The sequence below is a fragment of the Bombyx mandarina genome, chromosome 05 (assembly GCF_030267445.1).
Source record: "Bombyx mandarina strain Sakado chromosome 05, ASM3026744v2".
Classification (NCBI taxonomy): Eukaryota; Metazoa; Arthropoda; class Insecta; order Lepidoptera; family Bombycidae; genus Bombyx; species Bombyx mandarina.
Window position 1 is genome coordinate 12,253,695 of NC_143212.1, and position 288,358 is coordinate 12,542,052.

The window sequence follows — 288,358 nt, forward strand, 5'->3', positions numbered from 1 at the left end:
CGTGTAAATATTTTCCACATGCTTGTCGGTATTAGGTCACAATACTTAAGTTTCCCCAACATTGATACAGGTGCTTAATTTGACCTTTTAGTTATAGCGACACCGTTTCGATTGACATAACATGTATTCTAGGCATGTTGTTAAAAAATCATCAGGTTGTAACGCATTTATTTGCGAACGGGCGCCATTCCGCGGCTTATCAACTGCGCCATTGAAAAACAACGTTTACGCAAGCAGTATTTATCAATGAAAATGTGTTCATTCTGTTATCGTCCACAGCCATGTCTCTATTAGATGGGACAGCTCAGGTCCTTTGCCTACCATAAAATAAACTGTCTAATCTATAACGTGTAACGGACTTAACTCCATTTCATTGTGATATTTAATTTCCCTAGGGAATCGCTTGATCCGTAGCGTATATTTTTTTTATTTTTTGTTATATACCCTTGTCGGCAGACGAGCATACGGCCCATCTGATGGTGAGTGGTTACCGTCGCCCATGGACTTCCATGGACTTCCAGGAATGCCAGGGGCAGAGCCAAGCTGCTGCCTACAAAGCCAAGCCGCTGCCTACAGCCAAGCCGCTGCCTACAAATCTAAAGAAGATAAATTTTTGTTGCTTTACTTTGTGCGTTATAAGCACTATTCATATCCCCTTAAAATCAATAACAATTTGTTTAAATCAAACTATTGCGATACACGAGCTTATTATTAATCAATGAGGTTTTAGTGTTATAATCGACGGGATGACGTTTTCGTGGAGTTATTGGGTTTGAATAACGACTTTCCTTAGATCGCTAATTTCTATTTCCAGCTTTGTAGAGCCACATTTTTAGTAATCTAGTGTTACTGCTGGAAGCTGGAACTTAATAGCTAACTAAGCTTTGAAACTAAAATAATGTGTTTTCGGGCTTTAACTAGTCCTTGCTAGGTCGGATTAAATTTGATCAGCCAAAGGGTAGGAAAGCAAACAGTGAATGAACGGGCAAGAAAAGGCTCAAACATTGAAGAGGTAGGTCGTGAATCGATTGTAACTTAGCCTGGCTGCACAAATTGGTTAAGTGGCATACGACGACGCAACTTTCGGTCTGAGTTGGGCTTTGCTTCTGTAGACAGTGGAAGTAAGATCTCCCAAGGGCTAGCCAAAATCTCTCCGGAGCCGTTTTAATTTTAAGAAGGATTTAAAGGGAAGGAATTTAAACGTTTACTTCTGGAGACCTTTACCAGTCACGATCCTATAAAAATATCTGCACGTTATAGGTATAACAAACAGAGTAAAGTATCTTTGTACAGAGTTTATACGAAGGTAAGTGTTCCAGAAACTTACGTCCTACTGGAATAAAATGGATGTGCAGATCTAGCGGGCAAAATACCGTAGCACTTCTAGATTGCTTCCTGACGTCGTTTTTAACCTCAAAGAGTGATTGAATGCTTGGGCGAGCTGCGGTGGCGCCTTTCAATTAAAGTTTTTTATTTTTTTATTGCTTAGCTTTGTGGACGAGCTCACAGCCCACCTGATGTTAAGTGGTTACTGGAGCCCATAGACATCTACAACGTAAATGCGCCACACACCTTGAGATATAGTTCTAAGGTCTCAGTATAGTCACAACGGCTGCCCCACCCTTCAAACCGAAACGCATTACTGCTTCATGGCAGAAATAGGCGGGGCGGTGGTACCTACCCGTGCGGACTCACAAGAGGTCCTACCACCAGTAATTACGCAAATTATAATTTTGCGGGTTTCATTTTTATTACACGATGTTATTCCTTCACCGTGGAAGTCAATCGTGAACATTTGTTGAGTACGTATTTCATTAGAAAAATTGGTACCCGCCTGCGGGATTCGAACACCGGTGCATCGCTTCAACACGAATGCACCGGACTTCTTATCCGTTAGGCCACGTCAAACTTGCGCGGATAATATAATATAATAGAGCGGAAAAGCTAAGTTTTGAAAAAAACTCAACTTGTCAAGCTATTTATAGTTAGTTTTCTAGTAATTGTAAGAAGAATACAATTCATCGCTCATTGACGTTGTGATGAATATAGAATCTGGGTCCGTGGGTAGTTTAGCAAATTAGGTAAAAATCTCCTACACCCCTCCATCTTCGATTACCAACAGCCCAGCTGTGTAATTCATCTTTTTCCTTATTTATTTTAGGGGCAGAGACTTCTAAAGAAATAATCAGGGCCTTTTTTTAAATTTTCCTATTACTATCCACTGTCATGTTTTTTAAGATAACTAAAAGCTCGTATGTATGTGTCCTTTCTAGATAAAGGCCGTTTTCTTAAATTCTTGTTTCCCAGCTTCGTCAGAAATACTTCATCTGTATTACATTCTATGTTTTCGTCATATGAAGTAGTTTTCTCGATCACAGTGATGGGTGAACCCGAGTACTCTACTCGGAAATTCCGGGCTTGATCCTTGTTATTATTTCAAGTATTTACATTGTCGTTTATCGACCGACTCTACTTGTACATTCTTATTTCGTATCTGTATGTTTCCAGTACCTATTATCGAAAAAATCTTAGCTGGGGTCGTTGAACTGTGGGGATCGCTCAACGCAAATGGTCACTTAACGAAGTTTTATATCATAATTTATGTTATTAGGTATCTTATACTCACTAATTACCTGACTGAAATAATTGGCTTCTTTATTAATAATTTACAATTAGTGTATCAAAGTATAACTGTGTACCATAGAGATATTGCTGTGTTAATTAGTTTTTATCATCGCAGTTAATTGGATTAACTTACGTTCAACACGCATCGCTGAGTAAACATATACACCTTTGGTACATGGCTAAGGAGAACAAAAAGGAAATGAGAAACGATTAAATTTGAATTAATACAATGATAAGGCGTAGTGCGGTGGCGATAAACTTTGATATTATTAGAACTGAATTTGTAATTAAACGAGAAATATTCTGGACAGGTAGCATCGACAGTGATATATGGGAGAATATTTTGATCGGAGAGAGCAATGTTCGATGCATAACGTACTTTCATATACTTTTTGAATTTTGATTGTCGATATTAGAAGCCGACAAAAATGACTGCGAATTAATTGCCTTCTCACTGGGTCGTGATACAGAAGATCTGGCAAAAAGCTCAGTGCGCTGTGTCTACGGTAGTTTCACAGTTTATCTGAGACAGTTGATATATTTAAAAAAAAAAACTACCTGCACTCTGCGTTTCGGTTTATAGTAATAATTCTCATGTATTCGAGGTTTAGATCCCATGACTATATATAGATGGTGGCAATCACGTTTTGGCGTGATACTACAGAAACCGCACGGTAATTTAGTAAAATAGTGAGCTATACGCTCGTCTACATTCTACATATTATTTGAAATGTAAATTAATATGTATCGCGTCGTTTTAAATTTTTTTTAATTACAGCGTAAAAGTATTCGTGAATTCAAATTATACAGATATATATTTCGGTACTTTGTTACGATACGGATCTTGTAATGCGAGTCTAGATTCCAAATTTAGATTACAACTCACGAATGTTAAATATACTAGAGTAATAAACAACAGGATCATAAAACTTAGTTATTCCAGTACCACAAGCGGTCTATCAAGAAAACTTATTCTTTGATATAATATTCTACGCCTTTAATTTACAACATTGTCCTTTATATTGTATCCTTAGAGTATACATAAACTATGCTTATGTAAGCTTGCTTATGTATACTCTAAGGTTGTATCATTCATTATTAGGTGTCAGTCATAAAACGCTTTATTTTCGTGGTTTTTGTGATAATCAAGCATAAGCTATCTCTGGAATATTTAAGATTATAATCTATGCAGATATTCGAGTATTTTAATGTTTGAATACTTTTAAAACATTTTCTGAAATTTAGTCTAATATATTTTTAGTTATTTCTACTATTTTATTATTACTATATTTGCATTATTAATAATGATAGACAGGGAAGCTCGGGGCCAATCTGGTGTTATGTCGTTGCGAGGACTAAACCTGAATTCCGTGTTCGAACGTTAAGACATGAGACCGAGATTCAAATATATTGTACAATTGTACAGACAGTGTTGTCTCCACCTTTAAGCCACATGTCTGTTTTGCAACATCAATAGCCGATATCGTGGTACCTACCAGTACTGGCTAAGAACTACCGTACCACTAGCGTATCTAAACAGTTCAGTAGTTTTTAACTTGTTGGCCAACCGATTTTTTTGTTATCAATATATTTATTAGAATTAATACCATTACAAGAAAAGAAAAAAAATGAAGATTCAAAACTAATAAATTTAAATGTTGATGTGCCAGTGACTATTGAAGAATTTCGACCACAGGGCGAACAATCTTTACGGTTGTATGCACAATCAATGTCATATTAAGTATATACAAAGATACTATGAACAAAAATCCAAAAACAGAAAATATCTATCTATATCGCGAAAAACTTTTTTAAGCGAATTTCGTTAAACTAAAAGCATAGTTATACCACAACTACAACAAAAATATTAAATTTTCTATTCTCACACATGACTGGACAAACAATCTAGTCCTTCGATTGGGGGCGATTGGGGTCAACTATACATCGAACACTCCAGTCATATAACTAACGAGAACATTGAGAACAACGCATTACATCATGCCTGGAAAGGCTCTGTACCAATTATGTCTAATAAAACAATACTCAGAAATTGTTTCATACGCCACACGACTTATGCGTCTTTTGTAATAGTTACAATATCTAATGTCTACCTATAGAATACGAATGATTTTGTAGAAGTCTGTAGACGTGAATTTAATTAAATATATTACTTTCTATACGTGAGGCGTTGAAGGCACAATAATTTGTATTAGTGATTTAAAACTACTTTGTATACCTACACCATTTTCTAAGAAAGAAAAGCGTTTTTTTTATTGCTTAGATGAGTGGACGAGCTCACAGGCCACCTGGTGTAAGTGGTTACTGGAGCCCTTAGACATCTAAGATGTAAATGCGCCACACGCCTTGAGATATAAGTTCTAAGGTCTCAAGTATAATTACAACGGCTGCCCCACCCTTCAAACCGAAAAGCATTACTGCTTCATGGCAGAAATAGGCAGGGTACCTACCTACCCGCGCGGACTCACAAGAGGTTCTACCACCAGTAATTAAGCAAATTATAATTTTACGGGTTTGATTTTTGTTACACGATGTTATTCCTTCAACGTGGAAGTCAATCGTGAACACTTGTTGAGTACGTGTTTCATTGAAAAAGTTTGTACCCGCTTGGGATTCGAACACCGTTGCATCGCTCAACACGAATCCACCGGACGTCTTATCCTTTAGACCACGACGATGGCAGATATCTGGTATTAAGTGCCTACGAGAGTCCATACACATCACTTGAATGTTATCACCCATCGTGAGACGTGAGGTCGCCTCAATTCCATAATGGCTGTTCTTAACTTTCAAATGACTGAAAACGGTCGAACGGTGGTAACTACCAGCGCCAATCTTCGAAATATGCTTCGAAGTAAAATGCCCAGCAGTGCCAGTACCTTAAACTTAGTCAAGAAGCAAAAATATGTAATTGTTTTCAGGTTTTGTGATCTAAAATTCCAATATCAACTACTAGAATTGCAAAATAGTAACGATGGTAAGTACTAATACTACTAATTCAAGTAATGTCAAGAACCAGTCACCGACGCGACGGGGGCGTAACAATCTACTTCTTATTGCTAATTGACCCGCTTTAGGTGTCACCAAACTAACACGCGACCTCTTAGCAGCCCCTCTATTACTGACGTGTCGAACTAATTATGTGAAAATGTTTGATTTAATTTATTGAATGCGTAATGTTTTGTTGGATTGTTCGTTGTGGCACAGGTTCTAGAAGTGCTCAATCTAGATCCCATATGGAACTTTCGATTCATTTATGATTTCGTGTAATTTGTGAGGTTTCGAATAATTTTTTTTGTTGCTCTAAATAGCGAGACCATCTCAGAATATATCACGGCAGAAATAAGCGGGGCTATTGTAGTAAACGAAGTCGTCATAGTAGTAGTAGGATCTCTTGTGAGTCCGCACGTGTAGGTACCACCACCCTGCCCATTTCTGCCGTAAAGCAGTAATGCGTTTCGATTTGAAGGATGGGGTAGCCGTTCTAACTATACTGAAACCTTACAACTTGTATCTCAAGGTGGGTGGCGCATTTACGTTGTAGATGTCTATTGGCTCGAGTAACCACTAAACACCAGGTGGGCTGTGAGCTCGTCCACCCAACTAAGCAATAAAAAAATAAGTATTCATTTGAAGTGAATGGTGACATCCGTCATTATTTTCTGAAAAGAACAGTTTTCTAGCGCGCGGCCTTTATTTATCGAACAGAAAGAAACGTAAAACGTGCGGCTGGCGTAAAAGATTATAAATGTGCTCAATGGCGGATCCAGGGGAGGGTCATGGGGGTCATGACCACCCCTGAGCTGGGTCCAGGACTTAAGTGGACCACTAATTGAATATAATGATTTTATTTATATATTTTGTCACCATACAGATTTTATGTAACTACATACCTTCAATATTTAATTAATTTAATATAATATAATAACTTTGTATAATGACAAACGTTTGGGAACGAACGCATCTAAATTTGACTATGTGACCCCCTCCTGGCGCCCAAGCTGGATCCGCCCTTGAATGTGCTCACAACAGTTTACGTTATAGTTTATTTTGTTGTAGGCAACTATAATGCTTCTCTTTCTGTAAAGCCTAATTCACTCATTCCATCGTGAGTAATTGCAAACAAGCAGAATAACTACTATATTATTTATTGAGACAATTCATTAAGCGTTTTTAATGTAGGCAAGTGTGCTTACGCTAATGATTGCCTGCGCCAATGCAATAAGAAAATGGGTTAGAGCATTTATTTTTTATTTAAATTAGATAGAATTGAAGTCGTTGTGGCCTAAAGGATAAGACGTCCGGTGCATTCGTATGTAGCGATGCACCTGTGTTCGAATCCCGCAGGCGGGTACCAATTTTTCTAATGAAATACGTACTCAACAAATGTTCACGATTGACTTCCACGGTGAAGGAATAACATCTATACTAATATTATAAAGAGGAAAGATTTGTTTGTTTGTTTGTTTCGAATAGGCTCCGAAACTACTGGACCGATTTGAAAAATTCTTTTTCCATTAGAAGCCGACATTGTCCCTGATGAACATAGGCTACTTTTTTTCTTTTTTTTTCTTTTTTTTTTTGGTTTCATGTGTTTTAATGTTTCCGAAGCGAAGCGAGGGCGGGTCGCTAGTCGTGTAATAAAAATCAAACCCGCAAAAATTATAATTTGCCTAATCACTGGTGGTAGGACCTCTTGGGAGTCCGCACGGGTAGGTACCACCACCCCGCCTATTTCCGCCGTGAAGCAGTTATGCGTTTCGGTTCGAAGGGTGGGGGTAGCCGTTGTAACTAATAGTAACTATACTGAGACCTTAGAACTTATATCTCGAGGTGGGTGGCGCATTTACGTTGTAGATGTCTATGGGCTCCAGTAACCACTTAACACCAGGTGGGCTGTGAGCTCGTCCATCCATCAAAGAAAGAAAAAAAAATTGATATATCAGTAATTCGTATTATTTGAGAATAATTAAGTGGAATTTCTCATAAGTGAAGGTACCTATTTGGCTGTATCTAGGCTAAGCTAGGCTATATCTTGCTCGAAATATCGAGCAAGCGTATCAAAGGGAAGGCTGGGATCATTAGTTTGCCGCGCAAAACAACAACTGCGTAGAAGATCTTCGTTTTGTATAGATACGGAGAAAACAAGTCACGTTCCTTTATTGATCTTGCTGTAGCGATGGAAACTATGAAGAATTTTATAAGATTACAAAACGTGAAAAACCTCGCTAATTATTACTAGGTATATAGTATAAAACAAAGTCCTTATATCCCTATGTATGCTTAAATCTTTAAAGCTACGCAACGGATTTTGATGCGGTGATTGAAGAGGAAGGTTTATATGTATAATAACTTCCATTAAATAGTGAAGAAATCAATAATAAATTACAGTTTCCAAAGCGAAGCGAGCGCGGATCGCTAGTATAATATTAAACATTACTTATAATAATTCCACGTACAGTACAGTACAGTATAGTATAGTTTTTTTTTTTTTTTTAGTACAGTAAGTAGTATGCCCGTAACACAAGCATCTTAACCACGATCGTGGTTAATTTCCTGACGCGAAGCACAACTTTGCCTCAGTTATATTAAGTAAACAACGAATGTTTGACCTGATGTCCACTTTCCAGCTACAATATGCCAGCTTGATTCCAGGGCGGCGTCACAACTCTGTTCTAATTAAATATTTTTAAGACAAGATAACTCGTATACATTATCAACGTTCGTTGGAACGAAATATCGAAATAATTCAGTAGGTATTAGCTACCCTACCATACCTAACTTATACAGAAATATTTTCTACCAGAAATCGAAATGGATTCTATATTACACAGAATAGCGTTACAGTACTGAGAACTTACTATAAATGCGTGGATTCGCGGCCTCTATGGCCTTATTGCAAATCGTAGACTAAACATTCAGTAATATTATTTGCATAAAGATTTTGGATGTAACTATTTCACGTACCTACTTATTTCTTTGAAATAGTATGCTATATATTTATTATTATATAGTTTAAACGTCACGTTATTATTGTAGATGAGCAGACGAGCTCGCGGCTCATTTCATTTTAATGATATTGCTTTTGTAGCTAAGCAGCACATACATACAGAACACAGAGTTTAATAAAGAAAAAAAATACTGTATTTCATATAGTACTGCAGATCTTTTTTTTAATAATCTACTAGCTAATGCTTAAATGAAGCTATAGCTAAATAGAGGCTCATAGTATACCAGCAAATACTTTAAAGTTATACAATGCAATAAAACACGCGCGAATACGTAGTACACGAACAATCTTGAATCTTGAAATTATATAGATGCATTCAACATGCGTCCGGTGCATCCGGTGCGTCCGGTGCAATCGTGTTGAGCGGTGCACCGGTGTTCGAATCCCAGCCGGGTACCAATTTTTCTAATGAAATACGCATTCGACAAATGATCACGATTGACTTCCGCGGTGAAGGAATAACATCGTGTAATAAAAATCAAACCTGCAAAATTATAATTTGTGTAATTACTGGTGGTAGGACCTCTTTGGAGTACGCGCGGGTAGGTACCACCACCTACTATTTCTGCCGTGAAGCAGCAATGCGTTTCGGTTTGAAGGGTGGAGCAGCCGTTGTAATTATACTTGAGACCTTAGAGAACTTATATCTCAGGGTGGGTGGCGCATTTACGTTGTAGATGTCTATGGGCTCCAGTAAGCACTTAACACCAGGTGGACTGTGAGCTGATCCACTCACCTCAGCAATAAAAAAAAACATATTTATTTAGAAAAAAGTGTGAAGTTTTTCTTGAATTCTCAATTTTAATTATCAATAATAAGCATATACATAGTCAGGATACCGTAATGAATGTAAGTTCTAGCAATTAAAACATACGTAACACCGTAAAAAACTTACTACTTAATACTCAATACTGTATCAATTATTGGCATAATACAGACTTGACTATTATGTTGACTTGACATGCCCGATGTGATCATTATGAATTAAAAGAAATGTTTTTTTTATGAAAATTGATTTATTTTCATATTAATCAGTAGGCATAAATAGAGATAGTCGAATATCAAAACGAATAAACGACCTGTGGGTTAACTTAAGGTGTTAACAGTCAAATAATGTAATGCTGGCTCATCTGTATTATACAGTTTTTTCAACGTTTCCAAAACTCGAGATTGTATGAATTCTACCTGGAAAGATCCGTTTTTATTATAATTTTTTTTTTTAAGTATACAATATTCACGTTTATCAACGATGTTTTTGTTGTACCTGATGAGGCGGACAGTATCCGTCTTCCGTCGACCTTGCTACAGTTACCAAAATAGGCGGCGGAAGATTTTGTAATAGTGGCGTTAGTGCTTCAACGACCATTTCTTCAATCTCTAAATCGGAGCTAATATGATAAGGTAATCCGCCTTGATCTCTGGTGCATCCTCCGGCATAGACAGCCCACCAATCCGGGGTTTGGTTAAGTTTTTCTGCTTCGACTAGAACTTTCGCAGCTAATTCGGATACCTTAAAACACACACAAAAACAATAAAGCTTCTTTGTTTAGTATCTTTTAATAAAAAAAATCGGTAAGTGTAATTCATATATACCATATAATACAATTGTGTTTTTTCGTATTTGTAACCATCTAAACTATTGTTTTCCTCGAGATACTGGAACAAGTTTTCGAGTTCCTGTATTTGTCGTTCTCGTAGCTCGACAACTTTCTCTACTGTTGCCGCGTCGTCGTTATCGGGGAGTACGAAGTCAAATATCGGTTGTAAGCGATCGTACAAACCAATATTTTCGTATAAACTTAGAAATGGATTTCCAGTGCTAAAAAAATCCAAGTCTATATCTAAAACGTACGGTTCTGATATATTTAATCTTTTTGCAAAGTTAACTATGCCTTCGGCGTTTTTGGTTTTAGGCGATAGTTCCTCGACCGTTAATTCGAATTCTTTTGCATTGATAAGTCGTGATGAGTATAACGCGTCAGAGAGAAAATAAGGTTCTTTGCAATCAACGCGTAATAGTCCAGTGTCGGGTTGATCGCCCACATTCATGACTCGAGAACCGTCAGTTATTTGTTTTGCCCACGGAGGTCTTAACCACAGTACGCGATTTATGTGGCCTGCTGATACAGCGGGCACAATCCAGTTTTCTATCTGCAGCAGAGGCAGAAGCTTTCTCCCAGAGCGTGCTTCTTCTCCTTTCAATTTGCGATCAATCAACATGTCTGGATGTGCATCCAAATGTAGAAGAGTGGTACCCTCGACAGGCAGTTTTTTCCCTCCTATTGCCGAATAAATGAATTGCAAGGCATCATTGTGTTCTTCAACAACATAAATTGGTATCTTGTCAAATCTTTTAGATGGTACTTTTTTTTTTGTTAAAATTTCCGACATAATGGTAATTTTAATCTCAATTACCCTACTGACAAGAGCATTCTTGAATTTTTACCCAGTGTAGGTACCTGTAATCATTTATACAAATTATACCTTTATTTTTTTTCCTACCTAAGCTGGTAACCTAGCGGGATATGCCAGCGTAACATAACAGGGAGAGGAAAAAATAATCAATAATATTCGGAAAAGCGATAACAGCTAATTTTAAAAACCTAGTTTTAGAGAAAACAGTGAAGAATTAATAACAATTGTTTTTCAATCAACTATGGCCATAGCCCATCTAAAAAATGTGTACCAAGAAAGTAACTACATTATGGGTGCAGTCGCGTACCGCACATCGCGAGCTGTTATTTTAATGTACCTAATTATAGATAAATGGCTTGTCTTATTTTTCATGGTTGTGTAGATTATCCAAGGGCTTTGTAATTCAGGTCAAGATTGTTTGTTTACCGTGAAAATGGGAAGTTTTATTCAATTTATGTCTGTAGTGGTGTACTAATACATTCCTGCGTCAAGCCCTTTTGTGGCGCAGTATGCGGTAATTCCATTCGAATCTATTAGGGTGTGGTGTTTTACCCTGCGGGTTTCATCAAAACGATCCATGAATGTTTTCCATTAGCGTGGGCAAACTTCCGGGCGGCGCAATGCGTAGTTGCGCGATGCGCCCCTATGGAGGCCGGGGAAGGAGGGGTGTTGTGACGGCAGGCAGGGTCGATACTGCGAGTCTCTGACGTCATTACGCTACTACGCTCGTCCAAACAGACCCCCGCGAGCGCACACCTCTCCCTCGTGACCTATTGCGCCACAACGCCCACCTGGGTCAAGGTATAGAAGCCGCACAGGATCCGCCCAGATGCAGACTCTATTGACAAGCTGGTGATTCGGGTCACCATGTATATATATATTTGACACTGACAAAGCTAGTTATTCATTGAAAATAAGGAATTGGAGAAATATTTGCACCTTGTAATTAAAATTATGTGTATGCAAGAAAATTACACGTTTTCGTTTTATAAATATATTTTCATGGCCATATACCTATTGTAAATATAACATAGTATGAATACGATAAACGTATATTATCGGTGGGTAATTGAAGAATTTTGTAAAAATCTGACTCGCGCCAACGATATTTTCCAAGAAATCTTGTGTTCACATTTATGTTTAAATATGTGAGCCCCGTTTGTTTATAAACGTAACATTACAATTAAACGGGTTAAATCACGCTCTGGCGGAGCTTTACATTAAGCTTTACTTTAGACTAATAACAGGATTATAGCTATTGTTGACAAGTGTTCATTTTGTTAACACGTATGCTAACTGATTGCGTCGCTGACCCATTAGCATGCTGACGGGTATATTCGTGTGTGTAATGGTGTCATGCTATATTCCCGGTCGCAGTTACTTTGTCACTTAAGTACGTTTTTATGAAACAATAAATAATAAAAAAATACTATAATTCGGATAGTACGGATTTACAAAAATAAAATAAAACGCTTTATTAGCAAATCGAAGTTTGTTCTTATACAGGTTATTCTAATCGAGAATTATCAATAGGCCAAAGTGACAAAACGATTGTATAGTCAGAAATCCGTGATATGTATGCAGATTAACCTTATAGTAAGCGAAAATTTGGTTGAAAGGTTCCGTTACATGGACATCTAAATGAGATAGATACAGGGCAAGTTAATAAAAACGTGTTAAGAGAGAATTCGATTTTACTGCCAGAAATTATTGGAGAACTGAATTTGAGCAAGAAACTAAGACTAGTCAATCGATGACCCCAACTGACCCAAAGCTATTATAATCAGGGGATAGGACGTACAGCCTCGGTCTCCTCCATACTTCTACTGATTTCCCATTAATCGTCCATAGTAAAATAACCGTGCCTTATTATTAAATGAGTAGAATTTAATTTTACTTTTTTTTCCTTACCTATTCGTTGGTAGTCTAAGAGGCTATTTATTCCTCCTTCGCACTGACGAGTAGTTCACGGTGAACTCACGGGCTCAACCTGAGAGAATTTGCTAACACTAGCCCTAGCAAGAGCGGTGCTTCACAGAATCTAGCTCCGGTTTGGAATCACAGCCCATTGAGGAGATCCGGCGGGAAAGTCATCCTATATCGAGCATTGTTTACGAATATTGTACTTTGTTTTACTTCCGTAATGTGTTTGTTGGGTATATCAAAAAACTGCGGAATAATGCTATTTTCATAATATTAGATTGAGATTGAGATTGATTAATGTGAGAAATGAGGAAATAATTAAGTTGATCATTTAAGAACAACTTAACCCTATCATATTATTAACTCCGTATTAGAGTAAATTTTTTTAATTAAAAAATAATTTGAGCCAAATAAGCGTCATTTGCGGGAACTTTTAATTTACTTTTTTAATTTAAAAAAACTGCACCCGAGGCGCATCGATTGCTCGTAGAAGCATATAATAAGGCTGCCTTGAGTGAGAGAACATGTCGTTAGTGGTTTTAAAAGTTTAAAAACGGTGATTTTGACGTAGAAGACAAAGATCGCAGTGGAAGGCCAAAAATTTATGAGGATGCAGAATTGACGGAATTATTGTAGGAAAATTCGTCTCAAATACAAAATGAACTTGCATTTACTCTAGAAGTCACTCAGCAAGCAGTCTCACATCATTAAAATCGTTTAAAGTGGATACATTATGATAATTCAATAAGAAGAAAATCATGGGGATTACCTGGCCACGCGTCAACATCCACAGCAAAACCAAATATTCATGGAAAAAACCCATGCTGTGTATTTGGTGGGATCAGCTGGGTGTGGTGTATTACGAGTTGCTTAATCCAGGCGAAACAATCACTGGAAATCTCTACCGAACGCAATCGATGAGATTGAGTGGAGCTCTGAAGGTAAAACGCCCTCAATACTACTCCAGACATGACAAAATTATTCTGCTCCATGATAATGCTCGTCCGCATCTAGCGGTACCGGTGAAAAATTATTTAAAAACACTTAATTGGGAAGCACTACCTCACCCGCCGTATTCACCAGACATTACGCCGTCTGACTATCATCTGTTCCGGTCAATGGCTCATACTCTGTCGGAGCAGCGGTTTACATCATATGAAGATACCAAAAATTGGGTTGATTCGTGGATAGCCTCAAAAGACGAGGAGTTCTTCAGACGTGAAATCCGAACTCTGCCTGAGAGATGGGAAAAAGTAGTTGCTAGTGATGGACAATACTTCGATTAAATTTAAATTACCGTTCTTTCATAATAAATATTATTTTTTCGACAAAAAACGGGGGAAGCTTATTTGTACTCCTAATATTATAAATGGTATAGAGGAAAATACTTGGTCTAGGTAAATTATCCAAGACGGAAACAGGGGATTGCGTTCGTTTAGACTAAAAATAATCCTCTTTTTTATTTATCAATTCTAGAGAATCACGCATGGATATTTTAGTATTTTACATGCGCCTTAAGCTTAAATTCACTAACCATTTAGTTGCATTTCAAAAGTAAAGGAAATGTTTTTGCGGTGTAAAAGTCTTGTCATATATTTTGTAACACCAACATTTTTGATCTTGTTTCCGCAAAATTCGCCGTCCACAGGCCTTCTGTCCGACTCTGCTCAACACATATATGACGTTAGCGATTGTATTAGAATGATGGCTATCCTACCCTTCAAACTGCAAAGTCTGAGACTTTTTATAGAAATGAGCAAGACATTGATGGATATTAGTCGTAAGGAGTATTGCAAAGCATATTGGTTTGGTACCAATACCAAGACGTATCCACGTTAGTAGTTAGACAAAGTTATGGATTGGGTAGATTTGATAGTTATGGTTTGGGTACGACAGTAAGATACTATTTGTTTGACTTTGGAGTGATAAGTTGAAGTGGCTAGAGGCAGTCAAAGTTAATAGACTTTTCACACCTGCTGCAAGATACTTGATTTGAAAACTCCTTAAACTCTTTTAGAACCAAGATAAGTCAGAGGTTTTTAAATAATGCATGTTCAACATGTTCAGCATATAAATTAAAGACAAAGAATTAGGTACACTTCCACTAGACAGTATATCTTAGTTTTTCTTCTTGCAAATATTTGCTTTAGCTTTAGATTTGATTATTCCATCTCTTAAAACTATAAAATAGTAACAAAACTAAAAAAAGAATTTTATAGTTTCATTTATAAGGATATTTTTTTAATAAAATTAAAATGGGTGCTGTAGTTTAATTATTTAACAATATTGAGTACTGCACATTCAGTTTTGAATATTAGCTTTTAACACGCTATGTTAAGAAAACCACTTCTCCCGATTGTAGATAAGACTCGCCTTTTTATGCAATTCAACATTTTAAATGACTTGTGTATTGCTGAAAACGATCAATAGTGCCTTTTCGGTCCCTACAAGAAATAATCCAACCATTTCAGCTTTCAGACCACCTCAGCACTGACCTCATTGGCTAGAGGTGTGAAGCCTGTTATAGTCACTTTAAACACAACATACAAAATATGCATGGTCATCTATATTAGAAAACTTGATCTATTTACACGATTTCGATTTATAATTGTTATATAGTTTGTTTTGTAATGGAGTCATCTATTATCAAAGGTGGCAATCTGTGCATTTGGACAAAAAAATGCTATTGATATGTCAATACAGATTGATTTGAATATAATCGTCTCCTTCAAAGAATACGGTTCAAAACCTGCATTAAATAAAGGTTAATACTTAACCTGTTATTTATCTAAGATGTCGTTCAAAAGAGTTTTGTGACTGCCAATGGAATACAAAGTCAATAATTAGTTTTTCTGATTTACCAATAATTGTCCAAAAGTCACATTGCCGGCTTTGATAATAGTCGACTCAATTTGCATTATTACAATTTTATTCTTACTCATACAAAATCACTTGTACTATTATATTCAAGAAGTTATTTTACTTTATTGTGTAGTGTATTAGTAAGGGTACTTGTTCTCCTTTTAATAAAAGGATTGCTAAGTGCGGGTTGCATTAAGACAGAGACACATTGAACTGATTTGTTACCGAAAACATGTGCTTACGTTCCTTATTAAATAATAAATCATATTATATTGTATGTGATTTTATGAATGAATTCCTAACGGTTACTGAACTTGCCCAACTCTTCAGAAATCCATTACTTGTGATTTAATAGAACTGTTATCATTTACGAACATTGGTAAATTACCGTACTAGATTAATTCTAGTCCGATAGCATAATTTTTTCAATTTATATATATTGCTTAGGTGTGTCACCTGATGTTAAGGTTACCAGAGCCCATGGACATCTACAAAGTAAATGCCGCCACCCACCTTGAGATATAAGTTGTAAGGTACAGTACAGTACAATGGCTGTCCCACTCTTCAAACCGAAATGCATTACTGCTTCACAGCAGAAATAGGCAGGGTGGTAAAAAAGTGTGATTTCGATTTGATAATGAAAATACATATATTTTGAGATCAGACTATGGAAGTAAGAAGCACATTTTTTACCTACATTTAATCTATCTTAATTTGACTGACTCATATCATATGGTTTTGTTTTTTTTATTCTTCCATCAGTATATATTTAGTACTAATTCAAATTCCATTAAATTAATAATAAATTTAATTAAAAGTATATATTATGTAGTAATAATTCTGTGGATCAGGTTTCAAATTTCATATGCATAAATGTGTTTCATTAAATATATACTTTTTTCCTACCTATTCTGGTGACCTCAAGGGACATACTAGGGGTTTCTAACCTGGTGAATTTGTTAACACTAGCCCTAGCAAGAGCATTGCCTAGCAGAATATACCACGAGATCGGAAACGCGACCCACTGAGAAGATCCGGCGAGAAACTCAGTGGGCTGTGTCTGAGTATTAATTTGCTCGTCGAGCCCTGGTTCATCGAGCGACGAGCGAGAACAGTGACCGGAGCTTGAGGTACCTAAAAGCACCGATAGTAGATCGGGAGGATCCTAAATGACGTGTTTAGGGCGACGACGACTGTTTACCGTTCGGTCCGCAGTATCGGGTGTATAGTTACGGGCGCGGCGGCCACGAGAAGAGGGATATTTATGTGAGGATATTACTATGACTTACTGTGTTGTGTGACAGATGGGTTAGGTTAGTTTATTCTTGTTACGATTTTACCTAAAGATACTTAGATTCTTCAATTTAATAGTTTAACATAGAAAATATGTACACATAATATTTATTAAATTAGTAAATTTCGTTTGTGTACCTACTAATAAAAATGTAGTTTGGTACGGCTATTGAATTATTGAATTGTATTGACACTTGACAGTAGTGTAGTCAGTCAGTATTAGTTCTATTTTTCCAATTGGAAAGGCAAAGTTGTCATACCATGAAGCCTAATCTTCAGTATATTTTTTTATGAAAATTGATATGGAGCAAATTGAAATGAAGTTGATTCATTTGAAATACTAAGCCACCGTTATCACACATTTAAACCCGAAGAAACACTATATAGAAAAAATTAAACAATCCACAAGACTTCGGTCCATGTGTTCCTGCCAAAAAGTTCTGTCTTGATAATAGCACACCGGTTACAGAACTAGGGACGTAGTAACTGTAGTAGGGTATAGTGACCAGCACGAGTCGTACACTTAGGGTAAAGCTAAATGGATCACTCGTGTATCTAATATAATTTTTTATAATTAAATTAACTTCGTTCAATTTGGAATTTACAAATTTATTAATAATTTTGCCTGGGGTCTTGCTTGTATTATAGCACGCAGCTGATCACGCAGGAGCCAGTCACCGTCGACGCCCTAGACACGTCCTTAAGGATCCATCAGATCCAATAACCTTTGCATTCGACGCCTTCAGCTCTAACACTAGGAGCAGGCTTGAGAACCCCTGCAACCGTACTCGTCGAACTCGACAAACAGTTTGACGTACAACCTAACATTGTGATTTCTTGATAAAATATACGCCTTTTTCTTGTTTCCTCGATTTGTTATTGCTGAATCACCTCAATAACCAACACCATACATCAGTGCGCTGAGTTTCTCGCTGGATCTTCTCAGCGGGTCGCGATTCCGATCCGGTAGTAGATTCATTCGCGAAGCAACTGCTCTTGAGTTGTTAGGTCTCCTTCGAAGGCTCTCGGGCAGCTGTTAGCAAATCCCACCCCTCCTGGCTGAGCCTTTGCTCGCCCACGTGTCTTGGTGAAACTGGAAAGGCCTCAGGGCCACCAGTAAAAAAAAAGATACATATCATCACACATCTTTTTTTTATTGCTTATCGGTGGGCGAGCAGTTCGAGCTCAGACAGTCGCATAGCTCGATGCGAATGCCCCAGACGTTTTATCCTTTAGGTCATGACGACTTCAATAGCTTTCGAGTCTCCAAATATTGTTCTGAGACTTAAAACTGTAAAAACTGTAATGTAAGAAACAGCTTTCTAACATGTGAAGTCTGTTGTGATCGTGATTGTCGTTTTGAACATATTCCCGGAAACCCTAAGATTTAAATTAATTTTATGTATCTTGAATTCAATATTGCAAATATTGAGCAATATTTACAATTTGACTTGGTCAAAGAATAAAATAAAAATTAAATAGTAAAGATCAGTAGAATCAGTAGAAGTAGAAGATAGTATTAAAACTCCATCTAAACTACAGTGTTTAAATAATAATTATGTATATGGTCTTTGCTTTATAGTAAAAACGAAACCTGAATTTGCAGACCTCAATAAATTTCAGGAATCTAAGAAGCAATATCCAGTGATATTTGTCCTCCACATGGGCACTTTACAAAGTGTTTCGTGTCCAATTTTGCAATACCTATCAAATTAAACTTTTAGCCCTTATTTTAGAATTTTATTTTGAGAGAGTAGGAGAGTAATCTTTTGCTCTCCTACGAATTCTTTTTGGGCATTACTAGAAAATGGAATAAAAATAATCGATGGCTCAATCTAGGCCTTACGACGAAACACGCAGATATTCGAATACGTAAAAAAGCATTCGATAATACAATCGAATCGATATTTAGAATCTGGTATTAACGAGATATTCTGATCTCTCTCTGGCTACTCTACTCCATGTTATGCCCGCAACCTGCCTGATATCATCGTCCCATCTTTTTTGTTGCCTGCCTCTTTTCCTCTTGCCTTCCCTTGGGTACCAATGTGTAGTTATTTTGCTCCATTTTTCTTTTCCTCTGACCATGTGTCCCGCCCACTTCCATTTTAGCCTTTTTATTTTTAGAGTTACGTCTTGTGTCTTAGTATTTTTCCTAATGTTAGTTAGGTTAGAGGAGGCCTTTGCCAACTGGCAAACGGACTTACAGAGAGTAAACAAGCACCAAATACACCAATTTTAATATTCTAAAATACATATATATATATACATATATCAGTATAAGTGCAGTAATATAAGAAACTTAATTTTATATCTGTTTTCCGAATAAAGGGCTCTATTATTATTATTATTATTATATATTAACGAGATATTAACTATTGCGTGCAGTTTACTATTTACTAATTACTAGTTATGCCGGAAAATAATGATCAAAAACATTTAGTGAATAAAATTCTGTATAAGTCCACTTAAAACTTTATTAATATGTATTACACATGGCAAATACAAATTGGGTCCAAATTTAAAGTGCTCATGATTACTTTGTGATAAATTTAAAACAATCGTGAAAACAAAGATTCTTCTTGATGATTAGAAAACAAAAATCCATGTGAATGTAGAAAACACAATTTTATACTAAACAGAATATAAACTAGTTTATAGCAAATTAATTGTATTTACTTAAATTTAACATTTTTATTTTCATAAATGCTTTTTCTTTTACATTGAGAGCCTTTCATTTGAGACTTGCACCTGTCCTGTTCATGTGGTTTATGATCTTCCGTTTGTTTGATAATTCACTTTCGATACTGTTATCTATGACTTAACCTATTACAATGATTCCAGTTCAATGTCACTAATTATAATTACGTTGATAGATTTTATCTACCGTTTCACTATGAAGCGCGAATGAAATTATTAAATTAATGACATAAAACTTCTTATTCGCTACGGCTTAGTGCGGGGTGGGTATATATTAATAAAAGATTTGATATTTTATACTTACCAATAATATAGTGAACTCACTTTGTACTTTGTTCACGTAAAAAATACACCAAGTGGCGGTGTTCCTACGCACCTACATATGAGTCGACTATTATCAAAGCCGGCAATGTGACTTTTGGACAATTATTGGTAAATCAGAAAAACGAATTATTGACTTTGTATTCCATTGGCAGTCACAAAACTCTTCTGAACGACATCTTAGATAAATAACAGGTTAAGTATTAACCTTTATTTAACGCAGGTTTTGAACCGTATTCTTTGAAGGAGACGATTATATTCAAATCAATCTGTATTGACATATCAATAACATTTTTTTGTCCAAATGCACAGATTGCCACCTTTGATAATAGACGATTCATATACCTAATGTTATTTTAAAAAAAATGAACACTTATGTCGCCGTAATACATTTCTCTGTCAATGTGATTATCAAAATATTTTAAACTTATATAATAATATATGTATAATAGACGATAACTTAATTTTGGAACTGTTTCCCGACGACAATTTCCATGGTTCAATGTTCAAATTTGAAATTAGATTTTTCAATACGCGTACAACAGGGCCACAGTTTCACTATTAATATTATAGTCAATTTATGGCAGTTTCAGCGCTGTGTCGACGAAAGCTTTTTAACAAACACAAAATGTCACAATCAAGAGATAAATGTAATAAAATGATTCACTGAAAGAAGACCCACCCACTATGCAGTATTATTACGAAAAACATAAATGACGTCAAAGAAATTTAAAATAGGACATTATATCGGTTACGTCTAAAGTTTTGTACTTTCCGAGGCACCTTATTTTCTTTAAAACTACTTTATGAAACAAACCACAAATATGACAGACAGAGCGCTGAAGCTGGCTGAAAAGTTGTTTTAGAGTTAGATATTGCCCATAGGGCAGAGTCGAAAGATCCCGAAGGAAGAAATATGAGGCACCGAGTATCTTCACCCGGATGGATTTGTCCAGGGCGTGACCGACGACTCTTTACATGATGCGGCAATTCTCTTCACCTTCGCGGATCTCTCCGATCTGAAAGTGGTAGTTTAAAGTTATTTTAAGCATTTTGTTATTAAGATTTTTAACAACCTAAGCAAGGTAAATTTTTAAAAACCTATTAACTAAATACAATCTAAGCTGAATATACAAAACAAAAGAATGAAGATTATTTTATTTTATTTTTATTTTTTAGATGGGTGGACGAGCTCACAGCCCGCCTGGTGTTTAGTGGTTACTGGAGTCCATAGACATCTACGACGTAAATGCGCCACCCACCTTGAGATATAAGTTCTAAGATCTCAGTATAGTTACAACGGCTGCCCCACCCTTGAAACCGAAACGCATTACTGCTTCACGGCAGAAAAAGGCGGGGCGGTGGCACCTACCCGCACGAACTAACAAGAGGTACTACCAGTAATCTTCTATTGAGCTGATGACTTTGCTCGGAAGAGCTACGACTGACGGTCTGAATGTTGTTCGGAACTTGTATTGGTATGTGAGCTTGCCTTTTAATCATCGTTAGGATTAGGGATTGTCGTTTTTTAGCGAATTTTTCCTTCTTTATAACAGCACAACCATGATTATTTTTGTAACGATTTTTTGTTACGAGCTACTATTACTGTTGAAAACATTTCGGATTGCCGTTTCATATATATCTTTTTTAGTAAAATTACCTGTTCTCGGCGCGGATACTTGTGTGCGAGCTCGCGGTGTCTCTGTGCGCTCGTGCTTATCTGTCGTCGTTGACGTTCAGAAATTGCGACTTCCTAAAATAGTAAAGACACGCTTTAATTCACAAGGAATGAGCTAATTACATATTTTGTAGTCCCATAACTGATGTCAGGTATAAAGGAGGTTAGTTGATTAGTTTTTGAATAAAAATAATTATTTAATAAAAATGGGATAATATAATTTTGATAATTGTCACTATACTATTATTATTTCCAACGTATTTGCTTCGTATTCGAAACGTCAGGTGTAATATATAAAAAAATAATAAAAACTTGAGATTAAATCGTAAAAGTAGTTAACGTTCATCTATCGATATATATAAAAATGAATTGCTGTTCGTTAGTCTCGCTAAAACTCGAGAACGGCTGGACCGATTTGGCTAATTTTGGTCTTGAATTATTTGTGGAAGTCCAGAGAAGGTTTAAAGGTAGATAAATATGAAAATGCTCGGGATTAAATAAAAATAACAATTTTGTTTTTCCTTTGATGTGTCCCCAGTCGGGCGGATTCCTTTTGTTTGTTTTAAGTTTATTTTATACAAAATTTTAGGTCTTTTATTTATCGATTGAGGCACTAACTACGAAGTCTGCCGGGTCAGCTAGTTTTCAATAAAAATGCCTAATAATATTAGATTGCCTAATAAAAATAGATAAGAGGTAGAACATTGTAATGAGCCGGACAAAATAAGTTTAAGTTGAAATCTAAGTTTTTTGTAAGTAACGACAGCAATTTATGAGTATACATATTTAAACAATGCACTACTGTGTGTACCTCCTGTTCGTTGTTGAGCAGAGCCGTGGTGAAGGTATCGGCCACGAACCACTTCTGTCCCTTCATGACGATGTCGTGGGGCGGGTCGTGCGAGGCGCCCGTGTCGGCCGACCACACCGTGCTCACGGCGCCCGGCTCCAGCTTCACGGTGCGATGGAATTTGAACACGGTCTCTTGATCACCTGCCTTGCGCAGGATCTGATATCCGCCGAGGCTTAATTCCTATTCAAAATTTTACTTATTATACCTCAATAATCAAGTTTACACTTATTAGATTAGAATAATAATAAGCCTTTTATTCCATGCAAATAGTAGGTTACACACATTTAAATATAAAGAAGAAAAGAAAAAATTCTATTTCACTTAATTTTTTCAGAGTATAAACCTATATAATGCTTTAAAAAAAATTACTATTACTAATATAATGTAATTTTTTGTTTGTTAAATAACAGTTTTGTTCTTCCTTTGAAGTTGTTTTTTATTTATTGATTGAGGCACTACGAAGTCTGCCCTTTCAGGTAGTATGCGATAAATATGCGAACCTTCTTGCCCTTGTTCCTGATCTTCACGAACGTTCCATCGGGGCAGGCCTCGGCGACCTCGAGGTCCCCCTTAGCGCTGGAGGTGACGCTGAAGTCCTGCAGCGAGCGCTCCTCGGTCTCGTCGAGCAGGGTGCGCTTGCGTGCGGCGCGCAGCGGCGTGGCGCGGCGGGACGGCGTGACGCGGGACCCGCTGGCCGACGCGCTGCCGCTGCCTGAGGCGCGAGACTCTCGCCCCGGCGACTGAGATGTCAGGTTTAGCCTAGCAATTAGATCATTATTATGTCATAGCTTCTTTATTTTCCTTTAATAAATTTATGTATTTCATTATATATGTACGTGTATGTATATGTTTATGATATTTATGTGTGTAATTGTGTATGTATATAGTCTGATATATTATGTATTGTATCAATAAGTAAATTGATTAGATTGTACTATTCTACCCACCTATGTAGAGCTCACCCTCTTTAAGAACGGTTAGCTAGTAGATAACTCAATTGTCAAGTTAAGCTCGCCATTTTATAACTTTTCGCAATTATAAAGAATAAAGAGAAATATATATTTACTAACGATCACGCCACGTTAACTGGTCCAGTGCTAAGTTCGTAAAGAACTTGTGTTACAGGTAACCAGATAACGGAAATAAATGTAAGATTTTTATTATACACTTACATATATATAATATACATCCGTAACCCTGGAAAAGATATTCTATATTTATCATACAAATATCTTCCCTTGACGGGATTCGAACCCGCGACGCCCTTGTGTAGTGACCATGTACCACTACACCAGACGGCCGTTGAATGCTTGCATAGGTAACATGAAGAATACAAGGAAAATGTTTGAAAATTTATTCACTTTGTAGATAATATGTAAATTTTTTGATGGAAGTTACAGTTTTATTATGTAGGTACGTTTGGTTCAATAATAAAATTGCATAATTTATCTCAAATTAAACAACATTGAAAACATCTTTACTTGTTAAAAATTAAAATAGAATAGTCGTGTTGCGTCCACCAGACTAACTTTTACTGTTGGTAGGACCTCTTGTGAGTCCGCCGAGTGTAACTATACTGAGACCTTAGAACTGATATCTCAAGGTGTGTGGCGCATTTACGTTGTAGATGTCTATAGGCTCCAGTAACCACTTAACACCAGGCGGTCTGTGAGCTCGTCCACACATCTAAGCAATAAAAAAAAACCTATAAGAAGCAGAAACTATATATTTGAACCAACCTGTCTTCCTCTCCTTCAAGAAGTGCTCTGTAGGTAGAGATTTCACGGTCGAGCGATATCTTGATGTCCATGAGCGTGGCGTACTCCCGCAGCTGGGCGGCCATCTCGTCCCGGAGCCTGGCCAGCTCCTGCTCGAGGGAGGCGAGGTCCTCGGCGTGGCGGGCGCGTTCCGACTCCAGTTGACGCTCGAGTTCGCGGCAACGGTTCTGTTTTTATAGCAATACATATATGAATACAATTGCCTTGAATTGTTATTGTTACCGGTAGGATCTCTTGTGAGTCCGCACGGGTAAGTACCAACACCCTGCTTATATCTGCCGTGAAGTAGTAATGCGTTTCGGTTTGAAGGATGGGGAAGTCATTGTAACTATACTGAGCATTTACGTTATAGATGTCTATAGGCTCCAGTAACCACTTAACAACCAGGTGGGATGTGAACTCATCTACCCATCTAAGCAATAAAAAAAAGGTTGAAAACCACATATTTATGTCATCAACGTAATTTTATTATTAGGCACAAGTGCCCTATGTAGGTACCTACGTTGACTGCAAAAATTGACTATACAGATAAGCCACATAATAGGATGCCAACAATACTCATCTGTACATTAGTAGGCAGTCACTGTAGCCAAAAGGGGCTTTGAGTATTATTATTATTTTTGGCTACTAGACTTCCAATGTTGCTGCCATGAATATATACAAAGTTAAAAACGACCTACAATTTAAAGTGTTGCAAAGGCTGTATAAACATTTTCAAAGCCATATTGGTCATCATAGCATTTGATGATGTCACCGATTACATCACCCATGACTTAATTGGCATTGATTAAATATGTGATTCAGAATAATGTAATAAAACGTTTTCAAAAACTACATTATTTTTTTACATATTAAATATTGTCTGAGATTGTGCTTTACTTAAATATCTCAATTAAATCACATAATTCAGTGACGAGCCTCAACTACTGTGGTACAAATGCTTTTAATTCATAAAATGATTTACATTCAAATCTGAAATGTTATTAATTATGACCTTCCAACTCCCCTTTCGTTAATATTCTTAGTTCATTCATTAACCATAATAATATTAAGCTGTAATTTGTCTGTGTCTTTTAACGAACTAACGCCTGTATATATTATTATATTGTGTGCGTCTTATTTGTTTTAGGTAAATCAATAGAGATCCTGTCATCAAAGATTCTTAGCTACTCACTTAATTCTTAGTGACTATCTGTGACCTTGCTATTTCACGAAGCCCGCTATAGAAAGCAGAGTATTATATACACTTGACATTGGCGAAATCTAAAAGAAAACGCCGTAAACCTCAGAGATAGAAATATTAATTATGACCTTCCTCATTTATATCATAGGATAGGACGGTTCAATGCTAGTTCAGGTATACTCACGCTAAGAGCAGCATTTTTGTTCTCCAAATCATTCAGCTGAGAGTTGAGGGAATCGATGCGAGTGCGCATTGTGCGCAGTTCCTCGACGGCCACTGTTGCAGCGTTGCTGTTGCGGCTAGCTGCATTCTGGAGATTCTTCAACTAAAAGAACAATGTTTTTTTGAATGTTTATTGTCAATGGTTTTTTTTTATCAAGTTGCATATCCATTATAGTCGCTTTGGTCTAAAACATATTCTTGTTTATTATGTGTTTTTAGCACCCATAACATAAGATATACATAATTCTTTCCATTAACCCTTTGAGCGCGAACCAGCGATAGTAAACTCTCTAGGAATGCGTATAATGTATAGTAGGTATAGCGTCGGAATACCAACTTGTATGGACGTGTCTTAACGAGCGGATTTACAACGTTTTTAATAATTTAATAAAATTAATAAATGAGCTTTTTGTATTTTTGTATTTTTTTTAAGTTAAAGTTTTTAGAAGGTCCTTTTTTTCTAAAATCCCTTAGCAATGACGCAAAATGAGCTGAGCACCAAAAGGGTTCAAGTAAGATACCTTATTTTCATAAAGCGCTTCGATTTCTTCGCGATTCGCCTTGATGTTTGCCTCCTGTTGTTCGCGTAATTCCTGTAGACTCTGCTGTAGTTTGGCCTCATATTGTTGAGCGAGGCGACCATCTGCATTTAGTAAAGTACTATTAGATTAAATAATCAAAATCATGAAACAGTAGTTTACTACCATTACAAATATTCCGTTTTTTGCCCATGAGGTCCGAGAAAGTCCTCACGGGTGGTGGTGGTCTCCTATCCACAGACCAATCGATTACCACAATATTAAGTACATTGGCGACATGGTAGTCTTACTTAAATTGTTGCTTATTGTGAGTAAATGTAGTTTCTTGAAATCATTTAAAGTAGTCATTCATGAACAAGAAATGTATTTAAAGGATTAAGAGCTTAATAAACCACAAATACCTCAAACTTGCTCTGGAATAAATCCTGTTTAATCCTTATTAAATTTGGAGCGGAGAAGAATTACTAATATATAGTTTGACATGGTAGCTGATGTTGTCTACATACCGATCTCAGAGATTTCCACTTGACGACGAGTGCGAGTCTCCTGCAGCTCCTGTTGGAACACTTGGTCTTTGAAGGAAAGCTCCTCTCTGAGACTTTGCACCGTATTTTCCATATCAATGCGACAGAGCATCTCCTCTTCCAAAGTCTTACGGGTATCAGCATATAATTTACGCAGCTTCTCCAACTCCTTGGCGAGGTCCTGTTAATAAAACAGGGTATGGGTTATATTTGTTTTAAGGAAATTATTACAAATCTTAGCAGACAAGATCATTGCTGTGACAGTTCTATTTCCAAAGGAAAGATGTTATTTGATAATTTAGCGAAAATTCTGTTTTTCATTCTGGCAATAACATACCTTTGCCTCATCTTGTGCTTTCTTCTTATCAGCAAGGGCAGTATTGTATTTGTTGCTTTCCTCAGTGAAACGAGTCTCGTAGTGACGCGCCAAATTCTCTGCTTGAGTGCAGTCTTTTGTCTTCTTGTCTAGGCTGCAATTAATAATATTGTTTTTTCTAAATCAGTATTCGAAAAAATTGGATAATAACACTCATTTAAAGAGGCAAGAAAGTGAATAAGGGAAGGTAAAAAATTCACAAACTTCTGACAGCTTTGGAGTACAAAATATATGCATGCACCTTTCTTTCAATGAAAAGAAATATCGTAATATGTGCGCTTCGGCTAAATGTATGATATTATCTCTATAGGCTCCGATAATTGTTTAACAGTCAAGTGGATTGTGAGCACGACAAAAAGTCTCAAGAAAATAAAATTAAAATAAAAGATGACTGAGCAAATAAAATTGATTCAGCTTAGACACAAACAGTCACATTAAGTAAGTATGTAGTTGTACAACGTAGCAAGTAGGAACTTAATTAAATATTGATCTACATTTCAACTGAAATAAATGTGTTAAGGTCAGTTCAAGGATATTTCAATTGTATTTTGTTTTTCTTCTTCTAATTTTTACAACGTATCAAAGATGTTTTTTTTTTAAACAAGCATAGATCACGACAAGTAAATATGTTTGTATAAACATTAACAGAGCCTTAACAGTATTGTTAAGGCTCTGTTAATATTGCGTAACAAGGTGTGGAATGCTATTATCAAACAACGACTACTCATTTCAATCGAAAAATGTTACGCTTATGAACATTATTCAAATAACCTTCATTTTGGTATCAAACCATATTATTAAAGAAACTTTGATTTGCTTAGACGAATCTAAGCTAAGCGAGCAGATAGAAACGATAGACTGCGCCGATGCCAAATTAAAGAAGAGGAAAGGTTATGCCTATTTTATAAGTAGGCCATGGAAACGTGCAACGGAAATAAAGTAGATAACCCGAAATTCTGTATTGATCGATGTCGTCACCGCGTTTTGGTTGTTTAAACATTGAGTTTTATTTAGGCGTGACATTATGTAAAGGGTATTCCGATAACTACGTGCGTGGTCGTAAGGTTGAACGTTTTTATCATTGAGATCATACCTTTGAATAAATTTAAATTTTTGTTCAATTTCAAAGGAGTTCTGCAATGTTTTATTCAGAATTAAATGTTAAATTTAAATTCTTTTGTTGCGTTAGGAACATGTTTCTGAAGATAAACTTTTTTCGACTTTTCGATGTGAAAAATTGTCGATCAACCTTAGTAACTAAACGTTTAAATGAGTTTTAACAAGTCAGAGTTTATAAAATTCAAATAGATTCTTTTCATAATAAAATAAATGGAAAACGACGCGTTGTTTTTTTTGTTTTCGGGTCGTTACGTCATATTTTTTCGTAACAGTTCCTGCCGACGACGACGACTAGTAATCTATTTCTAGACTTTTTGTATGTGACTGTAAATATCTAAAGTGGTCAAGTGCGAATGAGATACAAAATAATATGGATTCTGCTTAGAGGAGTTTTTGTTTAGGAAATCGGTCATGTACATAATATGTAATCTAATTAGAATTTGTTTTAACATTTTTGTGAAGTTATAACATATTTAACATACATTTTGACCTGCGTTTATTGTAACAAATGTCTGGAAAACATGTTGACACAAACAGGTTGTACAAAATTTATAATTATTTCGCCGTGGACATAATAAAATTCATTTATTCCGTGCCTATTTCTGCCATGAAGCAGTAGGTAGGTAATGCGTTTCGGTTTGAAGGGTGGGGTAGCCGTTGTAACTATACTGAGACCTTAGAACTTAGATCTCAAGGTGGGTGGCACATTTACGTTGTAGATGTCTATGGGCTCCAGTAACCACTTAACTGCAGGTGCGCTGTGAGCTCGTCCACACAACTAAGTAATTAAAAAAAAAGAGGGATTTATGGATTCCTAAAAAATGAGGAATATAAAAGTCATAATTTTCATATTTGATATCAAAAGTAAACAATCTTCGTTTTTACTTCTGAAACAGTTGAACCCTAAAATATATATAGTGCGACCTACTTTTTTCTGTGTTTTCGTTCTACGCGTTATTTTGCACGCGATCGCGGATACACAATTTGAATTCTTCGGCAAAGCTACATAGCGAAACTTATTTTAAGCTCTCTTTAGTCAGATACAATGCGGGGGACGTTAAAGTAACATATGCCGGTCAAGCATACGAATTTTCACCACGTGTTTCAAATATCGTTCACATATCGTGTCTTTAGAAACTTATAGACTTTAAATGAATGCTACTTTTTTACTGAACGTGTGATGCTTTTATTGACTATGGTAACTACCGCAAAATGTTTTTTTTTCATATTTTAAAATTGCATTTATCTCGCGTATTGATAACAACTAAAACTCTCGCCATGTGTTATGTTAGGCTCAACATCGTCATTCCGTTTTATGTAAACAAGAGCATTACAATACCCGACAAGTGTGGGTTCGAGCCCGTTTTGGATCTCCTCATTTTAATAGAATACACTTGAAGAGCTGCATCATATTTACATTTTGTTTATATAGCAGACCAAGTCAATATTTGTTTGTGGTTTATGACATACGTGGTCACAGCACGATCAACAGGTGAAATACCACTTATTGCCATGAGCAATGTCATTGACATGTTTGAACAAACGATGATAAATACCAGTTAAATACGAGGACTGAATTAATGGTGTCTCATTTCGTCACAACTTTAAATGCACCGATTACATCACGACGCTTGTAGTTAAATAAAAAATCTCATATTAACTTAGAGTCTTACATATGAACACAATCGTAGAGAATTGTTGACAATCTAATCACAGTTTTATTACTAACATAAAAAACAATGCTTAAGCAAGAGGATTATAAAACATTACTTTTAAAACATCAGAATACAAGTGTATATATTTTAGTCTTTACGTTTAGAGATGCTCTTCTAGCCTACAATAAATTGCATTGGATAGGCAGCGATTTATCTAGGCCCCTATATTAAATAGATACATATTTTCAGATACAATAACTTTAAATGTGTATATTTTTGATAATTTAATTAATTCTTTCAAGTTTTCAGATGAAAACTCGTTTCCAAACGTTGTTCGCATGTTTATTTCTTGTATTATTTCGCTCAGCTCTCGTGTTTGATAGCTATAGTCTATTATACTATCCAAATCACTTGCGGACTTTTTTATTATCCCTTTATTTTAAGATATAAGTTTTTGTTTGGATTATATGTAAGCGTCGACATCGCCACGTGTTTATCAGCCCGTATGTATTCATACACCCTTGTTTTGCCCTGATCTCATTTTTATGATTCTATGAGATTTATCAAAGATTCAAAGCGCTAAATTGAATCAAGCAAAAAAAAGAAAAAAAGTTTTATTTTATAGCACTTTTTTTCATGATTACGCATTGGTATCTGCTGTACAATTACAACAAATTTATGTGTCATTTTTGATAGAAGGATTTACCAAGCTCATGTTATTACGAGTATTTGTTCTTTATCAAAATCTAAGCACGGATTTTTCTATAGTATTTTTTTGATAGGAAGATCGTTTCTGCAAGATAAAATATAATATAAAATGAAAGATAAATTGTACTTGTACGACAGAGCGTACTAGTGCGATCACTATGTTTCGTGCGATGTGTTGATCATTTAGGTATTTATTTGCCGTCTAAAGGTATTGGATTAGGCAATTTTTTTGGGGATTAAGCTATTTTAATTTATCAACTAAGCTGTTTCTTAAGAACTTGTATTTAAAACACGGGTGTTTTTTATAATAATAGTAAATACACATTAATAAACAAGGCTAAACAACGTTGGTATGACTAATGTATATACCTTTTTTTTTTAAGTTTGAGTCAACTTCAGGATGTTTTAATAAATATTAACCATAGTGGGCTCCGAAGCGTGTAGGGTGGCTTACGTCATTTCAGGGTCAACGCCCGTATCCTTGATTAAGCAATAAAAATTTTGAAAACTATACTTCAACCATTCCAGTGACTATTTATTTATTTACATTAATTCGTTTTGACTTCCGAATTGAGAATAGATGAAACGAACATATTCTCACTACATATTAATATAATTTAAATTTCTTTAAAGCAGGAATGGAGCAATTGTAAGTACATGGCAAATTTTACTCATTTCGAATATTTTTTCACAGAATCTGAGTGACATAGGCTATGCAGCTCAGAAAGTGTAAAACAAATCAAAGTAATTATAAAATATTAAAATGAATATGTTTCATATAATAAAAAAAATGCAAGTATCGCGTAACATGCATATAATATTAATACATAATTCTGTTTATTATCATCATCATTATCATTACCTTGCCCTTCTCCCAGTCACCTGGGATCGGCGCAACATATTTTCTCCTTCCATACTCTTCTATCATATGCCATTTCTTCGCTCACTCCCCTCTTACCCATATCGTCTTTCACACAATCCATCCATTTCTTCTTAGGTCTACCTCTTCCTCTATATCCTTCCACATTCATAGTTAACACTCTCTTACCAACCTCACCTTCATTTCGTCGCATCACATGTCCATACCATCCCAAACGTGCACTTCTCAGTTTCTTTGTCACAGGTGCCACTTTCAGACTTCCTCTAACATATTCATTCTGTATTCTATCCGTTCTCGCTACTCCACACATCCATCGCAACATTCGCATCTCTGCTGCATGCAATCGCCTTTCATCCGCCACTTTAGTGGTCCAACAAGCTGATCCAAAGACGGCAGGCCTTATTAAGGTCTTATATATCTTCCCTTTTAGGGGAAGAGGCTTTTAGAGCAACATAATTATGTTTATATTATGCACAAAATAGAAAATTTATTAAATAGACATATAATAAATAAGTATATACAATATAATACATATTATCAAGAGTTATCACAAATTATGCAGTTACATTTTCTTCAGTTTTCACTAGTTGTATACATAATTAAAATGACTTCTACAGTATAATGTAGCATATTTTTCATCATTATATTATTAGCAAAGTTTTAAATACACATATTCGTGGTCAACTAAAGTTATTTTATAACAACAAACCATAAACTGTTAAAATAATTTTGATTATTCTTCAGTTTGTTCATAATGAAGACACGGTAAGAAACATGGTAAAATGTAATGGTTTTTAGTGTCGTTCAGTAATATTTTAATTGATAAATACAGACATAAATAATACTTTTACTACTAAAACCTAGTCCTGTAATTTGTTAACAACGGTGCACAAAATATATTTCTCAATTTAAATAGTCACAAAGAATGCAATGTCAGATCAAGGTTGTCTAACAGAATATAGGTATGTACATATCAGTATTTATTTCCAAGGTTATTATTTTGTTGTATTAAGCATTTTTGTGAACTACATTTATGTTTTGAGATCACGGCCATAATTCACTCATATTAAGGGATTATCGAAGCACATACAGAACACAATGTGAATACTAGCTCCCTGCATCTTAAGACATGAGGTCAAAAGCTTCCACTTACCACTGCTATAAAATTACAAATATTCAGTAAATGAGTCGTCTATTATCAAAGGTGGCAATCTGTGCATTTGGAAAAAAAATATGTTATTGATATGTCAATACAGATTGATTTGAATATAATCGTCTCCTTCAAAGAATACGGTTCAAAACCCGCATTAAATAAAGGTTAATAGTTAACCTGTTATTTATCTAAGATGTCGTTCCGAAGAGTTTTGTAACTGCCAATGGAATACAAAGTCAATAATTCGTTTTTCTGATTTACCAATAATTATCCAAAAGTCAGATTGCCGGCTTTGATAATAGTCGACTCAAATACAGCTTCGATTTTGAATGTTCTTTATATAATGACGACTATAAGCTATGATAAATATGTGGATCTTCTCTTTCAATTATACAGAATTTGAATTTAGTTCACCACATGCCTTTTCGGAACTAAGCGAAATTGTACACTTCTGTGTGCACATGTATAGGTGTACTCAGCAAGAGATACCAAGGTTTGTCTTCAAATACTTCTTCTTCTTTATGTAGTATTTGTTATCTATAGACTAAAGTCAGTAAAGTTATTTTAAATTCAAAAAAGTACAAATCGCATTTTTTTTTAATTCAAATAATTATGGCCAAAATAGTGTTTATTGAAAATGTAAGTAAATTTTATTGCATGCACATATTTCATCATTTAAAGCATGACCTTTAAATGTATGATAATGAGTTAGACAGTAAACAAAAATGGTAAACTGCATCAAGGTGAATAATGAACTTGTATTTTAGAGTGAAATAATCTCAATGATCAAGGATTTTTTTGAAATTGAATTCATATGAAACTTTTGAAAGCAATTAATAGAGCAAGTGTCTCAAAGATTTTTTATTGTTTTTATTGTTACACAACATGAATGCCACCACACACACTTGAGGTCTATGTCTCAACGGTGTTGTAATTGCACAAATTGTAATTTGCTGCAAGTTTGATTTTTATTACACAATGTTATTCCTGCATGATGGAAATAATTAATAATCATGAATTAAGTACATAATTCATTAAAAGAAATGGTACCTGTCTGCACATTAAATGTGCCTGTTTAGTAGTTTTCTCAATATTTGTTTACGAGTAGAAATCTTTTTTATCAATTTAATCATTGACATTATTGGTATTTATCAATGAAGTTGATTAGGATACTATGTTTACAAAGTATAAGAAATTGGAACTTTATTAAATGCTGTGGATTAGGAATGTGATTAGTTTGGTTAATTCGGGCTATGATGTCATTATGTCGTAAAAGCGAGGTCGCGCGCGCTCGTCACACCGCACCCGCTAAGAAACGCCGACGATGACGTAAACTTTAAACTAAGGTTAGCCGGAAGAAGTTCCTCGTCTCATTTTATTATATGTAATCTTAACCTCAATAATTCCTAGATAAATGAGGAAATAACATTATTTCAACTCACCGCTTCTTCAGGTCGTCGTTCTCTTCGTACAATCTCTTCAAATCAATTTCAAGTTTAGCTTTCTCTCGAGATGTATCATCTAACAGTTTCCTGGCATCTTGGAGTTCATGCTCGTACATTCCTTTAATGTTGGAAACCTCGCGGGTGACCACCTCCTGTGTGGTTTGTATTTCACGACGTAATCCCGAATTCTCACTCTCCAACTGGCGTACTTTATCGATATAGGCAGCCAACCTGTCGTTGAGATTTTGTAATGCATCTTTCTCTTGCAAACGGCTTTGCCTGGTAGGACTAAGTGGACTGCTTGGACGACCGGCAGAACTAGAAGGGCGGCTTCCTACAGGAGTGCTAGATTGTAGCGGGCTTTGCTCTGATGACACAACACTAGCATTTGATGAAGATGTTACAGTTTTTCTTGTTTTTGTATACTTAGTGGGATACATTTTTGTCACAATAACAAACTTTGACACACAATAATGTATTTTCCACACGAAAGGCGAAAGAACTCCTTGCTCACAGAACACTATTACTTCTAGCGAAGTCCTTGCTCTTCTTAGTAAAACGCACGCAAACGATGAAACGAGCCAATCATGCCGCGATGAACCCAAGCTATTGTGGTCACGTGACCGTTGACTCATTTACAGTGTTACCAAAACATTTCTTATGGTCCCGTATGTCTTTAATTAATGGTTTCGAAGGTCGAATAAAATATTATGTGAAAATTTCAGAAAATCAAAATAATAGACAGAGCTAGCATGTTAAGTGACTTATTAACTGTCTTTCTTATTCTGTAGTCTGACTTATTAAGTATTTAAAATTATTATTTAAAAAATAAAAACATTAGTAAAACAGTTAAAACTTATTAATTTATTGTTGGACAGAGACAGGCAATTCATCCGGTATGAAATGGTTTCTTGTCTCTATTAACATCACAACGTGATTGGTGCTAAAAGGTTGAAATCTCAAGGGCTTAGTGTTTCAAACGTTTAACGTTGTCCTAAAAAGAGACTTATTGCCCGCTTAACTCATACTTTAGGACTAATAACTTTTATTCCGAAAAAGGAAAATAAAGTAAGAAAATTTTTGAATACAGAAAAAAACCATTAATTACCTCTCAAAAGTTTTTATCAACTAGGCTTTTCAAATCCCTACTAGTAGTGGTAAAATCATTAATATGGCAGCACTGTAAATTTGTATCGAAAAATGTACTTTTAAAGTTTATTCAGTGGCCCTGTTTCTAGTCTTTAAAGTCATTTACTTAGTTCTTTCTACGAAAAGTAATTTGTACAATTGAATTAGGTACCTAATTGGATTTATCTAAAATTTGATAGAAATTAAATTGAATCCACTGAAGGTAGATCGGATTAATAGAAATAATTTCTCGATGAAATGTACGGAGTTTATTAAGAGTGCAGCACTGCAGTAGCAGTAAAAATATCTTGAAAAACAATTCCACACAAACACAATTCCATTATTTCTTTTTTTTAAACTTTGGCTTTAAGACATCTTTTTCCTTTGCCTATAAATGGACGAATCTATTCAGTGAAAATAAAACAACAAAATCTGAAAGAGAGTCAGAATTCAGAAATGTACTCTAAAATCTAAACTGATAAATTGATAAATGGAATGTACTAAATCAATATTGAAAATCTGCAAAGTTACCTGTTTAAAATGTCTGACATAAATAGTTTGTTTGACTGTTTTGATGAAACACCAATAACTGAAGCTGCGATTCAGCTGCCAAATGTTAAAAATGTTGAAAAACCGTGAGTGTACATAACCTGTATTATTTCAGTATTAGGATGTTTTTAATTATAAAATTTCTATAATTATAACAATGCACTCACACAATTTAATAGAAAATTGGAAGAGTTGACTGCTGCTGGAAATAAGCGTGCACATGATGACATCCAGTACGCTGATACGTCTGTATCAAAAAAGCCTCGCGAAGAAGAGGAAGACTCTGAATTGATTACCGACATAAAGTAAGTCCGAAGAAAAGTCACTTATTTTCTTTTAAAAATAATTTTATCCAGTCAATTTATGTATAATATTAATCCATCCTATCTCATTGCTACAGTGTTGATCTGCTCCAATCTCGTATAGTGATACACACGCTAGAAACTCACGAGGGCTGTACACATGAAGTGGCAATACCACCTAATCAGGAATATGCTCCTCTTTTACCACTGACAACTGAACCTGTAAAGCAGTACAGTTTCATATTGGATCCGTTTCAAAAAGAAGCAATATTGTGTATAGATAATTTACAATCTGTACTTGTGTCAGCTCACACGTCTGCTGGCAAAACAGTGGTAGCCGAGTAAGTATTTTTCATAATAAAATTTAACGTAGTGAGGTAACAAAGCCAAAAAATTATAAAAAAAACAATTTTACAGGTATGCAATAGCACTATCACTAAAAAACAAGCAGAGAGTAATATACACAACCCCTATTAAAGCTCTTTCGAATCAAAAATATAGGGAGTTCTCAGAGGAGTTTCATGATGTTGGTTTAATAACTGGTGATGTAACTATCAATCCCTCTGCTTCATGTCTTATCATGACAACTGAGGTAAGAAATTGTTTATCTTGTATATTGTCATTCATTTGAACTGTTTTAGCTTATTTCTCAGAACACTTAAAGTAACCTTTTTCACTAAGAATGTTTTAGCATTACCAAATTTACAAAAAATCTGTTTGAAATAATAGACTTGAGGCAAAACTTCCAGCTGTCAAATGCATGTTTTCAAGAGATAAAGATAAAGTTAAAGAAGCCTTTATTAACAACCTTAATTCATAGTTAGGTACATGCTATTCGTTTAATTTTTCTTTTTTTTTGTCTTTGCATTTGACATTGGCTAAGATTGTTTTGCTTTCGCATAGGCCTCCCCAAATCCTGCCATAAATCCTGGCTGTGTATTTCCTCTTCCACATAGAGCCAGCAATGTCCTTTATGGTGTCTATCCACCTTTGGGGCGGTCATCCTTTTAATCTTTTCCCCTCTCGAGGGTACCACTCAGTTACTAATTTAGCCCATTTTTCTATTTTGCTTCTTATTAAATGACCTATCTATTCCAACTTTAAATTTTTAATTGTGTAATACATCCGTTGTTTTTGTTTTCATACGGATATTTTATTTTATCCTTTCTTTTAGCATTTAACATGCTTCTCTCCATACTTTATATACATTTGAAAAGATAAATTAAAAAATATGCTTGAAGTTTGATCATTTGGTATAGGCAAAAGATGTCTTAAAACCAAGTTATCATTTTCAATTAAAGTTTTTACATATTTTAGATTCTCAGGAACATGTTGTATAGAGGTTCAGAAATTATGAGAGAAGTTGGTTGGGTTGTGTTTGATGAGATTCATTACATGAGAGATAAGGAGAGAGGTGTCGTTTGGGAAGGTATTTATTTTTTCTAATTATATTTATATTTAGTCAATCATGTTCATTAACACCCAAATAATGATAGCTCTGACTGTGTCTTTAATACCTGCAAAGAAAATGGCCTTTAGCTTAACAAGAATTGAACCATGGTCCTTAACACCTTCAGATCAGAAATTAAATAACAGAAATGTATGCAATAAATTTTTATACTTTTTAAATTTAGGTCTTGTGCCCTTATAGAATAAGGTGCTCAGTGCACTAGTATGAAACTATGTGACTATGCTGATGTCCGATTCCCAGGTATTGCTAGTTGCAAATTTTTAAGGAAATACAGATTTAACATGTGTTCATGAATTACTTTCATATTGAAGGATATATTTATGTAATTACTTGTAGTAGGGCTATTGTAAGCCTTGACAGGTACCACCACCTTCTATAATTGTGCAGCAATGCAGCTGTGCATTCCTGTATGAAATTTCCCCACCTTCAAACTGGATGTTTTTCCTTTGTTGTGGAAATCACTCTTCAACACAGGATTGTTTTTCTAAAGAATATTGGTGCCTGCTATCCTTTGAATCTTGGTATACTATTTATATTACTTGATACAGCAGGGGTCTTAACAATTTTGTAATAAATGAAATAATTAAAAACGGTTGTATAGGGAGGTAAGGGTTAAAAAACACAAAGAATGCATTATTTCTTTCTAATAATATAATATAATAGGTACCTAAGACTACAAAACTGTCACTTGTTTCTAGAAACACTCATCCTTCTGCCGGACAATGTGCATTATGTATTTTTGTCTGCAACTATACCTAATGCACGTCAGTTTGCCGAGTGGGTCTGTCGCTTGCATTCCCAGCCTTGTCACGTCATTTATACAGAATACAGACCCACTCCACTGCAACACTACATTTTCCCAGCCGGTGGTGATGGAATACATTTGGTTGTTGATGAAAAGGTAGATTTATTATATTTAAAATTTCTTTTAAAATTTTTGTATTTGTCAAAGTCAAGCAATGTTGGGTGTGGTCAGTACTTGGATGGATGGTCATTAGAGAACCATGTGAAGTGTCAATAAGCAGTGGCTTGGCTGTGCTTTTTGACATTGCTGAGGTGCTGAGGTGCGGTGAGTATGCTTGGCACTTACTTACCTTACCTGAGTACTTATCATCAGGTGGCCTGTATGCTCTTATGTCTGTAAAGGAAATAAAATAAACCTGGATCTGCTGTGAGCATACATAGTCATATTAGATCCAGGTATTATTATTAAATACCAAGTACGAAATTTCTTATCGAAATCCCGTAGACTAATTTGGTAATTTCTTAACACTAATTTTTTTACCATCTTACAGCAGAGAATGTCCGTTTTTCTATTGTTTAAGCTTTAATATTACAGTATACAGTATATGCAGATGCAGTTTGCCCTCCTGCTTCCTCACTGAATCAGTGGAACTGATCCAATGAAACCCAGCTTGTGTACACGCTTTCTAAAGCTCAATTATAGTTCTTAAAATAAGGAAGATAAGGCTTTTTTCTTGAAGTTTTCTTTTACACAGGGTATATTCAAGGAAGATAACTTCAACACAGCAATGACAGTGCTGAACAATGCAGGGGAAGCAGCGAAAGGCGACCAACGTGGTAGACGCGGCGGACCCCGGGATAAAAATCAGACGAATATTTTTAACATTGTCAAAATGATTATGGAAAGGAACTTCGCTCCTGTGATCATATTCAGCTTCAGTAAAAAGGATTGCGAACTGTATGCCCTACAGATGGCGAAGCTGGACTTCAACACAAGTGAGTAGTATACAATAAATGCATCTATGTTTCTAAGTATAAGTCTTACAATAATAATATTATAAGTTATATAGACTTTTACCAATTGTATAAATTTTTATGCCTGTGTCATATTCTAGCATTAATTAATAGAATTTACTTCTGTTTAGAATAATTTGAACAACAGGTATTTTTTAATTTATGTCTTTAGCTCTGGCTTGATTTCCAAGGTCTATAATTTTTAAAGCAGGTTGACATTCCCTTGATTTTTTTTATTTTTTTTTATTGCTTAAATGGGTGGACGAGCTCACAGCCCACCTGATATTAAGTGGTTACTGGAGCCCATAGACATTTACAACGTAAATGCGCCACCCACCTTGAGATATAAGTTCTAAGGTCTCAGTATAGTTACAACAGCTGCCCCACCCTTCAAACCGAAACGCATTACTGCTTCACGGCAGAAATAGGCGGAGCGGTGGTACCTACCCGTGCGGACTCACAAGAGGTCCTACCACCAGTAATTATGCAAATTATAATTTTTGCGGGTTTGATTTTTATTACACGATGTTATTCCTTCACCGTGGAAGTCAATCGTGAACAATTGTTAAGTACGTATTTCAACCACGTTATAACCCAAATATATATGCCATTAATATATTAATAATTGGAAGAAGAAATTTTTGGATAATTCATTGACATGCCTTATATGTGTACCACTAGTGACCACGAGAACTTTTCATTTTATGAAGTGATTAAAAAAATTATCTGATGTTGTGAATAGTTGAAGAAAAAAAACTAGTGGACGAAGTGTTTAGCAACGCAATGGATGTTTTGAGTGAAGAGGATCGGAAATTACCACAAGTAGAGAACGTTATACCTTTGTTGAGGCGCGGCATTGGCATACATCATGGAGGTCTACTGCCTATACTGAAGGAAACTATTGAAATATTATTCGGCTTAGGACTCATCAAGGTAAATCAATAAAAACGTAACACCTCTTTTTTATTTCTTATTTAATTTAATATAAGCATTTCTATTGTGCAAAGCAACTGAGATTGAAATTTTTGTTCATGTATGTTTCAAACCTTTTATTTTTATTTGTACTGGTAACTTTTATATCTATGGGAAAGAACACAATACAGGATGATTTTGTTTTAACAGGCTTTATTTGCTACTGAAACATTTGCTATGGGATTGAACATGCCTGCGAGAACGGTAGTGTTTACCAACTGTCAAAAGTTTGACGGGAAGGAAGTTAGATTTGTGAGTATATATTGTTTTAAATTTTATTTTCAATAATCATGTATATTTATGATTATTATTATGTATATGTGTATGTATATATATCTAATAAATCTTTAATTTGTAGTATAAAAAAAGCCTTTTTAGATGGTGATGATTTGGATTTGGAGATTAGATGATGAAGATGAGTGATACATATGTATGTACATGTTTCTATAATTCACGTGAAATCAAAATAAAGTAACAAGTTTATTGTGAAATTTTATTATAATAACTTTATTATTTGATTTATTAATTTATTATTTAAATATAATATATTTTGAACTCAATTCCTTTATGTCAAGCAGAACACACAGGTCATGTATGTCATGATATGAAATGTGGAAGATGTTTTCATTCGATTATTTTGACGCCAAATTACTTCATACGTATAAAGTTGCATTTAATTGAATATTTGAAAGTTTGCAAAGATCTCCGTTTGTATTAGCAAAGTGTGGCAGCTGACGTATAGCTTCACCTATTGGTAATCATGTATTGTGTATTCAAATGCTTCCATGAAAATCTAACCAATGGTTTTTCTTATAATTGTTTTAGATATCGTCAGGTGAATATATTCAGATGTCTGGTCGCGCTGGTCGGAGAGGTCTCGACGACAAGGGTATCGTTATATTGATGATCGACGAGAAGGTTACGCCCACTGTTGTCAAAGGCATGGTGCAAGGGAAAGCTGACCCTATTAATTCTGCATTCCATCTCACTTATAATATGGTAAGGTTTGTTATATTTATTTAAAAAAAAAAACTAGTTTTACTTACTTACTAAAAAAATCGTCTAGAAGATGTTCTGAATTTTTTTTATAACTATGTCATCTAGTCTAGATTATATTTTTGAAGAAATGAATTGCAATGAGTTTGAAATTAGAAACTTAAATTGCCAATTAAATACAGTAGAATTAGCAATCTAAGTTGAGATTTTTACACAAATCATACAATATGTTAATTTACTTTAGGGCATATAAAATAAATTAGAATTAACCCCTTGAATGTTTACAGGTTCTTAATCTACTGCGTGTAGAGGAAATTAATCCGGAATATATGCTGGAAAGAAGTTTCTTCCAGTTTCAGAATCAAGCAGCCATACCGGATCTGATAGACAGTGAGTCCTAACACAATAACAAAGTTAAAATACTAATATAAAATTGTGACAGGAGTGTGTGTTCATTGATCTATCATATTGTTTCGAACTGGTGTTCAGAATAACCAAAGACATTATAGTGGTGCTACATATTTTTGTTTTACAGAGGTCAAAGCAAAACAGAAACAATACGACGCCCTGTCCGTTAACGAGGAGAACTCCGTAGCTTCATACTCCACCATCAGAACTCAGCTTGATCTGCTCGGGGACCAGTTTCGGTCGTTCATCACTAAGCCGGAGTACTTGAAGCCTTTTTTGCAACCGGGAAGACTTGTCAAGGTGTGCTTGTGTAAAAAACATTACTATTGTCTCACTGTGCAATTAAAAAAAGCTGTACAATGGTTACTTAAATTTTTTTTATTTCTGAACCTGTAAATAAATAAGTTTAACATAAAAATAATTCCAAACTGTATAGGTGAAAACAGAGAAATACGAATACGACTGGGGCATCATAGTGAACTTCAGACATAAATCGAACAAAGGCAAGAAGGGACAAGAAGAGAATCCTTTGACGGCCGAGCCCGCCATTATTGTCGACATCCTACTGCACGTGAAGACGGCGGCCGGCGGCGACGGCGAGACCAACGTGCCGTGTCCGCCCGGCGAGGTAAACAATAATCACATTTTTTTAAGGGATTTTATGACCTGGTAACTAAGACCTTTAAGTCATGTCTTATTTTAATTTATATTTTTATTTTTGTAAAAAATAATAATATGGTGTGAAACGAAATGAGATGAGATGATTGGGATGAAATATAATTTCAGTAAAATGGTGGGCATTTACTGAGATTTTTTCAGTGGACTTTTTGGAGGATCCCGACAAGTTACGTCCAGCGGCTTTGTTTAATTTTCCCACTTTTGTGCAATTTCACAGATATTAAACAGTTAAACCACCGTTATTACACATTTAAACCCGAAGAAACACTAACTAGACAAAATAAAACAAATCACACAACTTCACCCTCGCGTTCCCGCCAAAAAGTCCATATTAACTACATAGGTACTTTAATTTTATTATTACCTTCAAAAGTCAATAAATACAACTGGACGAAGCATTGTTACGAACAGTCTCATAAAATTAATAGATAGAATGTAGTATTTTGAAGTAAAAATAATAAAGAAAACATAACAAGCGATTTTTTAATGTTTTTGTATCTGTGTCTGTTTGTTTGTTCGGGAATATTGTAGAAACTATTGAAAATATATTCTGTGTTATCCATATTATACAGAGCTAGTGTCTATATAGAGTTAAATTTTCTTATCATATTTCGAATAATTCATGTATTTTCGCAAGTAGACGTACGTATATTCATTTGGAGCAGAATATAAGCTTTTATTTGCGTTGATATAGAATTGAATCGTGCAAAAAAGCCATCGTCATTAAAGATATTTGGAATTTAATTTAAACCGTTCGTCCCCTGTCTTGACTGTCTGTTACCTATATGCATTCCGGCTTGGAGTGCAGGAAGGTCATTATTACAAGGGAATCCAGTCTGGAGTCTGTAGGGTGGACCCTTAAGTCTCAAGGGTAATACCACTTTAACATTGGTCGGCTGTGTAACAATATTTGAATTTATGTCCTAATAAAAAACACCACAATATGAAATGTCAAAATGATTATTTCAGTCTGGCGACGTACAAGTGGTTCCAGTCGTACACACACTAATATACCAGATCAGTTCTCTTCGGGTGTACTATCCTAAGGATTTAAGGCCTTCCGACAATCGGAAATCTGTATTGAAGACTATAGGCGAGGTGAAAAAGAGGTTCCCCGATGGTCCCCCGCTGTTGAATCCCATCAATGATATGAAAATTAATGACTCAGTGTTTAAACAGTGCGTCGATAGAATCAAGTTATTGGAAGAAAGGTAAGATTTTCTAAATCAGCTTAGATTGTGTGTACTTGTATTTAGAAGAAAACTGACACAACTTCATGTCTCAAGAGTGACGTCATTCAACTCGTGATGTCTATGGTATTTAATGCACATTATACAAAGACCACACACAAAGCCGAGGACAGGCAGGAATGACGCAAGATGATGCAGGAGAAAGTGATTAGAGGATGCCACGACCCTCAGCACTGAGGATTATCGACGCAAGGAGGAGGATACAAAGACCACAAGTTCTTCGACCGAATAAACTATCGGGTGCTTATTGATACTTACTGGTGGTAGGACCTCTTGTGAGTCCGCAGGGGAAGGTACCACCACCCTACCTATTTCTGCCGTGAAGTAGTAATGCGTTTCGGTTTGAAGGGTGGGGCAGCCGTTGTAACTATACTGAGACCTTAGAACTTATATCTCAAGTTGGGTGGCGCATTTACATTGTAGATGTCTATGGGTTCCAGTAACCACTTACACCAGGTGGGCTGTGAGCTTGTCCACCCATCTAAGCAACAAAAAAAAAACTTAAATGTAAACTTTTCCAGACTATACTCACATCCGATCCACACAGACAAAAACAGAAGCGCCCTGACAGCTGCCTACGACAAGAAACAAGAGCTGTATGAAGAGCTACAGAACGCTAAAGCGGAACTGAAGAAGGCGAAGAGCATACTGCAGATGGACGAGCTGAAGAAGAGGAAACGGGTGCTGAGGCGGCTCGGCTACTGCACCGCCGCCGACGTCATCGAGATGAAGGGACGCATCGCCTGCGAGCTCAGCAGGTGATGCGACTGTCTCTTATTTACCTTCTTGGGAAAGTTATTGTGGACGCCCATTTACACATTGAATTCATATTTAAAATATTCGACTATAATTAACTGAAATTATAAGTTTGAACATTATTATGGTTCTATGGTCAAATCTATACTAATATATAATTCTACAGTGATTTTTACGGATGTTCCGTTATAATTACTGAACCATGCATTCGACTGACTTGAAACTTGGTATCCATGTAGAAAATAGACGTACTTAATGGATAGACTAATATTTATATGAGTGTTGGACTCCCTACACCAGTTGCGGGCTGTTAATGATGAGAATCTGTGGGGGTGAGAAATAATAATGTTAATTTTAAATGCCCAGCGAAGCGGACGGGTACAGCTAGTAATTTATATAATCACAGATTTCGCCAAGTATACTATAGACAAGTAAAATTAGAGAAAAACAATATTAATCGGTAGGCAGCGGCTTGGCTCTGCTCCTGGCATTGCTGAAGTTCATGGGCGACGGTAACCACTCAACATTAGGTGGGCTGTATGTTCGTCTGCCTAGAAGGGCAATGAAAAAAAAAATTATTCTCAATGTGACCACAGACTTTAAACAATAACAAAAGTTTAACAATAAACAAATAACATTATATATGTTATAGGACGTGTTGTGGCAAATACACGGTAGTGTGTGTAATGTTTGTTTTATTGATTTATGAATTTTTGAGGCATAATTTAAAAAGCATATTAACATTCTGCACTCCTTCTCTATATTCTCTATAAGTGTGCAAAATTTCAAATTCATCCGTCCGCGCAATTTCCATCGTAAAAAGATTACATTGTAATTAAATTATTTTGTAGTTTAATTACTGATTAGATTGCAAAAGTAACTAGTTACGCCCATCACTGCTATGCAATAATAGTATATTACGCATCGAGGGACAAAAGTAGAACATCCCAACAACAATTCGCGAGCGTGAATGTGTCCTACTTTTCTCCCTAGGTGCTTATACAATTTTTTTTTCAACTGGGATGAGAAGTTTTTATATGTACTCTTTTATATAAATTCTTCTTTTATAAATCTTTTATAAATAATTATTAGACTATATTTGGCACAAATATTACCACTTTAATATTAAAGATAGATTTAGCAGTATTTTTGAATTGACGGTATCGCTTCTCGTATAATTGTCTGGATTTTACTGGAAGTAGTTCATTAGTAATAGCTGTTCCTTCTAGTTCTACATTTCTTATAATATCTTCTCCGTTTAAATCACTATCACTCTTATTACAAAAAATTAACCAATTCTTGGTCAAACTTCCATAAACATAAATATATAAACATGCAGTTTCTAGGTTACCGGGTAATAAAGAAAGGTACCGGCATGCGCACATTTGCAGTCACCGGAAGAGAATCGGGTACTGCGTGACAGGGACTAAGAGCGAACTTTTCATCGGGGGGGGGGGGGGGGGGGGGTGAATTAATCATATTCGATCGTATGTTGTCTTGTACAGTGCGGACGAATTGCTGCTAACGGAGCTGATATTCAACGGTGTGTTCAACGCGCTGACTCCGGAGCAGAGCGCGGCGCTTATCAGCTGCTTCGTCTGCGACGAGAACTCCACGCAGGCCAGCGTCTCCGGCGAGGAGCTGCGCGGCGTGCTCAGGCAACTACAGGTGCGCCCTGCAGCACGGTATACACAACTATATCGAGGAGTGCGAGGCTATTTGGTTAAAGCGACATTCCGCTTAATACGTACTTTCTGCCGCGTACCATCCGGTTATGGAATGAGCTCTCCTCCACGGTGTTTCGCGAGCGCTATGACATGTCCTTCTTTAAAAGAGGCTTGTGGAGAGTATTAAGCGGTAGGCAGCGGCTCGGCTCTGCCGCTGAAGTCCATGGGCGACGGTAACCACTCACCGTCAGGTAGGCCGTATGCTCGTTTGCCTACAAGGGCAATAAAAAAAATTTCTTTGTAATTAAATAACCTTTTTTTACTGGTATTGTGAGTCCGCACGGGTAGGTACCACCACCCTGCCTATTTCCGCCGTGAAGCAGTAATGCGTTTCGGTTTGAAGGGCGAAGCAGCCGTTGTAACTATGCTTAGACCTTAGAACTTATATCTCATTGTGGGTGGCGCATTTACGTTGTTGATGTCTATGGGCTCTAGTAACTACTTAATACCAGGTGGGCTGTAAGTAAGCTCATCCACCCATATTAACAATAAAAAAAAAATTGATATTAGAACAATTCAATGTTTTTAATTGAACTTCATTTATGTTTACCGCATTGAAATAACTAAAAAAGTTTTTTTTGTTTTGATGTTTTTTCAAATTTTAACCTTTAAATAGCTCTCTTGTAAAGTTGCAAAAATGTCCCTTAAATAGCCTTTCACCTCTCGGTATAATAATATGTATATTATACATGTGTGTAGTAGTCGATAATATTGAATTAAAAATCATGTTTCTGTTTTTTTTTTTTTTTTTCCTACCTAAGCTGATATCCTTGAGAGGCTATTTCAGCGTAACCGTGGCTAGTAGGTGAGCTCACGGGGCTCAAACCTGATGACGTTGCTAACACGAACCCTAGCAAGAGCCGTGCTTCGCAGAATCTACGACCGGATCGGAAACGCGACCCACTAAGAAGATCCGGCGAAAAACTCAGTGGGCTGTGTCTGAGAGATAATTTACTTGTCGAGCCCTTCGTCGCAAGCGACGGGTTCGACGAGAACGGAGACCGGTGCTTGAAGTACCTAGAAGCACCGTTAGTGGATCGGGAGGATCCGAGATGACGTGTTTTGGGCGACGTCGACTGCTTTCCATTCTGTCCGCAGGATCGGGAATGGCACGTTGTTTCTGTATTGAATGTTTTAAATTTAACAATAACAGTTTCATTGCGTTTCTGTAGGAATCTTTGTGACGTCACAGTACAATAAACAGAAAATAATTTCTAGTAAACTTCGATTTAAAAAAATAACTTATGGGAACAATTTGGAAAATATTCCTTGAAATCGATTGACGTATTCGATTGAGTAAAATGAAAAAAAGTAGCGTGGAATATTTATTTGTAATATATATTTTTTTGCAGGAATATGCCCGACGAATAGCAAAGGTATCGATCGATTCTAAAATGGATTTGGATGAAGATACTTACGTTAGTAAATTTAAATGTACACTCATGGACGTGGTCCTGTCATGGGCCAAAGGAGCTTCGTTCTTGCAGATATGCAAGATGACTGATGTTTTTGAAGGTACGTTGATTTCAAGGGCTGCCCGCTTGAAGCTGTTGATGAATATTTATACCTCGGGCAGACGCTGCAGATGGGTAAACATAGCTTGGAGAGGGAAGTCAAGAGAAGGATCCAACTGGGCTGGGCGGCGTTCGGCAAACTGCGTGGAGTCTTTTCATCGCACATACCACAGTGCCTGAAAACGAAAGTTTTTAACCAGTGCGTCCTACCGGTAATGACTTACGGAGCCGAAACGTGGACACTCACAGTACGTTTGGTCCGTCAGCTCAAAGTCGCTCAGCGAGCCATGGAAAAAGCCATGCTCGGAGTTTCTCTGAAGGATAAAATCCGGAATGAGATTATTCGACAGAAAACTAAAGTCATCGACATAGCTCAAAGAGTCAGCAAGCTGAAGTGGCAGTGGGCTGGCCATATATGCCGTAGAACTGACGATCGCTGGAGCAGACGGGTTCTCGAGTGGAGACCGCGCAGCGGAAGACGTAACGTGGGACGCCCCCTGGCTAGATGGTGCGATGACCTCCGCACGGTGGCCGGCAAGAAGTGGATGAGGAGAGCCGCAGATCGGGCTCAGTGGTGTAGATTGGGAGAAGCCTATGTCCAGCAGTGGACGACTGTGGGCTGTTGATGATGATGATGATGATGATTTCAATGACCAAAAATTACAAGCAATGTATATCAAATGTTAAGTGTAATTCTAATGAAATTGGGACCTCGGTTTATGGTCTGGGAGTCTTCTAGATGGTATTCAAGTTGTAATATCGAATTTCCCCAAACAACTTATCAATAGATTTCTATCCACTGAGACTCATTTTTTTAATTTTTATTTCTATTTTTTCAGGTTCAATAATAAGATGTATGAGACGTTTGGAGGAGGTGTTGCGACAGCTGTGCCAGGCTGCCAAGAACATTGGCAACACCGACTTAGAGAATAAATTCAGTGACGCGATCAAAATGCTCAAGAGGGACATCGTGTTCGCAGCCAGTCTTTATATGTAGTTTTAAGAAGAACCGAAATTATACCAATATTGTTTTCGAAAATAGCGTTTTATTTGGCGTTTACATTTATATGAAAGTAATACTCAACTTTCAGTCTATTTGTTGAAGCCTTATTCGTAACCACCATATCACACGTGTCATATACATTTTTTTATTGCTTTCGAAGACAGAAGCATAATACGGCCCTTGATACTTGATGGTGACTGGTTACCGTCGCTTGTGGACGTCAGTAATGCGAGGGGCACGTTAGGTGCTGTCACAAACCTCGTCCGAAGCAGTGCATGTCATGTTCAGGAAACACCTAGGAGGGAAGTTCGTTCCATAGCTGGGTAGTACGTGTCAGAAAAGATCTCTGGAAACGCACTGTGGATGAACACAGCGGTTTCGCGGTTATATGGATGAACTATGCTCCGATGGCAGGCGAGGTGATGGTAGAATAGAGATGGCGGGATCATTTCAAACAATTCCTTAAGCTTAGTTCGGACTAGACGAGTATTTTAGTCGAGTACCGAGTAATTTAGTAGCTAAATGTGTCTGAACACCAAAAATTTAGTCGAGTAGGTTAGTAAATAATTTAGTCAAGTTAATCCATTTTGTTCTATTTTTATCGGGCGAGTCTCACCACGCGTCCGTGCTAACTGGTTCACTGACTAAACTAGTCCGAACCTGTTGATTAGTCGAGTTCATTAGTTGCTCTTCTCATATGGGTGTCTTTACGCTGAATTTGAGAGTGTATTTTCGTTAACAGAAAATTCACACAACTTTCGGACATTCTCAAACTATCGGAAGTATTCTTTGGGATCTCTTTCAATGCTAATTCCTTCAGAAGACAATTAGTAGCTCCTAGTTTATCTCTTCTATCGATCCATTTTCGTATCCATAACTTATTTTTCTTAATCACAGAAATTTCCTCATCCACCTCTTCCAAAATAGCCACTACGATTAGCTTAATCAGTTTATTCACTCCATTGCGTTGCAGCCTGTTCATCTTGCAAAACACCACTCACTTGTGTACTATACTGGACCGTAGTGCGAACGGTTTTTGTGCAGTAGCGAGTAGTTTAGCCACTAAATTACTCGCTACTCTACTAAAATACTCGTCTAGTCTGAACTAGGCTTTAGGCTGGGCGTTTAGTACGACGGGCTTGAGCGTGTTGGCGAGCTATATGCGATTAGCAGGAGTACCACTAAAACAGTTTTCAGTCTTAGCCTCTCAACATAATATGTATTAGGGGTTAAAGTATGAAATAGCCGATATGTGCTGAAAAATTGAAATTAGTTTTTTTTTCATTTAACATATTTATTTTATCAAAATATCTACCATTGTTAATCTATCATACATTGCTGCCATCTAAAAGGAATGTCATTTATGTCTCTGCTATAGAACTCTGGTGATCTAGATTCTACAAACTGTGTGAAAGCGTTTTGTACTGCCTCCTGGGAAGAAAACTTTTTACCACATAGAAAATTGTCCAAAATAAAGGTAGTCCGTTGGAGCAAGGTTGGCGAATACGGAGGGTGACTAATGGTTTCTAATTGCAATTCCCGTAGAGTTAAAATGGTTTCTCATGCTGTATGAGGTCTCGCGTTATCATGGAGCAATCATGGTGAATATCGATTCATGAGTCGAGGGTGTTTCACTACAAGTTTTGCTATCATTGTTCGGAGCTTGCCACAGTAGACATTTGCCGTTATTGCTTGACCAGATCGGAGAAAGCTATATTGAATAGCACCATTCCAAAACATTATTTTGTAAGCGCAAACATTTTGTTGTAAGACCCTAATTAATTACGATTTCATTTAAGTAATCTAAACCGGAAAGTTTTCTTTGTTTTCATTTCGTGTAAGCCATATACTCGTATCTATCTCAGGGTAAATATCAAAATCATATTAGTTGTTTGCAGCATCATAAATACATTTAAACGCTACGAATTCGTGGTGCATTGTGTGATGTGTCCACATGCAAAGCCCGCATATCGCTCCCGCTGCCGCCTTAGGAACCGCGCATGCACTGTGAGCGCGCCCGAGAGGTTTTCGTAGTCAAAAGCAGTTGTTGGAATGTCGATAATTAAAACAAATTTTCACAATGTTATAAGAGAATTTTATTGTTTTAATTACTGTAGGTATATCTATAGCATGAACTGGCAAGTAACAAAAAGAATATTTTACTAGAATTATATACTAGAGAACTGGTCACAGGCCGCGTTCAACGATACAACTATAATATAATTTTAATTTTGAATAACTAATTTAAAAAAAAATTATAAAAGTTTTAAACTTTAACATCCAAACGTTCTGCAGTATTTTAGAAATTTTACTGAGAATTTTTAATATATTACATTCCTAAAAAGCATCAAGGGATCGACAGTGAGATTTTTACAACAGTTCTTAGTAGATTTATATAGGACAATGAAATTTCAGGATGAGTAACTACGAATACATCTCCAACATTTTAACCTTCATTATGTACTTAGTCTCCGATTATAAGAGGACCCTGTCAGTGCGATCCTTTGCATGCTCAGTTAATACGATAGAAACCTTAAAATTATTTATTACTTTTGCATGAAAAAATTACAATAGAAAAAATTTAAAAACCGCTTACCACTATAGTCTTTGGTGCTTGAATTGATATGTTCAATAACTAAATGTGAAATAAATGCTAATCCATTCTATCTATTTTCGAGTAACTAAACGAGGTATTTGTTTTGTGTCTATAGTTACGTAAAACTAAATCCGGCGGGTACGAGTTACGGCACTTCTTTACGGTAAAATGGACTTACCCTTGTCCGTGTGGTTCATAAATACAACCTTTTGTTATTGGGCCTTGTTAGAGAGACATTAAGTCGATTTTACAGTAAAGCGAGTGAACTTAACCCGCACTAGAGGCGAGCTCCAGCTATGCTATGATAAGTATACGCTATAATTATAATATAATCCTTAGATGTAACAGTAAACACACCCCGCGTCCGACTGCTATGGAAGACTCAACGCTTGCAAGAAGCACTCTCGATAAACCAGTCGTACGCCATTCACAATATAAACAAACTACGTCATTAAATCGACTCCTTACTTTATTTATACAAAATGTACAATTTGTCCCCGTTCCATTGTGTATACCTGAGCATCTCTGAACATACTGATATGGTTATGATAATGTATGCTTTTATATGATATGTGATATAATTACAGTTACTACAGTTATCTGCAGCCATTCAATGGGAAATAGCGAGTTCTGACGTTTCTTTTCACAAAATAAAATTGAACTAAAAATATAATAACAAATTACACGGTACACGAGCTTCATATAGATAACTGTAATTTATTAATTAGAAAAAAATACTGATCGAATCTGTTACGAATCACAATATTGGTTCGGTTTGATATTAACCTTTCAAATTAGTTTTCGTAACAAAATAGAACAGCTATGGCTTGCTACAGTCCTGTAAAAATATACAAAATCCTATGTTTAATACCATTCAAAGCAAATTAATACTGATATTTGGCACTCGATATACATAGAATTAACTATTGTTCTGTGTACTTTTTACTAAAATTGTTTAAATATTAAAACGGACGATAGCCAGCTCTAAGCACATCCTATAACGTGATATGATTTATCTTTAAAAGTATAAGACAACGTTTATTCTACTCGTAATGTAAACAAAATACTATAGTAAACAGGGAAGCCAATAAACCTTATTTTTAATTTTTATTTCATACAGGTTTATATGAGATTTTGATAGTTTACTAGTAATAGAATAGCATTGTAAGCGTCCGAGGGGAGGGTTGGTCTTAACTGTTGTTTCGGTTATGAAGAGGTCATGCCTTCCGGTTCGAGGCATGGCCCTTTGGGTGACAGAATTCAGCGATCCCTTAACACCATGTGGGCCGTGAGATCGTGAGCCCATTTATGGGATTAAAAAAAACAATATGAAGGTAGAAGTCACGTGCGCACTACCGCTGGAATCCAATTATTGACTTTCGAGCTTTGTTCGTTTACATTGGATTGCGGGTTTACAAAGTTTCAAACAATTTCCTAGTGTTACCATGTCACGAAATCTGCACCTTTACAGGCACAGTGAATTGAAAAGTAGTATAGAAAAGTAGAAATAGAGCCGTTTTGTTTACATTAAATCAATTACGATATCATTTAAAATCGAAAGGTTCTTTCGCTATTTAAATTTTTGGCTAAGTCTTCTGTATTTACAAACAATGAATCTTGTATTTTACATAGTCATTAAAAAACGAAAACTCACTCCAAAAAGCTACAAATTAGTTCGGATGCTCATTTAAAAGAATCTTTATACATTTTGATGTAAATACGTTCCATGGTTGGAAGATAAAACACTTTAGAATCAATTTAATTGGATAATTTTCGTTTGGATAAAGTAAGCGCGCCCCGAGACCCATCTTAGCGAAGAAAAACGCAAATAGCTTAATAAAGTACAGATCTGATATAAAAAGACGATTAAATAACACTAATAAAACATGTGTTTAACTTTGTAAAAATCTTGTGCGCGATCTTTCTATAAGGCCTAGTTCATGCGTTACATACGCCGAACCTTCGTGGTGCTTCGTAACTTTAGCTCTTCAAACTAACCTAACAATGATGGTAATGCATGACAATCTTAATATATTTTGCTTTGGAAATTCACTTCGTTCTGATGGGCTTCCCTACGGGTCACGATCAAGGGATAGACAAAACGTTTTCGTTATCATGGGGATCATCAGCATAGGGGAATTTATCCGAAAATATTCTCAAAATCGAATATTGATATTCAAGTTTAGCGAAGATATGTTATTGAAACATTGACACATCGATATGATGACATTTTAACGAGAGCAGAAGTCGAATTTAAACGACACAATAATAATAATTATTGTTAGCAACACACTTAATTAATTTGTTTATAAGTAGGCCATTTAAAGTTATGAAAATATTTACATTAAAAATATGAAACTGTTTACAGTTTTGTTAATTTATCGAAGGTATTCGAAGATTAGCCGAGAAAATTACTAACAACTAGAATGAAAATCCGAGAGTCAACGCTGCAGTGTCTCCGCATCATTACTAAAAGTACAAGGCTTGACCATGAACACTTATTTAATCTGACAATCCTACTCAAATATACTGTCCTCTCTTGAATTAAGCTTATTGTCCTAAAACGCAAGGCCACTTTGCGACTGATACGAATCATTCGGACATATATTTAAAAAATATATTAGTTGTTCGTAAAGTTGGTTTACAGACGTGATAACGTCATAAAGAAACATTGATGAAAAATTGCATACTTTTATGGATTTAATTGAATTATGTATTATCACTGAATTATCAATTTTTTGTATAACACAAAAGACTTAATTGAAAATTCAAATTTTTTCGATAAATTAACACTTGGGCTGGTCGTGCCTCTATGGCTTGTTCCGCGCTCTCGCTTGCGCGTTCTAGCTCAGGGGGAACGTGACACTTTTTCGTGCGTGCAGCCGATGTTCATCTATTTATAAGACGTTATCACGTCAATATAATATTTAACAATAAATAAAATTAATATTTAATTTAAAATATATTATCCTAATATCGTAGGAGCATATTTTTTAAATTAATGTTAACATGTAGCATTTGAAGCTTGCGTTAAAATATTATAGGTTAGGAAGTTTACGTCAACTGTCACATATTCAACAAGTAGGTAATTTGTGTCAGTCACAGTGGTAGCCTCAGCGAGATCATTAATAAGATCACTGCAACGCACTCTAGATTATAAAATTTTACCGTTATAATGTTACACATCACACATAAACTCTGCAAATGAATTGCCTACAAACAAAACAGTATTTACAATACGTATATCTATGCAACTACCTTGCGATTAAATTTAATGACAGATATGAAATAAATGGAGTCTATGGTATCAACATAGGTAAATTTTTCTAAAACATTTCAAACAATACTTTACATGTAATTATTATCTTTTCAATACTTATTGACATATTAGCTATAATTTAATTTTATAAGATTTCAAAGTTTGTAATAATACGCGATTTGAATTTAACAAGATATTCGTTACCTATCTATTTACTTATGCCTCTGCATTAGTTACAAATGTGAAACTGACAACTTAACAGACAAGGAAAACCATTATCAGTTATCTCGTATCCTAAATTGAATAGGTAATCCTGTCTCAAAACAAGATTAACAGTTCATTTGGTCGGACCAAAACTTCAGTCGGTAAATTGATCAAAACTCTAACCTCGCGAAACACACTGCGGGCTTAAAACGCGACGTCACCACATTAGATGACGTCACGTTTCCGCGTCGCTGTCATTACTTGCTTCTCACATAACTGCTCGCTACGTGAACGAGCTGTTAATTAAAATACAATAATCGAACACTTGAACAACGACCAAATCCATATTAAATTCTTCTTGATCAAAACATTAGAATTTTGAGGTTATTTACATCATAACATGGAGTATGATGACCTTTACGAAGTTTCACTTGATAGTCGCGTTCTAAGACTGATATGCTGCTCTGGGGTGGTAGAAACGAAATATATATTTTTTTATCACCAACATAGTAGTCACGTACTGAGCCACATTCGAAGTATTAACACCGTGAGCAAAGAAAATAGAGGTGTTGTTCGTTCACCACGGCCACACGACTGGATTTCGATTTCCTGTAAGAGTAGAAATATTCATCGCAATTTGGTCATGCTTGTCATGCTCACGATTTGCTCACTTACACTTACTTACTTACGTCACAATACGTCACACAATACTGGTGCTAGGACCTCTTGTGAGTCCGCACGGGTAGGTACCACTGCCCTGCCTATTTCTGCCGTGAAGCAGTAATGCGTTTCGGCTTTGAAGGGTGAGGCAGCCGTTGTACTGAGACCTTATAACTTATATCTCAGAGTGGATGGCGGCATTTACGTTGTAGATATCTATGGGGTCCAGTAACCACTTAACATCAGGTGTGCTGTGAGCTCGTCCACCCATCAAAGCAACAAAAAAAAGTCCACTAAAATCTGACCTCAGGATGGTAGGAGACGCAAGTGTGAGGTCGGCGGCGGTGCGGGCGCGGCGGGGGGGAGGAGCACGTGGGGCGCGGGGCTGACTCGCGTGCGCGTACGTCCAGCCGCTTGGCGCCGCACGGGCACAGCGTGTCCACCACCAACAGTATCAGGTTGCTGTGCGGGATCTTCTGGACGCTGAACGGTCTGCAATCATTTACAATTGAATATTTCGTACTGTATCGTACTTAACAAAAAGAACGAGACAAAAACCAATTGCAAATCAATTGTACAGAGGCATGGAGAAAGGGATGCGTACAATAAAATTTGTTGCTGTCGTTAATGTATAACATAATAAGTGTTTTTAATAAAATTTGATCGACCATAGTCGATTCTACACTAGCATTAATATTATAAATGACGAAACCAAACAACACACCTTTCGCATCCAGAATTATGGCAATTAGTAAGTTTCCCCTTCAAAGGCTGCGCAGCGCTGAGTCTGGTCGACTGTAACGTGAAGAGTTCAGCGCTAGTATCGCACGGTCGCACGGCTGCAGACCGCACCGCTTCACGGGAGGGTTCCCGCGGTGAGGGGGCGGGAGGCGGTGGGGGAGGAGCGCCGGCCGGTCCCCCACGCGGACTCTCTCCTCCTCCGTCCAAGATGATCTCGTATGTTCCTCGATCGCGATCGGTATCATCATCGTGATCGACATCTTCGCCTTCGTAGTCCTCGTAATCTGAATGTAGAATGTGGTTTTTGACAAAGTAATTGATACTCTTCATTTTTCGCTTCGTGGAAGCCCGATCGATACTCGTATCGATGATACTAGAATCTGATTGAAATTGACTTACCTAATTCTTCCTCGTTATAAGGAGCCGTGTGAGCGCTTGCATGAGTCCACATCGGGAACCAAATAGCCAACAAATTAGTTAGATAGCCACCGAGCCAAGAAAGTGGTTTTAAAGGCTGCAAGAACAATTATTATGTATGAAGAAAGGAAAGTTAATTTCTGTAATAAACTTGAATTATGAATCAAATCCTACCGATAGTTTATTAGAATTCCCGCTGAATGGATTTCTAGAATCGGGGCATCTTCCTTGATGGTCGTGAACAGTGACCTTCTTGTAAATCCGATCTTGGACTAGTGAATCCATGATTGTTCCGTCGACTTGGCCGAAGAACAGTCCTGTCTGCGATACGTCTTCAGATAGAATGATAAATCCGTTGTCGTCCAAAATATAACAGTCGAGTTCGTCACCAGCACAAGTCTTCTTGCAAACAGTACCGGCAGTGCACTGAAAAGTTTAATATATTTTAAGGTGTTGATTGGATATTAGACTAATGTGTATTGGGCAGGAATATTTGTATTACATTACAAAGCATAATGAGACCCACGTTCACGTCGGACCGTTGACCTCAAGCGTCACCTAATTTAAAAGTACAATACAAAAGCGCATTAGAACATTATTCGAATATGAAATTATTCATTTACGTAATGTCAGGAATCACGGATCTACGCGTATTTACGTTGTATTTTTTATTTTTATATTGCCTTTTTAGGCAGACGATCGCACGGCCCACCTGATGGTGAGTGGTTACCGTCGCCCATGCACTTCAGCAATGCCAGGGGCAGAGTCGTCCGGTGGCCCGGAGGCCTTTCCAGTTTGACCAGGACAGGTGGGCGAGCAAAGGCTCAGCCAGGAGGGGTGGGGTTGGCTAACAGCTGCCCGAGCGCCTCCGAAGGAGACCTATTTTCGTTTTAGGGAAGGATTCTCGTATACATTGTGTGTCCTTATTAAAATTGCCATTTGTTTTTTTCAGTCTCACGGAACATCGAATTAAATTGATTTTTAATCAACTTTTGTTAGGTAAATGTTAGCTGAACTCCTTTTTAAAGTAGATTTTGTTTATTTCCAATTTAAAAGTTATTAACCCTTTAATTACGGTTAGTAATTAATATAGAACAAATAAGATTAGTAGTAGATAGTATAAATAAGATTAATCGCATTGAACCTACCGTTGATGTCACGTTTAAAAAGTGTTTCGCGAGAGAGTCGAGTTGGAAGTGTAGGCCGACGACAGCCGCCGGCGCCCTGTGACCTCTCGACTCGACGAACACCGCGTGAGTGGCGAGCACCAACGGAGGCCTTCCACTCAGATCTTCGGCCTCGGATCCGTCGCGGAAAGGAACAGAGAAAACGAAACTCTCTGGTTCTATGGCGTGATGCTCTACAGCTCGACGGTACCATTCTGAATCGAATGCACGAGAGTACTTTTCGCTGAAATGCCTACAAACAAAAACCTTGCATTATTTATGGCTTACCCCGTATTATGTTTCCGGATCCACTAACCATTGCAAAGTTAATGCTGTCGCTCACTTTCAAGACATGAGATCGAAATCTCAATGCAATTGCCATAAACCGGAACACAAAGAGAAATGACGGTGGATCCCGATTTAGGCGAGCTCAAAACAATTTACTTATTTTTATTTTTTTATTGCGTAGATGCGTGGACGAGCTCACGGCCCACCTGGTGTTAAGTGGTTACCGGAGCCCATAGACATGTACAACGTAAATGCCGCCACCCACCCACCTTGAGATATGAGTTCTAAGGTCTCAATATAGTTACAACGGCTGCCCCGCCCTTCAAACCGAAACGCATTACTGCTTCACGGCAGAAATAGGCAGGGTGGTGATACTTACCCGTGCGGACTCACAATAGGTCCTATCACCAGTAATTATGCAAATTATAATTTTGCGGGTTTGATTTTTATTACACGATGTTATTCCTTCACCGTGGAAGTCAATTGTGAACATTTGTTAAGTACGTATTTCATTAGAAAAATTGGTATAGTAATCGGCAAACTTCGTGAGCAAATGACCTTGACTGCGCAGAACCGAATTTTAGATCACTTTGGTGGTGAGGGTGAGGCGCGACGGCAGGGGAAATCGTATCGAGCGCGTTATTGGTAGATCAGTCGAACCCTGCGTCCCGCACTGCGCCCTCATTCCGCTTGCTCCCAAAAGTACGCTTGCGTACAGTGGAAAGTCTATCGTTATTAATCGTTAAGTTATTTGTTATAATTGCTTGTGGACTTTGTTGCCATTGCTATTTGTTGAGTGTTTGTTGATTTTTTATAAAACATACACTATGCCGTGACAAACTGGTGTAGTACTTAAAAGAAAGGGTAGAAAATTTGTGTACGACGTATATTGCTTCTTTATAAAACATGGGAAGAATGATATGGAAAAATTAAAACAGACTTCGGAAGCAACAAAAACATTAGTGAGTACTGTTAGGTGCATTATTAACGAAGCTAAAGGCTCTGGCTTGCTCGCCGTGTTTCGGACTCCGGGTAAGAAAAGATCAGGGAAGAAGAAAGTTACCGGAATGGATAGTTTCGTTCAATCTGTAATAAAAAGATGTAATCATAATAACTACGTAACAAGCAGCGAAACTCCGTATCGTAGAAAGGCTTCGAAAATTTTAAAGAAGAAATAAATTTTAATGGCTCGGAATGAAGCTTACGACGAATTATGAAAGAGCTAGGCTTCAGATGGAAAAAAAGAACAGAAAATAATCGGAAGCTGGTAAATGAAAAAAGTAACATTCGATTACTACGAATCGAATATCTTCAAAAAATAATTAATTATAGACAAAAAGAAGACCGAATCGACCGAGTTGTAAACTACGCCGATGAGCCCTATGTCGACTCATCACGATGATAGCGACTCGGGTGATGAAAACAGTGATGATGATGATGGTCAAGATTATGATAACGAAAAAAAATTACAAATACCAGCTTCGCTTCAACTGAACCAAGACCTGGCAACAGCTCTAGTTTTGACTTAATAGAAGGAATATCTATTTTACCCCAAGATTAAATTATTACAATTATTAACCTATATGTTTTGTTGATGTTCTAATAAATATATAAATAAATACATATGTTGATTTTAATAATTTAATAGCATTATGACGTAGAGTAAGTAATGTTTTTGCACGTGAGTGTACCATGCGCAAACTTACCCCCACTACGTCGACAAATGCTCAAGAAGTTTGCCGGTTATTATACCCGTCTGCGGGATTCGAACACCGCTCAACACGAATGCACCGGACGTCTTATCTTTTAGTTCACGACGACGTCCAATTCAATATTCACTCCACTGCACTTATTACTTGCACAGTCACGGACACTTGGAATCATTAGTTATGTGTTTACTCACTGTTCAGCAGAATCGGAATTCCGAGATCCATTGAAGTTCTCAGTCCACTTCAGTAGGCCGCTCCGTGTCGCGATAAAGGACAGCGTCACCACGAACTTGTGGAACCGACCTTGTCTGTAGGAAAAGTGTATTTATTGTACTTAATGTTTTCGTCTTAAGCGATATTTTTTAAGGATTAAGGTTATAGTTTATTTGTAGGAATAAAAAGAATACGAACACGAAATACGCCAATATTTGTCTATAAACAATGTTTTAAAATGTTTCAACATCTTTATTTGTTTAATTTACCAAGTAATTGATTTAACCATATCCTTTAGTTTTTAAATCCGTTTCAAATGCTTTGTACAAATGTACAAATTTATTTAGATCTTAAAATAAATTGGTTTGAAATTTTCATCCACTTAAAATTTTTGCAAAATCCACCACCGGATCGGAATCGCGACCCACTGAGAAAATCCAGCGAGAAACTCAGTGGGATGTGTCTATGGGTCAGTTCGCTCGTCGAACTCTTCGTCATATTGGACGAGTTCGACGAGGACAGTAACCGGTTCTTGACGGTCCTAAAAACTCCGAGAGTGAATCCGGGGGATCCGACAAGACATGTGTCGCGGTCGGATAATACTTCTAACTTCTTTGACCATCACGTGACTTGTGTTTATTCAGATTACAACAATTTTTTGGTGGTAGGATCTCTTGTGAGTCCGCACGGGTAGGTAACACGACACTACCGTGAAGCAGTAATGCGTATGGGCTTGAAGGGCGGGGCAGCCGTTGTAACTATACTGAGACCTTAAAACTCATATCTCAAGGTGGGTGGCGCATTTACGTTGTAAATGTCTATGGGCTACGGTAACCAGTTAACACCAGGTGGGCTGTGAGCTCGTCCGTCCAGCTGAGCCAAAAAAAAATCGTATTTATAATATAAGTAACGCAAGACGAAGGGCTACTAATAAAACATATATATTTTGGGACTTTACATCTTTTTTTAATGCAAATTTTTCTTTCTCTCAACAAAGTGCTACAATTTGTATTTACAGCCAATAGCAGCTATTGTCACGTCATTATGAGATACAATGAATGAATGATGTGACCGAAAAGATATAGCTTAATCTACTTAGGTTATTTAAAACTAAATACCTTTCTTACCAATCCTTGTGAGCTAAATAATTATTTCCTTATTTCTAACACACAATTATTTAGTCAGTTGCTAATAGAAAACCATTAGCCAGAACGACTTCAACACTTTTGCTAATTCATTTGTCTTCAAATATCAGATATCAAGAAATAGGAGGGGAACATTTAATATATAAAGTGGATTGAAAGTTCTTTTATTTTTCAGTGGTCAATGAACCATGAGAACTGCAGTGTTCGATACGTCTGAGATTATGGATTACGTAAAGTGCCTAAGTGGTAAAATACAACCTTTAAAACTATTATAAGGTTTTAATCAATTTAATAACATATAAATTGATTAAAATTTATTATTTTTACATTATTTCTCTGTAAACGTTTCTTTGTTGTTCCGGACTAATTAAAAAAAAACTTTAGCCAACCATATTCGTAAGGATACTACAGTAATTTTAGAAATATCGATTCTAGCATCATTCACACAATCCGTTTAATATTGTCTTCAGTTACTTTACCTTGTCAGTAATGCCATTAAAGTTGCTATTGGGCTATTCGTGCGACAAACACATACATAAATTAGTGATCAACATAAAACACAAATATTGCTTTCGATTTTTTCTCAAAAAATAACACGAAACTGGACTGAAGTTGAAAATTCAATTTGGGTGTGACTGACGCGTTTATTTTCCGCACTATTGAAACGTTCTCGATAAAACATCATAGAAGCTTGTGATTATACTTAAACAATTGCAATTGCCATATACACATACTGCCACAAAAACGAAGACCGCTTTGATTTAATGAAAGTATGCTTTTTCACAACCAACTGCAGCAGACTGCGAATGGTTATTTCTCGATTAACACAGTAAAGTCGCGAGATACATCTAGTTCAGCGGCTCTCAACCACTTAGTCCTTACTTAGTATATGTCGCAAGATTTGAATAGGATATTTTTATCTAAGTTGACTCGTGTGAATTGCACATTTACTAGATTTTAATCGTACAATGTAATAAATGTAATATAAATTCACGTAAACCATCAGAAATTGTGTATGTAAAGCTGGAGCGAATATATAAAGTGTGTTAGTGCGTCGTTGAATAAAAAGGTTGAGAGTCACTGACCTACTTTGTCATTAAACAACAATCATAGTTTCATATTTATTTCTTTCTTCCTGTGATTTTATACTACAGTGTTGGAATATTGAATATTCGGTTGGTAAATATAAATCATGCTCGAATAATGAAGTAAACTTACTGGGAGTGGTGATTAGCATGTCCTGTGTGAGCGTCCAATTCTTTAATTACCATTGCATCCCTGATAAGCGACTGAACTAAAGTTTTATCACCTGTAACAACACAAAATGTTAACTGAGTTTCTAAAAGATAAATTTGAGGTCACTTAGGCTCGTACGAAGCTCAAGCGATAATATTTAAGTCCAGTCGCTAATGTGCAGATTGCTTTTTAAGATAGTTTCAAGGTTTGGTTTGCTGTATCATCAAGGTGGGTGGCGCATTTACGTTGTAGATGTCTATGGGCTCCAGTAACCACTTAATACCAGGTGGGCTATGAGCTCGTGCACCCATCTAAGCAATAAAAAAACTCAACGTTTGATCGTTTTTCTTTATCTAGTATTTTTGATTCTTTCTAAGGTTTTGTTCATTATTCACAGCAAGAGAAGTTGTATTCGCATTGTTAGTGTTTGTTATTAAAGCTTACTCAACCTTAGAAAGAGGATCGATACAAATCTATACTAATATATAAATCTACAGTGGTTTTTACGGATGTTCCGTTATAACTACTGAACCGTGCATCCGATTGACTTGAAACTTGGTATCCATGTAGAAAATACATGTACTTAATGGATAGGCTAATATTTATATAAGTGTTGGACTCCCTACACGAGCTGCGGGGGCGTTAATGATGAGAATCTTTGTGGGGGTGGGAAATAATAATGTTAAATTTAAATGCCCAGCGAAGCGGAAGGGTACAGCTAGTATTCTATATATATTTTTCTATATTTATTCTATATATATATTTTTCCGATTTTCAGGCATTCACGGTGTAATGTCTATGAGCCCGGGCTATTAATTCACAGTATACCAATTTGAGACTGTCGCTTATCAAAGTTAACGAAGTATAAGTACTCACAGTAATAAGAATCGCGATCCTGTTTCTTGTGCGCGTTGTGCAGCGTCAGGGCTCTCGGTCGCAACGACATCCACTTCCAGCCAGGTTTACCGGCGCGGATCAAGAAATGCAGCAACTGCTCTTCAGGCGTGTTGAAAGTCTGGTCTGACGTTGATGCGTATTCGCAGTACACCCTGGCGATTGTATATCTTTTTAAACATCTTTCGCTATCACTACGAAAGACCCAAGTGCGGCTGTATTAGCACGACGAATTGCGCACTTCATTTACCAGATACATTAGATGTTTTTTTTTTATGATTGAGAGTTTACTGGTGGCCCTGAGGCCTTTCTAATTTCACAAGGAAAGGTGGGCGAGCAAGAGCTCAACCAGAAGGGGCGGGATTTGCTAACAGCTGCCCGAGTGCCTCCAAGGGAGACCTAACAACTTAAAACTAGATGTCTAGATTTAAGACGTTAAAAACTGAATTTGACTAAAGAAACTGGTAAAGAGGGAGTAGAAAAATTAGCAACAGCCAGGATATCTTTTCTCTTATCTTTTATTTTCTTCTTTTCGCTTCACTCTCCTCTCTTGTTGCTTTTGCTAGTTTTTACTGCTCACTGTACCAGTCTCTTCCTTGGAAAAGTTAATTCTTAAGTATCTCAAGTAAATGTTTGTTCTATGAATTCTGGTGTTGTTCACCCGATTTGAAGTATTGAATAGTTTTTATTGTATTAATGTAGATAGCTGCATACCAGATATATATAACATAATATTATATGTACGGATATTACAGATATATAAGTGTTTTACATGTGCCCTATTTTTATAAAAGTACATAAAATAAGCAATATCAAATCTAATATTATGAAATAACCTTGATTATTCTTACCAATCTGGATGAATCTTCCAGTTTTCGCCTTTGAAATATTCCGTTACTACATCGAAGAAAAAAAACATGTAAATTAATCATCATGTGTGTAAGGGGACTCATATTTAGCTTTGTCTGGAAATGATAGTTAATGCACCAAAATATTCAAACTCTGGCTTAATGGATGTAATGTGGTTTCTGAACCTCATAGACTCATCGCAAAGTGAATACCGAACCCGCTCAGAGACATGAGGACGAAGTCCCAACGGCTATTCCATCCTTCAGACCGAAACGCATGAATGTCTCACGGCAGAAATAGGCAGGATGGTGATAGATACCCGCGCGGGCTTTCAAAACGACGTACCACCAGTAGATAGCGGTCGATAATCGCAGTATGGGATGGTGGTAACTCACAGATGTCTGTTCTCCGGCGAATCCCTTAGTCGCTCTTCACGACACCCACGGAAAAGTGGTGGTGCTATTTTAGGCTGATACCACATAGCCTTTATAAAATATACATGTATAATATTTATTCTTAGAAATGTAAGAAGAGGTCATTGATAAAAGGCATACCTTGCAATATTTTTAAAATAATAACATAATATTTATTTGTAGAGGTTATATCTAATTTTTTTTAAATCCATGCAGACAGACATCAACCTAGTTTCGAGTTCTGTTGTTTGTTAAATCGTTGCAATAAACGCTATATTCATATTATTATACTTACAATGTCGTATGTTTCCAGTAACAATAATCAGGGAGATCGTGGCTGTCAAATGTGCGTCAAGTGTTTTTGTTTTGTCGAGAAAAAAAAGACAGAAAAGCTGTTTGAAAAACAGTTTTGTTTCCTTACCATTGATAGGGCTATGTTTAACTTCCTGTTCAGCTTGTAGCTCATACATGCCGTATCCGTCAGGGAGTACGGCCGCTAGAGAGAAAGGCGTGCCGTCGACTGGGCTATAGAAATACCGCTGGCGCCTAGTGGCCACGCGCCTCATGTTATCATACTGGACTTTAACACCTATTTCGGTTTCTCCTTCGCGTTGCTCGATCATATCGTGTCTCAGCTAGAAATGAATTATCAATGCAATTCTATCAATAAGTACTTAAAAATTTTTTTATTGCTTAAATGGTTGGACGAGCTCACAGCCCACCTGGTGTTAAGTGGTTACTGGAGCCCATAATACGAAGTAAATGCGCCACCCACCTTGAGATATAAGGTTTAAGGTCTCAAGTATAGTTATAACAGCTGCCCTACCCTTCAAATCGAAACGCATTACTGCTTCACGGCAGAAATAGGCAGGTTGGTGGTACCTACCCGCGCGGACTCACAAGAGGTCCTACCACCAGTAAATTATTTGAATCGTTTTGTTTAAGTTAGTTAGTGTTTCATGCTTGAACGTGTAATGATGGTAGCTAATTAGTCGTGGATGTTAATATGCACAAAAATAATAATCTGATTGCCGCCTCCTACATGTGTTTGAAGTCGTGATCAAGATAAATATCATTGTATAAGAACTGTTCTATTTTTGTGGAACCTCCAATGTCGGCCCACAATACCACCTACCAGTACAAGCCTATTCTTATTTGAAATGATAGGTAGGCCGCTGCCTGTATGTTGCGTTGGCAATGCTTAAAAAAATTCATTATATTTACATCAAGTAGTAGCGATGTTAGGTTGACTCTGGAGTTTTCATCGGAATCCATCAACAGTTCCACGTCGGTCAAATCCAAGCTTGAATACAGTGGTCGTAGAGTTTCTGTGTACTGGAAAAACAAAAAATCTATATTAAGTTGTATTTTATGAATACTAGATTCCAATTATCAAAGTAAACAAAGATGCAAATAAACACGGCGCCTGCCTGGAGTAACTCATGAAATGTGAAAATCACTGTAAGATCCTGTTATAATAATAGTGTGCATAATATATATATCGACGCTTGAAAGGCAAACGTGATTAAGCGACAATACGTGAGCTTTACAGTAGACTAATTAATTGAAAGTTGAAATACCTGAAAAAAAATCTATTTTAACGAATCTAGTTGTAGGATTGAAATGATTTTAATAGACCTAGAAATATAGATTTTTTGCGCATCGAATATGGTTATTGCCTATCATTTATGTACAAAGCAGTTATTGTCGCTTTTTTTTTAATTGCTTCGATGGGTGGATGAGCTCACAGCCCACCTGGTGTTAAGTGGTTACTGGAGCCCATAGACATCCACAACGTAAATGCGCCACCCACCTTGAGATTGTTCTAATGTCTCAGTATAGTTACTTAGTCACGTTTGCCTTTCAAGCGTTGTTATGTACCCGCAAAACTTTACAACGATACGAAACAGTTAATGTAGAATTTGTATTAGACAGTCAATCAGAAGTCAGAGTTAATTATCAGTTTAAAAACAAAATTTATGTACAGAAATTCTGCGTTGAATTGTTAGTACGAGAGTGTATTGTTAGATTTATGAGAGTGACTTCACTATATTAAAATGTATGAAATGTAAAGTATCAACGTTATTATTCTCATATTTATTTCGGGAAAATTTGGCCTTTATTGTCTTCCTTTATATTATTATATTAGATGTGTTGAAGACTTCATGTGGTAATAAGGGATAACCGCAGCTTGTAAATGTCACGATATGAATCCTACTTTGTGACATGTAGTGGAAGTATCTTATTCTCCCGCATCTCTTTATCTTTAGTGTTTTCTTTTTACTTTACTTCGCTATTTCACTGTATTAGAAAATAACTCACATAGACTTATATGTTTGCATTTGCGTATATGATTTTTACAATTGGCCTGTGCATATTTTTGCACATACTGAAAGGGTAGTGAAAAATACCTCCGGAAACCTAATCGTAAACATTAGTTGTTTTACTTATTTGTACTATGCGCAAACAGTTATTAGTGTTTAAGTTTAGATTAACATTCTACTTACTTCTTCGTTTGTATGCTGAAACAATAAAAAGGTTACACATTAAAATTGACGTTTATTTCTTTTAGGTATATTGGTAAAAATAAATAAATTAATGCGTAGGTACATGAGCCAGATTTATTACGGCTATAGTGGATAGCTATAATAGAACAGAAGATATTTGACAATAGCCTGAATGTCGCTAACAATGTTTTCAAGATATCATGTTCATATATAAGATCGGTACAGTGAAATTTAGACTGTTGCTCTACAGAGCTATTTTATAGGTTCGATAGGAGATCTTCCATTTATCGTCTACCTTCGAACTTATATTAATTAGGGTACAGCTCCTGATAGGTACCATTTTAACTTTAACACCAGAGGGACCATGAGTTCGCACACTCATTAAGTGAAATAAAGAAAACATTTACTGCTGGTAGGATCCCTTGTGAGTCCGCACGGGTAGGCCTATTACTGCCATGAAGCAGTAATGCGTTTCGGTTTGAAGGGTGGGGCAGCCGTTGTAACTATACTGAGACTTTAGAACTCATATCTCAAGATGGGTGGTGCATTTACGTTGTAGATGTCTATGGGCTCCATTAACCACTTATCACCAGACGGGCTGTGAGCTCGTCCACCCATCTAAGCAATAAAAAAAACACTATAACAACTCAACTCAACAATTATAATAGCTCAATACACATACCAATGGTCTTAAGTCCGGGTGGTATAATACATGCCCGTTGTTGTCCACCATGAAAGAATAGCCGTTAACGCCCAACTGTCAAAATAAAACACGCTTTATTAGTACCATCTTTTGTCTCTTTCTAACGTGAAGTTCTCCGTCACTGTGAGACGCTGCAAGCATTGTAGCTATTGTGTATTACATTCCGGTACTGTGGACCGAATGGTAAACAGTCGATGTCGGTCTAAACAAGTCATTACGGTTCCATACACGGTGCTTATTGGTATCTCAAGCACCGGTCACCGTCCTCGCCGAACCCGTCGCTTGCGACGAAGGGGTTGGCGAGTAAATTAACCCATAGACACAGCCCACTGAGTTTCTCGCCGGATCGTGTCAGTAGGTCGCGTTTCCGATCCGGTGGTAGATTCTGTGAAGCACTGCTTTTGCTAGGGCCAGTGTTAACAACATTCCGGTTTGAGCCCCGAGAGCTCACCTACGCGGTAGGGTAGCCTCACAACTCGCAAGGCTATCAGCATAGGTAGGCATTTTTTTATTATTACATTCATAGATATTAGAATTAAGAATTACATATACAGAAATTATTTGTCAAAGAAATCTACTTATTGTTTTTATTTTGAGATCACGAGACACTCCTAATTTTTTTATTTTTAATAATGCATTCGGACCGATCTTTGACCATATTGTATTATTCACGGCAGAAGAAGATCTTTCCGTTGGGGTGGAAAACAGCAAGGACATATTTCAACATAAGTATCAGTATACACTGCTTTAAATTATCTTTTTTATTTATTTAATATTAAATCTCGCTCACCGGGTAATAGATGATACGGATAAATGATGATATATATACATATTATGTTTACCTTGTACGGTGGTACGAGCTTCTTTATTTGATCGACCGGCACGTCTGTTCCAACAGCACCTAGTAAATTCGCTTCCCTTTGCTAAAATACAAAGCTCAAAATAGAATAAAACAACAATATAATATGTGTATTATAAACACGTGCATATAAATATTGTATTGTATTAAGTTGTTGCATAAAAATATTGTTATGTATAATATGAAGGAAATATTAAATTTCGTGAAAAAAATATCATAAATGAAAAGACAACATGGAACTCTTAAGCGTTTATATATTTATTGTGTTTACCGTATGGTTTCTTCTGTCGAATATGGGAACTGTTACTGATGTCATAAGCTGACCCATTCCGTTATCGGCGAGGCTACTGCTCTGTAAAAAACAACAAAAATAATATGTAATATTAATTCTGATATACTGCTATCAATTACAAGTAGTAGAAAGTCTTATGGCGCTCTAGTTCGAAGAGTGGGGCAGCCGTTGTACTATAGAACTGAGACTTAGAGCTAATGTTTCAAAGTGGGTGGTGGCGTTTGTGTTGTTGATGTCTATCCAGGTATAGGTCTAGGCAGGCGGGCCATGAGCTCGTTCACCGATCTAAGCTGTATAAAAGAAGGCTATACCAAACAGATTACATTTTATTATTAGTTAAGAAAAGTGAAGTGCACAAGTTTTTTTTATATTTCGAATTAAAGTTTTTTCACTTCACAAAAGTTTATTTAAATGTTATCTCTTTATATAAAAATGAAATTGCTGTTCGTTAGTCTCGCTAAAACTCGAGAACGGCTGGACCAATTTGGTTAATTTTGGCCTTGAATTATTTGTGGAAGTCCAGGGAAGGTTTAAAAGGTGAGAAAATATAAAAAAGCTCAGAATTATATAAAAACAAACATTTTTCCTTTGATGTGTCCCTTGATGTGTCTTTTATTTATCGACTGAGACACTACGAAGTCTGCCGGGTCAGCTAGTAACAAATAAAAATAGATATTTTCGGTTGCACAAAAATAAAACCTAAACATGAGATCGCGTGATATTGAGACGCGGCGGCCGAATTGAAATTGCGCGTGCGTTTGCCGTCAGATCGTGGCTCGACTAGTCGCTACGACCGAGCGCAATCGATTTTGTATTTTATAATACGAGTACTGAGTAGGTATATCGTTCCTGTAAAAGTCTAGAATACGTACTCGTCCTCCGACGTAAACCGGACTCCAGTGCACCGGGTGGACATTTTGGTACATGACGAGCGGACGCGCCAGTACTTCGACGAAGTGAAGAACTTTTGGTCGAATCTCGGAGTGGTCGTTTATAGTTACGTAGAAACCTAAATGACGAAAAATACATCAGAATACCATGCTGATTTTACCGGCGTAGGTTTGTTGACAATAATATTTGGTTATTAAATAATGATGAAAGACGGAATCACGACGAAATTTTTTTCTTAACCTAAGTCACCATGGCGTTTTGGTTAAAGAGTCACTGGTGGTAGGAGCTCTTGTGAGTCCGCGCGGGTAGGTACCACTGCCCTGCCTATTTCTACCGTGAAGCAGTAATGCGTTTCGGTTTGAAGGGTGAGGCAGCCGTTGTAACTATACTGAGACCTTAGAACTTATAACTCAAGGTGGGTGGCGCATTTACGTTGTAAATGTCAATGGGCTCGAGTAACCACTTAACACCAGCTGGGCTGTGAGCTCGTCCACCCATGTAATTAATAATGAACAATGCCGCGTGTATTTCTTTTGAGTGATGCGACTTAGCCACGGGTCAAGTCCTGAAGGCAAATTTAGTTTTTTCGAATTAAATATAAAGCGTAATCACGAACGACTTCTGCGATAAAGGAATAACACAGAACACTAAAATAAAAGCTTATGAATTTATAAATTTTTATTTGAGTTGCTCTCAGTTGTCAGTTGTTTCGGCTTCGAAACGGATCGAACCTTGACCCGTTGATTAAAGACGTTTATGGACCTCAATAACCACTAAACACCAAGCGAGATGAGATTTACTTGTCTAGAAATCAGCAAAACAACGGAGAATGGATTTTTCGAAATGAAATTTAAGTAATAAAACAATGAAACTACGTATTTGCTAAAACTGTGTACGCCCGAGCATTCAAAGCGCACGTAAAGGTTACGCTTTCAAAAATGTCATTAAATTGATTGTCAGTTGTTCTTCTGCTTTGATATGTAGCTGCGACGGCGGCAGTTTATTAAGTAGAATTGCACATTACATTTATTGATTTTTCTATTAAGGAAAATTGTAAAATGTTACCTTTGTTTGTGCATGCCATTTCCTGCATATATACCCCGGCAGCCGCGTCTCCTCCCGTTCGGTACGTGAATATTCTGACGGGCATGTGCGGCCAGTTCCAAGTGCGGAACACGCGGTTGACGCCACCAGCGCCGCCGCCCGCCCCCACCACCGCTATAGCCTGGTTGCACTGGCACCCTTGTCCGGTACGATTATACTGAGGAGTTTTATTTTTTTTCATTTCATAAATCATGCGTTATTTGATTGTTGTATTGAAATCCAACAAATTTGTGTAACTTATGTAACCAGTGCTGAACATATTGAAGCAAAAGCTTATTGCTTCGTTGTTTTAGGTTATGTCCTAGTTTAATGGTAGGCAGCGGCTTAGTGTGCTAGTATTGCTGACGTCCATGGGGGACGGTAACCAACAAGGGGGCCGTACGTTCGTCCGCCTAAAAAGGCAATAAAATTTATGCTAGAAACTGTTTGTGAATTAATGTACATAAACTTACCCGATGTAGAATTTCGAAGGCTGTGGTGAGGGCCCCTGTTATGTTCGCGATTCCACCAGTTATTTCGGCATTCCACAACGAGGTTTTCATTTCACGCAGGGTTTCAGGTAGGGCCTGTTTAAAAAAATAAAAGAAAACGTGAAACCCAATAACACTAGCAGGCAGTATTGTTACGCGGGTAAGTATAACGCCATCTGTCGTCGAATAGTAAAAACGAATATCAAAAGAACTAGTAACATCGAGAGCGGTCAAGAAGTGTAACGCCATCTATTATCAAATAGCGGAAACACATATCGAAACGACTGGTCTTGCCGAGAATATTCTCGATAACTTTAGAGATATCGTATCGACTGTAAAAGCGTTGCAGAGATGACACGAACGGATCTACTCGAAGCGAAACAGCGAACGGATCACCGGAAGCGACGCGGAAGAAGTGAATTACGATTCTTAAAGTGTTCTGTAAGGTTTTAAGTGTTAAATAGAGTTTTAATTTATACTTCGGTGGAAGTTTTATTTATCCCGAACACCAGCGCGTAGCAGTATTAAAATCTCAGTTTTAAATCAAAAGCTTAGTGACATTTACCAGTTAAAGGAAGCAAGCAAGATTATTCAAGTGCGATAATAGCTGATGCAGCTATAAAAGAGAAAAAGACGTTTTCCTATAAATTTATTGCTTAGATGGGTGGACGAGCTCACAGCCCACCTGGTGTTAAGTGGTTACTGGAGCCCATAGACAACTACGACGTAAATGCGCCACCCACCTTGAGATACCAGTTCTAAGGTCTCAGTATAGTTACAACGGCTACCCCGCCCTTCAAACTGAAACGCATCACTGCTTCACGGCAGAAATAGGCAGGGGGGTGGTACTTACCCGCGCGAACTCACAAGAGGTCGTACCACCGGTAATTACGCAAATTATAATATTGCGGGTTTGATTTTTATTACACGATGTTATTCCTTCACCGTGGAAGTCAATCGTGAACATTTGTTGAGTAGGTATTTCATAAAAAAAATTGGTACCCGCCTGCGGGATTAGAGCGCCGGTGCATCGCTCGACACGAATGCGCCGGACGTCCTATCCTTTAGGCCACGACGACTTAATCAGTTTCCACTTCCTGACACTTCCGCTTTACTGGTAGGAAATATTGTGCGTCCACATTGTGAGTGAAAGCATTAAACTTCTTTCTGCCGTGAATTCAACATACGTTCTATGTAGAGAAAGAAACAGATGTAATACTTAGATTTCGATCTCTGAACTATATCCTTATGATCAATCCGTTAAAGAAACATCTACAAATGGAAGTAGATAAAAAATAGACCAATTGCACTTAGAACCCATTAGAAGCAACTAAAATTAAGCCTTTTCATTTAAATAAAAAGAGTACTTTGAATTTCCAACTGTTCTAATCTTAAATTTGAAATTTATTACTGTAAAATACCGCACATAAAATGTAGAAACACACAAATGTAGAAACACACACACGTTTAAATAAATAAAAAAGTCTAATTTACTTAATCTCTCTATGAGACCGGACCATATTACAGAGAATTAATACAACATAAGTAAAAGAACCAAAGTAGAGGATGCAACTGTAAAAACAAAGATACGCAGATGAAAATATGCAGTTCACATTATTTCGAACAGGTCGTACTAAACAAGAGGATGTTAGAATTTAGTTGAATAATTAAATAGAAATCAGAAAGTGAAAGCAATATGTATATTATTATCAACGCTATATTTTAAAGAGAGTTTTTAAGTTTTTACGAATGTCGTTCTATTTCATAGATTTTATTCAGTGAAAATGTTTCCTTAAAAAAGCTTGTTGCAAATCACATAGTACATCTTATCGAAAAAAAATATTACTATACAAGTGAATTATCATAATCAAAATATAGTAATTGATGATCGTAAGTTTGTATGTTTGTTTGTGTTTTAAGCGTTTATGCCGCATTAATTAGCTCCGAGTTGAATCTGATAAATGAATACTGAATACTATATAATACACTAATTAATGAAAGTTTAAATATTATTATTTTTTGCAAAAATCTCACGCTGTTACGAAATCGTGCGGAACGTTTCCAAACAAATGAGCCCTCGTAATTTTTGTATCACCAAATCAAGTTTGTTCACGTTCGGCTTCCACAAGGTAAATAAGTCGTCAAATAATAAAATACAGTGTTTACGCAGCCGTAAACGTTAACAAGCACGCGACTGTACTAATAGAACGATGCGTATAACAACTCTTAAATATACAAAGTATGATTTCGTCCCGGAGGACATAAAGCAGAAAATGTTTGCCTACAAGGTAATTGCAGACTCGTATATTAGCAAGGCTGAGAGTTAAAGAGCTTTTAAGTCTCTTTTTGGAGGCCTCGAGTATTCTTATAGGTATTTAGTTAAGATTTTTATTGATAGGTTTTGAAGAACTTAGAACAGACAGGTAACAAGCTCAGGCAAGTAAGAGGGCCCAGAGACAGAAGTCCAATGTGCTGGTCGGATCAGATATGCTTTACTCTCAACACCTCAGACCATGATGCCATCCGCGCAGCCGAGGATAGGCAGGACTAGCGCAGGATACCCAAGAGAAGGTTATTAAGGGAGGCCACGACCCTCAGTGTGGGAAGCTTAAACGACGAAAGGAGAGATCTTCCACCGAGCGGGTGATATTGCTCGGTAGACCGACCGTCCTAATGATGTTGTTCGGAACTTGTATATACGCAAGCTTGTCTTGAAAATGTTGTAGGCGAGATTCAGGCATCTGTCAAATATCTTGCGTTGTATGATGGCTGCCTGCCACGCTCAGCATTGAGGATTATCGACGCAAGGTGCATGAGGAGGACAAACCTATCATCATCATCATCATAATCAGCCTATAACAGTCCACTGCTAGACATAGGCTTTTCCAATTGCTCGCCAATGAGCACGATCCTCGGCTTCTCTCAAAACAAACCTATACCCACGTTAAACATAAATTCGAATCGTATCTATGAATGTATCCTACGCTAAACTATTTTTAAACTAATCAATACTGTATGTATGGGGGCTTTACGAAAGTATGCAAAGCATCGCATCAAAGTTGCAGAGTTGCGAACGATCAGAGCGCGGTCGTTTCCTCCCACCTGTCAGAGGGTACAGACATCGTGTCTTTGTAGCTGAGATGTTATCAGCAAACTTCGTTCAGACTTATGAACTGAGTATACTGTTCACGATGTTATTCCACGCGATACATTTAGTTAGTTCCCTTTGAAAACAGCTCGGAAAACGTAAAATCTCTTACGAAGTAAGTTAAAATCAAAAAACTTGTGTACGTCTTGGCTATTTAAACTGGATTTTCATAATGAACGTTGCCATCCGTTAGTCCACAGATTAAGGTAGCTACAAAATTACGTGTTTTTTTTCCACGTTACCTCGCTCTGAGGCGTTCCATTTAAGGCTTGAAGTGCAAGCGAGAGCGCACAACGAGCGACAAAGAGGCACAATCGGCCTCCGCGAACAAAATTACGTGTTACGTATTTTTCTATAGGCATAGTAAACAATAATAATGGAGGAAATCCTTTCATTAAATACAAAAATAAATTTGTTGTTTGTAAAATTACTTAGCGTATCAGATTTTAATGGAATAACGTTAATGCGAGCTTGATTGAATCCATTAAGGTGCGTATACAACTACGTACGGTTGCTAGGGACAGATGAATATCAGTGTAGCGTAATGTTCGGCGCCGCACGCCATACCTGCATTTACATCGATAATTTATATCGCAGACGGTCTGTATACAGTTAATATGAAAACTAAAATTAATATTAAATTAATACATATAGTTAATTAATAAAACTAAATATTATGTACCTCTAACGTATATAGGTACATAAATTAACAACACTAGAAACAGTTGTGATTTTCTTTATATACGATTGCCAAGAAATGTATTGACAAAATTAGTACTGTATTTTTATTCTAAAGTTATTTTAATTAATATATTTTATAATATAACCGGGGGACAAATCACAGACGGTAACTCGGCCCCAATTTAAGATTTCCTGTACTATTGAAATCAGGGATTGATATTGATACTTTGATACGTTTAAATATATACACATATAGATATTGAGCCCCCAGATAAAGAGCAAACAAACTTATTCATCAAAGAATTTTTGCCCAACGCGGGAATCGAATCCACGACCATCGGCCCAGCAGTTAGAGGCACTAAATACTGCACAACCGAGTCAATAAAATAAAATAAAAATCAATAAAATAAAAAATGATATTTTTCAAATAAAAATAACTTTTTAATATAAACGTGATATGAATATGATGATGGAATCCTAGACCAAAAAACGGCTTAAACAAAAGAAGCATCAACAGAAGAAATATAATAATATCTTCCTATGGCACGTTGCGATAGATCTATGGAGATATAATCCAAACCCTCATTTCAACTATGACTTCAGGCAGGTTGCCGGTCGTAAAACTCATGCCAAGTCTCAATGCAGTATGATAAGAGGACTTGCCGTGTCAAATCCACTTAATGTGGGGTAAGGTCAAAAATAAGAAAGAGAAACAGCTTTACGTTATAATATGGCGCAGTAATCACGTTTTCAACAAGGAAAAATCTCGGAATACATAATTAAGAATACTTAACACTTGGCCCAAGACGTACACCGTAATTAAAAGTTGTACAAGAACACACCGTTAAAAATTCATAGACAATTCAATTATATCACTGTCTGCCACTAGTGTTGTTTTCATATCGGACAATGATATCTGCAGGCCTTAATTTACCAAAGCGTGATTATCGATTTCTTAATTGAGAACACCGACGGTGAATTCAGGTTCGGAAAATTTTAGTAAGTCGCTGATCTAGATTCACGTTTAATTTATAAATCGGAAAATGGAATATTCATAGAAATATTAGAAAGCAAATTCAGAAAACTTTGTAGGACAACTTTGCTCAGAGGAAGTGTCGTGTTAAAGATATTTAAATTTATAGTATTGGAATTTCTGGCTTTTATTTATTAATTGAATAACTTTTTTGGACACACAGGAAAGTCAGGTCAAAACTGTGTGTCCTAATAGACTAGTGAGTGAGCTCATAGCTAATCTAATTAAATGCTTACTCAAACCCATTGTGTTGACAATATGAATGCCATCCACCGTGAGACACGTCTTCTAAGTCAGTTCTCTTCTAAGTTAGTCAAGTTCTAAGTCCTACTCGTGGTTGGACCTCTTGTGAGTCCGCACGACGAGTAGGTACCACCCACCACCCTGCTTATTTCTGCCGTGAAGCAGTAATGCGTTTCGATTTAAAGGGCGGGGCAGCCGTTGTAACTATCTCAGTATAGTTACAACGGCTGCCCCGCCCTTAGAACTTATATCTCAAGGTGAGTGGCGCATTTACGTTGTGGATGTCTATGGGCTCCAGTAACCACTTAACACCAGGTGGGCTGTGATCTCGTCCACCCATCAAAGCAATAAAAAAAAGGTGTTCAAACTAGTCTTTCAAAGAGGAACATATGACTGCTTTGTTGTACAAACAATGCATGGTAGTGTCAAAACATTATTTTATTGAAATATTATGAGGTAATTACGCAGAGAAATAATAAACAAAACACAGCTTTTGTACCTCTTAAATATCATTAGATCCATAAGACATACCATTTTTTAAATAGTTAATTATCCGTTTAATTTGAGCACACTTAATATTACTAGCGTTCGGTCAGTGGTTGAAATTCGATCATAATCTGCAATACACTTTTCTAATGCTATTGACATTTCTTTATGTAAAGTACGGAATAAAATGTTACCAAATTTTTTAAGCTAACTAGTCAATTATTAATAAATATAAAACGTAAATTATTGACAAACAAAGGAGAAAGAGATATTGAACTTTTTTGGTTTTGCCTATTTATATATAACTAGAATTGTAACTATACGATTTTAACGTGGCCCAATAAATAGTGGCATTTAGGTATTCTTGTCTAGTTTGGTTCAAGGTGAACGTGGTCAATTGGATGAAAATCTTTTTGATAATTGTTTCGTGTGAGTTCTACTAACGAATAACTGTGATTATTTATAAATCAGAATATTTTTCTAACAGGGTAGAGAGTAGAGGGTCTTGATGATAAAAACGTTTACGATAGTCGTTATTTCATCATCATCATCATCATCAACAGCCCATAGTCGTCCACTGCTGGACATAGGCCTCTCCCAATCTACACCAATGAGCCCGGTCTGCGGCTCTCCTCATCCACTTCTTGCCGGCCACCGTGCGGAGGTAATCGCACCATCTAGCCAGTCGTTATTTCAATACCTAATAATTCAAAGTAATCCTACATATTTTTTGGTAGTAATTTTCGACAACCACATCAGTCATATTTCTGACAGTATCAACCATTCTTCCACAATCAAAACAAAACTTTACTTTGGGACGATTGTGAATTCAATCGATTTCTGACTTTCACCTTAATGTTGTTGTGTGTTGGCGGTGAGTTTTTCTTTAACGTTCGAAAAAGACAAACCACGCCAAAAAGCAGGAGCCAAGTTCTTTCAGTTATTAAAATAATAATTTTGCACTACCCTTTTTTTCCTACCTAAGCTGATAGCCTTGAGAGGATATTTCAGCGGAACCTTGACTAGTAGGTGAGCTCACGGGGCTCAAACCTGACGACGTTGCTAACACGAACCCTAGCAAGAGCCGTGCTTCGCAGAATCCACCACCGGATCGGAAACGCGACCCACTGAGAAGATCCGGCGAGAAACTCAGTGGGCTGTGTCTGAGTTGCACTACCAATAAAACTACACATTGCACTATCAATAAAACTACACACTCATAAATTCACACATAATACGAAATTTGACTGTTGAATTCACGTAAATCAAGGCTGATGTTACACAGTGTGTAACGCCCACCTGATTCCGAGAACCCTTGTTTTAATTAAACTTATGCCGTTTAATTATTCTTGATTGGTGTTAACTGAAATTGTTCTTGAGGTAGCGATCGTTTCTATAAAGTTTACGTAGCTACGATTATGTTATTGAATCCGAACAAATTTCTGTTTGGTTAACTGTTAATGTTATTAATATAATTGGCGATACATGGTTATTGGATCGCCGCATCTATATATAAAAATATAAAAATGAATTGCTGTTCGTTAGTCTCGCTAAAACTCGAGAACGCCTGGACCGATTTGGCTAATTTTGGTCTTGAATTATTTGTGGAAGTCCCGATAAGGTTTAAAAGGTAGATAAATATGAAAATGCTCGGAATTATATAAAGAACAAACAATTTTGTTTTTCCTTTGATGTGTCCCCTGTCGGCCATCCGACAGGGGACATAGGGATCCATATCCCTTTTGTTTGTTTTAAGTTTATTTTTTATACAAAAGTTTAGGTCTTTTATTTATCGATTGAGGCACTACGAAGTCTGCCGGGTCAGCGAGTCTAGTAATAAAATAGTACACTAACCTGAGCTAAAACCTTCGTGTAGCAAGAGTTTATCTCCGCTACCGTGTCGCTGTAACGGTACACATTCACGAAGTCGTTAGGGCCGAGCGTGTCCAGTAGAGCCGATACGGTAGCCTTCGCCAGTCTCCAGTACGATGAGCTGACGTCATCAGAGTCATCGAGTAGTATGACCAAGTCTTTCGGAGATGTAGCCGACTCGACGAACCAGTTCGACGATCTGAAGTCGTAAAAGTCTCGGGCGTGGTGTGAATAACCGTCTTCCGGAGGCCAAGACATTGCTGCAGATAAAAATAACGTTTTATTGTTTTTCAGCGTATTGAAGTTATAAAGCACAAGATGCAAAGAAAGAAATAATAGATTAATGTATCGAATATATAAAAATGATAAGAGCAATGAAAAAATTCGTAAACCAAAATACAAAAGTGCTGAATTAAAATTATGCTTTAATTATAATTATTAATGCTTTCATTGCTATGAAGTCGTCGTGGCCTAACGGTTAAGACGTCCGGTGCATTCGTGTTGATCGATGCACCGGTGTTCGAATCTCAGGCGGGTACCAATTTTACTAATGAAATACGTACTCAACAAATGTTCACGATTGACTTCCACGGTGAAGGAATTACAATCGTGTAATCAAAATCAAACCCGCAAAATTATAATTTGCGTAATTACTGGTGGTAGAACCTCTTGTGAGTCCGCGCGGGTGGGTACCACCACCCCGCCTATTTCTGCCGTGAAGCAGTAATGCGTTTCGGTTTGAAGGGTGGGGCAGCCGTTGGAACTATACTTGAGACCTTAGAACTATATCTCAAGGTGGGTGGCGCATTTACATTGTGGATGTCTATGGGCTCCAGTAACCACTTAACACCAGGTGGCCTGTGAGCTCGTCCACCCATCAAAGCAATAAAAAAAAAATATATTTTCTTGTATGTTCATGTACAGTCTGTATGTTTTATGGACTATGAATGAGTTCACAGTCTATCCGACATCTAGTAAAAGCTCATAGACGTCCCAGTGTGAATGGAGTCACCCACCTTGAGACACAGCTGAAGTTTCAATTGTATAGTATAGCAGGACTCCCACCCTTCTAACGGAAACGCCTGACTGTTTTGCGACAGAAACAGGCAGACTATAGTAGTTGTCGCGCGGATATTACAGTACATTTTGAAGTCACCCTGGCCGTAAGGATAAGATGCTCGGAGCACTGTATCGAGCAATGCAACTATGCCGGTGTATAAATACCGAGGGAATATTTGTAATAAAACACAAATTTAAGGCTGGGACAGGTTTACGCAATCTTCTTCTTCTTATCAGCCCATGGACGTCCACTGCTGGACACAAGCCTCCCCCAAGCCTCGCCACAAAGACCGGTCCTGCGCTGCCTGCATCCAGCGGATCCCCGCGAACCTCAATAGATCGTCGGCCCATCTTGTGGGAGGCCTACCCACGCTACGTCTTCCAGTACGCAGTCGCCACTCAAGAACTTTCCGGCCCCAACTGCCATCCGTTCTGCGAGCAATGTGTCCTGCCCACTGCTACTTCAATGTCGCAATTTGGACTATGTCGGTCACCATGGTTTTCATGCGAATCTCCTCATTTCTGATTTGATCTCGCAATAAATAAACAAATTACGCAAAATACCACCTGGAAAACTCACATTAAAATAGAATATTATTATGTCACCTTACCTGGATATCTCCTCATAAATCCACTGGAAGACGCATAATATTGCCACGACAATGTAGGATCTATTTCGTAGTTGTTCACGAACAGAGGATCCAAGTGCTCTGACCACGCGATCTGATTTTGCACTTCGGGATCTAGAAAATAAACTTATAATTAAACAGAGAAAAAGCGTTTTTGTTAAATTCCTGTGTGACAGTATAAAATAGACCGGTGAAATCTATCCGATTACCCGTGATGGTCTAATTTTTTTTAATATTTATATGGGTGGGCGAGCTCACAGTCCACCTGGTGTTAAGTGGTTACTGGAGCCCATTACGAAACTGATACGCATTACTGCTTCACGACAGAATTAGGCAGAGTGGTGGTACCTACCTGTGCGGACTCGCAAGAGGTCCTACCACCAGTAAAATGGTCTAATCGGTTAGTGGTAAGAATGACAAAATTGATGTTATCCGTTCATATCTTTTATGATAGATTTTAGCACGACTATTGTTATAGCACCTTAACTTGCATCAAAGCCGGCGATTTTAGCAATTACGTAAATTTTCTTTAACTACCCTTTAAAAGAAACGTAATTGGCAAACTTGGTTCATTGGGCAGCCGTGATTGCTTTCTCTTCGACATTCAGCCGGAAAAATTAATGGCTCGGCTGTGTGCTATGGGGTTTGTAAAATAAACGTTCTTAGGCCGGTCCAATGTAACTACATCCTTTGAATTAAGTGCGGCGGTTGTAATATTTGGCCTCCTTTATGTAAGACTAGCTTTTGCCCGCGACTTCGTCCGCGTGGATTAGTTAATTATTTTAGAACAAATTTGGTTAGCATATAAACGTTATTGTGAGCTAACCTTAACATATAAACATATGCTGTTGCGGACTTTTTTTTAGATCTTTTAAAGGAGAACAATTCTGTCATACATTATTTTAGCGAAAATTTAACCGTTTCTGTAGCGCACGCTGCGGAAGCTGTCAAAAGGGAAAAAAATCCGATTTTGAAACATTCTTTATTGGTGCTCCGCCTGTATTGATCTTAGCGTGATGTTATATAGTCTAGTGATGTTATAAAGTCTGTTATATAGCCTTCCTCAATAAATGGGCTATCTGACACTGAGAGAATTTTTCAAATCGGACCAGTAGTTCCTGAGATTAGCGCGTTCAAACAAAAAAAACTCTTCAGCTTTATAATTTTAGTATAACGGATTTAAGTACAAAGAATTTTGACGATTTGACTGTTCAAAGTTTACGATAGGGGTCTACGTGATTTTCTGTTTCGACCGAATAATGTCGATATCGATTAAAGAACTGTACATGTCTGTGTACAGTCTGTACAGGGATCGTTTACGGAAATGAAAGAACGTGGTAGTATTGGATTACATACATGACATTAAATACATAATTACAAATGGAAGATACACTTTATGGTCGTTTCTTGGATTAGTACGACATGTAATGCAAAACTAAACTGACGGCCGAAGTCAGGGCCCTAAAGTTTCAGACAAATATTTTTTTGTATGGAAACTAGCGACATCTTATAGCAGATGCCCCTAAACTTATATGCTGTTAAAGTTAAGGCATTTAATTATTGTATAACTAAACACAGAAAATAAAAAATAATAATAAATCTACAAGTCTTTATTTGTTGTAGAAAATTTACAAAATCCTTTATAAAAAATAAAATATAGGATAATATGTTACTGCTATCTACAGGAGCAATGAGAAACTAATCGAAGCGCAGCCATCCAGTGGTCGACGCCCGTAAACATTTTTGTTGAGTGCTTGAGTTGCTTATCTATAACTAATTTATGTGTATTATCTATGGCCGAAGTCAATGGTCTCAGAGAGCTACATTCGTTTTAGATTGGGGGTTTACGAAATATGAGCTTATATGATACTGTAATTTCGAGGGCGAAACCCTAACGACCTTTATAAAACTTGCCGTAAAGCTAATAGTGGCCCATCGAATATTATATATACAAAAGTTTCAGCGAATATACTGAAAATGTATGATGGATGATATATGAATAAGGAAAAGCATTAATTTTAGAGGTTATTGAAAAAAACTACAAAGTTAAGGAAGACAGTATCGTCATTACATATAAATTATAGTTTCTGGCAACACTAATAGACAAAATGTATGTCAAAAAGTCGATAAATCATTCCACCCTTCCACGTGTCAACAAAAGAAATGGTTTCCATTATTCAGGGGGAGGCTTGTTGCTTGTTTTAAATTATTTCAATAGTTCAACTATCAGAATTATTCATAACATTTGATTTTAACTTGATAATATGAAGCAGGTTAATATTTTCGTTTTAATGATTTATACATGCTGTAGCTTTCGATGAAATCAGGGACCCATTTCTGTCAGTTTTTTTTAGTAAAGAATGCCATTGCCTTACAATTTTTTTTATTTTTTTTATTGCCCTTGTAGGCAGACGAGCATACGGCCCACCTGATGGTGAGTGGTTACTGTCGCCCATGGACTTCAGCAATGCCAGGGGCAGAGTCAAGCCGCTGCCTACTAATATAACATATAACTATTATAATACATTACAAAAAATATAAGATTTGTATTCTACTTTACTGGTGGTAGGACCTCTTGAGAGTCCGCGCGGGTAGGTACCACCGCCCTGCCTATTTCTGCCGTGAAGCAGTAATGCGTTTCGGTTTGAAGGGTGGGGCAGCCGTTGTAACTATACTGAGATCTTAGAACTTATATCTCAAGGTGGGTGGCGCATTTACGTTGTAGATGTCCATGGGCTCCAGTAACCACTTAACACCAGGTGGGCTGTAAAAGCTTTGTTTTTTTTTATACAATAATTTATTATTAACAAGTTATTATTAAATGTAAATGATCAAAACAAAAGAGTAAAGTATTTTTGTATATTATATTTAATAGATTTATTTATATTTAATAAATCTATTTCTCTAGCTGAATTTCTCCCCGTCTCATACTTAGGCGTCTGTTTAGAATGTTCCGTAATTTATGGTTGACTGGTACAAAATTCTTTATGGCACTAGATTCCTCATTTGTACTCTACTAGCGACCCGCCCTCGCTTCGCTTCGGAAACTGTGATTTATTATTGATTTCTCCACTATTTAATGGATGTTATTATACATATAAACCTTCCTCTTCAATCACTCTACCTATTAAAAAAAACCGCATCAAAACCCATTGCGTAGTTTTAAAGATTTAAGCATACATAGGGACAGACAGATATAGGGACAGAGAAAGCGACTTTGTTTTATACCATGTAGTGATTACGTAATGAAGGTTAAAAAGGAAGTCTTAAAATAAACAATTAACAACAATTGTATAGAATTGATTACCTTCAACGCTGATATAGGGCGGCATCAAAACAGCACTATAGCTAGTGTTGACAGCGATGTGATCAAAGTGCCGACTGGGGGCGAGGAGCAAACGTCGTGCCTTCGCCGCCAGAGTTCCATCATCAGCGTGGACATTTAACCATCGCGCGTCGTAATATGTACCGGGGGTGCCTTCAGATCCACTGCTTGATGATAACGCGGCGGCTTCGGCGCTGTCCATGATCCGCTAAATCACAAACAAATATCATTATTATTGTCATGTTATTAAATTTAAAAATATTTTGCTTAAAATTGTTCACATATTATTTGAATTTCACACATGCTTACAAGATACTATAAAAAACACTTTTACGTTCAATCTCGCGTTTTGTAATGTCATTATAAATTATTGTCGGATATTACGAATACTTTACAGTGAATATATCAGCAAAATATATCTGGTAGGCAGCGGCTTGGCTCTGCCCCTGGCATTGCTGACGTCCATGAGCGACGGTGACCACTTACCATTAGGTGGGCCGTATGCTCGTCTGCCTACAAAGGCAATAAAAAAAAAAAAAAAAAAACAATGTTCAAATGTCGACGGATAAAAACTCTTAAGTATTTGAAACGTCGAAAATAAAATAATTACAACATAAAACGCGGGATCAAACCGTAAAAGTAGTTTTAATTGCGTTGTAGACGTCAGAGATAGCCAAAGAAAACATTATAACCCAAAATTATCATAATCAATTCAATATTTTTTTTTTCTGATTTGATTTTGGTTTTATTTTGTTTTATAGAGTAATGTCAACATTAAAATTTAAAAGTTTAATTAATAATATTAAATAGTAATAATAAATTAATATCTCAAATATATTATTAAAAGGCCTTTAGGCAAGGTTCCGAAGGCAGCGTTCCCCCTTTGAATTTATTTAAATTTGTATTATTTCGAAATCATTATGTATTTTTTCTCTATGATTAGATAGATAATAGAGGTCATTGCTTTCTTGTATAACGTCTACACTCGATGTCAACAGCTTGACTGTGTTATGACAAACTTGCAAAGGCGGAATCAGTCAAGTCATCCGTGGAGGGAGAACACAAAGAGTCCTTGATAAAAGCGACAGACAATCGGCAATTAGCCAGGGTGGAATTGGGCTGATCGATAGTCGCCTTTGTCCCGACGCTGGGGCATTAGCGACTGATCTGAAATAAAACCAGCTCCCGCTTTTATTGAGATCAGAAAGGGCTGATGCGTTCAGTAGTTTAAAACTCCTGGTCTATATTTAAGTTCTCAGTTTTCTGGTTCCCATAAATTTAATTAATCTGACCATTTCATTTTGTTAAAAAAACCTTTATAAATTTAATCAATGGAATTTTTATGCAAAAGGTTTCGCAAAGATTTTTTTATTGCGACTGAATTAATGCGCACAACAAATAAAAGTATGACAAGAAAAGATTTTTAACATAAGAAATTGTACAAAAGCGTAACAATCCAATATTAGCATAAAAGAATTTGAATATAAAGCAAGTTTATGACAAAGTAATTTTCTTAATATCTTATGCAAATACAAGAATAATATTCGGATTATTATCTTGAAAGAGTTTTGACCTGGTCACCTTGTGAGGTGACATTTGGCAACCCTTTCGGTTCGCTGGTATTCTCAATGGTTGCGTGTCGACCCTGCTTTTATTATCCGCAAGCTTATACATATTTGTACGTTAATGTGCAGCCCTGGATAACGGAATCAGAGCTTTCCGTTACTCATTTATTTAGTTTGTTGATAAATGTTCGCACTTCAGGTATGTGGATTTCATTCATGATAGACGTTTGAAGTTTACTTTGTCTTTTTTAGGATAAAGAAACATTTTTTTTTTGTTCCGATGAGAAATCTTTTCCCTTCTTTTTATAGAGCCCCGATCCTTATCCTTTAACCAAATCATATTTACATACATCGCTATTTAAAAGTGATCGGAATGAAATGATTTGTCGGAACTTGTAATCGATTGGAATGAAATGAAGTAGAACGAAACGTTGTTAGATGAAATGAAAAAATATAAGAAATGTCACAATAATTTGGAAATTTACTTTAGTGGTCTTTTGGAAGAGCCCATAAATCCACGTCCAGAGACTTTGTTTCATTTTCCCGAAATAGTGCCCTTTTACGGATGCTAAGCGGTTAATGAGCCACGTTGTTACAATATTAAAGTGAAGAAGCACTAGGTCATCTAGCACTAGGTTACTAATCAGTTAAAATAATTCGCACCGTTTCGCTCGTGGCGTTTCCGTTAAAAAATCTCATGGAATAAACTCTAAGCTCGGCGATGTTACCAGAACCCGTCTACATCACAACGTAAATGCCCGCTGCAAGTAATACATAAAATGGAAGTAAGTATCAATTGAATTCCTACAACAGCTCTGCATGAGTAACTAATAATGAAATATTACAACTTTAACTTTGTCTACATAGTCAACATACAATCGAAATTCTTTGGACAAGCCATTTAAATCTTTTTACGTTGGAACGTGGTGGACTTTTCAGTGACAATCAAAGGTACTTTTGTTTGCTAAATTCTTTTTCCAAATACGAACATCAACAATTTCAGGGTGTCTTCTCATTTTTTTTTTTTAACATATACAACTGTTTTCAAGAGCCTCTGCAAACAGTTTATAAACGAGAGTTTTTATTCGGGAGATGGAATGGCCTCATCGTCGGAACGATCCCTGGAAGCGGGGGCGAAGTAATTAAAACTTGCACTAGGCTCTCTTGCACCGACGCCGCTTACACTACGAGATTTTTATTAAACTTAATCCTTTGATAAGAAACAACTAGAGCGCAGTTCTCGCAGAGTTACCGCTCAATGTTCGCAGGTGTATTCTCATCTTGCGGTTTTGTAATGAAATGAATAAATAACTGAGAATATTTAGAAAAATACTAATAAATATATCCGTAAATATAAATTTTTTTGATAGTTACTAACATCGCAATATTCTTTCAATTTTCTGTATAAGTACATCAGACCTTTTATATAACAAAATTAGCTACCATTAAAACTCGTATATACAACGTAATAAAAGGACTTTCTTCTTGCCTAGCCTCTAAGGAAAAGTTAATTAATTGGACGTACTTTTTCTTCCTTTACCCTAATCCCATTTCTTGACGGGGTCCGTTTTCGTAGCTGCGTACCTACTATGTAAAACAACGTATAATTTATTTATCTATCTGGGTGCTAATGAAAAATTTGCGATTCCATGATGTTACAAATATTTTATCTCGGCCATTAAGACGGGCTGTGAAAAGGCTGTTATTCTTGAAACAATGCCGAGGCCGCTGCGTAAATGTGCCGTTTCTTTATTCTGTTTGAAGCCACGTTTTCAGTACAAAAGAGGTGTTTTTTCTCGGTGTCGCTCAAGACAACGGACTTTACAATTTTCCAATTACGTTTTTAATAAATAAGTTTTATTATGAATTTATGTATGTACGTGCGAACTCCAATCTTAAATAGTCCCAATAGAATCGTCTATCTAACATACCAAATGAAAATTTACACGAAATTACATTACACCGAGAGAAGATTAACAGAGTTTCATAAATATCCATCGAAAAACATAAGAAAATGAGCATACAAATAAATATTTAAAGAGAGCTATGGTAAAGTTAGTAAGACAGAATGCAATGTTGTATTTATATAAGCGATAATATACATATATTGCACAATTTTTTGGGACCTAGTGATCAATTTTACTGGTGGCAGGACATATTTTGAGTCCGCACGGTTAGGTACCACCACCCCGTCTATTTCTGCCGTGAAGCAGTAACGCGTTTCGGTTTGAAGGGTGGGGCAGCCGTTGTAACTATACTTGAGACCTTAGAACTTGTATCTCAATGTGGGTGGCGCATTTACGTTGTAGATGTCTATGGGCTCTAGTAAAAACTTAACACCAGGTGGGTTGTGAGCTCGTCCACCCATCTAGGCAATAAAAAAAATAAAAAAAAAGTACGAAGGATACGCAATCAGATCACATCTTCTGCTAATATTTGCGATGTTTTTATATTAAATTGAACGTACAAGCTATTGCATAGTTTTGTGTTCATTATTAGTATTTTCAACTTAAGAACCTTCGTTTATATTTAGTTTCGTATTAATTAAGATTTGTTGTGGAATTCATCCACGAAAAGCAAATGTAATTGAAGGACGTTGCTTGATTGATTGTGGTAGGTGATTTTGCATTTTAAGCGAACTGCGTAGAGACGAGAATTGATTGAATATCATTCAATACGAAGAACGGAGTCTGTTCAATGGAATCGTGCCAGGATCGGGTTCCTGTGTCTGTCGGCGCTGTCCAAGCTTGGTATGAGAGCAATCATAATCCACGCGCCGACAGAATAACGCCGATAACATTCTGTTTGTCTTTCAAGAATATGCTCTACGTTTTGAGTTTAATAACTATTTTATCTTTCCTTAAAAATGTATTTAGGTAGTTTTTTATTTATCTACCATGACGAGATCATGTAGAAAATCAGTATGATTAGGTTGAAATATAAGGTGACGAAATGACTTATACAGAAATATGATAAATAAATAAATAAATATTTACGTATTTATAACAGTCACGACACGTTAACTGGTCCCGTGCTAAGTTCGTAAAGAACTTGTGTTACAGGTACCAGATAACGGAAATAAATGTAAGATTTTTATTATACACATACATATATTTAATATACATCCATAACCCTGGAAAGTACATTTTATATTTATCATACAAATATCTTCCTTAGCGGGATCCGAACCCGCAACCCTCTTGCGTAGTGACCATGTCACTTACCACTACACCAGACGGCCGTTACAATAGTAATGTATAGAAGATTTTCTGATCTCTTATCTATATATTAATATGTGAAGCAAAAATTTTCTATCCCATTTTACGAAAATTGCGCAGACGGAGGAGTATGAAATTTTCCATACTTATAGAGAATATAGAGAAGAAGTGCGCAATGCTAATATATTTTTTTAATAATGCATAAAACATACATTAAATCAATAAAGAAAACATTACTCACACTACATACCATGTATTTGACGCATGTATACTGTTTATTGTCAAACTTTTGTTCTTGACGTCTGTGGTCAAATTGAGAATAGATTAAATATTGTTTGTCTTTATTAATATATTTTTATAGTGCAGCCTTGGCGAAATTTGTGATTATAGTAGTATAAAATACAATCATAATAGTGCACAAACTTACAATTCCAATTAATTATAATCGAATTTCGACTACTGCGGGACCACTAGTAAAACTTAAATACGTACAAGATTAAAATTCCCAACAAGGTATTGTTCAAGTAGATATTGCTAAGCTACCTGAGTCCCGAGTTATATTATGTTCAGTGTAATCAACATGTTTATTTGAACGAGACGTAGCTAAGTAGAAGTCGTAGAAGACGACATAATTTATTTCTCGTTCTTAGATCGATGCCTCCAATGAACACTAAGCTAACTCCAAATTCGTAGATTTACAGGAGGAGTGTTTAAACGAAAAAAGTTGATGAAATCTTTATTATTGCAGATATATTTATGTTTTTTTTTTTGTGTAACTAGCCGATTTACTTTTGCTTCGAACCCCATCAATAATGATTAATTGTAATACTTTTAAAATAGTGAAGCGATTTGCGTGAAAAACGAAAATTTCAAAATTTTGAGTTAGAGTAGTGTTCGTTGGAGGCATCGAGATGGACCGAGGATAACATAGAACGTCTCGAAGCACGTCTCAACAATAACATGATTACTTCGAAGTTATATTTATTAAAGTCGATAAGGCTAATACGATAAGTGTACTCGTTTGATATGGTACTAGATGATGACCGAGCTTTGATCGGGTTTTTTTTTAATAACGCCATCTTGTTGTTTCTTTAATGCTGTTGCTCTCAATTAAGAAAAATATTATTATTATTCGCCAATAGATGTCGGGAAGAATCATAAAATTTATTATCGATAAAGTTGATTATTGAAAACACGAATAAAACAACATTTTCTGAAAATAAATCGTAGCTAGATCGATTTATCGCCTCCGAAATCCTTTGTATACTAAATGTTATGAAAATCTTTGGAGCCTTTTCCGAGGTTCAGATTATATAGGTATATATATACAAGAATTCCTCGTTTAAAGGTATAAGATTTGTGAGTGAGGTCATTGACTCCCGTTCTTTAGCTCGCTCTCAGCTCCCACGCGACTAGTCTAATGCACTCGAGACGATAACTCTAAGCGGATCTGACTGCACATGTTTGTTAGTATCTAAGCAATCTTAAAATCAGTACATCTGTAAATGACATCAGAGTGAATCCAATTAGTGAAACAAAGATTTTACGGCCTCTGTTAACGCTTTTGTATACGAGTATGAGTAGGTACCACGACCCCGCCGTATTTCTGCCGTGAAGCAGTAATGCGTTTCGGTTTGAAGGGTGGGGCAGCCGTTGTAACTATACTTGAGACTTTAGAACTTATATCTCAAGGTGTGGTACATTTACGTTGTAGATGTCTATGGGCTCTAGTAACCACTTAACACCAGGTGGGCTGCGAGGTCGTCCACCTATTTTTAAAAAAAACCGAACATAGCTCAGTTGATTTTAGAAATTTAATGGCGTCATTCATGCCATGAGCAGAGGTTGTATTTTTCAAACCTTTTACGCCTCCAACGCTGTAGACAAATAAAATAGTTTCGTAAACTTTAATCGAAGCACACATATGTAATTTCCCCGAGGCTATTTCAAAATGAATAGATTTCACCCACGCAGTTCACATAGACCGCGTGGGACGCGTTTTAGATAGTAATTTGAGGTCTTTTCATTTCATATTATTAATTTCAGTGTTATTATACCAATTTTTTCCAAGAGCCAAATATGATTGTTCCTGAACGTTTTTTTATTTCACGAATATACAGGAAACATGATATAATTTGATTTCGATGTCGAAAATTAATAATCAATATCGTTTACCTACACGGCTTCCTGCCTAAGCGTTGTATTAGTAGAAGAACCGGGCGTGCCATAGGAATATTGAGTAAGTAGCCTACGGGAGCATCGGTCTCGGAACGACGACTGTAGAGTGAGAGAGACAGAGCATCATCTCAAGACTGCGAATCAATAAAGTCCACTCGTACAAGTTGGGCGGTGCAGCGGCTTGATATGGGTCACGGTGCATCCAGCCTTAAGATTATATATAGTTAATGGTTCTCACAAGGCAGCTATTTCACGGTCTTACGACAATGTTATGTCGACTAAGCTAAGCTATTATGAGTGCTGGAATATTATCGGCGGATCGGCATTCGTTCCGGATTCCGATAGATCCTTGGCTCGGCGTCGACATTCATGTCTTATCGGAGATGATTTTCGAAGCAATTTCCGTAAGCAATTGCAGGCGAGGCGGGACGAGAATTACGTCAGAACGTTTCTTGTTGGGAACGGTTGGTGTTTCGCATTTGCCGATGGCGATATTAAGGTCGGGCAAGTGCAGCGGTGTGCTTCCTGTCCCTACACGTTCTGGCGGCTCGACACCGGAATTTGATGGCAATTGTTGTTGAACACAAAGTGTCAGTGCCCATTGTGTCACTCGTAGTATTTTGTGTTGTATTTACGATACGGAATTTTTATTATGCTCGTTGATGTACAACTTTTAAAGGACGTCTTAAACTTATAAAATTATTGTTCATTTGTTATTGATCGCATTTGAACCGAAAATTAGCAACGAAACCGGATGTTTGACTTAAGCTAGTGCACGATTAATATAAAGTAATCAAAAGTATATATACATTTCGTAAAAAACGTTTTATTCTAAACTTAATAGTATTACAATAAAAATCGGATCGCTTCAACTGGCACTTGATTTCCTGAAAGTGTTCCGACATTTATCAGCTTTTCCCGCTAAGTGCTACACAAGCTTTTAGCGTAGTCGAGTAGTGGCTACGAAGTGCTACGAATGTCTACGAATAAATCTCTCTACAAATAGATGTTATCGGTGTTTTTTTATTATTTATACTCATGTAATAAACCGTAATAAAATTTATTAGAAAATTCTAAACGAATTAGATATTTAATAAAATGTATTTATAACGTCATTTAATATCAGGTGGTCCTAAAACTTGGTACATATAGCTAAATTCATAAAAAATATCCAAAATCATCTTTATTGATACCAGCAATGCCAGCAAGGGACGCAAGAGCATAGATGCTCTCGCGGCCTTTATTAGAGTTATTAGATCTTAAGGTAAATAGCGCCGGGGATATTGTTTAGTGGGTATTTAGTCCCAAGCAACCCATTGTCCCGCTACTCCTAGGCACGATTCTACCCAAATTCTTCAAGATAATGTTAATTAGAATCCAAATTTACGTTTCGAAGTATGTGCTCTCTACAAGTTTAGATGTTTATAGACTTTAATACTTAACTTAAAATCGGGCGAACCCTGAGGTCGTGCGTCCATACTACTAATAAAAAAGATTAATTTAATTAAAAAATGACTACGTAATACAAGTCATATTAAATATTCAAACATTCTCTCTCAAAACTATGTTGGATCAGATAATGTGAACTAATACCGCGTCTATTTTGGCAACTTAGTAATATTAATCTAACGAAATTTCAAAGTTCTCACAACAAATAAGTTTGAAATATCTTAGTGCGCCGAGCTACTACGCCGTGTAATATTCAGACAGCGTGTATTCGCACTAACTATTCAAAACGTCTGATGCGACACCTGCTTCCAGGATAGTTCTATCGGCAGAATGTGGAAAACTTCAGAGCACGTGCGTCGTTTCGTCGCGAGCTATCTTCATAAACTGTTTGTGCAACATTACCCGAATTGTTACTCTAATTACACTATATACTACTAATAAATTGGATCACTGTTGTTAGCTAATTTTATTCATTGAATCGAAGTTTTGATTGGAAGTGTTTGGAAAGCCATTGTACCTAATATATTATTAAAGGATATATTTAAACTGAATTTATTTAAGGTTAATAAGGAATTACGCTTTCCAAGTCAGTTTATGACTATGTATGTAGGTGCGTAATTAGTTTTTTTTTTTATTGCTATACATTATCAAGCAACTAGCTTTTCAGTAAACACTTCAAAACATCGTATATTTAACAAAGATTTCCAAATATAGTTTGGAAAAGAACAAAAAAGATTAAAAGACTAAAAGTCCGCATTATTATTTTCGTTTATTCGCATGTATTTCGATGAACACTTATTCAGAGCACAGCGTACGCGTGCGTCACCAACATCCATCAATTAAAACGACTCGCACCTTTGAAATATCGTTCGTAATTATGAAACCGAGATCAATGATTTTTTTATTGGCTGTAGTACGCCGGGCTCACCTCGATTGCCTAATCCAGCCAGTCAATTGATCGACTCGCTTCCGTGGGTAACGAACTTCATGAAAAACGATTTTACTTCCTTCCCGATGACAGAAGAATTATGGCACGAGATATTTTTGTGTTGACGAATACCTATTAGAAAATTCAGTGATTGTGTACTTTGAAAGTTTTTTTAGGGTAAAATAACCGTATGGATCTTTGTGTAATAAAAAAAAAACTAATAGGTAATCGTGTTTTTTAGCTCATAACCAAATGTGTCTCACTCACTGTGTCTCAGTCATCTCGTATTCTTATCTATGAAGTGAATGACGTGAAATGCATAGAAAAATGTAAAAATGAAATACTTCGGTGAAAATGTAGCTGATTAATGAATTTAATGATAATAAAATCTAAATTTTTTTACATTAAATAATTAAAACAGCACTCTATAGTAGACTAATACAGTCGTAAATTGTCTGTTTTCATTAGTAACAATTCCGTAACAGGAATTAATTCGTAGAACAATTCTGAATATGTGTTCAGAAATATGACGGACATTTGCACAGTGCATAAGTTTTTGTATGAAATTCTGCATATCTGTACAATATGATAGCGAAACTAGAATCTGAAGCCGAGTTAAACCAAAAAGGTAATTAAATTTTCCAAATTTCGGTTTTTATGGAAGCGTATATGGATGGGTAGATGGCGACATCAAAATTGTGTCTATTACTGCCGCGAAGAAGTCTTGCGTTCCAATTTGAAGAGTCTGAGAGACGTGAGTGCTGGCTTTTACGTTTTCTGTCGAATCTGATATGTGACACCCACTTGGTTGTGAGTTCGTTCGCTCATCTACATTTTTATTAACAGTTTAGGAATTAATGAATCTAATTTCAAGGCGTTGAAAAACAATTTTGTGCTTAAAATTTTCAGTTTTATTTACAGGAATTCTCTATTAGCACAGCGATAATTTTATTTTCGATCATGTGCAACTTAAAGCGGGTCAACAAACTAATCGACATGCACAGAATTTCAGTTCTACTCCTGCCGTTTGTACGAAAAATAAACAATGCTAAAACAAAATAGAATCTCGGAAAGTACATGTGCCGTGAAATGCGGTAAACGATGAATTGCCTTTTAAGCCCGATCGTAATATACAATGTGTTTATATTTTATAACAAAAGCCATTAGTGCATTCGGTAACTAGGGCATTTGTGCGGTCGGGTCATTGCTCTCTGCCCAAACTGTAATACACAAACTGAACGACTTAACGATTTATTGCTTTATATGTATATGCGAGATTTCTAGTGTATCCGAATCGTAGATGAGTATGTAAGGTGTATCCGAATGCAATGAGTGAGTGATTGGAGTGATTTGTGATTGGTAGACGTATGAAATAGAACAATTGAAAGAGTGAGTCGTATGAAAGAGTATGTAATTTAAAAAACGAAGAACATTGAACTGTACGAAGGACGCAGACGAATATACACATATAAAAAAAACTCCAAATTAGTAATGATTCGTACTCCCCTGGAATTCTACATATATGTACATCGATACGGCTGGACGGCATAACGAGAAAATTCTTAGGCGGCGTAACGATGACAGTGGAAACATCACTATAATAGACTATCAAAGTATACGAAAATAAAATTCTTGCGAATCATTAAACGACTTTTTACTCCTTAGGGAAATGCAGACAAAATAAAGTCATGTTCGTTTTAGATATAAAATCTAGTCGTGTTCAATAATGCATTTTTTTTATTGCTTAGATGTTTGGACGAGCTCACAGCCCACCTGGTGTTAAGTGGTTACTGGAGCCCATAGACGTCTACAACGTAAATGTACCACACACCTTGAGATATAAGCTCTAAGGTCTCAGTATAGTTACAACGGCTGCCCCACCCTTCCAGCCGAAACGCATTACTGCTTCACGGCAGAAATAGGCGGGGTGGCACCTACCCGTGCGGGCTCACACGAGGTCCTACCACCAGTAATGCATTTTCCGCATTCAATAGTTTCACACTAGGCTTTTAGACTGTGTTTAAAAATCTATGCTAGACAAGAATAAATACACACAGGTTTTTTAATTACGTAGAAGAGTGAATGAGCTCACTGCTTGTAAAGTGGTTACCGGACTATAACCATTTTCAACAAAGAACCTAATTCCAAATTAGGATTCCGTGGACTATGGGAACCAGGAACTGATCTATATATTTAAATACGTTTTAAATACAGATCTCTAGCAAATTTGTTCGTGACACAAATATTTGCTCGACATGTGAACCGAATCTACGATCCTCAAACCAGCGGTTATGGGGGCCATCGACTCATTCCGCTATGCCAATTAATGTTAAGTGTTTTTAATTAGTATTTGTTTTATTGTAATTTTTCGTCTGGTTGAATAAAGCTTGAACGTAGAAGGGGCGAGTCAGAGACCGTTGGCGCAAGGGTGTGGAGCAGCAATCTACCATTACTGTTTACATTATACCTCCCGTTATATTATTATGATTTATTACTCAATCGATGCGCCTCCCGCAAACAAACTCGGTAATTTCGGCAAGATTTTGCACAAAGCTCAGTGCGCTCTGGAATTTCAACGGCGCCTTGAATTTTAAGGAATCATTGCTTTGAAGTTATACATATAAGATGTGTGACGTGAAATAAAAAGAATGTGGTTATTGACTATAATTTTTTTCATTGGTTTTACGGTATTAAGATACAATTTAAAACTACTTGTTTGGTTTTGCGTTTTTTTTATTTTCATTAAACCGCTAAACCTCACTATACTATTAGTTTATTATTTTCGAAGTGAAACGCAGTCAGCATTATATACAAAGAAAATAAATAACCGGAAGAACGAATCACGCACGGTCATCCGCTCACACGAATGTTTGCGCGATGTGAGTATCGAACCTACGACCCTTGGCGCAACAGAGCCAGGGTCGCTAACTATTGCACCACCGGGTAAGTCAAATGTCGAAGCACAACCTCTTGCTTTTTTGTCACTACGAAAATTATAAACTATTCGAAGCTGGAATCGTAAATGTTGTTGTAACTATTTTTATTAATAAACGCGTATTTACATTGCATTATAAATCTTACGACTCTTAGGATAGGATTAAAATTACAATAATTATATTAAAAATGCCATGAAATATAGTTGCTGATACCGGTATTTGCAACTCACACCATCAGTGGTTAAAACTACATAGTGAAATACCTCCTCACTATACACGCCACGTCATGATAAACACTTTCGTTACCAAGCAATTAGCTTAGCTGGAAATCGAAAGTTTTTTAAAAATGTTAGACTAACCTTTCAAAACATGCACTGACGCGTCATATAAAAATATATACGGCCTTTGTAGACAGAGGAGCATATCGTCGTTGCAAATTAAAAATCTCCTGTGACATTTTGGCTCAAAATGATGTTTTCATATATTATGAAAGTTATTTTGAATAGCTATACTCAGCAAAAATACCCATGTGCATATCTCAATATTTTATTTTATTACGCAACAATCTTAAAAAAATCCTAAGCGTCGGTTTGAATTTTATTGTAGATCAAAGTATTCTTCTATGCGTTAAAAAAATATTTGCATATTTTTTTTTCAGGAGGTAGATTTATTAGATTTTCCCGAAAACTACATTTAAACACATAGGAGATTTTAAATTTGCAATGACGATAGTGGCCATCTGATGGTCAGTGGTTACCGTTGCTCATGAACGATGGCGATTTCATTGAGTACTTTTCGCAGTGTCGTTTGAAAAAGGATGTCATAACGCTTGGGAAACACCGTAGACAGTTCAATCCAGAGCCGGATATTACGTGGTTAAAGGGGTTTCTGGAAACACGCGATCGCGATCGATGACCCAGCGGTTCCAGATAGTATGAACTAATTCTGCTATGATAAAGAACGAACCTCAGAGTATTACACATCAGGATCATCAAAGCATATAACAGCTTTTTTGTTATTACTTAGATGGGTGGACGAGCTCACAGCCCACCTGGTGTTAAGCGGTTACTTGAGCCCATGGACATTTACAACGTAAATGTGCCACCCACCTTGAGATATATGTTCTAGGATCTCAGTATAGTTACAACGGCTGCCCCGCCCTTCAAACCGAAACGCATTACTGCTTCACGGCTGAAATAGGCAGCGCGGTGGTACCTACCCGCGCGGACTCACAAGAGGTCCTACCACCAGCTTAAAACAGTTTTGAAATAACGCTATTGTCAAAGTGAAAATAGAACAAGAGTACAACTAGAAAGCTACAGTATATTAACTTGTTTCAATATTCAGAAGAAACACTGTTAATTCCCAGGAAAGCTTCGGATGTTTCACTTAATTTTACAACACACCGAATTGTGGATGCTCAGTCGGATCTCGCACAAACACAGAGACGAGTGCATTCAGGCTACGTGCAGACCGATATTGCTCGCTTTTGAATCCAGTTTAAGCAATATTCGTTCTATTATACATATTCGGTTCGGGATAAATAAAAATTCTACCGAATCAACTAAAAACTGTATTCAACACTTAAAAGACCTAAACACTCCACAAACACTTTAAAGTTCTCAATTCGCTTCTTCCGCTTCGCTTCAGGTGATTCGTTCGCTGGTCCGTTTCCAGTAGTTCCGATTCCTGACTGATTGCGTGCCATCTTTACAACACTTTTATAGCCGATACCTCATCCCTAGAATTATCGAGAATATTCCACACGTCTCTAGTATTGTGTTTCTGCTATCGGACAATAGATGGCGTTGTACTTCTCGAGCGTTCTAGGTACTACCAGATCCTTCGACATTCATTCGACTATTCAGCGATAGATGGCGTTACTCTTACCGGCGTAATAATATTATTATGTAAGTACGAGTAAGGGAGAAATCGGTCATGCAATGTGCTATTAGCTTTGTTGTTTAACGTCATGTATTGAAGATGTGCTATTTAATGAAACCTGATCAATAAAATGTATATTTTGGGAATGGAGGGGATGGAGATGTTTTCGCAAACCGAATATTGGTAAGGAATTTGTATAGCAACGTGAACAATGACGTCATAATTCGATACATTCTTTTCTCTGTCGAGCATGAAATCGAAACATTTATTACTGAGCTGATTTTAATATGGTTTTCGTTGAGGCTTCCTAGTTCAAAACGAACGATCATTCGAAACATTTATTTTAGCCAGATTTTTGAGCGCGATTCAGGTATCTACCAAATTTATTATTGTTGTCGATAGATATGTTGGTACTGTTTTTATTATTTCTGCGTGTTTATTATTCAAACAACATAAACATGTTTCCGAAGAAACAAACGATTAGTACTTGCAATAAGTTTGTACCTAAGAATATCACATTGACGAAATAAAATCCAACCAGCCCACTGAGTTTCTCGCCGGATTTTCTCAGTGGATCGCGTTTCCGATCCAGTGGTAGATTCTGCGAAGCACTGCTCTTGCTAGGGCCAGTGTGAGCATCACTCTGGCTTGAGCCCCGTGAGCTCACCTACTAGTTAAGGTTACGCTGAAATAGCCTCTCAAGGCTATCAGCTCAGGTAGGAAAAAAAATCTAAAGCAACTCTGTACGAATCAACAAAGTGCGATGCACAAAAGGCGGTAGGTAGTAGCTGTAGTAGGTGCGTTGGAAAATTAAATAAAGGTATACTTTAGTATCCATTATGTATACATACAGCACGCTATTAATTCAATTTACAAGAAAGCTGCAAAGCGTTCAATTGAAGCGTGCTGATGGAATTCCGTATCGGGTACAAATCACAAAACATTCCGATGCCCTGGTTAATTGAATCCTGTAGGCCTTCATTAGACGGGCGGGGGACGAGTCGACAAAAAGCAACTTTTACAGGAAGGAGAATCGCGTAGTTCGGACAAAAACCACAAATGACATTCGGGCGGTGTGGCCCGGATCGAATAATTACGTTTGCGTCGCGGCAGCTCACCCTTAACTTGGCTTTCACACACCGACAAACTTCCTACCGCAGTTTATACTGTCTTCAATTATGACATGCTCTCCAAAACGTAAGTACGCACTTTAACTTTTCAAAGCACGAGTGCTTAGTCGTGACATGTTTGTTGACGAGGCTATCTTCTGATGTGTTTTGGATGTATAATAATGCTGCTTATGTAATCGATAAAAATATTTTCATTACAAGATATTTTAAGTTTCAAACGTATTTCATTCCGGGTGGAATTGCTAAGTTTGCATAAGATTGAAAGTTGACCGAGAACGAGTGGAACTAGTTGAGATTCAAAAGAATTCCAATATGTCGGGGTGCTGCATGGCAAATCGCGAGAAGTAGCCGCCGGCGGGGAAGCGACTACATCACACTAGGCGTTGTATTCTGAAAACTATTTTAATATTGCATTGTCGTCTGTGAAAAAGCTTAGGTTCAAATTTTATTCTGCATACATAAAGAATCAAATCGTGGAATCAACTGTAAGTTAACTAATTTGAATTGAATAAGAACTATGATATTAATTAGGAATCCGATTGTTCAATTAATCGGACGATTTACACTAGTACATAAGCACGAGTTGTTTTTTTTTAGGACGTCTATTAAATCAGTTTTTCTGTACAATCCAACGCAAGATAGATCAAAATTATAAATATGCAGCTGATCGTTTGAGAAAAATGTTTCTTTCTGCAAAATTAAAACGAAAGCATGGTGGCTAGTTGAAGTATAAGTTTTTGCAGAATAAGAGCACAGGCTCGCAGGAGGCGCCGCCCACACTGCGCTGCCGACGAACTTGGGAGCCGACCATCGCGGAATATGTTAATGCCAGAAGTCGTGACAGTCGCCGCAATATCTTCCCACTCCGCAATTCGCGGCCCCGGCCTCATCGTTAACACATTCCTATTGTGGTTTACTTCGAATTCGAAACGAGCCGGATTTATTTCGTTTCGGTTTGTTTATGGACCCTTTTTATTGCAGTCTTTATGAGAATATTGTGGCCGTATAAATTACGTATGACAAAGAGCGTGTAAAGTCACCTACGTTCTTAGATCGTTTGTTTTATCAGTCTCACGGTTATCTTCGTTGGCTTCGGTTTGAATTGTAATCCTAAACGGCTATTATAATACTATTGAGGCTGTATGTACTTGTGTGTTGTACTTACCATAACCGCGTTAATTTTGAAGTCCATGTAGTTCTTCACCTCGGCTGCAAGTTCCCGCACCAGCAGCAATCCATCTTTTCGGACAACGTCTACGTTGTACTCGTGGTATTTCTGTGTACATTAAATTGGTAAAATTTAATACCATATCTCAATTTTAAAACGAAGAAAATATGATAGTATGTAAAAAAATAATCAAATTAACATGTAGGTATTCATATTTATCGTTCCGTATATGATAAGCTGTATTTTGGAAATCGAGTAGTACCATTGGTCACTTTTTAGCATATTTTTGAAGTTTGAATTTCGATAATTATATTGTTTATATCGATTGAGTTACATCGACATTTATATAGGTTTGTTGTAAAATAACTATAATATAAAATTGAACATGTTAAAATTAAGACAATTTGCGAATTGCCATGTGGCAACACTGCTAGGGGGAGCAATGGCGTTAGTGGGGACGAGGCATATTAAAAGTGGCGAAGACCGAAGTAAAGCGGGTAGTTGAGAAAAAACGTAAAAGGCTTTGTAGACAAACTTTGTAGTGAGTACGCACGTAAATATTTGTAAAAGTGGAATTACGAATAAATCGATACAGAACTATGTAAACTGCTCCAGTCAGTGTATAATTTCCTGTCTGGTGGAAGCGTACTTTACAATATAAATTTCTTGCGAACAATGATCAAGTGTAGTAATATTAGAAGGCTGTTAATAATTGTACTAGCACAATATCCATGCGAGGCATCCGTAATTTAGCGCTTTCACGGGCACAGAAGTACATTGGCAAGCGTGTAGCGTTCGCATAATTTGCGAAAATGACAACAATCGTGTCGCATTCGCGCTACATTACACGCTGAGTTATTGGTTTCCAGCGGCGCGGTCGGAGGGCGGGGGGCGAGGCACGCCGCGGTCGAGACCTGTCAAATTTAAAAATGGAGCGAACACATCCGGAATTCGGCGGATGTTGGATGCCAAATTATTGTTATTCGGAAGAGGCTGTGTGCCTGTTTTGCGTTGTAATTCAATTTCGGCGGTGCTCCGTGTCGCCTTTTGTTGTACTATCAAATCTAATGAGATAAGGTCGCCTTATCTTTTTCCTACTTAATTTTATTGATGTTAGAATTTCATAAAGAAGGCTATACCACTACGAGGCTATTCCAATTAAGGATGAGTAGGACGTGAGCTCACAGGCTAAACCTGGGAGACTTGCTAACACTAGCCATAGTAAGAGCAGTTTCTTTCGCAGAATTTAACACGCGAAAACGCGATCCACTGAAAAGATTGGGCGAGTAACTCAGTGGGTTGCGGCTAAGTTACATGTCGAACTCTTTATTGTAATCGACGATCAGTTCGAAGAGTTCGGTGACCAGTGCTTGTAGAGCCTAAAAGCACCGAAAGTGGATCCGGGGGATCCGACAAGATATGTTTGGATGACGGTGATTCACCCGTCGCCTGGGTCAGAAGTGCAACTGCGTTAACATATCGTTTCAGTAAATTATTTTATAGCAGGAATGAGTATACGATCTCATGATCTCATGATCCACCCGATTTCGTGTTTCGCCAACGTGGGAATGAGATAAAAATTTCACTAAATATCACTTATAGTACAGTAACAATAGCAGCGACCTTCAAATAAACTAAACGCGTGATTCTTTTGCGCAGACGGTGGTAACGATACGTGGACGGTGGTAGCCCACACTACTAGTGTGATAAGATTTCGAAGGAGTGACTCAGGAAAATCATCTTGACATGGTTTACGTTTTGTATCAAACCGAAACTGAAGCTAACGAAACACACGCTAAGCTTCCAGCAAGATCAATATTATGAATTAAACTCCCCAAAACAGTCCTAAAGATGTTAGTTTAATTATGACAACTAGGTGAAAGTGGAGACAGGGTCAAGGCCAGTCGTAGCCGGATATTTGATTTGTTCTGTGCTGATAGCCCGGCTCAGATAGTAGGTGAGGGGATAGGATGGTATCTGCAGTCGCATCAAGACTGCCGCTCGGCGCCTTGCAGCATGAATCGTAAGGGCATCGGCGTATTTTAATGCGAATTTTAACGAACGTTAACATACAAATAGTTTATCTGCTACGTTTCGGTTCGAAGGGTAGGGCTGTCGTTGTATTATGAAACTGAGAACTTGGAACTCATGTCTCAAGGTTGGTGGCGGCATTTACGTTGCCAATGTCTACGGGCTCCGGTAAATGTTTAACACTAGGTAGGGCATTCGATCGTCCACCTATTTAAGCAATAAAAAATATTAAAGCGCTTGAGAACAATGATTTGCACAATAATTAAATTCATTTAAAAAGGTTTAGTTACTCGAATCCGTGTCCAGAGAAAAAAAAAATGGTACGATTATCAAACGTTCAGAGGATTAATTATAATCAATGAAGAAAACCGCATCGATTATGTGAAAACCTTATTATACTCATAAAGTTTTTCATTTTATTTAATAAAGTCTCCTCTTAGTATATCCTCCAACTTGAGTTCGTTGAAAATAACGAGTATTAAATATTTGACGTAAACTCAATACATATGATATCATTCATCAGATGTTAAATCAATCCACTGAATCGGTTAAGACCGTGACCGAATTAAGTAGTCTCTTTTATTGCTACCATTCGAAATTCGAAACCTAACAAAGTGCTAATTAATATCATTACATTTTTAATGTAATGATATTAATTCGAGGTAAGTCGTCGTGGCCTAACGGATAAGACGTCCGGTGCATTTGTGTTGAGCGATGCACCGGTGTTCGAATCTCAGGCGGGTACCAATTTTTCTAATGAAATACGTACTCAACAAATGTTCACGATTGATTTCCACGGTGAAGGAATAAATAACATCGTGTAATAAAAATGAAACCCGCAAAATTATAATTTGCGTAATTACTGGTGGTAGGACCTCTTGTGAGTCCGCGCGGGTGGGTACCACCACCCTGCCTATTTCTGCCGTGAAGCAGTAATGCGTTTCGGTTAGAAGGGTGGGGCAGCCGTTGTAACTATACGTGAGACCTTAGAACTTATATCTCAAGGTGGGTGGCGCATTTACGTCGTAGATGTCTGCGGGCTCCAGTAACCATTTAACACCAGGTGGGCTGTGAGCTCGTACAATCATCTAAGCAATTAAAAAAAAAAAATCTTACACTCAATTTACACGAGGGTAACAATACGATTTCTAGAATTGACACACAAAACCGGAGCTGTTTGGTATATTGTTCGGAACGTTTAATTTCGTTGCAAATTTAATCAGAACTGGGACGTTTTGGCTGAGAGTTGCATAATACCGTCGAGCGGCGGCCCTCGCGGGGACACATCGGCCAACAAGGAACCTAAATTCAATTAAGGCAGTTAATTTAATCCGCTTTGTATGTCAACACCGTCCTCAGTGGCACTGATTAATCCTGTTACCACAGCCTATTTATTATAATTCAATTATTCGCGGTTTTATTCGTTACGAAAATTTCGAGAATCTTCCATTTGAAAAGTTTCATTTATGAGTCATGTTTTATCTATCTTGGGACATCTCATCTCATTATTGGTATGCGCTGGGCCTTGAACGAAAATCGTGAAATATATTAAGAGCTGAGAGATGGCCATTGAATGGATACTGATATTTTGAAATAACTAACTTAAGTATGCAAAATAATGAATGAACGCACAAAGAAAATCATATTCTGCAAAATGTTATTTTTTTCTAGAAACATCACGACTTCCTTTAGTGCCAAGGCGCGCTTTGTAGTTTTCCTTCAGTAAAGTGCGAAAGAAATTATAAAGAAATGCTTTGAAAAATATTCTTTCCTTCTTTTTAATATTTTTTTCTATACATTGCTATTTTTTTATCATTCAGAAATGTTTCCAGTACCTAACTGCGCTGTACAATAATAATTAATTTTGCTTTTTTTTCTCGAACGTTATAATTAAAAAAAAAATATATAGATTTCTTTTTCAATTTTAACCTATTATTTTTAATGAAGCATTGTGGTAAATTCTCTGAATTTATGTTCATACATTATGAAGGTCCATCATTACTGTACGATTAATTTAGTTATTTCGCCCAAGATAATTGTATATCAGTGAGCAAGTCCCGTCCAATATTTACTTATTCGTTAGATATATATTCGTATATAAATTTGGAAATCTATTAGTTATAAACTATTTCCAAACGATTTCTGTATAAAGAGTTTTTGAACGACATTTGTGACATTACTATACGATATGTTGTGTACCTATTGTATGAACCGAAGAAATAAATCTTTATTTGAGTCGTCTATTATCAAAGGTGGCAATCTGTGCATTTGGACAAAAAAATGTTATTGATATGTCAATACAGATTGATTTGAATATAATCGTCTCCTTCAAAGAATACGGTTCAAAACCTGCATTAAATAAAGGTTAATACTTAACCTGTTATTTATCTAAGATGTCGTTCAGAAGAGTTTTGTGACTGCCAATGGAATACAAAGTCAATAATTCGTTTTTCTGATTTACCAATAATTGTCCAAAAGTCACATTGCCGGCTTTGATAATAGTCGACTCATTTATCATAAAGTAATTTTATTTAGAACAAAAACTCACATATACATATATGACGTAGACCCAATTGTGGAAACTCCCACGTACCACCCACCGAGCGTATTAGGTTTTATTAACTGTATAGGGGTAGACGTGCTCACGATTCACCTAGTATTCAGTGACTATTTAGATAAAACACGGGGTCGAAGCCATTGAATTGCATAACCGCTGCCCCACCCTTTCAAATCGGAACGCATAATTGTCTTGGAACAGAAATAACCAGGATACTAATATCTACCCGTGCGGGCATAAAATATGCCCAACTAATAATAAATTATGTTTGTGGATTGCAGTGTGCTGGTATAATGCTCAGAGAACCCAGCCCTTTTTTGGGTTTGAATCTTTTAGGACACGATTTTCCGAGTGACTTTCCCAGGTCCCCACAACTTCCGCTCCTCTGTAGGAGTTGTGGTGTTACTGGCCTAGTAACTAACCCACATAGCTGATAGTATTTTTACATACAGCTTCAATTCAATTGATGATAAATTATGTATGACCTAGAGGAATATGAACAGAAAACATAGCAAAATAGTTTCATATGCTTAATAGATGGTTATAGAGTCACAGCAATAAGCAGCGGCCTGACTGTACCCTTAGTATTGCCGACCACAATGAGCTACAGTAACCACTCACAATTAGGCGGACCGTATGCTCGTCTGCCTACAATGTTAATAAAAAAAGAAGACGTGCCATCTGGCACGATAAAGAATGAGTATATCAGAGGAAGTGTGAAAGTAGCCCAGGTAATTAACAAATTAAAAAGCAGACGGTTAGCGTGGTATGGACATGTGATGCGTAGAGAGAAGATGCATGTGACTAGGATATTTATGGAAATGCTAGTGCAGGTAGAGGGGGAAAAGGAAGACCGGAGAAAACATGGATGGAGTGTGTGAATGACGATATGAGAGAGAGAGGAGTGAGTGTCGAGATGACAGCTGATAGAAGAGAATGGAAGAAAAAAAATTGCTGTGCCGACCCCACCTAGTGGGGTAAGGTGGGGAAAAAGAAGAGAAGAAAACGTACATGGCGTTTAGTTTAATAAAATATTTATTAGAAATTTTCTTTTATCCAATTCGTGTTAACTCATGTTAAAATTTGATGTATTTAATGTTTAATTCAGTTAAACTCCTTTACTAGAGAGAGAGAGAAAGGGAGAGGGTAGGTAAAAACCGCTTGGTCATGCGGCGGCATCGTTTCTTGCCGGAGCCGGACAGGATTTTCCACTTCGGCCGGACGTATTTGTGCGTTTCCTAACACAAGGGAACTCCATTTGTCCACAAAAAAATGTGTACGGAAAAGGGCACGATCGCCGTGTCCCGTTTTCCTTTACACCGCTAAGGGATATGTGATACTTTCTGTGAACATATATGGTATTCGTTTGTGCTACCTTTTAGTAAAACGAGGTTACGCGGGCAATCTGTTTTGTTAACGGCACGAATCGATAAACGCACTCATGGTTTTTTTTTTATTGCCTTGATGGGTGGACGAGCTCACAGCCCACTTGGTGTTAAGTGGTTGCTGAAGCCCATAGACATCTATAACGTAAATGCGCCACCCACCTTGAGATATAAGTTCTAAGATCTCAGTATAGTGACAACGGCTGCCCCACCCTTCAAACCGAAACGCATTATTGCTTCACGGCAGAAATAGGCAGGGTGGTGGTACCTACCCGTGCGGACTCACAAGAGGTCCTACCACCAGTTTGTTGAAAAGTGAAAGAAAAAAAAACGTTTACATCATAATTTGTTCTGAACATCTCTTTTGTACTAAACGCGCTCGGTCTGCCTTATGACTTTTGCAAAAAAATTTATCTCGAATCGTTTTCGTGAAACTTTCAACGCCAAGTCAATACGAATTTACGGTTCTTTGAGAATATTCTTAAAAAAATTACAGGCTTTTGTATGAAAACCGATAGATAAGTGCTTGCCTCGGAACATAGTGGAGAATTTTCATCCTACTTATTGTTCTTTTGTATGTACCTACGTAGATGCGACGGCGAACAAAGGCTTTTTGTTGTTCTAGTCTTCATACACGTAGCTTAGATATACGTAGCGGGTGCTTAGAGTGCCTAGACCTACGAATACCAATTTGAAAACAAAATTGATCTGAATTTCGTGATCTCTGATATTGTGTACGGTCGCAAAGATTTGAAGAATTAATTATAACTAGAGGTCCCGCAGTAGTCGAAATTCGACGATAATTAATTGGAATTGTAAGTTTTTGACTATTATGATTGTATTTTATTCTTCTATAATCACAAATTTCGCCAAGACTACACTATAAAAAATATTAACAAAGACAAACAATATTGAATCTATTCTCAATTTGACAACAGACGTCAAGAACAAAAGTTTAACAATAAATAGTATGCATGCGTGTGTGCGCAAATACATGGTATGTAGTGTGTGTAATATTTTCTTTATTGATTTAATGTATCTTTTATGCATTATTTGAAAAAAATATTAGCATTGTGCACTTCTTCTCTATATTCTCTATAAGTGTGGAAAATTTCATACTCCTCCGTCCGCGCAATTTCCGTAAAAAGGGATACAAAGTTTTTGCTTCACGTATTAATATATAGATATGTAGCTGTTGAATGTATTATTTATTTAATTTATATTTTAATGTACTAAGACATTAAAAAAGGTGTATATAAAATAATATAAAGAGAGATAACGAGTGTGATGAAAGGATATGTAATAAATGTTACACAAAAATATATGAAATAGACACATGTTCAAATAAATACATGAGCAAATTATGAAGACAAAAAAATTATCTTCTATTCGTATTTTAAAGGCGTGTAATACAGAATCTATCGCGTATGTAATGTAACATAAATGTAAAATACTTCTTCTTCTTCTAATATTTGTTTGAAAATGAAAAAAAAACAAAAGGAATCAACGATTAATTAAAAATATACAACTACAGATGTAATTAAATTTCAGTATGGCTCGACGTCTTGGAATTTCATATTCTCGTTAGAATGCTCAGATTGAGCTCCGGGAAGATTCGTTGCGTTGTAAAACTTCATTTTAAGTTAGCCCGAAGCTAAAGCTTTTGTAAAAATTCTCTCCTCGTTTAATTAAGTGAACGAGTGAAACGTTGTATGAACACCTTTTGTGTAGACTAACACGTAATTTACGTTTTTAATAAACCTGTAATGGAATACCTTAATAATTAAATAAGAACAAAAAATACGACGATGAGGGATCAAATATTTAATACTTTTAGCAGACGTAATTAAGAGAACCAACGAAACCAGGTCTTCTAGTAATGATCGTATTTTATTTGTGAATGTTTTGTGGTTTCTTATTAACGAAACGTTTCTTGAATCCACAATTCCAAAATGGAATTTACCTAAAATATATGTATATACTAGCGACCCGCTCGGTCTTCGCTCGGGCCTTTAACAAAAATTTCAAAATAAAAAATTATAATACACACACAGAAAATTATAAAAGTAGTTTGAATAATTTATTATTATTTTAATGAACTTTTATTTTCATTTAAATAATATTTGTTTTTATCTATTTTTTTATTATTTTTATATTATTATTTTTCTAATTTTCGTAACATTATTGGAGTTTTAGTAAGGATCCCTAATTTAAAAAAAAATATATATAGCCTATGTCACTCGGGGATAGTGTAGTTTCTAAATAGTGAAAGAATTTTTCAAATCGGTTCAGTAGTTTCGGAGCCTATTCAATACAATACAAACAAATTTTTCCTCTTTAAAATATTATTATGTTATATATTATAAGTAATAAGTATAGAAACGTTTGTTGATTCCATAATTCAAAAATAGAATTTACCATACCTAAAAAGTATATATATAAAATAATATTACTATTAAAACGAACATTCTGTATTCTTTTTTTTTGTTGTAGAAATTCGAGTCCATTATGGTAGGTACGTAACATTTGATCGAGCCCAGCACCTGTGCCGCGCTCCCGTCCGTTCGTATTACATAGGAGGTTTTATATTTAATTTCTTTCCGTCTTTATGCTTGTTCCATTTAGAATATCTTGAAAAGAAAATATTCAAACGTATACCCAATGCCAATTGAAAGCTTCAAGGCAATCTGTCTGTTCATTTTAGACTCATTTTCAATTAAGGAAAGGTAAGGAAAGAAGGCCTTTGCAATTTATGATCGAAAATATGCTAAGAGGCTCTCAGTATGTGTTACCATATATTAAGCGACTGAGTTATAAATATGAACTAGCTGACCCGGCAGACTTCGTAGTGCCTCAATCGATAATTAAAAGACCTAAACTTTTGTATAAAATAAACTTAAAACAAAGAACAGGAATCCGTCCGACGGGGGACACATCAAAGGAAAAACAAAATTGTTATTTTTATTTAATTCCGAGCATTTTCATATTTATCTACCTTTTAAACCTTCTCTGGGCTTCCACAAATAATTTAAGACCAATTAATTAGCCAAATCGATCCAGCCGTTCTCGAGTTTTAGCGAGACTAACGAACAGCCATTCATTTTTATATATGAAGATTGTTTTCTGTGGCCTTCTTTTAAATAAATATTAAAAGAAGGCTTTTGCAATTCAAGATCGTAAATATCTTATTGGATAACAGACCCTCAGTATGTATTACCATACGTTAAACGACTGAGCTATATGAATTAAGTTTTTCTACGAGCTAGTGAAATGAATGTTTCGGGCTCCCATTGTCCGTGCAGCGGATGTACCCAGCAAGCCTAGTGGAGCTGACAAAAGTCGAGTTTAACCTAATTTGTTTCTCTTCTCGCAGTCGTGAAGGCTACACCGCACTGGGTGTAGGTTAGCCTTTGTATTCAACTGGGACAAGGTAAACAATGGATATGTACCTGTTCGCCAAGTTCAGGAACGATGAAATTATTGTTACTAGTGGCCCCGCAGTAGTCGAGATTCGACTATAATTAATTGAAATTATAAGTTTAAACATTATTATGGTTCTATTATCAAACACTATTATATTTCGATAATATAATCACAGTGTTCGCCAAAACTGCACTATAGACCAATAATATTAAAGACAAACAATATTAATCTACTTTCAATTCGACCACAGACTTTAAACAATAACAAAAGTTTCCCAATTGACAGTAAACAAACAGTATATTTTTATGTATGTGTTGTGTCAAATCCATGGTAGTGTGTGTAATGTTTTCTTTATTGATTTAAAGTATCTTTTATGCATTATTTAAAAAAAATATTAGCATGGTGCACTCCTTCTCTATATTCTATATAAGTGTGAGAAATTTCATACTCCTCCGTCCGCGCAATTTTCGTAAAAAGGGGTACAAAGTTTTTACTTCACGTATTAATATATAAAGGTATAAATGTTTCAAGTTTGGACCGAATTTTCCAACGAAATATTTCGTGTTTGTTTTTAAAAAGGTCAAATTCTATTTTAAAAGTCTCAACTTTTATTTTAAGTGTTGTTCCATTGACATTTATCAATTATAAGTAGGTATTTCATTTCGGACTTCAAATAACTTTCTAAAAATCTTTAATCAAATGAAAATTTACAATGTATTGTTGTTCAAATTTCATAATATTACATGTGTATAGTTTTATTTAGGATCTTATGAAGCTATTCAGTATTATAGTATTCGTATAAAACTAAATGATAGAAATGATTTATTTGAGTAATATGGCGGAGGTGCGGGCGTCTCTCGCTAATATTGAATAAAGTTCAGATATGGAAAAGTTTCTCTTCGAAACATAATATTAGTTCGGGGCTGCGATCTCTGCTGAATTTTGATGGTTTTATTAATGCGGTCTATGTTGTAGGAAACTATATATTATTGCTCTATTTCATAGTCGAGAATGTATTTCAGAACAATCATAGAAAACTGGAGAAAGTTCTTTCATATTGATAAGTCCAAAGCGACTCACTCAAGGCTAAGTTTGAGCTGAACTAAAACATAAGACACATATTAGAGAGTTAATTAAGATGGAACTGATGATTTGTCGTGAAATAAAAAAAAAGTCAAGAAACACCACACGACTTCCACGGTGAAGGAATAACATCGCGTAATAAAAATTAAACCCGCAAAATTTTAATTTGCGTGATTACTGGTGGTGGTAAGAGGTCTTGTGAGTCCGCACGGGTAGGTACCACCAACCTTCCTATTTCTGCCGCGAAGCAGTAATACATTTCGGTCTGAAGGGCGGGGCAGCCGTTATACTGTAAAAACTGAGACACGAGAACTCATATTTGAAGGTGGGTGGCGGCATTTACGTTGTAGATGTCTATGGGCTCCGGTAACCACTTAACACCAAGTGGGCCGTGAGCTCGTCCATCAAACGAAGCAATAAAAAATAAAAAATAAAAAAATAACTTTGTGTCGAATGTTTACCGAAGTCCTTAGAAACCAAAACGTGAATTCGCCCCGAAACACGTTTAATCTTGAGACATGAGATCTTCGTTTTATTTAAAAATAGACACATTAACTAGAACACGTGACTTTTTTTTTACTTATACGATTAATTCACCTTTAAACACAACAGTCATAATATTCGTTCTATACGAATCTCCTGTACTATAATACTAATGTGTTCAGAGCAATTCATTTCATTGGTTTTTAGGCCCTGTTTTATTTTACAATGACAGAAGATTCAGTAAAAGAAATCGAAATAAACACAATCAATTAATTATCCTGTATCATAGTATTTTTAATATCTAACAGTATTTTAAGCAGTATTTGATTCGATATCTAACAGTTTTTTTGCAAACTTATTTTTAATTGCAACACCTACTACTCGTTTATTGTTGCAAAATAAAACCTGGGAAAATATGGAGTGTGAAAAGCCAGTGTTTTTGTACGAAAGCGTCCGACCGTTGAGGCTAGTTTGCCTCTACGTACACTCACTAACACCTTTGAGGGGGAAAATTTACACATTCTCGTAGCGCGTTTAAAAGTGAAAACCATAGACACCTTTTCTTCTTTTCAATAGTCTACATACAAGCTTCTTCTCGATCGATTGGATATTTCTTCTCTTTGGCTAATAAAAAGTTTTTATAGTACTAAAATTTTTTATATGAACTTAATTTTAAATGATAAGGAGAAAATTATACATAGTACATAATATTAATATTGCTTACATTTTGAATTTGATTCATTTTCGTGAAATGTCTTCCGAACTCCCACAGGTCAACGCCAAATTTCAACGCCCAATTCTTCACTCTGAAACAATGATCAACGGTTTAAAATATGTTTGTTTTTTCCTTCGCAAATATCGATGTAGGTACATAGACCGATCAATTTTGTCGAAATACTTGATTACGAAATACGTAATAATTCAAAACAGAGTCGTGTCTCAAGATAGGTACCAACATTCATTCTGTGATTTCTATAGGCTCCGCTATATTGGGCAGTAGAGTAGTGAACAAGTACGTACAGAATGAAAAAGACTGAATCATCTTTATTATGGAACTTAATGACATACTGTAAAAGATCGACAGTAAGTCACAAATTAATGATACGTTAGGTTGAAAGGTAACGGATATAATCGAAATAAAGACGAAAACCATAGACTTTTATTGAGCCTTTCGAAATGATATCGGAAGAGCGGAAATGTGATTGAGGAGCGCTGCTTAAGCACATCTCCCGCATCGTTGGCCACCCCTTATTCCTAATAAATAAACGCAGTAGGTAGGTAATATCGTCATTTGTATTTGTCACGGCACGACAAAAATACAAATGTAGGACGATCACTGTAATGGGATGAGCCGTTTAATTATAGCTCTTAGGTTGCTCGCGGAATGTAGGCAAGTCGAATTCGTGATGTTTGCCACGAAATTTCGGAAACTTTTTTTTATTTTGCTTTTTATTGTTTAGATGAGTGGACGAGCTCACAGCCCACCTGATGTTAGCAGCCCCACCCTTAAAACCGAAGCGCATTACTGCCTCACGGCAGAAATATGCGGGGTGACGTACCTACCCGTGCGGACTCACAAGACGTCCTACCTACGTACCTACGTACCTACGTCCTACGTCCTAGTAATAAAGTACCTACTTGAAATAAAGTAATGAATACATTATTCGCTGTGGATGAATACAGTAACTCTGTGTGGTGTGACTGGTTTTTTGCTCTGTTGGTGGGTGATGGTAAAAAAGAATCCATTATCCTTATTTTAATTTTCGATTAAATCGAATAATTGTTCAGAGCAAGTTGAGGTTTGCGCTAGTAGACATCACACTGCTTATTCCTGATGCAAAATATACCTAATTTGTAAAGTTTCGCAAGGAGATAACCGTTATTCAAATGCGATTCATACTTCTACATCATTTGTTTCGATGGACGGAGAACCTTGAGATGTCTCTGGGCAGCAGTTGCTGATTAATAGTACCGGAAAGTTCGTGATCTGATCTGCGGCTTACCTATAAACTTTAGCGTCACTAACTTTCATTTCCGAAAATGTTTTTGCTATCCGTATATCCTCCATTAAAACATTCTCAGTCTTGCGTGTAATAAATCAGCCTAGAGGAATTGACTAATATGACTGGTAATTAAGAATAATAAATGTAATGAGCGCCGGGAGCCAACTGAGTGTTCGAAGAAACTTGCTCGAATTTCCTCTTATTCCGTTTCGTTTAATTCAAGTTGTTCCACAATGTCCTCATTAGCAAACAGAGAATGTTCGGCGGCCATTGTTCGCTTAAGTTCGGCCGTCACCGCCAGAAGTTGGAATTTTAAATTCTTTAAAACGGTCCCATGGACAGACAGGTGGCGATGTTTTCAAGTGCTTGCCGATCAAGATCTCAACTTTGAAGAAGTTTTGGGCGGTTTATTGTTTCTCATTGTTATTACTTTTCCGGTTATTTAAGTCTCCGTGACAGGTTTTTTTTCATACCACTCAAGTAAGTAGATATAAGTTTGTTTCTTGTCTAAGCGTTATCAAAAATTTATTTTTAAAAAGCTATGCATCTAATGCATATTCATCAAAATAGTTTTATTCGTTCAGAATAGTAATTCGGCTACGTAATGAGAAATATTTTTTTATAGTCTTGCGATATGTTGCGTATGTCTGGTTTGCAAACGCGAAACGACTAATCATAAAATCGGTTTGTGGATTAATGTACAAGAGAGAAAAGGAAAAAACAAATAGAAAATAATATTAACATTTTATTTGTGATAAAAACGAGTGACACTTTACAATGTCATTACAATATCAATATTTTTTTATTTGCTTGTGCAAATACATGAGACGCATTGCCTCAAACTATAAATGAAAAAGTATATTTTTAGTATAAATGGGTGAGCGGTTACTGGAACTCAGAGGCATCACGTTGTGAATCCACCTTGAGGTATGAGGTCTAAGCCTCATAGTATAATGGCGGAGCTAAACTTCAAGTGCCATGACTGCTTTGCGGCAGAAATTTACAAATTTTTCAAACAATTTATGCTAATTAATAATAATTATTAGGCAATCTATACATTTTTCTTTACTTTACTATATATCTTTCCGACCTATTCTAGTGACCTCGAGCGATCGTACTAGATTTACCGGGCGAGTAGGTGACCTCGCGGGGCTCTAACCCAACGTTTGTTAACACTAGCCCTAGCAAGAGCAATGCTTCGCAGAATCTACCACCGGGTACGGAAACGCGATGCACTGAGAAGATTCGGCGAGAAACTCAGTGGGCTGTATCTGAGGGTTAATTTGCTCGCCAAAGCCCTTCGTCATAAGTGACAGGTTCGACGAGAACGGTGACCGGTGCTTGAGGTAAGTAATTCATCCATATTGAGTAACAAGGTTCTTTGTTAAACCTTGTAATAATTGGATATAATGAAACAATCGTATGTGACAAGTCGGATAGATTTTATCTAATTACCATTTGGGCATTCTATCTCTTTTTTTTTCGGGTCGTGGGCCGTACCTCCTACGAGGTCTCCGCGCCGAGAGGGCGCGCTGTGTACGTGGGACTTGACGATCTGCTGATGTTGAGAACAGACCGCGAGCCCAAGGATTTTTAGGGGCCTACCGCAGTAAACGACTCCCCTGCACTCTTACACCCGTCGTTCGATCTCCGTCCGGGGTCAGAACCCGGTCAGAGTAGGGGGTTTCCCGCGGTCAACACTACAACCAGACACGCGGCGCCACACCAAGGACGCCCGACCGACGGGTCGTCGAGACGATAGTTGACGACGCCGATCTCCGCGGTGTTCCGGAATACCCCGTTGGGTCAGAACCAGCCTGCTGGGTCGGAACGTGATACATCGGCAGGATTCTGTCCCATGACTCAAGGTAGGTTGCAGAAACGTCGTGGCATCAATGAGCTCCCGCAACTGCTTAACTCCAGGTGACCGGCTAGTCTACATTGGCAAAAAATAAAAAAAATGTCGAATAACAAAGATCCGCTTAAAATATCTTGTTACTGTAATCGGTTTAGCCCTCCCGCTGAGCGCAAGGTTTCAGCCAAAGAGGGTTAAACCGATTTACGTTTCACTTCAATTTAATATCTTCTCTTTACGTGTGACAAATTCTCATTTTAAATATTGTGACTTAGTGAAACTCGAGAAAATTGAATCTCTCCGCGCCCCCTCCCCGGTTCGGTATTTCAAAAGGGAATTCGAAAGTAATTATGTACAAATGAAAGTTTATTACAGGTTTTTTTTTCTTCTAATTCACCTTGGTAGGTCAGAAATTCTTCAAGATTCAGCATTTTGAAGCTTTGTTTGGATTTATTTTGATATGTAGCTGATTTTCTAGTCAAACCCAGTATTAGAAAGTCTAAAGAATTTTAGGAAACATTTTTTAAAGGCGCTTAGTAACAAACGACCCTCTGTACACCTGATCGTAAGTAATTACCGTAGCCAGCCTAGTACTACCTACGGCTAAATTCATAATCATAAATCAAAGTTAATCGCACGCTGTTAGTAATTAACTTTGGGATTTTTAATACGAAAAACGAGTACATTGCCCCGTACAGCTAATTGAATGTACGCATCGGGAGCGCTGAAATATTTTTAATTATCAAAAGACCGCAACCGAGCGCCGGCTCAGAGTTAATTCGTTAAAGATAGATACGATGATATCTCGGTTGCAGTGGTCCGATAAAGGTTGTTTTATTAATCAGCCTCGGCCGACACTGGCAGACAGGGTGTCAGACGCGCTGCGCCCTTACGTAAGGCAGGCTCCGTAGTACGCGGCGTCTCCTCCCCCACACCCCCGCAGCGCCCCTGCTCTCCCCGAGCGCTAGATCAATACCGGAGCCGGCGCCTTTGACATGTGCCCCGCTCCACACCGCGTGCCGCTCGCCAAATATTTACGTTGTGGAAACAGATCATAACTAGTTTCATTTGCCTGTTTGTACGGTCCCGCCCGCGACCGACATGCTATCCGATAAAAACGATTTTAATTGACAAAGAACTAATTTATGTCTCAATTAATTTAACGTTGATTGCGTTTTGTTAATTGCCTTGGGACAGTTCAGCTTGAAATCGGTTTTTATCGAGTAATTTAATTTTTTTCGTTCTGATTTACGGTTTAAACCGCAATATCTATTTGACATTGTAGTTAAGCTTTGTTGACAATAGTTAAGCTTTGCGTTTCACGTTCGAAATAGGCAGAATGGTCGTATCTATGTATTTGCAAGGGCCTATTATACGCCCTAATTACAGTAAGCGCGTAAGCTTTTTTTACGGTTTTTTTTTAAATTACAATGTATTGGTGCTCTGTTGTAAGAACACTCGCAATAACTTGTCAGCTACCTGTCAGCTACAAGCCTAGCATAAATTCAGTCGTAATCGCATCGCCTGATACATTGAGCGGTATACCTAAATAGGCCATGGTCGAACATTAGACGGTAGATCGCCACAAACGCATAACAGTTTTCATTTCTTAAGCTATAGATAAAAATACTTATCGTTTGTGTAATTTCACATTCAATGAAACTGCAAAATATAATAAAAACAGTTCGCGTACCGTCTACCGTCTACCGCCTTACAGACAACCATTACCCTTGCATGTCACATGATTTCTGTTTGTTTTACATTGCGCGTCGATTAAAGAGCATTAAGAAAATATAATTGGTAATCACGACTTTTCATGTCACCGAGGCACGAATGCCTGGCAATAATGCCTCTATTCTTTTCCTTTACACCCGCTATTGTTTGGCGACTGCGTTTATTACTTTTACTTTTTTCATTGATCGGCTTATGATCATGTAATATAATGAGCCCTTGAAATATGTATGATTTAAATACTGAGTGAGAATCCAATTTCCTTAACAGGCCGATGGAAGGAGGAAAATCAAGAGCAGAAAATGAAAAGCGTTGGTAAATATGAGGAAATATTGTGAGGTTTTTTTCATATGGAATTGAATAACAACTGTTTCACAATATCATTGTAATTTTTAAATTTGAACAAAAAATAAAATGTCTTTTCTTCGTCAGTACTTTCTTTGGCTATTTGATAATTGCATTAATTAAGTAGTTGAATTTGGGTTTACGCACGTTACTATAAATGAATAAAAACTGAAGGAATGAAAAAAAATGGCCCTTTCTGTTGAGCGATATTTCTCTCATTGAAATAAAACAATGCATGAGAGTTACCGCTGATTTTCCATCTTTTTTTTTGTCTGGCAGCTATCTGATCTACAATATAATCAAGTAACTACTTACATATACACGGGTGTCGCTAACTATAATAATATCTATCTATATATATAAAAATGAATTGCTGTTCGATAGTCTCGCTAAACCTCGAGAACGGCTGGACCGATTTGGCTAATTTTGGTCTTGAATTATTTGTGGAGGTCTAGAGAAGGTTTAAAAGGTTAGATAAATATGAAAATGTTCGGAATTAAATAAAAATAACAATTTTGTTTTTCCTTTGATGTGTCCCCCGTCGGATGGATTCCTTTTGTTTGTTTTAAGTTTATTTTATACAAAAGCTTAGGTCTTTTATTTATTCCGGTCGTGGACGGGCTTGCGGTGCGCACTCTGCGTGCTGTGGGTCTCGTCTGCGGGGGAGTTGCTGGACTTCGACCGGGCGCGTCCGTAGGTGGCGGATCACGGGCCTCTGGGCAATAGTCACAGGGGCATCGCTCCTTCTCTCCCGTTGTGTTACGGCGGGAGAGATTGAGCGACGCGGACCAAAACCAGCACCGGGGGCTACACGCTCTCCTCCCCCTTCACCTGCTGAAGGGTGGTTCTTCTGGAGATGCGTGGGCCTCCACTTTTTTCCCTTTTCTTTGTTACTTTATTGTTTTGTTTTTACTGTCCCTTGGTTATTTTTATTTATCTTAAGTTTTACCTTGTCTCTTTCTCTTCTTTTGTTTCCGTTCATTGTTTTATTTTACACGCCTTTCTATTCTTCTTCGCCTGTGGTTTTATTTTGTTTTATTTGGTTTTATTTTCATCTTCTTTCCCTCTCATACCCAATTCTAAGCTCTGACACCCGGCGAGAGAATGAATGGCTGGTGGGGGACCAGTCGTTAGGGTGTCCCAGGGAACCGTACCCCGGGTTAAAAAAATAAATAAAAATGTAATGTAATGGCCAGTTTAAAAAAGTTATTACCCCAGGAGGGTACCTCCTGCTCAGCGGGAGGAGAATCCCTTCGTGTGGCCGACTCGTCGGACGCACGCTGCCCCGCGTACTCTGGGGGGGCAAAAACTGCCTAGACGTCAGGTCCGGGAAGGATGGAGTTCAAAAGAAGAAAATTATGTCCGAGAAGGACCCTGAAGTAAGATCCTTAAGAGCCGATGTCGTGTCGGACAACGATATGGCCACAGTTGGTTCGGCCCAGTCGTCGACCCATTCGTCGCCGACACGACGACGGCGGAAAAGGGTGCTCAATATAAGCTCGGACGGGCTGAGTAGCAGCTCCGGCTCGGAGGCTCAGGATCCGACAGGTGTGAAGCCCAGAGCAGTCACGCCGTCAAAGCGTGGACGGGGACGCCCTGCGACCACAGGGCAGTACGTTGGCATGGCCGCTGCCAGGCAAGCGTACCTCAAGGCACAAAAAGAGGAGAAGGAGCTCACTGAGAGCGCGCGCACCACACGCCACAAGAGGAGAGCGGCTGAAGGGTCTGTCCCTAAGCCCGATGCCGAGCGTAGGCTCCATCAAAGTGCAGAGGTGGCCCTAATGGTCGCCGCCAAATCCAGCAGCCCGAAGGGCACGTACGTGCGTGCACTGAAGGAGTTGGCAGTCACTGTCAAGGAGGCCACGGAGGACCTTGTGGGCTACACCGCAGCCGAAGAGGCTAAGAGACTGCGAGCGGTCAACGTCAAGCAGGAGCAGGAGATCCTGCAACTGCGTAAGGAGCTCGATGAAGTTAGAAGGGAGTTGGCGAGGGTTTCGCAGGTGCTAGCGTTGCCCACATCGACTGCGACCCCGGCCCCGAACACCAAGGAGGAAGAGGAGGAGTTGCGCCTACAGCGCATTATGCGAGCTGTCGGCACTATGCTCGACGCTCGCTTTGAAGGGCTGGAGGCACGGCTTCTACCGGAGCCCCGAATGCGACCACCGCTAGCGGCGGACAAGCAGAGGAGCCGGGAAAAATCGTCTAATCCCCCTGTCGTCGTTGACGCTGCACCGGATGCGGCACCGTCATCAGTTCCACCGATGACATTGGCGAAAAAGAGGATGCGTGGCCCCAAGAGAAGTGTCACCGCGCAAGCGGCTTCATCCGAAACGCACACCTTCCTCCCGGCTCCAGCTTCCATGATCGAGAGCTGGTCAACGGTCACCCGTAGGGGTGCTCGACCGAGGGAGGAAGCAGTGAGGACGGTTCCAGCGGCAGCTATCGCTGAAGCGGAAAGGAAAGACCGGTCTTCTGTAAAGAGGAAAGAGAAGAAGCTGCGCCCTCCACGCACTCAGGCCGTTGTCCTCAAGCTGCAACCAGAGGCCGTGGAAAGAGGCTCACGTACCGCACTGTACTCGCCGAAGCGAGGGCCAAGGTAGATCCTGGGGCCCTTGGAATACCCATCCAGCGCATCCGGTCTGCAGTGACTGGGTCTAAGGTGCTGGTAGTGGAAGGTGCAGACCAGAGCGCCAAGGCCGATCTCCTGGCCCAAAAGCTTCGTGAGGTTCTGCCCGCAGAAGGGGTCATAGTGACCAGGCCAGTAACGACTGCAGCCATCCGCATCAGCGGACTGGACGACTCCCTGATGCCGGAGGAACTTACCGCGGAGCTTGCCCGGATTGGCGAATGCGCTCCTGATGCGGTGAAGATCGGAGACATCAAGTCTGGCCCAGGCGGGATGGGTCAAGTATTGGTCCGGTTGCCCGTCGTTGCCACGATGAAGGTTCTCGCCGTTCCAACACTGAGGGTTGGTTGGAGCGTGCTCCGCGCTTGTTTGTTAGAGGCTAAGAAGCTACAGTGCTTCCGATGCCATGAGCTAGGGCACGTGAGCGCCCGATGTCCTTCGTCGGTCGACCGCAGCCGGGATTGTTATCGGTGCGGCCAGACCGGCCACGTAGCGGCCGGCTGCTCTCTTGCACCACACTGCGCTGTATGTACCGCTGCCGGCAGACCGGCGGACCATGTCTCCGGGAGCAAGGCTTGTGCCAAGTCCCCGAGACCGAGACTTAGAAGAGGAACTTCCGCTGCACTTGAAAATGCACGGAGGCAGCCCGGTACGGCTATGGAGACATCGAATGGCGTCCTGCTATGACAGGTGTCCTTCGATTCCTGCAGGGGAATCTCAACCACTGCGCCAGAGCTCAGGACCTTTTGTTCCAGAGCATGGCGGAGGGGTTGACCCATCTTGCGGTGGTCGCCGAGCCGTATCGGGTCCCTTCGAGCCCCGATTGGGCGGCCGATTTGGAGGGCCGAGTGGCAATCATCCGGCGTTGTTGTGTGGGTGCTCCGCCTACGTTTGCCGTTGTTGAAAGAGGTCGCGGCTTCGTTGCCGTCCTCTGGGCCGAGATATTCGTGTTGGGAGTGTACTTTTCCCCAAACAGGACGCTCGTCGAGTTTGAGGTTTTCCTCAGCGAGCTCAGCCGCGTCGTTGGAAGGTCGCACTTCCGACGGATTCTCGTTCTAGGTGACCTAAATGCCAAGTCATTGTCTTGGGGTTCCTCTAGGACGTGCCCCAGAGGTAGAGCGGTGGAGGAGTGGCTGGTCGGAAGCGGTCTCCTCATCCTCAATCGCGGTACGGAACTCACATGCGTGCGACGTTTGGGCGGGTCCGTGGTGGACGTTACATTCGCCACGCCTGACGTCGCATATCGCGTACGCGGTTGGGCGGTGATGGTTGGCGAGGAGACCCTCTCCGACCACCGTTACATCCGATTCAGTGTCGCCGCGACCCCGGTGGGTTCTGTTCGGGGCTTTTCCTTGCCCATCAGTGGCAGCGCTAGGGGTCCTCCTTGGGCCCAGAAGCGTCTCAACATCGAGCGGTTGCGTGAGGCGGCCATAGTGCAGGCGTGGCGTCTTGACTCGCTTGGCGAGCCAGCAGACGTGTGCGAGGGGGTGGAGCGTCTGCGCGAGGCAATGTCACGGGTGTGTGACGCTGCTATGCCTCGCGTGAGAGCTCTCGCTCCTAAGCGCCAAGTTCATTGGTGGACCGAGGAGATCGCCAGCCAGCGCCGGCTATGCGATATTAGTCGTCGCACATACCAGCGATATCGACGACGAAGAACGCGCCGGGACCCGACGAGGAGGACCGCCTGTACGAAGTGTACAGGACGGCGATAAGAACCCTGCGCTTGGCTATCGGGGAGGCGAAGGAGGCCGCCTGGAACGACCTACTGGCCTCGCTGGACCGTGACCCGTGGGGGCGGCCCTACAGGCTGGCGCGTAATGCGCTTCGCCGTTGGGCTCCTCCCGCAACCAGCACCCTGCCGCCGGAAACATTGCAGCGGGTAGTCGGGGGTCTGTTTCCCGATTTATCCGGGATGGCCTTCGTCCCCCCTGTGATGACAATGGCGCGGATTGCTGATAGCGAAGAGCTTGAGGACGTCTCCCAGGTGGAGTTCGATTTGGCTGTGCAGAGGATGCGGGCTAAGCGCACGGCACCCGGTCCCGATGGGATCTCGTCCCAAGCGTGGGCGCTCGCCTTGACAGGTGACGGCTTGGGGCCTGCCCTCCAAGGGCTATTCAGCAGGTGCCTCCGTGAGGGCAGGTTCCCAGAGCCATGGAAGACTGGTCGGCTTGTCCTTATTCCTAAGGAAGGCCGGCCACGTGACGAGCCAAGCGGGTACCGCCCAATCGTCGTGCTGGACGAGGCTGGTAAGCTCCTCGAGCGCATCGTCGCCAGTCGCCTCGTCCAGCACCTCGAAAGCGTTGGGCCTGACCTGGCTCCTAACCAATATGGTTTCCGGAGAGGTCGCTCCACCATGGTCGCGGTCTTGCGCGTCCGCCACCTCTCCGATCGTGCGTGCTCCGAGGGGGGCGTGTTGTTGGCTGTGTCGATTGATATCGCCAACGCCTTCAACACGATCCCTTGGAGCACGATCGTGGAATCGCTCCGGTTTCACCGCGTCCCCCCTAGTCTCTGCACCCTGATAGAGGATTACCTCTCAGGGCGAAATGTAGTCTTCCCCGAGAGGAGGGGGTGGGGACGGAAAGCGGTGTCGTGCGGGGTCCCGCAGGGGTCGGTACTGGGACCACTCCTGTGGGACATCGGTTTCGATTGGGTCCTGCGCGGTGCTAGCCTGCGTGGCGTCGACGTAGTGTGCTATGCCGACGACACGCTGGTGACGGCCCGCGGAGCTGACTACAGAGCCGCAGCGATCCTTGCGACGGCGGCGGTCTCCACCGTCGTTAGTCGCATTCGGAGATTAGGTCTTGAGGTGGCCCTCCGCAAGTCCGAAGCGGTGTGCTTTCACCCAGTCCAGAGGGGACCTCCTCCGGGAGCGAATCTCATAGTCGGCGGAGTATCGATCGCTGTCCAGCCGAAGCTCAAATATTTGGGCCTTGTGCTGGACAGTCGATGGCGCTTCGACCACCACTTTGGTGAGTTAGTCCCGAAGCTGCTGGGGATGGCGGGCGCACTAGCCCGTCTTGTCCCTAACGTCGGTGGTTGCAGCGCCGGCGTCCGGCGTCTGTACCTGGGGGTCGTGCGCAGTATGGCTTTGTACGGCGCTCCCGTGTGGTCGCCCGCACTCTCTGCGCGCAATGCAGCTTTGCTGCTACGAGCGCAGCGGGTGCTCGCGGTGAGAGTCATCAGGGGGTACCGTACGATCTCCCGGGAGGTCGCCTGCGCCCTCGCCGGTTCCCTTCCTTGGGATCTCGAGGCTGAGGTAGCAGCTGCGGTATACCGGCGCAGAACACAGTCCCTGAGTCGGGGACGGACGCCCGGCCCGTCGGCTGTCGGTCGGTGGAGGCGTGCTGCGCGTCATCTGGCGTACGCCAAGTGGAGAGAGCGGTTGCTGGAGGAGCTTGGCCAAACTTCAGTCACTCGCCGACGCACCCTCGAGGCCCTGGTGCCCGTGCTGGAGGCATGGTCAGATAGACGACACGGCGTGCTCTCCTTCCACTTAACGCAGGTCCTCTCGGGGCATGGTTGCTTCGGGAGGTACCTGTGGAAGGTCGGCAGGAGAGAGCCACATCCGGGTTGCCACCAGTGCGGGCATCCGGACGATGACGCTCAGCACGCACTCGAAGCGTGCCCGCGTTGGGAGCGCTCGCGGCGAGACCTCATCGCGGTGCTGGGGAGAGACCTCTCCTTGCGGGCTGTCATCGCCCGCATGCTAGAGGACCAGAATTCTTGGGAGGCCATGACCAGGTTTTGCGACCTGGTCATGGCGTTCCGTGAGGCTGAGGAGCGCGAAAGGGAGTGGGATCCCTCTTCGGCTTCACAGCGAAGAAGGCGGAGTGGGCGGCACGGGCGCGAAGCTCCCGTTCATCTCCCGTAGGCGCTGTCGGGTGCCGGTTGCGGGGGTGCCCGGTACTCGGCTGTTGGTCCGGTGGTGAGGCGGCGCAAGGTGGCTCCTGTGCACCGCTCACGGTGTGTCTCCGAGACGACGTCCTGCGGGATTTTCCCGGGGATGGAGTGCCGTCCTACTAACAGGATGGGTACCGGCGACGGCGAGCCTTCGGCGCGCACTGTGCGGTACCGTGGGTTTCGTGGAGTCGGAGTGGTGGGGCTCGATGGGGTTTAGTCGGTAGTCGTTCTGCGGGGCAAGTGCTTCGCGCGCCTTTTTCAAGGCGTACTCTCCTGTGAGAAATTGGGGGAGGTGAAGGACCTCGGCTCTTCTCTTCTCCCCTTCTTCCTCTCAGGAGGCGCCGGAGTCCGACATAACCCGGTCCGTTACCCCCCTCGACCGGGTATCCGTAAATGGATTCCCCAGCGTAAAAAAAAAAAAAAAAAAAGTCTTTTATTTATCGATTGAGGCACTGCGAAGTCTGCCGGGTCAGCTACTTGTAAATGATATATTTAAAATTGATCAATATGAAAGAAGTTAAAAACTTTGCCATTTAATTATTTTTTTTATTCCTTAACGGTTTCCTAAAAGTTTGGTAGTAACGCATTTTAATGAAACTAATCAACTTATACACGGCAATTTTCTAAGTATATAGACCTCTCGGTTCTGCCTATCGGCAATCGACTTATCTTTCTTTTTTTATTGCACCTGTAGACTGACAAGCATGCCGCCTGCCTAATGGTGAGTGGTTACTATCGCTCATGGACGTCAGCAATGCCAAGTGCAAAACTAACATGCTGCCTACCGTTCAGTACTCTCCATAAGCCTAGTTTGAAGTAGGATATGTCATAGCGCCGGATGTTACGTGGTAAAAAGATCTCTGGAAACACATTGTGGATGAACACAGTGGTTCTAAGTAGTATGTTTGAACTCTACTCCGGTGGCGGGCGGTGCGATGGTAAAAACAAGATGACGGGATCATATCAAACGATTCCTCAGGGCACTCCTCATGGAACATACGGTACAAAATACAGAAAGAGCCTAAGTACCTCCGTGGGCCCAGAGGTTCCAAGCGATCCACGAGAATCCGGATTATCGACAATGCGAACGGCCCTATTCTTTGTGGAGTCAAATGGAAGTAGCTGGTATTTCGGAGCACCGGCCCAGAGTTCAGAGCAGTACTAAGCAGTGCTAAGAGCAGTACGGACTTGTGTTTTGTAAAACAAAAATTTTTTTTCAGGCGTGAAGTGGCGCTTCGCTCAGTTGAAGATTTCCAGCCGCCAATTTGGACTTGTCCAAAACTTCATAATACCATTAGACTGATTTTTAATGAACAAACATACTTTTCACTGGTGGTAGGACCTCTTGGGAGTCCGCACGGGTAGGTACCACCACCCCGCCTATTTCCGCCGTGAAGCGGTATGCGTTTCAGTTCGAAGGGTGGGGTAGCCGCTGTAACTATACTGAGGCCTTAGAACTTATATCTCGAGGTGGGTGGCGCATTTACGTTGTAGATGTCTATGGGCTCCAGTAACCACTTAACATCAGGTGGGCTGTGAGCTCGTCCATCCATCTGAGCAATAAAAAAAAAAACTCATGACTTTTATTTGGTAACATAGTTATACAAAGTAGAAAAAATAAATAGCAGACAATTAATTTGACCCATTTCAGATTATTTTCTTAAAAAACAAAATAAAACTTATTACTTAACTTTATTAGCCGTTCGATTAAATACCATTCACAGGAAGAAATAAATAATAGTTAAAAAAAACGCTGAAATGCATTTGTTTGCTGAAATTAAATAACGGGTCTAGCCGTTATTGAATTATTGTCACGGGCTTCAATAATTATGCCAAATTTCGAGTTAATCCGACGGGGTCAAAATCATGTCCAAAATTCCATTACTAACATAGATAATAACATACGTATGAAGCTAATAAAAGCTTATTAAAAAGCACGGCTCTACGACGTGGCGAATATTTAACGTAGCAAAATCTCTACTAAAAGATTGCGAGGGATACAGTGTTAATCGGGTCGCGGGAACCACAGTAGATTGATCACAATATATTTCTTATTGATCTGAACGAACTCATGAAGCCCTGTGGGCGGGAGTTAGAATTAACAGACGCGCCCACACAACACAATGATGGCAAATATCAACAAACGCCTACAGATTTTCTGTTATAACTTGTTGTTGTGCCTACGTTACGTTTGGTTGTAATTTTTGTAACCTTGAAAGTTCAAGTTCGTTTACGCATTTATTTTTTAATAGGGTTTTTGGTGATTGAAAATGTGTATCAAAATCGATTTAGAAGTAGTGTCCTTTGAACTGAAGCTTCGATTGTATTGTTTTATTACTACCCTCTATGACGGAACGAATGATTGCTTTGTAATACAAATAGAGAGATTAATGGACTTAATTCGTGCGTGGCTAGTATTGAGACATAGATCTGACGTCTCAAGATGGGTGGATTTACGTTCTTGAAGTGTACCGAGAGGGCGTTTACCTATATAAGCAAAAAAAATTTTTTACATAGATTAATACGATTCACGAGTTCCATTTTCAATATTCGAAGCAATGCCTTGATCGTGGAAGCCGTTTTTCAACACGTGCTCTTATAATAAATAGTCCGATATAGTTGGATCATTTGATAAAAGTGCTTACTACTTACTAATAACGAAGCGTGTAGACTCATACATACTTTTCTCCTTCGGTAGTGCATCGACTCTTTACGAGATTGTTTAAAAAAAGTTGGCCTCATAAACCTTTAGTGTTAATAGGATTTTTATTAAGTATTTATAAACAGCAAATTACTACATCGTACGGTCATAGTTCATTAAACAAGTGTAATCGACTTCCAACGCCCACACATTATATTTCACATGTTATAGTAAAATTGTATGCCTCCTACACATGCACTTAAATCCCGCTTTTATATGTTTGAATTGGAGGCTCTATTATAATAATATATTTTATAACACGTATGTTTGCGATCAGGAAATTATTGTAAAATAACCAATGTAATAACAAGATGAAATCGAAAACGTCTAATTTTATTTTTATTTGTGAAAACCTTGTGAAATTCGGATATACCTTTTTTAATATCGCCATAATCAGCATAATCAAGAATAAGGAATTTACAGATAAACAAGACGCGTTATATGAACTTATTCATTAACATTTCTGTATTTAGCTTATTTGCGAAAAAATCGTTCATACCATTTATTGGTAACGACATAAAATTTATTTATATAGTGGTAAATTGTATTGTTTTCCCTGGATGTCCCCTTTCAAAGTGAAAACAAACAATAAATTCAAGATAGCGTTTCCACTAAATTTTACTTGATTGAAGCCTTCAATTTGTCCAGTATCAGTCTGGGAACGAAAACAAATTCATTACCTTACAGTTTTGCAATTATTGTTGTTTAATAACAGTTAAAATAATGTCATTTAAAATAAAATAATAGGACGGACTTTCGGACAGGACTCTAACGAGTCTGTGATCTCTTTAGCAGGATTGAACACCCATTTATCACTGATTGATGATCAATCTCGAAGCTTCTAACTGTCAATTTTTGTCAACTGAAGTTTTTTCGTTTAACAAAATGAATTCGGGAATATGGCGTAATTATGATTACCGTAGAATCCGTGCTAAATTTCATATTAAAAAGGGAATTTAATGAGCTCAGAAATGGACTTTCTTGTGTAGTGATTTGTTTCTGAGGAAATTAAGACTTCTACATGATTGTGGAACTTACTACTATCATCATACTGTTTTAGGAATAAAATCTTCACGCATTTTTTAAAAATCTATATATATAAAAATGAATCGCTGTTCGTTAGTCTCGCTAAAACTCGAGAACGGCTGGACTGGTTTGGCTAATTTTGGTCTTGAATTATTTGTGGAAGTCCAGAGATGGTTTAAAAGGTAGATAAATATGAAAATGCTCGAAATGTAATAAAAATAACAATTTTGTTTTTCCTTTCATGTGTCCCCCATCGGACGGATAAAGCTTAGGTCTTTTATTTATCGATTGAGGCACTACGAAGTCTGCCGGGTCAGCTAGTTTTTTATAAAAATGGTGGTAGCGCATGATATGGCACGCACGCATTGATTCTACCACCCTGCGTATTTTTGCTGCAAAGTTTTTTTGATATAGTTATTTAAATCAAATTGATCCTTGGATTATATATCTTAACCTGGACAACGATTTTCACGTTAAAGGGCTTAGGTAAACTTTTTTTTTAAAATACTGAAATTTTTAAAGAACCATCACATTGCTCGTTTGTAAAATAAGTTATAATAAAACAAATTATTTTCTTGATTTTCTTAATCTTCTTTCTTGATCTTAAAAAAATATATACCGATTCTTTTCTTAAAAGTATTCCATCTATAAGAATGGACTGTATTATTAAAAATTCATGTATAAACCAAACTATAAACATTAATAATTGATAGTAAATGATTAATTGATTAGTAAATAAGTTAAAGTTGCGCCCACTCGAGAAATTTCGGTAGTAATTTCGGTATATTTGGTATCTGAAATGGTTTTAGTTGATTCTATATTATGTATAAGTTTCAAACCGAAAAGTATTACTATTTTACGGCAGAAATAGGGAGACTGGTGGTATCTACCTGTGCGGGCCCACAAGATGCTCTATCATTAATTATTACGCAAATTATAATTCCCTGTCATTGTCGATGGTCATGATACGACAAGATCACTTATTGGGTATTCGTATCAACAAATATTTTTATCTTCATCATCATATTAAATTATTAGGAGTGATATCCAACATTTTCAGTATCTTGTTGTTACCTAGTAGTATGGTGTCAAATGCTTTAAAGCACAAATTGTTTAGATAGTATTATCGAGAAAATATTTACTCTATTTCTCTGTATTTTTATCTAATATATACTCGTGTGTATATGCTCATATGAGTTATCTTATTTTGAACTTTGACTTTGTTTACCATTGTACGAGTAAGTAGGTGTAATATACATACGTATTTAATAGAACAACGATCTAATCATTAAAACGTTTTTAATTTAAAATAAAACTGGCGTTTTGTTAATATTAATATTTTATCGTTCTTGTAATTGTTCATTGTAGTATAATTATTACTTTGTAAGATGGGAACTATTTTGTCAAACATTGTTATGGATATGGATTATTGCATTCGTATGCGTCTCGAATAACATTTTCTTAAAAAAGAGTGAAACTTTTCATTTTACTTTCACTGGCGATACTTTGAAAATGAATGATTATATTCAGAGTTGTCAGATTTGTATCCAAGCAGAGTTCTTACTCATTGTGTGGAATATCTTCCAATTGATTAGCGAGTGCCGTTGCCGCCAATAGCGCCCAGAGCAGGCCCAGCGTCTGCCACCGTGACATGGTCTGTTTCAGCGCCATCGCACTCCCCACATGACAAGAGCACACAAGAATCACAACACAGCTCGCCTCCACATAGAAGCAGTTCAGTTCGCACTACACTCCCGCTGCAATGTCACCAAAGGGCGGACGCTTGAGCATAAGTCATCGAGAGGCTGCGGAGTCAGGTTAGGGATCGGGCCGGAACCAGTGCGGGCGAGCCGCAGGGCGAGGACAGAGCGTGTCGCGCGTGAGGAGTGAGGCCCGCTGCCGCGCCGCCGCGCTCCTCCCGCCCCCCGCCTCGTGCTCGCAGCCCCGCTCCCGCACTGACGCTGCGCGCGAATCATACGCCCAATAACGCACCGGCCTACTGCTTATTACTCAGATTTATTTGATCGTGCACAGGGTTGATGGCCAGCGACTGGTGTGAACGTCTCTGTTGTCGCAGACGTGCACCTTGAACTCAGGAGAACGTTTTTAGATGCGACCGATTCACATGTACATACTTTCAAGAGAATGTTAAGATAGTTGATTTATGATGATGATGAACACGAGGCTTGTAGTGATAATTAGTCGAGGTCGGTCTACGTGCACGGTGACGGTGGTCGTCACGCACATGCGTGGGCACGACGCCAGGAAATCCTTTATTGATTCCCGTACTCCCGTTTTCTAAGGAATGTCACAGGCGTTGCTACCGCCGAAATTTCGCTCTACCGTTGTTATAATTTGGACTAAGCGAATCACGGTACGCTGGACGCTTTGTTTTCATTGCTCAAGTTGAACTTACCTTTTAAACGTTTAGCTATTTCATATGAAACTGTAAGATGTACCATAGATGTACTTGTTCTGTAAGATTGTGTAAATCAATACAAAACTCGAATAGTTATTAATGTTAAGTCTTGGCTTATATGTAGTAATAGTTTCAGCATCAATTTTTAAAGTTGGAACGGAGTAACTTAGCGCCCTTCTTTCGTTTGATGTCATTTAACTTTTTTAGTTGTCAGAAGATTAAGGTTGAAGTAAGTAAGAGTGTGCACAAGCTTAAAATTAGCCTTAATAAATATAACTAGTCAGGTCATAAGTATTGTCACACAGAAAAAACTTTTCTTTTAGAATGCTGGCCACAAAAAAGTTTATTGAATTCGAATTTCGAATTGTTCATGAAAATAAAAATGTATACTTTTAGAATTTTACTCATTTTTAAATACGGAGTGGACGCTTAGAGAAGACCGTGTTGCAGTTATTGCGTTGCACCGTTGCGGTTACGCGCCAATTCAAATTTTTAACATACTGAAAAATTTGAATATAACCAAAAGATTCGTTTATCGTACCATCAAACGATACAATGAAGATTCTAGTGTAGATGACAGGTCAAGAAGTGGTCGCCCTCGGTCTGTTAGGACTCCAGCAGTGATAAAAGCTGTGAAGGCGCGAATTCAAATAAATCCCAAACGTAAGCAGAAACTGTTGGCCCTTCAGATGGGGTTAAGCAGAACCACGGTGAAAAGGGTGTTAAATGAAGACTTAGGGCTTCGGGCATATCGAAGAAAAACAGGACATCGTTTGAATGCTCGTCTAATGGACCTGAGACTGAAGAGATGCCGCGCTTTGTTGAAGCGGTACGCGGGAAAAAAACATAGGGGAAATTATTTTTTCGGATGAAAAAATTTTTACCGTAGAAGAGAGCTACAACAAACAAAATGATAAGGTGTACGCACACAGTAGTGAAGAAGCGAGCAACCGTATTCCGTGTGTCCAACGAGGTCATTTTCCATCTTCGCTCATGGTATGGTTGGGATTTCTTATTGGGGCTTAACAGAGGTACATTTTTGTGAGAAAGGTGTAAAAACGAATGCAGTTGTGTATCAAAATACAGTCCTGACAAACCCTGTGGAACCTGTTTCTAATACCATGTTCAATAACAGGCACTGGGTATTCCAACAAGATTCGGCGCCAGCTCATAGAGCAAAGAGCACACAAGACTGGCTGGCGGCTCGTGAAATCGACTTCATCCGGCATGAAGACTGGCCCTCCTCCAGTCCAGATTTGAATCCGTTAGATTACAAGATATGGCAACACTTGGAGGAAAAGGCGTGCTCAAGGCCTCATCCCAATTTGGAGTCACTCAAGACATCCTTGATTAAGGCAGCCGCCGATATTGACATGGACCTCGTTCGTGCTGCGATAGACGACTGGCCGCGCAGATTGAAGGCCTGTATTCAAAATCACGGAGATCATTTTGAATAAACTTTAGTGTCATAAGAATCTATGTTTTGTTACGTTCATTTTGGTATATGAATGGTTACATAATGAATAAACTTGTTTCAATTATTTTACATTAAACATGTGACAGAATTTATGACCTGACTAGGTATATACGTACTAAATTAGTGAGCACGAATATCTTTCTACTTTTTTCCTGCTTATCCATCGGTAGCCTTGAGGGCCTATGTTTGGGTTTGCCAGGACTGGTAGCGAGCTCACGGGACTCAGCCTGAAAGGGTGTGCTAACATCTGTCCTAGAAAGTGCTATGCTTCACTAATCGAAATCCGGTGAGCAACTTACTGGGTAATTCACCGCTCGATTTCACGCCGGTGGCCTATTGCCATTCCACCTACGGTAATTAAAAGGTTGCCGATTCGGAACCAGGCAGGCAACGACAAGTTTGAGATTGAATGATTTTAAATCTGTATCTATGATGAATGATGTCTTAACACGGTCCGAAATATAACGGACTTGAAATAAAATTTAACTAAATGAAATATCAGATCTTTGCCTATGAAATAGCCGTTTATAATACAGAAAATTCTTATTTTTATAAATATGTTTTATTTCTATAAATAAAAATATGCATCCAAAAAAATTTCCCTCTCTGCTGGTATCGATAGATGCATCGGACAGAGAAATTTTTTAATGTTCTTTTCGAAGAAGCCAGGTGTACGGGACCCAAAAACTCTTCTAATGCATTTTGTAATGCCTATTGGGTATCGAATTTTGCGCTGCCAAGAAGTTCCACTTTTGTCAGCTCAAGGTCAGGTTAATAAGGTGGATGGCGCCAAACTTACAATCTTATCCCTTGTAGCTTAGGGACCGTCTGTAGTGCGGTATGAGGTTCAGGGTTGTCGTATAGAAGCGGCAGGAACGAGCGATTAGCCTAAGCTCGCCGACTGTATTTGAAAATAGAATTCATTTCAATTTACAAATTATTGGCAACCATACACTCTTTCTTAAAATCATCTGTAAAATCTTAATGGACTTTTTGGCGTGAACGCGAGGAGTGAAGTTGTGATTTGTTTTATATTGTCTGTTTAGTGTTTCTTCAGGTTTAAAATGTGTAATAACGATGATTTATTAACTGTTTAATATCTGTGAAAGTGCACAAGTGTGGGAAAATGAAATAAAGCCGCTGGACATAGTTTCTCGGGATTCTTCAAAAAACCCCACTGAAAAAGTCTCAGTAAATAACCACCGTTTTACTGAGATTATATTTCATCCCATATCATCTCATCTCATTTCATTTCATTTCATCTCAGTTAATTAATACATCAAATTAATCATCTTCATTTCATTTCACTCCATATTATCATTTTTCATAAAAATATGATTAAAAATTCAAATAAAACTTGACCTAAAGGTCTTAGTTACCAGGTAATAATATCCCTTAAAAAATTAAAAAAATTAAATGTTAATTTTCCAACAATTACGATGCTATCTCATGTGAGACAAAAAAAAACAAAGAGAGTATGTAAAAAATATGCAGAATTTCTTTCAAATTATAATTTGTGTTATGATAGGTATATTTAAAGTTGCTATTATTAATTAGCCACCCTAAGAAAAAAATACGTCGATACGTAGTTGGTTCTCGCGGGAACTTTACAAAAATGTTCCACAGAAGTATCGGCTTTATATATACCTATACATATATATTAAAAACTAAGAAAAGTTTTGTTTTAAATGAAAATGGCTTAGTGGTGTACTATCTCTATTTAATCTGTGATGGTAATGCTACGTGACGCAGACACGTAGTGGGACTATTGTGTAATCCTACTGTACCCCGTGAATGGAAACTTAAGCCATCTTAATTAAAATAAAAGCCTTCACAAGGGCAGATTCACATGATGTTAAAGCGCACTGATTTAAATATCTCTGTAAATTTCAATTATAGTAATAAACGAGAGATTTTGTGGGACTTACTTTTGATCACTTGTAGAAGTCGTTTTTGGAAATTATTCAATAGCATTTTGGATAGCAGTCAGATTTTAATACTTATCACAACGCAAGATGTCATGTTTTTAAGATAAAACTCTATAAAAAGATCAATTACTGACGTTTACATATGACGTACACGTAAAGACTAACAATATCCGTAATTTCTGTGAAAATTTGTGCATTCAATGCAAAATGCATGTCAATGCGACCAATTCACGTCATTTCGGATCCTCCCGATCCACTAACGGTGCTTTTAGGTACTTCAAGCACCGGTCACCGTTCTCGTCGAACCCGTCGCTTGCGACGAAGGGCTCGACGAGTAAATTAACCCTCAGACACAGCCCACTGAGTTTCTCGCCGGATCTTGTTAGTGGGTTGCGTTTCCGATCCGGTGGTAGATTCTGAGAAGCACGGCTCTTGCTAGGGTTCGTGTTAGCAACGTCGTCAAGTTTAAGCCCCGTGAGCTCACTTACTAGTTAAGGTTACGCTGGAATAGCCTCTCAAGGCTACCAGCTTAGGTAGGAAAAAAAAAGCGACCTATTAGAAAAGCGCTATCATAGCGAGTGGTGTAATTGCAAAGGTAGCGCCAAAAATTATTATGTATTTTAAACTTCCCAACTCAGCAAATTTCACTCAGCCTACACCACTGCTACATTCATATCATACTATAATCATACCGGTGGCAAGGATAGAGGTGTTTTGGTGAGTTTTTCAGTCGTAGTTGACTGCTTACAGCTGGACACTTTTCCTCCATATTAGACAGTTCTTCTTTTTTTTTTGTTGCTTAGATAGGTGGACGAGCTCACAGTCTACCTCGTGTTAATTGGTTACTGAAGCCCATAGACATCTACGACGTAAATGCGCCACCCACCATGAGATATAAGTTTTAAGGTCTCAAGTATAGTTATAACGGCTGCCTCGCCCTTCAAACCGAAACGCATTACTGCTTCAAGGCAGAAATAGGCAGGGTGGTGGTATCTACCTGTGCGGACTCATAAGAGGTCCTACTACCAGTAATTACGAAAATTATCATTTTGCGGGTTCGATTTTTATACCACGCTGTTATTCCTTCACCGTGGAAGTCAAGTCAAGTCTTACCGCTACAATATATAGTTTTACACGGACAAATATAAATATTTAGTAAACAAGGAAAAATATAACAAAGAAAAGGCTTAGCTGATACCGTCCAGTGTGTGGGCATCGCTGCAATTCAGTAATCCTCGTTACCCTTTGGTGTTATGCGGAAACTACAGCTACACAAAATATCCGTGGGATATATAGTTTAAGCACAATAATATACTACATTGTGACCAAAAATAACGAAAGATGTGGTCATATGCGTATACATAAAGCTTATATTAATGCTTTTTATATCTAAGGATTTTTTGTGTTTGTATCTCTTTTTTCTTTATTTTTGGAACAAATCTTCAAAATGTTTCGAGCTTCTTCCCTATATTCGTTTATTTTAGTGGATTGAAAAGAAATAAAAAAAAAATGGCGGGAGACCATTTTTCTTCATTTTTGTTTCCAAAACGTCTATAATACAGAGATCGTATTTTATTTTCGCTTCGTATAACGCCACAGGTACTGAATTCAATTCGGCCGTGTCTTGTAGTTTCCGAAGAACTTTTAAAAATAAGAACCACCTGGATACATTTGGTAATCATCTGATAATCATCTGTTAATTAAATTACATATAGCTTGGCAAATTAAACTTAAAATTATTCTTTTACAACAATAATAAATGCATATTATAAAAATAATACGAAGGACTAGCCCGCTGAATTTATTTCACCAGTTCTCGGGAATATGAGTTTTCAGGACTTCCAAAATAGTTTCGAGTCCTACCCGTGCGGGCGTAGTTATATAACATAGCCTCTTAGGCTACCAGCGAATAGGTAGGGGGAAAAAGTTTCGAGTTAATATTTAAAGCATGTACACAACGTCACAATCAATGATTGTATAGTAACCGGCAAACTTCTTGAGCAAATGACCTTGACTGCGCAGAACCGAATTTTAGATCACTTTGGTGGTGAGGGTGAGGCGCGACGGCAGGGGAAATCGTATCGAGCGCTTTATTGGTAGATCAGTCGAACCTTGCGTCCCGCACCGCGCCTTCATTCCGCTTGCTCCCAAAAGTACGCTTGCGTACAGTGGAAAGTCTATCGTTATTAATCGTTAATTATTTGTTATAATTACTTGTGGACTTTGTTGCCATTGCTATTTGTTGAGTGTTTGTTGATTTTTTATAAAACATACACTATGCCGCGACAAACTGGTGTAGTATTCAAAAGAAAGGGTAGAAAAATTGTGTACGACGTACGTATATTGCTTCATTATAAAACAGGGGAAGAATGATATGGAAAAATTAAAACAAACTTCGGAAGTAACAAAACCATCAGTGAGTACTGTTAGGTGCATTATTAAGGAAGCTAAAGGCTCTGGCTTGCTCGCCGTGTTTCAGACTTCGGGTAAGAAAAGATCAGGGAAGAAGAAAGTTACCGGAATGGATAGTTTCGTTCAATCTGTAATAAAAAGATGTAATCATAATAACTACATAACAAGCAGCGAAACTCCGTACCGTAGAAAGGCTTCGAAAATTTTAAAGAAGATATACATTTTAATGGCTCGGAATGAAGTTTACGACGAATTATGAAAGAGCTAGGCTTCAGATGGAAAAAAAAACAGAAAATAATCGGAAGCTGGTAATTGAAAAAAGTAACATTCGATTACTACGATCGAATATCGATAAATCGAATATCTTCAAAAAATAATTAATTATAGATAAAAAAGAAGACCGAACCGACCGAGTTGAAACTAAACCGATGAGCCCTATGTCAACTCATCACGATGATAGCGACTCGGGTGATGAAAACAGTGATGATGATGATGGTCAAGATTATGATAACGAAAAAAAAATTACAAATAGGTACCAGCTTCGCTTCAACTGAACCGAGACCTGGCAACAGCTCTAGTTTTGACTTAATAGAAGGAATATCTATATTACCCCAAGATTAAATTATTACAATTATTAACCTATATTTTTTGTTGATGTTCTAATAAATATATAAATAAATACATATGTTGATTTTAATAATTTAATAGCATTATGACGCAGAGTAAATAATGTTTTTGCACGTGAGTGTACCATGCGCGAACTTACCCCCACTACGTCAACAAATGCTCAAGAAGTTTGCCGGCTATATAATTATTTTTCCCTGGGTACTGACAAGTGCGCATGCGCGTTAGTGCCTACGTCTGCTCTCACGCACCTAAAATTCTCCGCCATTGTTGTGCTCGGGTAATATTTGCAATATTGTGTTTAGTGTAAAAGTGAAATATTAATAGTGAAGTATTAAACAAAGATGAGTTCATCAGACAGTTCTTATTCAATTAGTAGTATTTTATTTATAAATTAAAAAACAGTTAAATTGTTTTTATATGAGTATTGAGGTGCTCCGCCCCCTCTACCCCCGGCCAGGGCTTCGCTCCTGGACCCTAGCTCGGTACTCCACCAGCTTTCAGACTGGTAGGAGAAAAAATAGTATATGCACCGAGGGATAAAAGTAGGACATCTCATCCCTCATGTTTTTTTTACACGCGGGAGGAAATGTCCTACTTTTCACCCTTGGTGCACAATGTACGCAATGTATGTGTATAACGCCTATTGTGAAGTTAAACTATTAGCGTTGAACCAAAAAAATATTAAGCATTCATTTATGTATCTCGCCCCGGGATAATCTTTTAGTAGATGTCGCCGAAATGACTGTCCAGTCGTGTATCCTTGGAATGATTTGGTAGGTTGCGGTGTGGCTGGCTCGTTCCATTGATAACGTTACTGAAGATCACTTGGCCAGTCACGTACTCTCTTACCCACTGATGCAATAAAAATATAGCCAGCGCGACAACTCTATTTCTTTTTGGGTCTAGACTACTTTGGTTTAAAAAATAGAGAGAGCTCGAATATTTTAAGATAGAATCAGGGTATCATTCTGAAAATCAAATAAAATTCCAAAGTATAATTCGATGTTGTTTATTTCTCCAATACAGACATTTTCGTTGCATAGGCATTACGAATAAATTAGAATTTCGTTTGTATGTAAATATTACGATATGATAAAATGAATCGGTACAAACATCTATATTGAAAATGTGCTTTGATCTTCAACAATTTATATCGTCGTCAAATTAAACAAACAAAAAAAAAGAGAAAATGGGGTAATTTTTTTTAAATCATATGATACAATCATTTGTTAATTTGTAAACTTATATATTCTAATAAACGCGTCACATTCTAACATCTAGTTTTTCGACAAAATGTCAGTACAAAAAAAATGTATAAAAATTAATGATACATTCGTATCCAAACGTCACTGGTTCGGCACATCATACGACTAAATACAGCTATATGTACATATTTACGTATCTACGTATAAATAATATATATTTACTCTACTAAGTACTTTGCACATTTGATTTCTCATTTTGTAATTTCACATTCTGAGGTAAGCGATTGTATCGGTTCGGTATTCACTCGCTATTCAGCACACGAAAATACTGTATATTCGTATTAAAAATGCAGTCTTTAAAGTTACAATTTTTACCTAAAGATCACAACGATACATTATGGATATTTAAAAAAAAAAACACTAAGTAATCTCATAAATAGCGACCTAAAACTAGTTTAAAACTACGTAAATAATTTGTACAATTAATCTGAGGCACTCCACAGATTCAGGTGTCGAAAATTAAAAAAAAAAAAAACGTAGATGTAAAATAAATAATTAGCATAAGTTAATAATAATCGACCACAGTCTTTAGATAAATAAACATAACAAGAGCAACGGATGACGAAACAGAAATGTCTTTACAATAGGAACACACAAACGTTTAGATCTTCTACATAGTGGATATTTGGTTTAACAAGAGTTCGCACCGTTGAAATACCGAATCACAATGCGGAAGCACCAGCGCCGCCCTCTGTGGAATGTTTGCGGTACCGACCCGTACTCGACGCGTGCTGGGCTCCCACTGCGCACCGAACTTCATAGCCTCCGCGTCATTCAGGTACCAAGACCCAGTAGTATCTCTCTCCCTCTCTCTCTCTCTCTCTGTGTCAGTGGCGGGAGGAGTCGCTCTCGTGTCCGGAGTCGCGGCCGTTCTCCCGCGGCGACGCGCGGTGCTCCCTCTCGTCTCTGTGCCGGTCTCTGCGGTCTCTCTCTCTCGATCTCTCCCGGTCTCTGTCTCTATCTCGGTCTCGGTCGCGGTCTCTGTCCCGATCGTCGTCGCGGTCTCTACGGCGATCGTAATAGTGATAGGATCGTCGAGTTTTCCTGTCGCTCGGCGTGACCACCTCCACTTTGATGTTTGCCGTGGCAGTCACCTGGAGAATAAATCAGACCAAGATTATTAGTAGAAAGTACATAGTTCTAAAATGTTACATCAATATCATAGGTAAAGTGAAATATTCCGTTTGGTTGCCGGGATCTACCTAACTAGGGAAGAGAAAGTGATAAAACTAACCTTGGTAGTAATAGCGCCCGTGTGAGTAGTCTTGGAGGTGGGAGTGGAGCGTCCCGAAGTGGAATCACTACCGTTATAGGTGGTGGTCTCGACGACGAGCTCTGGCTGCACTAGGATGGACTGCATGGAAGACTGTACGGAGGGCGCCGAGCTGTGCCAGCTTGGGGGCTCCTCGGTGATGGTGGTGAGGGAGGGTGCGGCGCGCGGAGGGCCCTTGCAGCGCGTCCGCTCGGCGGCGCCCCCCGCGCCCGCCCCCCGCCGCGCCCACACCGGCGACCGCACCGGGGACGGGGTCGGCAGCCGCTCGCCGTGCTCCAGCGGCCTCACCTGCACACGACAACAAATACTCTCCTTATTACTTGAGATTTTTGAGATAGTTTCAAGGTTTTGTTTGCTGTGTCATCAAGGTGGGTGGCGCATTTACATTGTAGATGTCTATGTAACCACTTAACACTAGGTGGACTGTGAGCTCGTCCACCCATCTAAGCAATAAAAAAATCTACGTTTAATCGATTTTCTTTATCTAGTATTCTTGATTCTTTCGAAGGTTTTGTTCATTATTTACAGCAAAAGAAGTTGTATTCGCATTGTTAGTGTTTATTATATTATATTAAGCTTACTCAACCTTAGAAAGGGGATCGATACAAATCTATACTAATAGATAAATCTACAGTGGTTTTTACGGATGTTCTGTTATAACTACTGAACCATGCATCCGATTGACTTGAAACTTGGTATTCATGTAGAAAATACATGTACTTAATGGATAGGCTAATGTTTATATGAGCGTTGGACTAGCTACACCAGCTGCGGGGGCATTAATGATGAGAATTTTTGCGGGGGTGAGAAATAATAATGTTAATTTTAAATGCCCAGCGAAGCGCACGGGTACAGCTATTTTTATTATAAGTCTCATTTCTATAAAAAGTAAACGAGAAACTTATGAGAAAAATATCAAAGCCATTTCAATAGTTGTCATTTCAAAGTAATAATTAAACGTCTTTCTTTTTCAAAATACGTATTATTTTTCCATATTTTATTCATGACTGATGATAGTCATGTAGGTAAAGATGAACTTATTGAAATACAGATTTATGCATGTAAGCAGTAACGTATAAGAATACCAAAATTAAGAATTCTGTATATTTAAAAAAAAAATTGTTAACTTAGTAAAAAAAAATCACACTCTGTATATGTTTTTCAAGTTACACACCTCCGCGGCCGGTCCGAGTATCGCCAGTACAACCGGAAAGAACAGTAGACCGTCGACGAATCCCAGAACGATGAGAGCCAGTAGTAATTTCAGGAACAGTCTGGCGACGAAACCGAACTCGCTGGTCGCCAGCATCGACGCGGCTAGCGCGGCCGCGACGGCGCCGTGCACCACCGGCGCCAGCACAGACTCCAGCGCGAGCGAGGCCCGACGCCGCTTGCAACCGATCGACGTTACGAAGCCCTGTCGAAGAACACGTCCAATTAATTCATTTAACGTCGACAAAAGTACAATATAATTATATTTTTTGTAAATTTTAATATTAGCTTATCATCGATCAATTTTCTCGAAACTCTAATATTAATTACAAATTATGACTAAATAATAGTTTGAAAAAAACTAACAAAATACGCTTTTATAGAAAATCCAACTAAAAAATAGAAAATAAATTTTAATAAATTTTTAATTAAAAATAGTGTAAGGAAAAGTGATTTTATGGTAAAAAGCGTGGGGTGCATGATTTTTTTTATTTTTTTATTGCTTAGATGGATGGACGAGCTCACAGCCCACCTGGTGTTAAGTGGTTACTGGAGCCCATAGACATCTACAACGTAAATGCGCCACCCACCTCGAGATATAAGTTCTAAGGTCTCAGTATAGTTACAACGGCTACCCCACCCTTCGAACCGAAACGCATTACTGCTTCACGGCGGAAATAGGCGGGGTGGTGGTACCTACCCGTGCGGACTCACAAGAGGTCCTACCACCAGTAGAGGTCCTACCACCAATAGATAGTATATAAGTAGTTATAAATATTTTATGAACAGATATGAGTAGAAGGGTTATTTTGATAATATACTGAAAAGCATCATTACAAGTTTTTTTTAAACTATTATTTATTTGTCATTTTTTGGTTGAATTTCAATCTTTCCATTATTTTTGTCACTTTTTTTTTAAATATTGAATTGTCCTCGGTCCTTAATAAGTATACCAAATTTCCAGTTAATCCGAAGTTTTGAAGAGGGTCAAAATCATGTTCAAAGATTCCGTTACAAACATACCTAGTCAGGCCATAAATTCTGTCACATGTTTAATGTAAAATAATTGAAACAAGTTTATTCATTATGTAACAATTCATATACCAAAATGAACGTAACAAAACATAGATTCTTATGACACTAAACTTTATTCAAAATGATCTCCGTGATTTTGAATACAGGCCTTCAATCTGCGCGGCCAGTCGTCTATCGCAGCACGAACGAGGTCCATGTCAATATCGGCGGCTGCCTTAATCAAGGATGTCTTGAGTGACTCCAAATTGGGATGAGGCTTTGAGCACGCCTTTTCCTCCAAATGTTGCCATATCTTGTAATCTAACGGATTCAAATCTGGACTGGAGGAGGGCCAGTCTTCGTGCCGGATGAAGTCGATTTCACGCGCCGCCAGCCAGTCTTGTGTGCTCTTCGCTCTATGAGCTGGCGCCGAATCTTGTTGGAATACCCAATGCCAGTTATTGAATATGGTATGAGAAACAGGCTCCACAAGGTTAGTCAGGACTGTATTTTGATACACAACTGCATTCGTTTTTACACCTTTCTCACAAAAATGTACCTCTGTTAAGCCCCAATAAGAAACTCCCAACCATACCATGAGCGAGGATGGAAAATGACGTCGTTGGACACGCAGAATACGGTTGCTAGCTTCTTCACTACTGTGTGCGTACACCTTATCATTTTGTTTGTTGTAGCTCTCTTCTACTGTAAAAAATTTTTCATCCGAAAAAAGAATTTCCCGATATTTTTTTTCCCGCGTACCGCTTCAACAAAGCGCGGCATCTCTTCAGTCTCAGGTCCATTAGACGAGCATTCAAACGATGTCCTGTTTTTCTTAGATATGCCCGAAGCCCTAGGTCTTCATTTAACACCCTTTTCACCATGATTCTGCTTAACCCCATCTGAAGGGCCAGCAGTTTGCTGCTTACGTTTGGGATTTCTTTGAATTCGCGCCTTCACAGCTTTTATCACTGCTGGAGTCCTAACAGACCGAGGGCGACCACTTCTTGACCTGTCATCTACACTAGAGTCTTCATTGTATCGTTTGATAAACGAATCTTTTGGTTATATTAAAATTTTTCAGTATGTTAAAAATTTGAATTGGCGCGTAACCGCAACGATGCAACGCAATAACTGCAACACGGTCTTCTTTAAGCGTCCACTCCATATTTAAAAATGGGTAAAATTCTAAAAGTATACATTTTTATTTTCATGAACAATTCGTAATTCGAATTCAATAAACTTTTTTGTGGCCAGCATTCTAAAAGAAAAGTTTTTACTGTGTGACAATACTTATGACCTGACTAGTTACATACATACGTCTGAAGCTAATAAAAGCGTATTAAAAATTACATAAATGGTGATACGCAAATATAAAGGTCAATGAACTCACCAAGCACAAATGGACGGTGAAATGCACTCCTCGACCGATGGCTAGTACAAGTAGGACTGCCGGTATGGCGGACAGCTTAATGCCAAGTAGCGCCATCGTGCCGAGCAACTGGAGCACCAGCACAGCCAGCGCGAGCGTCACGAGCACCGCCGCCCACACGTTCAGAAGCAATACCATTACAGCCTGAAAACAATCGTAGGCTTTTTATTTAGATCATTATGATAATTTCGACAAAGTAATAATTTAAGCCCAAATGGGGTAATAATAAAACTTTTGTGATTAAAAAGTATATAATAATATTGAAGTGAAATCTTCTTAGAATCTTTAAATTTTTAGTTATTGTTTTCTTTTCGAAATTATCATGGGGGCTATAATATGAAAGATGCTAAAAAGAAGCGATTTTTTTTTGTTCTTCGCCATAGGGGTAAATCAACATACACAAAAATATTTTTGAGTAATAATTAAAAAAGTTCCCCGAACGCTGATTTAACACATCACTGACTGACTCGATGGTGCAGAAGTTTACGGCTCTGACTATTTGCGCTGAGGGTCTTAGGTTCGATTCCCACATCGAGCAAACATTGTGTGATGAACAGTTTTGTTTACCCATTGTTTGGGTGTGTATTATCTATATATACATATATTTAAACAACACAGGGAATCCTAATTTGGGGCCGGATGACCGTGTGTGATTTGTTCCCAGTTTTTTATTTGTTTATTATTATTATTATTATAAATGAAATTAATTATTTTTGTTAGCTAAGCATTTGTTGTATTAACAAGTTCGTACTACCGCCGACTGACCGCTCTCGCGTCAAAGCAGAGCATTGACCCAGCGCGTACTTCAGTGCGGATATAAATCGCGAATCATTTGTTTAATTGTGATTTTATCAGGAGCATACGTTTTAGATAATAGCATAAAATTTTCCTGAACTTACCACAAACACAGCAGACAGGGCGCAAGCGAGGGCCAGCGATAACGATGTTCTCAGATACAGATACTGCTCCCAAAACAGGAAAGGAATACCAGACGGGAAATTGGACAATCCCTTCGCTTCGAACTTCAAGCACAGCTCCCTGACGGATGTTATCAAAGACTTTATACTCTCCGTGTCACTCAACCCTGCCAGGTAAAAGGGCAGCTGGGTATAAATCAAGGGAGACGACTTGGGTATTTCCAGGTCCATGTCGCTAGAAGAGTGCGTCCATTTTTTCGGTTGCGGTTTCAGATTGCCTTGTGACGCTCCGTAGGCCAACGCGTCGTTTGTGGCCCAAGCCGACAAGTAGTTGTAGAACGCGTCCGTGTTGATGATGCCGTCTTTGCCCACAAGTCTATGGCCGCTCGCTCTGTCCGCGGTGATCAGTGACTTGTCGATGGGAGTGTCCACGTGACCCGTCTGCACCATGAGTTTGTATGCTAGTATGGCTTCGTCGCTTGCGTTTTTGCACCAGTACTCCTGAGTGATACAGCCGCTTTCCACTTCTTTATCGAACACCGCTTGCAGATCTAAGAGCCAGTCGCGGAACAGAGTCAACCAGAATTTCGTGAGGCCGCCGTTGTCGTTCTTTATGATGTTAGGTATCCTGACAAACTGGTCGTGGTATTCGTACAGCAGCTTCTGATTGGTCGGGTACTCGAAGTCGCCCTTTGTGACCGCGTACATGTTGTAGAAGCCAAAGTACTTCTCTTGTCGGTACAAGAATTGGTGTTCGTCAGTATTTTCTGGTACTATGTCGGTGAGGTCTAGGCCGTCCCTGACTTTTGTCGCGCCCCAGACACTGGCCAGTATCACGGCGATCAACGCTAGCATCGATGTTACCTGTAAAGGAAAACGAAATTTTTAGTAAATTAAAAAAGAAGTTAGTTTTAATTTATATAGTTAAAAGATAAGGAATGAGTAAATCAGAGGAAGTGTGAAAGTAGCCCCCGGTGATTGACAAATTATAAAGTGGACGGTGAGCGTGGTATGGATATGTGATGCGTAGAGAGGAGATGCATGTGACTAGGACATGTATGGAAATGGTAGTGCAAGGTTGAGGGAGAAGAGGTCGACCGAAGAAGACGTGGATGGAGCGTTTGAATGACGATATGAGAGAGAGAGAAAGAGGAGTGTTGAGATGACGGCTGATAAAAGAAAATTTAAGAGAAAAATTCGCTCCATTGGAGACGCTCGGGCAGCTGTTAGCAAATTCCACCCCTCCTGGCTGATCCCTTGCTCACCCGCCTGCCCTGGTAAAACTGGAAAGGCCTCCGGGCCATCAGTAATCTCTCAAACATATAAAAAAAAATTCGCTATACTGTCCCCACCTAGGGGGATAAAAGAAAGAAGAAGATAACTAAAAACTGCCGTTGTGTGTCGGTGTATAATGTGTATTAAATTGATCAGAAATCGTTTGACTTTCTTAATAGTATGTATGTAGATGTGGTATGAAAATTACCTTTATTGATGGTCTCATAATGAAAGGAGCGTAATGATTCTTTGCCCATTTCGTCAAGGACAGACTGATGCATGACACTTTGGATTCATCTCCCGTTTCTTCAGGATCCAGCGGTTGTCGCGTCGCGTCTTTCCAGCTGTTCTGTAATGTCAACAAATTATTTATTAATGACAAATATGCTGACGAATAGAAAATTTCAGCTAAAGAGTAATGTTGGCAATTAATGTGCAGTTTACCATGACATGACATTTGAATAATTCGAACATCATTAATTCGAGACAAGGAATGGAAAGAATAAATCAAACAAAAGAACGCCCATAAACTTGTAATTTCGAGTTCAACTCACTTTAGTATTGCTTCCTCTGTTCCTGGTCCTGTCCGTGACTCGTCTCTTGGGCACGGGGTTCTCAGGCATGATGCAGCACAGCACGTCAGACCGCGCTGCAGACCGACGCCTCAGGTCCAGAGAAATCATTGCCGGGAACACTATCAGCATTGAACCCAAATTGAACAGCAAGAGGATGGCGGCCTGGAAATAAATAACAAAAAAATTATTAACATTTTTTTCTCTACCTAATCGTTGGTAGCCTAAGGGGCTATCTCAACTTCGCGCGCTAGGCGAGCTCACGGGCTCAACCTAAGAGAATTGCTAAAACTAGTCCTAGCAAGCGCAGTGCTTCGCTGAATCAACTACGGGATCGGAATCGCGATCTACTGAGAAGATCCGGCGAGAAACTTATTGGGTTGTGTCTATAGGCTAGCATTATTAACATAATCTATGCTATACTATGCCGCGACTCTTCTATTGCAAGTGACCGACTCACTCACCACCTATAGTCGGATTTTTAATTAGACGAAGCCAGCTGACAGTAGCTAATGTCACTTTGTGAAATAATGTTGCTATATTTAAAGTAATAGTGATGCGTTCAGTTCTCGTTCAATCACATAAATGAACAATGAGTGTGAAGAGTTACTCATTAATTTCAAACTATAAAAGAATATTATTTATATTTTACAATAAAATTGTATTAAAGTGATCCAATATAATAATATGTTACTAGTAGTATGTAACTACAATCAGTTTTTTTTTTTTCATTACCTATGTACCTATAATTGTTATATTTTATACATCTATAGTTTCAACTATATGATGCATTGGAAATAGGACAGTCTTACAAGCTTCCTCGCAATGTTTTTCTTAATGTTTAAAACACTCGGTATTCAGTACAGGTAGATACCATAGGAACATAATGTTTCGTCGAAAACTCGTTGGTATGTACAAAGCACGGCTAAAATTCGAACCCCGTGCCCGATATCGGCAGTTCGGCACACTAACTATTCACTAGACAATCGAGGCAATTTCATTAATTCAGGAGTTTTTTCAATCGTTCACTTTGTCACAACACTATTTTTATTTCATCAAAAACTGACAACACAGTAAACGTCAGTTTACTTCGTCTAATAAAAAATCCGACTATAGAGCTTTCTGTGTTATGCGGTGCCGTGTGATTGACAAGCAAAAAAGAACCATGCCTTACACAAATGATACTTCCAACTCGTCTCATGAAAACGTAACAGTTGAAGATCAACGGTTAACTAGTTGACATATGTATGTAATAAAAACGGCACACGACATTGAGGATGAATTCAATGTAATATATTCTATACTATATACTATGTAGGTACTTGAAGAACTTTTTGGCGGGAACGCGAGGAGTGAAGTTGTGTGATTTGTTTTATTTTGTCTATTTAGTGTTTCTTCAGGCTTAAATGTGTAATAACGGTGGTTTATTCACTGTTTAATATCTGTGAAAGTGCACAAATGTGGGAAAATGAAACAAAGCTGGACGAACTTCTCGGGATCCTCCAAAAAGTCCTCTGAAAAATTCACAGTAAATGACCACCATTTTACTGATATTATTTTTCATCCAATATCATCTATTTTCCTTTAGTTTCATTCCAGTTGATTAATGTCTCAAATTAATTATCTTCATTTCATTTCATTTCGCTCCATATCATCATTGTTCATAAAAATAAGAATAAAAACTAAAATAAGACATGACTTAAGGGTCTTAGTTACCAGGTCATAAAATCCCTTAAAAAAATCTATACTCTATACTATATACGTACTTGAAGACAGAAGACTCGTAGCGCGGGTATCGGAAGCAGCGCGGCTGCCAAGAACGCCAACACGTTGCAGAGCGACGCCAGAAGCACACTGAGGCCGCTCTTCTTCAGCACGAGACCGGTTCGTTCTTCCCGGGGCACGTCTCCCGCTTGTTCCACGTACGTGTGAGCGAGAAGGAACATGTCCTGCACTCCCAGTCCGAGCGCTAGGAACGGAACGATCTGCGTGCTCGAAGCGTTGAACGGTATGCCTATTAACATACAATGCTTTCATAACTTATGTATACTTGCTTGTTTCGGAGGATTTTAACTGTTTTTTAAGTAGTCATTTAAGAATCAATATAAGACGACGCATTCCATTGGAGGCAAGGTTGAAAAGCCAAGTATACTTTGATGAAACTACTTAAATTCAAACTTAACCTAGGTTCTTAGTTTTCGTCATATTTAATGATTTTTATTGACAAGACATAAAATACAAAAGTTTGTGATAATTATTTCGTTAAGGCCTTTCTTTTAAGTTAACGAAAAACTAACTAACAAAACACAAATAAAAAAAAACTGAAATCAAATATTTTACAAAAAATGTATTCGAAACGTAAAAAAGAACATATAAAAACAATAGAAAAATGCGAAATTAAACCGTAAAATTAGTTTTAATTAGACTCAAAATTGATTTATTATTTACCTAACAAAGCGCAAAAGCCCAGGCCGGCAGCTACGGTGATGGACAACAGCATCACGCCCGCGATGCCGACGCCGGCCTGCGACCGCACCGGGTCGCTCCATTGCATCAGCGTCACCGAAACATAAACTAACTGAAAATTAAAAAAAATAACACTAAATAAAACATCATTTAATAAATACTATAGCATATGAAATTTTTTTTTATTGTTTAGATGGGCGGAAGAGCTCACAGCCCACCTGGTGTTACGTGCTTACTGGAGCCCATAGACATCTACGACGTAAATGCGCCACCCACCTTGAGATATCATTTCTAAGGTCTAAGGTATAGTTACAACGGCTGCCCCGTCCTTCAAACCGAAACGCATTACTGCTTCACAGCAGAAAGCAGGTTGGTGGTAACTACCTGTGCGGACTCACAAGAGAACCTACCACCAGTAAAATAATAATTTTCCTATTCGATTAACAATTTTGCTGGGCGTATTGTAAGCCCGTACGGATAAGCATCAAGATCCTCCACATTTCTGCCTATGAAAATTCAAATCGAATTCTATAACATAATAGAACTTTTTTTTCCTTGGTAAAATAATTTTGTTGTACATATAATGTACCTAATGATTTTACCTAGAAACATGGAACTTCAAGGAATATCTTACAATATTAGAGATTCGAGATCACAAATACTCAAGGTACAGACAGTATTGAAATCAATATCGAATGAACTATTTAGGTGTTTCCTTGAAGGCTGTCGTAATAAAGTTCCACTTTAGTCTTGCATTTATAATCAGCCTTAATAATAATTATAATTATTATCATTATTACATTTATTTACTCCACAATACAAATAACTTGTCAATTAATACGACATAAATTTCTAATTCTATCTAAACAATATTACAATATATTAATTATACTGACAGTGGAGATAAAAAGGCCGCGGCTCAGCTATGAGATAGCTGAAACTATCGCTGCTATTCTGCCGCTGCCTGTAATTTTAATCTATAAACTAATCTAATCTATAAAATAATAAACTAAATTACTAAAACTAAAATAATATGAACTAATCTATAAAAAAAAATCTAATAATACCTAAATTTAAATATGTGACATAATCTACAAAATTCCTGCCTCCGCACTTTGTTGCTTAAGTAGAAATTCCCTATAAAAGGATTTGAAGGGGTTTAATCATTGTGAGAGTCTACTTCTCAAAGGCGGAGGCAAGTCATCAGCTTCCTTGACCTTTCATAATTAAGTTAAACTGCCGTAAAAGCTTAACGTTTCAGTACGGTATGTGCACGGCGAAGCTCACCATGAACACGTATCCCAAAATAATGTTCTTGAGCGAGAGTTCCGAGAATTTTCCGAGAATATCGTTGAGCGTGGACGACGAGAACGGGTAGAAACTGTAGGCGGCGGACACTTTGCCCGAAGTGGTCATCTTACGCACCTCCTGGAATGTTAGTGAATGATTAACACATCATTGTCTAAATATATGCAAGTTATAAATAGTAAAATAAATTATAGAAGATAACTGTTGCGTCTTTACAAAAAGATCAAAACAGTTCAGTATCATTTTCCCTGTTTAATTACAAACAGATTGATGAGATTTAGTGTTCAGTGTGATTAAAAAGATTGAAGTCAAAATTTGGTTTCAATATGTCAATTTGCAAACAATATATAAAAATTTAGTTTTTTTTTAATCCTTAGGCGGGTGGACGAGCTCACAGACCACCTGGTGTTAAGTGGTTACTGGAGCCCATAGACATCTACAACGTAAATGCGCCACCCACCTTGAGATATAAGTTTTAAGCTCTCAAGTATAGTTACAACGGCCGCTCCGCTCTTCAAACCGAAACTCATTACTGCTTCACGGCAGAAATAGGAGAGGTGGTGGTACCTACCCGCGCACTCTCACGAGGGGTCCTACCACCAGTAAAATAAATATATATGTCTAAATAAAGTCAGTTCAGCTATGTTTCATTTTGTAATGAAAACCTAAAACACAAAACGGTTAGGCAAGCTAAAAACCACTAGTGAAAAAATGGTTGTTAACATTGAACTATATTAATACAGATAATTTGATTAAAAGCAAGATATAACAGTGTATTTATTAGTTTTGTATCTTTTTGTTTATTTTATATTAATACTTTTTTTTATATTTGTTTATTTCACATATTTACACTATTTGACGTGTAATTATTATTATTAATAGCGATGTTGTTTTAAGGTCGATTATATATATAGTAAATCGTATTTTGGTTCTCACGATACAGGTTGTGCCTAGTGTGAGGATCATTGGTTAATATTATATTTTTGATGCCATCTGCGTTATCTCTCAATTTGTTAAATATGTAAATAGTATTTCTAGGTCATGATTTAAGAGTTTATGTAGTAAATAAATTTATTATAATAATTATTATTATTTTCTCTGTTTAACTACAAACCGATTCATGTCATTTAGTGTTCAGTGTGATTAAAAAGATTGAAGTCAAAGTTTGGTTTCAATATGTCAATTTGCAAGCAATACATAAAAGTTTAGTAAGCCAAGTTCATTTAATTCTTGAGATAGAAGTAATTATGGGCGAATTTCGGTTTTCTAAGTTTTAATAAAAATAATGTAGCCTATGTAGACTATAAAAATCATGTGTTTTTATGTATTTCACGTGCTTTCGTGACAATATATAGGTACATATAATCTGCACATTGATGACGAATATGTACCATCCAAATGATATGTTATTTCAATATTTTTTATAATTTACCTCCATTTTTTTGTCGTAATAATCAGTTTTACGGTTCGTACGATCACTTCGCGACAGAAATAGAGGGTGTTCTTTTGCGATTTTTACATTTTATTTTTTTGTAAACTGACATTTGGCAACATATTAAATCAAATTTCTTAAAACAAAATGCTATTAAGTTTATTAAATTAGTTACTTCATCAAATTATAGCAAGGTTAATTTGGTTAATATACTTAGTTAATATTCATATAGTTAATGTAGTCGTTAAACTTACTGCAGCGAACTTTCTCTGCCAGGAGTCTAGTACAACGGCGGCTTTCTCTTGCGTCCACCCAACGTGGTGCACTTTGTAGTGATCTGCCCAATACTCGTACATCTCTCGTTCTCCCATCAGCTGCACGACCGTCTGCAGGGCCTTCGCACTCCTCAGCACCGAAGTGGAGTTCCTGGTAGCGCCTCCTACTATCAGCTGCTCCGGCCAGTGCATGTACGCTGCTGCGAAGCCGTAACAGCCGTGAGACAACTCTGCTGCCACATCCGGAACCTAAAACAATAACGTTATCTTTATATAAAAATACGCGTTCAATTCTCATTACAGATCCTCCCGATCCATTAACGGTGCTTTTAGGAACCACAAGCACCGGTCACCGTCCTCGTCGAACCCGTCGCTTGCGACGAAGGGCTCGACGAGCGAATTAACTTATAGACACAGCCCACTGAGTTTCTCGCCGGATCTTCTCAGTGGGTCGCGTTTCCGATCCGGTGGTAGATTCAGGGAAGCACTGCTCTTGCTATGGCCAGTGTTAGCAACACTCCGGTTTCGGCCCCGTGAGTTCATCTACACGTTAGGGCGAAGCTGATATAGCCTCTCAAGGCCATCATCATAGGTAGGAAATAAAAAGCGTTCAATATAAGAATCTAAATAATTTATAACCAATTAAAAAAAAAAAAGATTTTCGAACATTTTTTAGTACCCGCTGGGCTACGTATAATTCATTGTTTGAGAAAATTCTAAGTAACTTGTCGTCAAATGAAGAGTCCGCGGTCACGACAAGTCCAAGAAAACAAAGTACGTTAGGAATGAAATTTATGAGGTTTCCGTGGAAGTAGGTGTAGGTAGGTTGGGTGGTGAGCATTATTGATATAATAGTGTCATTGTGAGTGGGTACGGCGGCGGCAAACGAGGCCCATTGAAGCGTGCACAATGCGCCCGTATAATGCCGCGCGGTCCGGCGCAGCGAACAATGCGCGTCCGACCGGCCCCCGAGCGAACGTGGGTGGCGACGCTGCACGCTACCATCGCACTCACAAAAACGAACCCCAATCAATGCAAGCCGAAATTGCTGTTTGTTAGAGACAATCTTCTCAGTGGGTCGCGTTTCCGATCCGCCGGTAGATTCTGCGAAGCACTGCTCTTGCTAGGGCCAGTGTTAGCAACATACCCGGTTTGAGCCCCGTGAGCTCGCCTACACGTCAAGGAGAAGCTGATATAGCCTCTCAAGGCTACGAGAATAGGTCGGGGAAAAAAAAGTTACAGACATTTTGTATCCGTAGCAACTTGCGACCGCTTTTTTTTCTAAATTAATTGTAACGCGTTCTTTGAACTGCAACGTCAAAATCGATGGGCAGTAAGTGAGGGCTCGATTGCGAAACGAGAGTTTCCGCGTGATGGTTATCGTATCACACGCGAGACGAACGTAACTTTCTCGGAGGCGCGCCGGCCGCGGCAGGTAGTCGCTGCGTCTGCCCGCCGGCGATCGCTTTCATCCCGCCTTATTACCGTTTCCAAAAATATTTTATTATTATGGAACGTATTTAAAGTTTATGCGTTTAGCTTCGATAAAGATGTTTTATTTTTCATGTTCTCTATACACGTTTTATTTATGCGCTAATAAAACTGTCGTAAATTGAAGTCTCCGTAAAAGGACCGGGGGTTCTCGTAATGGTTATCAATCGTGAGTCTCGAACAAGCGTAGCGAACTAAATATTCGATTCACAAAATATTATATGCTAACTGGAATGTTTACAAAGACATGAGAAGTATGGTGGTAGGACCTCTTGTGAGTCCGCACGGGTAGGTACCACCGCCCCGCCTATTTCTGCCGTGAAGCAGTAATGCGTTTCGGTTCGAAGGGTGGGGCAGCCGTTGTAACTATACTGAGACCTTAGAACTTATATCTCAAGGTGTGTGGCGCATTTACGTTGTAGATGTCTATGGGTTCCAGTAACCACTTTACACCAGGTGGGCTGTGAGCTCGTCCACACATCTAGGCAATAAAAAAAAAAGTTCGCAATTTAACTGAAAGCGTTTCGTTAACGATGAGGCAGAAAGAGGACTGCAAATAGAACGTGGCGATTATTATTTGAAAACAACACTTACATGTCGCGATTTTTTGTTGGGAGCCGTTTTTGGGCAGTGCGCATCGTTTGGGTCCAAGCAAGGCTTCTTCATGTAAGCGGAGGTGATACCAGCTCTCTTCATGTACGCTTCTACCGTCCCGTAAGGAAACTGAAACTTCAATTGCTTTACTTCTTCTAAAACTTCTTGCGGGTTCAAATGCGTCCATTGTAGCTTTTGTTTGAGATTACTGAAACGGAAAAAAAAACCAGAACGTTTTGTTATCTGTTACTTCCAAATCAACAATCGATTTTTAGAAATGATTTCAAGATTCAATATTTTTATACTCACGGAACGTAAATAGGATAATCGGGTCCGAGGAGTTTTGAGCCTTCCCAGAAACAGTCCAGTGGTGTAATGATGGCGCAAGGAATGATGTTTTCGAAGATCTTCTCGATGTGATAAGCCTCGAAGTTAGGTATGCTGGGGCTGTAGCATAAGTCTTTCAGACGCCACTCGATGTCGTACATGTGAACCGTCACTCGGGTTGCCGCGTGCACCACCTGTACGCAATTTTAAGTTTTCATCACTACATCATAAGGTCGTTTACCTAAATACTTAAATTTCGATTTTAGACAGTGCTTTCAAAAGTTATAGTTTTTGGGATGCGATAGTTTGAAAAAAACAAACAAAAAAAAACTTAAAGCTTGTTATCTAGATATGGAGAACCTAAAACTAAAATTTTTATATATTCAATACGAAACACGGCCACGCTCAGTTCTAATTAAAGTTTCTAGAAAGAATAAAAAGTAAGATATAGTTTTCTTCAAAGGCTACACCATCATCCACCGTCCGTTGATGGTACTATGACAGAAACTATTCCTGTAGCTCAAACTGCTGACGTTTGTACTAAGGACTGTACGAATACATATTAATCAAGAGAATGATTCGATAGAAAAATACTAACACAAATTTTTATTTATGTAGATTTTAAACGATTTTTGCAAAAGGTTGATCTGACCTATAAAGGGTCTATGCGAAACCCATAATAATGAATTGAAACGCCTCTCAGTTGAGATTGAAGTTTCAATGCCATTAGAGGATATTTTGGTAAAAATCAATTTTAAACAAATAAAGGTAGGTTTTTTTTATTTCCTACCTTTGAAACCTGAGTACAATACAATTTTATTTCACTATTTTTATTACACGACGTTTTACCTTGAAAGATATTCGTGAAGACATGTCAGGTACATAGTTATTTAGACAAATTGGTACCCGCTCTAAGAACGAACCGCGGCCTGCGACTAAGATTACAAAACGTGTCACGTTAGGCCCCAGAGCTATCTTCAAATGTTTATGTACGGAATCGGAATGTGATATTCCACATCCGCCGAGAAACACCCGTTATCCTAAAACTAGCCTAAAGGTGTAAACTTTAAACAGATCTCATTCATGGAAATCACATACGATTGATTCTCTTAAAGCCGGTTTGAAGAACACACAATATTTATCAATAAACAGAACGTGGACAATAACGTGTATATATATGTAAACAGCTAAAGGTTGAAACTAGACGCGTTTGTCGGATGTCATCAAAATCGTATGGAAAAGATTTTCTAGTGCATAAAAAAGAAACATTGTTTATGAAAAAACAGATTCCCTGATGTACCAGTAACAAACGCACCGAGTTTAACCAACACTAGATGATGACCGTCTTGTTGTCTTTAAAGCGGTTAGTTGCCCTCAATTAAGAAAAATAGTATTATTATTCGCCAATAGATGTCGGGAAGGGTTGATTATTGAAAACACGAATAAAACAACATTTTCTGAAAATAAATCGTAGCTAGATCGATTTATCGCCCCCGAAATCCCCTGTATACCTACTAAATTTTATGAAAATCATTGGAGCCGTTTCCGAGATTCAGATTACATATATACAAGAATTGCTCGTTTAAAGGTATAAGATAAGATATATATAAGATGATATTCACAAAAGACAAACACACAAACAAGTGCTCATTTTTATTTACATAGAGACGATTGGAGAAAATCACCTGTCTCATAAGCACATGCTATAATTTGATGGATTTACCAACATAAAGTATGAGGAGCTAACTTGTTTAATTTAATTACCTTTAGGTGTTCGAGTAGAGCCCCCGCGTGTAACAGGGACACGTCGGGGTCCTTGGCCGTTTGGATAATAAGCTGATGCGTTGATGAGTCCGCTTCGCCCAACGCTTCTGCAGTGTACTTCAATTCAGCTTCTAATCTACCTCCCTCTGAAATAAAAACAACGGCTTAAGAAATTTACAAAATAGACTATAATTTGTGTTGCTTAAAGTTCGTTATAGAACTACTAAAACACAAAGTTGAGGCCGGTTAGTTCTAGCTTGATGATGGTCAAAACTCGACCGTAATCACTGATGCTTCAAGATTCATTTTACATTGTCACTTTTTATATAATAATAACTGACTAAATAGTGGCAGTAGTAGTAGTAATATTATTTATCCAGCTCTATCTAAAGATTTATAAAATAGATACAAAAATCTCGATGCATGATGCACACTTCTCTATCGAACTTACAAGGGTACCTACAAAAACTTGTGCGGCTCAGAACAGATTTATAAATTTTGAGATTCAATTTATTAGCATTTGATGATCGATTGATTTATTATTACGTTTTTCTTAAATCGATTCTTCAATATAACATGTTTTCAAGAATTGATGGATTTAAAATATGTAATTTATATACATGTTTCCTTCGTTTACTACACGAGATATTTAAATTGATATATTATGCAAGTTTCCGTTTGCGTGCGTAATTCCTTTCAAGGGCTCGAATTTACAAGCGCGCGGACTTCTCTCGAGTGTTTTAATGATAAGTAGTGCACAATATATGAAGGCTGTTTTTATAACAAATGAGTAGCACGAATAAAGACATAAAGAGTTTAATGAATGGTGTACGTATTCAGTGTCCCGATAAGGAATGTGGTCTTGATACTTTAAAGTTCAGGTTTATTAACATAGGCATTTTTAGCCTACTAGCTATTGCCCGTGGCTTCAGTGTAGTTTCCCGTGGGAATAAGCTGTTTTTTTTTCGGGTTATAGGTAGCCATGTCAATCTTCTCATACTTAAAGTCAATTGTCGAAGTCGTCGTGGCCTAAAGGATAAGACGTCCGGTGCATTCGTGTTGAAGCGATGCACTGGTGTTCGAATCCCGCAGGCGGGTACCAATTTTTCTAATGAAATACGTACTCAACAAATGTTCACGATTGACTTCCACGGTGAAGGAATAACATCGTGTAATAAAAACCAAACCCGCAAAATTATAATTTGCGTAATCACTGGTGGTAGGACCTCTTGTGAGTCCGCACGGGTAGGTACCACCACCCCGCCTATTTCCGCCGTGAAGCAGTAATGCGTTTCGGTTCGAAGGATGGGGTAGCCGTTGTAACTATACTGAGACCTTAGAACTTATATCTCGAGGTGGGTGGCGCATTTACGTTGTAGATGTCTATGGGCTCCAGTAACCACTTAACACCAGGTGGGCTCTGAGCTCGTCCATCCATCCAAGCAATAAAAAAAAAAAAAAAAAAAACTTAAGATTACCACTTAAAAAAACGTGTCAATACGTAGCTTCTTTCGATGTAAAAGAAGGGACAAACAAACAGATCGAATTTGATTGATAAGTAACTAAATTTTATTGTTATGATAATAAAAATTGTCATCTATATATTAATACGTGAAGCAAAAACTTTGTATCCCTTTTTACGAAAATTGCGCGGACGGAGGAGTATGAAATTTTCCACACTTATAGACAATATAGAGAAGAAGTGCACAATGCTAATATTTTTTTAAAAGAATGCATAAAAGATACATTGAATCAATAAAGAAAACATTAAACACACTACATACCATCTATTTGACGCATACACGCATGCATACTATTTATTGTCAAACTTTTGTTCTTGACGCCTGTGCTCAAATTGAGAATAGATTAAATATTGTTTGTCTTTATTAATATTTTTTTATAGAGATAGCCTTGGCGAAATTTGTGATTTTAGAAGTATAAAATACAATCATAATAGTGTACAAACTTACAACTCCAATTAATTATAGTCGAATTTCGACTACTGCGGGACCTCTAGTAATAATAAAAATGGATTTCATTGAACGACATACATATGATTTGATTGCCGAGTGTCGTTTCCGATAACTGACCGATCGAGCGATCAACAGTTCACGTTACCGAATACCAATACAGAGTATTATGTGAAGTTATATACGTTAAATGTGCTTACAAAATACGATTTATCTAAATTTAGGCAGGCCACCCTTCCCGTTTGGTTGTTGGAGTGTCGACGTATTTGTTACGAGCGCGACTGTCGACTCGATACTTAACACATCACGAGGGTGATTTATATAGAACTGGTGATCCCGCAGTAGTCGAAATTCGACTATAATTAATTGTAATTATAAGTTTGAACGTTATTATGGTTCTATTGTCAAAGACTATTATACCTATATAATCACAGATTTCGTTAAGACTACATACACTACAGACAAATAAACAATATTAACCTATTCTCAATATGACCACAGACTATAAGCAACAAAAGTTTGACAATAAACATAGAGCATACATATGTGTATGTAATGTTTTTTTTGTTGATTAAATGTATTATTATGCATAATTAAAAAAAAAAATCACTATATTCTCTATAAGTGTGGGAAATTTCAAAGTCCGCGCAATTTACGTAAAAAGAGGTACAAAGTTTTTTGCTTTACGTATTAATATATAGATAATGACACTACAGAACGGCAGACAGCATCAAAATTTCTTTAATCACACCTAAAATACTAAATTAATATTCGTATTTTTTCATCCAGCTTGACGGGTATTTTATTGTCCGGTGAAGAAGGAATAACCGTTTAAAGCTACCGTCGATTAGGTAAAAAAATTAAGTAAAATGAGACCGCGTTGCTAAGTTAAAAAATAATAATTAAAATTCGATAAGTGCGGTTAAGATGTTCTTAAAAATCTGTAGATTATTTGAAGTTTTTTTTTATTGCATTTGTAGGCAGACGAGCATAAGGCCCATCTGATGGTGAGTGGTTACCGTCGCCCATGGACTTCAGTAATGCCAGGGGCAGAGCCAAGCCGCTGCCTACCGCTTAATACTCTCCACAAGCCTCGTTTGAAGGACATGTCATATACATGACATGTTAAATTAGTGTAGTTCGTTTTCGAAGTTGGGTTGTCTGTTCAGAGGTTTCTTGGTACAAAAAAATATTAGGATATATTTCACGAACGGATCGTTCGGTTCGTCGACATGTACGTGTCGGGAAGGGCACGAGTATTCGTTCCAATTAACACCGGACCGGTTGATTTATTCTTACCGGTTTGTCACCTTTTTGCGCAGAATTAGGATCGCGAGGTGTGAGAAAAAAAAAAACTTCGGCTGTCAATTTTAACGGAGCGCAGTTTAAATTTTATCTGATTTAACTTAAAATTCATTTCACTAATTAGTTTGATGTTTCATAAATCAAGTCAGTAAGACTTGTAACAAATAGTAAGTTGTATCTTATACCTTTAAACGAGCGAGTATATTAATATATATGTATATAATCTGAATCTCGGAAACGGCTGCGACGATTTTCATAAAATTTAGTATACAGGGGATTTCGGGGGCGATAAATCGATCTAGCTACGATTTATTTTCAGAAAATGTTGTTTTATTCGTGTTTTCAATAATCAACTCTTCCCGACATCTATTGGCGTATAATAATACTATTTTTCTTAATTGAGGGCAACTAACCAAGATGGCGTTATCGAAAAAAATCATCGTCTAGTTAAATTTTAATATAGCAACAATACGTGTAGTGTCGTAATTAAAATGTCAAGAATTTGATTTCATTTCAATATAAGGACGATATGCAACCGGCTTTAAAATTTAGATAAACTCATACTTCACTATCTAAGCATTCTCAAAGATCATCCAAGCCCACTGATTTTTTTTCCTACCTGTGCTGATAGCCTTGAGGAGCTATTTCAGCTTTACAGGAGCGTGTAGGTGAACTCTCGGGGCTCAAACCGGAGGTTTTGCTAACACTGGCCCTAGCAAGAGCAATGCTTCGCAGAATCTACCACCGGATCGGAAACGCGACCCACTGAGAAGATCCGGCGAGAAACTCAGTGGGCTGTATCTATAGGTTAATTTACTCGGTCGCAAGCGACGGGTTCGGCGAGGACGGTGACCGGCCCATTGATAGCAGTGACTATAAAGATTATGCCTAGTTAAAGTTTCGCACTAAATGGTCCAATGATAGCATTTTTCATATCTTCTGGGTGCCGGAAACAGACCCCCAAAATCGTAAAGACTCCGAACGGAAGCCGAAATGGAAATCAGAGTAACTGAGTGACATCGTCAGATAGCATCAGATTACTTACATACGAAGACAGCAACGATCTCATATCTCAAGGTGAGCATCGGGTTCTGGATCTCAATCTACCTACATCAATGGAGATAGTGTATATATTTGTGTGTCTCCAGCTTACAACACGTGTCTACGTTGCCGAGGCAGTTAACGCCCTCGCTTCACACGTAAGGAATGCTATTTTATTTTGGTCGCTAATTTATAGCGTGACGAAGCACCAACGTACGTTGCACCGAGAATGGGGACCGGTGAACATGCGATCAAAATAAACTTGCTTAAACATATCGATAGCGTCATATTCCGTGGCCTAACGTGTGAGAATCCCGGTGTACAATTTTTTTTTAAATAATTTAATGGTTGGACGAGCTCACAGCCCACCTGGTGTTAAATGGTTACTGGAGCCCATAGACATCTACGACGTAAATGCGCCACCCACCTTGAGATATAAGTTCTAAGGTCTCAAGTATAGTTACAACGGCTGCTCCGCCCTTCAAACCGAAACGCATTACTGCTTTACGGCAGAAATAGGCAGGGTAGTGGTACCTACCCGCGCGGACTCACAAGAGGTCCTACCACCAGTAAAACACGTATCGAGTGATGCGACATTGCCAAAGCTCAAATCCTCGGTAGGTACCGTCTTTTCTAAATAACTATGTACTTAATATTTTCTGAGTTTGAAACTAACACGTGCATGTCATTGTGAAGAAATATTATCATGTAATAAAATGAAACAGGGAATGTTATGTATGTAACCGATGTCAGGTCGTTTTGTGCTATAGGCTTGAAGGGTCAACCGCAATAATTCAAATTTCAACTTCAAGAGGAATGAAAAATAAACGAATGTTTAAAGAATAATATTTTTTACATGAATTTGTTCCATAAGTCAATAGTTAGTTACGTAGAATGTGTTTATATAAAGTATCTACAGTTTTCGGACAGGGGGCCGAGCATCATGCGTGAAGTTTCTACGTTTGGGGGACGTGGTATGTGGGTCTTGACGGTCCGCAGATATTGAGAGCGGCCCAAGGGTCATTTAGGGTAATCTAGGGCTTTACCTACTAAACGACTAACCTGCACTCTCACCGAAGCATCCGATCCGCCCCGAGGTCAAAAGAACAGGGTATTGGGGTTACTGCGGTCAACAACCAGGCAACAAATAAAAAGGGTCTTTATTTGATAAAATGTTATGAGACGTTATGGGTATACAAACTACTGTCAACCCTAAAACGAACAGTGTAAATGATTCTGGCCTAAACAGTGTTTTGTTTCTTTGGATCATTTGGAGAGCTGACAGGCAATGCAAAAAAAACACAATGTTACTATTCCTATACTACTAACTACTTGATACAAGTACTATAATCTAGTTTTGGTGAAACAATTTGCATAAACGATATAAAAATGTATAATAAACTTATATAGAGGGTAGTCGATAATAGCCGATGTAGATTAAATGTATAATTTATAATTAGTGTTTTGTGTGACTTTGTAAATGTCAAATACATCACACTTGATGATTAATAGTAAATTTATTCCTTTTTTATATTATCTTCAAAGAGAATTCAAATCTGAGTCGTCTATTATCAAAGGTGGCAATCTGTGAATTTGGAAAAAAAATGTTATTGATATGTCAATACAGATTGATTTGAATATAATCGTCTCTTTCAAAGAATACGGTTCAAAACCTGCATTAAATAAAGGTTAATAGTTAACCTGTTATTTATCTAAGATGTCGTTCAGAAGAGTTTTGTGACTGCCAATGGAATACAAAGTCAATAATTCGTTTTTCTGATTTACCAATAATTGTCCAAAAGTCACATTGTCGGCTTTGATAATAGTCGACTCATCTAAGAAAACAACATACCTAAACCATTTGTAATTAAGCACGCTCTCACAAGGTTGTTTAATACTAATGATAATACTGAAACCGTTTCGCAGAACACTTTGTATGTAAATTAGTTTGATACGCATTAAAAATTACAAGACGAGTGTGAAAAAAAATTGACGAAACGTGCCAAGAGTTTTTGTGCGACCGACGCTGGAAATGATGATGTTGCAAGATCACTCCAGTAGATACTACCTGACTGAAGAACATTAAATGTTTGGCAAAAACGGCCCAGCAACTCGTTTTTTTTTATATTTTTTGTATGTATCCTTTTATTTGGTTATTGTCTATATGTGGTGAATAGGGAAAGACAAAACTGTTACGTATCATATTCTCTTCTGTTGGTCAATCAATTGTTTTTTTTTTGGGGTATTTGATTTCGTGTTAGCAATATGGCTTTTTTTTGGAAATTAACGTAGAATGTTACAAGAAAAAATGATAATTAGAAAATAAAAGAGAAAGTATAAAATGAATCATCTAATTTCGACTAATGGGCGAACTAGTTTAAAGTAAGCCATTTATTTCTAGTAAGTAGCAGTAGTAGTTGTTGTAGTAACTTGGTAATAGCCTGTCTACAATAACTACCACACTTTTTTAATTTAGTAAATTCTATTAAAATTAGTGTTCACAGTAAGCAAAATTTTATTCTCAAAACTTATTTAAAGTACAATATACTACAAAGCTACGTTTCTATTCCGAATTAAGTATCAAATGGTCCATTTTAATACTATCCAGACTAAGCGGGCTGGCCCTCGTGCCGGATATTGGGGATTATCATAAACCAAGTGGATCGGATTCGAACACGGCGGGCCCGCACAGGGCGCCTCTATTTTAACACCTACCAGAGCCGTGGGCGCGATTTACGACGGCAGCACTCGTCGACGTATCCACTATCCACGCAGGATTTAAGTGCCGGGTTGTTGACGCCACACACGCCAAAACAAAGTCCGTTATTTTGTCAGGAAACAAACGAATGTCAAACAAGCGATAAATCGATTGTAAAGTTAGACCATGTGCGTGTCTGAGAAGGCTATTCTCATACCCAAATCGAAACGTTTCGTTGCAGGGCGGGCGGCGGTCGCGAGATCCACGGCAAGGTCACGCGAGGTTATCGCGGCTTTCTGCTCGAGCATTCCTTTTACACTCGCGCTATCACAGTCTCCGGCGGCGTCTTTATTCATACACCGCCTTATCTATACAAACAAAATTACTATCGTTCGTACTATAAATCAACGTAACGATCTGTTATTCTGACAGTACAATGCGCAATAATGACCGAACGTATGGTATCTACACGTCACGTCATGGGGATCCATTGCGAAGCGAACATTCGGACTGCATTCAGGATGCGTGTTTCAATAATGACAATATTTCTACTGGATGGTAGCGAGCGATCAGTACGGACAATCGCAATGAATGACATAGGCGGGGGTGAGAAGACGGCTGGGGGAGGGGGGATACGTGCGCTCGCGCATGTGGTTGTGGCCACACGCGCGCCGCCGTGGTCGGCCCGTGTGGTCTTTACCCCGCGCCCCGCGAGCCGCCTCTCCTCTATGCAAATTAGCCGGAGCGTAGACAACAGATGGATGGCGGAATAAACAAGCCGCGTCCTTTGCGGTCACCGAGGAATATGGCCTATAGTAACCTATTAAACACAGATCTCGTAAATAGTATTACATTCGAATTCAGAATTTAAACTATTGCATAAGTCAAATCATATTCTCGATTTAAATTACTATTATTCAAATATGTTTCATTAAGAACGATACGTATAATTAGGGATGTTGATTTTGTATATTTCCAAAAATTACATTGTCTATGCCAAAAGCAATTAAGACAATTAAAATCCGTTCAGATTTTCCTAATTTAGAAAACTTTGATATCGCGAGGGCAGTTTAACACAAAGATGCACAGGTGGTCCATGACGTCACTGTCTATAGGTGCAGGCGTGCATGAGAGATAACGAGATTTTCACACTACCTCTTCTTCCTCATCCCATCCTTTTAAATATTGTTTGCGCTTTTTACAGCTAAAATACGTTTCCAAAAATAATTGGAACGAAGTTCCTTACGGCAGGCTTGGAGGGGATAGGGATTTTGCTGCGCGACCGAACTGAAAAAAATGTGATAGTAAAACCGTAAGAAAAAATCCGTGGAAAAAAGTGCGTGGAATAAAGTGCGTGAATAAAACCGTTAAATGAGACGTGCGCAGGCGCGACAGTCGCATACACAAGCGAGTAGTGTATAATACCTTTCTCTTTCTCCCTCTTTCTTTTCGTTCTCTCATCCATTCTCTTTCTATTATTATTTCTATTTTTCTATTTCTATGTAATTTTATGTTGTCAAACAAAAATAAAGAGACATATTTTGTTATTTTAGTTGATAATTTGAATTACGATGTTTTTTTATTTTAAGTAATTTATTATTTCCTAAAATACTGAATTTCCTAAATACTTTCTTGTACTTAAATAAAAACTAATCAGCAAAATTTAAGAGAAAAATTAAGAAAACCTACAAAAAATTGAGCACGATTTTTTTTGCAATTTGTGTCGATTCTACATTAGCCGAAGGAACTTCGTTCCTACCTGGTGTCCCACGACACCACATAATTGTTTTTTATTTTAATTTATTGACACTTGACGTTTCATATGCAATAATATGCTTAATTAAAAACAGGAAACACACTTATTGCATAATACGGAGCATTGTGTTGACTTACACTCACGACCCCGATCTAGTTTAGGCCGGTTTTGTATACAAAGCGAGGCCTGTTCGGAATTATTTTTTGTCGTATCAATATGATAAGCTACTTGCTTCTGAATAGTGTTTACATACAAAATTAAAAAAAGATGTGTGGTGTCGTGGGACACCGGATAGGAACAAAGTTCCATATAAAAAAAAAAAAAAAAGAATTACGAGAAAAAAATCGCGCGGTGAAATATCGCTGTGCGGAAAACAAGACCTTATTCCACGGACTTTTTCTTACGGTTTTTACTATCACATTTTTTTCAGTTCGGTCGCGCAGCAAAATCCCTATCTCCTCCAAGCCAGCCGTAAGGAACTTCATTCCAATAATACAAAATATCATATTTATTAAAATTGTATGTATTGAACAGTAAATATAAATTTATATACTCAGTGGGTCGCGTTTCCGATCCGGTGGTAGATACTGCGAAGCACTGCTCTTGCTAGGGCCAGTGTTAGCAACACTCCTGGTTTGAGCTCCGTGAGCTCATCTACTAGTTCGGTGAATCTAAAATAACCCCTCGAGGTTACTAGAATAGGTAGAAAAAAAAAGTAAATTTATATATTAAGTTTTAAAATAAACCAAATTTCGCGAGGTTCTGTATGAAAGTTGAGGTTCTGTATGTTGTGAATTAAATTTGGTGTTACAAAACACATATACATATACATATCGACGAACACATTGACATTGAATAAATGCTTATAATACATGTTATTGTGCATATAATGTCTAATACGCGTTTAAGTCTTTAATAAGGACGCAAATGTTATTTTACTAAAAGGATTCCTATGAATACCTATTTGTTTCGAACATTACCATTCCTTTAATGTTCCGCAAATAATCCTATATCCACTGAGCTGAAACTTAGTTAAGTTATATAGTCGAACGCCAGTGTTCCTTGACCTCAACAAACCTACACCTGAATGCGGCTATAGGAACAACTTAACGATTGCAGAGGTCCCCCATAAAAGGCCAAGGATCGAAACAGTTCGGCTCACAGCGAGACTTCTCCACACAAAGCCGAGCGGACAATCAGATTCCTCGTTTTTTTGGAACTGAATAGAAATGTTATAGTTTTTTTGTTTTGTTTTATTGGTCGTAATTTCACGTGGGTATATTTATGGGCGGCCGTGGGTCACCTAATTAAGTTGTTAGACGACGCTGGGACTCTGGGCATTGTTTAGGCAGAGCTCTGCCCCGATGACTTTTGTGAGGTCGTTCCGAAGTGTTTGTTATTGTACAGTAGCCGAGAAGAGTTGTTTTTTTTTAACGGCATACAGACAGAGGAGATCGCGGTCCATTCGGTAGTTAGATCTGACAGGAGAGCACGTAACTTGACTCATTTTTGTTTTAGTTCTGGTCGGCGTTGATTTTCATTAAGCGAATTGACGTTCTCATGAATGTATTGTTTACGGCTTATTAAGAAAACCAAGAAACTGTTTTGAGTAAAACTAAAAAAAAACCCTGTCTGTTTATGCATGAACGGTGGATTATTTTCATTGTTTTCATTGAGTGTCCGGAGTCTATAGACGGCATAATGTGAATTCCGCTGCCTTAACCTTGAGACGTGAGGTCGACGTTACAATTGTATTGCAATAACATCTGCCATAGTAGCTAAGATTCTTCGAGCATCTTCAAAAGGCTTAAATGTAGGAAGTGATAAAGTGTTAAACAGTGTACATAAAACCGCTCGAAAACCCTTTATCTTTCTTCGTCAGTGGGCAGATTTAGCGAGATTCGTTCTCATAATGATGTGTCTATAACCAAGTGGAACTAATCTATACATATAAATAAAATTGGTGTGTCTGTTTGAAGTATTGAAATAGCCTCTTTTTACTACATGCATATGAATATATATACGGTACATACACCAAAATAACATTTTTTACAATTTTTGTCTCTCTGTCTCTCTGTCTGTCTGTTTGTTCCGGCGAATCTCTGGAACGGCTGGACCGATTTTGACGGGACTTTCACTGATAGGTAGCTGATGATATAAGGAGTAACTTAGGTTTCTTTTTTTAAACTAGCTTCGCCCCGCAGCTTCACCCGCGGTACGACAATAACCGCGGGTAAAATAGCGGTACTCATTTATCAATAATAAAATTTAATGTTTCTGAAGCGAAGCGAGGGCGGGTCGCTAGTTTATAATGTAATTAGATAATTTATAAAAAAAACCTACTTTGAGAAATGAGTTCAAACTTCGAGAAAGTTGCCGCGCAAACGTTACGTAACTCGACCTAACGCAACCTAACATGTGACGTCATTCGGGGCCAAATGAATCGCGGAACTAACCAAAGGTTTTATATGGTCATACATTAATTCAAATCGATTTATACAGCTTGACGTGAAAAAATGTTCTAATTATTAGACGCCATAGATGGCGTAATTTATTAAAATAAATTAAAATATTAAATGATAGTTTTAATAATAATTGAATTCGGACCCATGACAAGTACTTATTAAATTTATATACATATTTTTAATTAGTCTGGTTTTTACTTATTGTTTCTCAGTAGCAACACGCTACCCACTAAGTATCTCACCGGATCTTCTCAGTGGGTCGCGATTCCGATCCGGTAGTAGATTCAGCAAAGCACTGCTCTTACTAGCCCGTGAGGCTACCCACCGGTCCGCGTGAAGTTGGAATAGCCCCTTAGGCTACCAACGATTAGGTAGGGAAAAAAAGCAACACGATTTTACCAAAAAAATAGTGGAATGGTAATCGTTATATGTTACATGAGGCAGTTAGCGCAAAAGTGTCCTAAGCTTATCATAGTTAGTATGGAGATAATGTCGTCGGAATTTACTTTTAAACTGCTTCGTAGGCAAAAACAATACGCGTAAAAATAATGTTTACAAAGCCATGTATTCTCTATGGGTGAGACTAGGGACAGGCCGGTTTTGCATCAAAATTTATTATGTTTTAAATAAATTGCAATATATAAGCGCGAATATGAAAAATTGTGGTTTCGGCCACTTTTGCACTGACGGTCTTAAATGATATATTGTACAGAAGTAAGTACCTAAGTGTCCCGTATCGAGTATATAATCGTGTTGGAGATAAAGTTTTGCTCCCAGCAGTGGGTCGTGTCACTGTTGACGGTGCACATCGCCAGTGCGATGATAAATTTTATATCGTCCTCTACATTTTTGAGGATTTCGCATAAAAGTTTTTTAATCATTTATCTATTTATATTTGGATCACTTGCCTGAGTGGTTCAAATGCAGTCACGTGCTAATTTTTCATAAATAAAACGAAAAAAGGTGCTTTCTGGGAACTCTCGTCAGAAAAGAAGCTCTGTATTATTAAAATGGTTTCTTTAATAAAAAGGTTTTATTTGATGTTCCATGAGAAATGTTATTTTATTAAAATTATGTAACTGTAAAGTCGTAAATATAATTGAGTTCTTTTTGGAATTTAAGGTTCTATTAAAATTAACTATAAAGTTGTAAATATAATTCAGTTTTTTTTTAAATTTAAGGTCGTTTTTCTCAAATCTTTATACTTGGGCCCATATACTCTTAATAACAGAGAGGGAGAAAGTGTAATGGAAAAAAAGGAGCATAACCCATTTTCTGATGACAAATCATTTAAATTCTGCTTCCCGCGGCTTTAACTTCTCTTCTTCTTTTTCTCCACCTTATCCCACTATGTGGGGTCGGCACAGCTAATTTTTCTCTTCCATTCTCTTCTATCAGCCGTCATCTCAACACTCACTCCTCTCTCTCTCATATCGTCATTCACACACTCCATCCATGTCTTCTTCGGTCGACCTCTTCCCCCTCTACCTTGCACTACTATTTCCATACATCTCCTTTACCGCGGCTTTAACTTCTCTGAATAAAAATAAACATTATAAATGTAAGGTACATTTATTTTTGTGTGATTTTTGTTCTGGTTAAATTAATTCGTTTTAGTTTGAGGGCCGGGAATTCAACCAACAGACTATGGTTGCCATCTTTGTCATATCAGTACATAAAATAAATTCACTGTTTAAATTCTCATTTATACATACATTTTAGTTTTTGCTCCTTCGGAGGCGCTCGGGTAGCTGTTAGCAAATCCCACCCCTCCTCGCTGAGCCTTTGCTCGCCCACCTGTCCTGGTGAAACTGGAAAGGCCTACGGGCCACCAGTAATCATTCAATCATAAAAATAAAAAAAGTTTTTGGTCAAAAACAATTCTGTTTCTGTGTGATACTCGAAACATCGGACACTATAAATGATTCGGTCTTAATCACCCAAGGAAACTACATATGTTAGAGATGCAAAATTTAATGCAGTTGTACAAAAACTGCAACTCCTGCCTTATGCAGTTTATTAAGTCATCAAAAAATAAGCTCTACCTATTTTCGACTTTAATGCGACTGGATAAAGTTCATATCGTTCGTATGCAGCCGACACAGATTATTGAGTTCAGTATTCCGCGGAGACACAACGGATGTTGCACACTTATCAACTTCCCTGATAGCTTCCGCCCTTTTATGACGTCATGGTGTGTCAAACATCAATTAAATTGATTTTACAACGTGCTAAATCGAGTGTCGTTCTCCATAAAAACCTCCCTTGTGATTTAGACATATATGCGTTTCATAAGAAAATTCGATTCGCGGCCCGTTTGATGGTAAGTGGTTATCGCTGCTATCATAAAAGTGATTGCTGCCATTCACCTATTATATTTACGTAAGTACCTTCTACTGATATTAAGACAACCCATCATAGTATGATAAATTACAATTTTAAATATGTAAATGTATATTGTTTGATAAACAATAAAGCACAGTTACAGCTCCATTTTTCGTTTTTTTTTTCGGGAATTAAAAGCATAATAAACAAATGTTGAAAAGTCAATGGTCAAGTTTTACGGTTTCCTGTTTTATTTTTATCGAAAACATACGTAATCTAGATAAGAACATATTTAATTTTGACCGAGAGTGACAATGATGTTAGTATCTCCTGAGGCTAGTGAAGCGAACAACAACAAGGAATGTTAAATTTAACATGAAATGTGTTTTTTATGGCCCATGTACGCAGACGAGCATACGGCCCACCTGATGGTAAGTGGTTACCGGCGCCCATGGACTTCAGCAATGCCAGGGGCAGAGCCAAACCGCTGCCCACCTAAACTGTGTGACGTTATATGGCAAACGGGTGATAGCTAGTTTTTTTTGTTTTTCCTATTTAATCTGATATCCTTGAGAGGCTATATCAGCGTAACCCTAACAAGTAGGTGAGCTCACGGGGCTCAAACCTGACAACGTTGCTAATAATAATCCTACCAAGAGCAGTGCTTCGCAGAATCAGAGTCTGTGGGTTAATTTACTCGTCGAGCCCTTCCTAGCAAACGACGGGTTCGACGAGAACAATGACCGGTGCTTGAGATACCTGAAAGCACCGTTAGTGGATCGGGAGGGACTGAAATGACGTGCTTAGAGCGACGTCGACTGTTTAGCATTCGGTCCGCGGGATCGGGAATGCTAGCTAGAGCAGTGTACGCACGGGTCTATATGGCCACCGGCACCCCTGAACACATCATGTGCCAGTCCTTAAACAGTATTCGTATAATTTTGTTTTTACGTAGACGGGTCAATGATCCCTTGACCCACGTGGCCTGAAACGGTTTTCGGAACCCAAAGACAGCGTCGCGACTGCTGTCACTCATCTTGACACAATATCGAAGTCTCGTAGTGTATCAACAATAGCAGTAATGCGTTTCGGTTTGAAGGGCGGGGCAGCCGTTGTAACTATAAGTATACTGAGACCTTAGAACTGATATCTCAAGAACGGTGGTGCGTTCGCGTCGTAGATGTCTATGGGCTCCAGTAACCACTTAACACCAGGTGGGCTGTGAGCTCGTATGCCCATCTAAGCAATAAATAAAAAGTTCGACCCTTCAAACCGGATCGAATAACTGCTTCGCCGCAGAAATAAGCAGAATTGTGTGGTACCTATACGTGCGGGTTCATAATACGCCCTACCATCATTACGTTTCGGAGCTGTGTGTTAAATTAAATGGAATTTGAAACAGAACTTTCGCCAACCAATCTGTGAAAGGGAAAGTTTACATTACCTCACAAAATCAGGTACAAACTAGCAATAAGACCAGTAATAAGTTAATAGTATTGCTCTAATTACTATTAATATTTAATAACAATAGGTTAATTCAAAGTAAGCTTTGTCAATAACCAGGGCTGACAATAGCGGCGTAATACTAGAAAGTATAAAGGCGGACTTAATGCCATAGACATTTTCTATACTTTTCTATACTAATATTATAAAGAGGAAAGATTTAGGCTCCGAAACTACTGGACCGATTTGAAAAATTCTTTTTCCATTAGAAGCCGACATTGTCCCTGATGAACATAGGCTACTTTTTATAATAATTTTTTTTTTTTTGTTACATGAGTGTTTTAATGTTTCCGAAGCGAAGCGAGGGCGGGTCGCTAGTCTTTAATAAAGATATTATAAAGAGGAAAGATTTGTTTGTTTGTTTGTATTGAATTGGCTCCGAAACTACTGAACCGATTTGAAAAAATCTGTTGAGTGACATAGGCTATAATCTTTTTTGAAATAAAATTAAGGTTCCTTACTAAAACTCTAATAATGTATTCAAAGGTGTAAAAAATTACCTAAAATATTCTTTACATCGCGTGCCCTGCGAAAACTATTCATGATAGAATAAAATAATGTACTATGACTTTGTAGAACACATAATTGTTTACAAAAAGTGTCGGGACAGCATATGTCTAGCTATTATAGTTATGCCGCAATAAGTGTTCTTTTATTTAAAAAAATAAAACGTCAAATATCGTTGCAATTTTTGTTAAGGAACCGAGCGGTGCCGGAGCGGGCCGCTAGTCTTTAATAAAGACAAAACGTACATCCAGTAACATGATGTAACATTGTAATCCATCTTTATACGAAATGTAAATTTCATTGCGCTTGTTCTGCGGGAATAACAAATCTGAACAGAACGTGAATGGCATATCGATCGATAACAATCAATCGAATTCCAATAGCACACGAATAAGGTTTGATATTTCAATGCAACTTTGTTGCAACGCATGAAGACACTTTCTAAAATTACCTAGGCGTACATTCATCAGTCTAACGTTACACTGTTTAATTTATACTTAGTAATTTTGACTAAGCCAATTGTGATTGATTGTACTTCACCGACAAATGTTTTGATGTTTAAAATATTATAATACAAAACAACTTTCATTACGCAAAACTAACCGCGGCTAAAGAGACGCAATTACCACAAACCGGTGTCGCATTAATATTAATTTACCATATTTACATGGAAATAAAGAGTTGCATCAACGCAAAAGGCAAAGACATTGAAATACAATTTAAGTCAAACGAGTATCGCACCGGACGCGGGCGCGCCTACGGACTGCTGATTAACGAATTTAAAATTCAATTTAACGTAAATATAAGGGCAGTAACACATCGCGGCACGCTGTGTAGTCTGAGTGACATTCTGCTCACGTCGAGCCGAGACGGAAGCGGCTTCACAGACGAGCTCGTTACCGGTGCATTGGTAGTCTAAGAAATGCACACTGTGTCACAAATGTCGTGATGGTTCCTACGCTTCTTTGATTTAACGTAGTTGATAAAGAGCTCACACGTACCTTGAACCCAGAGCTGGTCGACCCTCGAGTGTATCTGTGCCGATTTTAGTCCAACACAGAAAGTCGAGAGCACCAATATTGCAACAAACAGCACTTTCCCCGCGTCTCCTTGCAAAAAGCAGCCTAGTATAAAGAGCTGTTCCTGTAGCCAGGCTCGGATCCAAAGCGACGTCCTTCCACCTTCGATGTTACCCTGAAAAACAGCATTGATATGATTCTGTTTGTAATTCCTTGAGTTTGAATCGAAACTTAAAAAAAAAAACATGTGATTATTTCACAGGAATAATTATAACGAAAATCATTTCGGAAAAGGAGTTTATTTTAATTTTATACAATCGTCGTTGAGGAACTGTGCTTGCAAAAATTAAATTTCGTCAAATCAAGAAACAGTCTTGCCTGTTTTGTTTGTTTACACTGATCGGGACAGTGGCTAAGCCACTTAACCTCCAGTTTAAAATATATCACGGCCCAATTTGATCAAAAATTTTAAGTACACTTTGGGTCAGATGGTATATGAATTTGACTTCACGTTTAAGGTGGGTGGCGGCGTTTACTATGGGCTTCGATAATCGCTTTATACCAAGTGGGTCTTGAGTTCGTCCACCCATCAAGTGCAATTGAAAAAAACTTCCTCAAACATAAACCGGCCCTGTTAATAAAATCGAGAGGCAAAAGTCACGTTTAAATAATTAGGTGACGTTAAATAGAAATCGCAAATAAATCCCTGTTTAAAGTAATATGAACGAAAAAGACGCGACACTAGACAAACAAAGAGCAGATTTCAAAAGATTATGAGATCGTTTGGCGTAAGACAATAAGTTGGAACCGTTTTTAACGTCTAAATAATTCCAGAGCTGATTGTGATTAATGAGAGGCGTCGGCGAGGTCGGCGCGGACGGCGATCGGACCGGGTACCCGTGGCGCCAGGGAACCTACAGATCAGCCGACACACTCGAATCTCTTCAAGCGATTACTAATTGCATAATAATAACTCAATCGACGTCTCGTGTTCGATGCACCGATTAAGCGATCATTGATATACGGCTCTTTTCTCTAGCGCTTTGTTTTTCTATCGCTTCGAGTTTGTTCGATAATTTCGAGTGGACTTCGGACATGAAGCTTCTGATTAATTTTGACCCCACTTGATTTTTCTCGAGAAAAAAATAATACGTATCTTGTTTTAAGATTAATAATGCGTTAATCTCGTGTATCTTTTTATCGGCCTCGAAGGCAGACGCGCTTACGGCCGGACTGATTGTAAGTGTTAGGGTCGGTCATGGTCGTTAGCAACGGAATAGGCGAGCCGCAGACTCTTTTTAAGTCTCTTTGAAGAAGGACATATTATAAACCGAAAATACGGTGAATCAGGCTCTGGTATACGGCAATAATGATGCCTTAAAATGCAATACGGATGAACTATGCATCATCGGTGAGCGGTACGATGACAAAAATCATTTCACGGGATTTCAAGCAATTTCTTACGGCACTCCTCGTCGAACATACGGAACAAAACACAAAGTCCGATAGTCTTTCTTGTCTCTTTCTTTCTCTTTCTTTCTTTCTTTTCTCTTCCAATAAGTATCTTCCAGTTTATTCTTAGATTTTATCACCACCAACAAACAGATAAACTATCTATTCTTAAAACACCTACATTAATATTATTTATGATTATGAATAGTGACGATTGAAAGAAAGTCATAAAACCAGTATATTTATTTTTACGAAACTACTGGTGGTCCTTCATTTTCTGAAAAGTATTTTAGAACAGACTTTTTCTTTTATAATTTGTTATTTATAAATATACATAAATGAAAAATGTTAACATGTTCTAGGGATATGTAGGTTACAGAAATGTTTTTATTGAGTAGATCGGTGAGCGAACTGTTAAGTGGTCACGGATCGCGGGGTCCATAGACATCAAGGTAATAATGCCTTGAAGCTTGGGGTCATAATTGTGTTGTATAATGGCTGTTCTACCCTTTGGACCGCAACGCATGACTGAATAGCGGCAAAAACGGGCAGGCTGGTAGCACTCACCCGTTTGGGCTTACAATACGGCCTAACAGCAGTATTCTAGTTGGCTATGGCAGTATAAAAGAATCTCTTAGTCGTCTCTTACGACAGCAGCGAAGAGATAGTGGTCGACAACATTGTTTTTTATTCGTACAGATTATAATTTTTTCAAAAAGTAGTTGCTACCCATTATATTACACAAACAAACAAACGAACTGCCATATACATAATAAACATCGTAATGTAAATATCTCAACGACCCGAGTCCATGTTGACAGACAACTTTGTTTGGTTTAACCTTAACATATATTTAGAGAACTAATAATCATGCGTTTAATTGATGCGTAGAAATGAAGGTTTATTTTGGAATTGTTATTTTGCCTGCTCTCAAATAGTTCACAGTTCGAGCTAGGTTTCCGAGTCAGGGATTCCGTGTTCCGATACAGGAATGCTTGTATTTAAAACAAAATATTCTATATAGCGCATGTAATGTTTTTGTGAAGAAATGAATAATTGTTTCCGGCATTTCCTAGTTCCCGATAAGATGTACTTGGGATTGCATTTTCAAATCGAGAAATGTAAAGGAAAATAATTTGCAATTTAAATTATACTTAAACAATACTGTTTTATCAAACGTTTATCGTGCAAAGATTATTGATAATGAAACTTAAATTCAGAATTAAGTAAGGATCTATGTTTAAAGAGTTCGGTGAACCGTCGGGACCTTGCCGTCGAAGCAGAGTTGTTCCGAGCGTAAATAAATAATCGTATCACAATAATGGCACATACTGGCCGAGTCATAGAATCGGGTAGGGCGCGGGCGAGCGGAGGTGAATGTCGAGCGCTCTGGGTGGGCGTGACGTCACGGCCGGAATGCGCCCGCGCCTCCCGCACCCCGCCACCATCCGCGCGGCCCACGTGGAGCGTACGCAACAAACACGACTTCACGCAGGCCGCATCGCTATTGCATCTACTATCTTCATTCACATAATCTATATATTAAATACGTGAAGCAAAAACTTTGTACCAATTTTTACGAAAATTGCGCTTACGGAGGATTATGAAATTTCCCACACTTATAGAGAATACAGATCGGCGTGCAGAATGTTAATATATTTTAAATTGTGCATAAAAAATACATTATCAATAAAAAAAATTATTACACACTACCATGTATTTGTCACACACGCGTGTGCAGACTATTTGTTTATTGTCAAACTTTTCTTACTGTTTATAGTCTGTGGTCAAATTGAGAATAGATTAAATATTATTTGTCTTTATTAATATTTACCTAAAGAGTAGTCTTGGCGAAATCTGTGATTATTGACAATAGAATCATAATAGTGTACAAACTGATAATTTTAATTAACTATAGACGAATATCGAATACCTGGGGACCACCAGTACAATAGTAATGCCAGATCATATTTGCAAGAGTTGCACCATTCGCCACCTATTAAACCGCCATATTGGAATTTAGTCGATTATAATCCGAAATTTGTAAGACAATAGTGATAATACCACTTGCTTTAAGATTTGTGGGATTAACTTCTATGGTAAGCGCAACGGTGGCGCCGGCGACTACGTTTCCTGTAGATAAGAGATTAAACTAAGCTCAGGACGTTCTCACGAGAGCCTTTCCCGCGATAAATACCTTTTATACCTTCTAATATAAGCAATTTAATATTGAATAGTGCACTCGTTTAGCGATAACCAGTCATTACAATAATGCTTATCATACATAGAAAAAATACTATTTTGTTAAGTTGCTAAGTCATTCGGTAATTGTGAAGCGGCGATGTTTATCTAAGGTCAAGCTCGGAATAAAAACGTCTCAATTGCTCGTCTAAAGCCAGTGACACTAGAATTATTCGACTTCCTTTATTAATAGATATTAGAACTATTGCCTAGAACGTTTTTTTATTTATGTTGATGAACCCCAATATTAGATTATTATTGGAGCCTGTGATATTAGTACCTAAATACACGACTCACCTTGAAACAAAAGTCGAAGTCTCAAAGCTTCAGACCGCCGACATCACTACACCAAGTATAAAACGATACATCATCCGCGTCTTGTTCCACATTACATGACATTTGATTGCCCCGATCTTTGACATCCGCCTGTTGTCTGATTCCGACATCCGTAGACCTTTAACGTTTCTGATATCTGCATATAATAGAATGTGGGTGTGACCCCCTCCATTATACTATTAAAATGTATTCGATACGAACCGCTTGTTCTTCGATTAGAATTAGGAATTTAATTATAATATTGTGTAGATTTATTACATTTGATTATATTCCAAAGTGTTTCGACAAAGGTATTACGTAAAGCATGTATAGGTACTATTACTTAACAATTAACTGTCGCTGCGTGTTGTTAAAAATAAAGCATTTCGTAAAATAGCAGTTTCACCCGATTCGGTTTACCGACTCCTGATTTTATCTTGAAAGGTCAACATTCCCGTAAATATTATCTAGAGGTCATTAAAATTATTAATCCATGTTTCAACACTATTAAAGTGTCAACAATTATCTTTAATGAGTGGTAATTTAATATTATTACACCTATGTATGTTTCTCGATTGCGTTCGGAATACCTACTTAGTCAAGTTTTCAGACTGCCCGTACAGTTTCATAAATTATATGATTTTAACACGAATGAGAAGTGTGGAAATGAATGACTGGCTAGTACGGTGTGCTTAGTGCGAATTTTTTAACGTTCTCGACAGCGTAAAAGTTAACTCAAATTAATTCAAAATAACAGCGCCCCTAGCGGCAAACGTAGGCAAATGTTCCAACTCCATACAAATTTGAAATTTGAGTTAACTTTTACGCTATCGATACCGTTAAAAACTCGCACTAAGCAAACAGAGTAAGTACATGGTTTCAAGGAAGTTCGCCTTTAATTTATTATTCTATAGATTTGTTTATTCAATTATTAAATTAGCTTATACCAACAAAGAGATCACAATTCAGAGCGCAACAAATTAAAATAATATTAGTAATTTGTTTATACAAGTTCATGGTCCATCTAGTGTTGTGTTGTCACAGATGTCGATAGACACAGAACAAGTATGCTACCTCGAAACACGAGTTTCAGAGGGGCGAACTCGAACGATTATCAAAAAAGTATTCGTATAGCTATCGAGAAAAATGGCAAACGTCCCAGAGGACGCAGTCCCACGAGATGGTCGGACCAAGTACGATCTTCTCTGAACATCAATTTCCATAATGCCCTTCATGAAGCAAAGGATCGCGGCAGATGGAGGGAAGTCGTATGGGAGAAACTGATGCAGCGGGGGAGTCTCGACCCTCAGTAATGAGGAAAACGACGCGAGGAGGATCGAGAAAAAAATTATAGGATTTAAACAGCGACCTCTACCGTCCGTAAAAATAATTAATTTACTTATATTCGTTTCGCCATGAGAAAAAATGAGTCCATTCTAAGGCAGCTAGACATCCGAAAAAGGCACACTTCCACCTGCCGGGAACGTGTTATGAGCTTCTTCGGACACATCATGCGGTCTCCCAGACATGAATTAGAGAATCGGTTTGAAGGGTGGGGTAGCCGTTGTGACAATACTGAGACCTTAGAACTATATCTCAAGGTGTGTGGCGCATTTACGTTATAGATGTCTATGGGCTCCAGTAACCACTTAACACCAGGTGGGCTGTGAGCTCGTCCACCCATCAAAGCAATAAAAAAAAAAAAAAAACTCATAATTACGGGTCGCATAGAGGGCAAGCGCGCCGTGGGCAGAACACCAGCCAGATGGTCAGATCTAGCAAGAGAAGCACTCTGTGGTAGTCTGCATCATTCAGTCCATGATCGAGCACATATAGCACGGGTAGATACCACCGTCCCGCCTATTTCTGCCGTGAAGCAGTAATGCTTTTCGGTTTGAAGGGTGGGGCAGCCGTTGTAACTATACTGAGACCTTAGAGCTTCTATCTCAAGGCGTGTGGCGCATTTACTTTGTAGATGTCTTTGGGTTCCAGTAACCACTTAACACCAGGTGGGCTGTGAGCTCGTCCACACATCGAGGCAATAAAAAATAAAAAAAACACTTGGAAGTACGTCGCATGTGGTCGCGATCCTCAGTAGTGAGGGAAAGATATAGAAGAAGACATTCGTTTCGCAATCGCATCGTCACGTTCTCGAAATTCGAAACTAAAAACTCATAATCGAGAGCACGAAAATTGTTTTGACACACGGTAACGTAAATCTCGAAGGCTGGCTATCGAGTACTACCGTCCATACCCTAATGTAATGATCCGTTTTCGTATCGAGAACTCGATACATTTACATTACCGATTCGATAGATTTTCGTGCTTGAGGTACTGTTCTATTGTATAACGGCTGTCAGACTTTTCAAATCTGAGCGCTGGACTAATTCGCGGTAGATAAGCACGAAGATGGTACGTACATATAGAAACTATAATTTCTAAAGATTTCTTAGACGAGAAATCACTTTGTATTAACAACATTGTCCGAAATCTGTTTGTTAATTCATTATTAAAATCAAGAAAGTATCAATCAAACATTTTCAGAAAGTAAGGCGAGGATTAACATTTATACAAACAAACAGGTTTGGGTGCCCATATAGTTTATACTTCATATTTCAGAAGTAGTCCATTTAGGCCTGATGTTTTTTTTTTGCCCTTGTACGCAGACGACCATACGGCCCACCTGATGGTGAGTGGTTACCGTCGCCCATGGACTTCAGCAATGACAGGGGCAGAGCCAAGTCGCTGCCTACCGCTATACTCTCCACAAGCCTCATTTGAAGAAGGACATGTCATAGCGCTCGGGAAACACCGTGGAGCTCCCCTCCTCATTCCATAGCCGGATGGTACGTGGCAAAAAAGACCTCTGGAAACGCACTGTGGATGAACGTAGTGGCTCCAGGTAGTATGGATGAACTCTACTCCGGTGGCGGGCGGCGCGATGGTAAAAACGAGATGCCGGTATCATCTCGAATAATTCCTCAGAGCACTCTCCATGGAACATACGGTACAAAATACAGAGGGAACCGAAGTCCCTCCGCAGGCCCAGAGGTTCCAACCGATCCGTCCGATCCGATCCGATCTTGCAAACACTGTATAAAAATATTTATGTGGTTATAAATAAAATAAATCTTAACCGTCATTGGAAATACAGAAGGCTATTGGTCACTTAACAAAGCACCACCACGATGGACCGACCAGATCCAAGGTACTAACTGAGTTTTTCGGGTGCTCTCTGCGAAGCACTACTCTTGCTAGGGCTAGTATTAGCAAATTCTCTCTGGTTAAGCCCGTAGCTCACCTATCCATTCGCACGTAGCTGGAATAACCCTCAGGCTAGCAATAGGTAGGGACAAAAAATTCAAGGCGAAGAACCAACTCAAAAAATCTACGATGCTGTGAGTTACGCATTGGACCGGAATCGATGGCGACAATGTTCGTGCCAGAATGATCAAAGGACCACGATCATCAGTCACGATGGACGCAACTAAGATAAAATAAATTACATTTTATTTGTTTACGTTAATTATATTTCGTAATGTGAATAATTTTTTTCGGATTATCGAAAAATCAGCTTCATAAATCAATATCGCGAAACTTAGTATTTTTGTTTTTTTTATAAATAGGTATTCGATTCTATCTTGACATCTGCCACTGAAGACGGTGAGTAATCGAGGGTAAAATTGTTGAATGTGTAATCGTGCGTGTACATATAGCCACGTGTGGTGGCGCTCAAAGGCCTGCACGATGGTAACAGAATATCCTAGTCATTCGACACCAGAAGCAGGAAAATAATTTGCGGTTTAACAAAGCAACTTCGATTAGCTACCCATGTTTGTGGTTGCGGCGATTAATGATTATCCGTATATTCAAATGCTTAAGTTATATTTTTAATCGTTTTTGTTGAAAATTTTTTTATTCCTTAAATGGGTGGACGAGCTCACAGCCCACTTGGTGTTAAGTGGTTACTGGAGCGAATAGACATTTAAAACGTAAATGCGCCACCCACCTTGAGATGTAAATTCTAAGGTCTCTCAGTATAGTTACAACGGCTGCCCCACCCTTGAAACCGAAACGTATTACTGCTGTACGGCAGAAATAGGCGGGGTAGTGGTACCCACCCGTGCGGACTCACAAGAGGTCCTACCACCAGTAAAAAATCGAATTCTAAAAACTAAGTTTTTTTAAATTTTTTCATTACTTAAATTTGAGAAGTGCCACGTTTAGAATGTTGGTGTATAAATAAATAAAGAGTCGAAATGGCAGTTTTCTGAGAAAATCTCGAAAAGACCATCATTACTTATATGATCAAAAGAAAACAGTCTGTCCAAAAAAGAGAGCCTTCAAAATTGTAGATGTGAAGTCATTTATAGGTCTCCGGTGCAGCTGCCGATCGCCTGCAAGCGTAATGTTTGGACGAAGAGAAAAGATATATGGGAAAAACTGGTTGAAACGAGACAAAGTGTAAATCTTAAAGAGAAGGACAGAATTATCTCGATTAGCGAGCAAGAAAAGGATGCGAGATCGGAAACCACAAGATGTCTCAATTCCACGAGGCGAGCTCTGTGCGGTCTTGTCAGATTCAGGAATACGTAGAATAGCGTTTATTCTTTTCCTTTTTGTAATCTGTTATTTACCGTACGATATTTTTACTGTTTAATATGAATCGTGTTTAATTTACATTGGTTTACAATATTATTTTTCTTTCCATTGAAAATTGCCAACTTAAGACTTTAAAATTTTTGTTATTCTCAGTCGTAATATTTTTAATCTCAAAATCGATTAAAAATATTACGACTGTTAATTGTTAGAAGAAAAAACATATAACCCGCGACTTATATGTTTCTTGCTTTAATGTTAGGGTATATTTTTAATTTTATTATTAATTTAATAATTAGAATAATTTAATAACAAGAATAGCTGATTATTAAGTATCAATTCATTCTCTATTCGCTTTATGCGGTCCGCGTTGATGTCTCTATCGGCGCCGATGCTCTGCGCGTGCGCAGCCCCTTGCTCGTCTTGTACCCGCTGCGCCTTAATTGCTTCATCTTGCATTCGACCGATCAAGTTCCTACATTTTAAGGTATCACTTATTCGTATGTTACACAGTGAAGCCATATTTAAAATATCAGCTGTCCGTTGAATAAATTGTTGTTTTTGACATCTGTTATTTTTTTATTGTTGTAACACAGGTATTTTTGAAGTGATCTTAGAAAATACAGTGGTTTGCAAGCTTTTTCATTTAAAAACTAAGACCACCGTCGCGCAGGGACGACCTTATCCTTCTAGGAAAGCGGGCTACCTTCCCCGAATTCACTCGGTATTTTTAAAACATTTTTTAGATTAACACGAACTTGCGCCTCGTGAGTGATATTAGTATGGGTTTTAAAAAATTACATTTTAATGAACAAAAATTAGAGCATAAACGGTCATGTTTAAGAAGTTATAATTTAATAAGTCCGCATCATATAATTATGTAGTATATGGTTGTGGTATCACTAATTATGTATAAGAAATGTATATTTACATTTTTCAAAACAAATATTGGAATGAAAAATCTTATGGCTGTTTATAAGCCACAAAAACATAAAAACTCATAGATTCGTTCAGTTTCAAATGTAATAGATAAATTAATAAGATATTTGGAACTCATTGATCAAAAACATCTTTGGTAATCTTAATTCTTTTGATTGTAGAAAACTATCATAAACTTGCAGTTTAATGCAAAATGCGCGCGTTTTAGGTTTTATACCACTGACACTAGTTGGCGCTGTTTCTTTGCATAGTTCCTCAAACGCGATTGGTATTCGCAGAAAAACAATCACACGTGCAACATGACAAGTAAAATTCAGCACAAAATTTCAAAGTAATTCAGTTTTATTGACACAACACCTTTTCGAGTTCAGAAAGTGCTAGGGCAGCGTCTATCCAGCTGGTGCGTATGTAGAGATCGGCGCTGTGGCGCGCCTCAGCGGCAGAGGGACTCTCCTGTGTACTAGATACTATCCGAGGATTCGAAGGAGCCTCGGAATTGGGAGCCACCATGATCTCGGGGCCAAACTTGTCACCAGTATCCTCATGAAGACGGCCGGAGTCCGTCTGGCGGCGCACGCTGTCATATCACTTGCCGCCACATAACCACACACTGCACACTCGAATACGTCACTTTAAATCAAAACACTAATCATTCGAACACAAAACAACACAGAGTTTCATTACAAATAATACGGAGCGCGCTTGCGTGTTACCAGCTGCACGGCTCGAGCGACACTGAATCATGCCACTTCGCGCTACGAACGAATGCGTAGACTGGACTGAATATTTGTCGAGCCGCCATTATTGTTGGTTGTTGGATTCGTAATGTTGCCGTCCTGCGACACGAAGGCAACCGAAAGCTGGCGAAAGAGTCCGAAGCTCCCAAATCAAAGACCACACACGTGATATACCTCTCTCTCTCGTGTATATCAAGAGGGAGGAGGTCAGAAGTGGACTGTAGTGAGAGGTTAAAGCCGGCAAAATAAAAACATTGAATGAAGCCGTAGCTGACATGTCATCAAGTAATGATCTAAACATTAGAAACGATCTCAATGTTTAACTTTAGCCACTCACAGCTAAAATAGATATTGATCAACAAATTTTAGTATTATCGACAACATATTTAAACAAAAATGGAAACAATAAAGAACAATACCCTAATAAAATGTTATGATAGTGTAATTTTGCAGACTGCTTAAATGTCAATTTAAGTCGTCAATTCTTTGAAGCTCATGTTTACTTGGATTTTATATAACATTATGTTCCTACAATTATCACAAAGAGAACGTTTGTTAGTTAAATATACAGTCAATGGTATACAGATAATAAAGAGGATCAAACATTCAAAGGCACCATGTTATTTTGTTTACAGAGTTTTCTGACTAAAAAGTTAGACGAGCGCGACCCTGACCGTACCACGGGCGGCCCTTTGATGTTACCGACATAAAACGCCGCCGACGGTGATTTAACTAATGAATTTATTTAGCGGCCGCATTGAACTGAGCGATTGCCACCCTGTCCTTTGGAACTCATCGCCCGTGAAACGTAATCAGATACAAAGTAGCTATTACTAATTCGAAATATCTAGTGCTAACCACAAACATTTCACATTGAATAGGTACTCTTCTCTTGTATTTACAGAATTCAGGTTGATTAGGATACCTATAACTTTATACCTATGTCTAGACCTTTCTACCCTCGATTTTTTTTATTGCTTAGTGGTTGGACCAGCTCACAGCCCACCTGGTGTTAAGTGGTTACTGGAGCCCATAGACATCAACAACGTAAATGCGACACCCACCTTGAGATATAAGTTCTAAGGTCTCAAGTATAGTTACACCGGCTGCCCCACCCTTCAAACCGAAACACATTACTGCTTCACGGCATAAATAGGCAGGGTGGTGGTACCTACCCGCGCGGACTCACAAGAGGTCCCACCACCAGTAAATCAGTCGATTTGTTTACTATAAGAAAAAAGTATAGCCGAGTCGATGGACTCACTTTGTCCCGTTTCAATTTGAATGTGCAGCATAAGTTAGTTGCATTTAAAACAATGCGTTCCTCAGTTTTGGGAGCACGCTGACTGAATTTAATTTGCTGAAATTCAAAGTTTCTTATTATTAGTATGCGACTACTCGTACCGTTTCTAGGTAGGCATCTAGCTCCTATGTGATCGCAATCTTTAAATAGACAAGTTAGTGATCGTTAATATGCACATGCATTTATAAAGGCTATACGTATTCGAAGAATAATTAATTGTACATAGCTTATTGTTGGATTTATGTATGATTAAATTTTTACGGTTATGTATTCTGATTAGCTATTTACTAACTATTAATTAATTCTTATATTAGGTAAGTATTTCGTTTCTCCTCCCTCGTAATTTATTTTGGTATCTAACGACACCTTATTTATAAAATCTATCAAGCCAAGGTTAAAAAATATGCCCAAGAAATATATATGGAAAGATAGACATGTACATAGTACATACCTACCTGAACATATGAATGATTGAAAAATGAAAATACGAAGTTGTCGTGGCCTAAAGGATAAGACGTCCGGTGCATTCGTATATAGCGATGCAACGGTGTTCGAATCCCGCAGGCGGGTACCAATTTTCCTAATGAAATACGTACTTAACAATTGTTCACGATTGACTTCCACGGTGAAGGAATAACACGTATAATAAAAATCAAACCCGCAAAATTATAATTTGCGTAATTACTGGTGGTAGGACCTCTTGTGAGTCCGCACGGGTAGGTACCACCGCCTATTTCTATTGCCTATTTCTGAAGAGTAATGCGTTTCGGTTTGAAGGGTGGGGCAGCCGTTGTAACTATACTGAGACCTTAGAACTTATATCTCAAGGTGTGTGGCGTATTTACGTTGTTGATGTCTATGGGTTCCAGTAACAACTTAACACCAGGTGGGCTGTGAGCTCGTCCGCACATCTAGACAATAAAAAAAAACTTTATTGCACAAAAAATATTGTACAAAGGCGAACTCAACGCCATGGCGCCATGCAGGCATTCTCTTCCAGTTAACCCTCGTTGATGAAGTGAAAGATTTAAGAAGAGCGTAGCTGTGATAAAGTTAATACATGGCGATAATTTAAAGAATTATAGTAGACATGAGGAAAATGAACACCAAGTTATAATTATATTGCCAAAATAAATAGATAGATACATACATAAAAATACATACAAAATACATAGATAAGAAATACATATCACATAAAATTACAAGAATATACATGATCATACGAAAAAAATTTGCCATCTTTTTGAGGCCGCAGCCTAAGAAGAAGTCAGTACGTACTTACTATTAATTGGTACGTAACTCTTTAATAGTGTTGTGTAGTAACGAAATCAAATGGATAAAATAGGCAGACACTATAATTATACTTCGAATGGTAATCTTCTACCATTTTTTCAGATATAAAACAATATAGGTAGTCTCTCCATACAGGAATTTCATTGTAAGCTTTTTGCCGATTCTAATGAAATACGATACACACTTCAGTGGAACCAGGTATCGCTTAACAGTCTGTATTGTCAAAATAAATACATAGATACATACATACAAATACATATAAAATACATACAAAATACATAAATACGAAATACATATCAAATAAAATTACAAGAAAATACACGATAATACGAAAAAATGTTGCCATCCTTTTGAGGCCATAGCCTAAGAAGAAGTCGTCAGTACGTACTTACTATTAATTGGTACGTAACTCTTTAATAGTGCTGTGCAGTAACGAAATCAAATGGATAAAATAGGCAGACACTATAATTATACTTCGAATGGTAATCTTCTACCATTTTTTCAGATATAAAACAATATAGGTAGTCTCTCCATACAGGAATTTCATTGTAAGCTTTTTGCCGATTCTAATGAAATACGATACACACTTCAGTGGAACCAGGTATCGCTTAACAGTCTGTATTGTCAAAATAAATACATAGATACATACATACAAATACATATAAAATACATACAAAATACATAGATAAGAAATACATATCAAATAAAATTACAAGAACATACATGATTATACGAAAAAAATGTTGCCATCTTTTTGAGGCCATAGCCTAAGAAGAAGTCGTCAGTACGTACTTACTATTAATTGGTACGTAACTCTTTAATAGTGCTGTGCAGTAACGAAATCAAATGGATAAAATAGGCAGACTTTATAATCATACTTCGAATGGTAAACCTACCATTTTTTTTTTCAGATATTAAACAATTTAAGTAGTCTCTCCATACAGGAATTTCATTGTAAGCTTTTTGCCGATTCTAATGAAACACGATACACACTTCAGTGGAACCAGGTATCGATTAACGGTCTGCGATAACAGTTGAAGTTGCAATAAAATAGTAGAAGCAATCGGATTAAGATCACAACAGCGCGCCACACCTGATGGCGTTCGGATTTCACGGACCATCTCCACAGCCTTCCGAGAAACGAGCGAGGTGTAAACGGGCCTATTCAATCAATTCCACTCTAAATGTGAATGCAACGTGGATCGATCTATAATACACCGCAAATATCAGAATTTAGATGACAACGTTTTCGATTTGACTACACTACGCATTTAAAATCACAGCATTAAGGTCGTATTTTGCGTGTTCGTTGAAAGCATGACCGTCTCAGAACGTGGTGTAACTTTAGACATTTTGACACTTTAAAATACCCAGCGGGGCGTCTCGTTCTACTCGTATACATCTTCGTAGAATCATCCGAGACGTTCAGGATTGAGACCACAATGTGAAACGTTTTAATTTTAAGAAACGACCGCAACGTTATTCAATTGTTAAATATTAATAATAATGTTGTAGGAAATATCGCAGTTACAGGAAATACACGTATTGTTCGAGAAAAAAAAAGCCAGTAAATTAAACCATATTTTCCGGTTAATGTAAGAAATTTAAATATCAACAATATCAAAAAATAACCTTCATAGTCTAAAACTCTTTAGTTTTCTAAAAAGGATTTTTCTTATATGTCATTCAGTGAAGTTTGACATTCAGTAAAGAGAAAGTTCAGGTTGTTTAAAAATATTAATTTTATTAGATTAAGGGCTTTAAATGTTGTTTTCTCATTATACAAAAAAGAGAAAACGCAATTAAGTATTTTATTGTTTATTTATTCTGGAGTACCTACCCAATATCATTATAAAACAAAATTTAAAGATCATAAATCTAATAAAATTAAAATTTTTAAACAAACTGAACTTTCTTTTTACTGAATGTCAAACTTCACTGAATGACATATAAGCAAAATCATTTTTAGAAAACTAAAGAGTTTTAGACTATGAAGGTTTTTCTTTACATATATAGCTATGTAAGAACAACTAGCGTATAATAGCTTTACTTTTGTTCTCCAATCGTAATTCACGATTTTTTCCCTAAGGCTTATCACACCGCTGCGCTGGCCGCAACCAGAGCATTCCTGCGACCTTTAAAAGTTTTTTGATCCACCTTGCATTGGTTGTTAATGTCTTGCACAAAACGAAACGCGAGAAAATTAAAAACAATAAAATGCATAATTCAACACGAGGATCGCCGAATACGAGTCACTAATAAAAAATAGCAACGGTCCGAATTTGCGACAGCCGTGCGACATTGATGAATTTATTGCGTCGCGCTGCGTCTACCACGAAATCGGGCAACAGACACATCCTTGTGTAATCCCACCCAAAAATCACATTATAATTCACGAAACATAATTACAAGTCGAACGCGAAGACTCTAACCTAATTGTTGTTAACATTGTTTCCGCTTTTGATGTTGAAGATTGTGTGGCAAGAAAACATAGACAACATTTAGAATGTTTATTTATGGCCTAGATGTGCCACTCTTATTCCATTCTCATGGTCCATCTGTTGTTAAAGAGATATTGGACGCTATGGACATAACGTGAATCCCTTCTCCCTATTTTCCCATAGTGTTAAGCGACCCCGAATACCAAAAGGACTGCGAGCTCATTTGCCTATCTATAATTCAAATAAAAAAAAACACTTTTAAATGTGGAAAAATTTTACATGTAAAAATGAAGTCTAATTTTAGTGTATTTAAAATAAAATCGATTTTAGTCGTCACACGTTCAAATTAATACGCAAAAGTGCGTTTATGTAATAACTAGCGGCCCGCTCCGGCTTTTTGTAAATAATAATGTGTTCTACAAAGCCATTATTTTTACATTATTTTATTCTATCATCAATAGTTTTCGCCGCGGACGCGATGTAAAGAATATTTTAGGTAATTTCTTTACACCTTGGGTTACATTGTTAGAGTTTTAGTAAGGATCTCTAATTAAAAAAAAAAAGAATATAGCCTATGTAACTCCTTGATAGTGTAGCTTCCAAGCAGTGAAATCGAATGAATTTTTCAAATCGGTTCAGTAGTTTCGGAGCCTATTCAATACAAACAAACAAACAAATCTTTCCTCTTTATAATATACTAGCGGCCCGCTCCGGCTCCGCTCGGGTCTTTAACAAAAATTTCAACGATATTTGACGTTGTTTTATTTAAAAAAATAAAAGAGCACTTATTGCGGCATAACTATAATAGTTAAAAATGCTGTCGCGACACCTTTTGTAATTAATAATGTGTTCTACCCAGTCGTAACATTATTTTATTCTATAATCAATAGTTTTCGCAGGGCACGCGATGTAATGAATATTTTAGGTAATTTTTTTACACCTTGGGTTACATTATTGGAGCTTTAGTAAGGATCCCTAATTTTTTCAAAAAAGATTATAGCCTATGTCACTCGGGAATAGCGTAGCTTCCAAAAAGTGAAAGAATTTTTAAAATCAGTTCAGTAGTTTCGGAGCCTATTCAATACAAACAAACAAACAAATCTTTCGTCTTTATTATATTTTAAATTATAATTATAATATACTAGCTGACCCGTCAGATTTCGTAGTACCTCAAATAAAAGGAATCCGTCCTACGGGAGACACGTCAAAGGAAAAACAAAATTGTTATTTTTATTTAATTCCGAGCATTTTTATATTTATTTAACTTTTAAACCTTCTCTGGACTTCCACAAATAATTCAAGACCAAAATTAGCCAAATCGGTCTAGTCGTTCTCGAGTTTTAGCGAGACTAACGAACAGCAATTCATTTTTATATATATAGATAAGTAAGTATATAAGTATAGAAGAACTTTACCGAACGTCTGCTAAAATGTATGACGCAAATGAAATTTATACACTTGGAAATCGAATATGATTGTGAATGTTTCTAGCTAAAATTTTACGAGCCTCGGGGTGCTTCATTGACATGTGGCGTTTGGCCGCTCGCATTTGACGCGCTTGTCTCCATACCATTTTATTACACTCGTAAAATAAGGAACAAGTCGCGTGATGAATTTAGAATCGAAGACCGGTTATTAGGCGCAGCCCCGTAAATAAAATGACGAAGTTTATTTGTTTGTCAGCCGTTGAGTACCTACTTAATTAGTAATGTTTTCCTGTCCCCCCGAGTTCGGTATTAGTTTTTCGTCACGAAGAGATGTATTGAAATTTAGAAAACTTCTTACATTTTTAGAATGTGAGGATATTGTGTTTAGCGGTATTATGTGAGTTTGCATATTTCTTTGTTTGCACTTTTTAGAGTTATATTTGTGATGAGATTGATAACATTCCCGAATATGAAACTCGATAATATTAATTTTCATTTTTCTTGCTCTAGATGAGCAAACGAGCACACGACCCATCTGTTACTAAGTGGTATTGTAAAACGCCTGTCCTGCTCTTTTAAGCAGAACGTTTCGCGACTTCCTGTTTATATCTTCGCGACAGGAAGAGGCAAGATGGTATACTTACCATACCTATCACGCCGTACCATAGGTCACAGCTTCCCTAACATCTATAAGATATTATTTACTGTTTATTTGGTATTTATATTAGATAATATATATCTGCCAAAGTCTACAAAGAAATATATTAAGACGTGTATACATTAATACAGCCACTGGTGAGGTTTGGTAGATTCAAGATAGATAAGATTCAAACCGTGAGCAGGCTGGTACCAGTTCCTTAAATAATTTGGTAGCAATATGCATCCTGGTTTGAGGGTTGAAGAAACCGCTATCTCATTGTAGTATAAGTGATACATTAAGCTCATGTCCCAAGTTTGAGGTTATAAGTCCATTCACACAAAAAAAAAAATTTGGCAACTTATCCTTAAAATTAATAAAAATGCACTCTGTAGGTTTTTCTTACTCTGTATCTTTGTTAGCCATATTGTCAAATTACCAATTAATTATGTTACAACTTAACATTCATTCTTTATCACTACTCGCTTGTCTCTAAGTGACAAAAATTAACGCTAAATTAGCAACAAGAAAATTATGGTTACTAAGTCACACTCATTGCTCCTTATTAGGTTTAAGTCGTAAACGGCTATTCTCGAGGCGTGGTGCCTAGAACGTTGACCGCATTCTTAATTTGATTTATACGTGAACTGAATCGTATTATTCAAACCAAAGATATACCTAATAAAATATAAGTACTCAACATCAGATGGGTAATGTGCGGGTATTCCTTCGAAGGCAATAATAAAACTTATTGGCGAAGGCGAAGAAACATCGCAAACAAGGCTTTGAAAATAGAGAACTTTTGACTTGTACATTTAAGAATGAAAAAAAAAAACGTTAATTCCAAATTCGAATTTTCTTTAAATTAATGTTGGTTTGTAAAAAAAAAGAAACTCCGCGGGATTCGAAACAAAATGTCAAACGTCAGAGCCTCGCTTAATAAATCAATTTGGCGAGTATTTTAATTGCACGCCTTTTGGTTTCGCACCTCTTTTGCTGTCGACATCTTGATAACGTGTCATTGGCTCGTTAAAATAATGTTGTAAGTATGGTAATAAATTACTTAATTTAGAATCGATTATTCGGTGTTTTGTACTTTGCTGAAACGATATGCGGGCCAACGTCGGTCAATCCCTAATAACTCGTTAAAGTACTATTATTATTTATAACTGTTAGTGCTGGAAACTTTTAATTTGTCTTCTAGGAACTTTTCTATGTAAATTGTTTTACATACGGAATAGTTCTAGTCTTATAAAGTTTCTGAGAAATATAGGAATGTAGATGCCTGTTTCACGTACCTGCCTACACGATATTGCCTATTTTTTGATTAAATCTTAACTGTATATTTTGTCTCGCTATTATTAAACACATTTCTAATTGTGGACTAATTACCAATTTGATTGGCAGTGTATTTTTTTGAGAACGTTACCAATATTCTGAACCTAACAAGGAATTTTCTGTATCATTACTAATGGCGTTCAATATTCTGCTATGACATCTATGTTAAGATAAATATAAATATAAATAAATATAAATATAAATATTTACTAACAATCACGCCACGTTAACTGGTCCCGTGCTAAGTTCGTAAAGAACTTGTGTTACAGGTACCAGATAACGGAAATAAATATAATATTTTTATTATACACATACATATATTTTTAATATACACCCATAACCCTGGAAAGACATTTATATTTATCATACAAATATCTTCCCTTGGCGGGATTCGAACCCGCGACCCCCTTGTGTAGTGACCATGTCACTTACCACTACACCAGATGGCCGTTAAGATACATCTTCCCCATACTACGGTTTCCAAAAATATCGTTGTAATGGGCATTGATTAAATTTCATTAATAATTATGATGTTTGTATTTTTTTCAGAAATTATAACAAATTAACAATCATTTTTTTATACATTCACTATGGTTACTTTTTTTTTTTTTTTTAAATGTCATCACTTTTCAAAGTCGTATAAAGAAAGTGGTGTTTGCTTAAATAATTTCTACTTTATGTAGGAACTAATATCTCTCAACTCAAAACACGTTCGGGCTGTCATGTATCGCAATGATGTACAAAATTATATTTCTTAAAAGTGTTCAAGTCATTACTACTTTCACGTTTTAAGTTAAATTTAGAAATGTACTGTGAAGCTATTAATAAGATAATTACAAAACTGACATTCGAGAGTACAAAAATATAGGCTAAAGTATTTGTTTGAATAAAGTGATTGATGAAGTCATTTAAGGGTCGAATTTATTGGTTTAATAAAATTGATATTAATAAAAAATGTGAGTCGTCACGGGACGCCTGGCAGATGTGAAACATCGACATTATTTTGTAAAAGTAATATGCAGAAAAGAACAGATTATGATAGGAACTAAATATGTCATAATGATAAAATAAAATATTACGATTTTTATTATCTGAAAATATTACATTCCGACATTTCATTGACAATGGTCAGACATTTTACTATCAGAAAAATTATTTGTTGTCAAGTAAAACACAGGTTATGTGTACTGTAGTAAACAGCACTGTATACACTACGGAGTATACGCTATAGGTATCCGAGCTCAGTGTAGCGAGAGAGATGGCTTAAAGCCGGATCGAGTGGGAGAGAATCGCACAGTCGGTTGCGCATGGCGACGCGTCGCCACACCGTACACACTACTGCATATAAACTGTATATATATACCATCATATAGCGTGGCGACGCCACGGCATGCGTCGCAACGCCAGAAATCGGTTTTACTTGCGGCTATAGATGTTTCACATCAAAAATTAGTTTTACATACTTACAAATTGTTTTTCTGAATGTGATTCTTCTGAATGTGAATCTGTATTGAAATCGAAATAAGCGTACTGTTAATAGACGTACCAGCCGTTAAATAAAAACAAACAAATAAAAGCTTAATCGTTTTGCGGTTTCCTAAATTACGAACAGCTATTGCATCGTAAACCGTGTACGTATTTACAAAAGGAAATGAGTTTGGAATGTCTTCATAATTACCCAGTTACTATGGTTACGTTTCCACTCGCTAGCTAAGTCGGGTAACCGCAATCAAATCGGTTCGTGATCCAAAATAAACTTACCAAATTATTTATAATTTATGTTTAATAGCGGGCCGTCGTGGGTGGTCCGGCTCCAGCGGACAGTTAATTGGATAAATTGCCGAGCTTAGGCGCACGATAAACAGATTTTAAACAAATTGTTGCTTTAGTCTCGTGTTACGTAATATGTCGCCGCGGTGATCACTGTTCGTGCTAATTTTGATACAAACGGGAAACGCGGGCTCGAGTTCAATGTAAATTATTATGATTTCATTCATTTGTTTGCGGAAAATATAAGTATTAGTAATTAAAATTATAAACACTCCTGGAATTAGCAGTAAAAGTATATTCAAGTTTTTACAATAACCAACAAAATGTATTTTCTAGAGTTTATGATAAAACTATTCGATTTTAATATTACGAGAAAATAATAAGTCCTGCATTTTACTGCGTTCCTGAATAGAAGGGATTATTTTAGGGCAATAATTTAGACTTCAATTTTGTAGTTGAAGTTATGATAACCGCCGGTATTCACGTTAAAATATATGTAGGTATAAATGACTTCCAAATACCACTTAACATCGGATGAACCTTGAATTCGTCTATCCTTCATGTCATTTAAAAACCAGAAAAAGAGAATAATGTATGCATAAGTATAATATTTTTAGAGAGATTTTAATTTAATCATGAGAATTTCTTTACATTTAATTATTTACTATAAATCTTCAACATTTCGAATATTTTCGTATTCTTTTTCAATAAAGGTCAAATTCGATTAAATAAAATTCAAATTTAAATAAAAAGTTATTATGCGTTTTTGAAAATTATTACCGACGGACTTACGTCAACCACTGCCTTTTGAAACAAAAATAATATGCAGGATAGCTTTAAGGCTCCGATCCGTCTCTAAATGGAAATGCAAATGGAGAGTTCACTCATAGTCACAGGGATCCATTCTGTTAGTCTAAACAAGCAATGGATTCGCATTCATGCCGCATGTCGTATGTTTTCCTGAGGTCATAGTATTTCGGGAACGCTTGTGGTGTATTATTTCTAAAAATTAAGGTATAGTACTAGAACTTTGCCATTTACCACGTACATTTACTACATTTGCCACGTACCATCAGGCTTTGGAATGGCTCTTCTCCACGGTGTTTTCCGAGCGCTATGACATGTCTTCCTTCAAACTAGGCTTGTGGAGAGTATTAAGCGGTAGGCAGCGGTCTGGCTTTGCCCTTGACATTGCTGAAGTCCATGGGTGACGGTAACCACTCACCGTCAGGTGGACCGTAGGTTCGTCTGCCTACAAAGAGCTATAAAAAAAAGAACTTTCTGTCACACAAACTGCTAAAAACACGTACACAAAGGAATACTAACGAATGTTGGCATCTCTGGGATATTTTATAGTTTAACAAAAAAAAAAGGTGAACAGAATTAACTACTAATAAAACTAGTTTTACGGTTTAATCTCGCGTTTATTATTATTTACGACTTCTCGAGGAATTCAATGTTTTCGTGGTCCCGGATGATTCGCTGTTTTTCGTCGAATTTTCTATATTGTGCTGAGTATCGACGAATTTTATATATTTAGTTCCAGGTCATAAATACAAATCATCCATTCTCACTATTAAATTTAGTTTTTTTATTTTTATTTTACTTCAATGGCCTTGTTTTTAGTAATACATATATTATAATAAACTGAACAAACAATTATTTCATCTCTTATCCTGTTAGTAATCACGATGTTAGAGTCAACTTACAAAATTATTGCACTTTCATTGGTTCTTGATGCGTATTCCAATGTTGAAGTCAATCGAAAGTGAGTCAAACATTCCGTTAAAAACAAACAAATGTGCATAAATACCAAGATAATAAAAGCGTGTTAAAAATAGCAAATGTTACAGGAGTCCGTTGCCAGAAGACAGACTAAGCAAAAATAGGGTATTTATCAAAACAAATCAAATAAAATAAAATAAAATAAAATAAAATAAAATAAAAAATATTCAACATAAATGAAAGTACATACAACCGCCAATTCACAAACACTAGCCTTCGTCCTGAGAAGAACTGGCAAGAAACTCAGCGGGCATGTCTTTTTTTTAAATATTAGATTTTTTTAAATATTCATTTTTACAAGGAGTATTATAACGTAACAATGATTGCAATATTAAAATGCCCGGAGCGAGCAGCTCATTCCCACTTTGTGCAATCTTCTATAAAAGAGAATAGACTTCGGAATAAAAAGGTGTTATTATTATTATTGTAATTACGCTGGACGCAATACAGTTAGTTCGAAAAAGCTGTGACACGGGGTCAGCGATCTCATACGGCATGGAGGGCAAGAGCCAGATGTCTTAATCGTGAATTATGACGTCACTAAACAAGCTATATCCTAAACTTAGCAAATCAATCATAGTCAAAATTTTCCCGTTTGTTGTCATAGTTTATATTTGGAGAATAGAAGAAATCGGACAAAAACTTAATTAGTTCAAGGAATCTTGGTCAAACGAACCCCAGCTAAGAATAACATTGGATCGTCAATCGAGTAGCCACACGCTTGGTGAAAGATCTCTACAGTCATATAGGAAACGATCACTTCGCCACATTTTGAGTTTTTGGCGTCAAGAGTAATCATAATCGATTTAAAAAATTATGTAATTTTTTTATTATTTTGTAAGCTGAAATCTAAAATTTCATTGGCTTAAATAGAAAAGCAGTCCGTAGACAATAGTACCGAATGAATAAGAGCGTGTCTGACGTGCTACAATCATTTAGTATGAGCGGTGACTCGAGAACTCGATTTCCAAGTATGTCTAGTAGCGACCGCCGCCGCGCCGTGGGTGGTCCGGCTGACGTCTCTATGTGCCGCTCCATGGACGTGCATCTAAATGTCCTTATAATTCACTACATCTGCCATTTGCCCCGTAATACGGTCGCCATGCTGTTGCGTGTTTCCTGGACATATCACCATTTTACCATATTGGGTTTCGAACGAATGATCGAATCAATCGATCGCATAAATTGTGGACAATATTACCTTTTAAGGTATTTGTTTTAATTATCGTAATTTGTATGTTTGCCAATTGAAATCATGTACTTAGAAAATATATTAACAATTGACGTGAAAGCTTCTGTCTTTTTTTTAAAGCGAAAAGCACTGTTGATGTGAACTCATGGCCTATAGCCCGTCATTAAGTAAACCCGTAGACACCACAACGCAATCTCTTCATTATACATACGGTTGAAAACTCTAATTGTACCTATTATGAATCTGATATCCCTCTTCTAAATATGGAACGTATGACAGCTTCTTGGTAAACTCAGCAGGCTGATTTTTTTTTTTTTTTATTCCTTAGATGGATGGACGAGCTCACAGCCCACCTGGTGTTAAGTGGTTACTGGAGCCCATAGACATCTACAACGTAAATGCGCCACTCACCTCGAGATATAAGTTCTAAAGTCTCAGTATAGTTGCTGATTGTACCTTCCCATGTGGATTCATATTGCGCTCTACCTTCAGCAATTCCGCAAATTATATCAGTATAATTAGGATTTTTTTTATAACACCAAGTTATTCCGTCATCGTAGAAGTCTTGACGTAGACTTGACGGAACTATAATACAATTGAGACTTTTTCGGATTCTTGAAGTAAGTTGCGGCTTTCACGTCGCAGTATCCATAGGCTCCGGTTCCACGTAGCGTCACGTGAGCTGTAAGCTCGTCTACTCATAATAGCATTAAGAAAAGTCGCGAAAAACCACAAAATGATGGCGACCCTAACGAAGAACATGCATAATGCAAGTTCAACCGATGTTTTCCATGAATGGTTACAGAAACGGGTTTTTTTTGGTTACAAGCTTAATTAATATTTAATGAATGTTCATGATCCCTTAACGTGTATCCACTGATAGATTAATTATTTTAATCATTACCTACATTGAATATTGTGAATAGAAATTACGAACTCACAATAAAAAACCTTATAAATTATTGATGAGTTGGGAACCGGTTGTGTGGCGTCTTGTTTACTTTTTATTGTTAATGTTAATTAGTGGCTTTGCTTTTAAATAATCTTTACAAGCAAAAACGCGTTTACAATGACAGTAAAGTCCTGCCTGATCTGTGATATAATCCTTTCGTACAGATGTACCTTTTCATTACGAGTCCGATGGTTTTGGGTTATTGTCTTCCTCACAAACAATGGGATGGTAAACAAACTAACATCGCCTTCGAGTTAATTGGTTGATCTGTGATAAGCAGCTCCGTTGTTAATCTTATGCATATTTTATTTGTTACTTACGTCTCTTTTCACTACACAGTTCTGAGCCTAAGATTTAGGTGCTCGCGAATACGCCTTTACGACCTTTTAGAATGAAAGGTTTTAAAATATTGATTGCAGCTTAAATTCAGAATGTTCATTCTTGGCTGTTTGTCACTTCTCACTGATGCAATCATTTTTATTTATAGCCCATTATAACTTTACCCACGGAAAAAATAAATTAATTCAGCCAACATTTCAGTGTCTTCTTAGGTTTTCGCGATTCGCGAACATAATTAAGACTACTTTTACGGTTGGATTTCACCTTCTTTGTTATCTATGTATTATTATTACATTCAACATTCCGAATAAATTACAGTATTCGTTTCGGATGACATTTCGTCGATATTTCGATTTTATTGTTATCTACCGTCATTAGCTCAGTTTTTTTTATGTGACAGATCGTTGGATCTGCACTAACCAGTTGCAACATGGATAGGTGAACTTTTTTTCAACGTTATTTCTCTATGCATCGTGAACACAGTATTAAGTACATAAACAGCTATTAAGAAAGCCCGTTAAAGAGGGCAAAGGGTCAGTCAATTAAGCTAAATAATGAGTAAGTGTCTTTAGCTTTAGACTCTGCTCTGCTGTTTTCATTAATTTCTCCGAAATCGCATTAGAACCCCCGCATTATGACTCTCAAAATCACAAAATCAACACTCAAAACACACATGGTATACCTATTTAATCAAAAGCTACAGATTCTTAGCCTCAACAATATGAGTGTAAAATATTGGTAGGTCATATTGTGAGACTATCCTATCCTAACTATTTCTACCGCGAACCAGTCCTCGGTTCTTGAAGGCTTGTGCAGTCATTATTCAGAAAAATTTAAGCTTCGAATTGGTATGTCAAATATTTTTATACCATCAAATTAATACTTTGTCCTACCCTCCTGGCTGAGCCTTTGCTCACCTCCCTGTCCTGGCGAAACTGGAGAGGTCACTGGAACACCGGTAATGTTTCATTTATAAAAATAAAAAAATGTCCTAAGATGGTATGGTGGGAGAGGGTGATGGGAGAGATGTGCTCCGCACTAAACACTTCACTCTCCCCCCCTTGCCTTTTCATGACTTCTGTTTCATGCGAGGCTCGGACGTGGGTTGTTGAGCGACAGGAGGTTTTAGTCAGTTCGACTCCGACATACCCCACCCTCCATCCCCAGTGGATGGTGGGAGTCCGGCGACTTCACCTGACAAAAATAAATAAAAAAAAGATGGTATGGCGGAATGGTGAGTGGGTAGCTTTAGTTACGTGGTGATGTTTAGTAACTACTTAACATCAGTAGATCAATAATCCCTCTACGTCGCTCTGTGAAACTTATTAATATTAACTAGAGGTCCCGCAGTAGTCGAAATTCGACTATAATTAATTGGAATTGTAAGTTTGTACGCTATTATGATTGTATTTTGTACTTCTATAATCACAAATTTCGCCAAGACTACACTATAAAAAATATTAACAAAGACAAACAATATTTAATCTATTCTCAATTTGACAACTCACGTCAAGAACAAAAGTTTGACAATAAATACTATGCATGCGTGTGTGCGTCAAATACATGGTATGTAGTGTGTGTGTAATATTTTCTTTACTGATTTAATGTATCTTTTATGCATTATTTTAAAAATATATTAGCATTGTGCACTTCTTCTCTATATTCTCAATAAGTGTGGAAAATTTCATACTTCTCCGTCCGCGCAATTTTCGTAAAAAGGGATACAAAATTTTTGCTTCACGTATTAGTAGATATATAGATATAAATAAAATATATTCTGCTTCAAACGACAATTTACAAGTATGACGAACAAAGCGAGAATGTTATTTTATATTATTTAAATATTCTACAAAAACATGTAAACAGTAAAACGACACCAACGAACATGGTAAATAATTTTACAACATCACAAATCCATAAACTCATTTTGAAGTCATAAAAATCAAATTACAGCCGGCTTGTTCGAGAGCTTAACGCCACGGACGTAAAACATTGTCCTGTCACATTTGACCATAAAGATAACTCTAGAGTTTGGCTATAACTTTCTATGAGGCTTAAAACACAATTACTGCGAAAGAGTACTAACAACTCTTTCGGTAACAAAAACCCTTATAAATAAAAACATAAATAGTCATATGGAGCCATAAATTTATTTATTGTACAATAAAATAATGTAGCCAGTCGCGGTGGGTGGTCCGCTGTAAAAAAAAAACACTGGCAAGATGGCGGAAACGTTGCCATGGTGATCACATGCGCCCCTTTGCGCTCGCTGGATCAACACCATTACGATCCAGAACGATAGATTAGTTAATTATCTTTGTTAATACTTTAATGTAGACTCGCACAAAAAAAATTAAAGCATGACGTAATAAATACATAGACGTATTCATTCGACTATCTAAAGGTTTGAAAGCGGTATCGTGTCCTTTCAATTTTATTCATGAATTTAGAGACGTACCAGTGTGTAAGGGAACATCCTTACGCCGAATACCTGGGTGGAAGCGTTAAAATGTTCCATTTGTATATTCTTTGAGTCTGAATCTGAGTTCTCTTCTACTTCGTAGCGTGTCCGCCTAATGCTGAGTGTAAGTCTCTTCACAGGCACTCTATTCTCTTCGGTTTCCCTTCTTTTTTTATTGCTTTGATGGGAAGACGAAGTAAGTAAGTGGTTACCGAAGCCTATAGACATCTACAATGTAAATGCCGCCTTGAGATAAGAGTTTTATTTTTAATAGTTGGCCGAACGAATTTGGTAATTGGTTGGTCCCCCAGACCAGAGTCCATAGACACAACGTGGATGTTCGCATTCGTTTAAAATTAGATCTTTATCTTTCTTATCTTTGAATTCTGTTTAGTAATTAAACATGCTAGATGTGAACTCACTTTTTAAAAATTAAAAATAACGAATCTTTGATGGAATGCATTTATTATGCTGCAAAGTTCGTTGAAATCTTTTGTAAGAAAATTTAAAATAATCTCATCGTTATTAGTGTTGCTTTTCGTTATTTATTTCGATATCATTATTTTGTGTTCCAAATGCTACAAACGGGAAGAGTAATTTTTTACAGCGTTTAGTAGTTTGCATAATCCCTGTGTGCGGAAACTATACGGATAGGTGGCACGGTCTTGCCTATTTTAATACCCAATAACACTTATTATTATGTGAGACTGCTGGCTCGACGGGCAGCATCAGTGAATTTCCTATGTCTATAGACATCGGGAACCACTTAACATCAACGGTGTCGTGAGCTCCCCTACTCACCTAGAGTAATACAAAACACAGACAAGATGGTCAATTAAGTGACGACATGAAAAAAAAAACGTAAAAATTGCCGGAAATGCTTTCCGATGTAATCGTGGGTCAGAAACGTCGTGTTCAGGCTAATGTCTCTATAGGTTCGGGAGGATTGATGGTCATGATTGGACACGCCCAGGCTCGCTTCTTGGTAGCAAGCGGCGACATTAAAGGCCCTAAGGACGTTCAGCACATCGTCACGTCACAGACTCGAGACAATAACAGAAAGAATTTGGGGCTATGGTGATGTTTATTTTTTCCAAACGTTTTTCATTCGGATTTTTTTTTGTAGACGCTACATTAAAATAAAATAAAAACTACTTACTGTTACTTCGTTTGCTAGGTTACGAATATGCAGGTGTTTGTTTGTGACTTTCTCTACAACGATCGTAAAAATAAATATTTATTCGGAACATCAACGTACTGCTTATGAAAAAATTATCTCTGCTAAAATTATAGGTTTAATGACTGCGCAGAGGACATTCAGCACATATAAAGATAACTAACTGTTTGTAATAGATACATAAATTACATGAATATGTACTTCCGAATAAGAGGAAGCCGAAATGGGAATAAGCTAAACGCCTAAAATAAGTGAGACCGATTGAGCTAAACATTAGTGAACCTGCAATGGAAAGGAAAGGTTATTTCATGAACGCACGTCCCATGGGTCAGTTCGTTTTCAATTATAATCTCACGAAACGCGCAATGCAAAATAATTTTGTAAAATGAAAAAAATAATAACGTATTTTTCTAGTCTTATACTCGCAACCTACTAGCACTACCATAAGTTATATTTATTGCTTAATTATAACAGTAGGCTAAAATTTAAGCCCATAGCAAAAGCAAAGGGAAAACAATTGACGACACGCCACAAATTCCTACAAATGTCACCTCTACAAAACTCTGTTACTCTGTGCTACTACTTAAAATTGGTGGATATGATTATCAGCTTGGCGACAGCTTCTATTATGTTATCTTCCTCGAAACGATTCAACTGATACACAAAAAAAAAGAAAGAGAAACTAATATTATAGTCATTATCACATTGAAGTAGACCCACTTTGTAAATGCCGATGAAAATAGACTTTTTTTTTTCTTTTTTTTCGGACCGGGGGCCGGACCTCGGGACTGGTCTGCGACTGCGAGACCGCAGGCCCTAGGGTGTTTTCCGGGCTCTACCCACAAAACGACTCCCCTGCACTCTTCGCCCAAGCGTCCGATCCCCTCCAAGGTCAGAACCCGGATGAGGTAAGGGGTTAACGCGGTCAACACTACAACCAGACGGCGCAGCTCACCCCAAGGCGAATCGAAGGCTCTGAAACGTCGGCCGTCTCGGTACGGCTGCCCGTCAGGTCGCCCAGACGGTGCCGCTGGTGTCTCGGAATACCCCGCTGGATGAAAGTAGTCCTATTGTTGTTTTTTTTTCGTATGAGCAGAAGAAATCACTGTCATTCTGCAATAGCAAATGGAAATGAAAATGATAATGTCATCTTGGAACAGAGGGCAAAATTTGAATTTTACTGCCTAACGACGGACCCTTCAAACCGGAAAGCACGACTGCTTCATGGAGGTCGAGCGTCGCCTGCCAGGAGTCGCTTTTACCGAGCATCGCAGTCACAAAGGTCGGTAGCGAAATGTCCGGTCCTATCTTTGTGACGATAATGCGGCGCTGCCCCTACGAAAGCGGGGTAGAACCCTCAATTAACTACCCGATCCGGACGCACGAAAGATATTTAAAAGAAGCAATCCTACGCTTACACACGCAATTACTATTTCCTTCATTAATACGTAATACGTAAATAAATACAGTGACAAAATTTAAATTACTTTTACGATTTATTCTCGCTCTTTTGATGACATTATATTATTTTTTAAATTTCGACTCAAAAACGCGCGATTAAAAGTAATGTTAACTAAAAATACTAAATACTTTACTTTACTAAGAAAATACTAAATACTTTAATTTCAGAACGAAGCTCACAAAAAACAGTACAGTTTCTCACAAAATTTGCAGCGGCTTGGCTCTGTCCCTGGCATTGTTGAAGACCATGGGCGACCGGTAACCACTCATCATCAGGTGGAACATATGCTCGATTGCTTACAAAGACATTACAAAAAAGTACTGTTTAGAAGGCCAATATGAAAGATTGCAAATGGGTTTAATTACATTAATTATTTTACTAGCGCAACACTGTCTTCTAGCCTCTTTAAGATTAAACATTAAATTTTAAGCTGTGTTTAAGTTCATTTTAAATGTTTATAGCGGAACTACATGTTGATAGCATACAGGCGTTGAGTTTTAGGTTCGTGGGAGATGCCGCTATGTCCAAGCTGAGGTCCAGCTGGCATGTGCCAATTATTGGATGGTCTTCAGAGCCCATAGACTGCAGCGTGAATGTAGCAGTGGCATAAATTGAGGCACTATGCCGCTATTCAAATAGAATTGGAACATCGTCTATTTATGGGTTAAACTAAAGTGGAAGGAAAGAGACCTAGGGGGCGTAATCCCATGCGCTGGTCCAATCAAATTAAGACGACTTTGGAATCCAGCATCAATGTCGCTATCCACTACGCTTTTTTTTTTTTTTTTATTGCTTAGATGGGTGGACGAGTTCACAGCCCACCTGATGTTAAGTGGTTACTGGAGCCCATAGACATCCACAACGTAAATGCGCCACCCACCTTGAGATACAAGTTCTAAGGTCTCAAGTATAGTATATATATATAGGAGGACAGGAGTGAATGGAGGAACATAGTCCTAACAAAAAAGCTCCGTAAAGGTCACGACCCTCAGCACTGAGGAATACGACGCACGGAGGACAATGCGAGTAAACACACCACGCATGACATGTAACTAGTCATGAATAGTTAGAAAAATGATGATACCAAGAAGTTGGTACAAAGAAGATGACGAAGATACTATGGTTTTTTTATTAATGCTTAGATGTATGAATGAGCCCACTAAGTATTACATGGTAATCGGAGTCAATAGACATTAACAACATAACCATCGTTACCCACCCTAAGATAAGAGTTCTAAGTTTCAGTTCTATAGTACAAGCTCTTCAAATTAGAACGTATTACTGTATGCGACAGAAATAGGCGGGGTGGTGGTACCGTGCGGGCTCACGAGAGGCGCTCCACCAATAAAGTACAACTCTAAATTCGTGATTCGTGATGAAGTATTTAGAATGCTTACTACTTATTTGGATGTTATGAAGCCTATTCTGCTATTTCTGGTTTGATTCCGGTTCATATCTCAAGACTGTATTCCCGTTGCGTAATGTGTATATGAGCTCCGTAAATCACCCTAAAACCAGTTAAGCGTGAGCTCGTCCCCCGTCTAGTGCAAATCATATAGACAGTCCTATATGCTTAATCGAATTTTGTTTAGAACATTTAAACCAACCTCTGAATTCAGCTTTCCAATACACTCTTAAGAGTAAGATGCCTCGCAATATTAGGAAATAAAAACGTGTCTTTGAATTTTAACATCCAGTTAATAACAATTAAAATGTGAAGCCACGTAAATTATGTTCTCATCATAAATAAATTAAAAAACTTTGCATTTAGATAAAGAATAAATTTGTTTTGCTTACACAAGACACTATAAAACTACATGGTGATGTCCTAAACACATAACTCTTTTGTACTGTCAGAAATTTCCACATTATAATTCTGTAGTATTTCGATTTTCTTTTTTCTTTTAATTTTTACCGTATTATAGCAAGAATTAAAGCTGTTTTAAAATACCACTATTTACGCTGTAGTTAATAAGAAACAATTTAATGTTCATTTCGTATCTAAATTGCACCTCTATGAATTCGAGATTTATGCAAATTGCGTCTTACTCGTGATAAAGAAAACAATTTACGATCGATCGCGGAACAAGTGAGACATCTGAAAATCATTATTACGGCACAAATATTCGCGTAAGCGGGATGCTAATCAAATCATCCGCTCAATTTGATAAGCACTGCGGCTTATATAGTGCCGGGAGTAACTGAATATTCACTGTTATAAGTAGCTTTTTAAAGTTGAATGATTTTTGTACGAATGTTGAAACAGGCTGGCGATTTCGGCGCGAGACGAGTGCGCGTAACGTGGTAAGTTGTTATGCAACTGGTTCTCTAATTTATAACTTTACGAGGATATTTTTTTTTTAATTAGTTGTACAGTTGAGATAGAATGATGATATTTTATGTTGGTAAATAAAAAAAAATCAGAATTATTTTATTTTCTCTGCTTTGATTGATATTGTCATGTTCCTTTGACCGGAAGCCGCGATCGATCACACAAATGATTGTCAGATGTCAATCAAGTTGGCGTATCGGTGGCTAGGCGCGATCGGTAGCAGGTCGGGCGCGAGGGCGAGTAGGCCGTAGATGAAGAGGGCGCGGGCCGCGGGCCCGGCGCCCCTGCCACGTGGGTGGGCGCTGCGTGTGGCCTCGCGCTGGGTGGCCCACTACTACCGCTCGCACGCATGCACACACGCGCGCCGCCCGACACACACACCCGCCGCGCAAATAAACACAATCATCAACCAGCGATACTTTATTCCGTCACTAGATTGAGCTATCGTTTGCGGAGATTTCGGAACGATCACAGCATAGAACAGAACTCCGGCCAGAATTTCATGTTTCTCTGCCTGCCGACTAGAACTACACAGCGCATGCGTAGGTGGACGCAAACTACCCACTTTACTATGGCCAAGTCCGCTGGATCGGATCATCGACGCTAAATTTCTAATCCGCTTACATTTCAGGCTTTACAATCAATAGAATTCTATAAAGCTACGTTTTATAGCTGCTTTCTACGCTAAATCGTACATAAACTATCAGATATATCTTACCACTTTAGCTCTATAAATCCTCAACTTAGAAATTATTTAACGGTCAACATTTTAATGTACTATTAACATCTACACAAAAGCTTTAGTCGATATGGTCACTTATAAAACACTTTCGGTCTTTCACTTAAAATATATGTCACATTAAATAAGTATTACTCAAAAGAGGTGCTACTACGCTTTTGTTTCTTAAATCTATCATATATATTATTTAGTCTGTCTCCTATTAATCAGAGAACACGTACGTACATCCATATGAGTGCGAATAGAGTTTCCAACTTATTATGTAACATTGTCACACTGCTAAGTTTTATCGGTTACAATCGGTTGTTTGTCGTATATTCCCAAAAATAATAATCTTATGCATTGCTGACTTCAAGCAAATTAGGACAAATCGTCTTCTCGCATTAAAACTGTATAATCTCAAAAATGACTAATTTTACAGGAGAGTGTTTTAAAGGTTTAACATATTGTGATATTTTTAATATGAATCATCTTTGCAACATTTATTTTTTATTTTTTACCAGTTACATTATTTGTTTTAAAGTAAAATAAAATGATGTATTAATTTTGATAATAGTAGTCAAGATATAGGTATACTAAAAAAAACTAAAACTAAACTACGCTCTTTTGACAGAATTTATGAGAAAAATACTGGTGATACTAAATGATTCCGCATATTTACTCAATTTCGAATATTTTTGGAAATTGTACACTTTTAATGCGAAAAGACGAAATATTGAAAAAAGAAACAAATACTTATCATTTTATTGGAATCTGTTTTCATGACTTAATGCGCTAAAATTTTGGTTATATTGCAGCCACTGAAATAAATCAAGATATTATTTCTGATCTTGATATTATTTCTGTGATTGCAGCCGATGAATAACGCATGCCCACGATGTCTCTGACGTTAAACCATTACCGACAGAAATTGACGGCATAACACGAAAACTGCCATCAATACGATAGAAAGTCTGAATAGCAGCAGAATAGCAGCAAAGCTTAAATTCGATAGAAATATGGATATTCCTGAAAAGTACAAGCACATACTTGTAAGTCACCACCAATAACACTATATTTGGCAAGCTTTTTTTTACGATGTAGTTTTTATTTATTGCTTAGATGAGTGGACGAGCTCACAGCCCACCTGGTGTTAAGTGGTTACTGGAACCCATAGACATCCACAACGTAAATGCGCCACCCACCTTGAGATATAAGTTCTAAGGTCTCAATTATAGAAGTGATCGTAGATATATTATTTGTAATGATCGCACTGAGCGACCTACCTTTTAAGCTATAAACGCTTCATTTTTTAATATACTTGAACGGCTCAGTAAAGCCGTGTCAATTTCAAAGCGGCTGAAAAACTGTAGCACACTCTTCTACCAGAAAAATGATGTTAATAATTATTTTCTAATATTCACTCTTAGCATAGTTATTAACTTCAATATGGTAAACGAATTTCATTTTGCATCGAGCGAGGGTACTACGATAACGTTTCCGAAAAAAAAAGACTTTTATTTATTCACTAATAGATTGACGGTATCAAAACGCAGATAACATAGCAAGTCGTCGACAACGAATTTTGTATTAACCAAGCGATTAATATTCTCCGCTTGCCCAAATACATTTTAGGTATGAAACTTGCGAGACGTTTAAGCACTTGTACAAAGTGGTATCGTACTGACGTTCGAGCGCTATTATATTTGCAAATTCCGAATTTTTATGTCACCATTGTTTGTAGCGGACGGCTTTATTGCCCGGTAGCCTCCCAGGTTGTCGGCGGAACAAAGGAATACCGCTATGTGAGAGATTTTAACTCATACAAATCGCGCAGAAGGCTTATTGGTATGGAGCCAGTGTTCCTTAAAGTCGATTAAGTCCGCCATTTTCGATCATTATTTTTAACGCGTTTTTGCGAGTTTCATTTTTATTACACAATTTTATTCCTTCATCTAGACATTGTGAACATTAAGTATGTGTTTCATTAGATAAAATGGTACCTGCCTGCGGGATTCGCACTCCGGCACAGAGCATCGCGCGATACGAATGCACCGGGTGTCTTATCTTTTAAGCCACCACAACTTCTAGGCTAAACTATGTACAAGGCTATACACGGTAACCGTACTCGTCGAACTCAGCAAAAAATTCGATGTGCTACCTAACCCATGCATCAGCCCGCTGAATTTCTCGCCGGATCTTCTCAGCGAGTCAAGATTCCGATCCAGTACTAGATTCATTCGCGAAACAGTTGCCCTTGAGTTGTTAGGTGTCCTGTGGAGGCATTCGGGCAGCTGATAGGAAATCCCACCCCTCCTGGTTGAGCCTTTGCGCGCCCAGCTGTCCTGGTGAAACTGGATGCCACCAGGAATCCATCATTCATAAAAAACAAGACTATACAATAGCTATACGAAAGCTACATTAGCTATTTGTGAAAGCATTACAAAAATTCGAAAAAATCTTTAGAAGATTTAGTTTTTGGCCTATTTTATTATAAAGGTTAGATACGTCTCACGGGACACCTGTAGTTAAGTGGTTATCGGAGCCGATATTCATAATCAATCAAAATGTCAATGGTGCCATCAATTTTGATGCATTAGGTCAAAGTTTCAAGGTTATGCCACGACGGCTGTCTCACCATTCAATTCGGAACATATAACGCTTCTCGATGGTATATCCACATGACGGCATCTAACTGTGAGGCCTCGCATTACATCCTACCACCTAAGCATCTCAGTCTATACTGAAAACGAAACAAATTTGATACTCGCACATGATTATCTGAGCTACAACTGGCAAAATGATTATATCATTTCTCGTACTATCGTATAAGTAATCACCCGCTCCACGACCTGTTTCAATTTTTGGCAACAGTTCCAGCACATACTGTATAAAAGTATTAGAAAAAAAAGAGAAGTAAACACATATCAAATAATGATTCGGTACAATTTAAATTTATTCACGAAAATGGCGTTACCCTAATATCGTGCGTTCGCCCATAGTTCCCCTTTCGACAAGCTTCATTAAACGTAATAGCAGAGCAATGTACGCAGCGTCTGGTAATGTTGTTACGAGTTATGACTCCAAAGGAAACGTAATAATGTGAAATCAAACAATATGTTTGAAGAAAGAAAAAACCGCAATTTTCTTTTATGAAAAAAAAAACTGTAATTTGAATGGAGCCTTGTTTTTATCGACAGAGCTTATCAGAGTTGAAGATTCAGGAGTAGTCTTACGTAGATAATCGCATTGTCATAGATAATACACATAAGTCATTGTGAAAAGATCGACCGGTTGGCAGTGTATCGACAATCGCGTCCCGACCCGGCAGGCTGGAGCTCACATGACCATGACATAAAGATAACCATGCTTTTAATTGACTTAGGTACTCGATGGTGCTCTCGCAGAAGGAGGCGGCGGAACGGGAGAGGGAGAGCTCTTCTTCCCTCTCGGCGCCGTGCCGCCGCCGTCGAGCCGGGGTTCGGAGGAGGGCGTTTGTCCAGCTCCAGCCCCTATGAGGAGGCAGTCTCCTCCCGGTGATGGTCACGGGGCGACCTAAGGGGGTTGAGGCTGCGCCGCACGCTACCGTCACTCTAGCGCGCTGGCACCAGGAGGACGGGACGGCGCGTCGGCGGCTGCGGACTGCGATGCGGTCCGCATTTTCGTCGTCGCTGTCGTCGCCGAACATACTGTTGAAGAGCAACCCGGTCGGCGGTGTATCGCGTTCCGACCCGGCAGGCTGGTTTTGGCCCAGCGGGGTATCCCGGAACACCAGCGGCACCGCCCGGGCGGCCTGGTAGGGCCGCCGTACCGCGGAGACCGACGTCGTTGGTCGTCGACTATCGCCTCGACGACCCGTCGGTCGGGCGTCCTCGGGGTGGCGCCGCGTGTCTGGTTGTAGTGTTGACCGCGGGAACCCCCCTACTCTGAACGGGTTTTGACCCCGGACGGAGATCGGAGGTCGGGTGTAAGAGTGCAGGGGAGTCGTTTAGTGGGTGGGCCCTAAAATCCTTGGGCCCGCGATCTGCTCTCAACACCTGCAGATCGTTGAGTCTCACATACCCCGCGCGCCCCCTAGGCGCGGGGACCTCGTAGGAGGTTCGGCCCTCGGGCCGAAAAAAAAAAAAAAAAAGGTACTCGATGGTGCAGTAGTTAGCGGCCCTGACTGTTGATCTGTGGATCGTGGAGTGGGTTCGATTCCCTCATCGGGCAATCATTGTGTGATGAGCAGTTTTGTTTGCTCTTTTTCGGGGTTTTATTATCTATATATGTACTCCTACATGTTGGCGCAACGTCACTATTTAGTTTACTAAAAATAATTAAATTAACTATTTCCTCGCTGTTACGCATGTCAATAACTGTTTAAAACGGTATTCAAGAGAATCATCACTAAGCTACCCCCACTTTACGAGTGACTATTGTCGTACATTCCCGATCCTGCGGACCGAATGGTAAACAGTCGACGTCGCTCTTAACACGTCACATCGGATCCTCCCGATCCACTAACGGTGCTTTTAGGTACCTCAAGCACCGGTCATCGTTCTCGTCGAACCCGTTGCTTGCGACGAAGGGCTCGGTGAGTAAACTAACCCACAGACACATCTCGCTGAGTTTCTCGCCGGAACTTCTCAGTGGGTCGCGTTTCCGATCCGGTGGTAAATTCTGCGAAGCACGGCTCTTGCTAGGGTTATTATTAGCAATGTCGTCAGGTTACGCTGACATAGCCTCTCAAGGCCATCAGCTTAGGTAGGAGAAAAAAAAGGAAGGCAATGATAATGATGAAGATAATGGCGTCAACAATGCTGACGTCATCATTTTATAAGCACCATGGAACCAGCATTTCCGTCATTCCGTCATCAGAAATGGGATCACATGCCGCTTCCGCTCAGCAACGTGAAGCTGCAATACGAACAGTAGCATACCATGGTTTGAAAATGACACCAGGTAAGTAGCTCATCATCAACTTCGTCGAGTACTCCGACCTGGAGACCAAACAGCCGTATCGTCGGAAGATAACTCTCCAGTATCAGCCAATGAGTCTTTACAGTCTAGTGGGCAAGCCAGGATGGGCGAGAAACAAAACCCGGGACTGCTCTAATTAAAACGAACTGTGGTAAGTTTCTATTTCAATAAAATTCACCATAGTCACGTGTAACAGAAGACAACGCAGATATCGAGTAAAGAAAAAAGGGGCTTTGTTTAACAAAACACCACCGTAGACATCTAACTTCTCTTTATCTTAAAGTTTAGTATTCCACACAAAATTCATGGGCGACCTCCTGAAGTCGCACATAACCACGTGCTCCACAACCTGGAGGAATTACACAGGCGGTCGTGTCGCCTACAGGTGATTACCCAGCCTGCCACTTTCAGTGTTGAAGCGGCTTGGCTACGTTAGGATCGTTGCTGCCCGAAGACGCGCAACGGTAAAATAATAAGGGTGACAGCTTTCCATATTGTTATTGTAATGACAAGATTTATAGTTGGTTGCATCTGAAAGTTGGTATGGTCGTGTGAAACCTTCGGACTAACTACCACAGTATACGAACCGACTAATTACCATAGAGTACACCACCATATACAGGTGCCTTGATAAACGGATTCTAGTTTTTGTTCTAAAACTACCAGATGAATCATGGCCGACTAGTTACCTTATCATAGTACCTAAGCATCCTTCGTACCAATCCCTATTAATGCTTCATCCTCCTCCTCGCGTCGTTTTCCTCATTACTGAGGGTCGAGACTCCCCCGCTGCATCAGTTTCTCCCATACGACTTACCTCCATCTGCCGCGATCCTTTGCTTCATGAAGGGCATTATGGAAATTGATGCTCAGAGAAGATCGTATTTGGTCCGACCATCTCGTGGGACTGCGTCCTCTGGGACGTTTGCCATCTACCTTGCCTTAATGCTTCATTAGCGGTTGAAATGTCTTCAACATCCTCTTGCCTGTTTTGATTACGTCCACCACGAAATAAAGCATTCAATGATGATAGTTATAATTAATAACTAGTTCCTAACAAATTAATTATTAACCGATATTTAAAATGCTGGAGGCCGTTTAACACACAAAAAAAACTTTAATAGTCATTCGTACCAATGGGCTGTGGCTATAAAATCGCTAATTTTATAGCTGTTGCAAATGATGCGACAAAAAAAAACCAGCAGCGTAACGACAAGTTCTTTTATTTGTGCGAGAAAGCAGAAGGCGGCTAGAAATGGCTGGCATGGTTGTTTTATTAACATTATCCCCCCTTCGTTGGCTTTGGCTAGTGGCAGTGGTGGAAGGGGGCGTGTTAACACGGCAAGGCATGGCAGCTGACGTCACCTCCGTTACATAGCAGAAAAAAGGTTTGTAATTTTTTCCAAAAATTATCTTCTCCCTTCACTTCTAATAAACATAATATAGTTGATCAAAAAATGAAACTAGTTAGTTATACAGCATATAAAAATGAAATTTAATCATAAACAGAGCCACTACCCATTTAAAATTATCTTTCACTTCCAGTTGGTCAATTCGAATGCAATTAATAACTAATTAAATTAACATAACTCAAACAAACATTAGTCTAATGACAGACCACACGAGAACATAACTAATAACATAGTTAAAAAACATACGCACATCAAAACAATTAAATTATGACCGCGTTGCTATAAACAGTAACATGGACGATTCCATTACTAAGGACGGTAATGGCCAACAAGAATAGAGCACGTACTCCACAATAATTATTTCTATAATAGGGACGTAGACTTATTTATTTATACTCGCCGGATCCTATCAGCGAGTCGCGGTTCCGATCCGGTAGCAGATACATTCGTAAAGTAGTTACGACGACACTATACCAAAAAAAAACATGTCATACCAAAAAACATTTAGATTTTGCATCTAAAATCTAAAAACATCCTTGCTATTAAACCTATAAACATTTTAAATCTATTACGAGTAGTCTGATAAAAATATCTTAGTACCGTCAAATATTTTCCGTCAAATTTCTGTTTATGGACGCAAGTTTGAAGCGTCCGCGACGTTAGAAGTGATAACGGTAAAACTAAATTGTGATTTCGACCTTATGGCGTACCTAAGGTGAGATAATTTGCGGCGTTTATGCTATTACGTCAAGTACCCACTTATTTACTAAGCTAACCTAAGCTTGTCTATCTAATTCATGCATTGTTATGACGTCTAGTAAGTGGAACCTAAGTTTGTAAATCTAATTCATGCATGCCATGTCATTTAATAACTAAGTGAAACCTAAGCTTGTCTATCTACTATATGAATGCTATGACGTATAGTAATGAAGTAGAACCTTTCTTTTTTTTTATGATTGAAGGATTACTGGTGAACCGGAGGCCTTTCCAGATTCACCAGGACAGGTGGGTGAGCCAAGGCTCAGCCAGGAGGGACAGGATTTGCTAACAGCTGCCCGAGCGTCTCCGAAGAAGATCCAACAACTTAAGAGCAACTGATTCGCGAATGAATCTAGTACCGGATCGGAATCGTGACCCGCTGAGAAGATCCGGCGAGAAACTCAGCGAGCTGATGCATGGGTTAGGGAAGTGGAACCTAAGCTTGTCTATCTACAACAAAAAAATAAAGATTCTGGTTGAAAATTACAGTACTACTAATCTACCCTATAAGTGTCTGTAATGAAATGTATTTGATGAAACTCGTGTATCTGAAGTCGTAAAATTATGTGTTTAACTTGTCCGCGTCCGGTATCAAATAGAGGCTTCTTGAAAATTTTAGATAAAACTACTAAACGAAATTTTGGTTCGAACAAAACTGCCGATTTGGAGGACGAATTACCGGAGGAACGAGATATCCTAATGTCTTATGAACTATAAAATTTTACCTATGAATCTGGGTGCTGATTATTGCACGTAGCCCGGAATAAATTATAAGTTCTTTAATTTCACTACTTCTTAATTGTTATTCATTTTAAAATTTAAGTAATTTAAGGGCATATTTTTAGTAATATACTTACGTAGGTTTCCAAGAGTCGTGGAAATGATTTAAACTATAATAACATAACAGAATCGCACTTTATTTGATTTTACAGCGGACACTATTGATCGTCACCGTTGAACCTATCCAGAATCTAAGACAACGGAAATAGTGTTTAAAAAATGATAAACGTGGAACTCATTGGTTTTTAAAGTATCTTCCTATATCCCTACCATATATTACCTCCAGGTCTTGCTCTGAAAAATAAAATATAGGCAGACGCGGACCCCGACTGGAGCTCATGGTACCGCAGTCAATGTCAGTATCTACCTAGGCCACTAGATATCTTATTAACGGTAGCATAGTATCTATCTAGGCCACTATAGATCGTCATAGCTGTAGCATTTAGAAGTAAACACTGCAAGCGTCTTTTTGAACAAGAACTTGCAAATAGTTGTATAGAAACTAAGAGGCGCAGTGTGCACGATCGCTTGCCGCCTTTCATCGTGGGTGGTCGGAGTGTGAAGCCGTCAGTAATCAATTTGTACGCCCCTCGGCTGTGAGCTCAATCTCGACAATTGCGATACGACGTGATAGACGGCGTTTTCGTCACGCATCCTATACTACGCGACTACGAATGAAAAAAAAAAACGAAACTTTTATAGAAATAAAAATGCGATCAGCACTTTTTAATTTTTAATGCTTAATATTTCTATGTCTCCGTTATTTTTTAATGAAGGGATTAGTGGTGATCTGTAACGCGTAAGTAGGCTAATACTTTTTTGGAACTGAGTTCCTTATCGCACGGTTTTACTTGTTCACTGAGAGGCTAGACCGAAAAAAGTTTAATTCTTTATATTTCATTTAATTTCATCAATTTCAGTAATACAGACACAAAAAGATATATTAAAAAGAACTACACTCCAACCGGGTGTCCATAAGACGCCTCTCTCTTTTTTTAAATAAGCTTTTACTGTTTGTGGGTCACGAATATGGTTTATTAAAATAAAATTATCATAAATATGTTAGGATACAGATAAATATAAATTAAATTTTGATTGCCTTAATTGTTGCCTAGAGTCTAACAATGATGCTTTAAACTTTAGTAATAATAATTGATTTTATATGTACCTACAAAATATTTAAAGCTGTTAATAGAAATTTTAATTAATTAATTCAACAAATGATATCCAAGTGGCTTAACTCCTCCTCAGAAAGAGTCTTCTGTAGTTGTCAACAACTGGGGCTTAACCCTAGCATAGTTCATGTGTATGAGTGATTACCGTTCATCACCAGGCTAGCCATTTACAAATATAAAATAAATAAACCTACGTTTACAGACAACTAAAAAAGTTATACGCATTTTTATTACATATTATACACAAAAAAAAATCACACAAAGAAAACATCTTGAAACCGACATAAAATCAGTAAGAATTTAATACTTTGAAACTATTACGCTGATGCAGGGTAATTCTGTAAGCAAAGTTGCCGGCCACCCACGTTGTTACATTATACGGTACAGTTACGGGTAAGTTTTGCAAACAATACCATCATTGGTGTACGATGGCTCAATTAGCAGAACCGAGATAAGTTTAGCTCACAATGGACTCTAATAAGCGTGAACTGAGCCTTCATAGACGCAATGCTTGAACAACAGCGCGTGGGATTCCTTGCACGTTTCATAAGCCAGTTTGCTTTGAACAAATCTTTTAGTAACCTTCGTGTCTTCTTACCGAATGCGAAAGTCAAACAAACGATAATGTAACTAACTGAAATACAAAATAATATTCTCATTGGTTTTCCCGAATCGCGTACACAATTAAAACTAATCAATTTAATCTCTCGTTTATTAGTAACATTTTATCTATATATTAATACGTGAAGCAAAAACTTTGTATCTCTTTTTACGAAAATTGCACGGACGGAGGAGTATGAAATTTTTTACACTTATAGAGAATATAGAGAAGAAGTGCACAATGCCAATATTTTTTTTAAACAATGCGTAAAAGATACATTAAATCAATAAAGAAAACATTACACACACTACATACCATGTATTTGACGCACACACGCATGCATACTATTTATTGTCAAACTTTTGTTCTTAACGTTTGTGGTCAAATTATAAATATTGTTTGTCTTTATTAATATGTTTTTATAGTGTAGTCTTGGCGAAATTTGTGATTATAGAAGTATAATAGTCTTTGAAAATAGAATCATAATAGTGTACAAACTTATAATTTCAATTAATTATAGTCGAATTTCGACTACCAGGCGACCACTAGTAATAATAATAATTTCCGATGTTTCGGCACAAAATTACACACTCCCTTTTACTTTATTAGGTCATGTTTAATTTGAGTAAGTTTTGATGGTAGGCCGCGGTGAGAGCAAGCACGAGTATGTACCGCTATCCTATCTATTTCTGCGTCGAAGCAGTCTAGCGTTTTCGTTTGAAAAGCGAGACTGTCGTTATAATATAATACAATAATAATTCGTGGGTGACGACGATCACGTCGTGATGTCCATTGACTACGATAACAACTTAACCGAAGGTGGGCCGTGAAGTAAACCACACACGTAGTACAACTAAAAAAAATTTGTCTATTTTCATGTATTTTCAAATTAAACTTAATACTGTAGGCGTTCCGAGTATTGCATTTGCTGCATTTGAACGAACAAAAAAAAAAATTAAGCGTGACCAACCAGAAACAAGTCTTCACGGTAGATTGCTCGAGAAGTCCAGTCAGTTTTTGTGGACAAACAGTGACACTCCAAAATTTGTAAGTAAACAGTATAATCAATCATTAAAGCGTAATTGTTTGATGGCGGTTCGTCGCCTGAGAAAAACTGAAAGCTAATGATAGGGCAGGATGCCTTCGGTTCCCAGATGTTTTTTTAGATATATATTTTTTTTTCTACTTTAGTCAAGGTGGCATTCGGCTGAACAAACTTTGCCTCGAGCGCGACATCGATAATTCACTCTTCAATCTACGGTTTATCTTCGGAATCCGTTTCCATTTTACACTAAAATAATATTTGCTTGCGTCGGCGTTAGAATAAGCTTACCGGTCGCTTTATTCAGTTTTCTTGATGATGTGCTTACATTGCGCTCTTTGTTACGATTTTAAAAATACGTATTCTCAAGGTTTTTACGTGAATACAGAGTTGAAGGTTAAATTCGTTAATTTGAGTACTCGAGATTTTGTATCAAATGTGTATCAGAATTGAATACTACGTACTCATAACTCATCCATAATAGTCTCCCGTAAAACCCCTTTTCTTTTCTAAATCCTCTCCTAGATCCACATTTCTCTTTAACATTACTCGTTACCGAGCTTATCGTAAGCCTATAATAGGCAGAATTATATGACTGTATCGGATTGGGAAGGCTCTCTGAACCTACAATAGTTAGACTATAGCTAGACTATAGCTAGACTATAGCTATACTATAGCTAAACTATAGCTAAAATATAGCTAGACTATACCTAGACTGTAGCTAGACTAATAGTTAGACATAACATTTACGAACTTTAGAACATTTGAGAGGTCCTCCTAAAACGTACAAATTAGAAAAACTTACAATTTAGAGAATCTTGCTTAGTGGTCACAAACTTACCAATAATGTACCTCCTAATTTTGCTTCATTGCGAACACGAGAATGCGCTGAGGAAATAAAAGCGCAATGGAAACAAACAGTTGAATACAAAAGCCGGTCACGACAGCCGTGCTTCCTGACTTGATATTAGAGCGACCGATCCGATTCCGACTCGATTATTTACATTTTATCCGTGCCGCTCCTTCGGGGCTTACTCTGAGAACTAAATATAATGTTAAACAGTTTTTGTTTACGATTTTATACTATTTCTTTTTATTACGAGTTACGTAACTGGCAATAGAAAATAGCCACCAGTTTTTCAACACGGTTAATGAAACGTTATGTCTCGTAGTTTGAAATACCACAAACAACCTTTAAAGATACCATCACCCGTCACCATAGGATTCATCTAGGTTGAGTTTGATAACCTTATGTTCACTATATATCATCATATCCTAGAATGATATGTATATGTTACCACGAAGGAGGTTCGAGAGAATCCTCTAGCGCAGCCTTTCCCAAAGTGGGCGATAATGCCCCCTTGTGGGCCCTGCAGGCCTAGGTAAGAGACACAGAAAAAAATGGGGGCGTTGTGTAGAGGCTTGGTAAGCGATTTGTAATTTCATCTAGGAGAACTCTTAGATACCGACTGAGCTCACGCTATAGTGGTTTTTAAGTAGGTTAAAAAAGGGGGGCGCTAAAACATAATTTATTCTCAAAGTGGGTAGTAGACCAAATAAGTTTGGGAATCCCTGCTCTAGCGGAAAGCAGCAGCTTTGTTTTGTCTCTGATATTGTAGTCGTCAATACGCGACCGTCGCCACTTATAATCAAGTCTGCTGTGAGCAGTGTGTGTGTTTTTTCCAATGATATTTTTATAGCGCCTACTAATTCTATGTACAAACATAATACCTGATATATCTACTGTAATAATATAAATCCAAAAGTCAATTGAAATCAAACCTGATTACATATTTGTTAATGTTGTCATCAATTATTGTAACTATGTATATAAAATTTCCTGGAAACCTTTCGTAGCTAGGTATATGTTTGGTATTTCTAAGTTGATCCGCGTTCGGGTGAATTAGTGAAAGTGACAAGTGATTTAAAAAATATATACGATATTTAATCAAGAAAAAGTTATTTAGTCATGTGTAGTATTCACGGCTATCGTATCTTTCAAGTCAGAACGCATTACTGGTTCGAAGCAAAGATGGACACGAAGAAGGTATAAGACCGTGTGATGAAAATAAAGCCTGTAGATATGATTTTGTGTTTGTGACGGACGTGTTTTTTATTTACCCTCAGTACCATATTCGCTGGTACCTTAAGGGGCGATTCCAGCTACGCTCGGATGGGTAGGTGAGCAAACTAAGACATTTTAGCCCTAGCAAGAGTAGTGCTTCGCTGAATCTACCACCAGATCAGTATCGCGACCCACTGAAACTATCCAGCGAGAAATTCAGTAAGCTCGCATATATTGAGTCAGCACAAGCTTACAGTATAAGCACAGGACAATCAAAAAGTCCAAAGTGTTTCGTCCTTAATTTAGGTATTTTGGAATTACGTGTGTACCAGGCGTCCCATTAGGCCAAGAAAGCATCTTGAATGCATGAACCTGTCTCACGAACGTATTGTATTGTTTTGTATTACGTAAAAACTACCAAACTACCAGACTATCAAACTAAGTAATAATAATAATAATAATAAACATTTATTCCAAACATAAATTAGGTACAAAAAATAAAACAAAGATAAGAAAAGTAACGAGGCTTGGAAACGGTTACCGGCTCAGCAATTCCTAACAGTAACGAAACAATCGGTACTGCGGCGCTGATCTTCCGCCGGCACCTGCGGAGTGACGCGCACACCAGCATCAGACCGACCAATCGTTATGTACCGTGATGCGTTTCGGTTTGAAGGGTGGGGTAGCCGTTGTAACTATACTGAGACCTTAGAACTTATATCTCAAGGTGGGTGGCGCATTTACATCGTAGATGTCTATGGGCTCCAGCAACCACTTAACACCAGGTAGGCCGTGAGCTTGTCCACTCATCTAAGCAATAAAAAAAAAGAGTTTGAGTTTAGCAAATTATTACTTTCACAAAATCTTGTGTGCAAAATCTTTCCTAAGTACATCACTTCAAACGACTTCATTTTATTTTGTATCAAAAACTATACTAAAACGAAGATTAAATAAATACAGACACGACAAAAATGGATTATGATACAATATTGAACGAATCGGGAATCGACAGACAATAAAGTAAAATAATATTAGCCAGATCTGATCGATGAGAACTTTCGCTCCTGTATCAATAAATTCGTAGAACAAAAAAAAAACAGTTTGTCGGGACACAGTCTGCTGTTTGAGCGGACGTTTAGCGGGCTCTTGTTATTTCGAGTGGCACCAGATAAACGACTAGTGTAATTCCATCTCGACCGACAGTTTCACGGTTCCTAAAGGTTTCGCATTGTTACGTCGCGTTGTGACCATGAGTTAAGTACCGGGTAAAAAACACATTGAATTAAAATAAAATAATTAACATGAAAATATCATTTACATATTTCCAAATTAGATTTACAGAAATGGTTTTTTGAGTCCTCCCAGTAAGCAATCTAATAAGTACTTCGATTGGAAATGGCTCACTACTTCCCTTAGCATACATAATTTACATTTTAGTAATGAACGCAACTAATTAATATATTCATGATTGAAATCAGTGCACTTTAAATGTGTAGTATGTGTGCGCGTGTGTGTGTGCGCGCGTGCATGTGCATGTGTGCGTGCGTGCGTGCGTGCGTGCATGCGTGCGAAGGTATGTATGTGGGTGTTGTACATATTAATTGGTGCATGCGTGAATGCGTATGTACACAAATAAGACATGAAGGTAAAGACACCAACAAAACGCCCAATGGAAATCAAACGAAAATCCAAATAGTCTTATCTATATATTTATACGTGAAGCAAAAACTTTGTATCCCTTTTTACGACAAATGCGCAGACGGAGGAGTATGAAATTTTCCAGACTTATAGAGAATATGGAGAAGAAGTGCACAATGCTAATATTTTTTTTAAATAATGCATAAAAGATACATTAAATCAATAAAGAAAACATTACACACACTACCATGTATTTGACAAAACACATATTATACTCTTTGTTTATTGTCAAACTGTTGTCTGTAGTCAAATTGAGAATAGGTTAGTATTGTTTATCTTTAATATTAAGAGTATTTGTCTATAGTGTAGTCTTGGCGAAATCTGTAACAATAGGACCATAATAATGTTGAAACTTATAATTTAAATTAATTATAGTCGAATTTCGACTACTGTGGGACTACTAGTTACAATAATTTTGTACCAAATTCTATTCAAGAATTCCGAACAAACCGCTGAAATTTCTCTAGTCGATTGTTCGACCAAGTCATCGATCAATCTGATCGAGATCAGACGAATCTGATCTCGGAACTGATTGAAAGGATAAATTGATTCATTGTTAATAAAGAAAAATATTGCCCCTCTATTTACACTTCATTGTACATTGTATGCGATTTTATTACTGAAAACCAAATGTTATTTTATTTTAAACTAGCTGACCCGGCAGACCTCGTAGTGCCTCAATAGATAAATAAAAGACCTAAACTTTTGTATAAAATAAACTTAAAACAAACATAAGGAATCCGTCCGACGGGGGGGACACATCAAAGGAAAAACAAAAATTTTATTTTTACTTATTTCTGAGCATTTTCATATCTACCTTTTAAACCTTCTCTGGACTTCTACAAATAATTCAAGACCAAAATTAGCCAAATCGGTCCAGCCGTTCTCGAGTTTTAGCGAGACTAACGAACAGCAATTCATTTTTATATATACATATATAGATCACCTCACAGATATTCCCAGCGGTGTTTGTAGTGCTGATTTACACATAAAATTACTTATATAAATGCTATGTTAAATGCTACACTAAGCTTTTTATATTAAGCGTCAAAGAAAAAACACAGGAGATAAACGTGAATCCAGCTCGCTCCAGCATCTACTAAGCACATTCAAAACGTTCAAAACGTTAAGAAACCGAACGTTACATAAATCGTAAAGTTTAGTAAATCATAGTTAACCCACGTTTATGTATTGTGTGACTAAGCTGTGTACTCAGGGGCGAGCACAGTAGTTGTTTACGCTACCTGTGCTACGCTCTACCTGCGTCCTCGCACGCCGCGCCAACGCATACACTCCCTATCATTCCACGTAAAATACTACAAAATCCCCTCACTAAATACTCTAAGACGGACTCTGAATAAACAAACTGAAACGAAAAAAATAATAGTCGAGTGATATTTCGAAATGTACATGACAATACCGAGATGCGATATTATTTTAATTAAATTCCAAACCCAAACTTATAAGTTTCCTTAACCGCAGCTTTATAACGTAAAAAGAAACGAACCATAAATCTCAGGATGGACGTGTTTAAAGCGAAAAAAGTAACACATGTCCGAGTTGTGTTTTAGTGGGACTAATTTCCTTTGGGGATTAATATTTTTTGGGTCGTTTTTGTTTGAGAACAAGACCGAGATGCCACCCACGTCGAAAGCGCGAACGCATTAAACAATGTGATGCAGTCAAATAAGAGCATTAGCGCTGACACCGTCTTCCCTCTGCACGCGACAATGTATGAGATACATGCTTATTTATGTCCTAAGAGTTTACTGCCATGTTTTACTATCTAATTTCATTGAATGCACAAATGTATACAGATAAAAATAACATTATTACACGATTAAATTTAATTTTACGGTTTAATATCACATTGAACATTTGCTAGACAATTCATGATATTTTTGGTTTCTTTAGTGTACAAAAAAACCTAGATGCGTGCACTGTAATAAAATCAAAATATTAAACGCTAGATTAAAAATCTTAAAAGCAGTTTTATTCATGTACCTATGCTACTTGCGAAAACCGATTGCCTACACACATTTACTGAAACATCGCATTAGTATTATTGAAAATTCGACTATGAAACTCAAATATGTACCTAAAATGTGATATTAAATTGGATCCTTAACTGGAACGTATCCTTCGTTGTGGATTTGAGCGACCAGACCTTAAAAATGCAATCGCGGCAGACAATTTCCTTTAACCAGACATAGTGAAATATGAGGGTCGATCCGTAACACCGCGAAAAAAACAACTTTTATTAACATCCGAACTTACAGAACTTGGTTACGAGGTACCAAGAACGGACATGCCTCATTTTATTATTTGAGTAAATTAAGTCCTTACGATCGCGCAATTAAATGTCTCGCAATTTAAAAAGGCCTTATTTACGATCTCGTTCCCTACCGGCCCCCCAATGAGGGGATTATGACGTGATTATCGAATTTTATTGTTATTTCCTCTGTCATAGTAATGCAGAAACACGAATAAAATTCGAGATAAACGAAGCATTATATTATTTGCCGCAGAAACATAATACAAATCGTCTGACAACGGTCGTCCGTTTTCATTTGTATAGGTTGATACGAGTCGTTGGATGTCCGTACTGGTTGTGAACCGTCTTGGGTGGTCTGCCGTGGGCCGTTCGCGACGGCAGACAGAATAAGGCCGAGATTTGTACGATATCGCGCTCGAATGAAATTGAAATAGATAGCGAGACCGGATTTATCACTCGTCAGATCAAATCTAGTGCACCGGTGCACCTAGATGTGTCGCCTCGGTACATTCACTACGCCTATCTCCGTCGCGATTAAATGTAACTATAATCTACGGAGCGTGACTGAGTTCGTTAATTAACAGCCCGCAATACAAATTATTCGTGTACCACTTCGTTTGTGAGTCCATATTTGGCATATAACATGTACATAGGCAAACATTTGTGTTATGAACAGATTTGTTTGCTCTTTGTCTGGATGTTTAATATCTATGTATGTATACATTTAAAGTTATATTGAAATGTATTCGGTCACTGGTTCCCAAAGCAAAGGGAACCCTGGTTTTGGATCAGGTGACCGTGTGTGACTTATTCTCGATTATTATTATTTCATTTTTACATTATAAATAATTTTGTAAACATAGATATTTTTTATTGCTTCGATGGCATGTACGAGCTCACGGTCCACTTGGTGTTAAATGGTTGTCGGAGCCCATAGACATCTACAACGTAAATGCCGCCACACACCTTGAAAATTCTCAGCTTGTTAACAAGATTTAACAAGAGACGAACAAGATTTCTCATCTTGTTTGGTGGCTCTGAGACGGAAAATTCTGTTTAATTAATGATCTATTCCGACATAGGTAGGTATTAAATGCAGGATTTCCTAAACATAATGTAGCTGTACCTTAAGAAAAAAATTTGAATTTCAGAAAAGTTAAATCTTGGTATTTCGTGCACTGATTCGAACTTACCCATCTGAGGCTAACATGCATGCGTATGTTGCTGTATTTTCTTTGGATTTCCCGTGTTGTAGAACTAATTATACTAATTGCTTTTATGGTTTAATCTCAAATTTTATACGACGCCGTCGTCCGTGTCAACGAAAACTTTAAAGTATTTCGTAATATTTTAAGCCGTAAATGTATTTTCAATAGTGTATCCATTGAGCTAAGTGTGCGTACTACCGTAGCATTTGATTAGTAATCAAAACAAGGTTCATCGCGAATGTTTTTCACAAAACATACTACCATTACATACTACGTTAACACTAGCTACAAAAAATACCTATCAAGTATATAATATGCAATTTACAAACCGTAAGTAAGCAAAGGCATGAAATAAACTAAGTAAATAATCTATATATTAATACGTGAAGCAAAAACTTTGTATCCCTTTTTACGAAAATTGCGCGGACGGAGGAGCATGAAATTTTGCACACTTATAGAGAATATAGAGAAGAAGTGCACAATGCTAATATTTTTTTTAAATAATGCATAGAAGATACATTAAATTAATAAAGAAAACATTACACACACTACATACCATGTATTTGACGCAACACGCATGCATACCATTTATTGTCAAACTTTTGTTCTTGGCGTCTGTTGTCAAATAGAGAATAGATTGAATATTGTTTGTCTTTGTTAATATTTTTTATAATGGCGAAAGTTGTGATTATAGAAGTATAAAATACAATCATAATAGTGTACAAACTTACAATTCCAATTAATTATAGTCGAATTTCGACTACTGCGGGACCTCTAGTTATTTTAAAAACCCGTTAATACCGTTATTTTCTTAAGGATGATTTTATGGAAATAGTTAAGACATTAATTATTAAAGTGTCATCTACAAAATAAAGAAACCACAATTTTTTATCGTTTGTTGGCAACGGTATCTTTATTAAAAGACACGTTTTAACATAAAGTGCAATAAAAAACAGGTTCTGCCCTACAAATTACAGTTCTACGTATGTATTACATTCTACACCAAATGGTTTATTTATTTCGAAATTAATGGTAATAGGTGCTGCTGCCTCCGCACTGGAAATTATTTATCATAAAACATCAATAAAATTAACATTCTCTTTTACGACTACATATTTACTTTCTTTAATTATCTAATCTGAAAGCAAATAAACAATTTACTAGTGAAACCCGTTTAAGATTCGCTCGGACTCTCGCTAATTGTATGAAAACCTTAGATTTTTAGAACTAGTCGAGCACCACCTATCGGGAGTCCATATCACAGAAACTGTCCGGGAGTGCCAAAATCATCATCATCAAGGTACATCACAATCGGTTCAATGATTTAGGAACACACGCCCGGGAGTCTAGCCTACATTTTCTTTTCTATAGAAGATTTTTTTTCTATTTGAAGGCTAGGGGCTCATGATACATTGTGATGTAATTCCGATTTCTTTCAAGGTGACTTTTGTGTGTGAATTGAATGAGCTGCCGATTCTAATAATCCATTCTCAATCTGTAGCATTGTGCTAATCTTAGTTTAAAATTTGACCAGTTATCATCTTGAGCACTGGTCGTGTAGTGACCCGGTATAGGTCCATTTTTGCAACTTCGTAGATACTTAACGGCTAATAAGCCGCCATAATTACACATTTAGTCTGCAGAAACAATAAATTGACAAATAAAACAATTCATACAAGATCGATTCTCGCGTTCCCGCCAAAATTATTTTTGTCTTTCAAATAGGTGAGTCTAGGCTGCTTTTTCTAGGCCCATGAATACCTTGCCCATTGCGCCTATACTAAATGACCTTCCAAGAAACGAATCGCTCTGAACAATGTCGCGACCACCGGCGTCGCTTATTGTTGTATTGTAAGACTTCGTCGACACTCCAAACTATTATTTCAGCAGTCGCATGTCACATTCACAATATAATTAAGACGACTCCATTTTTTATTAGTCTACTCGTTGATGACACCTTTGTCCGTTGACGGCATCTTTATATTACAGAGGCAGTTTACAATGAAAATTAAACTTGTGTATATTTTTCTACATTGGGATGACACTACTTGACCTCCATATCAAAGCGGTATTGCAATCGGTGGAAAAGTTAAAATGTAAAGAAGGAGATGCCAAAATTAGGAAAACCAGTTTCAGGCGGTATACATTAATGATATGATTCATAGCCAGAAATGGTAATATATCAGATTCTCTAAGCTCAATAAAAGTCCTCAAATTAAACAAATGCTAATTATATTTACGATGTTGCATTAATACGGAAATTTGAAAATTATTTACATAAATATTTTCAAAACACGTTACATTTAGTTCCATTTGCTATCTAGTACATATCTCGACTGGAACGTGTCCCGATAAATTAGTATTCACCCATACTCCGCCACGATAACTCGGAAACAATTAATGTCAAGCATAAATCAAGATATTTAGCTGATAATTTGTTTTCGAAATCAAAGTTATTTCACTATTTATTACATTAAATTTTATCTTTAGATTGGATCATGTGGGAGTTATTTACTGGTAGTAAGGCGTATTGTGAGTCCGCAATAGCAGTCAGCACAATCTTTGCCAGATCTGCCGTGGAGCAGTGCTCTGTTTCGATGGATGGAATAGCCATGCACATCTGAGACTTTGATCTCATATCTCAAGACGTAAACGTCAAGGACGCAGATATCACAACCATTCTCGTTGTGTTATCTACGTCCTTCTAAAATAACCATATATGGCGCTTGGTGTAAACAAATACTCATTACTTGGATTTTTTTTTCTTGATCCAATATTACTGCTTCTTACATTTGACGTATGTACAAGTGCGTAGTCTTTTTATTTTATTACTTAGACGTAAATGCGCCACACACCTTGAGATATAAGTTCTAAGGTCTCAGGTATAGTTACAACGGCTGCCCTACCCTTCAAACCGAAACGCATTACTGCTGCACGGCAGAAATAGGCAAGGCGGTGGTACCTACCCGCGCGGACTCACAAGAGATCCTACCACCAGTAAAAGCGTCTATAACGTTCACCTAGTGCCAAAGTTATTGAATTAAAAAAAATACGTACAACAATCGATTTTTAAATTTCGATCGCGAAAACTTTCGATGGATCTCTGCGGTGCTGTTTTACGAACAATGTTGCAAATAAAGGCGGGTGCTTAAATAATCGACGATCGGGCACGTACCGCGCATGCTAAGTGCCCACGTCAAACGTTTATGACGGCGATCAATCTTTAAAAGTCCTTGCGGTCTTCGCGGTTAATCCTTATTGCATTGAGTGTTTCGTGTTTTATTTATTAAAAGGGTCCGCTTTTGTTGAGACTACAGTAATGCGGGTCAAAATACAAATTCTCGTGTTTTTTTACTTATTTTCATAATGCTTTTCCTTGAATGTTACTAATGTTTTATCATAAATCATTAACTAAAAAGGTCTTGAAGGGTAGGATAGACAAGAATTAAGACTTGGATCTCATACCTGAAGATATAACCGCAGCAATCGCGTTGCGATCCTTTATCTGGGATATTTAATTGACTTGGTATTTTTTTACTGCCACAGTAAGCCACGGCCAGCCTGATGATAAGAATTCACTGTGGGTTGTGGACGTCAGCAATCCTAGCATCCTAACATAGCTCAAACTTTATATTCAAAGTCAGCTCAAAGATCCGTGTCATCAGAATGTTAGTAGGTATTGATTAGTCATCAATTCTGTCATCCATCCTTTATGCTGATGAAGTCAAGACTCCGTGAAAGACATATGTGACACGCATTTAATAAGGACTTCGTTTTATAATAACCATCTGGCAGGTAATTTTTATAAATTATTCTCATAAAAGGCTTTAACGACAAAAAATTATGTGCAATACGATTATTCGAATAAAACTAATAACAAAAAACCGAATAGATTGCAAGTATAGAGTTGTAACCTATTAAGTATATCGACGGAAGAAAACGGAATTGTCGTAACTTGAAAAGCCCAACTTTATGCCAAATTTAAAAACTATTTATAAAATTCATAACTCATATTTATAGAGATATATAGTTGAAAATCGGTATATATTTAAAAGAATATAGTAAAAAGTGATTTAGCCCGAAATGCAGGTTACGACATTTCCGCTTTCTCCCTTCGATATTATGTAGGTTTCAAATATACGGCAACTAGTAGCATGGTAATTACTGTTTGAATATTTAGTATTAATTTAGTATGAATATTTTTTATTAGAATACAAGTACATTAGAAAGTAAATGCAGCCTCTTTAGACATAAGGTGGAAGTATCAATATGATTACATAATAATACACCGGTCTTACATTTTGATTAGGAGTCCACTGTTTCTCGGCAAAAATAAGACTATTGTTGTAATGTGTTTGAGTTAAGAGAATGTAGTACAAGTACAAGCTACAGATGGCCGGGATCATGTACTCATATCCCTTAATGAACCTGGCAGATTACTGTCATTTTACTCTGGAAAATATTTAAATTTTAAACATAGCAGTACCAGTTTTACTGGTGGTAGAACCTCTTGGGAGTCCGCACGGGTAGGTACCACCACCTCGCCTTTTTTTGCCGTGAAGCAGTAAAGCGTTTCGGCTTGAAGGGTAGGGCAGCCGTTGTAACTATACTGAGACCTTATATCTCAAGATGGGTGGCGCATTTATGTTGTAGAAGTCTATGGGCTCCAGTAACCACTTAACACCAGGTGGGCTGTGAGCTCGTTAACCCATCAAAGCAATAAAATAAAAATGAGTTACCGTAACAACATCGATCACCGTCGCGCTTTTTTTTGGCAAACTTTAACATCCACAAACCCGAGTCTTTATCAACGAAGACCCAAGAATGTGACTGCTCAGATTCTTCGTTACTGCTGAGTCAACTACCGCATCTCACGTCTCGCGCGAACCTCATTCATCGACGCTGATTGATTGCAACTGTCAAAACGCTAATGGCGCCGAGTGGCCGCCGTGTACAAACCGACGAATGCATCTAAGCTGATATTAATGCCCGTTATTGATGGCGGACGACTCAAGTTCACGGTTGCTTATTAGATATGTAATTTATTAAACTTTGTATATGTGTTTGGAACGAGGTAAATGAGCCAACTATAAAGCCTCGTTAAGTTTTAGGTACAGCCGCTGGCAAAAATGGTTCAATTATTTTTCGCTTCGATTTCTGTTAGCACCTATTTAAGCAGGAGTTCAAAACTGTTCTAATATCTCCACAAAATGTTATAGATTCCTAAAAAACTTAGAGATTCCATTCAACGCTAAAAGCTTTAAGATTTCAGTTTTCTTTTTATCTTTTTACTGTTAATAATTTTTTAACGATCAAAACTTTTTCACGTCGACTGTACACATGTATCCTCGTTTCTTGTAGGGTGGTACGTAAAACTTATGGCGGCTATAAATCTTTAATTGAATTCGTATCACCTATTCGATCAACGTGAATAATTGACATGAATAAAAATCGACGAAGGATTGGATATTTTTTTCCAGTAATAAAAAGAATAGTTACTACTATTCGTATTGAACAGAAGACGTTCTACGTTAAATATTTTGGCAGAACAAATTATGGCTATCAATAAAGGTCCTCCGACAAAGGAACCGTTTTGATGTGGTGCACTAACAAATTGGAATTCTGAATAGCAAGGATGAAGCACAATGATGAAGAACATTTAAAAATATCTGCTGCCTCTTTGAAAATGAAAAAAAAAAGTATAATGGTTCGCTCGCGAGGACTTTACGATCATCTACGTCTTTGCCTACGGAACAGCTGATAGTGATGGTAGGATTACTTCTCAAGTACCCATAAACTTACTCAAGTGTTTCTATCGCTTTGAATAATTAACGATGAACACGTGAAGGGTTGTTTAATTGGAACGACAAGGTACAAAATCCATAAATTTAACAGTTCGGCGACACAAACTTTTGGTGTTTAAGTGTGTGGCTGCGTATAAGTGGAAACGTTTAATCATAAGCGTAACGAGTAGACTGTCGCCCACTTTCACTCACAAGGTCGTTCTTTGGCATTAGAAAACGTTCTTCCTACGCCGATAATTATCGGTTCGGGCGCCTATTTGATATTAATTACTAGAACCCTACTTGGAGCGTTGAAACATTACATTATACTCTGTGGTTTAAATACGTATTCAGTATGTCATGGAATGTGTATGTGTACGTAATGGAATCGATGCTCTAAGTATGAACGTCTTGAAGTCGTCGTGGCCAAAAGGATAACTAAGACGTCCGGTGCATTCGTATCTAGCGATGCAGCGGTGTTCGAATTGGCAAGCGGGTACCAATTTTTCTAATAAAATACGTACCTACTTAACAAATGTTCACGATTGACTTCCTCTTGTGAGTCCGCACGGGTAGGTACCACCACCCCGCCTATTTCTGCCGTGAAGCAGTGATGCGTTTCGGTTTGAAGGGTGGGGCAGCCGTTGTAACTATACTATACCTTAGAACTTATATCTCAAGGTGGGTGGCGCATTCACGTTGTAGATGTCTATGGGCTCCAGTAACCACTTAACACCAGGTGGGCTGTGAGCTAGTCCGCCCATCTAAGCAATAAATAAAAACGCAATGTAAAATACTTCAAAGTCAATTGCTGTGTGGGGTTGACGACTTCTACATCGCAACAAAATACCCATTAGCTGCGTTCGCTTTAAGAAATATACGTAGGTAAGTTATATAAATTTAAACATAAAATTGATTGTTGTGTTAAGGTAGTAAATTATCCCTCTTTCGACTTCAAGGACAGAGATCATTCATTATCCTGCCCTTCTCCCAGTTACCTGGGGTCGACGCAACATGTTTTCTCCTTCCATACTCTTCTATCATATACCATTTCTTCGGTCACTCCCCTCTTACCCATATCGTCTTTCACGCAATCCATCCATTTCTTCTTAGGTCTACCTCTTCCTCTATATCCTTCCACATTCATAGTTAACATTTTCTTACCAACCTCATTTTCATCTCGTCTCATCACATGTCCATACCATCCCAAACTCGCACTTCTCAGTTTCTCTGTCACAGGTGCCACTTTCAGACTTCCTCTAACAAGGACAGGATATCCTTCCTCTTCAAGGACAGAGATAATATTTTTATACCTTTTTCATCTCACCTGTTATTTAGCTTTTCAACGCTACAATATTCAAATGAAACACTTTCAGTTCATCATAGACTTTATTACGTAGGTACTAAAATATAGGGTATAAAATCCCGAATTTGACACATCTGAACATCAGTGCTAACGGGGCTTCAAATCGAATAAATTATTAATTTTCCCAGTCGCAACTAGTTTCAAGTCGATTCAAAAACACAATTCACTAAGAACATTAACTATTTCTTTTTAACAGAACCTCCGTAGACCTAACTTTTTTACATAATGATAAATTCGATATTTTATTTACAATTATTAAAAATACAATACATTGCACTAACATGAGAATTAGGGAACAGATATCTACTACGATTAACGCCTACCGTAATATCGATACAGAAATTAAGTCATCTAAAATTAACAAAACATTTTATCAATCACAATAACTCTCAATATTTTCTTAATATTCATAAGGGGGGCAGACAAATTATTTACAAAACCCTAAAAATACATTTCGACGGCTGACAAGTTAAATCATATAAATTACCAAAACTATACGTGTGATTCTAAGATCAATATAAAAAATAGTAATAAATACGTATGAAGACAAATCTAATTTCAATTTAAACAAACATTTTAGTGGTCCATATCTTCATAAGGCTATACGGAAACGAGAAAGCTAGAGACTGTCCAAATCTTATAGCGGGGATTATTGCACGTTGTGAGTTATGACGTCACCGCCATTCGTGTGCGGGCGTGCGAGAGAGATAGCTAGATGCTCGCATTGCACACACTTCCATAAAACTTATAGCCAACTTTAAAATATTATTATAATTACTATGCATGAATAACGTACAAAAAGATTCACAATATGGTGGATTTTTATTATATTGGAAGACGGGCATACGCAATGATGACTCATTTATACATCTATAGATAAGTAAAAGTGAAAAACAGTTGAGTTACTTCTCCTCTGCTGGTTAATAGATTTTCTTGGATAGTAGCAAATGGGAAATTGTTGCATATAAAGTTTTAGGAAACATGTCACTTATAAAACAAAAGAAAAAAATGTAATGCATAAAATAAATCGAACGAAGGGTAGGTTTACGGTGCGCGCGATTTTTGACACATTTAACGCTTTTCGTTTTGTTATATGCGTAGGTATATAACAAAGCGAAAAATGTGAACTGAAGTCAGATTTTGATGGTATAATTAATGTTTAGAAAAATAAAAAACTACCCACATTTTTTAATCAGTATTTTTCTTGTGTTTCTCAATTTTAAACTATTATTATGACAAAAGATATTATTTAGCATCGAAAAGAGGAAACAAAAGTTTGAAAAACATAGCATTAGTGAGGAAAGTTATTTTTATTACATAACATTGCCTTCTAAGAAAAAACAACCACTTTTTTCTTCATAAGTAATACCTCGAGGTATGTTACTTAGTGATTTTTATCAAATTTCCAGCACTGGACGACCACTATTTGTGTTAAAAACGTTGCCAACAAACTATCATCTGTGATAAACGAAGAGGTAACATAACAAAAAGTCGTCCAGATTAGAATCTGCGATCTCTGGTGTGTAGTGTGCATACAGGGTGTATAAAGATCGTACAAAAACTTTTCTAGTACTATCGCGTCTAAAACAACTTCCTGTTTTCATTTTCTGTAAGGGCACACACCCTGTATATAAACAGATTTGCAAACTTAGCAAGTTTCAAGTACAGCGCTAGAATATTAAAATTCATCAGCCCCTCTATCCAACATTGCAAAACAAAATCAAACCTAATCATTCGAAGATCTTTTACATAGTTGCTTGTGTACAATAGTAATTCACTAAATAAACTTGTATACAACACGTAAAGATATCCATTAGATTTTCACCCGTTCATAAAAATGAAGGGAATCTCCGCGGTCAATAATATACACAATATCACATCGAGGTACATTTCGTATTGAAAATTAGTGAAAAAAAAAAAACTGTCAGCTTCATTTACAAGTTTAATGCACTAAATAAATAGGTATTGTTCCAACGCCGGTATTGTATCTGCAAACGGAAAATTTACATTTCTATTACATTTACTACTAAAAAAATCGATATGTCCATTTCTTTTTGGTTGGTTTACACCAAATTCATTAAAATTCTTGCATTAAATGAAAATATTAATAAAATTTCTATAAAGTTCCAGTTCCAATTGGGATATACCATAATTTAATGATGTGCTTGTCGTTATCCTTCTAATAAACGACCCAATTCTGAGATCGATCGATCTGTTATCTGTTAGGAACAAGACCTAAGGGATTTTATTCGAGCTAAGTCTGAATTAACAAGAGAACTCTTAAAACCGAAATGTCAGTCAAAGACAACTGTCAACAAACAGCGACATCTGTATAACAAATGAGGAACTAAGAAATTTGTCAATCTAGACTCTTAGAGAGACGAGTGCACGGCCCATTACCGTGGTCCATGGACATCAGTAACGCCAAGCTGCTGCCTACCACTAAACCAGCGTGTCTAAATGTTGGCATTACTGGGAAATAATTAAATATTATTTTTCTTTTACTCTACCTACTACTATTAGTTCGTAGTATAGTAGTAGTATATTAATCATAAATTAAAAGTGTAACTAATTGAGCCTCCGATTCTTATATCGAGTACAGATAGTGAGGAGGTTCGTGAGCCCGTCCGGATCAGCACCACAGTTATGCTTATCAGCGAAGCGAAGTGACCGCGTAGTTTAAAAGATGGCTTTTATTTTAATACAACTTTTCACGCAAAAAAAATATGTACGCTTTCTCTGACAAAACTAGTCGGCGACGATACTCAAACGAGGGGGCACGCGGAAGCGGAGTGCGGGGAGATCCGGGACAAAAAAAGCCAGACAGACGCGAACAGACGCGTGCGCAACACCAACAAAATAAGCAATAAGCCGCAGACTTAATGTGAATAGAATACATAATATAAAATTGTAAAAAGCAGTACGTAATAAAAGTATAAAAAAATATAAATTTTGTTCATTTCCTGGACAATTATGGATACCCACTTTTAGCTAAGCTCGAAGCCGGCCCCGGCCTGTATCGCGTACAGTAACTTCTCCGCGAGCTGCTCCTCGCTGTGGAACTCCGGCAGCTTCAGCAGGTTCATGCAGGTGGACGACGACGGGAGTCGATCCGACGCACCCGCAGACTGTATGCAGAACGGGGGCTGCAGGTCCTATGAGATGCAACCACATTAGCACTTAAGACCTTGACTATAGTAGAATTATTTTGTCCGTGCAGTTTGGGTCATAAAACATAGCCCGGCTAGGGCGGAGAGCATGTTGCGCGGCCGCAACGCCATTATCGATAAAAACAAATGAGTCATCGAAGGTAGGTAGGTACACGGAGGCGGGGTTGTATACGAAGGGTGGTGAGACATTGGTATGTTATGAGTCATTTGTACTTACCTGCAAATTATAGTACATTATGTCGAAGAGAAATGTGTTTTTATGCATTCGTTTTCTGAATTTCTTTAGTGACACAATGGCTACTCCTTTGTTTTGTATCAAAACGGCAGAATTTATTCAAAATAATATTGGCACGTGTTGTTATCAACAATGTGTTAAAAATTTTCACTGAAATAAGAATAGATCCCGAAAAGTTACAAAGTGTTAATTTCTGCCGTCCTCGTTAACTTGCTGCGGCGATATGTGGTGAAAGTGTTCGATTAGTGATTTTTGGTTTAATTTTTATCACTAACCCACAAAATGACAAAACTAAATACACTATCGATAACGCATATCGACAACAATAACGCGCATCACTATGCCCGTCCATAAGGCTCGTGAGTGGAAGAGAGAAAGAAAAACACTCTCTTCACCGCTCCGATTTTTTATGACCCAAACTGCACGGACAAAATAATTTTACTATAGTCAAGGCGCATAGTAGTAGTAGCTTTATTTTTCCAAATGGAAAGGCAAAGGTATACAGCCTAAACTTTTATATACATTTTTTATTTTATTTTATGAAATATGATACTATGAAATGAAATGAGATGAGATGATATGGGATGAAATATAATCTCAGTAAAATGGTGGTCATTTACTGAAATTTTTTCAGTGGACTTTTTGGAGGATCCCGAGAAGTTATGTCCAGCGGCTTTGTTTCACTTTCCCACATTTGTGCACTGTCACAGATATTAAACAGTTAGTAAACCACTGTTATTACTGATTTAAACCTGAAGAAACACTAAATAGACCAAATAAAACAAATCACACAACTTCACTCCTCGCGTTCCCGCCAAAAAGTACTCAAGGCGCATATTTAATAAAATTTTTGAAATCCGAGAAACAAGTATTGCCACCTCATTGACAAATATGTGCCGTTTTTTTTTGTTACCAGAAATACAAAAGCTAAGCTATAAAGTATTTTTTGTTAGTTCACTAAATTCGACACAGCGTCATCACGGAAGAAATGTAAATTGTGTAAAGATAGGTGTATATTAGCAACCGACTGTCTATCACCTCACATTGCGTTCAATTTTATGAATTTATGTCGATGTGTGCTCTTTATACGACCTGTCAATCAATACATTACTCACCTTAAAACCCAACAAGGGAGGCCGCGAACAGCTCGTGACAAATTTCAGTAGCTGTCGTCTCTGGTCATCCGTGAGGTTCTCGACCACCTTCCAAAAGCACTGCACGGTGGGATGCGAGTCCGAAAAGCCTCCTGTTCAATAAATTACATACATTAATTTACACGTACGAAAATCAAGTATAGTTCATAATTTGATAGATTATTCGACGATCTGTTTCAAATTCCGCTACTGATGTTCAGACATTAGGTCGAAGTCTCTATTGTACAGTAGTTTTTACTGGTGGTAGGACGTCTTATGAGTCCGTGCGGGTAGCTACCACCACCTCACCTATTTCTGCCGGGAAGCAGTAATGCGTTTCGGTATGAAGGGCGGGGCAGCCGTTGTAACTATACCGAGACCTTAGAACTTATATCTCAAGGTGGGTGGCGCATTTACGTTGTAGATGTCTATGGGCTCTAGTAACCACTGAACATCAGGTGGGCTGTGAGCTGGTCCACCCATTTAAGCAATAAAAAAAATTATACGAGCTGGATCTCGTTAAACTGGAACGGAAATACTCCCACTCCAGTATTGCCAACATAAACGTTAGTCGTGCTCGAGCGCCATCTGTCGCACGCGGACAGAACTACGTCCACCGTCAACAACGTGCCAGCTCTATCTCGTGGCGAGGAACACAAGCGTCGTACCGGAGTAGAGCGTGTGTTGTCGAAGGTCGCGCACGTCAATAGGCACCTCGGCGCCCGACACGAGCAGCTGCAGCTCCCGGCACGAGAACATCCGCAGCCAGTCCGCGTTCACAACCGACGCCAGCCCGCGCTTGAACGCGATGCACTGAGACCTTATTTGTCTGTTAACAATACACTTTGTACTCAGTTCGCGAATCTTAAGCTGCAACCTTTAATTTCAATTTGAACTTCCTTAAAATCTTCCTTAAAATCTTTAAAAAACATTCAATGAATTTTATTAACGTTACCATTTATAGTAGTTTCTAAGTTAGTTTTTTAGAACAAGATGTGTTTAAATGCGATTTAAGGAAGGGAGGAAAAACTACATGTGAAGGCTCCATAAATACGATTTATGCAACAAACGATCAGACCATATCAACACTTGAAAGGCAAACGTGACTAAGCGACAATAACTGCTTTGTACATAAATTATAGGCAATAACCATATTCGATGCCCAAAAAAAAATATATTTCTAGGTCTATTAAAATCATTTCATTTCTACAGCTACTAGCTAGGTTCTACTACAGCTAGATTCGTTAAAATAAATTTTGTTTTCATGTATTACAACTTTAAATTAGTCTACTGTAAAGTTGACACATTGTCACTTAGTCACGTTTGCATTTCAAGCGTCGATATGTATTCAGATATTGTGACACAAAGCATCTAGTGTGAAAGTTCGTACCTGTTCAATTTATAATCGGCGACTAGATGAATATATTCTATCCTATTTTCAGCGGTCACTGGAATGTTGGCACCGCCGGGTTTCAGTTCATCTATCTGTGAAATTAAAATATATTTAAAAAAAAAAACCCTCAATTTTTTAGGTTTGATATTTTAAAAGTTTTTGACATCATAATTATGCCAATTTGTGGCCTAATACTAATAATGGATCTTTCATGAAAATTATTGGATTCCTTAAAACACCAAACCTCGGTCATAAAACTTGCACACTACAGGCTAAGTATTTCAAAATTGTTGGTAACAAAAATTTGTTCATCCTGTGATGTACTCATTGTTTAGTAAAACTTTAATATCCCAACCAAATGATTACTTTATAGGATTGTTTTTCAAATTTCGAATCAAAATTCGTGACGGCAGCTCTAAATAAAATAGACAAATAATTGTGGACCAATGACACACAGTAATTCTGGATCCAATGTAGGATATCATGTACTATTGGAACTAAGACTAATAATGCGTTAAAATATTTACATTTATAAACTCGTTACACGAATATTTGTCCGACGTGGGAATCAAACCAACGACTCGACCCGACAGTAGAGGGCGCTAATTACTGCGCCATTGAATCAATCAACTTCCACCATTTTACTAATTTCTTTTTTCATTTACGCAAACATTTTCAAAAGTTGTTTTAAAAATGAGGGATTATTATTAAAACAAAATTACTATTACAAACTGACGTACCCTTTGCTCGCCCAGTTCATCGCTGAGTATCGTGAAGTCGAGTCCCAGCTCCGGAACGTCTTGCCTTCGATGAGACTTCAGCATCAAGAGCCCCCGGTACAAGCCTGGATCCAAAGAGGCCAAGGCGTGAACGTCCGGCTCCCGAGACGAGCACAGCTTGGCGAGGAAAAACTCCGCTAGTGGAAGTTCTACCAGTAAATTTTCGTACAGTGCCTACAAAATGTAATTAGACCCGTGACAACATATTTTGCATGAATTTATGATGAATTAGCGACCCGCCCTCGCTTCACTTCGGAAACATTAAATTGATAGCAGAGTCCCGCGATGTTACCCGCGGCTATTGTCGTATCGCGGTTAAAGCCGCGGGACGAAGCTAGTCTAAAAAAAGGAGCCTAAGTTACTCCTTATATCATCAGCCACCTATCAGTGAAAGTCTCGTCAAAATCGGTCCAGCCGTTCCAGAGATTAGCCGGAACAAACAGACAGACAGACAGACAAAAATTGTGAAAAATGTTATTTTGGTGTATGCACCGTATATATATTCATATGCATGTAGTAAAAAGCGGTTATTTCAATATTACAAACAGACAATCAAATTTTATTTATATGTATGTATATACAGTATAGATCACGGAATAGATAAATAAGGTTGGAATGGTAATGTAGGCGGGGCAAGCGTGCCACAGTTATGATTGTACAAACATAACTCGACCGATTCTTTCATTCACCGCGTTTAGTGCGCTTCGGACTACTTTGGCGAACAGATCTCCGCTTTATAGTGCCGTGTTGTGCAATTATAACTTGTAAAACAAAAAATCAGACCTCAAGTATAGAGCGAGGAGGTATATCTTTCGATCGGTAAGTCGAAATTACCATTTAATTACAATATTATTTGTCTAAAACATAAAAATATACTGAGCATTATGAAATTCCAAACATTAACAATATTATTGCAGCAAGTTATAAATAGCATACATTGCGCGATGTGTACTCGCCCAATGAACGCAATGACCAAGTCAGCTTCCAATGTACTACATGCATTGCGTTCTCTACACTTCAATCTTTGAAATTTAGGCCTTTGCCCTGATTGGCCGTGGTGCAGTTTGTCGATAGTGAGGTGACCATGTGGTGAAATAAAATCATCGACAGAATTCTCGACTATATTTACATTTGAAATCTATAATTTTTGCATTATTTTATATTTAATTAATGATACCTAATATATTCTTAGTGAGACGTATTTTGAGTAAAATAAATATGTATTATTATTACTGAATTATTATCATTGAATTAATGTGAAGGTATAATATAAAAGGACATGTAGACCTCTCATTTACGGGTATTTACTATATTGTCTAAGACGTATTAAAATCTAAGTAAAATGCTATTTGACTTATGCAGTAAATTAAAAATATTAGGTTTCCTAAAGAACCTAACGCCAGGGAACAATGGATTGACGTGACAGGTAGAGGAAACTGGAGACAAAGACGAGTACTATTTGCTCTAAACATTTTACTGAAAATGATTTTACGATAAAAAAATCAGAATACACTTAGTTTTGAAAAATTCATTCGCAATTAATAGCAAGCGCCAACTGCTTAACAAATACGTTTTATTCCAGGGACAGTGACTATTTGTAATTAATAAAAGTAAAATAGTTTTCTTTTTCAATATTTCTTTCATGTTTCATTTTCTCCATTCATTCTTCAGATAATTTATCGATAAAGAATATCGATTTTATCAAGCACTAGCGTGTATGAACATTTTTATTGCCTTTTTGCGTGTGTGAGTGTGTATGCCTACGGGTGTTTTGTGCTAGTTTGCGAACGAATATCTGTCCTGAGATTTATGTGTGGGTGTTTTTGTTGTGTGCGAAATACTTGTAATCACAGTATGTGTATGTGTAGAAATTAAAATAGTGGGGATGAAGCGGCGACACTCATTCTAATACAAAATTAGAGCAAAGGCCTTTCCAACCTTATTTATCTATTCCGTGGTATAGATTAACTAACAGCATAAATAAAAATATTAATTTCAAAGCTCGTGAACCAGCAATGAACGTGTACAAATCTTGGGGCCAACAACCGCACTAGCACTGTTCATAACTATAACTCGATTAATCTTACATACATATGCACATATATTATTTCGATTAATATTTTTTCAATTTTAATTTGTACTATAAGGTTAGATATTATAATCAGAGAAACTGCTGTGCTATTTATGTTTAGGAATACGAAGTTGGAAAAAATTGTACAAAATATCTAAGTAACAAAACAAATTTGAAAACAGGTTTTGTTAATTATTTTCATTAATATGTGAACATGTTTTTCTTAATAATAAATGTCGAGTCTATGTAAGATTTACCTTTCCAAGCATCCTGCCGACGAAGTAATAGTGCATGGGAAAATCATCGTACAACAAGTTAACGCCAGGATTAGGGTACAGCATATTATCTTTCGTTAAACGAAACAACCCTCTGTTTGGATCAAACGCTGATCTGCAATCAATAAAACAATTCAACACAAATATTTTAATTTCCGCTTTAATTGTCCAGAGGAGTCTGTCATAAACAGATTAAGAGATAAAAAAAAGAACTCACTTAAGTAATTCGGATATGAATTCTCGGAATAGGCCTCCACCGTCGACGCCAGCCTCTTCGGCGCCGGCTTGATTGATCAGTTGTACTCGTAACTTTAATTTCATATTCGGTTCTGCAAGGATATCATTCGTAGATTTAAGCAAAGACGTAGCTAGCCCATGTAGTGTCCTTGTATTTGAAGGGCGAGGCAGCTGTTGTAACTATACTGAGACCTTAGAATTTATATCTCAAGGTGGGTGGCGCATTTACGTTATAGATGTTTTTGGGCTCCAGTAACCGCTTAATATCAGGTGGGCTGTGAGCTCGTCCACCCATCTAAGTAATAAAAAAAATCACCCTAGCGCCCTCTAGTAATCGCGGGTCAAAATTCAATAGGCATAAATGTAATGGGTTCATTGAAGCCGAGGTCGGCGCTCTCTTTAACATAGGTAAAACCGCCTCTGGATGTAAGACAAGTGCTTCCGAAACGTCTGGCGGCGTCTTGAGGAGGTAATTCGAAACGATGCGATGCGACGCGACGGCTTTGCTTCACGAACGCGTGAGTCACCTTTAACTACCATCGCTTACATTTCGTATAAATATGTATATCAAGATAGCTCTTCAAAGCGTGCATTTCTATGCGCACTTCTATCCGTCCACGGACAACTTCCATAAATATCAACTGTATTTTTTTATTTCGTATTCGCGTCAAAATCCTTTGAGTTGAGAAGGTTGTATTGAATTTTCAGTAAAAAAATATTTTAAGTTGATTCGAGGGTAGTTTTAAAAATTTTTCGCAGATTATTGCAAGTAAGCAATTTATTCAGTAAAGTAATTCAGCAGACAAAAAACGCATTTTGACTTTTGGACATGAGAGACCACCAATCGTTCTGACGCTAGTACGTCCCTCTTAGAATTTGAGGGCTACGAGAAACAAAAGTAAAAAGAAACTAAAGCTTACCATTATCGGGACTGAGTTTGTCGAAAGCGTCTTCATACAAATGCGTGCGTCGGACGCTAATGTTTATAAACGGACCTTCACTGAAATTAGTCATCTCATACCAATTGTCGTGTTTTTCTCTGTAAAAAAAAACGGAAATTCATCATGGTCAACATCGCGTTTAGTTAACTCCGATATTTTCTATTAAAATCATCGATTATACAAATTTTATGAGATTCACAACATTCCTGATGTCTTTACTCAGTGTAAGCTCGCCTTTACTACTTGTTCCTGCATCTAAATAATCGTCTGTATTGTGTGAAGTGTAAAAAGACCGTAATGCAATTGACACTTGTCATCACATAGGTATCTATAGGCTCCGATAGCCTCGTAACAAAATTTCGTCAGCTTTATTCGACAATGACCATTTATATCTTATGTTTCATTAATTAAATTATCTTTTTTTTCAACAGTTACTATATAATATAAAAGAGAAATTTATAGATAACCGTATTTGCCTATTTTATTTATTCATGCAGAAATAAATAAATAGATATATACTAGAACAATGAACCTAAAACTAAAAACCTTAAAAAATATATATATATAATAACTAAAATATATTATTAAAAGGAGTCTATTTTTTCTATATGCCTATTTATATATATGGAGTATATTATACTCATATTACTTTAATTCTTCGGTAACAAATGTAACAACTTACTTTGCGAGTAGCGCTTGGAATATCAGGACTCGCGTCGAGAACGGCACCACGAATGGTATTTCTTTGAGTATCGTGACCGTTCTCAGCTCCTTGATTGTCAGCGGCGGGCCCTCTTCTGCAAATCAATTAGTATTAGAATGGTACCTATTAGCATAGCATTAGCATCGTCAGCAATAAGCACTTCGGATCCCTAAGTCCATTTACGACGACAGCATTTCATCGTTGTCAAACCAAAATCTGCTATGTGCAAAAACTATATTTTGAATTAACGAGTAAAAACATTTTCGTATTAAATTTTATATGAAAGTGAATTTTTAAAAACTATATCAATTGAAAGCTATAGACAAATATTAAAGCTATAGACAAATAACAGTTTTTTTTATACAATAGATAGGACTGTGAACAATACGAAAAGGTCAAAAAGTGAAAATCTCAAAAAGTTCACATAGTAGATTTTGGTTTGACAAACGTCGTTTTGACATCTTTTTTTCATTTTTATGGCACGCATTATGTCACGTAGGAACAAGTGTGTTACGAAGCTTTATAATTTTCACAATAAAAACTTTGATTTACTTTTCAAGACATGTGACTCCAGTTAAAATTAATTCATTAATAAAAACAGACGTTTATTATGTGCATCAGTATATAGTCAGTCGAGAGTCGCAAACAAAGTTTAAACGTTGGAGGTTTTTTTTTGAGTTTACATAATATCTCTAGGGTCGATAGTGAAGAGGCTTGTTTTAATTTTTCCATTATAATTTAATGTTATGTCTCCTCTTACTTTGCGTGATTGCGCAGCGTTGCTGCATCGACGCATATTTATTATTACTTATCTGTTGTAGGTTATATGCGTTGAGAGTAAACGAAAATAACTAAATTCTGACATAAATGACGGTTAAGCACCGGACTCCATCGTTCGGAACTGCTATGTCGTTTAACCCTTTGAATGTCATGTAGGTAACCGTGGCTTTAGTGGCCCACCGAAGGAATATGCGTCGCAATATCTAGTAGACTCTAGTAAAGACGAATCCGAATATATTGAGAATGTATCTATTTCTAAGAGACCACGTAGAGCACCGGTGACCTACATGGCCGTCAAAGGGTTAATAACCCGAACTGCAAAAGCCACACAGCGTATCGTGAAGCATCTGTAAAGCCCCGTCTCCGAGGCCGGCAAGTGTTATGTTACCTTGCGAGAGGTTCAGCTGCCGCAGATGCGTGGGGAAGGGTCGCGAGTGCACAGCGTGCGTGACGAGTGCGGCCCCGCCCCCCTCGGGGATGGCGCCCTCCACCGGCCACGCCGCGCTGCCGCAAAACTGGAGCCGAGAGTCGCGCACGTACAGCGCACGCAGGAGGTGCGTGCACACCTGACACCAGGAAGTCAAGTATTTAGCCACTTCCCCCTTAGGACTTTCATACAGAGAACCGCTATAGATCACGCCACAGGAAGACACAATCTATTCAAAACTGAATCACTTTGGATTTATATTACAAACGAAGCTATGGTTATCTAACTTCTGGCGTCATGAACTCAGCACATCAAATGAATATAAGAAGAATTTTTTTTAAAGATTTTTTTCGCAACACCGGTTTTAATTTTTTTTCCTTCTATACAAAATCAACTTTCATGCATCAATTTAGTGCGCTCCATTAGGTCATTTATAAACCATATTTAAATTCTAGATGGCGTTACAATAAAACAAACCAGATGAGAGCTAGCACGTCACCTATAAAGAATGAGATCGTACCTGATATCATATCGCTTGATTAATGTATGAGAAGGTTTAAGTGGGTTCCACAGGACGGAGCGTATATTAACGTGAACGAGTTCTAGTCTAGAGTCTACAAAAAATCTGTAGAGAAGAGTGTGAATCGAGACCCACGATACATTACGAAATGAAAAAGGATCCAAAGTCAAATAATAGAGTGGAAAAGAGTGCACATGTGCGTGGAGTATAGAACGATATCGGTGTTAGAAAAGTTTACTTACTTTAAATAGATGAGACCACGCTGGCGTCCTATTCTTGCCAGACATCTCGACGTCCGTGTAACCAACAGCATCTTTGTACAGTCCACAGGCAGTGAGCCTCGACTCAGGGTAGGCCAGTTCTATGAGACCGAGACAGACTTGGCGTAACGTTCTGCATAGACCGCCAAGTTCCGAGAATTCAAATGCGTGAATCCTGCCACCCCCACCGCCGGTGTGCAGCACTATTGAAAAACATCGAATGATGATAAATACTTATCTCTGGATATTTTTTTCGTTGTTATTTTTAGCTACGTTAGCGAAGTCGCAATAGAGTACTGTATATGCCGCCGCACAAAATGAGATACAAGATGAGTGTTGGCTATGCTTGATCGAGTTTTAAATAGGCAGGTTCGTCGACCTATTCCGGGTCAAACATGCTACACTATATGAGATGAGATGTTTTTCGGGAACCCTTTAAACACGTGTAAAAATACTGGTACGCCTGAATCGTAATACGTATTCTAATGTTTTAGCCAACAGCAATAAAGAACCAGACGACTTAAATCCTGGACCAAGCTGAATCAAGCGGAACTTCATTGCGCTGAAATATTATTTGGGACAAACTTAAAGGACGAGCTGGTCATAGATTATAGCATAACATTATATTACACAACGATTTGCCACAGATGACATAATGCTTCAGATGTGTGACCAATTTGTGGTGAAAAATATTACTAAATGTTATTTAGAAACTTAAGTTAAATAATTTCAACTTACACAAAAAATTACATCAAAAGTTAGCTTTAACTGAATTAAGGTCTACTAACAACTTGATATCAGCAAATTTTTACATCGAAAGAGACACAATTTATTATAAAAAACGGTCGTTTGGTTATTTATGTACATATAGATTTTTATAAAGTACAACAAAAGGCATATTAAACTTACCGCTCATTTTCTCATCATCGTCCATATCTTTGCAGAACTCCGTATCGTGTAAGGTTCCGATTAATAGCGAGAACAAGGCGCAGAAGACAGCCAAAGGTGCCAGTAGTCTATGAACACCTATCACAGAAGTTTCGGCACCCATACCGCGGGACAACGCAGACAGGAGAGACGTGGACGAACCACCGAACGAGGAAGCGTGGTTCATATTACTCAACCAGCGCCATAGACCTCGTAAGAATATCGGTTTAAATGCTAGCGTATACAATAACCTAAAAACAATAGCCTATTTCAGGTTTACAAAGAACTAAAGCCAGAAAAAAAACATATACTTTACTGCGTAGTTTAGTTTAAAAGCTCACAGCTTATGGCTGTCCCACTCTTCAAACCAAAATGGCGGACGCTTTTGCGGCAGTAATAGGCAACTCGGTGGACCTCTTGTGAGTCTGGTGGTAGGACCTCTTGTGAGTCCGCGCGGATAGGTACCACCGCCCTGCTTATTTCTGCCGTGAAGCAGTAATGCGTTTCGGTTTGAAGGGTGGGGTAGCCGTTGTAACTATACTGAGACTTTAGAACTTGTATCTCACAAGGTGGGTGGCGCGTCTACGTTGTAGATGTCTATGGGCTCCAGTAACCACTTAACATCAGGTGGGCTGTGAGCTCGTCCACCCATGTAAGCAATAAAAAAAAAAAAAAAAAAAAGGTCTTATAATACGTCCTACCACCCTCAGTTAACACTTTACCTTCGAAAGCTTTACTGAAACTTCGCAACTAATTTGCTAGTATAAACTTTTTCTTCGATTTAAAACTATTTCATTCATTATTAATTAATTATTATGCTATATGATATTGACATACTATATAATAAAGTTATGCCCTATATAACACATTTTGCATAGTAATAGTATACGTGTTATTTAAGTAATTATTGTACTCAGATAATTTGTTTTGACATTTAATCACCTGAAAGAATTAAGAAGGGAAACCCTATTCCTATTCTGCGAAGGTTATTTTCGTACAAAATGTTTACGGCCGAATGTGAACATTGACATTAATGAAGATAGAATAAATATGACATGATCATCATCAGCCTTTATGTGCCCACTGCTGGACATAGGCCTTCCCCAATGCCTTCCACATAATGCGATCCTCTGCCTTCCGCATCCAACGATGACATGATGCAGATTAACTAAAAATAATATTTTTATGTTTTTCATTAATAATTACCTGTACTTATGCAAAGCCATACGATGACTCAAAAGCAAATTGTGACAGATCTCAGACATGTACTCTAAAAATTCTTCACTTAAATCATTATCTGTTATTTGAGATATGGTGACCATAATGCATCTTTCTGGATCATTCAATAATTCAATACACCGCGTCAGCAGCATCTGTTCACGAATAGAGGTGGGATTCGGTTCGGTTTCGCTGTCACTTTCATCATCTTTGTCCGCTGCAGTTTCTTGACTGTACAGTGAGTCTTCAAATTCGTAGGTGATTTGTTTGTTGCACACATTCTCAGTCAATCTAGCTATTACCTTAAGGTATTCTATTACTATTCTATTGCTTGGCAATCTTGTATTGTCAATATTTTTTATTTCACTTACTGTAAAAAATATTTTATATTGAGCTGTGTTAGGAACGAGCAACTTGGTTAAGTAAATGCAATGGCAGCTGATGTCACATCAAAAATGGAAATATTCCATGTCATAATGTTTGACATTAATATTCTGATCTCTCTAGTGATTATATCTGTTTTAACTGTAGACTTCATGATATACAATACACTCACAAGTTTAATATTCATGTCAATGAACTACATATTAGTGCCTTATATAAACAAGTCTATAAATTCTGTGTGGTCTCTTAACATCGAAACAAAATAACTGCTGGCAAAAGAGATTGTGGGGACAAGTTTATACTATAGTCCTGCCAATCACCAAATAATCATCTGTTCCAGTTTTAATGCAGTCTAAATCCACTTATCATTAGATAGGCTGTGAAATAATATAGACAAATTGGCATTTATTGAATTGCTATTTATGCCATGAATTTTTAGTTAGATTTTAAAGCAATAACAATATCATCAATACTTACTAAATTGCCGGGGCTCTAAAACCAAAACCGAATGCAATAACCAAGAATCGTTTATAATCTTTTTACTATGATATTTGTTGTCGTCTTGTAAACACTTTATTAATGCTAAGAATGATAGTTTCTTTGTGGTATCCTGTGCTAGAGATGGTAATATAAACATTTCTACTGGTTCTGGATACGGATTGCACAAAAATGCCGCAGTAAACTCTGTTGTTACTGTATCTCTGAAACAAAATAAATACTTGTCAATATTGAACCCTCGGATTTTAATATAGAGTGCTAAAACCAAAACTGTTCTATGGCAAAGTTTTTACAAATACAATACCTTCCAATAAAGTAAACATACAACTTTTTCCTATAATCATCACTGTTTTTGCATCTTGTAAAACATAACAAAACAGAAGGTCAAAGGGGAATATTATTTCATTGCTTATCTTCTTTGGCTCTTATGTAAAATACTGTGTAGGTATATAAAAAATATCTTCTGTATAATTACCTTGAAAATAACTTACTACGAATAAAATTTGCAAAGCTGTATAAGATATAGAGATAATATATATTTATGAGTTATGATATGATATATATTTATGTTGCCCTGGAAGATACACAAGCATATGGCTCACCTGATTAGTCATAGTCATGAGGAGTACCAGGGTCCTGATTAGTCATAGTCATGAGAGCCAAAATGCTGCTTATCATTATTTCAGTTAAAATTAATATTATAAAATAAATAATAAGCAACTTACTCATATTGAGGAATGTTCACCCGCAGGATCAGTGCCAGAGGGCGCTGAATTAACTCTAAAAGTGCTCCGCTTAATGGGGTGGGTGGGTTTGGTGATGGACCATACATTGGTGGGGTCTTTTCACATATTAATTTACACAGATCCATGAAATAGCCTGAAAATTTATAAAAGAGTACAAGATCAAAGATAATGTTTTTTTTTAACTTTTACTGAAGTCTTTATTGCTATCACCTTCATCACAATATTTATTGAGTTTCAACAACAAATGAAAGCTGATTATTTTAAGAAAGAAAATTTAGGTAATTTAGTGTCAGAAAACTATGTTAATTCTATTGAATTATTAATATCGCCTTCTTATAAAGCCTGTTGAACCTGTTGAATGTTAATTTGAGTTGTTATGCCAACAATAGCATGATGTGTACAAACATACCTCTTTTAATTAAATACAAGAATGTATTGGCAACAAATCTCAGTGCCTCATCACAGTTCATTGCTGCTTCTACTGTACTAGTGGATGTGAATACTTCAAACATTCTGAGTGGAACTGCTAAAGGCACCTGGAACATTGATTTTTTAAATACCATCTATACTAGGGGTTCCCAAACTTATTTTGTGTACTGCCCACTTTGAGAATAAATTATTTTTTAGTGCCCCCATTTTTTCACCTACTCAAAAACCACTATAGCGAGAGCTCAGTAGGTGTCTAAGAGTCCTCCTAGATGAAGTTACAAATCGCCTCCCAAGCTTCTACAGAGTGCCCCCAATTTTTTTTTCTGGGTCCCTTACTGTCCCTCTTTAGGCCTGCAGCACCCACAAGGGGGCATTATCACTCACTTTGGGTAAGATTTTTTTTTCCTACCTAAGCTGAGAGACTATTTCAGCAGTGAGAGCCGATTTCAGCAGTGAGAGGCTATTTCAGCAGTGAGAGGCTATTTCAGCGGATGGGAAAGGCTGATCTATAGTATCTATAGAATTTTTACAAAATTATTTTAACACATTATTGAAGACCAGTTGTGGTTGAGGCTTTTGCTCAGCAAAGGCGGGTTTAGCCACAGTCTCTATATTAAAATTCATAAGGATATGAAAAGGTACATATAGTGACTACAAAAGAGAAAGCCATCAATAGTCAAAAGGCTATTGCTTAACATTGGTAATAAAAACGCTGATTAACAGGCTAGCATTTGAAAATGTGTTAAATCTAAAATGGTTTTTCCGTTCAATTAGTAGACTGTTTCAATATTGTGAAACCCTAATAGCCTCTGATCATAATTGTTTTTACTGAAATTCAGCATTGTATATTGTATTTTAGAGTTCAGAAATATCAGTGTAAAATTAACACTTTCAATGTTTTTTTTAATCGTAAAATTTAATTATATGACATCAAAATTATATGTTGGGCTAGAATTGTTGCTCACCTCTGTGTTATACTTCAATAGTCGCAAATGTAATGCTAGTAATCTTCTTATCTGTATACTAGAGCCACTGTTGTGGAAGACCTTTTTCCATTGTTTTAACAACAATTGTGATATTGATACCTATATGAAACAAATTTAAGAATGTACAGTAACATCTACAATGCTAGTTAATATTCTGATACTAGTTAAGGTTCTGAAAGAACAGACTGCTAGTATATTTTGTATATTTTATAATTTTTTTTAATAAAAATTTAGAACTTTAAACTTACCAATCTAGAAACATCAGCTTTGTCATCATAGAAGAAAAATATTTTTGCTAACAGTGCTGAGATTGTTGTTTGATCCTCTACATTAATTCTAGGAAACATATCATCAAATTGGTCCCTTTCTACTTGTTTACATTTTTTTCTGGTTAAGTAGCTTCTAAAATATGCTTGAATTTTTACAACACTGTTTAAACGTTTTCGGTGTTCCTAAAAATGTAGTTGAATGATAATTATATCACCAAATCTACTTTGTACAGGGTGGTGTGGTGAACTATTAGTACAGGTTATTTACCTCTCGTTTTTGTCTTTGTAACTGTGTTTGTTGAATCAAAGAGTCTCTATCCGTCTTTCGTGCCGCGCTTGCACCTGCTAAATTTTGTTGGGGTTTTCGCCTAAAGTCTCCCTCGAATGAATACATGATGTTAAGAAATTTTCATAAATTCTGAAACAAATATACGCCGTGTAAACAACGATCAGCTGAAACTGAGAAGATTCAAATTCATGACAAACACAATTTACCAACCTTAGTTTGCAGTTCAGTCAGTAAATATATTTTGATTATTGGTGATGAATCGCACATACATAGCAATCACAAAGACCAAATATTTTCATTCAGCAATCTAACAGGCAAATATATAATGCCAGTGAATTAGACATTTTGGTAATTTTGTGTTTTGTAATTTCAGAACTCACTTTGTTTGACAGCTGACTGACATTTATCGAATCATCTTTGATTAACATCGATGCAAATTTTAATCGATTCCTTCATTCTTATTTTGCGAGTATAAACGTCCATGATGCAAAAAAAAGCTTTATTACTGCTCTGTGCCCTTCATTATTACTTCAGGTTTAAAGTATTGATGTGTATAAATAATAGTGGCTTACTTATTAATTAGCATTTGTGAAAGTAAAGTACTGTTTGGATAAATGAAACAAAATTTTCGGATCGTATTTTTCAGATTCTCTCAAAAAATCTCCTGAAAAGTCAGTGAAATCTCATCAATTTTTTTTTTAATCTTAAAAAAACTTTATTAAAATCAGATTTATTTAATACCATGATCAATTTGATTTCATAGACCTTTATTTTGATTTCAGTTTGTTTGTTACGTTCCATTTTTCGAATAATAACACATATTTTCTAATAAACTCTTTGCAGGTTCTCTTTCATAGATAATAATTATCTTTGCCTGTGAACTTTAAACAAGACAAAAATATTTTGTACATAGCATAGAGTTACTATTCTAACGTACCGGTAAAATGGGGCGATTTGGGACAGATTCCAACTTTATGACCAATTTTAAGGTAGCTGTTGATGTATATAATGCTATATCAGGATCAAAATGATTGAGTCTTGGGGGCATCTTTGTTGTCCAATTTAAAACTATGCAACTAGCATTCCAGTTTAAGCAAAAAAAGCAAAAATAGGTGTAATCCCTATTTACCCGGAAATTGCGGTTAATTGGGACGAAATGAGAAATTTGCTAGGGTTGCTACTTGGTTTTAATTTATTTATTTATTTAGTTGCACCAGGGGGCGCAGCCCAATACGTTGGTCCGACCAGATCCGCACCGCTCTTGATTCCACGTTTCACAACGCCCTCCACACCGCCAGAGACAAGAATGGATGGAGAAAAATCGTGCGTGCGAAGGTGATACAAAAGGGTGGTCACGACCCTCAGCAATGAGGAATACGACGCAAGGAGGAGGAGTTGCACCAACAAAGTGATCATCAACTTGATTACATTTATTTACTTATGATTAATTTATATCTACTTGGGAAATCACTGGTGGTAGGACCTCTTGTGAGTCCGCACGGGTAGGTACCACCACCCCGCCTATTTCCGCCGTGAAGCAGTAATGCGTTTCGGTTCGAAGGGTGGGGTAGCCGTTGTAACTATACTGAGACCTTAGAACTTATATCTCGAGGTGGGTGGCGCATTTACGTTGTAGATGTCTATGGGCTCCAGTAACCACTTAACACCAGGTGGGCTGTGAGCTCGTCCATCCATCAAAGCAATAAAAAAAAAAAAAAAAAAAAAAGAAATGATCCGCGACAGATTTGTCCTGTAAGTTGTGAGAAAATTAAAAAAAACATCTATTTCATCACTTAAAATTAGTTCAGCGCAATCGGACAACTCCGAATTAATATTGACGGAGACCACGCTACCGTGGACATTATTGTAGTCCCAAAGGAGAGTAAGCACCTAAATTCGAACGAGTGGGCTTTCTTATAAACGGTTTATATTTCTTCATTCTTGGTAAGTACTTAGGGGCTGATATTTTTATCTGGGTTAAGAGATTAGGTGTGTCGGTTATTCCATGGATTAATCAGATGAATACCCCCACTCGGAACAAATATTAAATATTTTATTATGTATTACTTAGACATTTTTGTCCACATTGAGATTTCATTGTTCTTGTTACATGTCTGTGCAAAATCGACTTACTTATATTAAATTGCTTAGCTATTTCAACTAAAGACTTATTCCCAATTTCACAGGCTTCTATTGCTGTTTTTAATATTAAGGGATCATATCTCTTATAAGGCTTTGCACTCTTTGATACGTACACGCGAGGCATATCTAAAAATAGAAAACAATACGTAACTGATAATATAAATATTTATCAAACAATAAAATAACACATTGATAATTTTGAATAAAAGTTCTAGACAAAAACATCATGAATAAACCAGATTTTTACCAACAAATTTAAAAAATATTGTTCTAACTACATAGACAACCCTACAAATCTGTACCTATTTATACTTAGGTCGTTTCCATTTCACGTATTCTCATCCCAATTGACCCCTTTTTCGTTGTTATTTGTACCTAAGACGTCCCCAATATCCCCAAAAACAACAGATTTTTACATGTATTTTTATTTTATCAAATACATTAAAACCAATAACAATTGAGACTTACCTTTAATATATTATATGATGGTTCAAACACTAAATAACGTTTATAAATCACAGTCGTCTTCTATTATTATCAAATAAATAAAAGAGAGCAAAGTTTCTAGCACTAAAATAATTACCATCACAGAAAGTTAATTTGAAAGACGATTAGCAGCTATTATCATGCATATTCAGAGTTGTTTTGTGAACTTTCAACATTCTAATAATAAACTAGAAAAAACGGAAGATTTTGCAACGAATATAAAACTAATATTGAGCGTCGAAAGATTTTCCCGGTTTTTTCCCGATTCGCCTCTCAATCCCTAATCGCCCCATTTTACGGTACTTATTAACTCCATGGTAGAAAAAAAGCGCGGGAAACGTTCGAACTTGGCGGGCGCGGTTTTTAAATTTTTTTCAAATTAAATTGTAGATTTATTGTAATTAGTAATCAGAATAGTTCTAAGTTGTGAATTTTAGATTAGTGTTATTCCTATATTTATTATTTATCTTTTCTACGTAGGGTAAGTTTTTTCTGAATACTTTTATGAACGAGCCGCCAGACCCAGGGGGCACAGTGCCCCCTGTGGGAGCATTTGTTACAATTTCAAACGAATCTGGAATGGATTCCGACTGTTCGTCGGTATCCAAACGAAAATTAAAACGAAATTATCTTCATAGGATATGCAAGCAATGTAATAAGAGGAAAAGGAAACATAATAATGATGCATTAAAAAACACTGATTGTCATTGTAATGATGAGTTTATAAAGGTCCCCATGAATAATTTACCATCTTCTACTCCAGATAACGTAAATTCTCCTTCCCACGCTCCCACACAAATAGGCAGGACTAATTATGATTGCAATGATCGTGGCCCTTACATTGTGCATGTTCATAAAATACAGTCTGCGGAAGACGACGGCACCAATCTGCACCCTATTGTGTTCGGCAGGTTTTTAAAAAAAAATTCTTTTAAAAAAATTGTAAATGGCAGTTTGAAAAGGATAGGAAGAAACAAAATGTCTCTTTCTTTTCATAATTATTTAGACGCCAACAGCTTTCTCCAGTCAAATTGTTTATCTGAAAATAAGTTGAAAGCATATATACCCACCTTTAATATTACTAGAATGGGATTAGTAAGGGGAGTTCCAACTGAGTGGTCTCCCGAAGATATAAAGGAAAATACTAATATGCCTATGGGATGTGGTGATATAATTAAAGTCAGACGTTTAAATTATAAGGTAATTGTAAATAATGAACCAACTTGGAAACCCTCTCAAACAGTTGTATTGACATTTGACGGCCAAGTATTACCTAAACGTGTTTTTATGTGTTTTAACTCTTTACCTGTACAACTATATACTTACCCAACTATACAGTGCTATAACTGTTGTCATTTTGGCCACACAAAAACAAAATGCAGGTCCAAACCAAGATGCTATAAATGTGGACAAGGTCACACCGGTGATAGCTGTAATATTGAGGAAGATCAGGGCTCTTGCTGCTTATGTTCTGGGCTACATTTTGCGTCAAGCAAAAAATGCCCAGAATATATTAGGCAAAAAGAAATAAAAACTACCATGGCTGAAAACAACCTATCATACATGGAAGCATCAAAACTTCACCCAATAATAAATAAAACATATGCTGATATCTTAACATCCATTCCAAATAAAACTTTACAAACAGACAATACTATTGTACCCGGCTCACCCCCATCACGCATATTATCGTATAAAAAAACTGTTGTTACTAAACCACGAACCCCACCTAAACCTAATAAAGGTTATGACAGTGAAGCTCACAATTCAATTGTAAAGGATTACAACATGCCCGCACCCTCTAATGGTTGTGTATTACAAACCTCACCCAATGCTGACAAACAGAGTGAACAGAACTTAATAGACTTAATTACAACTTTAATTAAATTGTTATCTCAATCAAATTTAACCATACCGACCAACGCTGCTACTTTATTCAACCCTAACAATAATAATAATAGTCATAATGGACAGGATAGTTCAATGGAACTGCAGAAGTATCATAAGTAAAAAACATGAACTTGTACATATTGTAAATACTTTTAAACCTTTTATTCTTTCTTTATCTGAAACCTGGCTTAAGCCGAATTATACATTTAAAATCCCTGGCTACTCCTGTTTAAGGAATGACAGGGCTGATGGGTATGGCGGTGTGTGCCTTCTTGTCAGAAACTCTCATCTTATATCTCCTCTTCCTCTTCCTTCACACAGTGATGATTTTTCTATCATTGCTGCTATTGTTAATAATATTTGTTATGTTTCCGTTTATATTCCACATCCTTCTTTAAGAGTCTTTAGTGAAATTAGAAATATAATTTCACTTCTTCCTCATCCTTTCATGATTTTGGGTGATTTTAACTCTCATCACACATCTTGGGGTAGTTCCTTTTCTAATTGTTATGGACATGAATTGTTGGATATTTTAGACTCATATGATCTGTGTATCTTAAATACCGGATCCCCTACCCGGCTCACTAGGCCTGATGAAGCAATCAGTGCTATAGACCTGTCTATTTGTACTTCTAATTTAGCGTCTTTATTAACTTGGTCTACTTTGTCATCCACATTCAATAGTGATCACTATCCCATTGTTATTTCCTTTCCCTATAATAAACAAAATGAAGCATTAACATCAAAGCCGCGATTAAAACATAAAATCATTGATTCTCATTGGGACAAATATACTACATTAGTAGAAGAAACATTTCTTCAAGATACAAATACTTGTGATACGGACTATTTTAAATCTGTTTTATTACAAGCTGCTGATACTGTTTTTCCTAAGCGAAAGCCGCGCCATAATAAATTGTCATCACCACCATGGTGGGATGAAGAATGCACTAATGCTATATCTAGCCGGAGACTTGCTGAGAGGAACTATCGCATTAACATGTCATTGGAGAATTATGATGCACTGTTGGAGATAATGAAAGAGACAAGGAAGTTGTTTAAGAAAAAGAAGCTTGAGGGTTGGAGGAATTTTTGCAGTTCCTTGTCTCCTGAAACACATTCGTCAGTTCTTTGGCGAAACATCAAGAGATTTAGAACCGCTATAAATCCTTCGAGTGCGCTTCTCCTTCCTATTGTATTAGCCGATCAATTCCTCGACCGTTTGGCTCCTGCTTCTGTACCACACCAAGATTTAATTATCCGTTCCCTACCCGTTAAAACCAATAGCTTTTCTTCTTTAAATCTTCCTATTACTATGATCGAGCTGAAAGGAGTGTTAAACCACGTAAAGGACAGTGCTCCTGGGGAAGACGGGATACCATATTCCTTTTTATCACACATTGGTGAAAATGGCTTATGTCACTTTTTAAATTTAATAAACAAAGTAGTTTTGTCAGGTGACATTCCTTTATCTTGGCGAAGGCAAATAGTGCTGCCCTTTTTGAAACCAATTAAAACACAGTCTAATGTTGAGTCTTTTCGCCCAATAGTTTTATCATCGGTAATTACTAAAGTAGTTGAACATGTTATTAAAAATCGTCTTGAATGGTTCATTGAGAATAGTGAGCATCTCTCTCAGACACAGTTTGGTTTTAGAAAGGGGAAAAGTGTGGCAGATAGCTTGGGGATTTTTACTACTGATATACGTAATGCATTTTTAGACAAAAAATCCACAGTTGCTGCTTTCTTGGATATTAATTCTGCATACGATAACATTTTACTCCCCATTCTTAAACAAAAGCTGAATAATTTAAATGTCCCACACCTTTTAACTAACTTTATTTTTAATCTTCTTTCCGAGAGACAAATTATTCTGGACGTTGGAGTCCCGTATACACCAAGTAGATTGGTCTGGAAGGGGTTGCCGCAAGGTTCTGTACTAAGCCCTTTATTGTACAACATATATACACACGACTTAGAAAGGTCTGTTGGTGACAATGTTAGTATCCTACAGTATGCGGACGACTTGGTCATTTACGCCTCTGATGAATCTGTGACAAATGCTTGTGAGCATATTTCTTCATCTTTATCTTCTTTAAAAACTTGGATGGATACTAATGGCCTAGATTTATCTCCGTCAAAGAGTAGCTGCGTTATTTTTACCAAATCTCGAAATCCTCCCACACCTACTATTACTTATGATAATACACCTTTACCAAGCAAAAATCAAGTAAAGTTTTTAGGGGTTGTACTTGATGCAAAACTAACAGGTCTAGCCCATTGTGAGCTTGTAGTTTCAAAATGTGAACGGAATTTGAATATGCTCAGATGCCTACGTGGTGTCTGGTGGGGTGCTCATCCAGCTACTATGAAGTTGGTTTATAACGCCGCTATTAGAAGTATTTTAGATTTTGGTACTTTCTTTTTAGATCCTGGGAATGTGACAGGTTTTAAGAAATTGGACCTGATTCATTCTAAGGCATTAAGACTCATTACAGGTGCAATGAAATCCACTCCCGTTAATGCACTTCAAATAGAATGTTGCGATCCCCCTTTAAGATTTAGACGCCAGTATCTCTCTGACAGATTTATTTTCCGAATTGTTCAATTTTATAATCATCCTTTACCTTCCAAACTTGAATTATTGTCAGAGAAATTGTCTTCTACTAATAAGCCCTTTCCATGCCTAGTAAAAAGTTTTCAGAAATATAAATCGTTACAAGCTCCTACACATTCCTTTAAAGTCCTTCCTTTATTTAAAACTTCATATGATTCTCTTTCTACTATTTGTTTTTCTCTCAACATAGATAGGTCAGATTGTAATGTAAACACTACTTTTAACCATATTGTAAATACTAAATGGCCAAATTGGCATTACATATATACTGATGCATCCAAACATCCCACAGGGTGTGTTGGAGTAGGTGTATTTCATAACCAATATAATATAGTCCAAAAAATAAAATTACCACCAGAAACATCTATATTTACGGGAGAATGCTTCGGTCTTCTGAAAGCAATAGAATATGTTATAATTTTTAAACTCAATAAAAGTGTTATATTTACAGATTCACTTAGTTCTTTACAAAGCTTAGAAAATTTTTCCTTAAAACTGAATCCTTTCTTCCACATAACATTTGAATGTAAGAGAAAGTTGTTGCATTGCCAATTAAACAACTACACAGTCACTTTCTGCTGGATACCTAGCCACTGTGGCATCATAGGAAATGTGAGAGCTGACAGTTTGGCAAACGAGGCAACTGTGAGTGGCGATTTATATCCATACACGATTTTCGGACACGACCTGAATGCTTTACCTAGCATATATCTCCGTGATACATGGGATTTGAGCTGGAGAGAGAGCAGTCAGGTCAAGGGTCGCTTCCTCTACGCTATACAACCTTTAATCCCAAGAAAACCATGGTTTGCCAAACTATGTTTTAATAAAACTGCCACTTCGTCTTTAATCCGCATGCGTCTTGGACATATTTGCCTTCCGGTACATCTGCATAAACTTGGCATAGTATCTAGTGCTGCCTGTGAATGTGGTGAGAGTTACTGCGATATGAATCATGTTTTCTTTTCCTGTCCTTTATATGACCACTCTTTCCTATATGAATCTCTAATATCTCTCTCTATTCCTCTTCCTTCTAATATTTACTTACTTCTTAGAGATAATAGACCCTGTGTATATAGTGCATTAAATAAATTTATTATAAATAACAAGATTAAATTGTAGTTTAATATTATTTGTTTTCTTTTCTTATATATATTTTTTAGATATGAAATTATTCTGATTTGTTTTTGTATAATTCCCGGTACGATTTAATTATTTTAATTCGCGTTATACGTTTCCCTCGCTTTGTTGACAAAATGTAAAATACTTGACACTGGCCAAATGCACGAATGGTGCCGAGCCAAAATTAAGAAGAAGAAGAACTCCATGGTACATAGTTACATATCGTACCGGTAAAATGGGGCGATTAGGGATTGACAGGCGAATCGGGAAAAAACCGGGAAAATCTTTCGACGCTCAATATAAGTTTTATATTCGTTGCAAAATCTTCCATTTTTTGTAGTTTAATAGTAGAATGTTGAAAGTTCACAAAACAACTCTGAATATGCATGATAATAGCTGCTAACTTATAAAAAATCGCGTTTCAAATTAACTTCCTGTGGTGGTCATTATTTTAGTGCTAGAAACTTTGCTCTCTTTTATTTATTTGATAATAATAGAAGACGACTATGATTTATAAACGTTATTTAGTGTTTGAACCATCATATATATTAAAGGAAAGTCTCAGTTGTTATTGGTTTTAATGTATTTGATTAAATAAAAATACATGTAAAAATCTGTTGTTTTTGGGGATATTGGGGACGTCTTAGGTACAAATAACAACGAAAAAGGAGTCAATTGGGATGAGAATACGTGAAATGGAAACGACCTAAGTATAAATAGGTACATGTTTGTAGGGTTGTCTATGTAGTTATAACAATATTTTTTAAATTTGTTGGTAAAAATCTGGTTTATTCGAAGTGAAATTGGGAATAAGTCTTTATTTGAAATAGATAAGCAATTTAATATAAGTAAGTCGATTTTGCAGAGACATGTAACAAGATCAATGAAATCTCAAGGTGGACAAAAATGTCTAAGTAATACATAATAAAATATTTAATATTTTTTCAGAGTGGGAGTATTCATCTGATTAATCCATGGAATAACCGACACACCTAATCTCTTAACCCAGATAGAAATATCAGCACTGTCGATTGCACCTATAATTGAGGTGATGTCTGCCATGTACTTTTGTCAGTTTTTCAATTTTTTTTATTGATGATCACTTTGTTGGTGCAACTAAATAAATGAATAAATTAAAACTATATATAAAAATAAAAGTAGTGCCAACCCTAGGAAATTTCTCATTTCGTCCCAATTAACCGCAATTTTCGGGTAAATAGGGATTACACCTATTTTTGCATTTTTTGCTTAAACTGGAATGCTAGTTGCATAATTTTAAATTAGACAACAAAGATGCCCCCAAGACTCAATCATTTTGATCCTGATATAGCATTATATACATCAACAACTACCTTAAAATTGCTCATAAAGTTGGAATTTGTCCCTAATCGCCCCATTTTACGGTACCTACAATGTTTACTTATTTACATACAAAAAATATGTGTGTACGTAGGTAAATATGTATGTACATGTACAGTCAAAACCCGAGTAAAATAAAATAGTGTATGGAATGCAAATGCGTACATAAAATGTACTTAATACACCTAATATTCTATTAATTTCATTCGGCAGCTAAAGAATAATAACTTTGTTTGCAGCAAATGTGGTAATAACTCAGTACTGCCTTGATCCCTCAGAACCCGAAAATGTCCGATTCCGAGGTAGAAAACTCTGAGAGTGTCGGTGTAAGTGGAACTTATTGTATATTAATTTATTGTCTTATCAATATTATTATCTATCTATCCATGAGATAGAATTTAATAAAAACAAACAAATATTTTGGATTTTGCCATCATTTATAATGATAATATGAATGAACCAATTCATGACTTAAAAATACATATAACACTTAAACCAAAAGGGGACTTAATCAAATCTTAGAGTTAAAGAGATAACGTGTCTTTGTTTTTACTTGGAATGTTGACTTCATTAAAACATTGAATAGGAATTTAAATAAATCATTCAATCAAAGGTTTCAAGACCAACATTGGCACAAGTGCGAGCAGTAGTGGAATTTATGCAGAAACATCCAGATTTAGCTCATAAAAAATTAAGAGTGGGAATGGGACGTGGTAAATTTAAGAAAATCTGGATGGAGCTTGCAAAAACTGCCAATTCTGTTGGTGGAGCAGTCAAATCAAGCCAAGGATGGATTAAAGTAGGTGTCAAAATTATGTTAATTTATTTCCAGCTAAGGTGGTATATATACATGAAAGGAGTTCTCAATCAGTCAGTCAGTTCTTATCTAGGTGTTGTTGTTTATTGAACATCACTTGTGTCAATAGAAAATCTTGTTTTAAACAAAATTCCCAATAATGCATATAAATAGACTTGTTACTCCTGCCAAGAAAAATGTAATATAATGCATAGTTTACTATAAATTTTTGATAACTGAATGCTATATAACATGAAATGAAACTCCTAAAATTAAGAACACGATTAACACAACATGAAATCACAATAAACAAAGAATGCTGTATTGGTTTTGTGATTAGAAAATCAGTAAACAAGAAAATGTAATAATAATAGAGACTTTTGCAGTACAGTCATATTTTTATTAATTGGGGAATATATTCATAAAATTATTTTACCACATTTTAACTCAAACAAGTTAAACACATCTTTGTTTCGTAATCTTCAAAAAACTTTAGAATAGCTAATAAATTGTCATGAAGCACTAAAATACATTAAATTCAAAAGTCTAAACCAGAAATAACTTAGTTCTGGCTCTCCTTTTTCGGCACTATCTTTGTCAATCAGAAATAGAATTAGTAGAAATAAGAAACTTTCATTTTCTAAAAATAATAATTATACCTAATAAGTCAGGAGACCAGATTATGTTGTGTCAAAATATTTTTAGTTATACCCAAATAGCCAGATGACTCCATGATGTTACAAAAAAATATTATATTGAATTAATCACTTCTTTACACAGTTTTAAACAGTCATTTACATTTTTTTCATAGTTTCAACTTATTTTATTGCTTAGTAAATTTTGACATGCTTTAGTGTTATTAATGACATTTGGGAGTAGTCTCTTTTCTTGAAAAGAGACAAATGTTAAGTATTGATATCCTCACTGTGGAATCTATACCAACTTAATTTTGGCATAATGAAATAGTAACATAATCTATATAAAATGTAATTTACCTTAGACAGTCCATATATATCTCCCTGGAACATAATGAAACATACTGTACATAGGATTGCATAGCTACTAGCTATCAAATTGACTACTAGCTTATTTGTGCTCCACAACAGTCACAAAAGTATAAATAGTCCAGTGAAGATAATTTAAATTTAACATAATACAATTATCAAATTCTAGTATTGGGCAGACAAAAGAAGAAGTGTGATGATAAAAAAAAGACAAATCGAAGAAGGTAAACTAAGAGGACGCATTACAATAATGGAACAAAAGATATTAGACTTGTGTAACGAAAAGTCATTATCACCAAGTAAGAATATTTATTGAGTGTAATCATTATAAACCAATCTAACTTTAAGTTGTTGTGATAATGAGCTATGGTATGCAAATTCCACCATTATTTTAAGGAAATACTTGTCGACAACTTTCTTTTTTTTTACGCACTGGTTTCATGGATAAATATTACTACAGTTGAAATAGTATTACTTTACAAAAATAGACATCATGGATGGGTACCACTATCACCCTGTTTCTGAGCAAAAGAATCCTCTTAGGTGTGGCAACCTAAACTGATAGCATATTTTGTCTGCATTTCAAATACCTTACAAATACTCAGTATTTACTTACAGAAAAGAGAGGTAAAGTGAAAGAAGAGCCCTGCAATGGAGGCGATGGAGATTCCTTGGATGGTTTTTTGTCGAAAGATGAGGAATACGGTGATATAGAACACAAACATTCTGTTACAGAAAACGATGAGAGACATTTGAATATAATTGATAAATTGGTAAGTAATTTCTTATCATATAAAATCACTTCGTCTGAATTGATTGATCCAGTAAGGAATATATACTAATACGAGGGCGGCACTGAAAATTTCGGGAATTAACGAAGTGACACAACATTGCTATTTAAAAATGTATTTATTGCTTTTCGAAGTATTCTCCGCGAAATTTGACACATTTTTCCATACGATGGAACCAATCATTGAAGCAACCATTCCATTCGGAAGTTGGGGTCTCCAAAATGGCCGTTTTGTAGGCGTCCACAGCTTCTTCAGGTGATGAAAATCTCTGTCCACGCAATTTATTCTTTATTTTAGGGAAAGTATAGAAATCATTAGGGCTTAGGTCGGGGCTGTACGGCGGATGGTCTAATAATTCTATGTTTTCTTGCTCTAAAAACTCTTTTGTTCTGTGCGCGGTGTGAGAACTCGCATTGTCGTGATGGAGGATGATGCGGCGGTTGCAGTTCTCTTTACGGAGTTCAGAAACGACCTGTGGCAAAGAAATGCTAGCATACCATTCTGCATTAACCGTTCTTTGTCCCTCAAGAGGAATAGTCGTGACATGGCCGGTTTTGGAGACAAACGTGGCCACCATTTTTTTTGCAACACTCCGTGAACGAACAATTTTTGTTTGCTTTAACTCATTTTCGAACACCCAAACTCGTGACTGGTTTTTTGTTTCGGGTTCGTACGCGTATATCCAGGATTCGTCACCTGATACAATATTGTATACAGCATTTGAGGATCCTGCGCGGAATCTTTCGAGAGTTCTGACGCACCAAGTAACGCGAGCCGCTTTTTGCTCTTCACAGAGCGAATGCGGTATCCATCGGGAAAACAACTTTTTTACACCTAATTGTTCATGCAAGATTATTTGTATTTGACTCATGCCAATTTCTAAAGTTGCCTGAATTTCGCGGTATGTCACATGTCGATCTTCCTCAATCAGCTTACGCACAGCATCAACGTTTTCTTGGGTGACTGCAGTTTTTGGACGACCTTGACGGGGATCATCACTGAGCTTGACACGTCCACGTTGAAACTCAGCAAACCAGCGATAAATTGTGGTTTTGGATGGGGCTTCATCACCAAATGCAGAAATCATCCGGTCAACACACTGTTTTTGTGTTAAACCACTTCGAAAGTCATAATAAATCATCGCTCTTGAATTTTCTCGAGTCAATTCCATTTTCTCAACGACTAAACAAGTTTGACAAAACCTCGTGACAAGACCGAGAATCTTTTCTTTTTTTAAATAAATAAATAAAATAAAAAGATTTTAATATGACAGGAACAGTGGAAATATTCCATTCCCGATACTTTTAGTGCAGCCTAGTATATAAATCTACAGTGGTTTTTACGGATGTTCCTTTATAACTACCGAACCATGCATCTGATTGACTTGAAACTTGGTATCCATGTAGAAATTACATGTACTTAATGAAAAGGCCAATATTTATATGAGTGTTGGACTCCCTACACCAGTTGCGGTGTCGTTAATGATGAGAATCTTTGTGGGGGTGAGAAATAATAATGTTAATTTTAAATGCCCAGTGAAGCGGACGGGTACAGCTAGTAGTATATAATAGTTGTATGCCTGACTCTACCAGTAATTAAAGTAGCAGGTGCTATCTTTATTTCACAATACATTATTCCTTCATCGCGAAAATCTTATGGAGTTAAGTGCGTTTTTCCTAGAAGTAATTGGTATCTGCCTGTGTAACCTGTATAGTAGCCGGCAAACTTCTTGAGCATTTGTTGACGTAGTGGGGGTAAGTTTGCGCATGGTACACTCACGTGCAAAAACATTATTTACTCTACGTCATAATGCAATTAAATTATTAAAATCAACATATGTATTTATTTATATATTTATGAGAACATCAACAAAAAATATAGGTTAATAATTGTAATAATTTAATCTTGGGGTAAAATAGATATTCCTTCTATTAAGTCAAAACTAGAGCTGTTGCCAGGTCTTGGTTCAGTTGAAGCGAAGCAGGTATTTGTAAATTTTTTTTTCTTATCATAATCTTGACCATCATCATCACTGTTTTTATCACCCGAGTTGCTATCATCGTGATGAGTCGACATAGGGATCATTGGTGTAGTTTACAACTCGGTCGGTTCGGTCTACTTTTTTGTCTATAATTAATTATTTTTTGAAGTTATTCGATTCGTAGTAATCGAATGTAACTTTTTTCAATTACCAGCTTCCGATTATTTTCTGTTTTTTTTTTCCATCTGAAGCCTAGCTCTTTCATAATTCGTCGTAAACTTCATACCGAGCCATTAACATTTATGTCTTCTTTAAATTTTTCGAAGCCTTTCTACGGTACGGAGTTTCGCTGCTTGTTATGTAGTTATTATGATTACATCTTTTTATTACAGATTGAACGAAACTATCCATTCCGGTAACTTTCTTCTTCCCTGATCTTTTCTTACCCGGAGTCCGAAACACGGCGAGCAAGCCAGAGCCTTTAGCTTCGTTAATAATGCACCTAACAGTACTCACGGATGTTTTTGTTGCTTCCGAAGTCTGTTTTACTTTTTCCATATCATTCTTCCCCTGTTTTATAATGAAGCAATATACGTCGTACACAATTTTTCTACCCTTTCTTTTGAATACTACACCTTCTTTTGAATATTAGGTTAAGTCTATTCATGCCTTTTAAAATTGAATGTTAAAGGTATATCGTACCTGTTGAAGGGCTTTTGAATGTACTATGAATACTGTGTCTAATATTATTGTTATAGGTAGAAGTTATGAACCAGCAGGCAGCAGCAATGAACCAGTTAGCGCACACATCCCTTTGTAATTCTAAAGCGCTTGAACGAGTCGCTGAGGCTTCCCACATTCAAGTCAGTGTACTGTTTTGTTTTAATTACAATAAAAGCTCTTTATTCGCGGTGTATATGCTCCGTAAATATGCCGCTAATACCGAATCCGTGAATATGGAATGGTAATTTACATGTATGAGACTATAGGGATACGTTCCTAGGCTATTTCATTTAACAACATACTTTAGGCATATTTGAAATAAGGTCTAATTTACTTTTATATTAGTCCTTTTAACGACGCGTTCACAAAAGATATTCAGTTGGATATCTACATATTGGAAACCTTTTTATCAAGGTGTAAGTACCGATTAGGTCCGTGAATAAAGAAATCATCAGTCGCGAATATAGGAATTGGGTCGCATTCCGCATAAATCCGCGAATAGTGAAAACGCGAATGAAGGAAGCGCAAATAAGGAGCTTTTACTGTACATAAGTTGGTCAGATAGTTCATTTTAATTAATTCACGCTACATGTGAATATAAATCGTATCAAAGTAGTTCGAATTGCTCGCTATGTGGCGCCCATAGATATTACAACGTGAATGCCACCTTCCACCTTGCGACATAAGGTTGAAGTCTCATTGTTTAAACATTATGCTAAACATTCCACCCTTCAAAGAAGTATGTCGAACTCCTTTCGGAAACAGACAGGATGGCGGTGCCTACTTCTGCGTCTTTACAATACGCCCTACCAATAAATGTCGGCCAGAGTTGCCAGTACGCTGGTATAATAATCTCTTATGATTATTATACCAGCGTACTGGCAACTCTGCTGCCCTTTCACCCGAAAATTCCTTAATCGTTTTTTACGACACCCTCCGAAAGGGAAGGAAGGTGCGCTATCCAAGGCGGATAGATATCGAAACGTCTTTGTGATTAAATTGAGCATCCACCGCTTTTTATTCCATTGCCTATAATTATTGGTGCTGTATGGAAGTTGTATAGTAATAAGGTGACCAACTATTTTTTGTTAAAAAAGAGTACACTTTGCAAGTATTTCATAGGTGTTTCAAAACTTTATTTTCTTTTAAAAACATATTTTTCTTCAGAGTGGATTTTTTGGCTAAATGAGGATGTTCGTCTAATAATGTAGCCACATCCGAACAACTTTCATTTTGCATATTAAATTTAACTGTTAAGACGACAGATATTGTGTTTACAGAAAGTTGTCCAATAATCATTTCCTAGTGAAAATACCATTTCAACAGTAGCAGTAGTGCCTGAACAAAGGAAATTTTACTTTATTTTTATTCTACTATCAGTAAAATTGTATCGGAACTCTTTATAGAATAGAAATGATTCTGTTGTATTGTGCGTCAATTTTACGAATTTTATTTGAATTGTCTCAGCAGGCATTGGCTGTGGACAGATTAGCGAATACATTTGAAACGATCAGCGCGTCCGTGCAAGATGTTAGGAACGCGGTCATCGGAATAGACTACACGGTCAAGAGATGTTACCCCGTTATGACCTCGCAGCGAACAAACGCAAATATTATATTCGGTTGAGATTCGATATGCAAGAGACAATTAGCATCATACTGCGAACAAGATACCACTCGCTGAAATGTCAATGCGTGTAATTCGAGTTTCATCAATGCTGTCGGATATTTTGAAGTCTGATGAAAAGTTTGTGAATGTTACGAATTGCTTAAATTACGATTATTATATGAATTATTATATGAATTAACGTCCGTCTGGTGTAGTGGTAAGTGACATGGTCACTACACTAGGGGGTCGCGGGTTCGAATCCCGCCAAGGGAAGATATTTGTATGATAAATATAAATGTCTTTTCCAGGGTTATGGATGTATATTAAATATATGTATGTGTATAATAAAATTTTTTTAATTTTTTCAAATTTATTCATTTATTTCCGAAATCTGGTACCTGTAACACAAGTTCTTTACGAACTTATCACGGGACCAGTTAACGTGGCGTGATTGTTAGTAAAATATTTATATATTTAAATAAACAACTCTAATTATAGACTTTGTTTTATTCGTGCTGTATCCACGTTATCGAACGGACGACGTGCGCGAAAGAATAACTCGATCAAACGATACATTGTACTCGCCGATACTTCGCGTTAAACTGGTCGTTTTTATCTTATCGTCTACGTGAACACGCCCGATAATGGTTTGTTTCGTCAATCCATGCATCATTGCTCCATTTTAATGTGAAAACGTTGGAACATGATTTCAACAAGAGAAAAGGAAGATTAATAAAAAAAATGCGAGTAACAATTTTTAAAGTGAAATCTTGATTACAAATAATGGCGTTGAGGTTTTTTATCTTTATTGCATTTTGTATTTCGTTTGTGCTCAGTGAGTTTTGTCCAAAACAATGTGACTGTGACATGTCCAATGGGTTGAATAGAGCTATTTGTGTAGACCAAAACATTATCGATATAAACGTTGGAGTATCCAAAGCTGTTCAAGTGTACAGCTTAAAGCACAATGTTATCAGCGAACTAGACAATTTTTGTTTTAAGGTTTGTATGTCACAAATACTTTCTTTTTAAAAGTACTTGTAAATAAACTGCTTGTGTTTTACATTTCCAAAAATCTATTATTGTAATTGTAATGTGTCAACACAATGAATTGTGATTGTGTGATGACTAGTCTTTTTAAATTGTAAAGTTAATTTAACTTCGACAAAAACTTTTAATAATTGACAAATTTAAGATTAATTAATATTGTGTGTATTTTAGGAATCCGGCTACACGGCCTTGAAACTTTTGGATATATCGTATAATTTGATATTCTGGATAGGATTACATGCCTTTTCAGGGCTTGAAAGGTTAATCTACTTAAATCTTAGTAACAACAGACTGAGATATATATCGTCCGATCTTTTCTGGGACACACCGCAGCTTGAACACCTTGACCTTTCTTCGAACGTTTTCGAGTCGCTAAAGAATGAGCCGTTCATAATGCACACAAAATTGCAGGTATACTTTTAATGACCACGTTTAAACTATACAAGTGTTATTATTTGCAAAAGTGAAGCATGTCTTATTCTTTTCCAGATATTAAATCTAAATAACTGTAGAATCAGATCATTACCAGAGAGATTGTTTACGAGATTGCCAAATTTAAAGAAACTGGATATTAGTGAAAATTACGTGGTTATTTTAAGTGAAAACGTCTTAAAGCCTCTAAATAAACTAGAGCGATTAGAAATGTGGAGCGGGTATTGGCAGTGTTCTCCAGATTTCATTGCCATCGAGACATGGATCAAATCAAAGGGCATCAATTATCAGAACCAGTGTACGAAGGGACCTAAAAGGTCAGAAAAGATTATATCAACTGTGAGTCTTGAAAAAGCGCCAGTCGATTTGAGCACAGTGTGGAATACGACAGTAAATAAAAATGAGACTACAAAAGTAACGGAACCGAAACGTCCTTTGACGCCCCTGGAAAAGTTCGATAGGGAATTCTCTGCGATTCAAGCTCTCGTTATGGGCCTAGAAATGGGTTTAGCTATCGGCATAGTCGGGACGTATGTCTGGCTGCGACGATTCTTTTCTTGTGCTCGTTTTAGCTGTCGAGCGAACGTGAGGCGTCGAACTCGGAGGCTGCAGCGTTCCGATGCTGAAATGAGAGCGAATTTACTTTGGAGTACCGTCATCAATCCTGACGTGGAAACAACACCGACGGCCCCTAATAGAAGACCACCTGGTGGCGTCTCTAATACGAGCGATGGAGCCAGACACGCAGACGCCATCCGTGTCCCAAACAGATCCGAGACTCCACCACCACCATACAATGAATGCTGCATCAATATATAATTAAGAGGGATAAATTATTTTAGTTAAGTTTATTGTGATATTATTTCATGTTTTATTTTTTTATTAAATTAAAATTTAACGTAACGTACAAATCTAAATAAAAATACATTTTAAATATAAATCGTTTATTTGTTGTATATAAATACCTTTATCACAATCTGTTTGTTAACAATATTATAAAATCTATAATCATAAAACTGATAATACACTAAATCAGACTCATAAATATTTATGTGCAATTTTTATTATTTTAATTCACTAATATAGTTTGGGTAACTTGAAAACTTTTAACTACAACACAACCGCATGGCAATAATTAATGATCACGTTAGTATGGTATACCCCTTACGTATAAATTTTCTATTGAGATTAAGTTAATTGAACTGTTTCAGGCGCCATGTATTCGTAAATTTTTACATAAACTCGAAAATATTACATAAAGTTGATATGCGTAATCAGACTGGAATGTAAGAAAATTATTACTTAATTTAATTTACAACTTCGTTAAATCATGTTCGACTTTATTAACAAATCCACGTTGTTGGAAGCCAGTTAGGGAAGTTAATTGATACTGCTAACGTTTGTTTGTTAGGAAAAAGTACATAAAATAGGAATCAAAATATTATTTACACATTAAAAACCTCCACTATAATTAAAATACCTTATGCACTATTTTTTAGTAGTAACTTAAAAAAATAAAATCTTATCTATGTAGGTATCATTCAGGCACATCTTGGCATATTCGATATATTTTAGAAACAATTTGTTTCTAGACCATTCGTTGTTAAAATATAACTACACTTAAACAAATCTAGTATAATACAGTTTTGTTTATTCAGGTTGATCGTAATGAGAACATAACATATTATGTATTGACGACGTAGGCACTCGCATGTCTGGAAAGAACTTTTCCAGGCGTTATTTGATAAAAAGAGTATTTACAATAATAATATTATCATTTTATCGATTCAGAGTGGATACTCTGAATACAAGGATTTGTAGAAATTATAAATGCAGTATATTACATTTTTACTTTAAAATTCTGTTCATAATACTATTTATGTTTATATCTAACTTTTAACTAGTATCTGAAGAATTTGTTGTGTATAGAGAATGTAAAGAAACCCTCTCCAATACAGAAGCGAATAAAATACTAGCTTAATTTAGTAAACTACATGACAAAATGAATTTAGTAAACTAAGTATGAATATTGTTGTTTCGCTTGTTTGAGACTAACAGTCTAGTCCCGTTCATTAGAATAATTTTAATTGTATGTATTACATACATTGTGCAACAATGTTAAATATTGCATTATGACTGCTATTTCTGGAGGCATATTTTGCTTCTCCAAGGTTCTACAGTTCCATCGAAATTTAGAAAGAGAACATTTGAAAATATAATTACTCTTTGTTTAAATACTATTTCTGAAATATTCCACTTTTTGCCACTCTTTTAAATATCAAATGTGATTTTTTTTCCACAATAGTAGCGACGTTTTACTTGTCATGCAAACAGTCCTTTCCTTATGTTAAACCCTAAGAATTCTGACGCATACATAATCTTTCGAGATTATTTTTTTATATTTGAATGCATCTCAGTTAGCACGAGAAAAATAAAAAATAAATTAATTTTTTTGCTGTCACACATTAATTTCGTCATTTTCAAGGACTAACTGGCTTATGTTGACGTAATCAGGATGCTGCGAGAACACATCTACCAGGTGGCTGAAGGTTGGCCTGTGCTCGGGACTGTACGTCCAACAGTCCAGCATCACTTGATATATCTCGTCAGGACAGTCCTCGGGGCGTTCAAGACGCTTACCGCTTTCCACAAGTTGTATCGCCTGTAATTAATATTTTTTTTTTATTATTAGTTTACAATATTTGCATATCTATCAAAATTAATAAACTAAAGCTAGCTAAAAATAATTTGAGTGAAAAAGATGCTAATTGCTATTAAAGCACGTTCGGTGAACCAGGTATAATCCTTCGAGGTTACCAGAATAATAATAAAAAAAAAACAAATAAAATTATTTAAGACTTTTGGCATAATACCGTCCGCATAATAAATGGCACTTGTTTCAATTTTATAAATCGGATGACAGCTAAGTTTGCGAACGAATTGCAGAAAATAAACAATAAAATCTTCGATCAATAATACTACTAGATTCGCGATTAGCGCTTCAAAAACGGCCCGAAAAATAAGACCACAAATAAATTTGTGGTCTTATTTCAAATTAGTATGGTCCAATCATAGCCAACACTAAGACGTCAAAACGCTGCAATGCGCGTTCAAAAACTGAGTAAAAAACCACCGTAACACCAAGGTTTTGGAAGGAATATCTTTTTTTGGTAAATTTATATTATTAAGTGTTTTTCATAAAATAATAAACACAATTATATTGTAAATAAAACAGAATTTACGAATATTGTAATTGTTTGGCCAATGTTTGCAACAAGGCACCAACTATTGTAACAAACATCACCTATTCTTGGACAGGGAATGCATAGAGTAGTTTTGTTATTTTATAATGTTATTTTTGTTTGTAGATTTCCTAGTAGCCCCTTGTCGCTGTGCACAATGGATATATATTGTCGCGAAAGAAAGAGAAGAAATATAGAACCCTTATAAAAATTCTAGAATTGTTCAATAGTGGTGGCAAAACAATGCAAAAAAGTATTAAAAAAACTTTATATGTATGTGTAAATATTTTAAGCGTATATGCTGAAAAGGATTTGTTTTCTGGGGGAAACGAACACAGCCATAAAATAAGCCTAAATTAAACTGATTATAGAAAAATTCATTGATATAAGATTACATTATATTTGTAAAAAAGAAACCGCTCATATAAAAATGACTTCTAAAAGACAGCTTTATAACAAACTGAATCTGTTTAAAGGTAATTAAACCTACATTATTGTTTTAATTACTTCTGTATAAAGAATACGTGGAAAACATGTTTCGCGTTTCCTTTCATATTTTTTTTACTTTATTCAATTTTATTTTTTATCACCTATTTGTTGTAATAGCGGCAATGTAAAATATTATCTACTACTTTTTTCAATCGGTCAAAAATAGTTGCGACCATACAAAACAAACCTAAAACAAATATGTATATTCTGCAACTCTATGTCTTTCAATACTTACTGTGTTCTGAGCATTGAAATGTAATACCAAGAACTACATCTAGTTCCACAATACAATAAGCACGAAATTTTAAACAAATATTTTTAACCTTATAAATTAGGCTTTAAGTATCATTTTAGAATAAATATTTTTGTACTGATGACTTTTTATGTTCAAGTGACATTTTAAATTTATTCCATAATATTCTTTTTCTGACGAAAGGACCTAAATACATATATTTTGCAATGGTAATTAAACTTTATGTTTAAGTTTTAAGGTTTATAATAAACTGAAGTCGTTAACATTATTAAACTTTTTTCTAAGAAATGAAGATGTTTTCGTGTCTGCAAACGTGGCCACTGGAGCGTCTTATTTTTGTTCCTGATCCTTAATCTAGTACTATTATTGATCGAAGAATAAAATATTACTTACATCAATTCCCCTCATATCCCCGTAAGGTTGTTGTCCGAACGAGAACATCTCCCAGAGCGTGACCCCGTAGCTCCACACGTCGCTGGCGTGGCTGAACGTGCCGTAGTTGTAGGACTCGGGCGCGTACCACTTGATGGGCCATTTCCCGCCGCGGCTCGCTCGGTAGTACGAGCTGTCGGTGGACAGGGCGCGGGAGAGACCGAAGTCACTGATTTTGGCTTGATGTCTAAAATCGTAACAAATATTTTCATTCAGTTTTTTTTATTTCTTATATACGACGACGGACCAGCTCACAGCCCACCTGGTATTAAGTGGTTACTGCAGCCCATAGACATCTACAACGTACATGCGCCACCCACCTTGAGATATAAGTTCTAAGGTCTCAGTATAGTTACAACGGCTGCTCCACCCTTCAAACCGAAACGCATTACTGCTTTACGGCAGAAATAGGCAGGTTGATGGTACCTACCCGAGAGGACTCACAAGAGGTCCTACCACCAGTATACTTAGTTTTTTACTACATATAAAATATGAGTAAAGAGTGTTTACTGGGGTTTTGTGGGTTTAACAGTTTTTGCGCGTTCTTTATTTGTTTGTATCAGGAAGGCGGCGGAAGATGCACACGATTTACTGGTTAAATAGTCACTGGAGCCCATAGCTACATAGACATTGCAATTGGAATACTGCAACCCACCTTGAAAATACGAACTCAAAGTCTGGCAACATTAGGCAGGTAGAAATATCCATAATAATATGGGTTTACATTAACTCCTACCATTTATAAAGATTGTTTCTTAAAACATATTGATAGATCTAATGACAAACGGTATAATTCACCTGTTAGCCAGCAAGATGTTCCTAGCTGCTAAATCCCTGTGTACAAAGCGTCGTTTCTCCAAGTAGCGCATCCCAGCGGCGACCTGGCAGGCCCACAGCCGCAGTTCGTAGCCGGGAGATATAGATTCCGGATGCCGTAACAGGTATTCTAGCAACGAGCCGAGCGGCACCAGCTCCTGCACCATTGCCAGTGGTGGACCCTGTAAGTCAAAGCGTGTAATTATTTTTATCCGCCTATACGCAGGGTGGACAAGCTCACAGCCCACCTCGTGTTAAGTGGTTAAGTGGAGTCCATAGACATCCACAACGCAAATGCGCCACCCACCTTGAGATATAAGTTCTAAGGTCTCAAGTATAGTTACAACAGCTGCCCCACCCTTCAAACCGAAACGCATTACTGCTCCACGGCAGAGATAGGCAGGGTATAAATAAAATGAAATAATTAAATACAAGCAACATTGAATTTTGGAAGTTAGATATTGACCACTACAACGCTAGCTCTGTTTTGAAAAATGAAAGTAGAGCATCATCATGCGTCTCTTGCTAGTTGCCTTTTCCTGCTGAGAATCAATCATGTTTTCCAGTTTATTGGGTACACCCATTATTTGAATAGAATATAATTACGAATTTACGTATCATGGAGATCATGGTGCGTTACTCGAGCAGAACTAAGTTTGTATTTACAAAATTATTATAATTACCAAAGACACCCCAATCAAGTTCACAATACAGTGATGCCTTAAAGACATCATTACTTTGGCTTCGGATAGGAACTCCTTCTTGTTCGTGTCGGTGTGTTGCACGTGTAATGTTTTCACGGCAACCGTTTGCGGAGGCTGATCGTGCGGAGTGTAAGTCGCTCGCAGTACTGAACCGAATTCGCCCTCTCCTATCATCGCGCCCAATGTTAATTCATTCATCGGTATGAATTCTGGAACATAACATGTGTCACAAAGTAATATAATAGTAAATCATGATGCTAAATAAATTTTTTTTACGTATAGTTTGTAAAACAATTTTTAACATTGTAGAACATTAACATTAGATGGTCTGATGAAATCACCCATCTGTGTGATGGAATCAGCGGTTACCAAAGTTACAAGGGAATGTTAATATTATAGTAATATATATCTTATTATCTTATCTTAATATTATAATCTTAATATTATAGTAATAATATTAAGATAAATCTCTCATACCGACAAATCGCATGAATGTTTCACAGCAGAAATAGATAGTGACGGGTATAGGTTATCGCTTATATTAGGTATTCTTAGGATTGACGGATATAATTAAAACTAGTTTTACAGTTTAAGTCAATTTTCAAGTTTTCGTGTTCATGAACAACTAAGAATCTTCTTCGTAATTGATGACAACAATAGAAACCATAAAAGTAGTTTTAATTAAACTATAAAGAAGACATTTCAAACCAATATACAAACACTACATTGAGTCTTAATAACATAATGTAATGAAAAAATTACCTTGCAGTGTGGATAGCTGTCCGTCTGAGTTTATAGAGATTTCATTGTAATTCTCTGGCACGGTCACAGAACTGTTCACTGGTACTTTATATGTGTCATTGTCATCTTCATTGTTCATACTATCATTACTAAAATCTGATGAGAATGATATATTCCTAGTGAAGAAATCAAGCAAGTTGTTGTTGGAAGCATTCGAGACAGGTGATGTCAAATCGGCTTTGTCGCTAAGTATATCGTGTTTCACAAGTGATAAAGTTTGATTTTTGGTTGCTCGACTTGATGATAGCTTCTTTGTTCTCGGCATCGTTGAAAACTGAAATAATTTTTATTTCTATCATTATGAAACTTATAGAGTTATATAAATAATATTCTAATGATTAGTTTTTAAAACCAATCACAGCATTCTTCGAAAGTAAAGAAGTACAATTATTTTTTTAACTTACAATTATAAGTGAAGAATGAATTAATGACTTTAATTCAACTATTAGTAAGCTATTGTCAAATTAATACTTACTTCAGGAAGCGGTGGTTTAGGTTTAGGAGGAACAGGTGTAGTGAGCCTTGTGGGTAGACCATCAGGTACAGTGCTATAGTGTTCAATCAGTCTCTCCAATGATTCCAAGTAGGGACCGTCGTCTATGAAAAGCCAGTTGCCCTGAAGGAGAAAATATAGTAAGTTTTTTTTGTGTCGAAGGCCAGCCGAGCTCACCGTTCACTTGATGTATAGCAGACAATAGAGCCTAATGGAGCCTACACCTGAATGTACTACTGCAAACCAATTTGACGTGGTCGAAATTGCAAAAACCGCAGACTGAAGACTGTACTCTCTCAACTGTATCAAATTTTATTATTTATAACATTTTCTATTTGAATGCACTATAACCGAGCTAGTCGTGAGGAATTCATGAGCAAGTAAGACGATGAACGCAATATAACACTAAAAAATAATTAATGGCATGTAACACTACCACTGGCCGATTTTAGGGTTTAAATTTTGGAATCTCTACACGTCATTTCGGATCCTCCCGATCCACTAATGTTGCTTTTAGGTACCTCAAGCACCGGTCATCGTTCACGTCGAACCCGTCGAGAAAGAAAGAAAAAAAAAGGAATCTCTTGCCAACTTTTCCGGAAGTCGCCCGAGTGAGCGCGCACTAGTGCCACGCGTGACCGCAATGCGTGCAACATTTACAAAAAAAAAAAACAAAAAAAGGCAGACAGTCAAATCTTCAGCAGTTGGCGCTTTAAATATTTAAAATACATCTACAATGTTCCTTGTTTGGTTTTATAACACAATAATTAGTACGGTACTTCTTCAAGTAAGACGTTCAACAAGTATGAACTTTCATTTATGTTGAATAAAATTTTTTTGATTTGATTTGATTTGATTTAATAAATAAAAAACAACTAACCTCTTTTCTAATAATGAAGTTGTAAGGTGTGTTTTCACTGAGCATCGTCAAAACGTAGGCAGCGCCTGTGCGCCTTTCACTGTAGCGCACCAGGAATACGCCGTCCGAGGCTTTGTCTCTCAAATTGTGATGCTTGCAGTAGTTTTCGAGTATCTTTACAGCTTCATCGCGGTTCTGCGTGCCGTGGTACCATTGGCTTTTTGATGTATTGGGCTGTTCTGGTTGATAATTTTCTGAAAATAAATTATATTTTCAAAACCGAGCAAAATTCACACTATGGTATTTTTTTTTTTGTAATATGTTGAGGATTTTCTTTTTCCATTTTTTTTTGCAATTTGTAATAATTGTTGAGGATTTTCTTTTTTCATTTATTTTGCAACTTGTAATAATATGTTGAGGATTTTCTTTTTCATTTATTCTGCAACTCTGTACCAGTTTTTCGTAATCTATATTAAAATTCACCTTCAAAATATTATAATAATTTTAAAAATTAAAATTGTAAAATGACTCACTTAGTAGTTGATAGCATTCTGTGTGTCCGTATTGTTTTGCTAAGTCTGCTGGGGTTTCTTTTGTTAATGTTCTTGGATGTGATGGCGCCTTTAATCTTAAAAGCACCTAAAATTAACAAACACATTAAGAATCGAGATCGCTGATCTTATAAATGATGTTGAGGAGAATTTACTTAATTTTTTTTTATTGCTTAGATGGGTGGGCGATCTCACAGCCCACCTGGTGTTAAGTGATTACTGGAGCCCACAGACATCTACAACGTAAATGCGTCATCCACCTTGAGATATAAGTTCTAAGGTCTCAAGTATAGTTACAATGGCTGCCCCACCCTTCAAACCGAAAAGCATTACTGCTTCACGGCAGAAATAGGCAGGGCGGTGGTACCTACCCGCGCGGACTCACAAGAGGTCCTACCACCATTTAATTAGAGTATGTAATATGGGTTATTATATTTCGAATATTATGGTGAACTAAATTATACCTTAATACATTCAATGTGTCCTTTCTGAGCTGCGTCGTGCAGAGGTACTTTTCCGGTAGGTGCATGTCGCATTTGATAGTTAGCGTTCCCTTTCGTAATCAGAAGCTCCGTTGTACTCGGCAAGTTATTTTGACATGTGTACTGTAAATTCGTCATAAAACTAATGAATATCCCAGATTGGAATTAGATAAATCATATTGCCAAATATTTTGTAGAGGTGTGTGGAGGTTTGTATTCGAATGTTACTATATAATATTTAATTTTCTATTGAAACACTATTTATACATTTGTTAACTGTCTTAATAAATAGTAATCGACCCACCTAATGGAAGTCGTGACTAGACAGTAAATTCCAGGCCCAAAAGTCAAGAAGAAAACACTCTTTTTGAGTCTTGTTATTCAAAAACTATGTTGTAGTTTTAGAAAAATACATTCGAAGGAATTCGTTTTAGTGTTTTAATATTCGTGGAAGAAAAACACATGAGATCGTAATACGTTTTCGCGATTTAATAAGCTCTTTTAGATTAACAAATATTTTTGTTTATCTTGAATGAATCCAAAGACAAAAACTTATATTATGATGACTGGTTCTCTGTAACAACACATTCAACTACTTTTTGGCTTGCTATCTATGTGGATGTTTGAATTAGACTAATAGAACATACGTGTAAGGGCGTGTATCCAAAGGAGTCTCGAACGTTGACAGTGGAGCCGCTCTCAATGAGTTCAGCAAGGATGGTGTCTCGTCCCGCCCTCGCGGCTATGTGCACCGCGGTCTGACCGTCCTGGTTCTTGGCGTCGCGACTTCGGTAGCCGCTTGCCAGTAACTTCGACACCACGTTGAAATGACCCGCTTCCGTTGCTCTGCAAATCGATTTGGAACTAAAGTTATGTTTTCATATACCCTACGGTATGTTGTCCGCCTCGAGATTTACAATTGAGGTCTCAATTCCGTTGGTACGACGACTTTGCTAGCATTTAATGACCATTTTACGACGTCCAGTACGAGGACTCCACTCCAGTATTTTTGTTTCCCACCGCATGTCAGTGCCACGGCTACTGGTCAAAGTGGCGGTAGAGACTGGATGCAAAAGGCAAGAGACCGAAAAAAATGGGGTGCATTCGAAGAGAGAACTTAATATTTTATACTTGTTTAGTACAAAACCAAACAGCACTTTATTTTTAAACTTAGGATCGAAAAATTAGTTCACTTATTCTACCCTACAGATTAATGTTGTTTTTGATTAGGTAGTATTAAAATTTCCTTACTAGATCATATTTACGAGGCACTTGTTCTTAATTAATCTCAAGCCGAGAAAAAGAAAAGATAACTATTCGCACATACGTAATTGTGGTGCCTAATTAATCGGTAATTATTAAACAATAGTAGAACAGCTTGTATGTCCAATGAGGTTTGTATTTAACAATGAATCATTAACATAAACAAAGATGATTCACAAGAGTGACAATAACATTTAAATATGTGTATGATATTTCGATATTATAAGGCAATGTACAAACAAAAAAAAAATTCGCAACAAATATAATATTCTGTAAATAGAAACAAAATGGTTTTGTTTTTTTAACGATTAAGGAAATTACGAAGACCATTGGCAATATTTAAGTTGAAGTTTGGTAATTAAAACAACAGAGTGTGTATTGTATGAAACATAAACGTGATGTAAAAAGTGAGTGGCAAGACTTTACCTTTAATAGTGTCCGATCAAAAAAATTAAACAATTTTGTTTTCGATTTTCAATGAACAAGTTTTTGTTCTATAGACTTTGCGTAGGTTTTATAAATGAGAAGGAGGTTTTTAATTGGGATATATACATAAGTTTTTTTTTATAAATTGAATAATATTTTTTGTCTCTTTAAAGTCTATGTCAATAAACATAAGCTCTGAAAGTCCTCCCGATATTAATGCTTTCGTGTCGTATATTTATTACTAAGTGAAAAGATATTGTAGATCTAAATTTATTTATTTAGCTTATCATTATGTTATTTACTATACTAGGAAGTAGGTAGTTGACAAAACAAGAAAAATCCTCCATATTCATATAAACCGCATTTTAAGTATACAGAGGTTGAATTGAAATAAACAAAAAAATAAGATAAAATTTCATAGTTGTCACATGGTTCGACACTGGCACAAGAACAACGTTTCGAAGTACATAGTTACGTACCGAACATTGTTTTCATGTATGGATGTATTCTAATATAGACTTCGACTGTTTCAAAGTGGTTAGGGCGGTTCACACCGTGTCTATAGATTCTGGTAATCGCTTAACATCTTGTGAGCTCAGACACACGTATACCAAATAAAAAGATCTATATATAAAAAGCGCAACAACAGTTGAATGCCACATATCGCTTGCTGACACATGCGTATATTTAATTAACACACATCGGACCGCATTTGGTATTCTAATCAGTTCAGATTGCAAAGTCACCACATCATAATGCGGGACGAGAATTTTTATGCGCATTAACAAACAAACACGAGATCTGTTGAAATAATATTGCTTTGTTACCATTTGTAATTGTCTGACCGTTTGGATATATAATAATGCATTGTTTTAATCTATGTGAGCATATTAATCATATTGACAAATTAATTCTGAACTTTCGTCTCTGATTGTATTTTGATGACTTACGGTTTTGAATTTTTTTCATTCGATAACATTTATAATACTCGGGATAGTAAAGCTCTGTATTGTAAATTTATAAGATATTTTTTTTTTATATTTAGAGAAATTTCGAAATGCACACAAACGCTCAAATGCAATTAATTAAATAGTTTTGGTATAATATTATCGTTTAATTTTTAGCTGAGCGATAAATATTTGAATCCTGATTGAAATATGATAAATCAATCATATTGATCATAAAGTGTATTTTTGTTTAACATTATTTCATTTATATCTTTATATAATATGTTCGGTATATTAAATTTACTTCTACGTCTGAAACAAAATTGCACTGGCCATATTTGTAATCAGATTCATTATTCTGATATTATTGAATAAACAAGTTGAGTGCCGGGTTCAACAGGAAATCATCAATAAACTTGACTGCAACCAATAAATAATATCATTGACTGCACAGTACAGGGTAAAACAATAAGAAATAAGTTCAATAACCTTATTGAGCTGCATCCAACAGAGGTCACATCCATGTTTTTTTTTTTTTATTTAAGAAAACTTTATAATTTTGTAAGCATTTGTTAATGGAAGTTATAAGACTGAACTTTAGTGAAATTTAAAGTTATATTTAATTCCTATTATGTTATATACATAAATATATATTATTATATTAGCTTAAATTAAAGTGTTAGGGGAGTCCTTAGATTTTCTAATCTCATAATTTTAACACTTTAAAGTACTAATTGATCGTTGATTTTATTAATTTCGGAACGTGCAACATTTCTAATACTGCACAGATTTTTGTGATTTGAGATAATATGATACAGAGTAGTAAAAAGGGTATTTTTTCGTTGCTGTTGTGAATTGGCTTGCATATGGGCCTGATAATGAGTATAATCACCATTGCACTTAAAAATGAACAATCCCAGAGGTACAGGCAAGTTGCTGCCTACTGCCGAGTACTCTGATCAAACCTCTTGTGAGGAAGAAATAATATCAAACTTTAACAATAATTAAATAATATCAATTTAGTCTAGCCATGATCCATAATATTATAAGATATTACCTGAATAATATAATTTATCCTAGTAAAACACTTTCAAGCTTTATTTCAATAAAAGTTTAACGTAATAACAGTACATAACATAATTGAAAAACTCAAACGATATCTATCTATCCATTGAGACAATAAAACACAAGAGGGAATTAAGGACAATTTACGGGACCCTCTTCTTAATAGAACATCCTTCTTGAACTAGTCACGATATCACTAATTAAGGGATTGAACAAGTTTATTAACTGTGTGTTTGACTGAGTATCCACAATACTAAAATGATATAGCGTTTGTTTAAAATTGTATAGTAAATACATTTAAATCTTATTCAAGTAAAGTTGAAACTTATAGCCAAAATAATAAATTTGATTAAAGTTTATTGATGTTGTTATTTTACTTGTATTTTAAGAAAATTTGCTTTATTTTTTATTTCTCGTAATTGGTGATCAAGGATTCATCTTAGCATATGATTAGATAGCAATGAAAACATATCGAAATGAATGAAATAAATTAGGAATTTAGTTCATTTTATTTTTCTAAGCTTTGCTGTAATTAAATTATCTTGTATTTGTATAATTCACCTTACAAGTATTTGATGTACAAATCTAGAAAATTAGTTCTTCAAATCAAAGACATAAGAAACATGGAATAAGTTGGTGCCTTTTAGATTACTAGTAAAACGGATCAGAGAAATTGTAAAAAAAAATTGTGCCAGAATTTTCATGTTCGTTATTTCAAACATGCACATTCCATTTAAACCAATATGAGCATTACTAAGCCTGACTTCCCTGCCAGAGGCTTAATTCATTAATTATAACCATTTCAGAACTTTAATTAGCATAATCACTGACTAGAGATACAGTGGTGCTGTCTGGATGCCTTAGTGCTTTGTTGTCTTAATTCATATATAAATCCAGTTGTAAGTTAATTGTTATTTTACTAAATTGATTTCAATTTCTCTGTTAAAAAATGGGTTTGGCTTTAGAAAAAAAAATTGAGTTTGAAACACACCTGTGTAGTAAATTTGTTGTTCCCTGTGTCCTCGACTCATGCGGTGGTGGTTCTCCTTTACAGACAATGGACAACCTAGTAACAAGTCCATTTGAATCACTACGGTAATGTTGTATAAGAGTATCCAATCCATGAACAGTTGTGTGCTCTTCTATAGAGAAGAATGCATCTTCACCGTGTCTACGTATTTGATAATGCACTACTTGACCCTGAAAATTAAATCTTCTATTTCAGAATTGTCTAGCAGTTTTAAATTCTCAACTAAACTTCATTTAAAATATTTTTTTAGGTTATCAAATTTATAAGAAATTTAGTGTACCTGATGCAAAACAGACAAAACATAATCTCCAGGCGAAGTATTACTCTCCCGTACTAAAAATACACCATCTTCTCCTTCTGAAATTACAAAACTTTGTTATATTTAAAGTTTTATTTTGTTCAAAACAATGACAAAAGAACTATTTACTAACCCTCTTTTAACAATTTCTCAGCGGATTCACGTGATATTTTCCCATGAAACCAGTTAACGTTGTCTTCTCTATTCATCCTCAACAAAAAAGAGTTTGTCTGAAAAGTTAATTGGAAACTTGTTCAACAGGTATGCACCACATTCCACACATCAGATGACCTAAAACTACTAATTTTCTTGTTTGTTTTTCTTAATCCTCAATTAATAAAGTTTTAATCTGTTGTAACATATCAAATCAAATCCAAAATGTTCCGTGGGAAGTTTCAAAACTTTGCCAGAAGTCAAAACTTTGATGTAATTACTGATACTGACGCGCCATGTTTCATTCTATTTCATTCTTTCTTGTTGTTTATTACCTACCATAATACTATCAAATTGAAAGTTTTACAGTCTTCCCTCATCTGTATTATTTTTCTCCCTCCGACTTCGCTACAAAGTCTGTGTTAAAGAGAGACAAACACCAACAGGTTTCAATTTTAAATAAATGTGGTTATAAGTCAAACGTCACAACTGAATCGTCAAATAAGAAACTGATAAGAAATTTAGGATGATTCATCATCTACATAAATAGTAGTTTTGCAAAAATAACTAATTAATAATATAGATCAATTAATGTAATAATTTTCTTACCTTAAGTAATATGAATGACGTCATGGTTGTTATCATGATATCCAAATTCCAAAACACAAATATTATATTTCCAAGTATTAATAAAAATTATGATTAACGATATTTTCTACGTTTTCTATAATAGCACATTTTTACAACTTAATTTACTTTTTAATTAAGTTACACAAAACTCGGTATTAAACTAGGAACAGCAAACGGAGTGCGTGTGCCATGCAGCCGGCAGCAAGCAGACAGGCGCGGTATCCCCGACTCTGCCTTCCAGCGAATGACTCATAGCAAGGTCAATTCCGAGAAATGAATCACCAACACCAACGTACACACACAGTTCCACAACGCAAACACTTTATGTGTAGTACGCATTCCCTCACACACAATCTCAATTCTTATTCAGATATTTCAAACATTTAAAATAAAATTACATGTAGTAAGTACGCAGCAGACAAGTCAAAAATAAACAAGTTTTTTTTTAGTATGTTATGGTTTACACTTTATGATATTTTTTGTTGTGGATAGATCGACGAGCTCACGGCCCACCTGGCTTTAAGTGATTAGCGGATTCTATAGACATGTAAATTCTGGCGCTCACCTTCAGATGTGAGTCGTAAGTCTCGAATTGAAAGTTTAACTGCCGTCCTTTCCTTAAAATTGGAACATGAAAATTCTTTACGACAAATACTTACCCATGTGGGCCCATAATATCCCGAGTAGACAAGCTCACGTCCACCTTCTGTTACCTAAGTGGTTATTGGCCCATGGACATCGATAGCGTAAATGTCACCACCCACCTTGAGATATGAGTTCTAAGTCTCATATTTCAATACAACAGCTGCCCCAATCCTCAAACCGACAGCGCCGCTGCTTCGCAGCAGAAATGGGCGGGATGGTTATACTCGTACCTGTGCGGGCTCACAACGATGTCCTACCACCAGTTAAAGCACAGAGACCGGTCACAACTCAACGTAGCAGTCACAGAACAACCTCGAAATTTGTGTAGTGACTATTAAGTTATTCGACCAAAGCGCATTGTGGCAATTTAACAAGATGTTTTCTGGTAATAAAGTCCTTGAAAACGAAAACGAATGTAGAGATTAAGATGACATATAAATTTTTGGCTGTGAATTTGCAAACAAAGTCTTAAAAGACAATAACTAAGATGTAGCAAAGCATGAAAATTGATAGCAATGGATAGCATATGCAACTCTAATCGAATGTTGCATCGAAAACGAAAGCTATACTAATTTACAATTACTTATAAACCTTTTTCTTTTGTATCTTTTTTTACATTATGTCTTCAAAGTGCAAACGCACCGAAAACATATTATGATAGAATTATGTTTTTGAACATATTATAACAAGGTACCCAAGTTTTTGTGTGGTGTAGAATGTTGGGAAAATTCGTTTTTCTAAATACTGTAATAGTTTTTAAAATGAGACACAATTAGGCACATAAAACTTGATTGAAGCATCACTCGATTACATATTAATTCTAAATTCCAGTTTCCCAATCGACATTCTACATAAATTCATACTACAAAAAACTGTTAATTTTATCGATAATGTAACTATAACTCTTGTAAAACGAAATAGGTATCTACATAATGAACTATATTCTCATTGTTATTACTATTAGTAACAAATCACCCAATTTCGATTTTCCTTTTTGAATATCAGAATTTTTGTGAAATTTACGGTAAGAACTACATCAATAAATTTGGAATCTTTAAGTTTTCAATCGTATAAAATATACATACTAGATTTTTAGAAAGCTTAATTAAATCAGTATCTTTTTGGCGCCAGAATTTGTTCAGAGTTCATTGAATGATCATAATTAAATGCTAGAATGAATTTTATAGTTCACTAATGCAGTCAAGAGACAAACCTGCACATATTATTTTGTATATAGTGCGCGCTTACATACTGAGATCAAAGAACTAGTACTGTGTAAACACTGGGAACCAACATTATCTTGCCAACGGTTCCTAGTTATAAAATGAGTTTGTCGTTTTAGTATTGAAAATAGTAGGAAAAGTTGTCAAGGAATAACTTTGTCAATAAGGGCTATGAACTGTATTAATGAATAGTTTAATCCCTTAACTGTTAAGGGAATGTGATCGTGGCCTTCTCAAGCTACAGCTATTACTTCCATGACATCTGTTCATGGTAGAAGAATTTTCAATAAATCTTCTATTGTTACTCCTTTAATTCACTTTTAAACTTGCAAGACTGTGGGAACGGTACACCTATATATTTCTGCTGGAAAGTAATCATGCAGCATAACGTGGCCTTTACGCATGCCAAAAAAAATTTTGAACTCAATCTTATGTTTCAAGGTGGATAGTGATATTTAGGCTACATAGTCTATGAGCTGTGAAATTAAACTTAAGCAAATTAAGAACCAGCTTAAAAATATAATTATCATTGACTAATAATTTAAATCGTAATAAATAAGGACATCTGCGGCAGCCCTAAGCGGCACATTGTATAACGCACAAGTATATACCTTCGCAAAGCGCAGATGACTCACGTGATCAGTAAATATCACCAATTGAATACCTATCTGGCGCAGAATGATTCAACTCCAGTATTTTCTCAGTACATACTTTTACATTCGCAGAAAGTAAATATTATTTCACAACGACAACCGCAACGATTATTAAACAGCATTTTTATGTGAATCTTATGGTCTATTGATTATTTTGTTAGTTGGTACCAAAGTGGAAAAAAAATTGAAAAATTATCTTTTAATACTGTCCAAGAAAGTTGTCTATCGAAGTCGCCGCTACGCAGGGGCACCAGAAATGCCAAGAACGCAACCAATCAACTACCTGGTATAAGCAATTTTGCCTAAACCTAGTCAGAGCCGTGAGCGAATACTAGTATAGATAAAATATGTGAGGTACTCTTCGAATTCGTTAAATTGGCTATAAATTCGAATGTTTTAATCTCGTTATTATGAACCGAATACAGACGGTGTACGGCCCCAGGGAATGGATGGCATATCACATGATACATAATTGTTACAAATACGTGCAGTATTTGGAACGAACGCCTTAACTAGTAAAACTATTATCACGATCTCTTAAAGTGGCCCCGGTATAAATCATCAGCACTACGACCTTTCTTTATTTCCGGAAACGATTTCCCTACGTTCGGTATGGATAATAACATATTCATCGTTGACTTCCTTGCAACATACAATATTTTCCGATCAAATGTCGTGCCAACTGCATCAACTTCCACACTATATCTAGAACTAGAATGTTCTGAAGAAGTAAGAACCCAGTCATATTTAAATAAAGAGCAAGCGTCAATATTTTTAGCGTGGGTTGTACATACGAAACAATAAAACTTCCTAAACACTAATACCGTAAACACTAAACTCGTAACATTTTGGCGATTTTAAGAAAATATGACTGCAATGACATAATTTACTTTCTACCTGAAACTGATCGTGCTCGGTGGTATAGGAATCAAAGAATTAAGATAATGAACCGATCAAAATGCATTAAAAATAAAAAAAAGATTGCGGTTTTTTTAATTCGCGGTCTTCGATCAACAGTTACTATTGTTGATCGAAGTTCGCGGTGTATTGTAAAACTTTGTCAATGTTTCCAGTATTTCGGGTGGATCAGAGTCTGCGGGGTGACTTCGTATCGTATTTATATTATAATCTCTAAATTACAATAAGAGCTCCCTGAAATTATTTGAATGTATCTAGTTCACGGGACATTTCAACACTACGTTCAGGGTTTTTTTTTTTAAGTATTTATTAACAATACTTACTAAGCTTACTTCTCCTCTGACCGTAGTTTTTGCTACTCGTGTTGCAGGTGAGAAAGTCTAACACACAGGATGGTATCTATGTGATGAACCATGAGTCATGACTGCTTGATACTAATTATTACACAGGACAGTGGAACCCATCTGTAGAGGCTCTTAACATACCCAGTACCTAAGGCAAGAATACAAGTTAAGTAGCAAAATAATGGAATTACCAGTACTCCTCCTCTGCTACTACTACGTATGGATGATTAACATGTTAAGATATCCAAGATCACACACCCATGGCCAATAAAGTTCCCAGTTGAATAAGTGGTTTTGTCATTTTTCGGAATAAAAATGGATATGTTATAATCAAAATATTTGATAATTACATTCATGGACGTATTGTTGTTTCCCTACAGCCCTTTGTTAATATTATTTATTACACAGACCATTTAATGATTCATTACATAACTCAAATTAAATCGTTCTGACTGTTACAAAGGTATTTGTGCAAACGTAGAAAGTAGATACAACTAGGCAACATGGCTTAGTAGTACTTAGTTTCAGTACTACATGTTTACAAACCTGTTTTCAAGTTTGTTTACCTCGCAAGCCAATGTTTATTTACTTTCGTTGGTCTCTCTGACACCAGAGTTGGATAGAATCTTGACTTTAGAATACGCTATTGTATGCATTCACTACATACGCTTTTAAAGTTTTCTGTATTTAGTTTGGTTTAGCAATTTTAGGTGCCTTATCACATACCATCACCTTTGCGTTAAATATTACGAGTTCGTTTTTATACTAAGAACCTTTTTATATTTAACTACTACTTAGAGTTTGTTTATGTTATTGTATCAACAATCGTGGAGGTTTTGATTGATCGTAATAAAAATAATGCTTTTTCGATGTTTAATATTGGAGATCCATAGAGTTAGTGTTGTATTTAATAACTCCATGTTGACATCATATTAAAATGATTGCATAAAATACTCAGTAAATATTCGTTCATATTCAATTTGTTACTTAAAAAAAATACTAAACTATATTTTGGAGTATTCGTTTCAATTTAAAGGTACCTACCAAATTTCATTTTCATTAGGACGTTTCAAGGCAGCATGGAACCGGGGTCGCGTCGGTGACTCACTCACCGCTTTCTACCACCATCGGATAACCAGCGGTCGATGACCCTTCCGTCCTTCACTTCCCACCCGTAGCGTAAATTTTAATTTTTAACATACTATTTTGCAAAACAGTTCTTATCTACCAGAAGTTATATTTTTCAGTTAATTCAGTTTGAAGTCGTCGTGGCCTAAAGGATAAGACGTCCGGTGCATTCGTATATAAAGGTGTTTGAATCCCGCAGGCGGGTACCAATTTTTCTGATGAAATACGTACTTAAGAATTGTTCACGATTGACTTCCACGGTGAAGGAATAGCACCGTGTAATGAAAGTCAAACCCGCAAAATTATAATTTGCGTATTTACTGGTGGTAGGACCTCTTTTGAGTCCGCACGGGTAGGTACCACCGCCCCGCCTATTTCTGTCGTGAAGCAGTAATGCATTTCGGTTTGAAGGGTGGGGCAGCCGTTGTAACTATACTGAGACCTTAGAACTTATATCTCAAGGTGTGTGGCGCATTTGCGTTGTAGATGTCTATGGGTTCCAGTAACCACTTAACACCAGGTGGGCTGTGAGCTCGTCCACACATCTAGGCAATAAAAAAAAAATCGATGATCTTATAAATTGCATGTACTATATAACGGCAATAATATTCAATAGTCTTTCGAGGCTGTCTGTTTTGATTTAACAGTGCTGCTAGCCCACTAGGTTTCTCGCTGGATCTTTTTAGTGGGTCGCGATTCCAATCCGGTGGTAGATTCTGCGAAGCACTGATCTAGTGTCAGCATATTCTCTCAGGTTGAGCCCGTGAGCTCACCTACCCGTGAAGGCGTAGCTGGAATAGCCTCTTAAGCTACCAGCGAATAGGTAGGGAAAAAAAAGCTGGTATCCTTAAAATTAACAAGCTTCTCTTTATTTAATAACCTCATAACTAAGTTTTGTCGTAATACTGCCGAAAAATGGATAGCTAGAATATTCGAGAATTTATCGATGACGGTATTTATGCATGCTTTATAATTTGACTAATGCTGCTAATTTTGTGATTAAACATGTTTTTACGTTTTCTAATCTCGAAACTCTCTTTTTGTCAAGTGAAACTAAAATATATTTGAGTGTTAATGTTAATATCTAATAAAAGTAATTATTACTGTAATAATTATATTATTAGAATAAGATAAAAGTATAAGTCGATTGTGCAATTGATCAGCATTAGTAGGTGTTGTAGCAACCCTATTGCGTCAGACAAGGAAACGGCTCTCAGTTCTGGGCGACCTCCAAAACAAGTGCGAAATAACCAAAACAAAACGACACTGAGCTGAACGAGCTCCGAATACATCCGAATCGAACGGTAGTGATGAGGCAATCATCGATTATATGAATGGAAAAATAAAATCTAACTTAAAGTTTAATGTTAGATCGCGATATATGTGCGTCAAATGAAACTCGGTCTTAACCCCTGAAGTTACTGAATGTTTTCAAGTGTGAGACAGTTATTAAAAGACGCCACGCCATTCAGTAATTTGGCAGATACTTACCTACCTATGGGTGAGTCACTCCGGCTTCTATTGAGGAGCACAAAGCGTGAACTTTAGATGATATGGTTACCTCAATGACAGAATACGAGGGCAACGGCCTTTGCAATATTTTACAGTAGCGACAGGTAAATGTTACTTTAGATTAAATCGTGCTCCTCCAAAATGTATCTATTTTGTTGAAAGGTGTCAGAGTGTTTTATGTTGAGTTATCATTTATAGATTTTCGCGTACACGCTGTTTTCAGTTGTTTTTTATTGTGGTATATGAGAAAAAGAGTCTCCTTGTTAGGAATGGTCACCGTTGTCACATAGATATCAATGTGAAATACTCCACCCACCTACATACGTGTGGTTGACGCGTCCACTGTATAACGGCTAGTCCACCGTCCAAATCAGAATATATGATTGATTCGTGACAAATAGAGGCAGAATTGTGGTAGGTACACTTACGGGCTCACAATAAGGCTAATCACCAGTTTTAACGTGGCATAAAGTCGGACGTGATTTATCCAAACCATCTAAAGGCAAAATACATTGAAAACACGAAAACTGTTTTTTTTTTATTGCTTAGATGAGTGGACGAGCTCACAGCCCACCTGGTGTTAAGTGGTTACTGGAGCCCATAGACATCTACAACGTAAATGCGCCGCGCACCTCGAGATATAAGTTCTAAGGTCTCAGTATAGTTACAACGGCTGCCCCACCCTTCAAACCGAAACGCATTACTGCTTCACGGCTGAAATAGGCAGGGAGGT

General features: G+C 37.3%; 10 protein-coding genes and 1 long non-coding RNA gene across 28 annotated transcripts; 4 read left to right on the plus strand and 7 right to left on the minus strand.

Annotated features, from left to right (window-relative positions):
• Positions 1-9,649: 9,649 nt before the first annotated feature.
• MESR6 (misexpression suppressor of ras 6) lies at positions 9,650-17,384 on the minus strand. Of its 9 annotated transcripts, none has more exons than XM_089727803.1 (4): positions 17,143-17,384; positions 10,247-11,112; positions 9,918-10,163; positions 9,650-9,838 (listed from the first exon to the last, which is right to left on the minus strand). In XM_089727803.1, exons 2-4 carry the CDS (start codon positions 11,042-11,044, stop codon positions 9,740-9,742), a joined length of 1,143 nt encoding a protein of 380 aa, XP_089583929.1. In that variant the 5' UTR covers positions 11,045-11,112; positions 17,143-17,384; the 3' UTR covers positions 9,650-9,739. The 9 variants fall into 9 exon arrangements, with proteins under 9 accessions (XP_089583929.1, XP_089583934.1, XP_089583936.1 ...); XM_089727808.1 differs by having other exon boundaries at positions 17,285-17,357; XM_089727810.1 differs by having other exon boundaries at positions 9,650-9,834; positions 17,143-17,357.
• Positions 17,385-19,609: 2,225 nt separating this feature from the next.
• On the minus strand, positions 19,610-34,888 carry LOC149502992 (lamin-C). Its single transcript, XM_089727814.1, has 10 exons — positions 34,278-34,888; positions 27,282-27,414; positions 26,927-27,125; positions 26,403-26,524; positions 25,844-25,984; positions 24,438-24,643; positions 23,199-23,457; positions 22,657-22,878; positions 21,828-21,920; positions 19,610-21,186 (listed from the first exon to the last, which is right to left on the minus strand). Exons 1-10 carry the CDS (start codon positions 34,718-34,720, stop codon positions 21,142-21,144), a joined length of 1,863 nt encoding a protein of 620 aa, XP_089583940.1. The 5' UTR covers positions 34,721-34,888; the 3' UTR covers positions 19,610-21,141.
• A 571-nt stretch (positions 34,889-35,459) lies between these two features.
• Mtr4 (exosome RNA helicase Mtr4) lies at positions 35,460-48,828 on the plus strand. The gene is made up of 18 exons (XM_089727813.1): positions 35,460-36,043; positions 36,137-36,262; positions 36,358-36,600; positions 36,677-36,851; positions 37,577-37,688; positions 38,429-38,631; positions 39,230-39,470; positions 40,231-40,421; positions 40,611-40,712; positions 41,286-41,459; positions 41,744-41,846; positions 41,992-42,164; positions 42,301-42,492; positions 43,512-43,753; positions 44,314-44,550; positions 46,054-46,216; positions 47,628-47,790; positions 48,629-48,828. Exons 1-18 carry the CDS (start codon positions 35,949-35,951, stop codon positions 48,784-48,786), a joined length of 3,093 nt encoding a protein of 1,030 aa, XP_089583939.1. The 5' UTR covers positions 35,460-35,948; the 3' UTR covers positions 48,787-48,828.
• A 2,036-nt stretch (positions 48,829-50,864) lies between these two features.
• On the minus strand, positions 50,865-129,477 carry stol (voltage-dependent calcium channel subunit stolid). Of its 2 annotated transcripts, XM_089727816.1 has the most exons (26): positions 129,057-129,477; positions 112,027-112,108; positions 100,338-100,448; positions 83,867-84,092; positions 80,542-80,673; positions 78,854-79,131; positions 71,391-71,504; positions 70,900-71,095; positions 69,816-69,952; positions 68,923-69,003; positions 68,635-68,715; positions 67,772-67,846; positions 67,090-67,104; positions 65,807-65,917; positions 65,004-65,217; positions 64,172-64,217; positions 63,303-63,475; positions 62,409-62,499; positions 61,670-61,702; positions 60,027-60,140; positions 57,818-58,088; positions 56,844-57,095; positions 56,652-56,766; positions 56,236-56,536; positions 55,817-56,003; positions 50,865-55,460 (listed from the first exon to the last, which is right to left on the minus strand). In XM_089727816.1, exons 1-26 carry the CDS (start codon positions 129,161-129,163, stop codon positions 55,365-55,367), a joined length of 3,639 nt encoding a protein of 1,212 aa, XP_089583942.1. In that variant the 5' UTR covers positions 129,164-129,477; the 3' UTR covers positions 50,865-55,364. The 2 variants fall into 2 exon arrangements, with proteins under 2 accessions (XP_089583942.1, XP_089583943.1); XM_089727817.1 differs by lacking the exon at positions 61,670-61,702 and having other exon boundaries at positions 129,057-129,475.
• Positions 129,478-137,348: 7,871 nt separating this feature from the next.
• Positions 137,349-182,023, minus strand: ptc (protein patched). The gene is made up of 16 exons (XM_089727815.1): positions 181,465-182,023; positions 171,544-171,736; positions 154,973-155,118; positions 153,191-153,402; positions 152,882-153,089; positions 150,776-151,045; positions 149,069-149,209; positions 147,764-147,893; positions 147,082-147,329; positions 145,298-145,480; positions 144,952-145,092; positions 143,451-144,332; positions 142,513-142,695; positions 140,068-140,310; positions 138,855-139,181; positions 137,349-138,714 (listed from the first exon to the last, which is right to left on the minus strand). The coding sequence occupies exons 1-16, from the start codon at positions 181,615-181,617 to the stop codon at positions 138,448-138,450; spliced, it is 3,927 nt and encodes a 1,308-aa protein (XP_089583941.1). The 5' UTR covers positions 181,618-182,023; the 3' UTR covers positions 137,349-138,447.
• Positions 182,024-229,607: 47,584 nt separating this feature from the next.
• LOC114251989 (ubiquitin-protein ligase E3C) lies at positions 229,608-248,691 on the minus strand. The gene is made up of 21 exons (XM_089727772.1): positions 248,478-248,691; positions 248,247-248,396; positions 247,958-248,161; positions 247,689-247,808; positions 246,704-246,830; positions 246,274-246,427; positions 245,528-245,751; positions 244,655-245,036; positions 243,431-243,699; positions 242,504-242,724; positions 241,703-241,880; positions 240,514-240,628; positions 239,811-239,929; positions 238,871-238,982; positions 238,636-238,768; positions 236,269-236,481; positions 235,526-235,620; positions 234,804-234,964; positions 234,118-234,248; positions 232,583-232,752; positions 229,608-231,585 (listed from the first exon to the last, which is right to left on the minus strand). The coding sequence occupies exons 2-20, from the start codon at positions 248,370-248,372 to the stop codon at positions 232,585-232,587; spliced, it is 3,252 nt and encodes a 1,083-aa protein (XP_089583898.1). The 5' UTR covers positions 248,373-248,396; positions 248,478-248,691; the 3' UTR covers positions 229,608-231,585; positions 232,583-232,584.
• A 120-nt stretch (positions 248,692-248,811) lies between these two features.
• LOC114251990 (uncharacterized) lies at positions 248,812-265,283 on the plus strand. Of its 9 annotated transcripts, none has more exons than XM_089727774.1 (7): positions 248,819-248,938; positions 258,123-258,209; positions 258,497-258,682; positions 259,853-259,982; positions 260,302-260,456; positions 263,214-263,318; positions 264,646-265,283. In XM_089727774.1, exons 2-7 carry the CDS (start codon positions 258,171-258,173, stop codon positions 264,802-264,804), a joined length of 774 nt encoding a protein of 257 aa, XP_089583900.1. In that variant the 5' UTR covers positions 248,819-248,938; positions 258,123-258,170; the 3' UTR covers positions 264,805-265,283. The 9 variants fall into 9 exon arrangements, with proteins under 9 accessions (XP_089583905.1, XP_089583900.1, XP_089583901.1 ...); XM_089727775.1 differs by lacking the exon at positions 248,819-248,938 and adding an exon at positions 257,943-257,985; XM_028186452.2 differs by lacking the exon at positions 248,819-248,938 and adding an exon at positions 257,952-257,977.
• LOC149502996 (uncharacterized) lies at positions 251,400-252,905 on the plus strand. Its single transcript, XM_089727478.1, has one exon. It carries the CDS (start codon positions 251,400-251,402, stop codon positions 252,903-252,905), a length of 1,506 nt encoding a protein of 501 aa, XP_089583604.1.
• On the minus strand, positions 252,917-254,509 carry LOC149502997 (uncharacterized). Its single transcript, XR_016323162.1, has 2 exons — positions 254,057-254,509; positions 252,917-253,499 (listed from the first exon to the last, which is right to left on the minus strand). It is a non-coding gene; the product is annotated as an uncharacterized LOC149502997 (long non-coding RNA).
• A 7-nt stretch (positions 265,284-265,290) lies between the features above and the next one.
• Positions 265,291-268,657, plus strand: LOC114251986 (uncharacterized). The gene is made up of 3 exons (XM_028186443.2): positions 265,291-265,788; positions 266,008-266,247; positions 266,326-268,657. Exons 1-3 carry the CDS (start codon positions 265,570-265,572, stop codon positions 267,085-267,087), a joined length of 1,221 nt encoding a protein of 406 aa, XP_028042244.2. The 5' UTR covers positions 265,291-265,569; the 3' UTR covers positions 267,088-268,657.
• On the minus strand, positions 267,196-281,451 carry Shark (SH2 ankyrin repeat kinase). The gene is made up of 14 exons (XM_028186442.2): positions 281,182-281,451; positions 280,553-280,649; positions 280,402-280,478; positions 280,083-280,291; positions 276,038-276,236; positions 275,373-275,513; positions 274,891-274,996; positions 274,379-274,611; positions 273,481-273,621; positions 272,967-273,279; positions 272,184-272,413; positions 271,483-271,682; positions 270,646-270,871; positions 267,196-268,930 (listed from the first exon to the last, which is right to left on the minus strand). The coding sequence occupies exons 1-14, from the start codon at positions 281,215-281,217 to the stop codon at positions 268,727-268,729; spliced, it is 2,412 nt and encodes an 803-aa protein (XP_028042243.2). The 5' UTR covers positions 281,218-281,451; the 3' UTR covers positions 267,196-268,726.
• Positions 281,452-288,358: the final 6,907 nt, after the last annotated feature.

Coding starts and splice junctions, on each gene's coding strand:
- Mtr4 (XM_089727813.1), top strand. CDS start 35,949: ATGTCTGACATAAATAGTTTGTTTGACTGTTTTGATGAAACACCAATA. Junction 36,263..36,357: donor GAATTGATTACCGACATAAA/GTAAGTCCGAAG, acceptor TCATTGCTACAG/TGTTGATCTGCTCCAATCTC. Junction 44,551..46,053: donor ATCGCCTGCGAGCTCAGCAG/GTGATGCGACTG, acceptor TGTCTTGTACAG/TGCGGACGAATTGCTGCTAA.
- LOC149502996 (XM_089727478.1), top strand. CDS start 251,400: ATGAACGAGCCGCCAGACCCAGGGGGCACAGTGCCCCCTGTGGGAGCA.
- LOC114251990 (XM_089727774.1), top strand. CDS start 258,171: ATGTCCGATTCCGAGGTAGAAAACTCTGAGAGTGTCGGT. Junction 258,210..258,496: donor AAAACTCTGAGAGTGTCGGT/GTAAGTGGAACT, acceptor ATTCAATCAAAG/GTTTCAAGACCAACATTGGC. Junction 260,457..263,213: donor TGAATATAATTGATAAATTG/GTAAGTAATTTC, acceptor TTATTGTTATAG/GTAGAAGTTATGAACCAGCA.
- Shark (XM_028186442.2), bottom strand. CDS start 281,217: ATGATAACAACCATGACGTCATTCATATTACTTAAG. Junction 270,872..271,482: donor AACATCTTGCTGGCTAACAG/GTGAATTATACC, acceptor TTACGATTTTAG/ACATCAAGCCAAAATCAGTG. Junction 268,931..270,645: donor GGGATATGAGGGGAATTGAT/GTAAGTAATATT, acceptor TATTAATTACAG/GCGATACAACTTGTGGAAAG.
- MESR6 (XM_089727803.1), bottom strand. CDS start 11,044: ATGTCGGAAATTTTAACAAAAAAAAAAGTACCATCTAAAAGATTTGAC. Junction 10,164..10,246: donor AAACACAATTGTATTATATG/GTATATATGAAT, acceptor GTGTGTTTTAAG/GTATCCGAATTAGCTGCGAA. Junction 9,839..9,917: donor GATACTGTCCGCCTCATCAG/GTACAACAAAAA, acceptor GGATCTTTCCAG/GTAGAATTCATACAATCTCG.
- LOC149502992 (XM_089727814.1), bottom strand. CDS start 34,720: ATGTATCCCACTAAGTATACAAAAACAAGAAAAACTGTAACATCTTCA. Junction 27,415..34,277: donor AACGACGACCTGAAGAAGCG/GTGAGTTGAAAT, acceptor TATTAATTGCAG/CCTAGACAAGAAGACAAAAG. Junction 21,921..22,656: donor TGCTCAACAACGAACAGGAG/GTACACACAGTA, acceptor TTACTATTTTAG/GAAGTCGCAATTTCTGAACG.
- LOC114251986 (XM_028186443.2), top strand. CDS start 265,570: ATGGCGTTGAGGTTTTTTATCTTTATTGCATTTTGTATTTCGTTTGTG. Junction 265,789..266,007: donor TAGACAATTTTTGTTTTAAG/GTTTGTATGTCA, acceptor TGTGTATTTTAG/GAATCCGGCTACACGGCCTT. Junction 266,248..266,325: donor TAATGCACACAAAATTGCAG/GTATACTTTTAA, acceptor ATTCTTTTCCAG/ATATTAAATCTAAATAACTG.
- LOC114251989 (XM_089727772.1), bottom strand. CDS start 248,372: ATGTATTCATTCGAGGGAGACTTTAGGCGAAAACCCCAACAAAATTTA. Junction 238,983..239,810: donor CAAACTCAGTCCCGATAATG/GTAAGCTTTAGT, acceptor ATATCCTTGCAG/AACCGAATATGAAATTAAAG. Junction 232,753..234,117: donor CTCCCTTGTTGGGTTTTAAG/GTGAGTAATGTA, acceptor TGCATCTCATAG/GACCTGCAGCCCCCGTTCTG.
- stol (XM_089727816.1), bottom strand. CDS start 129,163: ATGGCGCTGAAACAGACCATGTCACGGTGGCAGACGCTGGGCCTGCTC. Junction 62,500..63,302: donor GGATCGCGATTCTTATTACT/GTGAGTACTTAT, acceptor GTGTTGTTACAG/GTGATAAAACTTTAGTTCAG. Junction 57,096..57,817: donor TTTTAAACGTGACATCAACG/GTAGGTTCAATG, acceptor TAAACTTTTCAG/TGCACTGCCGGTACTGTTTG.
- ptc (XM_089727815.1), bottom strand. CDS start 181,617: ATGGTGGCTCCCAATTCCGAGGCTCCTTCGAATCCTCGGATAGTATCT. Junction 149,210..150,775: donor GGCAGAGAAAGTTCGCTGCA/GTAAGTTTAACG, acceptor CTAACATTCCAG/GAGGTGCGTAAGATGACCAC. Junction 139,182..140,067: donor TACTCGGACCGGCCGCGGAG/GTGTGTAACTTG, acceptor TGTCGTGTGCAG/GTGAGGCCGCTGGAGCACGG.